The 242,250-nt window shown below is 37.2% G+C and overlaps 3 protein-coding genes across 6 annotated transcripts; 2 read left to right on the forward strand and 1 right to left on the reverse strand.

Annotated features, from left to right (window-relative positions):
* The first annotated feature begins 2,845 nt into the window (after positions 1 to 2,845).
* On the forward strand, positions 2,846 to 150,991 carry LOC105217189 (ABC transporter G family member 20). Of its 4 annotated transcripts, none has more exons than XM_054225936.1 (11): positions 2,846 to 2,863; positions 5,247 to 5,539; positions 17,946 to 17,991; positions 86,652 to 88,544; positions 132,542 to 132,701; positions 138,945 to 139,207; positions 139,317 to 139,410; positions 148,117 to 148,544; positions 149,049 to 149,268; positions 149,323 to 149,500; positions 149,636 to 150,991. In XM_054225936.1, the coding sequence occupies exons 4-11, from the start codon at positions 88,315 to 88,317 to the stop codon at positions 150,388 to 150,390; spliced, it is 2,328 nt and encodes a 775-aa protein (XP_054081911.1). In that variant the 5' UTR covers positions 2,846 to 2,863; positions 5,247 to 5,539; positions 17,946 to 17,991; positions 86,652 to 88,314; the 3' UTR covers positions 150,391 to 150,991. The 4 variants fall into 4 exon arrangements, with proteins under 4 accessions (XP_054081911.1, XP_054081904.1, XP_054081907.1 ...); XM_054225929.1 differs by lacking the exon at positions 2,846 to 2,863 and adding an exon at positions 2,967 to 3,549; XM_054225932.1 differs by lacking the exon at positions 2,846 to 2,863 and adding an exon at positions 2,967 to 3,184.
* On the reverse strand, positions 39,254 to 43,007 carry LOC105219621 (RNA polymerase II elongation factor Ell-like; the record flags this gene model as incomplete). The annotated part of the gene is made up of 1 exon (XM_011195891.3): positions 39,254 to 43,007. A coding segment is annotated over one exon (3,456 nt), but the record flags the coding sequence as incomplete, so codon positions are not given.
* Positions 49,798 to 53,218, forward strand: LOC105217194 (RNA polymerase II elongation factor Ell-like). Its single transcript, XM_011192088.3, has one exon. The coding sequence runs from the start codon at positions 50,919 to 50,921 to the stop codon at positions 52,056 to 52,058; it is 1,140 nt and encodes a 379-aa protein (XP_011190390.2). The 5' UTR covers positions 49,798 to 50,918; the 3' UTR covers positions 52,059 to 53,218.
* Positions 150,992 to 242,250: the final 91,259 nt, after the last annotated feature.

Consider the following 242,250-nt stretch of genomic DNA (forward strand, 5'->3'; position numbering starts at 1 on the left):
GAGAGAGAGAGGTGGCGCACTATCGTCGATTCGGCTATAACCGGCTAAACGGTTGCAACGCCAATCACATACATACAAGTGAATAATTTAGTACAAAGTTGGTACAGAGGTAGTTTAATTTATTTCATTTTAAAATACCCAAAAAGATTTAGATCTGAACTTTCTGGAAATTTTTCCCAGGCGAGGGTATCAAAAAGACGGTCTGGCACAGAGTCTTCATCAGGAACTGAAAATCGTCTTGAAAGTCGAAGAGAATAAGCATCGCAATCGTATGCCAGATACTCGAGTAAGTAAGTAAAATTTAAGGACTTCACAAATACGCGCAAGAGAGTATAATATAGAACAATCACAGCGGCTTGCTGAACAAAATTTGAGAACCTCACAAACAAATGCGTGGGAATAGATTATCGACCGATTACAGCTGCTTGAAGAACAAAATACAGTGGAACTTCACTAACTCGAATCAACATAATCCACAAACAAACTTCGAGTTATAGAAATTTTCAATAAAACATAAAAGCTTCAAAAAGCTGTAAGATAGATTTACTCACAGTTTTATTTATTTACTTCGCATAAAGTTTTATTTAAATACGTAAAATTATTTAAACATGTATTCTGTAATTTTGTGTGTTGCACTTTGCTATTGTTTGACTCTTGACGCCTGTAACCCATGATTTTGTTTCATGATTTATGCAATCCATAAGTGTAATATCAAATTTTTTCTTCGCCTCCATACGACATAAAGGGACTCTTTTAAAATTGTGCCTCGATAGTAAAATATGAAATTCCTGGTCGATAAATTCGATTTATGGAAGGAAATTTGTATGAAATTTGACTTCTATTGCCAATTTAAGAGTTCGAGTTATGGAGAACTTCGAGTTAAGGAAGTTTGAGTTATGGAAGTAAATTTGTATGAAATTTGATTTCTAAACGCTATTGCCAATACAAAAGTTCGAGTTATGGAGATCTTCGAGTTATAGAAGTTTGAGTTCCACTGTATTAGAAATGTACATGCTCGCACTAAGGAGTTGAACTCTGAACATTTCAAACGCCTTCATAATCAGAGAGAAAGACAACGGACATCAAAGATTAGAGGTCGTAATCAAGTTTTAGCTCATTACAATAAAAATATAATTTCATGTTCGAATTTTCTTCATTTTACTTTTTCTAAATGACCCCACAAAAGAAACGAGGCCAAACAAAGAATTATAACTTTTGAAATTTTTGTTTTAAACAGTGCGAAGCCGGAGCGGGCTCAGAGTATTAGTTATAAATAAAATATTCATATCTGAACAAACGGATTTAGGTGCGCTATATGTTCTAGTCAACCGTGTTTGTAAATTCCCATACTATATTACAGATTCCCAGAAACATGATCAAATTTTAATTTAGAGAGTTATCGTAACTGAACAATTGAAAAATTCTGTGTTATATATGTTTTTGTTACAAAAGGCTATGTTGAAAACTAATAAAAGTGCATTAATTTAATAAGGCAAAGCACCAGAAACTTTAAATTTTATGGTTAAGATGGTAGTTACAGAAGAGCTGGACTTAAATTGAGAAAATTTCATTTAAATATTTCGATTTACAGAAGAAATGGCAGATGGAAGATGCACTTAGACTTGTTCAAAAATGGCAAATGGGCGTGGCGTCGCCCATTTATGAGGCAAAAACATTATCTCAGGAACTACCTGACCAATTTCAATGAAATTCGGTTCATAACAAGTTTTGAAGTCCATCTGATTAGTTCACTTTACAGTGTATAAGTTAAGCACCAGTGAAAATATCGGAACAAAACTTTGCACAAATACAGCATGCACAAAGAATGACGTCGCCCGTGTAATAAGCTCCGAAATCGAACTATAACTTTTCAAGAAACATATAAAACCTGTGCAGGGGCTAATTTTTTTATCGAAAATATCGCTAAATCTATCAGATATTTTAGAGGAAATCAAAGAAGATATGTTTCTTATAATAGGCTCTGTGCCAAAAAAGTGCAAATTAGGACAATACTACCTCTAGCCCACAATACTTCATATACGGATAAACATTTACTTTATACCGTATATATCGGTTAACATGTGAGATAACTTAGCAAAATTATGTGAACTTAACATGACATCTTTGTTAAAATGTACAAATTTTCATTATTATGGTGGATTTTATGCCGAATATACGGGACGAATTGTGTGTTATCTTATCAATATTAAATCAAAAAATTGCATGATTATACAAGGATCAGTTACACCCGAACATAGCACTTTCTTAGTTATTTCATAATTGGTTTACTTTACTATAAAGATCAACATAAGCAGAAGTTATATAATAATTTAGATTTCGGCTCTATGTCATTGGGATTTAGACCATTTCATTTTAGAAAGCTCCAGTGAGTATTCTATATCTTTAATCAAAGACATCTTTCTTTGTCAGGTCTTTTTATAAAAAAGAACCTTAAAAGTCTGCACTTTTATTTTTTAATCAAGACATCTTAAAGCATATGATACACTCGTTGAAATGAAGTCATACTTAAGCGAAGACTGCAACCACGTGCTTAAAGGAAATTGTTGCATTGAAGTTTCAGACCCAGATGTAAGCTTTCCGAGCTAAAACGCTAAAGCAACGATCGCAAGCTGTCAACGAGAATAACACGCTGTCTTCATACCTAATAGTTTATTATAGAATCAAACTGGTTTTGAGAGCGGCCAAGAAAAGCTCATTGCGTTGAAGGCGATCTTTTGTTTTCAACACGCTCACTGGCGTTGGTGTAGGCCGAGCACATGTAGTATGGCCAAGCCGACTATTAGCCAAGAAACTACGAAAGATCGCGTCTTACATGGGCGACGCAAATTGCGCTGAAAATGAGGTAAGAAGAAAAAATGAATAAAACAACAATAGCAATGCGATCAGCGTCGCTGCTTTTGCAACTGGCCAAGTTGGTAAATTTTGCTCTGCTCAGTTCAGCATTCAGGCGTAGCGATCAGTTTACGATTGAACAGCGGTTCAGAAACACGCGCATTTTCCCCAACTAAAATCGACCCAAAAGTGACGGTGCAAGTGCAAAGCAAACGGAATTTAATACTAAAATTTTGTGAAATAGAATTAATTTCTTGTTTTTGTTTTCGTTTTTTTTTTCGGGTAAACAGAGTGGCAAGTGTAAGCAATTTATTGCAACAATTCATAACTGGTGAGGTTTGGCGCAACACGCTCGCCATAACGGCGTTTATATTTCGCATTCGCTAACAAGCTGACGCATTTTCATTCATTTCAAGCTTCTGGGTGTTTTCCATGCAAACACACATACATACATACAATATATACTATATATACTATATATAAATATATGTATGTTATATTCGCTTTGTTGATGCCACTATTATTGCAACAGTTTGAAAACAAGTCGGACGTGTTTATTTGCTGATACGATTCTTTGTGTGCCAACAGCGGCCATATGTGCTAGCAAACAAATTTAGAAGCACTTTCATACATATATATGTTTGTAAATTTAAACGCAAGTCAGCGTGATTTCTGAAATAGAGAGTTCATTTAAAGGTAAAAGTCGAAATAAAAAGTAAACATTTGAAACAAAAGCAAAAAAAATAATAAATGAAAAACACAAAAATAATATAAAAACTGTAAAAATTCGCCGAAAAAAACAAATAAAAATGAAAATAAAATTATTTTAAATAATTTTACCTGTTACGTGAATAATTATTTTTTAGAAAATGGAGAAATAATTTGTTCACACATGTGTTAATATACTATGAATTAAAAAATGAAATGAACAATATGAACAATTATAAAATAATTAATATGTATAAAAATTGATTTCTTAAAAACTACGAAAATTATATTAAGAAAATGTATTGTAGTATACTTATTTTATATATCATGGCTTCATGAAAATGCTAACTCCAAAAAATTATATAAAGATAAAAATTTAATGAAGAAAATAATAAATAAAAAAGTATGCAATAAAATAAATAAAAAAAAATGATTTAAATTAATTATAAAAATATAAAAAAGTAAAATAAAAAATTTTATTTGAAAAGATAAAAAAATAAATATAAATAAATTAATAATAATAGTAATAAAATTAATTGTATTTAAATAAAAAAAAAATGTTTAAAATTATTAAAAAAATACATAAGAATGAAATTCAAAAATTTAAATAAAAAATTTAAAAAAATATATTTTAAAAATTGTGTAGCTCTTCAAAAATGCCACACAATAAATTATAGATGAACAACTATACAATTATGTATGAATCCTAAATTTGTGAAATTTAAATTAAACAATATAAAATTAACTTACAAACATAGAAATTGTTTGAAAAAAATTTTAAAGTTTATGAAAAAGTAGTCAGACGAAAATTAAACCATTAAGCTTTTAGACAATATGGCATACATACATATTAAATTAAAATAAATAAATAAGTGATAAAATAATTTAAAAAATGTGATACTTTTTATAAAAAATGAAAGCAAAATTAAATTAATTAATTTACATTTAAAAATTGAAAAAATAAATAAATTAAGTAAAATAAATCTGAAATTATTTTAAGTTTTGTAAAACATTTATTTATTTTTAATTCGGATAAAAATAAAATTTTTAATTACATAATTTAATTTTAATTAATACAATTTTTAGTAAAAACATATATTTTTAATTAAAGAAATTAATTTATTAAAACAAATCGGAAATTAAAATTGATTTAATTACGAAAAATCTAAATTAATTTAATTTTTTTTTTTTTAATTTCATATTCATTTTATTATAGAAAAATAAAGGTGAAATATATTAAAGTTTGCAGATAAACATTACATTAATAAAAATATAAAAATGCATATAAATTGAAAATTTTTGAATTTTTAATTACATAATTTAATTAAGATTAATGAAATTTTTAGTTTAAAAAATATATATTTTAAATTAAAGAAATTAATCAATTAAAACAAATTGGAAGTTAGAATTGATTTAATTAAATAATATTTTTTTAATTTTGTTATAATAAAAAATAATAATTAAGTTAAAATAAATTAAAGTTTTTAGATAAACATTAAATTAGTAAAAATATAAAAATTCATATAAATTGAAAAAGTTGTTAAATTGAATAATAATTTTTTATTAAAAAAAATTATTAAATATTTTTCAATAAATAATGTTTATTTTCATAAATTTTTTTAATATTAGAATTCTTCAAAACTTAAAAATATTAATTAAAAATAATATATTTTTTTCCATGACAGCAACAACATATATTAGCAAAAGAACAATTTTGCGTTGCATTGAAATTTTTTTTTCTTATTTACGTTTTTTATGCAACACACAACGAACACGCAACACTTTTGGCGCTAACTCAAATTCTCCGCAATTTTTAATTCTGCCAAAGCTGCAATTCTGTGACTGTGAACGCATAAAATAAATACAAACAAATACAATAAAAGTGTTGTTATTGTGTCTTGCAAAGTGCCAAATAGGAAGTGTGGCGTAAAAATTGAAAGTTAACTGTTCGAAATCCGACGCTGAAACCTTACCACAGGTAAGTTCAAGCGCTTTTGAAATTATATGAAGATATACTTAAAATTATATATGTACACTTACATGTCGGTATATATAGATACATACATATATGTAAATCTGTACACTTATGTATATATACAGTTTTACAACTCACTCTGCGCGTTTGCCGTTCGTGTTTGCGTGCGCTTGCGTCGCCGCCTTAATAAACGCGTTTAAATCACACAACAAGTGCCGACGCATGAGCAATGCGAACGTTTATCTCATTGTCGCTGCGAATGGAAAGCATTTCAAGGTCAAGACGAAGCATCATGCGACGACTTGACGCGCTGTGAGATATTGAGATATTTTCCGCAACTTTTATGTTTTTACCTTTTTTTATCGTTCGGTATTTGCATTGAATCCAATGTATTGCGCTTGTGTGTAAGCTGATATATTATTTGTTGTTATTGTAGTTACTTTTCGCTTTTTCGAACACTATTTGTGCACTAAGCGTGCAAAATGTTTTGCTTGGGCTTTTGTTGACTGCATGAATGGTATTGACACATAGCAAAAGCAAATATTTAAAAGTTAAAACTACAACAAACACATACGTACCATACACACACCCATACATGCTTACAGCGCACTATATAATTTTTAATGCTTCCATTCAACTGATTCATGAATATTTCCCAATTAGCAGCGATTGCAGGCCGGAGCCCACAATTAGGCATGCGCGTGTATTTGAAATATACATATATATGTAAGTTTATATGTAATAGGGGTGTGTGTGTGTGTGGTCAGCACCAGCGCCATAAAACACAAATATGATTATTTTTTTTATCCAATAATTTGGAATAAAAACTGTCAGGAGCTCTATTAAAAATTAAAAAAAAAATAAATTGAATAAAATAATACAAAATATTTCAGATTTGAAAAATGTAACATATTTAAAAATTTGCCTTAAACCTGCTCAAGTAGCTTTCGCCCAGATGTATGCTTATACATTAACAATGAAGACCCGATTTTTATAGCAAATAACTGGTTTTGTGTCCTAAAAGTTATCAATTGAAACGCCAACTTTGTGACCCCGAGCGAAGCATGATAAACTGCTCCTACCAGACACAAAACCTATAAATTAAATCCTTAGTAGCTACTAGTATTATGATAGAGCTCTAGAAGTTAATAAAAATTGTCTTTTGTATTAAGTGCCACCCTAATACAGTTGAGTTTTCCTAACTAACCCTAAAAAACTTCCCAGTTAGAGAGACCTACGTGTTATGGCAAGTAATTTGTATGAAATTTTACTTCTATTGCCAATTCAAGAGTTCGAGTTATAGCAGTTCGTGTTATGGAAGTTCAACTGTATATATTTCTTTTTTCGAATATATGCAACGAGCTAGTTGTTTTTTTCTTAATTTAAAGCTATATTTTGTCAGAATTTTTATGAAATTATGATTAACGCATGTACCAAATCCAATTGAACCCCTATATGCACCCTATATGTATACTATAGGTGGTCATGACCTCGGTTTTACTAACCACTCACTCGACCTATCCGTTGTATTAAATGCTTGCTACAATTGTCAACAATTAAAAAAAATTCAAGCGTAAAGGAATTTGATGATAAATTTCGATCCATTAGTTTCTTTCGTACACCATATTTAACCCTTACAAGTTCTGAGAACATCTAAAGTTTTGAACTTCTTAAGAGTTTCGGAAGCTGCTCCTCTGATAGGTTAGGTTAGGTTAGACTTGGTTAGGTTAGATTTGGTTAGGTTAGGTTAATTTGGTTAGGTTAGTAGGCAGATCTCTGTATACATTTGCAGGAAGATCTCACTTCGACAGTTTTGAGCGCTGTACTTTGTGATACCAATAAACTTCTAATGGATCAGAAAAACTCATATGATTCGGCTGGAGATAGGACTTTATTTGATTTTCATACTCTCGCAACAAAGTTGCTACGAGAGTATTATAGTTTCGTCCACATAACGGTTGTTTGTAACACCCAAAACTAAACGAGTTAGATATAGGGTTATATATACCAAAGTGATCAGGGTGAAGAGTGGAGTTTAAATCCGAATGTCTGTCTGTCCGTCCGTCCGTCCGTCTGTGCAAGCTGTAACTTGAGTAAAAATTAAGATATCTTAATGAAACTTGGCACACTTATTTCTTGGCACCATAGGAAGGTTGCTTTCGGAAATGAGCAAAATCGGAGCACTGCCACGCCCACAAAATGGCGAAAACCGAAAACACATAAAGTGCCATAACTAAGCCATAAGTAATGTTTGATTGATGATTGTAAGTCCTAAAACTAAACGAGTTAGATATAGGGTTATATATATCAAAATGATCAGGGTGACGAGAAAAGTTCAAATCCGGATGTCTGCCTGTCCGTCCGTCTGTCCGTCCGTCCGTGCAAGCTGTAACTTGAGTAAAAATTGAGATATCTTGATGAAAATTGGAAGACGTATTTCTTGGCACCATAAGAAGGTTAGGTTCGAAAATGGGCGTAATCGGACCACAGCCACGCCCACAAAATGGCGAAAACTGAAAACACTTAAAGTGCCATAACTAAGCTATAAATTAAGCTGCGGAAGTAAAATTTGGTATGAAGGATCGCACTATGAAGGGGCATATGTGGGTGCAATTTTTTTGGGGAAGTTTGCGTGGCCCCGCCCCCTACTAGGTTTTTTGTACATATCTTGCAAACTACTAAAGCTATATCAAGGAAACTTTCTAGAGTCGTTTATTGTAGGTACTACCTTATACAGTTCAAAAATGAAAGAAATCGGATCATAACCACGCCCACCTCCCATACAAATGTTAGGTTGAAAATTACTAAAAGTGGGTTAACTCACTAACGAAAAACGCCAGAAACACTAAATTTCACATAAGAAATGGCAGATGAAAGCTGCACTCAGATTTTTTTACAAAATGGAAAATGGGCGTGGCGTCGCCCACTTATGGGTCAAAAATCATATCTCAGGAACTACTTGACCGATTTCAATGAAACTTGGTTTGTAATAGTTTCCTTACATCCCAATGATATGTTGTGAAAATAGACCAAATCGCTTCACAACCGCGCCTACTTCCTATATACCAGAACTTTGAAGACGATCTGAATCGTTTACTTTACAATATATAAAAGAAGTACTAGTGAAGATATCGGTGCAGAACTTTGCACAAATACTATGTTTATAGTGTGGCAGCCCCATTCTAAAAATCGCCGAAATCGGACCATAGGTTTTCAAGGCCCCATATATCGAACATTAGGACCTCGGTGCTTCTAACCTAATATTATGGTTTCCAACTTTCAATGGACTTTATACAATATATATGACGAATATGTGGGTCAAATTGTGTATTATATAACATAAATTAAGTTAAATAAACAAATTGCGAGAGTATAAAATGTTCGGTTACACCCGAACTTAGCCCTTCCTTACTTGTTTTAATTGTTGTTAACCTAACAGCTGTTAATCTGATAGTGAGGCAGTAGTCACATACACACAGTTGGTCAAGAAAAAAATTATGCTTCAAGCGTGCATCTCCAGCAAAGCTTTTGAACTCGTTGAATGTAGCTACTAGCTAGCTGCTGAGATGTGAATGAAATCTTAAGCATATAAGTATGTAAAATATTTGCTAAAGCATGTTTTATAAAACTACAATATTTTCTACCCTTTTACTTAAATTATAAACCAATACAAACAAACGCGCATATATGCAAATTGCAAAAAAAAAAACAACAAATCACAAACAGAAATTGCACCAGAGCATTATATTTCAAGAGCAGTTACGCTTGCTGCGCATAGCTAAGCAGTTAAAAAGCTACAATTTCGAAGTCTGTTAAATATATAGATACATATATACATACATATTTATATACAGTGGAACTTCCACAACTCGAACTTCTATAAGTCGAAGATCTCTATAACTCGAACTTTTAAATTGGCACTAGCGTTTAGAAATCAAATTTCATAAAAATTTGCTTCCAATACTCAGACTTCTATAACTCGAACTCTTAAATTGGCAACAGAAGTCAAATTTCATACAAATTTCGTTCCATAAATCGAACTTTTTGACCAGGAATTTCAAATTTTACTATCAAGGAACAATTTTAAAGGAGTCTCTATATTCGTATGGAGGCGAACAAAAAAATATGATATTACACTTATAGTTTCATAAATCGTGTAACAAAGGCATGAGATACAGACGTCAAGAGTTTTAATGAAAATTTCTATAACTCGAAGTCTCTCTAACTCGAAGTTTTTTTGTGGATTATGGTGATTCGAGTTAGAGAAGTTCCACTGTACTTAATATTTACTTTCAAAAGTGCGCATTACACATGCACTGGCAATCTGCCGCGCTTGCGAATATGATACGCTTGGGGCAGGCACTCAAGTGGCGCAAACGCGAAAAAATCGCAAGAAATAATCACTTTCATTTACTTTAATAAATATACATACATATGTACACATATAAAAACACATGTTTGCATAGAATATTTTATTTGAAATTCGCAAATTTGTACATAAAACTATTTCCATGTGCGCGTCGCGCTCGCTGACTTGACAAAAAAATCGCACCTCAATAACGCTGTGTTATCGCTGACAAAAAGCACGCAAACAAAAACAATAGCAACAACAATATGGCCTAAAGGCAGCTGGCAGTCAACGGCTCGCCGGCTCGCATTGAAAAATTCTGGCGAAAATACCATGAAGACACATTCGCACGCTTAAATTTCGCATAATGGCGATTTTTCACAAGAGCGACACATACACACACTCACACACGTATGTATGATTTTTTATTTCTTTAAGCGCACAATTATCTAAAGTGTGCGCAAATTTACAAGTACATCTTAGATTTGGTTTGAGACATTTCAGCGTTTATGTTTCGACATAAAAATCTTTTTATACATGCGCATATATATATGTGTGTGTGTGTTTACATTTAGATGTATTTTAAGAGAAATATTTGCTAAACTTTGTACGTGAATTTTTGTCTATTGTCAGTGTGCCGCTTGGAAGCGAGTGAGCAATTTATGTTGAATTTGCTTGCAAATAAAAATATTTAAGTCCATTAAAATCGCTTAAGTAAATAAGGGCGTGCTGGACATGTGTGCAGCCAACCATTTACCATTTACTTTTAATTCTAAAACATTATTTCTACTGCCTATCTGAGTTTTGGCACTCCCGTTAGATTTATGGTTTAAACTGGCTTAACCCCTTTAAATACTCGACACATTAATATACGGTTTTTATGGCATCTTACAAACAGCCAAACTATTTAAAATTAAAGATACTGACATCGCTACTCTAACTAAAATCACAACAATCAAAAGCTTGTTTGGAACAAGAACCGAAAAGACCGAAAGAGTTCATTCCGACTTTCAAACAAAAAATTAATGACGCTTCAAAAATTCGATACATCTTAGAACCCATCAACTTGAAATTTATGACGCACACTATACTTTTTTTTACTTTTTATCCTAAAAAAGTTTATTAGGAAAACTGGTTGGACTCTTCTTTTCTTTTCAAAAAACATTTAGAAACATTTTACAATTGGAACCAATACTTGACTCTTCTAAACACTTTTCTGAGATTAACACTTTCTTAAAAATGGTGATAAGATGATCGCTTAGTCTGAAAATAGACCTTAGTTCTTTGAAGAAACTGGAATAATTTGCTTACGAGATTTTTAACTCCAGCTAGACTTGATCTGGGTTTCCTTCCACTGGAACATTTTCAGTAAAAAAAGCTGATGAGTCGACAAAGGCAGGAACTTTACTAGATGCAATGGTGGCAGAGTTAATACCATGCCCGTTAGGATTGATCCGGAGAGAGATCAATACACAATTTGAACAAATACCTTAGAACAGGTGTACGTTTACAAAAATAAAAAAAAAAACTAAACAGATATGACCAAAATATGACAAGACAAGAACTAAGGATTTATTAATTTAATATTAGGTCCAGGAAAATTATTTTCAGACTTACAATCACTAGATAACGGGACATTGGCCCTTTAGAGAACATGCTGTGAAATGGGTATACCCAACAAGAACATTTGCCGCGACTGTGAACTAAGAGGGAATAAGGAAATAATTTTCCACTTTCTTTGTTAACGCCCAGCCCTTTGAATCTATCAGGCTTCAAACCGTGAATGGATGTCTACTAAAAGCATATCGGACATAATAACTTAATCGAAAGCATAAAATGGTTTGAACAAAAAAATGAAGCGTGATAGCAGGATTATAAAGGTCTATGTTGTAAACTTGATAGGTTATGAAATATGTAAGCAAAGCTTTTATAAAGTTAAATTCCTTCTCTTCATATAGAGTTATATTAAGAATATTTCGTCGATTTTATTCATTTCTCTACATAGTCTAGATATATACTACGTGGTTCTATACCAGGCTGACGAAAGGTTCTGTTATAAGGAAAAATATGTCGTTCTCATCATCAGTGGTTCTAAACCAGTCTGAAAATATGTATATCCTAATCTTAAGAAACAACTCTTCTTCAAGAACAGATCAACCCTCAGCAGGGAAACACAAACATTCTGCATGAATTCCACAATTGTCATAAAACTCCTAATCTGATAAGCCTCTAAAATACACCACGCATAAATGCTTATCATATTAATATTGCGAAATTTCAATGACCTTTTTGCTGTTTTTGCAAAATATGTGCCAAATATTATGCAAAGTGAGTGGAGTGTGATAAATAAGCGAATCAATAAGCTGTGCAATCTTAAAATGTTTGTGTGCAAAGTCGCTTTCGAAACCAGTTCGTATTAGATACAGTTTATGAGTCAGCAGTTGGGAGCTGATGAATAAATAAACGGTTTTCGTCAAGTTTGAGTTTAGTCTTCAGGCAATGAATTTGAAAGCATAAAATTTTGCTTAGCAACAACTTATGAGATGAACACATAGTACTTCACCCCAGAGTTAATTAGAAACAAAAATTTTGTAATCTAATTAATTAAATTATTTTATATTTTGAAAGGAAAGTTTAAAGAATATTGTTTTATACGAGAACCCCATACAAGTCCTCAGAGTGCTTTGTCATTCTACGCTTTTTTTCAGCATTCATTCAAAGAATTATATCTTCGGCGCGGTATATTTCAGTCAGCTATCACAGAAAACTCTTCATTATTTAAATCTTACCGTAGAAATTGAACGTGTGATACCTATCTGCTAGATAATAAGGGCTTTCATTGACCAACCAAAAATATATATATACATACATATCCCCCTTAGGACCTCTTTGAAATAATAGTGACGAGACTTTCATAATCTGTTTTGAAGAAGATACAAAACTACCATGGCTCTCTCGAGTTAATCTTGGCAAATGTCTGATTGTAATAATGGTAAATAATAGTTCGGTCAACATTCCATGGAATGTTCCGATAAGCTTTGTAGTATTGATTTTCGTTTAAACAGAGAAATGTTGTGTTGTCAAGTTTCCAACAATATTTTATTTCATTACGGTGAATTTTTCGATAATTGCAACCATAATGATTACATTTATATGCATTGGTGCGATGCAATTACGTGTCTATTTGCTGATTACCAACTTTATTTATCAAGCATATTAAGGACTAGCTTCCAGCATCCATATTTATTTATCAATTTGAAATGTTTGCGCTTTGTCAGTTGTTTCGTTGATTTTGCTGTGCTGTTATAACGGTTCTGTTATTTCTAATTCTCCCTCATTTTTCATCTGCGATGCATGCGTTGTTGTTCTCTTGTTGTTTTTTTTTATTATTTTTTTATTTTAATGGTTAGTATTCTGTCGCTCAGCATTATGCTGACTCAGCGGAAGTCAGCAAATTTTCAAGTGGTCGGTCGAGTTTAAATGCTTTGAATACGAAAATAGTAGACACATAGCTGGCGAAGCAGGTGAAACAGCTTATCAATTCGCAGCGCATGCTAGCTTGTGTTATTCTATTTTTATTTATTTCTTTTCTGAGGCATTCGCTGGCTGCAGTGAAATCTCCGCCTCCGTGGTCAAAGAGAACTTTGAACATGAAACAAAGCCGATTTTGTATGTTTCTTTAAGCGATTTAAAGCAATTCGCCACAAATAAATATTCTCGGTCATAGTCTTTTCACCAGGAGCTAATTGATCAATAAACCGCACTCTGCTCGATTAAAACGCAGATTAAGAACGATTTACCATACAAAATAAAGATCTACATTACTATTTCATTGAATTTTAATCGCCTTGAAAATGAAATGAACCTCTACGACAAAGACTATTTGTAATTAAATATACGTTCATTGTCTGTGATTGGCTGTATTTTCTGATAAAATAGTATTAATACCACTCGAATGTAGAAGTCGCTGTTAAAAATAGCAATAAGCTGATGAAACTTACCAACTTCTTATGAAAAGCAAAAACAAAAATGTATAACAGTTGATCAGTTATCGAGTAGTTGGCAGTGTGAAGGGCAAAAATGGGTTTCTCAATAAAAATTTTAATTGATCAATTAATTTGGATGTGTGAAAACGCTATTATAGAAAGCAGTTATCTACTCAATCTCCATATCTTCCTCTCTCAATCTCAGTATTTATTTCCCTCATTTTTCTCTCTCACTATCTATATCTTTCTCTCATTCTGTCCATCTATCTCTGTTCCCTCTCTTCAAACATATCCTTCTGTTTGTTGTTTAACCTTGACCCTTAACTTAATCTTACAGCTCTTGGATACTGATGTAGCAGAGCCGGTCTGAATGGATTATTGCACTTTAGTAACTGAATGAACATAAATTAATAAATAAAAAAATAAAATATAAATATGTTATTTATGAGCTTAGAAATATATTAAATTAATTGATATTGACAATCAATATTGGTATGCAGATTTATTAGGGTAGTCCGTAAACCGATTTTTTTTTAATTTTTTGATTGATGTTGCTGTAGTTAGGTTGCTTATATATATTATATTAGACTACAGATACTAACTGTAGTAAATGCTGTTGAGAAGACAGTCGTTTGTAGCATATAGAAGTGTAACCATATAGGTTACTTAGATATAAAAGTATGGTTGTAGAAATTTGGAGTGAGAAAATCTGAAAATTTGTTTCAGACCTTTACGCATCACCCTAATGCACACATTACAGTACTAAACGAAGGTTATTTACTTCATACATTCATACACAAAAATAATTTAAATTATGCATACATATGTATGTGCATCTATGCAGTAAAAAAATAATTACAAAGCTAAAACGCGATGAGTTGATGATTTCAAAACCAGAAGCAGCAGAACCAGGTCAATGTGTTATGACTGTAAATATTTTAAAGCTGGTTTTTTGTAGCGGAATATTTTTAAATTAATTTTTAATTAGTTTTTTTCACATTTTGTATGTGTTGCGCTTGCAATTGCTTTGTTTTCGTTTTCATTTACTTAATGTCTGCAACGGAAATATGCTTACAACACACATTTATAAACAAAGTGAGTTTAGCTTGTACACATATGTATGTGAATAAGTGTATATAAACGTATGTATGTATGTGTATGGCGACTAACTGCTATTGGCCAACGCTGGCAAGCATTTCTGTTAGAGTCATTAATTAGCGGCAAATGTGTTATTTCGCAAATTAATATATAAAATATTATATTCTTTTGTTACGAGGTTATTTAATTATTTTGCTTCTGTACAGCAACAACAACAACAACAATATAATCCGTTAGTATTCGTTGTGAGCCTTGAGAAAGTTCATTATTGCGTTTTTTATTGTTTGAAAAATGTGAAAATAATGCATTGTACTAACTTTTATTGACACACACGGGGTTATTAGTTGGTAATTACAAAAAAAAATACATATATGTAATATTATTAATAATAATAAGCCCCAGTTGCCAATAAAAATACGTCAGCCAAACATCTAAACATGTGTAAAGGGAACGCGGGTGGGGATAGGATAGGATAGGTATTGAAGTACTGTTTTATTCCACTTGTTGTACGCTGTAGTTCCGTAATTCCTAATTTAATTGCATGTTATTAAAGAGTTGCAAGTTTTAAATGCAATTATCCTAATAACCAACGGCATTATTGGACTTTCAATAACAATGCAGCGCTAACAATAACATAAAGTTGAGAATAATTACAAAAAAATATTGAAAAAACATAAATAAACTCGTTTGCCACCAAGCGTCATTGTGGAAATCAATTCAACTTTGCTATTCACCTATCACTTAAATGCACAAATAAGTGCTTAATAATGTGTATATGTCATAAATATGTACATATGTATATGTAGGTGTGTAAGGGCAAATATTATTTAGTGCAAAGTCCAAGCACATTGCGAGTTGTTCATGAAAAGTACTTACGTACATGCACATACTTATATGAATATATATGCATATTAGGGTTGTTCTTAATAAATCCAATAAGCAACCAAACCGCTCTAATGATGCGACAGAGCAAAACATCCACAAAACACTGAGATCGTGAGAAAATACAAATTAAAGTTTTTCTGAGGCTATAAAATATACTAGCCTAGGTATGTAGTATATCTGTTCTGAAGTAGTTTGAAACTGTTTTATTACTGACAATTTTGTACAACTTCTTGTACAACAACATGTATAATACACTTTCATGCATTGAAAGCAAAAAAGAAAAATCGGCTGCAAGTATTATTTTCCTGCAAGTATTATTTTTTATGTACCACCCTAATGTATATATTCATAACTGCATAACTTAATAAACTCCCGCCAAGTAATTGATCTAAGTAGTTTTTAATTAAGCAAGCTTGATTGATTTTATAAAATCACCTTAAGGCTATGAAAAATATGTGTTAGTAATTAACAGTGATTTAAAAAAGAATTGTCAAAGCTTTCTAATCAAAGAATGTGACATTTTGTAAACGAGACTTAATTACTTCAATTAATATCAAACATACTGTTTGCCTAAAAAATTTATTTAATTAAAAAAAAAAAATAATAAATCATCTGGGGTGGAATTTTAGCTCACACTATCATAATTCCTCCCAGCTATATGTTACCTTTCTGCGCACTCTCTTCAATGTCTCAAGATTTTCTACTAAACTCTGTTTGGAGTTGTACTTACTACTCCCATAAGCAGGAAAAGGAAAGAAGTAGAACGAGATAAGGGTTATTAAGATAATAAAGAGCTGTGATTAATAGACTAATACTATGCTAATTAAGGTTTAGTTATTTCACTGATTTGAAGTGACGCGATCGACGAATTGGTCTGTTCGATCTTTCTCAGAAGACTTTGAGATCCTATAAACTTTTGTATGACCCTAACTTAACACCTTAGTTATTGTCCGCTTTTTATATTTGACATGATTGAATAAATTAAATAAACAAAGTGTGGTTTCCACTATGTCAAATTCTATTACACTAAATTGATAATAAGACAGTTTAGTTTAAAATATATACGTTTGCACTGAAATTAAGAAAAATTTCTTTACACCAAATAATTTGACTTTATTAAAACATTTGATACTCCATGACTACATTTTAATCAAAAAATACATTGAAAGTTTTTATAAATTAAATTATTTATGTTGCTACTTGTGCTGGCAAATTAACCGACACGCTTTGACGTGGATTCCAATTACATGAAGAGCCATACACGCGTTTTCAGATGAAAGATAAAAGTTTACAATTTTAATCAAAAGATTATTATTTATGTAAACACAGCAATTACGCGGCAAAAAGCCCCAACAAAATGGCTAAAATTAAAACTTAAATGCCTCTTAATTAACCAATTAATTATGGAGAATCATATTTCGTACAAAAATTTAATATTCTAACGGAAAGCAGTGGTAATAGCTAATTGTGGATGAGTGGACGTTGGCATGGAACAGCATGTAAATTTTAATGAATTTGGTTATTTTTAACGATTTTGTGGTTAAAGAGAGTATTATGGATTTTGGGTGATTAAAAATATAGAAAAAAAGTATTAATACTGTTTAATGAATACAATAGCCATTTGATTTTAATTCTAATAATTTAATATATTTTCTTGTTCAGCTGGCAGGCATTTTTTTGGATGTGTAATGTGTTTACTTAATATTTTAATAATTAAACAGTTATAAAAATATCGCCAAATTATGGTGAATTCACCATGCTTAATACTGTGGATTATTTTATGGATTAATAATCTAGTCCAAATGAAGCTAGAATTTTGTTTTTTTATACATATATTTTTTACTAAATAATTATTTTTTTTTAATATTTATAAGTTGTTTAAATTTATAATACTTATGTACATATGTACATATATCCCATATATGTTTGTCAAACATTTTCCAACTGTCGCTCAAATGCATTACTCATACGCCGTGTACCACCACATTGACAAATAATCTATTGCACAGTGTAATTTACGTTGCATGACTTTTAATTATATTAAAACAATTTACAATTCAAATTAATTTTATTAATATTTCATATTTTTCAGCATATTCCCATGATCTTTGGTTATTGACCTATACAATCATAGCAAGGTATGTCTAATTAAAAAAATTTATTTATTTATGAAATATTATTTTACGATGGATACTATTTATATTTATAGTTATTGATATTTTCAAATTGTTAAGCGATATTCATTATTTTCTCTAAGTGTATGTGTATATATTATAATGAGTACTTCCCAAAGTGGCACGCTCGGATCGAACCTAGAACTAACATTACACGTTAGTAACTATAGATGAAAAAACACTTCACCTGTAATATTAAGCATAACTAAAAGCTGGGGTTTCCAGCTATGACTTAACACATTGCACACAATCTTTAACTTAACTTACAAAAAACATCGCGTGACGACTACGAGTTCTAATAAAAAAAAGTTGAAAATTGTCGTGAATATAAATTGTGAAATTTATTACAAATCTTTACTTAACTTTAATTGGCTGATTAAGATATCAGTTAACGTCATAACGTTTACCTTAGGTGTTCTGGGCTATCACTTGTGACAGTTTTGCGTATTCGAAAAAAAAAAACGAAAGCGACTCAATTTATGTAATTATGGTGTAACTATTGTAAAATATATGGAAAAAAGTGCGCAGACGGTGCACAACTATGCAAATGAAATGAAAACAATAATCTCAAATACATATATATAGATTGCAGGTGTGCATGGGTTATATATCGCTATATGTGTACATTTGTTTGTGTGAAATGTAAAACTGAACTTAAACTTCGTTGCACATATGCTTGACTTCGTTCTACGCTGGATAAATGAAGTTATCACTAGCACACATGCACCGGAAACCGGCTTAGCGCACGCAGTAGGAAATATATGAACTTGTTTGGTTACAGGGTACTCATATGAAGTTAGTCTCATCAATTAGGGATTGGACTCCCGGTCAATAATAATAATAATTATTATTTTAAGGTTATTGGCTGTGAAAAATCATTATGTTATTTTCTAAAGCCTGAACCTGAACTGGCTTAGAGGGAATGGTCTTATATTTACAGCGAAGAGTTTACTATCTTGAAATGTATCTTCTTCGAAGAATTTAAACATACATCTAATAAAGATTTTCTTCGAAATTCAAATCTAAACTGACTGAGGCTTTCCTAAGTATCCGTATAGGCGTTTTCCGAAATGTCAAAAATCGACTTAATTTGGTCTTAACTATTATCTAACGAACACTGGGTTATTACATTTAGTGGATCTTATATCTATTTGAATTCGAGATAAAATCAAAATTCCAAATTCCAAATAAACGATACGAATCGGTTTGATTCCGATTTGGTTTATCGGTTACATCTTATAATTAGACATGCTCCTCAGTAACTAATTATTCAATTAGAGGGAGGACCACTGCGTTTGTATTTTGTTTGGTTCTACAAATACAGTTTAAATGCCCTTGGAGACGATCAAATAAACTCATCAAATTCTTAAGTGTATTGGTGTCTTCGGCTACACGTACGCTACACAGAATTGTTGTCGGTTGTCGGCTCTGCTTGATGAAAATCAAAAATTTTTGATGTTTTAATTTGACGGCCGCAAATTTGATCGTCTCCATTCATGCTTGACGAAAATTCAACACGGACGAGTGGGCGGTCGAAATTTTTCGGTATAGTTGAACTGAGCAATACTAGCATTATGATAATAAAATTTCAGCATATTGTAATCAGGATGAGAGGAATTCGTTTTAGAGATTTTGTTTTAAAAATTATATTTTTTAAATAAAATCCCAGCAGAAGTCAATAAAAGTATATTACCATCCGATGTTTACACGACAACCGAACGCACTCAGAGTAAATAAAAAATGATGCTTGACCTGGTTATTTGAACGTTTGCGGGCAAAATACGAGTGAACATTATTCATACATATGCAATGCTTGACGTGATTATTTGATCGTCTCCAAGGGCCATAAGAGCCATTTCTTGGTTGGCTGAAACTTCTGCTCTGGGAACTGTAATTATCCAGCACCCAATTTCTATATACATATTGCTTGTTGACCTACTGTTTTGAAGCCATCCGATAATGAGAGAGCCACATCAGTAATAAAATCCGGTCTTTTAAAATGGTTGTTGCTTTTTATACTCTCGCAACCTGTTGCACAGAGTATCATAGTTTTGTTCACATAACGGTTGTTTGTGTCACCAAGAAATATAAGAGTTAGATATGGGGTTATATATACATAAATGATCAGGATGACGAGTAGATTTGAAATCCGGATGTCTGTCCGTCCGTCTGTCCGTGCAAGCGATAACTTGAGTAAAAATTAAGATATCTTAATGAAACTTGGAACACATGTTCCTTGGCACCCTGAGGAGGTTGCTTTCGAAAATGGGCAAAATCGGTCCACTGCCACGCCCACAAAATGGAGGAAACCGAAAACCTATACAGTGTCATAACTAAGCCATAAATAAAGTTATGAAAATGAAATTTGGAACATAGGATCCCATTAGGGAGGGTCACATTTGGATGTAATTTTTTTGGAAAAGTGGGCGTGACCCCGCCCCCAAATAGGTTTTTTGTATATAACTCGCAAACCAATAAAGCTATATAAGCCAAACTTTCTGCAGTCGTTTCTTTTAGCCATTTCCTTATACAGTCCAAAAATGAAAGAAATCGGATAATAACCACGCCCACCTCCCATACAAAGGTTAGGTTGAAAATCACTAAAAGTGGGTTAACTCCCGAAAAACGTCAGAAACACCAAATTTTACATAAGAAAAAGCAGAAGAAAGCTGCACTGAGATTTTTTTACAAAATGGAAAATGGGCGTGGCGTCGCCCACTTATGGGTCAAAAACCATATCTCAAGAACTATTCGACCGATTTCAATGAAATTCGGTACATAACACTTTCTTGACACCCTGATGACACGGGTGGAATATGGGCGAAATCGGTTCACAACTACGTCTACTTCCCATATAACCCAATTTTGAATTCCATCTGATTCGTTCACTTTATAATGTATTCATAAGGAACCAATGAAGCTAGCGGAATAAAACTTTACACAAATACTGTATTTGAGCTGTGACATCACTTGTGGAAAAATTGTCAAAATCGAACCATGACTTTTCAAGGCCCCTGATATCAAACATGAAGAACTCAGTGCCTAAGGTTAATTTTTCACCGAAAATATAGGTAAATCCCTCAGATATTTTAATGTAATTCATTCCCTCTGAATTTTTTTCTTATAACAGTTTCTCTCTGTACCTGAAATGGTAAAAATTGGGTCATAACTTCCCCCAGATCCCATATACCTAATTATAAGTAATATTAAATTAAGTGAGCGTATAGTCTTCGATACGTTGTATCTTGGTGGTGAAAACGAGTGAAATCGGTTTAGGAATTACCTCAGTCCCCATATACTATTTATGATGATTTTCGTTATTCTATTGAACTTTATGCCGAATATATGGGTCGAATTGTGTTGTCTTTATAAAATTACATCAATAAATTGCGAGAGTATAAAATGTTCGGTTACACCCAAACATAGCCCTTCCTTACTTGTTTTATGTTGAAAATTTCTAAAACAATCACTGTCCAATTCGGTACTACGGTAAAAAATCTCCTGAAATAAACTTTGATGACCAACTCAATTTATCATGGAGATAACCAAACCAACTGCAAAATTCTACGAAAAATTCCTACTGTAATAGTCTTTACTCGCGAGGGTTTCTCCTTCTTATATATTGTCTCTACTACGTACTATCAGAGAATATGAACTAATATAGAATGCGCATCATGGCAAATGACAAAATTTCAGTTTCGGGTGCGGGCGGTAAGCAACAGGGGGAATTTGGTTAGCAGAACTTGAACAACGGAATTATGTTAAATTTCATATTCTTTACATTGCGCCGACGTCGCGCCTATTCGTAAATTCTTGTTGCCTATTCGTAATATGTCGTGTTTTTATACTCTCGCAACAAATGTTGCTAAAGAGAGTATTATAGTTTTGTTCACATAACGGTTGTTTGTAACATCCAAAACTAAACGAGTTAGATATAAGGTTATATATACCAAAGTGATCAGGGTGAAGAGTGGAGTTTAAATCCGAATGTCCGTCCGTCCGTCCGTCTGTGCAAGCTGTAACTTGAGTAAAAATTAAGATATCTTAATGAAACTTGGCACACTTATTTCTTGGCACCATAGGAAGGTTGCTTTCGGAAATGAGCAAAATCGGACCACTGCCACGCCCACAAAATGGCGAAAACCAAAAACACATAAAGTGCCATAACTAAGCCATAAATAAAGTTATAACAGTAAAATTTAGAATAAAGGATCGCACTAGGAAAAGGCATATTTGGATGTAATGGGGAAGTGGGCGTGACCCCGCCCCCTACCAAGTTTTTTGTACATATCTCGCAAACCAATAGAGCTATATAAACCAAACTTTCTGCAGTCGTTTTTTTAGCCACTTCTTAGTACAGTCCAAAAATGAAAGAAATAGGATTAAACCACGCCCACCTCCCTTACAAAAGTTAGGTTGAAAATTACTAAAAGTAGGTTAACTCACTAACGAAAAACGTCAGAAACACTAAATTTCACATAAGAAATGGCAGATGAAAGCTGCACTCAGATTTTTTTACAAAATGGAAAATGGGCGTGGCGTCGCCCACTTATGGGTCAAAAACCATATCTCAGGAACTACTCGACCGATTTCAATGAAAATTGGTTTGTAATAGTTTCCTTACATCCCAATGATATGTTGTGAAAATAGGCCAAATCGCTTCACAACCACGCCTACTTCCTATATACCAGAACTTTGAAGACAATCTGAATCGTTTACTTTACAATATATAAAGAAAGTACTAGTGAAGATATCGGTGCAGAACTTTGCACAAATACTATGTTAATAGTGTGGCAGCCCCATTCTAAAAATCGCCGAAATCGGACCATAGGTATTTAAGGCCCCATATATCGAACACGAGGACCTCGGTGCTTCTAACCTAATATTATGGTTTCCAACTTTCAATGGATTTTATACGAATATGTGGGTCAAATTGTGTATTATATAATATAAATAAAGTTAAATATATAAATTGCGAGAGTATAAAATGTTCGGTTGCACCCGAACTTCACGTTTCCTTACTTGTTATGATTTTTTTTTTGTTTTACGTGTAAAAATGTGAGAAACGAAGCAAGGAAACGAGGAGTCATTCGGCTACAGTTATGGCTTCCGTGCATTGAATTTTCTGTAAAGTTAACAGCGAAATGAGCAAATTTTCTGTGAACTTAACAGCAAACTAGCGGGTTGTACCAGTATGACCCGCCATACAACGTGTACGTTGTACGAGATGCGCATTCTATATTACTTCATATTCTCTGGTACTATTTTCTATAGGGCCCTGCCCACATATCGGTTGTATTTTTGCATTGACTAGTGGAAGGAAATACGTTTAGTCTATTTGCTTTATCATGCAATCCGCTGCAAAGGTGTTGACTATGACGAGATGGATGATGCCTAGCAGATATCTTATTGTGTCATATTGTTCTAACAATTTGTAAGACTCGACAAAATGCGAGCGTGTGTGTGCGTCTCTGTGTAACTATGCATGACCTGGCGCTTCGGTGTCTGTGTATGAGTATGAGTATAGAGTATTAAATTTACAGCACGTCGCATACAGATACATGTTCCACAAGCCTCATGTATTTGCGACGGGGCCGAGTCAAGGTGATAGAAGCAACTTGGTAAGTAAAATGTCACCAAACAAGCGTGTGAATTCTTTGAATTAAATTTGCTGTGCTCGTGCGAGTATTTGTGTGTTAAGTCGTTTGCGCATGTGTGCATAAGCATGCAAGATATGACAAGTGTGTTTTTGATGTTGTTTTTGTTATTTTTTCCACCTTATTTTCTTTTTAGCTATATCAATTCTTAGTGTTTGCCAAACAATAACAAAGTTTCGCATATTTCCTGATTCACTCTGAGTTGGCGTTTCCCTCAATGCTGCAGGGTGTATACCGAGAACTTGGTGCTGGTAAATAGAAATGTGTATGAAATGGAAGTTCTTGGAAAATAATTGCAAACGTTTTTTTTCTCGGAGAAGCTTTCGATATGTTCTTCTCAGAATAAAATGGTTTTTCGACATTATTTTGTGGAATTTCTACATTGAAGGGATGCTATAAATTTATGAAATGCCAAAATTTTGTGACTGGATCATGTTCAAATGTATTTTTTATGAGTAAGACAGTAAGTTGTTGTGGAAGCAGAATGTTAAAAAAAGGTAAGGAAGGCCAGTAATGCTCTATATGCATACAGGCAGTTGCTTGGCTGGGGGCTTTCTCCCTCTCTCATGCACTGGTGCTACACAGCAATAGTGAGACCAATTCTGCTCTATGGTGCTATTGTGTGGTGGAGAGGCATAAGCAAAATCAACTTACCGAAAGCCAATGGAAAGGGTTCAGCGACTCGTAGCGCTTTGTATAACGGGGGTTCTAAGAACCACCCCTACGGCAGCTTTTGAATGGGTACTTAACCTGCCGCCGATAGATCTCTTTGCCGAAACCTACGCGACAAAATCGGCGGGGTGACTACTGGCGGGAGGAGAATTTACTTATAGAACTTTTGGGCATAGCTCGATGGGTAGAGCAGTTTGGCAAGTACCGACTACTTGACGCCAATTCTGAACTGGGAAAGAAGATTCCGAGTGAACCTCGAAAAAGACGGCTGGCGCAAGGGAATGATAGCCTCTCGTTACACATTAAATATCTATACGGATGGTTCGAAAATGGATGACGGGATAGGTGCGGGAATATATTGTCCGGAGTTAGTTGTAAGGCAGTCTTTTAAACTACCGAACCACTGCAGTATTTTTCAAGCGGAGGTGTTTGCTTTTGAGAAAGCCGCAGAGCTAGCCCTCAATACAGCAGCCGGCTACTACAAAGTCAATATCTATGTAGACAGCCAAGCAGCGATCAAGGCAAAGAAACTCGGTTCGTATTTCGCCCAAAAAGTGTTTTTGATACCAGGGTGGCATAAGAGAGAGTAGCTAGGAACATGTGTCTACACTTCTAGTGGGTGCCAGGAAATAAAGGCATTGAAGGCAACGAGATTGTGGACGAAATTGGCAAAAACGGTGTACAACTGTCATCCGGAAACGCGACCGATATTGGCAAACCCATGCACTGTCTATACGACGATCTGGATAGGAGCATGATCCGCTAAAGCCATGTGTAAAGCGGTAGACCAGAAATACACAAAACTCCTACTGTCACTCGATTGATGGGACTGTAGGAGTTTGGTGGGAATACTTACTGGCCACTGTCTGGTGGCAGCACACTCCTTTAAAATGGGACTTACGTATCGAGTTGACTGCAGGAAATGTCAGGAGCAAGGCGCAATAGAAACAATAAAGCATCTCTTGTACACTTGCCCTGCTTTTCAAGGCAACATCTTCGCTACTTGGGGGCTTCACAATATGAGAAACTGGAAGAGGTATCGAAAGTGAAGCCACAAAACCTTTTAAAACTCGCGTCAAGCGCAGGCATGCTAAAGGATGACTACTCCTCGTGGACAACGTGACGGCACTCCATGTGGTATCGCAAAGGACCAAAACTGGTCTATGTGTAGCTTATTTCCTACCGGTATAACCTAACCTAACCTAAGTTAATTAGTTAGACATATTTGCTAAATAGGTTTCTGGAAAGAAAATAAATCATAGATTTTAAAATATTTTGGAAAAGAGCTGCCATTAAGTAAACATATATAAAAGAAAATAAAATGAAATTGGGAATAGAGTTACCAACAATGAAAACCGTTGTTGAGGGATTCACAAATTTCATATTCATATTATTCAAGATTGTTTTGTTCCTTATGCATTCGAACTTATTCGAACAAAGTAAGTAATAATCATACAGATTATGGATTAGAGTTGCCAACAATCAAAAAATAAAATTAAATATTACTGAGGGATTTGGTAAATAATAGTAAGGAATAAATAAATAAATAAATCTAACAAATTTCGGAATAAAGTTGTCATCAGTTTTGAAGCAAGAATACTGAAATATAAAGAAGTTGCCATCAATCCAAATAACTAAATCTGAATGGAAGAAAACTTTCGAGATTTTTTTAATTTGGTCAAATTTTCAATTATTCAATTATAAAGTGTTTACTGTCGTAATAGGATTATTAGAAACTAGTTGCCACATTTTAAACATTTTCAAATTTAACTTTGAATTGCTGAGCTAATCGATTTATATTTCAATATGGGTATGAATATAGAAAGTTGCTGGTAAAGTTTACAGCTGAAAAGTGTTTCATAAGAGTTGCCAACTGCGTAAAATTATATTGAAATCAACAAAATATTACAATATGTCAATCAGATGAACTCTTTTTTATACACAATCGAATACTTAGTTTCATGTTTATTAAACAAATTGTTATCAAAGCGAGCCTCATTGCTCCCAATAAATAATCATAATATTGAGCACAATCAAATTAGACCGCTATTTCTGTAATTTAAAATTTTTAAACATGCAAATATTTAATAACGACGAAAAAATAACAAATTCCTCTGTAGAAACTGCCATATTGAAGTAGAAAAAATGAAAAAAGTAATAATAACAACAAGTAGAAAATTCCAATAACATTGTTAGCTTCCATTTTTCTTTTATTTTTTCATTTAATTGAATTTACTGCTGCCGTTGACATCAGCAATACAAAGGCACAGTCGGTGCGCACACATTCTCATTCTCTTTTTTTCTCCCTCTCTCTGTGCTTAATATACTCGCCGCTGACAGCCAAAACATGACTTAAAATGGCTATTTTACAGGACACGGGCACGGGTCCATTATAGCATGAACTTCGATTAAGTCGTTGCAGCTCGCTACAGTTCACTTAATTACGCGCGAAAAGATTTATTTTCTATGTTTTTGGCATCGATACAATCAATGTGCACAATACACTAACACACATGTATTTTTTTATAGATCGTACATTTATATATATTTAGTTATTGTCACAACAATTGCTTATATAAAATAATTGTTTATGTAATATGTATTTATACAACAACAAAGCAGTGTACCCGTGGCTAACATGGTCATATACAATCTAGTGGGAAGGAGTTTTTCTGCAGATCGCTGCTAGCCTATTGGAAATATTTCAATTAATTTTCGCTTTGTTGATAACGCATTGTTGTTGCATTCTTTCGAAGTTTTCATTAACTCTATATATTGACAATAAGAACAAAAGTGACATTTGTAATTTAGAAACTTTCATAAATGTTGATTTTACTATAAATTACATTTATTGTTTAAGTCAAGTGTTTTTCGAAGGGTTCAGACTTCGACTGGTCACTGTCTCTTGATGTGTAGATGGCGCACAATTTAAAATATGCTTAAAATCATATTGACAGTTTACTTGCGATGTTGTAAACACTCAAGATACTTGAGGAGAACACTCTCTCGACTAATTTCCTCAAAAGGTGGCGCTAAGGTTGATATTATTAAAAAAAGAGAAAAGACAAATATTTAACAACGACAAACGTATGCCCGAAATATGGTCGTCTGTAGTACTAGATTCCAGCATAAGAAAATCCATCAATCTACTTGGCTGTCCCCGGATCGAATCACTCGCAACCAGATCGATCATGTTGTGATAGATGGACGACATGTCTCCAGTGTTTTTGATGTGCGTACGCTTCGTGGTCCCAACATCGACTCGGACCACTATCTTGTAGCAGCTAAGATACGCACCCGCCTCTGTGTAGAAAAGCACACACGTCAACAAACACAAGGAAGGTTCGACATCGAGAAGCTGCAATCACAACCGACAGCCGAACGATTTTCTACTCGACTTGCACTCCTGCTCTCTGAGAGCACTCATCAGCATCTCGGTATAAGGGAACTGTGGAACGGCATCTCAAACTCACTGCGTACCGCTGCAGCCGAAACAATTGGTCTCCGGCAACGCCAAAAAACCAGTTGGTACGATGAGAATTGTCGTTCTGCAGTGGAGAGAAAACAGACTGCCTACATCGCAATGTTGCGATCGACCGCAACACGAGCGGGATGGGAAAGATACCGATAGCTGAAGAGAGACGCATTTGCAGACAAAAAAAGAAAGAGGCCGAAATGCGTGAGTATGAAGAGCTTGACAAGCTGGCCGACAGGGGTAATGCTCGAAAATTTTACGAAAAGATCCGGCGACTAACTGAAGGTTTCAAGACCGGAGCACACTCCTGTAGGACCCCCAGAGGTGATCTAGTTATTGATGACCAGAGTATACTGAGTTTGTGGAGGGAACACTTCTCCAGCCTGCTGAATGGCAGTGAAAGTACAACACCAGGAGATGGCGAACCCGATTCCCCAATCGACGACGATGGAGCAGATGTTCCATTGCCCGACCGTGAAGAAATTCGAATAGCAATTACCCGCTTGAAGAACAATAAGGCGGCGGCTGCCGATGGATTACCGGCCGAGCTATTCAAATACGGCGGCGAAGAGCTGATAAGGTGCTTGCATCAGCTTCTTTGCAGAATATGGTCGGAAGAAAGCATGCCTGACGATTGGAATCTCAGTGTACTCTGCCCAATACACAAAAAGGGAGACCCCACAATTTGCGCCAATTACCGTGGGATAAGCCTCCTCAACATCGCGTATAAGGTTCTGTCGAGCGTATTGTGTGAAAGACTAAAGCCCACCGTCAACGAACTGATTGGACCTTATCAGTGTGGCTTTAGACCTGGAAAATCAACAACAGACCAGATATTCACCATGCGCCAAATTTTGGAGAAGGCCCGTGAAAATAGGATCGACACACACCATCTCTTTGTCGACTTTAAAGCTGCTTTCGACAGCACGAAAAGGAGCTGCCTTTATGCCGCGATGTCTGAATTTGGTATCCCCGCAAAACTAATACGGCTGTGTAAGCTGACGTTGAGCAACACCAAAAGCTCCGTCAGGATCGGGAAAGACCTCTCCGAGCGGTTCGATACCAGACGAGGTTTCAGACAAGGTGACTCACTCTCGTGTGATTTCTTTAACCTGACGCTGGAGAAAATAATACGAGCTGCAGAGCTAAACAGAGAAGGTACAATCTTCTATAAGAGTGTACAGCTACTGGCGTACGCCGATGATATCGATATCATTGGAAACAACACCCGCGCCGTTATTTCTGCTTTATTCAGACAGGATAAGGAAGCGAAGCGTATGGGTCTGGTGGTGAACGAGGACAAGACGAAATATCTCCTGTCGTCAAACAAACAGTCAGCGCATTCGCGTCTTGGCTCCCACGTCACTGTTGACAGTCATAACTTCGAGGTCGTAGATAATTTCGTATTCCTGGGAACCAGCATCAACAACACGAACAATGTCAGCCTCGAAATCCAACGCAGAATCACTCTTGCCAACAGGTGCTACTATGGACTAGGTAGGCAATTGAAAAGTAAAGTCCTGTCTCGACGAACAAAAACCAAACTCTACAAGTCTCTCATCATTCCCGTCCTACTTTACGGTGCAGAAGCGTGGACGATGTCAACATCCGATGAGACGGCACTAGGAGTTTTCGAGAGAAAGGTTTTGCGGAAGATTTATGGTCCCTTAAGAATTGGCAACGGCGAATACCGCAGACGATGGAACGATGAGCTGTATGTGTTATTCGACGACATAGACATAGTCCAGCGAATAAGAAAACAGCGGCTACGCTGGCTAGGACATGTTGTTCGAATGGATGAAGGTGCTCCAGCTCTGAAAGTATTCGATGCAGTACCCGCTGGTGGAAGCAGAGGAAGAGGGAGACCTCCACTCCGATGGAAGGACCAGGTGGAGAGGGACCTGGCTTCGCTTGGAATAACCAATTGGCGCCAAACTGCCAGAAGGAGGGATGCGTGGCGCGCTGTTTTGGACTCGGCTATAACCGCGTAAGCGGTGTCTACGCCAGTCAAGAAGAAGAAACGTATGGATACCCCATGTATTACAAGGTTAGCTTATAAATAGAGCTTCAATATTTAGTCTTGGCATCTTTCGCGTTAATGGACTTTGAGACATCCTGCCTACCAAGTTCAGAAAAAGTGATTGTGGTATGTGTTCCCAGGAGTCCTTCAATCTATTTAAAATGTCTCATTTACTGATACGACAAGAATATCGGACGGACTTATCATTCAAATATTGTTATACAGTCAGAGGTTTTGGCAGACCACAGTTGGAGCTCTATTGATTTTTGATCGAAACATTCTTTCGTAACCGACTTGTATATTTGGACTCATCATAAAGTTATCTTCCAAGTCCATTTTTTGTGCTGCGGGCTCCAAATTTGGACGCAGCATCACTCCGTAGGACTCTCCCGACATTTGCCTTCGATTAATACCAGATTTGATAGACGACTGCTACAGCAACCCCAAACTAAAATATTTCCACCTCCTTACTTAATTGTGCCTTGGATGTACTTACTTTGGAGCCTCTCATGACTCTTTCGTCAAACTTTTTTACTGCCTTTGGTATTTTTATACTCTCGAAACAAAGTTGCTAAAGAGAGTATTATAGTTTTGTTCACATAACGGTTGTTTGTAACACCCAAAACTAAACGAGATAAATATAGGGTTATATATAGACCAAAGTGATCAGGGTGAAAAGTGGAGTTCAAATTCGGATGTCTGTCTGTCCGTCCGTCCGCCTGTGCAAGCTGTAATTTGCGTAAAAATTAAGATATCTTGATGAAACTTGTAACACTTGTTTCTTGGCACCATGGGAAGGTTGCTCTCGAAGATGAGCAAAATTGAACTACTTCCACGCCCACAAAATGGCAAAAACCGAAAACACATAAAGTGCCATAACTAAGCCATAAATAAAGCTATGGAAATAAAATTTGTTCCAAAGGATTGTTCTAGGAAGCATATGTGGATGTAATTGTTTTTGGAAAAGTGGGCATGGCCCCGCCCCCTAATAAGGTTTTTGTATATATCTCGTAAACTACTAAAGCTATATCAACGAAATTCTCATAGTTTTTTTTTCAGGAATTTCCTTATATATTCCAAAAATGGAGGATATCGGATTATTACAACGCCCACCTCAAATACAAAGGTTCTGTTGAAAACTACTAAAAATGCTTTAATTCAGTAAGGGAAAACACCAGAAACCTTAAATTTCATTATAAAGAAGGTACAGAAGGGCTTCACCCAAATTATTATACAAAATTTTAAGTGGGTGTGGCTCCGCCCACTTATGGGTCAAAAACCACATCTCTGAAACTACTCGACCAATATCAATGAAATTTGGTTTGTAATATTTTCCTTGCATTCCAATGATAATGTGATGTGAAAATAGGCCAAATCGGTTCACAACCACGCCTACTTCCTATATACCAGAACTTTGAAGTTCATCTGACTCTTTTACTATACATAAATTAAGCACTAGTGAAGATATCGGAACAGAATTTTGCATAAATACAACATTTATAGTGTGGCAGCCCAAGACCCCATATATCGAACATGAAGACCTCGGTGCTTCTAAAATAGTATTAGGGTTTCCAACTTTCAATGGACTTTATACTATATATATGACGAATATGTGGGTCAAATCGTGTATTATATAATATTAATAAAATTAAACACATAAATTGCGACAGTATAAAATGTTCGGTCACAACCGAACTTAGCCCTTCCTTACTTGTTTAATTTAAGCTTGCTCCCATTACTCCAATTGTCCAATCCTATTAGTATTTTCCAAAAACCTGGCGGAATTTAAAAACACTTTTTATTACACTTTAACGGCAAATTCAAATCAAGAAATATTTAAATAATAGTAAAAAATGTGGTAGGGTATCCATAATTTTGTCGGATACTGTATATTATATTTAAAGATAGTAAAGATTGTAAAGGTATTACCTTGACTCAGTAATGTCTATAAATCAGGATACGGACATAAAAAGATATATACATAATAATGCTTTATGTAAAGCTATATAAAGGCAAATAAACTCGAGCTTGCGTCAAAATGTGAAAAAGTGCTTGTAATATTTGTTCTCCTGTCAAAGCCTAGTAGTCAGAGAAACTGTAAGACGGACGTCAACTCGTTATAATAGAAGCTCCAGTTTAATATAAAAATATTTAAGAATCTTTAATCGTATTGTAACTAGTATTGCTCGAATTATAAAGATATGCTGTTGCAGTAAACACTGATTTTGTCGGAGGAATTATGCTATACTCGTATATGGGATTTCTACGGAAAGCGTAATACTTCCTATTCATCTCTCTCACTACACCCCTGAAACCGTATCTGTTTTGTTACAATCAAATGGAAAAGTATTTGTCTTCACTCTGTGTTTCATACTTGATTCGAAAATAGTTGTTCAAGGGATTGTAGCGCCAGTAAGAAGAAGAACAAACAAATAATAAAGACTTATTCTAGAAGCAATTGAGAGGTAATTATCTGAAGTCCATGGGTTGAAAAACCTTCACCACTCGACTTTTTATCAATAAACTGAGGCTGTCAATTCACCGCAATGCAATTACATGCCGCACAATTAACCGATTTCGACAATAGCGTACGATATTCTGAATATGTACACAGAAATAAAAGTGTTTGTATGTTAAAGTAAACATTTCAGCGAATGGATTCATCAATCGTGTTGGAAAATTCTTCTTTGAATTGCGTTTTATTGCCTTTATTGTGCATTTAAAGCACACACACACATACATACATAGTCGTGTTCAAATAAAAATGTTACTTTTTATTACCGTATGGGAAAAAATGCCGCTTAATTTGCTAAAAAGTGCTACGTGACAGACATGTTGATGAAGAGTTAAAAGCCAGTAAAGAATTTGGTAAAGCAATCAGCGCTCTGATTAATTGTCGCCGCATACCGGCGGCATGTGTACATACATAGATATGTATGCAAATATCTTTATAGGTTTTTGGTGAACCGTATAAATGCATTTTCATTAAAAAATTAAATAAATTGATTTAAATTCTTCGAAAGCTTTAACGTTAAAAAATTATGCGCTGAAAAACAAAGACCACTTTATTGGAGTCACATAAAATGGACCACCCTAATTGCGTTCCGAAATTGAAAATACGCATTTCACTTAAATTTTATTGAGTTATAAAACAATGACAATTCATGGTGTACTGTAATAAAATTGTTTTTGTAGCAGCATTAAAAATATGTTTTCATTGCAAAGACTCGCGTATTTAATTATACATTTACGCATAAATAATTCTGAAGCCGAAAGCAATTTGTACAAATACGAGCGGAAAAAAACTCGCTAGATGGTGCTTGAATATGGCTTCACGTAGATAATAATTTGCGAATTTACTAAAGATGCGTCTGTATTTACCGAAACTTAAAGTAGAGTGTTCAATTAGCATATCTTACTCTCATCGTTTGACAGCTGTTACGGACCAGCCGAGGCTACATCCGACCGGTTAAAATTTTCTGAATCTTCTATATAGAAGATCACTCCACATTTGTTTCTTTTAAAACATCCAAAAAATCGACCAATCAGATGTAATAATCGTCCACTCATTCACATAAAATTATATATGATGGCGAGCGAGAGGAGAGACTTACTATATAAAGTGTTGCTTTGGGTAATCCAAAGAGAACTTTTATTCTCAAATGAATGGGAATTCATCCAACTTATTTTTCATTGTCTATAACTAAGATTTTTTTTGAGCTGTACGAGTTATACGACGACATTGACATAGTTCAGCGAATAAAAAGACAGCGGCTACGCTGGCTAGGTCATGTTGTCCGAATGGACGAAAACACTCCAGCCCTGAAAGTGTTCGATGCAGTACCCGCCGGAGGAAGCCGAGGAAGGGGAAGGCCTCCACTCCGTTGGAGGGACCAGGTGGAGAGCGACCTGGTTACACTTGGGATCTCCAACTGGCGCCGAACTGCGAAGGAGAGAGACAGGTGGCGCACTATCGTCGATTCGGCTATAACCGGCTAAACGGTTGCAACGCCAATCACACACATAACTAAGATTTTACAAATGAAAAATCAACGAACTGAGTTCGTTGAATCAATAAATTTTTAAGGAACCCAACTGATAGGTTTCTCTTGAACATTTCCGAGGAGTTCCTGGCGGAAGTACTCTTGACCATCGACTTATCTTGACTTATGTCTTTGGATTGATCTAAAGAGATGCTGCGATTTAAAACAACAGCCGATACAGTTTGGATCCAAAAGTATTTCTACGATGGTGAGGATTTCTAGCAATTACTGATATATGAAAATCCAATAGTTCAAAAAATATCTTCAAGGTTCCTGAGTTCACATATAATTGCATTGAGAGTTATGAGAAGGATTTTAACCATATCAAAGTTGTTGCCAAAGGCGCTTGAAGCTTTTTGGAATTAGGTGAAGAAAGCTGGGGACTGAAGGGATGGTGATACGCGAGCTTAGTTTGGGTGGAAAAACTAACGGATCAACTGTATAATCGTTTCACTTTAGAAATTTCGGATTGAGCACAATTTGAAAAAGATTAAGCGACATTTATTCAGAATATTTTTTCTCTATTAAAAGTACTTTTTTTTGCATGACATCTTCTTTGAAGCCTCAGTGTTTAATTAAGCATTTATATGTATTTTACAAATATGTAACTGTCTATATTAACGGACTTCATCGCTTCTACTTCGGTTTATGTAGGTTTTTTATGCTTTTTAAGATCTTATAATATATTTTTTTCCTTATTGCGGTCTCCTTTGGTTGTTGTCAATTTTGCTTTTAAAGTGAGAACTTTTATAGCTTTACAAACAATTCTATTCATAAATTCAGGAATGAAAAATATTACCTCGTGTTTATAAACAGATAACTGTGTAACGAGAATCCGTAAAATGCCAAAATTTTAATGAAAAGCTCATAGTAAGCTTTAACAACACGCACCTGGAGCATTGACCATATTTGCAGTAGCTCGATCGCTAATAAGACATCTTACTATTACTAAGGAAGAAATCAAGCTCTAAACCTACTCATATACATACATGGACAGCCGTGTCCATTAGTTCGTGTATAAAGAAGCCGATTAGCTTAAAAGCTCACTAATCCGTTTTTTGTAAGCACACATACAAATACGAGTTTGTTTGCAGACATTTAACTAATGGGGGACTTAAGCTTATACTTAAATAAATCGCATAAATTTACATATGCAACAAAGAGTCCAGCTTATAATACCGTTAACTTAAGGATACCGTTAACCTGAAATTTAAACCCCAAATTGATTGCATACTTAGCGGTGTATGGTATGGTGTATGCCTATAATATAATATACGTCAGAACTTTTACGGCGACTTTTGGGAATAGCTAAGTGTTTTGGGATACACTAAGTAGTTGTTTGTACATATATATATATAGATGTATGCGTATATATGAATGGGTGTATGTATATTTGCATATAGCTGGCATTAAAAGCAGTGCTACAGGTCCTTTTTAATGTGATTGAAAGGTTTGACAGAAATAAATCTCCGTTCACAACTTCGAAACTGCTCGCTTGAGCAATTCAACTCTTTCAAATTGTTGTTGTTGTTGTTCTTATTGTTGTTGCTGCTATTTGAATTAACAGCAAAACTTCAAAAGTCATGCAATCACAGCTAAAGTTTGAAAAGGCTACACAAAAACAGAAACAAGAAAAGGCAAAAATAGTGCTGCACGCACATAACTGTTGCGGCAGTAAAATGCCTGCTGTGCGCTCTATTGCTTTGTCCGTTTGTACGTATGTGTGCGTGTATGCATTTCGGCAAACACTTACGGGTCACTTGAAACGTTTTCGAAGCGCAGAGTGGCCTTTACCGTTTTTTTACTTAAAGAAAACTTTTCGCACAAATGAAAGCATAACCTGCTTTGTATCGTACTGTTTTGTGTTTGGATGTGTGTGTTAGAGTTTGTGTGCTGTTATGCCATACCCAGCTGTGCGATGTTTTCAACATTTAAATTGGTTGATGTTTTGGTGATGTTGGTTAGTTTTTTTTTCTTAACATGTGCTCTGACAGATGTACACCTGTTCAAATGGCAAAGAAAAATTTTCCAACCCAATCAAAATCACCCGAGTGCGCCATTCTTTATTATCACGGCTGTCATGTTTACGGAAATGCGAACAGAAAAACATGAGAAAACATAAAAAAAAAAACACAAATAAAAAAAAAATAAAGGAAAAAAATAAAATAAAATAAAATAAAATAAAATAAAATAAAATAAAATAAAATAAAATAAAATAAAAAAATAAATAAAATAAAATAAAATAATAGTAAATTTTAAGTAAATAAAAGTAAAATAGTAAGTGTTTAAGTGTTATGCCCTGGTCGGAAAGTTTAATTAATGGAATTTAATTTGTATGAAATTTGACTTGTATTGCCAATTCAAGAGTTTGAATTATGAAACATTTCGAGTTATAGATGTTCGAATTATGGAAGTTCCATTGTATATGTACATGATTAGAAAAAGGAAGAAATATTCAATTAAAAAAAAAAACAAATTCATAATTATTTGTCCACCACTGTATACACGCCTTACGCCCATTCTTCAATAACCCACCCGACAGCTTTAGGCGTTAATGAAAAACTGTTGACGAGCAACGAAACAAAAAACCAACAACAAAAAAACTTGTAAAAAATGCTATCAAAACACTAACAACAACAAAACCTACCACCAATATAACTGCCAACATAATTGAAGTGGAGACAACAAACTGGCAAAGCAAACCATGCAGCTAGTCAATGTACAACAATAACAACAATGTAAACAAGAACTAAGCAATTGAATGTTTTTTAGCGGCATTTTGATGCGCAAAAATTGTTAGCGAACACAAGAATGGCGGCGGCGGGTGGTCGTTGGCGGTTGCTGTCCATCAAGCATTGTGGTGTGCGCAGTTTGGGCAGGTGCAAGTGGCTGAGTGGGTTTATTAAAGCGGAAGCGGTGTGAATTAATAAAGAGAGACAATTTTTTGAGAAAAAAGTGAAGAGCTTTTGTAACAAATGCAAATAAAGGTAATAAAATGCGCTAAAATATGACGGTTATTAAGTGGGGGAAAAGGGCTTTAATATGCATAAATGTTGTTGACCGAGAATAGTTGTTGTTAATAGTAAAAATGTAGTTACATATGTAGAGTATGGAAACTCATTTTTTAATTTAGGTTTGTACCGAGACTTTATATTTTTCATCCCTCAATAGCTCCGAAAGAGTATGTTTTTGACTGTAATCTGTTCCCGAAAGTTTAAAAAACCGAAAAAAATCCAACTTCTTCGGAGTAAATAATGGACTTTATCGCAAAACACCGGAAATCTTCATTGTCCGAAAATTTATCATTCTCAAGTTGCTTTTTTTACCATAAGTATCCGCTGTACCCAATATTTTCTTATGAAAATTAGTAACAGATTTCGGAAAAACATTATATGAGCGCGAGAGAGAGACGAAAGGAATTGATGAAGATAGATAAAGATACAAATATATAGAAGAGAGATTGCGAGAAAGAGAGAGATGAAGAGGTAAAAAATGTAAAATCGATTCTGAAGAAGAGGGATTAACTAACAACCCTTCACACTAAAAACTATAGTTAACTGCTTTTCGCGGAAAAAAACAAAACCGAAGGTCAAGCGATGGTTAATTACCATTAATCTGTTAAGCTCCCTACGCAGACTTTACCTTGAGTAATATTTATCTATTTTAGGTTAAGGGATGATAATAATAGATTCCTGGATTTTATACCAGGAATGGTGTGATCTGGTTGAACTAAGCCGCCTACACAAGCCTAAGGGCTTTTAAAATGCTTACTTTTTATGTTATTATACTTTTCAAGGAAGAATTATGGTTATATAGTTGTCACACATTGTAAAAGCGATCGAAAATATAAATTTCATAATTTTTTAGAATTAAAATTTTCACGTAAGAAAACAAGTTTTAATTGAAGTTCGTAAAACTCATAATAAATAAACCGCCAGAGGTGTGAATTTATGAATCATAATAAATCTGATTTTTTCCCTATCGAAGCGGTTTGAATTCAATTAAAAATGAATGAAAAAACACAGAAAAATTATTGTGCCCGACCTTGCAACAACAATAACAAATAATATAGCCACACATGAGTCGGCGGAAAATTACGAAAAAAATTCCACATGCAATTACTTGTAAAATCAGCAAAAATCAGGCAGTAAATGAGTGTAAATATTATACAGACATACACTTACAAAAGGAATTATAAAAAAAACCCAAACTAGTTGAGAAAAAAATTGCTGCGAAAATAACAAAACCGCTTGACCTTTGTAGGTGCTTTGTGCGAGTTCGTCGAATGCTGACGGCGTAAGAGCAACCGTTGCGTGAAAACAGGTTTACGCAACAGCTGACGTCGCGGCCCACACACACACAACTGCCTACTCGTACATACTGTACTTTGGATGGTCAAGAGCACAGCACCGCCAGCGATTTATGTAGCTGCTGATGACTAACAAATCGATTTTTGAAGCACAGCGGAGAGCAAAAAAAAAATTAAGAAACAATAATTGCAAAAAACAATAACAAAAGTAAAAAAAATTGCAAAGCAAAGCATTTTAACCAATCTGCCACTAAGCGGCTAATGGGACTCTGCGGCAACAGCTGTTGTTGGGCGTCTGTTAAGTTTAAGGCGGCCTTTTCAATGCAATTAGATGACCGCACAAGTGCGCATAGCTTGCAAACTCTGCTTTTGTTGTTGTTTCTGTGCTTTGTTCTGTACTGTTTTGCTCTGTCATTTTGTGATTTTCCTAGAGAAAAGTACAGTTTTTTCCAGAGAATCCATATGGAGTTCTACTCTATGTCTACTCGATTTAATTAATATTCCTGATCCGGCTTTCACTTTTATATGCTCCATATCTCTAAAGATATTCTACTCTACTTTAAGTTTTGCTTTTACTTTTCTAAGCTTTAAGTCCCTGAAGATATTATATTTCGCTTTTAATTTCTTGCGTCATTAAATATAATTATCATTCCAAAAGACCTTTATCACCTATATATATCCACCTTAGATGTAGCACTGATCCTGCTGAGATTGATAGTAGTGGTAAAAAACTTATGTTCCCTAAGTCTTGATTTCACATATGTATGTATTTTATTTCGTTAATGTAATTGAAACATATCAATACAATACATGAAATCCGGGATCTCTCGTAGAGTTGACTTATTGTTGATCGAATCCGAATTTCTCCAAACATTTATGAATTTTTACGAACTCTGAAGTATACGATGACATAATTTCCGTTAGTTGTCCGGCTCAGCTTGTTATACCCAACCAACTGCATATAGAAATCCTCAAACAATTCCTATGCATTTGCTATCACGAACTCTAACACTATCTACTACTTGATTAAAAACAATTAACGTACTATTTTCAAATTATAATTATCTTTTTATTAGATTTATTTATTTATCATTTAGTTAGCCATGAAGTCAGTCTACAAAATATTACTAGTTTATGTTCAATCTCGTGTTTCAAATTTCGTTAAAAAACTGTTTAGTTATGCAATTTATAGTTATATATAATTTATTATGTAACAGTCCAGAAGGTATAGTATTAACCGTTATACCTCAGTGGACCGATATTACCCTTCCAGCGTTCATTTACGCCATCGTGTTTAACGCTGAAAGTGTCGACTGCTCAGATGGCTAACTCTTGTTGCTGTGCCGTACTAATCACTGTCATCACTTGATGATTCACTATCTGATTCACTCGAGCTTTCCGAACTAGAGTCATCCGAACTAGAGTCGGATGAATCGTCCGATTCTGAAGAACTCAAGTCATTCTCCTGTTCATTTGGATGAACGTTTATTTGCACACATCCTTGCTGTGCTTGCTGTGGGGGGAGTTGTGCTTGTTGTGGGGCGAGTTGTGCGCCTGAAGTAGGCGCAAGTGTTCTGAATGAGTTCTTAACAACATTTTTATATTGTGCCTGGCCTGGATGATCATTTATTTGATCACTTTTCTGCGGGGGTAGTTGTGGGGCGAGTTGTGCCCCTGAAGTTGGTTTCTTGCGTATCTCCTGATTTTTAGTATTCTTCATTTTACGTTGCTGTATATCTTGTGCCGTTATTTGTGGAGGCTGACTAACTTCTATTTCGTCTTTCCTGTCGGTCTCCATTGGTAAGACGTGGCTGTTGTTTGGATGGAGAGGTGTGGTCTGCATATGGGTGTTGGCATTCAGAGTGTAAGAGGTTACCTCTTTTACTTCAGGAATTGGCGCTATTGGTACATTTTGTTGTTGCTGTTGGCGCTGTTGATGTTTGAGTACTGCCGCTTCTATTGCAGCCGCTTCAGCCTTGGATGTCAACATCTTATCGTAGTCGTTCACCATCTGTGTGATGTGCGCCAGTTTGGCTTGAAGGTAATCAAATCGTTGCTTGCGTTGTAACTCTTCAGCACTATTTACCCGCTCGTATTCCTCCATAATCAGTTGTTGAATATGTTCGTAGCTAGGACTGTCCGGTGGTATTTCTTGTAATTGACGTGTTAGCATTTGAAAGTTGCGGCGCACAATTTCGACGCGTTCCAACAGCTGGCTGTACTCGTCGAAGTCTCGTTCAAATTCAGCCTTATACAGCCGTCGCTGTTCGACACATGTGACCGGGATATACGAGCTGAAATCGAAGCCTTGTGGCTCAGCGGTATCTGCGTCAGTGTTGTCAGAATGATCAGCTGTTTCTTGAGAAGAGATCTGCAGCTGAGGATAGTGCTGTGGCTGCGCATGTTGAGCACTCTGTTCTATATATTTGTTACTCTCACGGCTATGACTTGTTGCGGCATGCTGCTCAGCTGCTTCTTGAACTGCGACTTGCTGCTGATGCTGCAGATTTGAGTCCACATATTGAGAGCTCTGTTTTTCTAAGTGTTTAGGAGCCTCTAGATTGTGATTTATAGTTGTCGGCACAATCTTCTCTGGTTTTGATGTCCGCTTTCTGGAGATCACTGGTACATCAATCTTGTTTTTGTTACTATTAAGTTCTTCCTTATCTTTCTTGGACTTGCTTTTCCGCGTTGTTTCCTTGCTTGTACTGGGTGTATTTTGACTTTGTTTCTCACATTCTTTTGGTATATCTTTTTTGGTATCAATACTTGGTTTCACAGATTTTTTGTGTTTGTCTTTTTTGGGATCAGTACTTTGCTTCTCACATTCTTTTGGTATATCTTTTTTGGTATCAATACTTGGTTTCACAGATTTTTTGTGTTTGTCTTTTTTGGGATCAGTACTTTGTTTCTCACATTCTCTTGGTGTATCTTTTTTGGTTTCCATACTTTGCTTCTCAGATTTTTTGTGTTTAGCCTTTTTGTGATCGGTACTTTGTTTCTCACATTCTTTCTGTTTATCTTTTTTGGCATCGGTACTCACTGTTTTACTCTCGCTACTGTTCCTTGACTTGCGACCGCTGCTTTTCTTGCTGTTGCTGCTCTTTTGATCATTTGCACGCTCAGCTGGCTGCTGGTCCGAAATAGGAGCTTCAAATTTCCGTTTGCGTTGTGTGGGTTGATTGCTCGTATTACCACCTTTGGTTTGCATTGCAACAGAATGCGCGGAGATCTCTACATTGCCTTTTTCTACAGCAAGCGCATTTCTGTGATGTACCAAATTATTTACACTGGACGGATTCATATGATTTCCCACACGTTCTTTAGCCGTTATATGACTTATGCGCTGCTTTTTAGACGGAACCGGATCGTAAGACCCTTCACTGAGTCGTTTCAAACTATTGCCTCCATTTGAGTCGCTATCCGTGGCCACTTGTGGTGGACTGGGCGAGTTTAGCAATGGTGGACTCTGTCCCGATGTTAAGCTCGCTGCATCTGAGCTTATTGGCGGAGTCAAATTCTGAGGTTTATTTCTTTTCAGCTGTTGGCGCTCCTGTTCACTATAAAAAGGCCAATCTTCCTTGACATCATTCCATATGTGACGTCGTAAACTGTATGCGTTGTCACGTAAGAGCGCTGTATCTCGCAACACGGTGCTAATAACTGAGCGCTCACTATCGCGTAAGCCTTCGTTTTGTAGACGGGAATAAAGCTCGAGCTTTTTATACGGCCTCACAGCCAACATTTGTATGACACGTTCGTGTATTTTACAACGAGTTATATTGGTTTGCTTATTACCCTTAGCACTCGATGCTTTACCGCCTTTAGAGGCACCAGGTGGCCGTCCACGTGTGGGTTTTGCCTTGGCCGCAGTAGAGTGACTGGATACACCGTGCTTCACCTCATTGGCACTTTCATTAACCACTGTAGAAGGCGCTGGTGATTTGTATTGTCCGGCGGACGCCCGATTATTAGAAATAACATTCCCATTCGTCATTGTGGGAGATGGTTGTGAGGCGGGTGTTAATGATGGTAGTGAGTTTGAGACAGCGCTGGAATTACCACGACCATGAGATGATTTACCATTACTATTCGATCGATTATTTGTACCGGATCCACTTGGAGTTGTAGAGTTTGTAACATGTAATTGAGAAGACGAAGCATTGCTATATCTATTGTGATGCATTCCTGCATATGTTGACTTGTTCAGCGATCGTCCAATACCGGTTTTACTACTTTTAACGTCGCCTCCTGGCAATTTAGCACGCATCCTAGCATGAACCTCGTTGTGTTTCATATGCTGACTGGCTAAAGTCGCTACCGGCTTCTTCACTTTGCGACCAATCTCATCTTTATTTGGTTTTATTACTTTTGTGCCTTTACTGCGTTGCGTCTCTCCGACCATTGCCATCTTGGTGCGTGTTTCTGTATAAACATCATCATTGGCATGTATACGCATCCGGTGTGGGATGGGACCGAGTACATCCAGACCCTCGACCGTTTGTTGCACACATTCAAGCTCTCCTTCAACGGCATCCACCGAGAACTTGAAGTTATAGCCTTCTTCATTGGCCAATGTGGGTATGTGGATTACACCAGAATTACCGTTCATTTGCATTTGCGCACGCTCTCCGTTCGTAAAACTATTTGTGTTCGCGTAGTGGTGAAACTCCTCGATAGCGCGATATGCTGAATCGGTTAATTTCACAAGAAAAATCTCCTTCGAATCGTCCCGATAATCATTTTGCGCCATCTCGTATTCGCCGGGCGTTAGCATTGTTGGACAGTTCGCCATGTTCTCGGACAGTCAATTTCACGTCTGACTACGACGAACAGCTCTGTGGCTCTACAATGCTTCTCAGCCTCTGACTTCCTTTTATATACGTTGGACGATGTTATTGTTGTTGATGAATCTACCTGTTTCGATCGCATAAGGACGAAGTTTGCTCAACGAAGTGTTAGGATTTGTTTATAATTAATTACCTGATCTAGTTTTCTTTTATCTTCATAGACATGAGTAAAAGAGAAGAATGTATAAAGTTTTTTATGATGCGTTGTTGTCTTTGTCTGTGTTGTTGTAAAGATGATGTTTTTAAATAGTTTTCATTGGCTGTGCTCAATGATAGCTGAGAAGAATAAAGACAAATGCAAGGGGAATTTCGCACACTACTCTGAGTCTTAAAAAAATCCTTCAATATTATACTCATAAATTTATTAAAGATTTCCGTTCCCGCCAATATTTGTCTCCACTTCTTCTATTTCCTCATCTGTTTCAGTCCTTTCAGTCAGCATCGTACTTAAGATCAAGAACTTCTCTACTAATTTAAAATCGCTTAGCATATAAAAGTGTCGATCAGATAATTTATCAATTTTTGTACACCTATTTCTGCCCAGTTAGAATCATCGCTAAAATTGTAAGTATAGTATCTGTGGGGGTGATGAAAAAGTTTTCGAAAATAAATTAGCAACAATAACCGTTATGGGGGTTTAAACATTTGCAACTCTTAAAAAAAGGAATTCCACAAGAAAGGTTAACTTCGGAGGCCGATGTTAAGCTAACCGAATCGTTTACGTAAACGATCATGCAATGTTATTTTGGAAAATCCACAAATAAAGAAATTACCTGACATTGTTTATGATGTAACCAAGGTTATGCCTTTACAGTGAAAACATAATTGTTTTGCTATACTTGTTTTGTTTTTTCTGAAACATATTCTGGGTGCATTAACGGTAAACTCTTAATTGTTTTGTTTTTTTATACCCCTTTGTATGCAGAGTATGTGCATAACAACATTTTGTAAAAACATATTTTTTAAATAAGATTTGTTGGCTGTTGTTATTTTGTGGATAGGTTTGTCTAGAATGTTTAGAGAAATATGTTGTTATTTAATTAGCCAAAGGATACATAATAGAAACAAGAAACAAATACTTTTTGTGCTTCTTTAAAAGCATAAAATGCAAAACAGAAAACAAAGTCTTTATTTTTGAGCAGGGGTTTTTAACGCAAAAAGTATTGTCATACATTGTTTATCAGTTTGCATCATTTTCAAAAACAAATAACAAATTACTATATACAGTTATGTGCAAAGGTGTTTTCTACAAAGTGTATATGGAAGTATTATTATGGAAGCAGTTTCCTCTATTTTAATTTCTGGTTAACATTCCTTCCTCTAAAAATTAATGACTTTATAGGGCGGGAAAATTCGATGAAGTTTGACTATTATTGCCAATTCAAAAATTCGAGTTATGGAGAACTTTGAGTTAGGAAAGTATGAGTTTTGGAAGGAAATTCGTATGGAATTGGATTTTTAAAACTATTGTCGATTCAAAAGTTCGAGTTGTGGAGATCTACGAGTTATAGAAGTTCAAGTTATGGAAGTTTCACTGTAGGACAATTCCCTATAAACTTATATATTATATAGTCAGAACCTCTAATTTGTTAGTCCAAAAATTAAATGGGAGATCACAAGATCCTATCCTATTTCATAAATTAGTCGAATAATATGTCAGATAGAAATATAAGTTGGTTCTATACACGTCTAATATAATATATTAAGTAAACTTCTTTTTCTATCTAGTAAATAAAAATATAACCGAAATGGAAAAGCTAAGTTCGGTTGCAACCGAAACCGAAATTCCCTCTGAATTACATTAAGATATCTGAGAGATTTACTGATATTTTCGGTGAAAAATTACCTTAAGGCAGTGGGTTCTTAATGTTCGATATATCAAAAATTGTTAACAAGCGATGTCACAGGCTAATTACAGTATTTGTGTACAGTTTTATTTCGCTGTCTTCATTGGTTCCTAATATATTATATAAGTGGATGAATCAGATGGAATTCAAAATTTAGTTATGTGGGAAGTATTTCGTCCATTATCAGGGTGTTAAAAATATTATACATCGAATTTCATTGAAATAGGTTCGAAGAACTTCGAAGAACTAGATCGCAGTTTCGGAGAACTCGGTGGACAGATTTTAAAAGTATCGGTAGAACATCCCGATTACGTGCAGATTAAGCAGCGTATAGTGGAAAAATATGATCGAATTAACAGTGAGGAAGAAATTAGACGCAAGCAGCGGTTTGACTATTTGCACGCTAAATTGGCACATATTAAGCAACTAGTAACGATCTATGATAATAAACGTGCTGAGGAAGCAGCATTGGCTGCTGAAATGGCGAAAGCTAGGCAATATCAGTTGACACAACAGCCGATACCGAAACCGGTTGAAATTCCGAACACAAAAGCTGAATACGCCGATTTTCTAGGCACAGATCTGGCGTTGTCGGAAAGCGATACTGATGAAGAATGATTTTACATTAGATTAAGATTTCTCTAGGTTTAAGCTTGCATGCAAATAAAAAGTAATATTTTATAATAATAAGACATTATCTTTCAATGAAATCGAGTGAAAACCTTCCATATTTATATTATTCTTAATTAGACCTTAGATGGTCTTCAACAATTATTCGTATTCTGCATGCAATATCTACTTAGACTCAAATCTTCACAAAAAATAATTACATATCTGTAATTTGCTCAAAGACTAAAACTCAGGCCATTTCTACTTGCAACATTACGGCAATTTTAAGAGTTTGGAATATATTTATTAACACTAGATTTACGGACCTGGATTTTACAACTTTTTGTTTACCGAAACCCGTCTTTATGACGGTTATATTTAAATGCGAATTTGTTGTAAAGTATTTATAAAAAATATATAGATTTCTATTCAGTATTTTCTTCAATAAATTTTTTTTATTGCCGGTAAACAAATGAGTAAATTACAAAGTTGGTTCCATCTTGGCTCCGATGTCGATATTGATTAGCTTCTTCAAAGGTCACAGTCTTGTTCCATTGCAAAATCGAAGTTGATTTATGTTATACAGTATGATGCTGCTTTTAATTACAAATTCCCCCTCGAGTCTGTGAAGTGAGTCCGTGTTACCATTTCCAATTTTTAGCAACTGCTTCTAGAATCGCAGTTTGATCTTGTTACAAAAACACTCGTATATTAGTCGTTAATTGGCGACTCTTTATGTGCCGCCACAAATAAAATGATTTTAGGCATGCAATTAGTTCGTTAGCAACAGTTGATCGAGAAATAACTGGAAGAGTCTGGCGTAAAGCAACTGCCAACAGAATCATAGCTATTTTAGTTGTCGCGTAAATATTTTAAAGTCCTGCGCAGTGCCTCCAGCGGCTTCTTGTGAGCTATTGTGCGTTCGTCCCAGATCGGTCGTTCTCGACTTTTTGCGAGACTAACGAAAATCAATTCATTTTAATATCTATAGATGACCAATTGTTTGTATGGGAGATTAGAAAAGTGTGGAGTTAGTCTTTTTTTCTACGTAAGAACCATCGCCAAACGGAATGAGGCGAAATATGGTTGTCTGTAGTACCAGATTCCAGCATAAAAAAATTCATCAAGCAACGTGGCTGTCCCCTGATCGAAACACGCGCAATCAAATCGATCACGTTGTGATAGACGGAAGACATGTCTCCAGTCTTGTAGACGTGCGTACGCTCCGAGGACCAAACATTGACTCGGACCATTATCTAGTAGCAGCAAAGATACGCACTCGCCTCTGTGCAGCAAAGAACGCCCGTCAACAAGCACAAGGAAGGTTCGACGTCGAAAAGATGCAATCACAACCGACAGCCGAACGATTTTCTACTCGACTTGCACTCCTGCTCTCTGAGATCACTCATCAGCATTTCGATATAAGGGAGCTGTGGAACGGCATCTCAAACTCATTGCATACCGCTGCAGCCGAAACAATTGGTCTCCGGCAACGCCAAAAAACCAGTTGGTACGATGAGAATTGTCGTTCCGCAGGGGAAAAAAAGACTGCCTACCTCGCAACGTTGCGATCGACCACAACACGTTCGGGGTGGGATAGATATCGAGAACTGAAGAGGGAAGCGAGACGCATTTGCAGACGTAAAAAGAAAGAGGCCGAAACGCGTGAGTATGAAAAGCTTGAAAAGCTGACCGACATGGGTAATGCTCGAAAATTTTATGAAAAGATGAGGCGATTTACAGAAGGTTTCAAGACCGGAGCATTATCATGTAGGGACCGAGGAGGTAATCTGGTAACGGATGTCCAGAGCATACTGGAATTATGGAGGGAACACTTCTCCGACCTACTCAATGGCAGTGAAAGTACAACACCAGGAGATGCCGAACCCGATTCCCCAATCGATGACGATGGAATAGATGTTCCATTACCCGACCATGAAGAAATTCGAATAGTAATTACCCGCTTGAAGAACAACAAAGCGGTGGGGGCCGATGAATTACCGGCCGAGCTATTCAAATACGGCGGCGAAGAACTGATAAGGTGCATGCATCAGCTTCTTTGTAGAATATGGTCGGAAGAAAGCATGCCTGACGATTGGAATCTTAGTGTGCTCTGCCCAATCCATAAGAAGGGAGACTCCACAATCTGCGCCAACTACTGTGGTATAAGTCTCCTCAATATCGCATATAAGGTTTTGTCGAGCGTATTGTGTGAAAGACTAAAGCCCACCGTCAACGAACTGATTGGACCATATCAGTGTGGCTTTAGACCAGGAGAATCTACAATGGACCAGATATTCACCATGCGCCAAATCTTGGAAAAGACCCGAGAGAGAAGAATCGATACCCACCATCTTTTTATCGATTTTAAAGCTGCCTTCGATAGCACGAAAAGGAGCTGCCTTTATGCCGCGATGTCTGAATTTGGTATCCCTGCAAAACTAATACGGCTATGTAAGCTGACGTTGAGCAACACCAAAAGCTCCGTCAGGATCGGGAAGGACCTCTCCGAGCCGTTCGATACCAAACGAGGCTTCAGACAGGGTGACTCACTATCGTGCGACTTCTTCAATCTATTGCTGGAAAAAATAATACGAGCTGCAGAACTAAATAGAGAGGGTACAATCTTCTACAAGAGTGTACAGCTCCTGGCGTATGCCGATGATATTGATATCATCGGAAGCAACAACCGCGCCGTTTGTTCTGCGTTTTCCAGACTAGATAAAGAAGCGAAGCGTATGGGTCTGGTGGTGAATGAGGACAAGACGAAATATCTCCTGTCATCAAACAAACAGTCAGCGCACTCGCGTCTTGGCTCCCACGTCACTGTTGACAGTCATAACTTTGAAGTTGTAGATAATTTCGTTTATCTGGGAACCAGCATTAACAACACCAACAATGTCAGCCTTGAAATCCAACGCAGAATCACTCTTGCCAACAGGTGCTACTTTGGACTGAGTAGGCAATTGAAAAGTAAAGTCCTCTCTCGACGAACCAAAATCAAACTCTATAAGTCGCTCATTATTCCCGTCCTGATGTATGGCGCTGAAGCGTGGACGATGACAACATCCGATGAGACGACTCTTGGGGTTTTCGAGAGAAAGGTTTTGCGCAAGATTTATGGTCCTCTAAACATTGGCAACGGCGAATACCGCAGACGATGGAACGATGAGCTGTACGATTTATACGACGACATTGACATAGTTCAGCGAATAAAAAGACAGCGGCTACGCTGGCTAGGTCATGTTGTACGGATGGAAGAAAACACTCCAGCTCTGAAAGTATTCGATGCAGTACCCGCTGGAGGAAGCCGCGGAAGAGGACGACCTCCACTCCGGTGGAAAGACCAAGTGCAAAGTGACCTGGCTTCACTTGGTGTTTCCAGTTGGCGCCAAAAAGCAAAAAGGAGGAATGAGTGGCGCGCTCTGGTGGATTCGGCTATAATCGCTTAAAGCGGTTCCTACGCCAAATATATATATATAAAGCTGCCTTTGATAGCACGAAAAGGAGCTGCCTTTATGCCGCGATGTCTGAATTTGGTATCCCCGAAAAACTAATACGGCTATGTAAGCTGACGTTGAGCAACACCAAAAGCTCCGTCAGGATCGGGAAGGACCTCTCCGAGCCGTTCGATACCAAACGAGGCTTCAGACAGGGTGACTCACTATCGTGCGACTTCTTCAATCTATTGCTGGAAAAAATAATACGAGCTGCAGAACTAAATAGAGAGGGTACAATCTTCTACAAGAGTGTACAGCTCCTGGCGTATGCCGATGATATTGATATCATCGGTAGCAACAACCGCGCCGTTTGTTCTGCGTTTTCCAGACTAGATAAAGAAGCGAAGCGTATGGGTCTGGTGGTGAATGAGGACAAGACGAAATATCTCCTGTCATCAAACAAACAGTCGGCGCATTCGCGTCTTGGCTCCCACGTCACTGTTGACAGTCATAACTTCGAGGTCGTAGATAATTTCGTTTATCTGGGAACCAGCATTAACAACACCAACAATGTCAGCCTTGAAATCCAACGCAGAATCACTCTTGCCAACAGGTGCTACTTTGGACTGAGTAGGCAATTGAAAAGTAAAGTCCTCTCTCGACGAACCAAAATCAGACTCTATAAGTCGCCCATTATTCCCGTCCTGATGTATGGCGTTGAAGCGTGGACGATGACAACATCCGATGGGGTTTTCGAGAGAAAGGTTTTGCGAAAGATTTATGGTCCTCTAAACATTGGCAACGGCGAATACCGCAGACGATGGAACGATGAGCTGTACGATTTATACGACTACATTGACATAGTTCAGCGAATAAAAAGACAGCGGCTACGCTGGCTAGGTCATGTTGTACGGATGGAAGAAAACACTCCAGCTCTGAAAGTATTCGAGGCAGTACCCGCTGGAGGAAGCCGCGGAAGAGGACGACTTCCACTCCGGTGGAAAGACCAAGTGCAAGGTGACCTGGCTTCACTTGGTGTTTCCAGTTGGCGCCAAAAAGCAAACAGGAGGAATGAGTGGCGCGCTCTGGTGGATTCGGCTATAATCGCTTAAAGCGGTTCCTACGCCAAATATATATATATATTTATATATATATATAGTTTAGTGTTGTGTGGTGCAAATATTATGTGAATAATACTAGTATACCCTCGTAGCAACTTTATTGCGAGAGTATAAAAATGTCAGTTGAAACTACTTTGGGGATTTTCAGATCTGTCCTTTAGAATAGAATAAGAATGGCTTAATTTTTTAACTGTGCTGTGGGCTTTGAGGTTCTGCAGAATCCCTACAAAATTAGCTGTTTTTGTTTTTCATGTGGGTGCGACGTTTCATTATAAAAAAGATTATGAGTTTAAGTGAGGAAACTTTCAAAGAATAAAGAAAAACTCTTGAACAGCCATTGTTTCGCAGGTAGGCGGGATACAAAATATATTAACTTCTTCCAGGAAAATGAACGAAAAGGTTTTATAGCTTTTATTTTGAGATTTGCAAAACTTTTGAACTATATATGTATAAATTGTTTTGGGCGGGATTTCCAGATTAACGTAGACTAAAGTAAAAGGTAACATTATTATATGGAATCCAAAATTATGAGCATTTAGTTGTCTAACGGAATATTTGATCTTTATTCTCGCACTAGTTATATCTTTAACTACGTCGGTGGATTTTTCTTCCCTTGAAATCCCTTGGACAGCAGCTGGACTTACCCGGAAACAGGTACATAACCCGAGCGCTAAATACGGAAAGCGGAATAGAGGAAATAAAGTCAACAGCGAAAAATATATTCATGTAAATTTTGTACCTGCTTTTCATAAAATGACAGCCTCTGTTGCAACAAATGTCAAAAGCGCGTCGCATTTCACTGGAGCAACACGCAAATTTGTAGAACAGCAAGACTACGGGCAAGAATCATGACATCAAGAGCTAGCAATACGGGCAATTACTCTCGTGGTAACGGATTGTTTCTAACCGACAAACCACAAAGCAGCGGCGTTAACACCAACCATGGAGGAGCTTCGAAGAACCAAATTGGAGTTAGAAAACTACCAGCTATATCTTCACGTAAAATACGTGAACGATTAGTTCATTTATTAGCCATAAAGCCGTACACAAAGTCTGAGTTATTTTCAATTCTACAAAGTGAGGGCTTACGCAATTGCGAGCGTTCTGTGATTGTAATAGTGCTTAGAGATGTCGCACAGCTATACCACAACGAATATAGATTACGTCCCCATATATGGCGTGAAGTCGATGTAAATTGGCCCTATTACAGCGATAAGGAGCAGCAACAGTTGAAGTGGCTCAAGGAAAAGAACTTAAGAGCGCCAAATAGCTCGGATGAGGTGACCTCTATATCCAGCTGCAGTCCGGCTTCAACTTCTAATTTTACTCCACCACAACAGTATGATAATAACCACACTATAAAACAGGTGCGAACGTTAAAACGACCAAATGTGAATGCTGGTGAACCCCAACCATCGAAGAGAATACGTACCGATAATACAACCATTCACAATAACACAAACTCACAAAGCGCCACAAACTCTTCCGCCGTAGCCAACAACTTTGACTTCAGCAATTACACGAAGATCACAAATCTGGAACAACGTGATCAATATAAGCATGCATTTGATATATATTATCGTGAATATATACCACTCTGGCAACACTTCGAAGAACTAGATCGCAGTTTCGGAGAACTCGGTGGACAGATTTTAAAAGTATCGGTAGAACATCCCGATTACGTGCAGATTAAGCAGCGTATAGTGGAAAAATATGATCGAATTAACAGTGAGGAAGAAATTAGACGCAAGCAGCGGTTTGACTATTTGCACGCTAAATTGGCACATATTAAGCAACTAGTAACGATCTATGATAATAAACGTGCTGAGGAAGCAGCATTGGCTGCTGAAATGGCGAAAGCTAGGCAATATCAGTTGACACAACAGCCGATACCGAAACCGGTTGAAATTCCGAACACAAAAGCTGAATACGCCGATTTTCTAGGCACAGATCTGGCGTTGTCGGAAAGCGATACTGATGAAGAATGATTTTACATTAGATTAAGATTTCTCTAGGTTTAAGCTTGCATGCAAATAAAAAGTAATATTTTATAATAATAAGACATTATCTTTCAATGAAATCGAGTGAAAACCTTCCATATTTATATTATTCTTAATTAGACCTTAGATGGTCTTCAACAATTATTCGTATTCTGCATGCAATATCTACTTAGACTCAAATCTTCACAAAAAATAATTACATATCTGTAATTTGCTCAAAGACTAAAACTCAGGCCATTTCTACTTGCAACATTACGGCAATTTTAAGAGTTTGGAATATATTTATTAACACTAGATTTACGGACCTGGATTTTACAACTTTTTGTTTACCGAAACCCGTCTTTATGACGGTTATATTTAAATGCGAATTTGTTGTAAAGTATTTATAAAAAATATATAGATTTCTATTCAGTATTTTCTTCAATAAATTTTTTTATTGCCGGTAAACAAATGAGTAAATTACAAAGTTGGTTCCATCTTGGCTCCGATGTCGATATTGATTAGCTTCTTCAAAGGTCACAGTCTTGTTCCATTGCAAAATCGAAGTTGATTTATGTTATACAGTATGATGCTGCTTTTAATTACAAATTCCCCCTCGAGTCTGTGAAGTGAGTCCGTGTTACCATTTCCAATTTTTAGCAACTGCTTCTAGAATCGCAGTTTGATCTTGTTACAAAAACACTCGTATATTAGTCGTTAATTGGCGACTCTTTATGTGCCGCCACAAATAAAATGATTTTAGGCATGCAATTAGTTCGTTAGCAACAGTTGATCGAGAAATAACTGGAAGAGTCTGGCGTAAAGCAACTGCCAACAGAATCATAGCTATTTTAGTTGTCGCGTAAATATTTTAAAGTCCTGTGCAGTGCCTCCAGCGGCTTCTTGTGAGCTATTGTGCGTTCGTCCCAGATCGGTCGTTCTCGACTTTTTGCGAGACTAACGAAAATCAATTCATTTTAATATCTATAGATGACCAATTGTTTGTATGGGAGATTAGAAAAGTGTGGAGTTAGTCTTTTTTTCTACGTAAGAACCATCGCCAAACGGAATGAGGCGAAATATGGTTGTCTGTAGTACCAGATTCCAGCATAAAAAAATTCATCAAGCAACGTGGCTGTCCCCTGATCGAAACACGCGCAATCAAATCGATCACGTTGTGATAGACGGAAGACATGTCTCCAGTCTTGTAGACGTGCGTACGCTCCGAGGACCAAACATTGACTCGGACCATTATCTAGTAGCAGCAAAGTTACGCACTCGCCTCTGTGCAGCAAAGAACGCCCGTCAACAAGCACAAGGAAGGTTCGACGTCGAAAAGATGCAATCACAACCGACAGCCGAACGATTTTCTACTCGACTTGCACTCATGCTCTCTGAGATCACTCATCAGCATTTCGATATAAGGGAGCTGTGGAACGGCATCTCAAACTCATTGCATACCGCTGCAGCCGAAACAATTGGTCTCCGGCAACGCCAAAAAACCAGTTGGTACGATGAGAATTGTCGTTCCGCAGGGGAAAAAAAGACTGCCTACCTCGCAACGTTGCGATCGACCACAACACGTTCGGGGTGGGATAGATATCGAGAACTGAAGAGGGAAGCGAGACGCATTTGCAGACGTAAAAAGAAAGAGGCCGAAACGCGTGAGTATGAAAAGCTTGAAAAGCTGACCGACATGGGTAATGCTCGAAAATTTTATGAAAAGATGAGGCGATTTACAGAAGGTTTCAAGACCGGAGCATTATCATGTAGGGACCGAGGAGGTAATCTGGTAACGGATGTCCAGAGCATACTGGAATTATGGAGGGAACACTTCTCCGACCTACTCAATGGCAGTGAAAGTACAACACCAGGAGATGCCGAACCCGATTCCCCAATCGATGACGATGGAATAGATGTTCCATTACCCGACCATGAAGAAATTCGAATAGTAATTACCCGCTTGAAGAACAACAAAGCGGTGGGGGCCGATGAATTACCGGCCGAGCTATTCAAATACGGCGGCGAAGAACTGATAAGGTGCATGCATCAGCTTCTTTGTAGAATATGGTCGGAAGAAAGCATGCCTGACGATTGGAATCTTAGTGTGCTCTGCCCAATCCATAAGAAGGGAGACTCCACAATCTGCGCCAACTACTGTGGTCTCCTCAATATCGCATATAAGGTTTTGTCGAGCGTATTGTGTGAAAGACTAAAGCCCACCGTCAACGAACTGATTGGACCATATCAGTGTGGCTTTAGACCAGGAGAATCTACAATGGACCAGATATTCACCATGCGCCAAATCTTGGAAAAGACCCGAGAGAGAAGAATCGATACTCACCATCTTTTTATCGATTTTAAAGCTGCCTTTGATAGCACGAAAAGGAGCTGCCTTTATGCCGCGATGTCTGAATTTGGTATCCCCGAAAAACTAATACGGCTATGTAAGCTGACGTTGAGCAACACCAAAAGCTCCGTCAGGATCGGGAAGGACCTCTCCGAGCCGTTCGATACCAAACGAGGCTTCAGACAGGGTGACTCACTATCGTGCGACTTCTTCAATCTATTGCTGGAAAAAATAATACGAGCTGCAGAACTAAATAGAGAGGGTACAATCTTCTACAAGAGTGTACAGCTCCTGGCGTATGCCGATGATATTGATATCATCGGTAGCAACAACCGCGCCGTTTGTTCTGCGTTTTCCAGACTAGATAAAGAAGCGAAGCGTATGGGTCTGGTGGTGAATGAGGACAAGACGAAATATCTCCTGTCATCAAACAAACAGTCGGCGCATTCGCGTCTTGGCTCCCACGTCACTGTTGACAGTCATAACTTCGAGGTCGTAGATAATTTCGTTTATCTGGGAACCAGCATTAACAACACCAACAATGTCAGCCTTGAAATCCAACGCAGAATCACTCTTGCCAACAGGTGCTACTTTGGACTGAGTAGGCAATTGAAAAGTAAAGTCCTCTCTCGACGAACCAAAATCAGACTCTATAAGTCGCCCATTATTCCCGTCCTGATGTATGGCGTTGAAGCGTGGACGATGACAACATCCGATGGGGTTTTCGAGAGAAAGGTTTTGCGAAAGATTTATGGTCCTCATCAAACATTGGCAACGGCGAATACCGCAGACGATGGAACGATGAGCTGTACGATTTATACGACTACATTGACATAGTTCAGCGAATAAAAAGACAGCGGCTACGCTGGCTAGGTCATGTTGTACGGATGGAAGAAAACACTCCAGCTCTGAAAGTATTCGATGCAGTACCCGCTGGAGGAAGCCGCGGAAGAGGACGACTTCCACTCCGGTGGAAAGACCATGTGCAAGGTGACCTGGCTTCACTTGGTGTTTCCAGTTGGCGCCAAAAAGCAAACAGGAGGAATGAGTGGCGCGCTATGGTGGATTCGGCTATAATCGCTTAAAGCGGTTCCTACGCCAAATATATATATATATTTATATATATATATATAGTTTAGTGTTGTGTGGTGCAAATATTATGTGAACAATACTAGTATACCCTCGTAGCAACTTTATTGTGAGAGTATAAAAATGTCAGTTGAAACTACTTTGGGGATTTTCAGATCTGTCCTTTAGAATAGAATAAGAATGGCTTAATTTTTTAACTGTGCTGTGGGCTTTGAGGTTCTGCAGAATCCCTACAAAATTAGCTGTTTTTGTTTTTCATGTGGGTGCGACGTTTCATTATAAAAAAGATTATGAGTTTAAGTGAGGAAACTTTCAAAGAATAAAGAAAAACTCTTGAACAGCCATTGTTTCGCAGGTAGGCGGGATACAAAATATATTAACTTCTTCCAGGAAAATGAACGAAAAGGTTTTATAGCTTTTATTTTGAAATTTGCAAAACTTTTGAACTATATATGTATAAATTGTTTTGGGCGGGATTTCCAGATTAACGTAGACTAAAGTAAAAGGTAACATTATTATATGGAATCCAAAATTATGAGCATTTAGTTGTCTAACGGAATATTTGATCTTTATTCTCGCACTAGTTATATCTTTAACTACGTCGGTGGATTTTTCTTCCCTTGAAATCCCTTGGACAGCAGCTGGACTTACCCGGAAACAGGTACATAACCCGAGCGCTAAATACGGAAAGCGGAATAGAGGAAATAAAGTCAACAGCGAAAAATATATTCATGTAAATTTTGTACCTGCTTTTCATAAAATGACAGCCTCTGTTGCAACAAATGTCAAAAGCGCGTCGCATTTCACTGGAGCAACACGCAAATTTGTAGAACAGCAAGACTACGGGCAAGAATCATGACATCAAGAGCTAGCAATACGGGCAATTACTCTCGTGGTAACGGATTGTTTCTAACCGACAAACCACAAAGCAGCGGCGTTAACACCAACCATGGAGGAGCTTCGAAGAACCAAATTGGAGTTAGAAAACTACCAGCTATATCTTCACGTAAAATACGTGAACGATTAGTTCATTTATTAGCCATAAAGCCGTACACAAAGTCTGAGTTATTTTCAATTCTACAAAGTGAGGGCTTACGCAATTGCGAGCGTTCTGTGATTGTAATAGTGCTTAGAGATGTCGCACAGCTATACCACAACGAATATAGATTACGTCCCCATATATGGCGTGAAGTCGATGTAAATTGGCCCTATTACAGCGATAAGGAGCAGCAACAGTTGAAGTGGCTCAAGGAAAAGAACTTAAGAGCGCCAAATAGCTCGGATGAGGTGACCTCTATATCCAGCTGCAGTCCGGCTTCAACTTCTAGTTTTACTCCACCACAACAGCATGATAATAACCACACTATAAAACAGGTGCGAACGTTAAAACGACCAAATGTGAATGGTGGTGAGCCCCAACCATCGAAGAGAATACGTACCGATAATACAACCATTCACAATAACACAAACTCACAAAGCGCCACAAACTCTTCCGCCGTAGCCAACAACTTTGACTTCAGCAATTACACGAAGATCACAAATCTGGAACAACGTGATCAATATAAGCATGCATTTGATATATATTATCGTGAATATATACCACTCTGGCAACACTTCGAAGAACTAGATCGCAGTTTCGGAGAACTCGGTGGACAGATTTTAAAAGTATCGGTAGAACATCCCGATTACGTGCAGATTAAGCAGCGTATAGTGGAAAAATATGATCGAATTAACAGTGAGGAAGAAATTAGACGCAAGCAGCGATTTGACTATTTGCACGCTAAATTGGCACATATTAAGCAACTAGTAACGATCTATGATAATAAACGTGCTGAGGAAGCAGCATTGGCTGCTGAAATGGCGAAAGCTAGGCAATATCAGTTGACACAACAGCCGATACCGAAACCGGTTGAAATTCCGAACACAAAAGCTGAATACGCCGATTTTCTAGGCACAGATCTGGCGTTGTCGGAAAGCGATACTGATGAAGAATGATTTTACATTAGATTAAGATTTCTCTAGGTTTAAGCTTGCATGCAAATAAAAAGTAATATTTTATAATAATAAGACATTATCTTTCAATGAAATCGAGTGAAAACCTTCCATATTTATATTATTCTTAATTAGACCTTAGATGGTCTTCAACAATTATTCGTATTCTGCATGCAATATCTACTTAGACTCAAATCTTCACAAAAAATAATTACATATCTGTAATTTGCTCAAAGACTAAAACTCAGGCCATTTCTACTTGCAACATTACGGCAATTTTAAGAGTTTGGAATATATTTATTAACACTAGATTTACGGACCTGGATTTTACAACTTTTTGTTTACCGAAACCCGTCTTTATGACGGTTATATTTAAATGCGAATTTGTTGTAAAGTATTTATAAAAAATATATAGATTTCTATTCAGTATTTTCTTCAATAAATTTTTTTATTGCCGGTAAACAAATGAGTAAATTACAAAGTTGGTTCCATCTTGGCTCCGATGTCGATATTGATTAGCTTCTTCAAAGGTCACAGTCTTGTTCCATTGCAAAATCGAAGTTGATTTATGTTATACAGTATGATGCTGCTTTTAATTACAAATTCCCCCTCGAGTCTGTGAAGTGAGTCCGTGTTACCATTTCCAATTTTTAGCAACTGCTTCTAGAATCGCAGTTTGATCTTGTTACAAAAACACTCGTATATTAGTCGTTAATTGGCGACTCTTTATGTGCCGCCACAAATAAAATGATTTTAGGCATGCAATTAGTTCGTTAGCAACAGTTGATCGAGAAATAACTGGAAGAGTCTGGCGTAAAGCAACTGCCAACAGAATCATAGCTATTTTAGTTGTCGCGTAAATATTTTAAAGTCCTGTGCAGTGCCTCCAGCGGCTTCTTGTGAGCTATTGTGCGTTCGTCCCAGATCGGTCGTTCTCGACTTTTTGCGAGACTAACGAAAAGCAATTCATTTTAATATCTATAGATGACCAATTGTTTGTATGGGAGATTAGAAAAGTGTGGAGTTAGTCTTTTTTTCTACGTAAGAACCATCGCCAAACGGAATGAGGCGAAATATGGTTGTCTGTAGTACCAGATTCCAGCATAAAAAAATTCATCAAGCAACGTGGCTGTCCCCTGATCGAAACACGCGCAATCAAATCGATCACGTTGTGATAGACGGAAGACATGTCTCCAGTCTTGTAGACGTGCGTACGCTCCGAGGACCAAACATTGACTCGGACCATTATCTAGTAGCAGCAAAGATACGCACTCGCCTCTGTGCAGCAAAGAACGCCCGTCAACAAGCACAAGGAAGGTTCGACGTCGAAAAGATGCAATCACAACCGGCAGCCGAACGATTTTCTACTCGACTTGCACTCCTGCTCTCTGAGAGCACTCATCAGCATTTCGATATAAGGGAGCTGTGGAACGGCATCTCAAACTCATTGCATACCGCTGCAGCCGAAACAATTCGTCTCCGGCAACGCCAAAAAACCAGTTGGTACGATGAGAATTGTCGTTCCGCAGGGGAAAAAAAGACTGCCTACCTCGCAACGTTGCGATCGACCACAACACGTTCGGGGTGGGATAGATATCGAGAACTGAAGAGGGAAGCGAGACGCATTTGCAGACGTAAAAAGAAAGAGGCCGAAACGCGTGAGTATGAAAAGCTTGAAAAGCTGGCCGACATGGGTAATGCTCGAAAATTTTATGAAAAGATGAGGCGATTTATAGAAGGTTTCAAGACCGGAGCATTATCATGTAGGGACCGAGGAGGTAATCTGGTAACGGATGTTCAGAGCATACTGGAATTATGGAGGGAACACTTCTCCGACCTACTCAATGGCAGTGAAAGTACAACACCAGGAGATGGCGAACCCGATTCCCCAATCGATGACGATGGAATAGATGTTCCATTACCCGACCATGAAGAAATTCGAATAGTAATTACCCGCTTGAAGAACAACAAAGCGGTGGGGGCCGATGGATTACCGGCCGAGCTATTCAAATACGGCGGCGAAGAACTGATAAGGTGCATGCATCAGCTTCTTTGTAGAATATGGTCGGAAGAAAGCATGCCTGACGATTGGAATCTTAGTGTGCTCTGCCCAATCCATAAGAAGGGAGACTCCACAATCTGCGCCAACTACTGTGGTATAAGTCTCCTCAATATCGCATATAAGGTTTTGTCGAGCGTATTGTGTGAAAGACTAAAGCCCACCGTCAACGAACTGATTGGACCTTATCAGTGTGGCTTTAGACCAGGAGAATCTACAATGGACCAGATATTCACCATGCGCCAAATCTTGGAAAAGACCCGAGAGAGAAGAATCGATACTCACCATCTTTTTATCGATTTTAAAGCTGCCTTTGATAGCACGAAAAGGAGCTGCCTTTATGCCGCGATGTCTGAATTTGGTATCCCCGAAAAACTAATACGGCTATGTAAGCTGACGTTGAGTAACACCAAAAGCTCCGTCAGGATCGGGAAGGACCTCTCCGAGCCGTTCGATACCAAACGAGGCTTCAGACAGGGTGACTCACTATCGTGCGACTTCTTCAATCTATTGCTGGAAAAAATAATACGAGCTGCAGAACTAAATAGAGAGGGTACAATCTTCTACAAGAGTGTACAGCTCCTGGCGTATGCCGATGATATTGATATCATCGGTAGCAACAACCGCGCCGTTTGTTCCAGACTAGATAAAGAAGCGAAGCGTATGAGTCTGGTTGTGAATGAGGACAAGACGAAATATCTCCTGTCACCAAACAAACAGTCGGCGTATTCGCGTCTTGGCTCCCACGTCACTGTTGACAGTCATAACTTCGAGGTCGTAGATAATTTCGTTTATCTGGGAACCAGCATTAACAACACCAACAATGTCAGCCTTGAAATCCAACGCAGAATCACTCTTGCCAACAGGTGCTACTTTGGACTGAGTAGGCAATTGAAAAGTAAAGTCCTCTCTCGACGAACCAAAATCAGACTCTATAAGTCGCCCATTATTCCCGTCCTGATGTATGGCGTTGAAGCGTGGACGATGACAACATCCGATGGGGTTTTCGAGAGAAAGGTTTTGCGAAAGATTTATGGTCCTCTAAACATTGGCAACGGCGAATACCGCAGACGATGGAACGATGAGCTGTACGATTTATACGACTACATTGACTTAGTTCAGCGAATAAAAAGACAGCGGCTACGCTGGCTAGGTCATGTTGTACGGATGGAAGAAAACACTCCAGCTCTGAAAGTATTCGATGCAGTACCCGCTGGAGGAAGCCGCGGAAGAGGACGACCTCCACTCCGGTGGAAAGACCAAGTGCAAGGTGACCTGGCTTCACTTGGTGTTTCCAGTTGGCGCCAAAAAGCAAAAAGGAGGAATGAGTGGCTCGCTCTGGTGGATTCGGCTATAATCGCTTAAAGCGGTTCCTACGCCAAACATATATATATATATATATATATAGTTTAGTGTTGTGTGGTGCAAATATTATGTGAACAATACTAGTATACCCTCGTAGCAACTTTATTGCGAGAGTATAAAAATGTCAGTTGAAACTACTTTGGGGATTTTCAGATCTGTCCTTTAGAATAGAATAAGGACGGCTTAATTTTTTAACTGTGCTGTGGGCTTTGAGGTTCTGCAGAATCCCTACAAAATTAGCTGTTTTTGTTTTTCATGTGGGTGCGACGTTTCATTATAAAAAAGATTATGAGTTTAAGTGAGGAAACTTTCAAAGAATAAAGAAAAACTCTTGAACAGCCATTGTTTCGCAGGTAGGCGGGATACAAAATATATTAACTTCTTCCAGGAAAATGAACGAAAAGGTTTTATAGCTTTTATTTTGAAATTTGCAAAACTTTTGAACTATATATGTATAAATTGTTATGGGCGGGATTTCCAGATTAACGTAGACTAAAGTAAAAGGTAACATTATTATACGGAATCCAAAATTATGAGCATTTAGTTGTCTAACGGAATATTTGATCTTTATTCTCGCACTAGTTATATCTTTAACTACGTCGGTGGATTTTTCTTCCCTTGAAATCCCTTGGACAGCAGGTGGACTTACCCGGAAACAGGTACATAACCCGAGCGCTAAATACGGAAAGCGGAATAGAGGAAATAAAGTCAACAGCGAAAAATATACTCATGTAGATTTTATACCTGCTTTTCATAAAATGACAGCCTCTGTTGCAACAAATGTCAAAAGCGCGTCGCATTTCACTGGAGCAACACGCAAAGTTGTAGAACAGCAAGACTACGGGCAAGAATTATGACATCAAGAGCTAGCAATACGGGCAATTACTCTCGTGTCCGTGGTAACGGATTGTTTCTAACCGACAAACCACAAAGCAGCGGCGTTAACACCAACCATGGAGGAGCTTCGAAGAACCAAATTGGAGTTAGAAAACTACCAGCTATATCTTCACGTAAAATACGTGAACGATTAGTTCATTTATTAGCCATAAAGCCGCACACAAAGTCTGAGTTATTTTCAATTCTACAAAGTGAGGGCTTACGCAATTGCGAGCGTTCTGTGATTGTAATAGTGCTTAGAGATGTCGCACAGCTATACCACAACGAATATAGATTACGTCCCCATATATGGCGTGAAGTCGATGTAAATTGGCCCTATTACAGCGATAAGGAGCAGCAACAGTTGAAGTGGCTCAAGGAAAAGAACTTAAGAGCGCCAAATAGCTCGGATGAGGTGACCTCTATATCCAGCTGCAGTCCGGCTTCAACTTCTAGTTTTACTCCACCACAACAGCATGATAATAACCACACTATAAAACAGGTGCGAACGTTAAAACGACCAAATGTGAATGGTGGTGAGCCCCAACCATCGAAGAGAATACGTACCGATAATACAACCATTCACAATAACACAAACTCACAAAGCGCCACAAACTCTTCCGCCGTAGCCAACAACTTTGACTTCAGCAATTACACGAAGATCACAAATCTGGAACAACGTGATCAATATAAGCATGCATTTGATATATATTATCGTGAATATATACCACTCTGGCAACACTTCGAAGAACTAGATCGCAGTTTCGGAGAACTCGGTGGACAGATTTTAAAAGTATCGGTAGAACATCCCGATTACGTGCAGATTAAGCAGCGTATAGTGGAAAAATATGATCGAATTAACAGTGAGGAAGAAATTAGACGCAAGCAGCGGTTTGACTATTTGCACGCTAAATTGGCACATATTAAGCAACTAGTAACGATCTATGATAATAAACGTGCTGAGGAAGCAGCATTGGCTGCTGAAATGGCGAAAGCTAGGCAATATCAGTTGACACAACAGCCGATACCGAAACCGGTTGAAATTCCGAACACAAAAGCTGAATACGCCGATTTTCTAGGCACAGATCTGGCGTTGTCGGAAAGCGATACTGATGAAGAATGATTTTACATTAGATTAAGATTTCTCTAGGTTTAAGTTTGCATGCAAATAAAAAGTAATATTTTATAATAATAAGACATTATCTTTCAATGAAATCGAGTTAAAACCTTCCATATTTATATTATTCTTAATTTATCCTTAGATGGTCTTCAACAATTATTCGTATTCTGCACGCAATATCTACTTAGACTCAAATCTTCACAAAAAATAATTACATATCTGTAATTTGCTCAAAGACTAAAACTCAGGCCATTTCTACTTGCAACATTACGGCAATTTTAAGAGTTTGGTAAATATATTCCAACATTAACACTAGATTTACGGACCTGGATTGTATAACTTTTTGTTTACCGAAACCCGTCTTTATGACGGTTATATTTAAATGCGAATTTGTTGTAAAGTATTTATAAAAAATATATAGATTTCTATTCAGTATTTTCTTCAATAAATTTTTTTATTGCCGGTAAACAAATGAGTAAATTACAAAGTTGGTTCCATCTTGGCTCCGATGTCGATATTGATTAGCTTCTTCAAAGGTCACAGTCTTGTTCCATTGCAAAATCGAAGTTGATTTATGTTATACAGTATGATGCTGCTTTTAATTACAAATTAAGTGGTGATAGTCCAGGCATTATAAAAAATCTTTGGGATAGTTGACTACGTCATCCCGGTTTGTAGTCTTGTCAGCTCTCCTGGAACGAAATTCTAAATTGTTGCATTGACATCGGTCTTTTGTTTTTTTTTTTTTTTTGCCACCAATATTGGTCATTCACTCAGCCAAAGACGACAAATAAGCTCCTCCTCCTCGAGTCTGTGAAGTGAGTCTGTGTTACCATTTCCAATTTTTAGCAACTGCTTCTAGAATCGCAGTTTGATCTTGTTACAAAAACACTCGTATATTAGTCGTTAATTGGCGACTCTTTATGTGCCGCCACAAATAAAATGATTTTAGGCATGCAATTAGTTCGTTAGCAACAGTTGATCGAGAAATAACTGGAAGAGTCTGGCGTAAAGCATCTGCCAACAGAATCATAGCTATTTTAGTTGTCGCGTAAATATTTTAAAGTCCTGTGCAGTGCCTCCAGCGGCTTCTTGTGAGCTATTGTGCGTTCGTCCCAGATCGGTCGTTCTCGACTTTTTGCGAGACTAACGAAAAGCAATTCATTTTAATATCTATAGATGACCAATTGTTTGTATGGGAGATTAGAAAAGTGTGGAGTTAGTCTTTTTTTCTACGTAAGAACCATCCCTGTACTTCAAGGAATATTTTAAAAGAGAATTACCGAAATCGTTTCAGCTGTTCTCGAGTTACATAAGGAATCTTTGTGAAAAATCCAAGCAAAGCACGCGTGTAATAAAACTAACTATTTTGAAAAAACCTCCTCCATTTTGCAGAAATTAAATCAAATTTATCTGATTTTTTCTCTGACTTCGTATTAAGCATTTAATAGTCAACCTGTTGACAGGTAATTTTAATTAAAATCAATTAATTAATTGGTATTAAGAATAGTATTCGAACTTCGAAGGAAAATATTTCGATTTTGGAACTCGAATTTGTCGTATATAGTATCTGTTCAAAAACAGATTTTCAGATTTACTGTAATTGTAGATAACAGCTACAACTTTATTTATCGTAAACAAGGCTTTTTTTTATTCAGTGTTAGGTAATATTTCCTCATGTAGCATGCTTATATAACTGTACCGTAATATTAACGGATTTTCGTTTAAATATGTAGGTATACTTAATCTAGATATAATAAAATAAAGGTTTTCCATACAAAAATACATTACAATTGCATTAAATTAAAAAAAACCCAAGATGTAATAATAAAAATACTTGGTTTCTATGTTAGTCCTAAGCCTTTTTTGAAAGTTTATTTAAAATTTGTTAGAGTACAGAAAATGTTTCTCTAAAAGTAAAAGCTTTTACCTTGAGATAATGGCAAAACTAACGCGAGTAATCTTTGGGTGGGTAAAATAAAAATGACAGACATTCCTTCAACATCCGTTTTTACCGTTATTCCTCTGGTCTAAGTTCAGCCAGCACATCCTCATTTAGCAGTATATTTATTGTGCTAACATTAGTACTCTTGCCAATCATATAGTCTATCCGTACGTCTTCTTTACAGAATAATTTAAAAATTTAAGATTTTCGTCGCACTAAAACTTAAATTTAAAGTTTTTGTTCTTATCTGTAATGATTTAACACCATTTAACGGTCAGTATTTACAGATACATATATAATCTATAGCAGATATATAGTTAAATAAACGGTTCTACCCATGGACAGGTAATACACGCAAATACTATGTTGTGAGTTTTTACTATTACCTTAGCCATGCTCCTGTTAACTGTCACTCTATAAATTAACATAAACATAACTCTGTTATGTCGCCGTTAACAAAGCACTATGTTATCGACATTAGATAAATGAATAATAAACCCCCATTTCGGCGTGCTGTTAATATGGGAAAACACTATTTTGTAAAACCAGTACTTTTTTATTAACTATAAGTCGATAAGTTAACATAAGTAACGCATATATGACTTGACTTTAAATCACTGTTACTAGAGTAATAAGTTATCTACACAAAATAAATTATGTGCCTAAATAGTGTATTTTGTCAATACACTTGTTCCGCAAACAATCATTCAGTACTCATACATTCATAATTTAACATGAGTGCTGTTATCGAATATTTACTCATGTTAAATAACGGTTGCTTCCCTCTCTTCATAACGGTTGCTTCACTATCTTCGTAATGGTTGCTTTCCTCTCTTCGTAACAGATCCGACATTATTTTAGAGTCGGAAAATCACAGCATCATTAGCAATCAACAAGCAATCAATTATTTATAAATGATGCCCATAAATAGTACCTACTGTTAGTATCGGAAAGAGTCAAAGCATGTTTCTCAAAAAGTCATCCAGTATTTACCTGTGCGTTTTTGGTCCACAGGAAATTGAAGTAGACCCTAACATTTCTCAATAATTTAACATGAGTGCTGTTATCAAATATTCGCTCATTTAAATAACGGTTGCTTTTCTCTCTTCGTAAGACATCCGACATTGTTTTAAGTCTCAAAATAACGGTACCATCGGCAAACTGCTACCAATAAATTATCTCTAAATGATGTACATAAATAGTACCTACTGTTAGTAACGGAAAGAGTCAAATCATGTTTCTCAAAAAGTCATTCAGTATTTACCTGTGCGTTTTTTTTCCATAGGAAATTGTAGTAGACCCTAACATTTCTCAATAATTTAACATGAGTGCTGTTATCAAACTGCTCACTCTCTAAAAGGGCACTCATTGGTGGTTAAGGGATGAACACTAGAAGAAAGCAGGTAAAAGGATCGCGCTTAACATTACTCACGCCTTTTTGATAGCATTAATAAGAGCAGGTATAAAAGTCAGCTGTGTGTCAATTGCTATAAAAGACTTTGCAGCTGAAGGCAAAAGTCAAAACGGCAGCATAAACAGTAAGAGCAAGACGTCAAATTTAATTCATAAACCGTACTCAGCAATAAGCATGGCTTCGATAACTAAATTTCATCACGCTATTAAGACAAGTAAAAAGTCACGTATAATTTGTAGTGCTGTCATCAGAAAGCTAAGGAAAACAAAAAGTTCCAATATTTTGCGTCGCCATTACCGGCAAAGACTCGTTAGTTTATTGGCTCTTAAGGATTTCAGAGAGCAGAATCTTCCACAGATTCTTACGCCGCCGCAGAGCTCCGACGAGGAAAGTTCAACAATGACTCAATGTTCGAGTCCCATCTATCATGTGACTACAAAAAGATCTCTCCTAAATCGTTTGAAACCATCAGAACCACGTAGCAGATTCGGCAGCAGAAGGACAGCCAGAAAACGCCTTCACATTGAGCGCTCCGAAGCTATGTCAGGACAACAGCCAGCAAAGCCCCAGCGCCAGAGCACAGTAGAACAGGAGCCACCAATACCGGATTTCGCAACCGCCTATGTGACTGGCACTCAAATGCCGATCTTTGACAAAAACAGTTATGCGGCTATAACCTGTGTACAACAGCGACGACAGTACAAGGCGGAATACGAACAGGATTACGATGAGTATTATCAGCTCATACATCGTATCCAACAAATGCAACGCGACTACCAGTTGCTTACCTATAAAATGCAGGGTGTTCTAGAAGGTTCCATCGACTACGAACGCGCAAAGGAGCGCCTTGACGAATATTACCGCAATAATAGTGAGCAAATGTTTCAACATACGCACCGTTTTCATTATTTGCACAGCAAACTGGCATATATTCTTAAGCTAGTGGCCGATTATGATGAGTCATTTACGTCGAATTCCGCGGCAGCAAGATTGACGGCAGCTGCAAGAGATTATCACCAACGCCAGCAATTGGATTACATGTCAGCTTCGGAGACTGGATTCGGTACTATGTCGCGAGAGTATGAGAATCTTTGCTATAACTTACAGCCACCGACAATGCGTCTTACCGTTGCTAACCTAAAACAACATGACACACAACAGGAGAATATAAAACTAATAAATGAAATGGACGCTGAACTCTCAAGGAAATATAAAACATATGCTGATTGGAATCACACCACAGAAACACTTTTGGATGACACAGACTCTGATGACGACGAATCTATAGATACAGATTCTAGCTACAGCGAGTCTACTGATATAGAATCTCACTTCAGCGAAACTGATGGTATAGAATAAAACGACGGTGCATCTAATGATACATACATACATATATTGACTCAAACACTGACGAGAAGTAAAGATAGACGATACCTATGTGAGATTATTGGTGATAATTATTTATAGACGATTAAGATTCTGCTAATTCTATTTATTCAACATTGTACTAAAAGAAAACATTTCAAATAAAGATTATAGAAACCAAGTAAATGTAAAGATTGTATTTATTCAACAATGTATTAAACGATTTTTTATAGATTAAATGTTATAGAAACTAAGTAAATGATGACACTTTTAAATATGTTCGAGGATCTGATGGCCTGGGATCTGTAATTTGATATAGCGTTACCGACCTCATCCAGAGAACTGGTGAAGTACTAGGACAGTAAATTTAACTTTATTTTCTGGGCTCTAGACCATCGAGCCTTTTTTTTTCAAACAGCAGTGTTCACTCCTCCTCTTATAATTGTTCCTGAAATTTGCTTTTATGGAGTGCGGAGATTTAGAGGAAATCTATAAAGTATTTTGAGCTCAATAATGTTAAATGTTTTCTCTTTGAGACAATTTGACCCATATTCGACATAAAGTCAAATATAATAATGAAAAACATTATATGTAGTGTATGAGTGATTAGTATATCGCATATATCATAAGATTAGGTATATCAGAGCTTTGGGAAGTAATGACCCGATTTGAACCATTTTTGGTTTTCACACTATTAGAAGAAAAATATTATCTTTGAATTACATTAACATATCTGAGAGATTTACCTATATTTTCGGTGAAAAATTACTGAAAACAAGTAAGGAAGGGCTAAGTTCGGGTGTAACCGAACATTTTAAACTCTCGCAATTTATTTATTTAACTTAATTAATATTATATAATACACAATTTGACCCACATATTCGTCATATATATGGTATAAAGTCCATTGAAAGTTGTAAACCCTAATATTAGGTTAGAAGCGTGGTTGTGAAGCGATTTGGCCTATTTTCACAACATATCATTGGGATGTAAGGAAACTATTACAAACCAAATTTCATAGAAATCCGGCAAGTAGTTTCTGACGATTTGGTTTTTGACCCATAAGTGGGCGACGCCACGCTCATTTTCCGTTTTGTAAAATAATCTGAGTGCAGCTTCCATCTGCCATTTCTTATGTGAAATTTAGTGTTTCTGACGTTTTTCGTTAGTGAGTTAACCCACTTTTAGTAATTTTCAACCTAACCTTTGTATGGCAGGGGGGCGTGGTTATTATCCGATTTCTTACATTTTTGGACTGTATTAAGAAGTGGCTAAAGAAGGCGACTGCAGAAAGTTTGGTTTATATAGCTCTATTGGTTTGCGAGATATGTACAAAAAACCTATTTTGGGGCGGGGTCACGCCCACCTCCCAAAAAAATTGCATCCAAATATGCCCCTTCATAGTGCGATCCTTCATACCAAATTTCATTTCTTTATTTTTGGCTTAGTTATGGCACTTTATGTGTTTTCGGTTTTCGCCATTTTATGGGCGTGGCAGTGGTCCGATTTTGCTCTTTTCCGAAAGCAAACCTTCCTATGGTGCCAAGAAATAAGTGTGCCAAGTTTCATTAAGATATCTTAATTTTTACTCAGGTTACAGCTTGTACAGACGGACGGACGGACGGACAGACAGACATTCGGATTTGAACTCCACTCTTCACCCTGATCACCAATGTGTATATTGTACAGTGAAGGCATCAGCTGAAATTAAAAATTGAGTTAAGCGTGAGCTGAAAAAACCTTATCAGAGAACACAAAATGGTTCAATGAGTATTTGTGTTCATGAGAGTATCTGGTTATGCCATTACTCTCCGAAGATTTACACGTATACATATGTATGAAGTATATGGTTTCTAATTGAATGCTAAATTTTTTTCTCTCACATTAGGCTCAAAGTAGGTTTAAGGAAATTGCTGAAATGGCCTAAATTATTTACAATTTTCACTGTAATACATTTTTTTTAAATCCCTTTGGATATTTTCCTTAAAATAAAAATAATAACTTATTTTTAACAATTTAATTTCTCCAATCTGTGAAACTATCAATGTGGATATGTGATACTTTGGATAAAAATTGTCGTTTACACTCTCAAAGTTCAACATAATAGCATACATTTTTCGAGTACAATTTTAAAAATTTTCTAAAATTTCTTTCTTCGAATACTTAAGGGCATCCCAAGCAAATACATTATGTATATATGACATCGTCTGCTCAAATATTTTGGTTTCGATGTACAGTTTTTTCGAACTTTTAAGACACACCCTAGTAAACGCACCACATCCCAGTGGAAGTAAATATTCCACGTTTTTTTGCTGTCGCATAAAATCATATAAGCGTTAAATAAAAGCTGACAAATAACATTGACTTTTGCACTCAATACCGTTAATTTTATAAAATGAAAAAGGAAATACCAAAAATAAGAAGCTACAAATACCAATACACCAAATGGGCAAATACATACATATAAAACAAAATAACGGTAAATTGCAACAATATTTATATAATAGACTGAAATATGTATGAATGTCCACACGCCAACTCTGTCCTGGCGCATAATATAAATCTCTCAATAGATTGTTTATTTATTATATTTTGTCATTGTTTTTGTTTATTTTAATTTCTCCGTTGATGTTCATTTGTACATACCGACATACCGTTCGTAATGAACAATACGTGCGACAACTTCACAAAAATTGCGCTTGGGCCTCAAAAAAAGGTGGACAAAAGCAAGCTGATATATTGTGCCTCACTACTAGCACACACCTATATATATGCACACACATTTATTTGAATATACGAATTTATGTCAATAAAACTTGCACGATGCTCTTGAATTTTACATAAAGTGTCGGCGAAATGTTCTGCTTTTTCGACTTTCAGCGACTTTTTTTGTCAATGCGTGCTATTTATGTGTTGTTATTGCTGTTATTTTTTCTCTTGCTTGAAGCTCTTTGTTCTTTATTGGATTTGCCTACTGATTTTGTGATTACTTTTTTATAGACGTGGGTGCTTCAAAACAAATACATACAACGTATACAATATATACACGTGTTTGTGTATGTGTAGGTGTAGGTGTGAGTATATTGGTCATGTGTATGTGTGCATTTGTGCTCGCTTTATTATTTGGTTATTTTCTTTAAAGCTGCTTTGACTTATAGCTGATTTTTCGCTTTTACTTCAACTCATGCAAGCGCTCGTAATTCATAGCAATGTGTGTACTCATCTACCCAGTAGGAAATTTTGCTGGTATGTAACTTTACTTCTCTGGAGTTATTTTATTTTTGCTGATCAGACATCGTCACTATTTCGGAGATAACAACTGTGATATACACAATGAAATAGTCTGCCAGTGTTTAGAGTTGCCACCCAAATATACAAAATTTTAACATATATTAGTCTTCCTTTGTTGTTGTATGTATTGTTCCAGAGATAAAACTTAAGTAATATCTTTAGGAATGCTGTCGAGTTGACTGTCAATCTTGGCAGGATAAAGATCAAAGTGCATTCACGATAGGCAGAATGGACTGGACATGGGAACGAAACGGTTAACATCTCTACAAGTTCTAAACGCATTCCATCAAAAGCGCTATAAATAGCAACCAAGCATACTAACCAGACTCAGGTTCCCAGAAGGTTCCTATATCTCCAAAACTACATTTGGTTAGTCGGCAACTCTTGATATTTTCATTCGGAATCTTACGCTTACACTGGGAAGCTTACGTAAGTGAGGTAAGTTCCTGACTGTCATTCACTTGGGAGTGGCCAGGAACGATTCTTTTGCATGAGACTCAGAGACGCTGGGTACATGATCGGTCCCAAGCAGGGGCATTCTGAAATTCTCCGTCAGTTTGATTGCATCCCTAACAACTTGGACTACTGCACCACGGAACCGTCCCCTAGAGGTTTCTTTTCTGCACACGTACCTACGAGGGATATGTGGAAAGGAAGAAGTCAATGGAGGAGAAGTGCAGTCAGCTTTTTCACGGATGGATCGAGGCTAAGGGGAAAGGTGGGTGGGGGAGTTTTCTGCAGAAAGCTCTCTATCAATACCAGCTTTAGGCTACCTGACCACTGTAGTGTCTTCCAAGCAGAGGTCGCTGCGATTAAAGTGGCAGTGGTTGCACTGCTCCGTATGACGACCTCTTTTAAAGATGTATGTATTAACTCCGACCGCAGGGCGGCAATAACGACATTGGATTCGATGACAGTACGCTCTGTGCTAGTTAAGGAGTGTCTTAGATCCTTATCAATAGCTATTTTGCGATCCGACTAGTGTGGGTACCCGGTCACCGCGGGATCGTTGGTAACTGTATAGCGGACAAGCTTGCAAGGGAGGGTACCCTAGCTACATTGACGTCGGAATGGGAGCACATTGGTAGTCCATGGCCCACCTGCGCAAGAGCACTGAACATTCAGACTACGCATGAGCTCGTCAAACGCTGGTCAACTACCAGTACTTGTGCAGTGGCGAGGTCTTTTGGCCCTCTGTGGAGCGTAAGCGGTCCTTTCAACTGAATTCTCTGAACAAGGTCCATCTCAGCGCCATCATGGGTGTACTTACTGGACATTGTCCAATGGGTACCCATGCGGTGAGACTTGGGATCGTGGCAGATGCAAGTTGCCAAAGCTGTATGGAGGAAGGCGAGATGGAATCATCTAAGCATTTCCTTCTACATTGTCCAGCTTTTGCCAGACTGAGGTTGAAACACCCCGAAAGGCCCTTTTTTTTTATAGAGATCTTCCTTCAAACCTAACCTAACCTAACCTAGTATTTCTTGTAAGCTGTCATATAGAACGGATGTTATGCGTACAAACCAATAAAAAGTTCGGCGCTTGAACTGAAAGCCCCAACTTTTTAGGATTGCTTGAGTGATCTACCAATTTTAAGCCGGTCCCAACTAGTTTACTAGACCTTTGGAAGAGATTTAAGAAGGCTCAGATACGATCAGGTTTTTCAATTGCGAGCGTTATTGGAAAGACAGTTTTAATGTTGTCGAAAAAGAGGTCGTACTGAATTGGATATGGTCACTGATAAGGTACATATATATCAAATAGGATATAGAAAGTGACTTTCTGTCGCTTTAGCTATATTTCAATCATAGCCATGTTCTTCACTGAAGTGACATAAGCTCAGTTAGCGTACAAACGATATTATTTGGAACCTTAACGATGATTTAATTAAGTCATCATGTGGAATATAACAGTTTGTAGAAATCTCTGCATTTATTTATTTCATTTACATGCCAGAAGGATACTACTTCGACATAATACTATCATTTATCATACGATTCACCCCAAAACGTGGTAGGTGGCTTCAAGTTATATCAGCTATTTTATGGATTCTCCCGTTATGTCTTACCAAGGTCATTAGCAAATTTATTTGTTTCCTTTGAGAGCATTTTATATCACAGCGAAACGTGCGCCACACTTAATTATTAAAAGTATTTCATTGAGAGTACTTCCCGCTGGGACACTGGAGCTTGCTTTCGACAACAACAACAGTAAACAAACAAAAAAGTATTTTAGAGTTGCAGCAAAACAAAAGTGCTCGTATTTATTTTATGGCTTCGTACAGCGGCATAAACACAAATAAGTTTGAACACCTACAAACAAATTGCATATAAATATATATTTTTATATGTATACAGCTATGTGTGTGTGTGTTTAAACATTCGACATGAAAATATATATTTGCGCTGACATTAATGCGAAGCGAAATTAAATTCGCAAAAAGTAATTAAATTTGTGAGTGTACGGTTATTAGCCAAGTGCCATTGTTGGCCCTGGGATTCGGCTTTAACACAGCAGCAGCTCTGCTGCTCGGCTTTTGTTCTTACCCATCAAATAAATGCAAGAGAATAAGAAAAAAATGAAAAATAAAACTGAAAGGAAAGGTTTTGCTAGGTGTTGGCGGTGGCGGACCGGTCAAATGGGGCATTGCTTCTCAGCCATTCAGCACTCAAAAGCCGGCGCTCAACACACTTCAGCCATTCAACAATACAACAACAACACATGAGTCTTTGTGTGTTTCATGTTATTAGTGTGGTTGTTTTTGCTATTTTTATAGCTTTCACTGCCAACGCCGCTGCTGCTGTTGCTGCTGATGACTTTATATATTGGCTGAAATCTTCGAGTTCATTTCGATTTTTAATTGTGCGGCTGCGTTGTTGCTGTGCTGCATCAGCAAAAATTATATTATTTTGCAGCTTCATTCATTTACAACGTATTTTATGAGAAATTATTTCGAATTTTCGTAAAGTTATTGAATTGAAGGAGTTGAGTGTGGCAGACGTCGGAGAGAAGAGTGAAAGAAAATTAACTGAAAATGACGGTTAAAGCATTTGATTGAAGAAACATTGAAAGCTTTTCCAATTATTGCAATGGATGAGAGAGAGAGAGGGAATGAAACGGTAAATGTGGGAATAAGAGTTTCTAGGTTGGTAACAGACACATTTTTGGTAAAAATAATGCTTATTTCATTCAAAGTTCGGATCTAATGAATTAGGTTTAATGTCACAGAGTCAAAGAAAATACTTTTTTTTTTAATTTATCTGCATTTTTTACTTAATTAAAGCGAAGGGAGAGAAATATAGCTTAGGTTGTCACCAGTGTAACCGTTGGTATGGAGAGTGAGATTAAGAACTGCAGATTAATGGATTATATTCCATTTTTTGGAACAAAGTCGATAAGTGAGGGTGAGAAAACCCATGAAAACTGATCATTGAATCAAAATCCCTCAGAACTCTAAGGTATGAGATACAGGGTATTTTTAAGCGTAAAGCAACAGTTCAATTGGATGTCAGCGTTGAAGAACCTGCGGCCTCAGGAAGCGAAACCAGTTCGATAATATTGGAATTAATGGCAAATTAAATATACGTGCCATTGAGCCGTATCTAAAACTGTCTTAGAGACGCATTGCTAGCGGCCATGGAATATTAGTATTTTACAATCAGTCGAGTACGATACATACACAATATACCACGAGTTTCCGAAAAGGTATCTGACGAGCAAACAAAATCTTTATATAGACAACTACTAAATGGTACGATTCGTAATATTGATCTTCCCACATGTTATAATGTGGTCGCAATCTAAGAAAGACTTTAACTTTTCTTTATGATTTCAGTATCGTAATACTGGCGACTTGATTAGCCGGTTTCTCTCCGTCTTCTTTATTTACTGTATGGATAAGCTATAGAAGAGCTAAGGGAGTGGTCAAATGCTGACCTCAGGTCGAACGCGCTACTTTCACGACCGAGATCCAGTGAGCCCCTCTGCCTGAAGAAAGGTTCTTTTAACTAATTGCAGGGTATCTAACAGTTTATAGTCCGATGACCTTTAGCCATCGCGAAGAAATTGATGTATTCTAAATGGATCGTCTTACCAATTTTGTGTTGAGCACAAAGCACATTGTCAAAACATGTGGATAAAAAACAAAAAGGGTTCGACGAAAAATATAAAACTAAAATAATTAAGAATCTCCAATGGTGTATTAACGTTTTGGGGACCAGCCCAAACCAGTAACCTAATCTATGTGTAACCTAATCTATGCGGAACTTAACGAAAATGTAAGAGAAATAAATACCGATAACCTGCAGCGCAACTGCCTACTGGTGATCTACAAACTCGTTTGGCTATAAAAATAGCTCAAATTCCAATATGAAAGGAATGCGCCTGTTATGAGCCATGACCTTTGCTGCTGCAGTTTCCAATAACAAAAGAATCCTATTTAATGAGTTGGTCATAAAAATATGGTATTTCGAGTGCGAGAGGAAATAAAAAAGCAATGAAATGCCACCTTTGAAGTGACGCCTCTTTAAGTATCCAACATTAAGGGGGGGGCGGTGCGGGCAGTTGCTGCCCGAAATGTCTGGCCTATGCTAATTTTATGAACTGAAAAGCAATCAAAAAATAAATAATAAATAAAGTGTAGGCAAAGCTCACAAAAATACAACAACAAATATGCGTCTCAAGTTACAAGCAGTGGATGAAGAGAACAAGAAACGAAAGGTTAACACCCGGCGCGCTGGGATTTACCCGGCATTCCACTTATACGCCGTACGTGCGCTCACCAACACGCATATGTAGGAAGTATATTCGCGCAGCGCGCATTCAATTTTATGTGCAATAAAATATATTTTTTACAACGTTTGCTGAATTCTTATTTAGATTTTGGCTTTCAGGCTGTCCGACATACGAGTAGTTAAACATGCCTATTGGGGGTGGTTCTTAAGTTTTGGAAAAAAAAATTTTTGAAACAAATTTTGAAATTCTCAATCTTCTTAATAATATAGTTAGGTACGAAATGTTGTCTTATTTTTTGAGCAGCATTAGGATGATCCTTAAAGAAACAGCATCATCGTTTTTTCGATTTTAACTCTCTTTAATCGGTCATAAGTCAAAATTATGAGATATTAAATTTCAGTTAAATCAGTTTTAGTCGCGTTTTGAGATTATTAGGGTGAGTCAACCAGAGGTAAAAGTTCAAAAAAACAACGCAACTACTTCAATAATGATTTTTTTCATTTAAATAAAATGAAAAGAGACAAATATAGTTTAATATGCAAAAAATCATTCTCTGTTCAATTTGAGAATGTTAAGCACTGTTTACCTGGGACAAAAATTAGTTATACAATAATATCCGATTAGAGAAAAGATTCTATGATAGTTTCGACTACTTGAGTCTTAATTTCGTTTGTGAAATGTGTATAATGACATAATTTTTAAATTTTAAAATATCTAACGGTGATTTGAACTTTGACCCTTGGACTTAACTTACTCATAACGTTACGAATATTTATATTAGTTATTATGAATCATTCTTTTAATGCTTTTATAAGAAAAACTGCTCATAATCAAGCACTTAAGTTGTTTAAGTACCGTCCTAATGTTGAACTATGTAACATATGAAGCCACTTTCGTCGTTTCGCCCGTTTGTTTGCGCTTTATTGTCATAAATCTTTAACACGCGACTCGCGCGACAGCTGTAATACACCTATAACGCGGCTGGTCCATAAATATTCTAAAGATGTTTTTCGCTACAATCTAAAATAACAACAATAACAAAAGGCTGCAGGCAGCAGTTTGTCACACAAAAGAACAAAAAATAAAAAAAAACTGAAAGTAAAAAATGAAAAAGAGAAATGCGCCTAACAAGAGAATTGCTGTCAACTTAATGCCTTTAGGCGTTATTGTTGTTATTGTAGTGGTTATTATTTTACTGTTTGTTATTGCTGTTATTGTTGTTATTGTTGTTGTTGTTGCGGATGACACATGTTCTCGTTGAAAATTTACACCAGCAATGCCATAGAATTGGTTAAGTGTTGTTATCCTATATTATTACCTTACTAACAATGTGCATTATTAGCATGACAAATTCCAACGCTGTGGAGAGAGAAAAGGATGTAAGAGTGGTACAGACAGACGCATATAAATACATGGTACATAAATGCATGAGTATGCTGATGTCAAAGTAGTTGACATTTTAAAGTATTATAATACGGTATTTTTTGTGGTTGTGGGTGTGCATATATATAAGATTACTAAATCGGAGGATGGGATCATGTGTAGAAGTTCACGCAAGTGAGGAAAGTTTTTGATTGTCATTCACTTGGGAGTGGCCAGAAACGATTCTTCTCCACATGGTTCAAGCAGCTCACGACTTCCGGTTTTAGACCAAGTATCCTCTGGGTAGCCAACAGACATCCGTTTGAAGGCGAGCTAAAGTGAGAAGGCGAAGCCCGCTTATGCGGTTGTGCGTAGGGCTTGGGACCCACCACATAAAAACGAAGTACCAATGAAAAATCTACGAAAGCCTCGGATGAGACACCCCCCTTTTGATGACGACCCCTGCAAACGTTTTAAGGATTATGATATAAGGGCATGCACCTGGAATGTCCGTCCCTTAATTGGGAAGGTGCCCCTGCCCAGCTGGTTGATGTCCTCATACGACTCAAGGCTGACATCACCGCCATCCAAGAAGTGCGATGGACGGGACAAGGACGGAAGAAGGTGGGTCCTTGTGACATCTACTACAGCGGCCATATAAAGGAGCGCAAATTTGGTGTTGGATTTGTGGTGGGAGAGAGACTCCGTCGCAGAGTCCTGGCATTCACCCCGGTGGATGAACGTCTTGCCACAATCCGCATCAAAGCGAGGTTCTTCAACATATCGCTGATTTGCGCCCACGCCCCAACGGAAGAGAAGGACGATGTGACCAAAGATGCTTTCTATGAGCGCCTAGAACGCACCTATGAGCGCTGCCCCCGCCACGATGTAAAAGTCGTGCTTGGCGATTTTAACGCCAGGGTGTGTAAAGAAGGTGTCTTTGGCACAACAGTCGGAAAATCGTCTGTAGTACCAGATTCCAGCATAAGAAAATACATCAAGCTACTTGGCTGTCTCCTGATCGAAACACGCGGAACCAAATCGATCACGTTGTGATAGACGGAAGACATGTCTCCTGTGTTTTAGACGTGCGTACGCTCGGAGGACCAAATATAGACTCGGACCATTATCTGGTCGCAGCGAAGATACGCACCCGCCTCTGTGCAGCAAAGAATGCCCGTCAACAAACACAAGGAAGGTTCGACGTCGAAAAGCTGCAATCGCAACAGACAGCCACGAAATACTCTACTCGACTTGCACTCCTGCTCTCTGAGAGCACTCATCAGCATCTCGGTATAAGGGAACTGTGGAACGGCATCTCAAACTCACTGCGTACCGCTGCAGCCGAAACAATTGGTTTTCGGCAACGACAAAAAACAAGCTGGTACGATGAGGAGTGCCGTCTCGCAGGGGAGAGAAAACAGACTGCCTACCTCGCAACGTTGCAAACGGACACAACACGTGCGGGATGGGATAGATACCGAGAGCTGAAGAGGGAAGCGAGACGCATCTGCAGACAAGAAAAGAAAGAGGCCGAAATGCGTGAGTACGAAGAGCTTGAGAAGCTGGCAGACAGAGGGAATGCTCGAAAATTTTATGAAAAAATGAAGCGACTTAACGAAGGTTTCAAGACCGGAGCATCCTCATGTAGAGACCAAGGTGGTAATCTGGTAACCGATGTCCAGGGCATACTGGGATTATGGAGGGAACACTTCTCCGACCTGCTGAATGGCAGTGAGAGTACAACACCAGGAGATGGCGAACCCGATCCCCCAATCGATGACGATGGAACAGATGTTCCATTACCCGACCATGAAGAAATTCGAATAGCAATTACCCGCTTGAAGAACAACAAAGCAGCAGGGGCCGATAGATTACCGGCAGAACTATTCAAATACGGCGGCGAAGAACTGATAAGGTGCATGCATCAGCTTCTTTGCAGAATATGGTCGGAAGAAAGCATGCCTGACGATTGGAATCTCAGTGTGCTCTGCCCAATCCATAAAAAGGGAGATCCCACAATCTGCGCCAATTACCGAGGGATCAGCCTCCTAAATATCGCATACAAGGTTCTATCGAGCGTACTGTGTGAAAGACTAAAGCCCACCGTCAACGAACTGATTGGACCTTATCAGTGTGGCTTTAGACCTGGAAAATCGACAACTGACCAGATATTCACCATGCGCCAAATCTTGGAGAAGACCCGTGAAAAGAGGATCGACACACACCACCTTTTTGTCGATTTTAAAGCTGCTTTCGACAGCACGAAAAGGAGTTGCCTTTACGCCGCGATGTCTGAATTTGGTATCCCCGCAAAACTAATACGGCTGTGTAAATTGACGTTGAGCAACACCAAAAGCTCCGGCATGATTGGGAAGGACCGCTCCGAGCCGTTCGATACCAAACGAGGTTTCAGACAAGGCGACTTCTTTAACCTGATGCTGGAAAAAATTATAAGAGCTGCAGAGCTAAACCGAGAAGGTACAATCTTCTACAAGAGTGTACAGCTCCTGGCGTACGCCGATGATATTGATATCATCGGAAGCAACAACCGCGCCGTTTGTTCTGCTTTTTCCCGCATGGATAAGGAGGCGAAGCGAATGGGTCTGGAGGTGAATGAGGACAAGACGAAATATCTCCTGTCATCAAACAAACAGTCGGCGCATTCGCGGCTTGGCTCCCACGTCACTGTTGACAGTCATAACTTCGAGGTCGTAGATAATTTCGTATACCTGGGAACCAGCATTAACAACACCAACAATGTCAGCCTCGAAATCCAGCGCAGAATAACTCTTGCCAACAGGTGCTACTTTGGACTGAGTAGGCAATTGAAAAGTAAAGTCCTCTCTCGACGAACCAAAATCAAGCTCTACAAGTCGCTTATCATTCCCGTTCTGCTTTACGGTGCAGAAGCTTGGACGATGTCAACATCAGATGAGACGACACTAGGAGTTTTCGAGAGGAAAATTTTGCGTAAGATTTATGGTCCTCAGAACATTGGCAACGGCGAATACCGCAGACGATGGAACGATGAGCTGTACGAGTTATACGACGACATTGACATAGTTCAGCGAATAAAAAGACAGCGGCTACGCTGGCCAGGTCATGTTGTCCGAATGGACGAAAACACTCCAGCCCTGAAAGTGTTCGATGCAGTACCCGTCGGAGGAAGCCGAGGAAGGGGAAGGCCTCCACTCCTTTGGAGGGACCAGGTGGAGAGCGACCTGGTTACACTTGGGATCTCCAACTGGCGCCGAACTGCGGAGGAGAGAGAGAGGTGGCGCACTATCGTCGATTCGGCTATAACCGGCTAAACGGTTGCAAAGCCAATCACATTCACACTAAATCGTTGTTAGCAAGAAATTTTAAGTATATGAAGTATATGGTTTCACTGCTTAGTAACTCCCAAGAGAAATGTGTTATAAATATACGAAAGTACACATGTAAATATGTAAATTTAATACTATTGTAATTCAGCTGATTGCATAAAATTTGAAAACAACAAAGACGAGTTTTTATGTTTGTGGATTGTATAAATCTGTCTGAGCATTTGTTTAGCGTAAATTATAGGAATGTACTTACCATTTACGGTGTAATTTAACAACAATAGAATTAACAGGCGAAGAAGGCCGATAAAAGAAGATATATTTTATCTGAACAAAAAAAAAAAAAAAAAAACACAACAACAACAAAAATATGTATAAATAATATTGGAATCACGAAGAATATTTCCAAACACGATTTTTCTGTTTTCAAAAATTGGTTTTATTAATTTTATTTAAGGCCTATCTCCGAGCCCTCCCCAGCTTCACACAGTTATTAAACAAACATTTCAAAAGAAGTGGGGTATTAAAAAATGGTAAAATGAAGAATTCGAACAAGAAATAATTTTTTTTTTTGTATTATATAATTTTTGTACTGGTAATTGAAGCCGTTTAAATATAATAAAATTGACAGATCACTTCGGATAATCGGAATTCTCGGTATATGAGCTAGTTGACCAGCAGCTGAACCGGTGATAATGGTTGCCACAATTAAATTGTCCTTCAATTCCTTAACTTTTTGATGCTAACATTTTTGGATGGCAATATTGCCCTAGTCCTTGAAAGTCCTTTTCGTGCAAATTCCGAACAAATGTTTATAGTTACATTTTAATGATAATTGTTGTCATATATATATATATATGTACATATGTACGTGTTGATATTTTTTTTTCATTGAAATTAGTACCCTCAAATAAATCAATGAACATTCTAAGAATTAATTTAAAAAAATAACAGGTGGCAACCCTTTGAAAAATATTTCCAACGAAGAGCATTCTCAAACCTTATTAGTTTGCTACCCGCGATGTAATAATTCGCTTTTTAATCTCATTAAATTACAGAAAAATTTTAAACAGGTGACAATACCTTCCAAAAATATTTCTTTTTTATCTTAAATTAAATCTAGTTTCATTTCTTTGAGTTTTTCATATTGTTGGGAATTGGTTGCTAATAAATTTGGTTAGATTAAATTTTTTAGATAGCTGGCAAACCCGCCAAAAATACATACAGTGGAACTTCCCAAAATTTCTTAAGGCTCTTCGTTTTATACACCCATTATACTAAATCATTTATTATATTTATTGGAATTATAAAATTTCCCTGAGTTTTTTTGTAAAGGGTGGAAACCCCTTTTCCAACACGTACATCAACTCACAGTTAAGATAATACAGATTAGTAAAGACATAGTATTTGCTGTTGCAATCGCTAAAATGTTGCGTATACGCCCCAGTGTACTGCTTTCCCGTATGTTACGTATACGCCATGGCGGCGTTTTGTTCTCTATCTCACACATTATTTTTATTATAGAGATATTTTGAACAAAACCTTTATTAAAGAAAAAAATTTTCTAAGAAAACTGTAGTACGAAGAGGTGAAGAATGTGAAGGTTTTCAATTAGTTATTGTTGGAAACTGCTAAACATTGCATTAAATGTCCATTGCCTGTGAATTGTATAAACCATATATAAGATTATTAAAGCTTAAATTCCATTTGAAATCTCATGTATTGTTAAATTCTATCAATATACATCAATTCATAAGCATTTAATAGTCCAACAAGAATCATATATTCACCACAAAAATATAATGCTTAGCATAAAATCTTAATCCTAAGCACTTACCAAATTTCAGAATATGACATTTATTTATCAAAACTATCGAAAGTCACATAAAAGCGCTTATAATAACCAGTCAAGTTGACACTTACAACTATTTGCGTAAATCCAAGTAATTTTTTGCAAACTTTTTCACACTCACGCATTGGTGATAGAGAAGAAGAACGTTGAAAAATGCAAAATGAGCAAAGCAATAACACGCTGGCACTTTATGCGAAAGTTACAAACAGCAATTCATAATCATTGATGTGAGTGCTCGAATGATCGAATGAATTCCGCCATGGCTGAATGGGTTAAATTTACGAATCATTTCCGCTTAAACGCGCCGTTAACTGCTTACAGCCAGCGCTGGCGGAAGAAGCAGCATGCCATAAGTAAATAAAAAAGGAAAGGAAAATAAATGTAAAAATGTAGAAATATCTAAAGTAATTTTTCCGAACTATTACAATGATAATAAAATAATATTTCCATTGTGAGCGTATGTAATACGCAGGCAGCAGTAAGTGATGAAAATGGAATCTAAAGAAATCACATTCAATATTTTTCTACGCTTTTGAGTAGCACAATTTCATGTTTTCGTTATGACAAAGCAGCAACACAGAAGTAAACGATTTGCTATTGTACAAGTCTGATGGCATGCGATTTCAATGAAGTAAAACAGTTATTGAAATACATACATACATACATACATACATACATATGTGTTTGTGTGTGTAAGGGATGCTGAGGTTGTCCTATATATAGATATATATGAACAAAAAGCAAAAAGACAAACAGTTATAAATACGCATATCTTTACATAGATAAATATATATGAATATGGATACATGTATATACGTGTAAATCTATATATATATGTCTATATCTACTCGCATATTTACCGCAAAACACCATTTCCGTTTTTTGCTCGCAACGCGTTAACAATATAAATGTCACATTGTCAGCAAGAATTTCGTGGACTCTTTGTATGCGTCTGTGTGTATGTGTGTACGTGCGCGCAAAATCTGCGCATCGTGTGTACTCTAATTTATGTGCATGTATACAAATCATACAGCAATACATACCAAGAACAGCTTTGTATACGAACATACTCGTATAACTCGAATTTTTCTTTTTTTTTCGGAATACATCATTGTCTGTTGGCGAATGACAGCGGCTGGCGCTTGCGACATTTTATTGTTGTTTTAGTAAATAAAAGCAAGCAAAAAATTATTGCAATATCTAAATGTACATATATGTATATATGTATACGTGTATGTGTTTGCGTTTTGTGGTAAAAACTATGCGTCATATTATTTGATTGTCGATTGCTTAGCCACACTCATTTGTACCCACGAACACGCATATCTACTCGTACATATAGAAATTACTATCAACTTATATACTATATGATAAAATACTATATACGACTATATATGTATGTACGAATGGTATAGTGCAAGGGGTTTTAGTGCAACATTGAATCACTCATCGAATTTGCTTGAGATAAATAAGCAGCATGTTCACAAATTATAGTAAAATATTGCCACAGCGATCGAGTTTAATCCCAGTAAAACATTGCGACCAAAGTTCATCGAAATAAATTTATCGATTCTGCTGGCGCTCTAGCTAATTCTAAAAAATCGTGAAGATAAATAATTGAGTAGATGGAAATATATTTTTTTTATTTAATAAATTGATAAATTAATGCAATTACCAATAATAAGTTTTATAAAATAAAAACAATTAAAAGCAAAAAATAAAAATTTATAAACATTTTCGTAAGTTTCAAATATTTTTCTTTGAAAGATTTTAATTTTAATGATATATTTTAAAGTTATCTAAAACTAAGGAATAATTTTAAATTTTACAACAAATCTTAGAAATAAATTAACTGAATTTCTTTTGTTTTAATACAATTTTAATAGAGAAAATAAATAAAAATTTAAATAAAAAAATATTATTAAAAAAAAATTATTAGAAATAAAAAAATTCAATAAAAATTGGAAAATAGTTTTTTTTAAGAATTATAAGTTTAATTTAAATTTAACTTGAAACAATCAATTGAAAATAGATAATATAGGTATAGACAAAAATTTTAAGTTGAACAATTTTGGTTAAAAATAATTTCATTTTTATATAAAAAAATTCAGAAAAAACCCACATAGTAAAAAATAACAAACACAAACTGAATAATACTAAAAATATTAAATTTTATTAAAAGAAATTTATTTAAAATTTGACAAATTTAGATAAGAATACTACTCTACCCTAATTGGGTTCCTACTTTAAATCCAATAAGTCTGTAACCTTATAAAGCTCAATCTCAACTCAATCTTGTAAAACTAAGTGAGAATGTAAAATGAGCTCTCCTTTGTTAGACACTCAACGTAAGAAATACAATTTTGGTCGCAAATATATTCATATATATTCCCATTTTAGTTACGGTACCAGGAAATTTAAAATTTCGGTATAATTTTGCCTGGATCTCTTAAGTGCGTCATCTCTGTTTTTTAGAATTTCTTTTTTAAATTTTTTTCTACAACCAGTAAATAGATATATCTTTACGTTTTTTATAATTATAATTTTTATAATTAATAAGGTTTAATCCTTTAATGCCCATAGGCAACATTGTACTTACCGTCTGCTAATTCTCGTTATTTAAATTTTTTTGAACAGCGGTTTTTTCAATTATGTGAACTTTTGTGTTGTGCAAGCTTGCAGTTCCATTTTTTGTTATAAGCTGTGCATGTAATCATCCAGTAGGCGTTCTCCGCAGAGTGAAATTGGAAAAAATCGTTTCGCGAAAAAAGTTATACTAAAGTGTTCAGTGTTCAAGAACATAAAAATTATTGTTTTATTTTAAAACAAATTGAACTATATAAATAAGTAAAGATGAGAGAGTTATTAAAAAAAATTTCATGAAAAACGTGTTTAGTTTATTTATAATAATTTAATTTGTGCCTATATGGACTATGAAGGACTATGTAATTTTTATCACTTCATATTTGAGTTAGGACTAATATATATTTGTCCTAAAAAAAATGTTAGCTCCGCCCATTTTAATTCGGGCATGAGAGGGTTAACATATATTTCGACAGTGTAAAAATAAAATAAATTTTACGCCAAAAAATATTGTGTAGATTGTCTGATTGGCTTATGGGAAACAAACAAATAATTAGCGGTAGTTTAATCTGTAAGCTTAAATGCATGGAATGAATTCAATTGAATCAAATTAATACTTTTTTGGACATTTGGAAAAAATTGCAGATTTTGCCTGTTTTCTATTTTTTTAAATGGAAAATCGAATATTCGTAATTTTTTTTTAGATAATAGAACGTTTCAAATTTCGAGTCATTTGGTCATGCCGTTTTTGAGAAAACATGGAGGAATGTTTCAAAACACACAGTTTTGGGAAAAACGCCGTTAAATTTTCCAGCTTGGGAGCTGCTTCAGCGCTTTGAACTGCTCCTTCTTCTAACTGCTGTATCCTTAAAACGACTTCGAATTTTTAAAAGTCACTACAGTATTCTACACTTGTTAAGAAAGCTATTTATAATTAAACAAAAATTATTTCTTAAACTCATCATTATGAATTAATATTGAATTTTGCAAGGTTTTTATATATATTCCAAGAGCTTTTTTGATTAAATAAACGCTTATTTAGCGAAAAAGTACGCCTGAAGTTGTGTTGTTCTAACATCAACTCCATTTACTCTGCTTTCAATCATTGTCAGTACTTTTTTAAGAAATTATTGCTGATAAGCACTGAGTTGTATTAGGTGTTGTAGAATGAGTAATTTAAGGGCAAATCGATATGCAAAGAAGTTCTTTTTCGATCTTACACTGAACTTTATGGATAATTCAATGGTTCTAGGTAGAGTTTGGGTATGTAACGGAAATACTTTACTTGCTTCCTTCCGAATTTACACCAACTTAGTATGTTTTAAAAAAGTCTTAATATAATTCATTATTGATTTAGACCATCTCAATATGTTTTAGCGTTTTATTTCTACAAAAGCGAAAATCTATTAGCTATTCATTTTGATGGTCAAACTTTTAACCTCAAATTATGTTTCGACAAATTCAGCCTGTAGCAATAAGCTCATACTTTTCTCCGAGAGTGTAAGAAAATCACTCAGCCTGTTAATGCTCACTGGTGCTACCAATCTCACATCTCTAATGCCCACAACAATCAATGAAAATGCTTTGCATAAAGTGGGGATGGGCGGAGTTGGTTGTGGCCATATGAAGTCCATGTAGGCGGCAATGGAGCCGTTATCAACACGCGTCGCCACAACTTTCAATAATAGCTTAATTTTTATGAATACTAAAACATGTACTTATACATCATCAGCAACGCGCTACAAGCGCACAAACATGCACACACACATATACATACATACATATATATGCCATTAACACACACATACGTATCATATAAGCGTCCATAGCAATTTCAATATTTTTGCTAACCATTATTCTCCTTGAATTTTCATTGCAGACAAACATTGCCAAGCATCTAGTTAGAGCGTCTATAAAGATAGTAGCAAAACGCTAGAAGCGACAACAACAAAAATAGCAGGCAACAGCCGGAGTTTGAATAGAATTCAGCTAAAATTGAATGAATGAATAGCCGAGAGGGGTGTATGAAGGCGGCAAGTCAAGGCAAGCGGACATACACATATGCGCATAAATATAAAATAAGTGCTGTTGCATGAAGACATTCATATATGTATATTATACATATATACATATATATAGATATAGTACATATACATATATATAGCTGTTTATAAATGCAGCATATAAGCACAGTTATATAAATCAGTAGCGACAAGAGTCTGTAGTCGTAAGCGCCCCAAGCGGCAAGCGATAAAGCAACAAAATAACGGTTCTCCCCACTTACTACAGTACATTTTTACAGTTATTGCTGCAAACTATGTACTAACCCCGACCGCTACAACAACAAAACGCGCGACAACTATCAGCAAGCGGCAACGTTGCGCTGAATTGGTCTGCTTAACATCAATTGTAACACTCGAAGAGACAATAGACGCACGGCGAGTGGTGCCGAACAACAAAAACAACAAATTTTCTAAAGAAAAAAATCCGAAAGAGTTGTAGAAAGCAGCAGAAACATTACAAAGTGCTGTGGCAGCAAGAAGGCACTACAGCAACAGCAACGCTGCTGAATGTGCAACATTGTGTGGCAAGCATACAACAACCACAACAACAAAGCAAGCAGCCAAGAATTATTGCGATCTATACTCGGTGGGCGCATAGAGTCAAGCAAAAACCGATATTCACACACATTGTTGTTGTAAGTGTGGCATAAACATTGGCGCAACACACTAAAATAGCAACCGAGCACAGGCGACGACAATAACGAAGCGGTAAAAGTGCGATAACTACGAAGCGACCAGCACACGCCGAGACGCCGAAAAGTGGAGACAACTGAGTGCGACAGCAAGGAAGCGAGTAGTTGTAACAGGACATGCAACGCAAGTGAATTAAGCGCACACACGCGACAAACATCTGTGGCAAAGTTGCATAGACAGTGCTGTAAACTGAAAGAGCGTAGAAGAGAAGAGAAAACAGACAACAACAACAACAAAACATTGCTACCAATCCAGACGATAGCGTGCGCCCAACGTGCAGCAACGTCCGAAGGTCGACTAGCAGCAGTTTTGGTCGAGCATTGAACGCAGCGTCGGCTACTGGCTGCTACTGGCTGTTGACAGCAATAAACATAACAACCGTTATACGCACACAGTAGTACGAAAAAGAACTAACAACTGTATGCGATACACACTGCAGTGAGCAAATCATACACAGTAACACAGTTATACAAACATTGATGTGCATATAAAAGCTAGTGTTACGTATACGACACGACGCACCGCACAGCAGCAACAAACAGCGCAGCACTTGAAGCGCCAAAGACATTGTGACGAAGAGGAAAACGAGCACAACGAGCGTTAGCTATAACAAAAACATTAAAAAAAATAAAAATACAACAATAACAAAAAACAACAACAACAATCATACTTACAACAACACCAGAAAATAGTGTTTGTGGGAAAAATCCGAAACACGAATAAACAAACAACTACAAAAGTTCATATCACTACAACTACAACAACAACACACACTTAGTAACAAACATGGATGCTGAATCGGAGGGTCTGCCACCCAATAACACCATTGTTGAGGTGACAAGCACCGAAACGGATTTAGCTACACGACGTCGTCTCTTCAAGACACAACCATCAACATTGGCTGCGCGGCGACAGCAGGCCGTATGTGTGCGGCGTGCGCATAAAATGTATGGAAATAGCAAAAATCCGAATGTCGTGTTGGATGGCCTGAATATGACTGTTCCTAAGGGCTGCATGTAAGTGTATGCTTAAGTCATTCTTTATATATTCAACATACGAAATAAATATGTTTCAGCAACATACACACACACACACAGGGTTATAGTCTGTACTGTGAAGTGGTTGGAGCGAAAAAAAAAAAAAAAAAATCTACAATAACACAGCACAAGTTTGTTGTAAGAATAGTTGGTTGCGCAAAAATGCGAAATAAAGTAAATACTGTTAAGTAAAGTACTATGGCTGGCTGGGTGTGTGGGTGTATGTGTGTTGGTGTGAGTGCGCCGTTCGATTGTAGGATTGACACATAAAAGTGCAATAAAAACGGAAATCACTGCGTAACCGTTACTGCGTAAGTTTGTAAGCATTGCTGTGGCTGAGATTGAAAGTTAGCTTAAATTGGGTTTTAGTCTTGATGGGAGCTGAGTGTTTTGACAGTGAATTTAAAAAAAGTGAAATGCGTGATGTGGAGTATCGATATCAGCGCAATTAAAAAATATATTTGTTAATACATGTTGAAATTAATATTGTTTCCATAATTTCTATTAGCTGCGCTTTATTAAAATTAATTGCTTGAATATTGAAAAATACAAACTTTTTTTTTTGAAAAGTGGCAACATCATACGTTTTTATCGAAAATTTAAATGTTTTGAGAACACCTATAATCATAATGAAATTTTAAATTTTTAAATAATGATCAGATATTTAATATGTCTGGTAACGCTGCATCTATTTAATTTTTTCACATACAACTGAAATCAGTTTCATGTTTCGAGCCATATTTTTTCGAATTTTTTAAGCATATATTTTAGTATTTTCTTTTATAGTATTATGCCACAAATAGATATTGAATTTTTAATTTATTATTTTTATACTCTCACAATAAAGTTGCTACAGAGAGTATAATAGTTTTGTTCACATACCGGTTGTTTGTGTCACCCAGAAATAAAAGAGTTAGATATACATTATGTATATATATCAAAATGATCAGGATGACGCGTGGAGTTGAAATACATGTTCCTCGACCTTGTGGAGATTGGTATTGAAAATGGGCGAAATCGAAACATTGCAACGCCCACAAAATGGCGAAAACCGAAAACACATAAAGTGTTATGACTGAGTCATAAATAAAGTTATAAAAGTAAAAGTTGGTACAAAGGATCGTCCTAGTAAGGGGCATATCTGAATGTAAACATTTTTGGAAATGTGAGCATGGAACCGCCTCTAAATAAGTTTTTTTTTGAATACCACGCAAACCAATAAAGTTATATCAACTAAACTTTCTGCCGTCATTTCTTTTACGTACCCCATTACACACCATAAAGTTGATATAATTGGATAATAACCACACCCGCCTTCCATACAAAGGTTATGTTTAAAATTACTAAAAGTGAGTTAACTCACTAACGAAAAACGTCAGAAACACTAAATTTTATAGAAGAAATGGCAGAGGAGAGCTGCACTCAGATTAAAAAAAAATGGAAAATGGGCGTGGTGTCGCCCAATTAAGGGTCAAAAACCATATCTCAGGAACTACTCGACGGATTTCAATGAAATTCGGTACATATTACTTTCTTGACATCCTGATAACACGGATGGAAAATGGGCGAAATCGGTTCACAACCATGACTACTTTCCATATTACTAAATTTGGAATTTCATCTGATTCCTTCACTCTATAATGTATACATAAGGAACCAATGAAGATAACGGAAAAAAATTTTGCACAAATACTGTATATATGGCTTCGCTTGTGGAAAATTTGTCGAAATCGGCCTATAACTTTTCACGGCCCCGGATATCGGACATGAAGAACTCAGTGCCTAGATTTTTCTCAAATATTTTAATGTAGTTCAGAGGATTTTTTTTTTTCATCTAATAATGTGTCTTAGTTCCAAAAATGAAATCGGGTCATAACTTCCCCTAGCTCCCATATAACTAATTATAGGTTTTTCAAAAATACGGTGGCCTTTATTCCGCATATATCGTTTAATATGTGAAATATCTTAGCAAAATTAAGTGAGCGTATAGTTTTGGATATAGTGAACCTTGGTGGAGAAAATTAGTGAAATCGGTTCAGCCTTATACACTATATCTAATGATTTTCGATATTCTGCTGAACTTTATGCCGAATATATGGGCCAAATTGTGTATTATCTTAACCCTTCTGCTATGTTAGGAAAAAATTACACATATAGTGTTTTGGGTCAATTTGACCCACTTATAAAAACTCCACTAATAACACTATTTTATTGAAAGAGTTCATATTTTTTTATTTGAATCAAGTGAAGTGTATGTTAATTGTAGAAAATAGTTGAGATATGTATGTTTTAACGGCAATTTTCACAAACTAAGCTGCTTTGTTCGTTGCAAACAAATTTTTGGCACGTACTACAAACAGCTGAATATTTGTTCGAATTTTTTGTATGATGACAGAAGAAACGTTTTTTGGTGGATTCATTCCTAGCGGAGCATAGAGTTGCGCTAAAAATACTCAATTTCCGATAACTAGCTTTCTTTGTCGGCGTTTTTGATTGAGTGATGTAATAATAAACGGCAAAATGTTTCAAAATACTAGGTGGGTCAAATTGACCCAACAACGTAATAAGTGTAATGAAATTACATTTGGCAACCTCCAGCAACATAAAAAAAACAGATATTATTTTAATTTTCATATTTATCTATTTCTTTTACTGCAGTTAACAAATAGAAGAAGAATCAATACAATACGACTAGACTAACACGCGAATTTCGACGAGTTTTACTGAAAATTGGGTCAAATTGACCCAAACATAGCAGAAGGGTTAATAAAATGATATCAATAAATTGCGAGAGTATAAAATGTTCGGTTGCACCCGAACTTAGCCTTTCCTTACTTGTTACAGTCTGATATAATTATTTCAAGACATTTTCTGCAGAAAGCCATATTTTATAAGTCTAATGAATATGATAAGACCTATTTGTATATCGCACCAATCTCATTCTCTCTGACATATTTGTTCCTAGAGCTTTCATAGCATACTTGTATATTTGCGGTATCGTTTGAAACCGAGAAAGCACAGCAGAAAGAAAATTCCAGAAAAGAGGTGCAACATATAAGAACTCTATGGCGCTAACTCCACTATCTTTTTCCACTTACTTCTCTCTCCTATTCCACTGTCGTAACTGTCTATATTTTTCCATCTACTGACTGATGGCGCTGTTTAAGATACGCTTTCCGATAGACATTTCTTTGATTTTATTTCTTTTTCGCAGACGTAAGCGCTGCGCTTTTCATTCTCGACAAGATTAAAGTTTTATGTGCACTCAAACTAACAGAGACCCATAGACGTAGATTTATATTTATTTCCTCTGCTATATGGAGCACTTCATCAGCTCATAAATATGTAAAAGCTTTGCTGTTCTAAAACATCTATTGACACTTGAAACCCGTCAAGAGTAACACATGGCAACTGATATGAAGATGTGCGTTACGGTTTATGTAGTTACAGAAACGCAGGCCCAGTAGGAAATGCAGACGATATAGTTAGGTTGGAACTGGGGAATAGTTTGAGAAACAAGTGATGTATTCTTGTTATGAAGTCATATGTCATCCCAAGAGCTGGATCTAATTGGAAATCATTCATATTACCTAGTTGCTAAAGAAGAAGCATATTTATTTTCAGCCTTCTCTGAATTCTTTTACAAAAATAGGGTGCTTTTATATTGTAACACTTGATGAATATTTCAGATTCGTAATACCAGTATTGGTACCACTATAGTGATGAGGGGAATATCGCAATTATGATGGATATATCTATCATTCGAGAAACGAGAAAATATTATAATACTATATGTTCCTCTAATGTGGTGAATTTTACAAATAAGGTGTAAAATTTCATCAGTACTCACTGAATACCTAAATGGCTTCAAGAAAAAAAAATTAATTTTGTTACAAAAATATAAGAAATAAGGAGAAAATGTTCATTAGAACTTAAAATTTCACTTAATCTTGGGAAGAGTATATGATTATAGTCTCCTAATGATGTTATGAATTTAGAAAATATAGGTGTGGTGAATATGACAAATTATACCAACTTTAGTTGAAAACCAAATAAAAATTGCGTTGGTCTTGCAATAAGTAAATAGTTGTGGAGAATAATGAAAAAAAAAAAAATAAAAGTGTGATGAATATAGTCACTTGGCTGAAATATTTCACCACAGTGTGTTGAAAATAGTTAATAGCAAATATTTTCTTATTTATTTGTAGCTTATTTTTAACAGCAATAGAGCGCTCTATACCAATGAAATTCATATGTAAGCCTACAATAGTGAAGTATACCACACCAGTACAAATTTCTTAGTGGGCATGTAGGCATGCCATAACAATAGCTTATCGCTCAAACTGAACTCAAAACTCATAAATATAAAGCAGTGACAGCAGATATGCCTGTTTGTGTGCGATTGTGAGCGACCGACTGCTTAGCCATGAATAATTCGAAAGTTGTTCCCGAAAAGTGCGATGACAAGCAAAAACAATAATAAAAACACGTACAACACAAAACGCAAAGGTTATTGAAATACATAAAACACGAACTTTAATTCGTCCTATGTCCCATAAGAGTTACACTACACTCACTAGACACACCACACACATACACACACACATAGATGAATAAACAGACTACAACTCAACGGCGGCGGACATGTGTGAGCCGAAAATGTGCCACACGAATAAAATGCGAGTAAATAAAAATAAAATATTGCGAAAATGTTGAATGTGCAACTTTCAATTTTTTATAGCATAACAACAGCAATAACAACACCAACACCGACACCGACAACAAATGACACACGCGTATGTGGTCGCATTGGCTTTGGCGACCACAAATCGTGTGGTCAATACACATAATTCACAATGCTACATAATGTAATCGCAATAATAAAAACAAGCACAACAACAACAACTACAACAAACAGCAACATGCGAGCAAACATCATCTGCTTCAGCATCAGCATCAACGCCAACGCTCACTGAGTTGTTGTTGATAATGAGCGAAGGCATGTGAAAGGACGAGTTGACTGCGTATAATGGTCAAGGACAGCGCCACATTCACATAGGATGTGGATAGGCCGAGCTATGGACCAACATGTGTGCGATGTGAAGGACATTGAGCACGAACACATACACACACTCGTACCGGCATTGTTCGACCAGAAAACACGTTTTTCGATGAATTGTTGCTATTTGCTTGGGGGAGAACACGACACACAAAATTGGAATTGTGGTTTCATGGGCACAGGAACTTGAAACTATAAATACATATTAATGAGCTGCTCTGCAGTTTTGGCGCTTTTGAAGTATTGTATATTCCATGGCACAAATGCCATTACGCCGATAAGGATGTTCTTAGCAAATTGATTGAACTCGAAAATAAATTGAAAATTACAAATTATGTAGGTGTTGAAATGAGTCATGCGTGTGTTCGTTGCCAATGTGCTTGTGTGCACGAAAATAAGTTAAACCGTTAAATTGGTGTGTGTAACGGTAAAAATATATATTTTTAAAAATATCACACTTAAAGCGAATTTTTAAATTCATAAATCAATTTTTTATACGGGTTTAAGGCCTAAAATACCGACCCAAACGATACATTAACCCCAAAAGTGAAGTTCCATAAATTATTAATGTGTTCCACCGAATCCAAAGTGTAACTAAATGTTGTAGCGCGTATATTAAATCTTCTATTTAATCATTGTAAGAGAAAAATTAACTTCGAAACTTAAATTCCACAAATATTAAATGCGTTCCAAAGAATCCAAATTGTACATAAATGTCGCAGCGCGTGTAACAAACGTTTTAATAGATAAATTAACCTCAAAACTTAAGTTCCACAACATTTTAATGCGTCCCAAAGCATACTAAATCGTTTGATAATATAAATTAACTTCAAAACTTAAGTTCCACAAAATTATAGCGCGTTCCACTGAATCCAAATTGTAACCAAATGCTGTAGAGCATGTAATGAATCCCATATTAAATCGTTTTAAAATATTTTTCCATATTTTAAGCAGCATACATAATGGAAAGTATAATAAAATATGAGTTACAAGAATTTTTGATACATTCACTTAAAATGTATTCCTTTTTACTTGCTTAGCAATATGTCATGTGACCCAATAAAATTCCTTTCATATTGAAAAGACAATATAAGCTCCTAATGTAAAACAAAACTTAGCTTCCAAAGCATTTCTAAAATGTTTCTCCAAATTTCTTATAATTCTTCTCAAAATTTCTTTTAACGTCAAGTAATTACTTTTTGATGATGTGGACAACTTTAAAAAATTTTCAAATTCTCACACGTACCGCTGTATAATAATTAAACACCTGCTTTTAAAATAAAGCTCAAGTTCCACAAATTTCTGTATCACTTCTAAGCTGTAATTTGAAAAACTTTCTACAACTAGATTTGATGCTTGACTTGGATAAAACTATACATAAGGAATTTTGTGACTAATTGTGGGCAATAATTGTGTGATTAAAAAAATTGCGACATTCTCGAGTTCTCGCGAGCAATATTTCGCACATTTCAACTTAAGGTCCCCTTATTGCCTTATAACCATCAACTCCAACTCATATCTTTTAATCGAATTTAATTTAATGTTTTGCAATTTAAAGCACTCAAAGTGCGCAATAACTCCCATTCAATATAAAGCACTTTTCCCTTAGCGCATTCCCACTTGCATTTGGCCTTTTCACTCCTTAGTTGGCAATTTTCACACACCGAAAAGTTTGATGCTCTCGTTTCGTATTTTATTTCATTATTTCAATCGGCCAAGCCATCAAGAAACTACCGCCGAGGGAAAACTTCTGTGTTTGATGCTGCATAGTTTTAGTTCTCGGCTTCCTTCTTTTTCATTTTACTGTACTTTTTATTTCTTTTTTTCAGTTTTTTCTTCGTAGTTTCATATTTATTTTGTTTGGTACCTTTGCATATAGCACCTTTATTAAGATTGCCAAAGTTTGTTTTCTTAAATAAAGAGTTGAATTTGCGATGACTGGGGAATTTCTCGAAATATATTTAACGCAGTCATAGTTTGTTGTGTTCTTTTACTATTAATTTTATTTCTACTTCTTTTACTTTTCTTTAATTTCCGTTTGCGGTCGAGTCAAATGTATTTTAATTCATCCTACAATTTTCAAGTTGTTCTATCAAAAAAATTGTAAAGTATGGAGCTGGAGGAAAAGTAATTTAATGTAAAGTTTTTAATTAGTTTCAGTTCATTAAAGGAAGTTTTGTTTAATTATTGTTTATGGTTTTAAAGCCAAAAAATACAGATTTACAAATATACAATGCAGTATAAAATATAAATTAAGCTCAAACCTTAAGTTCCACAAAATTTAAATGCGTTCCACTCAATCCAAATTGTTACTAAATGTCGCAGGGCACCTAATTCAACCTAATACTACCACTTCTAAATCGTTTTAAAGGAAACATTAAGCTTAAAACTTAGGTTTCACAAAATTGTAATGCGATCCACAAAATCCAAATTGTAACTAAATCTCATAGCATATGTAATGAAGCTAAAATTTAAAGTGTTTTATAATGTTTTTGCATAATTTAAGACGCATAGTTAATGGAAAGCATAACTAAAATGAATTCCACAGATTTTGAATATATGTATTTCACTTATAATTAATTCTTGTATACTAGCTTGGCGATGCGCTATGTAACGCAATGCCATACTGAAGAGGCAATATAAGCTCATAATATAACACAAAATATAGCTTCCACAACATTTCTAAAATACTATTTTGTAAATCTGGTCAACACTTTACATTACACTCAATAACAGTTAAGTGTTTTTTGTTTTGTTTTAATTTTCCTCTTATATCTCACCTCCAACGCTCCACACTTAATCCGTTTCATTTGTTCACCATAAAGTAAGTTTTTCTCTGTTTGCATTTTTTATTCACCTCGTTGCACCCTGAACTTGAGCTTACTTTACAAATGCTTTGCGACTAGACATTAAATGCGCTCACCTTGCCCGACCTCGCATCTAATCACTTCGTTCTGCTACCTCATAAACCAGACACCAGTAAGTAATATTCATGGTGGTTAACAATAATTACACACTAAAGCTATAAAGCAGGTATCAGCTGCGGCTAAATTACGTCTCTACACACAGACAGTCTAAAGCAGTGAGTCGAAGTGCAGTGTGTAATTAAAAAAACATTTATTTACAATAAAAATTACTTGTTGAATGACTTAACTCAGTCAACGGTCGTTTAAGTCTTCACGTTACTTATTAACGTACTCTAAACTGGTAATGAATAATAGCCCGTTTTAATTACAGCACTCTAATACGCTACACTCTTGGCGACTTTGCGGTATAAAGTGCTCATTAGACAGCTAACGGGAGTAATTAGAAGCGGATTAATTCATTATATTCAAATTGCTGTTTCATTAATAACACCAGAAATGTACTTTAGTAAAAACTAACAAGCGTATTCAAAATGTTACGAGAGTGTAATGAAATATTAATGATTCTTAATTTGAAATTCTAGGAAATAATTTGTAATCAAAATGCATTTGATAATAATTTGAAATGAATATCGAGGCATTAATGGAACTTGAGACCCGCAAATGCGATTTGAGAGACATTATTTATTGCTAATAATTGTCAATCCTGTATGTTCCTTAGACACCGTGAAATAGAAAGCGTCAATGATGAAAACAAAACCTTTTTCAACGGAATGTAGTATTTAAAAGCAATTAAATTAGAATAGTAAAAAATATTGACTTCAACTTGACTGAGTTCAACTTCAACTTCAAATTCAACTTAAACTACAACTTCAACATAAACTACAACTTCAAATTCAACTCCAACTTCAACTAAAACTTCAACTTTAAACGCCAGACACCGATACTTTTATATAATTCATTAAAATAGAAATATTCAAAAGCTCAGCAATACATTCTGTATTTGCTCATAGTACTTTTGCTTTATGCTCGAGGTCTAACCATCCCAATGTCCACATTACGTAAACAAAATTTCGTCTTCAGCAATAGTTTGAATAATTTTCATGATAATCTAGTATTATTTACATAGTACATCACTAATATTTATTTTCGTATCTTGATTTCTACAGAATTTTCCATATACTCGTATATAATAACACTAATTAAATGCAAAATTCTCCGTTTGCATTGTAATTGTTTACACGTCAACGTCAATTTAACAGCAAACAAAAGGCAACAAAGTACATTCTACAACTAAATGAGCAACTGAGTTAAATATAATCGACAACTAATGGCTACTGATTATCGGAATATGATTGATTGAATAGAGAGATTGAAATAATCTAAATGACAATGAAAGCCCAAAGTGTACAGAGTTGCATTGCTGATGATATAAATACATTGAAATGTTACAATTAACCTGTAAATGTGTGAGTGCTGTTGTCAAGCACTCAAAGGGTCAACCGGTCAATTGGTCAATTAAATATGCGTCCAAGCCAAATATATGCTTAAACACTCATTCACACACTAATTTTTCAAGTAGTTATACACCCCCTCACTCACTTGTACTCTCACTCTCGCTCAGTGTCGCAATCAAGTGTTCAACCCCTTACTCTCTTGAGCCTGGCGTTCAGCCCGTATGAGTATGTTACTCTCACTCAATTATTTTGTAATACAGTTAGACTGATTTTGTATGCAAAGGGTGATCCATTTCGAGATTCCCTACTTAAAAAAACACTGAAAATTCAAATTCTCTCAATAAATCCATTGATTTATGCGATGTGAACGAAGTGGCTCCGTCTTGTTGAAACCAAATGTCGCCGAGAACATGAGCTTCAATTTCAGATATCAAATATTCGGTTTTCATGGCACGATAACGGTCGCTAACGTTAACGTCATCACCAACATTATTTTGAAGAAATATGGACCGATGATTCCACCGGTCCACAACGCCACGCCAAACCGCATTTTTTTTTTAGGATATGTTGCTTCTCTTCAGTGCTCTTCGCCTCAATTACTTATATACCCATTGAGCCGGAAATGAGCCTCATCGCTGAACAGAATTTGGTTTGAAATCGTTGGATCTTCTTGGAACTTTTCAAGAACCCATAGAACGAAGCGATGTCGCTTCGGAAGGACGAGCGGCCCCAGTACTTGCACAAGTTGTATTGTATACCCTTTCAATTGAAGATTTCGAAGTAAAATTCCATACGTTAGTTCGAATAGCTACGAACGGCGCCGAGCCGCCTCTCCACGATCTTCGTGTACACTCTCAGCGACTGCTGCTATATTTTCATCTGGGTCTTAAGATGGCTGATGGTGTTGCGAATAGTACGCTCAGTAGCAATAAAGTTGAACAATTTGTAAACGTTTTTCAGGAATAAGTCTTTCTGATCTGTGATCTCTCAAAAAGTACAATTACTTGGATCACCCAATATGAAAAAGATATTTTCGAAATTGCTGAGAGTACATTAAATGATTAAATAACTATTTATGTAAGAAATGTCAAATTTTCCAGAAGGGATGATAGTAACCCCTCATGTAGAGGCTTAAAATTTACATAACAATAACAATGGAGAAATTTCATATCCCAGTATTCGAAAATGGTAAGGATCGATCCATACAGTCTGCTAGTTCCCGTCTACCGAACTTTTGGGTGACCTTAGGTATGTACATCGTCTAGAGTTCGAGATAACCTTTCAATAAATAGAGAGCCTGTACCACACTTAGCGCTTCCACACATACTTAAAGTATGCTTGTGTGTGTGTGCTTCTCTTACTTATTACCGCCAAGCAAGCATGAGATAGCTCCACCTCGAATGTAAAGCCTTTGTAGCTCGCATAAGTTACCGCAATTGCAAATTGTTGCAAACAGGTATTTACAGGTATTTCATGGTCAAGTCTTTTGACTGCTTGGCATGTCTTGCGCCAATGCGCACTAAGCTCTGCAGCACCGCAACTGTTGCTGCTGTTGCTCACAGCTGTTGTTAAGCCTCACTTTGCTGCTTCCTACTCTGTGGCGTTCACGCCACATGCCGCACGTCCTGAGCCACTATTGCAACACTTCACCAGCGCGCTTACACCTCTGCCTCTTTCTCTCTCTCAACCACTCAGCACTTGGTGCTTTAACATATAGACAAGACAAGCTTACATTCGCACAAGTTTGTGGTTGGCAACGCTACTTGTTTCTGTTGTTGTTGTTTTTAGGTGCTTATAAAGTACGAGCAGTTGTTACAGCATAATGTTGCATCCACGCAGCGCCTGAATATAGCGCTTTGTACGACCGGGTGCGTTTACCAAATTTATGGTCCAGTGATTTTTGTTGTGCATTTCGCTTAAGTATAAGTTGAAAAGTTTTTCATTTTCACCTCAAAAGCAATATCGTGTTGCACGTGTCAAAAACAAAAGATTAATTAGGCAACAGAATTCGCAAAAAGGATGCTTCTCGGTGTGTATAGGTGTGCTAAGAATGAATACTCATTTAAGTATAATTAGACACCTGTCGGTACAGAGGCTAGCAAGTTTTGCACAAAATGGCGAATTTCCTTTTCTTTGCAATCCAGAATGTGCAAATATAAACGTAAATTTGTTAAGGTCTAAAATTTTACGTCGAATATAGAATGTCAGGGTGTATATACTAAATGTCTGTGAAAAAATAATTTGACTCAGTGAGCCTGGGTACAAAACCCATAATTTTTCAACAGCCTGACCATTTAGAGATCGAAGGATCATCTTTAATTTTGTATACAAATCGCAAACCAAAAGAGCTACATATATAAACCAAACTTTCTGTTTCCTTACGTACCCCACCATACACCATGAAATAGTTGAAATCGGATAATAACCACGCCCAGCTCCCATACAAAGCTTAGGTGGAAAGTTAATAAAAGTGAGTTAACTCACTAACGAAAAACGTGAGAAACGCTAATTTTTACAGAAGAAATAGCAGAAAGAAGCTGCACTCAGATTTTTTTACAAAATGGAAAATGGGCGTGGGTCGGCCACTTATGGGTCAAAAACCATATCTCAGGATCGACAGATTTCAATGAAATTCGGTATACATATAATATTTTCTTGACACCGTGATGACACGGTGTGGAAAATGGATGAAATCAGTTCACAACCACAACAACTTCCCATATAACTCAATTTTGAATTCCATCTTATTCCTTCACTTTTTTAATATATACATAAGGAACCAATGAAGATAGCGAAATACAACTTTACACAAATACTGTACATGATCTGTGGCATCACTTGTGAAAAAATTGTCGAAATCGGACTATAACTTTTCAATGCCCCGGATATCGCATATGAAGAACTCAGTGCCTTGGGGTAATTTTTCACCGAAAATATTGGTGAATCTCTCAGATAGCTCAATTTAATTCAGAGGAAATCTTTTTCTTCTAATAGTGTGTCTCTGTACCAGAAATGGTTAAAATTAAGTCATAACTTCCTCTAGCTCTCACATAGCTAATTATCGGACTTTCAATAAATCCGTAGGGCTCAATAGCTTATAAATCGAGTAATATGTGAAATATCTTAGCCAAATTAGCATATAATCTTAGATATAATGTATGTTGGTGATAAAAATGAGTGAAATCGGTTCTGGAATGACCTCAGCCTATATACTATGTATGATGATTTTCGTTTTTCTATTGGACACTATGCCGATTGTGTGTTATCTTAAGTAAAATATAGCAATAAATTACGAGAGTATAAAATGTTCGGTTGCACCCGAACTTAGCCTTTTCTTACTTGTTGAGTTATATAATATATGCATATATTCGAGTATAAATTTATAGATTTTTATACAGTATATACAACTCATCCAATAATATTCTCAAATCTCACAAAACGGAGTTTCTACAAGTTATTTGGAACCAAGCTTAGGATCGCCGTGAGGGATCTATTTTTTATTGGGTCTTTAAAGAAATTTATTGACAAGCTTAGTAATTGTATAGCAGACCAGCTCCTTCATTTCAAATATATTAGAACATCTTCATTCTATCTGCACTTTAGATTAGAAATTTTATTAAAATAAGTAAGTTTTCCATTTTAAAAGCCCTCAAATTGAAGAAAGAGCATAATCATTCTTGGTAAAGTCTCAAAAAGTAACTGATTCGCAGGTTACGCTTGAGCATTATGCTCAGTTCGGGTTTCGGCGTCCATGCTGCAAGTACCTTAATATTTGAGTTTTGCACTGTGGGTTATGAATGTAAGATCTTTTAAAAGAGTCCCTCAGCTTTAGCATTTTGACAATAGTTGGACCACAGACTTGATGCATACACTGGTTGAGATTCAGTCAAATCGACGGTATTAACTGTTGAAATAGGTCTCTTGGAGTGACTACTGAGAATTCATTTAGTGAGTTTAATTGAAAAACAAAGTTGGGCTCAGCAAGCATAACACTGTAAGGGCGCATAAGCAAGATTGATTCATGTTCGGCCCAAAATGAAAAAATAATAAAATACTAACTCTTCGAATGCTTCAAATTTAGCATATGGCGCATATGTTTACGTAAGAGTACATAATGAGTATACAAATTGGTCATTTCATATAACACAAACAATTAAGTAACATGAGTTTTCCGAGCGATTAGTCAATCCACATTAACATAACCACAAAAATGTATACAAACGTAGCATACTGCCTTATATTGTTATGTTAAGTGATTATGTACGTAAGAGTAGAAGTAAATTAGCGGCTTAAAAAACGACGCCTCAGACAGTTCCAAAATCCCAAAGCAAATGCGTAGCAGGCAGACATACAGACAGTTTACTGTGTCTACCGAAAGACTGACCAACTGCGCGATTACATTATTTCCGTTGGCAATGCGCTTGTTGGTGAGTTAACTGCATTACGGCAGACTCAAAGCAAAGCAAATAAAAGTAACAACAATACGTAAGGTGTGTTAGATACGGTTGGGATTGTGTATTAAACGCTTGCAGCAAGAAAGTAAGGAATGACCGCATGCAATAATACTATTTTAATGTAGGCTTTACTATCGTACTGTGACATTGTTCGCTCTGCTATGGATTTTCTTCACAAGAGATTTGCGATCTTGTTCAAAAAATACTGGTCTTCATGTCACAGTCTCATATGTGGAGCTGAGCTCCCCTAGATTTCATCATTACAATGTAGTGTTAGAAAGCTCTATTCTCTAACCTCTCTGTAAATTATACATAAGTGTAGCGCTCGTACTATTATCAGAAGTCTATGGAAATTTACAGGAGTACCGGAACCTTGCCTTTGGATTATGTATTTATAAAGCTTTCCGTTTATCATTCGTCGTTCTGCCGGTATTGTGCACTAAGGTTCCACAACTATGGCGCCGAATCATAATCTCAAATTTCTCAGGAATCGTTCCACCGATTATTGTCAACTTCAAAGTTCCATAGTTATGGTGATTTTGCATTGGATTTCAATACTGATTTTAACGGTCTTTTCTTTTTGTGTTTTAACGGTCCATTCTCCTTCCTTGTTTTATGAAATCGTTCAGAACTTCAAAGTTATGATAGCAACTTATGGCTCTCAAGCAATTTGATGTTTGTCAAGTTTGATATTATTTGACCCGATTCCAGCCATTTGTTCCACCCTAACTGAGCCATCTGCCGTTCATCTGCATCACTTATCAGCTGTAGGATCTACGTTATCGTAAGAGACCCGACTGATTGACAGTCAAGATGTATAATCTTAGCTGTATTCTTCCCAGACGCCTAAGCATTTCTTAAGAAACTTTTATGGAATTTCCAATTAATAGACCTAGTCTAACATCTCTTCGCTCCGATGAACTCGTTATCTACATTTAAACACTTAAAACAACCGTTAGTTTAACGAAAGCAAAATACACAAATGCTGCAATTCATCGGCGGGTATAAAGAAAAGTGTGTGTAAAACAAGTTCCACGCCACGGAATGCAATGTAATGCAACACGCTAACGCCAGCTCAGCGAAAGCATATTATTCAAGGCCAACGGCTGATGCTGGCAAGTTCGGCTCACTAGCGCACTGGACAACGTTGATTGACTGCACTTGCGGTCTCAGCGGCCGATCAGCTGTTTGATTGACCTGCATTTGCGGGGCTTAGCTGCCGGTGTGGGCTACGGCTTACAGCGCTGGTTTACCGCATTTGGGAGTAAACAAGTGCATGAGTGAGTACGTACGTGTGTTTCGTGTGGCTGTGGTCAGTTTCAAGCCAGAAAATGTGGTAGCCGCAGTGAATCAACGGCGCGCCGAACAAAAAGCTGAAGCGAAGGCTTGCAGCCAAAAGAGATGCTGTTGGCATGCAGAGCTCGTTTGTGTAACTCGTTTTAATGATGTTAACTGCGTATGTCGATATATACAGACATACAGACATACATATGTACGTACGTGTCGACTGGCAAGTGCTCCAGTGTGAACAGCGTCTTTGCAAACGCAACAACATTTGCGTTGAGCATTAAGCGTTTCCGCACATTTGCCATGCGGACCACAGTTGCGAGCTGGTCTAAATGTGTGAGTATGTGTGTGCATCATATTTTAGTCGCTTTGATTTTACAAACATTGACATTGACCCAGTTTGTTGTCGCTATACCCACGTTGTTGCTGTGTAGCATCCGCTTTGCTGCGCCGCCGCTTCTTCAAGCCATCAACATCAAGCCAGCTCACCAGATTAACAACTGAGCTATCGCTCCGCCGTGCGCTCGTCTACTCTAAGCTTGCGAGCGTAGTTTGCTTTAAGCGCAGCACATTTGGCCGCACATTACATTTCGGTTTGGTCGTTTGGTTGATTCGCCGCTTGTCTGACTGACTGTTTGGCAATTGCTGGCTGCTGGCTGTTGGCTGCTGCTGCTTGTTTGGCGTGTTTTAGATTAATTTTCAGTTCGTTTCGCTGCGGAGCGCTTGTGTTAATTAAATAAATGTGTTTTGCTGTGTGTCGCGGTGGTTATAGCTTTTTTGTCTGCATACTTGCGGTATATTTCGTTTTATGACAGCCGAGTATATGTATTTTTGTAATGTTATGTATGTACATATCTATGTCTATTTATACATAATCACACATGATCGCTTACATATATGTACACATGTATGACTATACTTTTGCACTCCACATTTTCGGCGCGGTTACGCTGTGGCAGTGTGGCATATATGTACACATGTATGACTATACTTTTGCACTCCACATTTTCGGCGCGGTTACGCTGTGGCAGCGCAGTTCTTGCCATATACATTGCTCTTGTTTTTGTTGCTGTTTTCATTTTTGTAATTTTTTGTTTTTATTGTTGCTTTTGCTTCGCCAGTTTTAATGACATTAAACGCGGTCACTAGCACTGGGACATGGGCACTTTTATTTCTATGGCTGGAGTTAGTATAAAAAGCAACAACAACAAAAATGTAACCAGAAAATTCCAAAAAAAAGCAACAAAAATAAATGAATGCAGCAAGTGCAGAGTAAAGTTGATTATTATTTTTGGTACAAAGATTTTATGAAGCGCGAATAGGAGAGATTCCGACAAGCAGAATGTATACACATATGCAATTCTATATTTCTAAATATGTATGTATATAAACCCAAATAGCTAAATGCATTGCCATTTTTGGGTTTATCCCTGAAAATACGAATATTTGCTGAAATCTAGCTAAGTTTATATATAAACATGAGCACAAATGACCTCACATTTGTAGTTAAATATATATGTACGTACACATACTCATGCACTCTATAGTCGGAGAGTCATATGTGGGGATCCTCATGTTCCACTCAACTTAGCGCAACTTGCTAGCTAGCAAGTGCAGCTGTGGCACCATGGTAACAAATTAATTTTCACATGTGGATTAACGTGCTATACACACATACATACCTATATTTATATATACATATGTATAAGAATATGCGTAACTATAAATTTGCATTAAGGCAGGGGTGCCCTAACTTTATTTGTTAAAGCGAAATTTAAAATTTTTAAAGCACTTTGAACTTAATACATACATTTAATAACAGGAATACAATAATAATGTAAAGTTGAAACAATTTTGAATGTTATTTTGGTTATATTGGTCTAAACTAAGCACCATTGAAGATATTGGAACAAAATTTTGCACACATATTGCGTTTCTAGTGTAGCATAACCTGTATATTAATCGAGGCCTAAGTTATCGAACAAGAGGAGCTCGAATTTTACGGCTAATTTTTTATTTAAGATGTCGGTAAATTTCTCAGATATCATATACAAATTCAAAGGAGATATGTTCCATCTAACAGTGTGCGTCAGTGCCAAAAAATGGGTAAAATCAGGCCAATATTTTCTCTAGCCCCCATATAGCTCATATTCGAATTTTCAAACATTCGGTGGACTTTATACCGTATATATCGGTTAGTATGTGAGATAGCTTGGTGACAAAAATAGTTGAAATCGGTCCAGGAATTATCAAAGTCGCCATACACTATATACAGTGATTGTTTTCTAGTGGGCTTTATACCGATTATGTGTGTCAAATTGTGTGGTCAAATTGTGGGTCTTACTTCCTTGTTTTTTTTTGTATATATATTTGTTATTAATAAGAAATAAATGTGATTTTCATTATAAGAGAAAAATGTAGTAGATCGAGATATTTGAGAAAAATTTGGCACCTCAAAAATGTTACATTAGCAGTGGCACTTTAGGAGGGATTACTGTACACACATACATATTTATTATTTTCAGTATCACCAAATTTCTGGGAATTATTTATATCATGACATTTACGCGTTATAAATACATGTGGGACAAGGGGAAAAATATATTACTCAAATGGTCTCTACAGAGAATATTTTATTTTTCAGAGAATAGCTAAAATGTTTTTTGTCTATTTTGATTTACTGAATCAAACTGACTCAATGAAGTACTATAACTTAACAATTGTTATCGATAAATCAATTTATGCGATAATTCATCGGTTTTAATATCGTATATCGTATAATTGTCTTTCATTTAACCTTTTCGATAAAAAAATATCAAATCCTCGATGTTTTCTTGTTTCCCCTTTAATAAGAAAATGCAGACACCATTTATTCCAATAGAGAGTTTAATTTCATTGGTATCCTTATACATATGTATGTTGACTATGATACAAGAGTGGCTGAATATCCGGATATTGTTAAAGAATATTTGGAACACTGTAACCATCGTTTCTGGAAATTATGTCCTCAGGTATAGAGACAAAATATCAAAAAATACGTATGAAGTCCTTTCGGAATTTTATGTATCTAAGGGTTAATAAACAAGAAAAAACGTTAACCGAAGCTAATATACCCTTCACAGATGCATTTCTTTTAGTAACTACGTGTTTAAGCAAATCTAAAGACGTAAGAAAAAGTAAGGAAAAAAAAGAAAACATTTTACTAATTCTTTTTAGCCGGGTTGTTTGCTAGAAACATTAAGGTTATATAGTTAACCGATCTGAACAATTTCTTCTTCCATGCCAAATTTCGTGAAGATACCGCGTCAAATGCGAAAATTTTCCATAAAAGCCATTGATTCCGATCGTTTGGTTTGTATGGCAGCTATTTGCTATAGTGAAATGATCTGAACAATTTTTTCGGATATTAAATGATTTCTATGAACAATAACTCACACCAAGGTTTGTTAAGATATTTAGTAAAATGCGGAAGTTTTCCATACAAGCCCTTGATTTCGATCGTTCAGTTTGTATGGCAGCTATATGATATAGTATTCCGATATCGGCAGTTCCGGCAAATGAGCAGCTTCTTGAAGAGAAAAGAACATCTGCAAAATTTCAAAACGATATCATAAAAACTGAACGACGGACGGTCAGACAGACGGACATGGCTAAATCGACTCAGTTTTATAGGGCATCCGACGCTTCTTTCTGGGTGTTACAAACTTCGTGACAAACTTAATATACCCTGTTCAGGTTATAAAAATAGAACGTATAATCAATTGTCAGTGGAGTTCACGCCACCCTAATGCCGCCGTCTAGATTGCATGGCATTTTAAAATTCTCGACATTTTCTAACGAAAAAATCCATGCCATGTCACTTGCTGTTAACTATTTCGCTTAATTTTATTATTACTTTTTTTTGGGCGCTTTGTTGTTGTCGCTTCCGAACATTTTTTCCGCAGCTACCGCGAGTATATACAACAACATTTATATTGTTGTAGCTGTATAGTTGTTGCACTTGTTTTTGCTACACTGTCATTGTTTAGCATTAATTCACACGCGCTTCAAGCGCGTTTATGCAAATTTTAAGCAGCACCTGTTTTCAGCTTGAACCACGAAAATAACGGTAGAAAAAAACGGTGAACGCGAAAAATTTGCAACTCAAGCACCTAGAAGTATTATACTGTGAAATTGTGTTTTGTTGTCTTCTCTCTACCAATGTCGTTGACAGCATATTTGAGGTTGCTTGTGTAACCATGACACTACTACTTAATGTTTGTGCTTGTTGTTGGTGTTACATGAATAAAGTATGTTGTTGAGTTTTTGGTTAATCTTTCGCTTACTTGTTTATTAAAGTCTGTTGCTTTAAGAGAGTTTAATACTGGTTCAAAAGAGTGTTGGGAGTACTAACATTTAAGGTGTGGTCAGGTGGATCCAATAAATGAACTTCGGAAGGAAGCATGTTGTTTGGAAATCGGCTTCAAGCATGAAAACTAACTGTTTTTCAAATGTATTATATTATTTTATAAACGTGCATTTCCTGTACTTAACCATACAAAGTTCTTATCTTATTGCCTTTTGGAAGACAGTGGCATATTCTCGGTGACACCATGTAAATGAAATGAAAATTATTTTAAGTGGAACGGTCGTCATTCGAAGCCAGTTTACAACTTCAAAGTCTCTGTATTTGCAAAATCACATCGAAGAAAATGCGTGTCAAAGAAGCAGAGTTCAAGCTTAACTTATAGACACTATGAATTTTATATACTCCTCTTCTCTTTAAAGGTAGTTGTATGTTCTTTTCGCTCTCGCATACAATTTTGACGCCTATTACTATAAATAAGAGGCTCTAATATCACGAATTTACAATAACAAATAGTTGTCCATACCTATATTTAGTTTGGAAATATATATGTAAATTCATAAGCTGGAGAAAACCTACAAAAGCCAGTGTAAGGGCTTACTGTAGACTGAAAACTAGTATTGATTTCCTAAGAAACATATTTTAGAATATTGATGAGCATATTTATAGCAACATTTGGGTGATAAAAATCGCAATATAACTACTTATGTATTTGTTTTTATGACTTATGAGTCAGCAATACAAACATTTTGTTGTATAATAATAGTAGAATTTGAATTTTAATTAAATGCAAATATTCATTATGGCTTTTGTCTGGGATTGGAGTGGTGTAAAAAGTAGTTATCATTACAAAGAGATGTTATCTTATCTTGTATGGAATCGTGGCTGGTTTTTTAGACGTATAATAAAAAAAGAAATTTTAAAGAAATATATGAAAAATACTTGGTGATCCTCAATTTAAAAGAAAATAATAATTACTTCATATATCTTAGATCAGAACTTCTAAGAGAATATTGTTGAACTTTGCAAACTCATAACCATCAAAGTCGATGGTATAAGTTTGAAATGTTCAGCAGTTTAAACGATCTTTGCTGTTCGACAAGACCGATAGAGATGAATTCCACAGACTCTTAGAACACTAACAACTTTATTTGGACTCAGTCAGACTACAGTTTGATATTCAAATAGTAATCGGGTGTAGTTTTACCAACATGATTCATTGATGATACCCAAAAATTTTTATTTTGTCATCAGTTTCAACAATACGATAGTAGTGTCGCCAATAATTTTCTTATTGGGATAGGAAAGAGATAGATACTACCTACTCTTTCGTGCTGAAAAATAGATTGATCAACCCGATTTCGACGAGTCAAGTGATTTTAAATTTGTTCTTAAAAAATGGTTCTTGGTCCTTAATAGTTCTTATTCACTTTATTCTATAATCAGATATCAGACTACAATGTTTATACATACTACGTATATGCTCTATTGCATCTCACATATACGATTGTGTAACATACTTGAACATCACTGCTTTGTCAATAAATTTATTGTTATATTGTACTTGTTATTGTAGTTGTAGAATTATATTGCCATTATTTCCTCAACGAAACTAATCTATTGTTAGTTGTGATTATAAAGCATTGAACAATTTACAGCAATTAATATTTAACCGCAGGCACGAACTGTACTTACACCGATGTGTGATATATAGATATATGCTATAAGCATTATCATTTCCAAAGCGATTGCTTGTGTACTTGAAAATGCATACATATGTATGTATATACACTAAAATTATTTACAAACAAGTAAGGAAGGGCTAAGTTCGGGTGTAACCGAACATTTTATACTTACAATTTATTTATTTCACTTTATTTATATTATATAATACACAATTTGACCCACATATTCGTCATATATATTGTATAAAGTCCATTGAAAGTTGGAAACCATAATATTAGGTTAGAAGCAACGAGGTCCTCGGGTTCGATTAAAGGGGCCTTGAAAACCTATGGTTCGATTTCGGCGATTTTTAGATTGAGGCTGCCACACTATAAAAGTAGTATTTGTGCAAAGTTCTGCATCGATATCTTCACTAGTACTTACTTTATATATTGTAAAGTTAACGATTCAGATCGTCTTCAAAGTTCTGGTATATAGGAAGTAGGCGTGGTTGTGAAGCGATTTGGCCTATTTTCACAACATATCATTGGGATGTAAGGAAACTATTACAAACCAAGTTTCATTGAAATCGGTCGAGTAGTTCCTGAGATATGGTTTTTGACCCATATGTGGACGATGCCACGCCCATTTTCCATTTTGTAAAAAAATATGAGTTCAGCTTCTATCTGCCATTTCTTATGTGATATTTAGTGTTTCTGGCGTTTTTTGTTAGTGAGTTAACCCACTTTTCGTAATTTTCAACCTAACCTTTGTATGGGAGGTGGGCGTGGTTATTATCTGATTTCAACTAATTTCATGGTGTGTGGTGGGGTACGTAAGAGAATCGACTGGTTTATATAGCTTTATTGGTTTGCGAGATATATACAAATAACCGATTTGGGGGCGGGGCCACGCCCAATCTCCCAAAAAAATTACATCCAAATATGCCCCTTCATAGTGCGATCCTTCATACCAAATTTTACTTTTATAACTTTATTTATGGCTTAGTTATGACACTTTTTGTGTTTTCGATTTTCGCCATTTTGTGGGCGTGGCAGTGGTCCCAAGGAACCTGTGTTCCAAGTTTCATCAAGATATCTCAATTTTTACTCAAGTTATCCGTTGCACGGACGGACGGACGGACGGACGGACGGACGGACGGACAGACAGACATACATTCGGATTTTGACTCGTCTCGTCACCCTGATCATTTTGATATATATAACCCTATATCTAACTCGTTTAGTTTTGGGTATTACAAACAACCGTTATGTGAACAAAATTATAATACTCTCTTAGCAACTTTTGTTGCGAGAGTATAATAACATTTCATATACATTAGAATACACTGTGGAAAATGTGTGTTTGGCGAAAATAATGTATGAGATTTTATGTGTATAAGCGAGCTCAGTGCGAGAGAATAATTATCAAGTCAAAGACTGATAGATGCGTGCTTTACGATCAGATATAAAACTTATAAGCCTAGTACGTATAAGATTCTAATGTACGATTCAGGATCCCTCATATGACATTATCCGATTAGTTGGTTCTGAGGTGTTCAATTGAAATGTCTTAAATTGTTTCTAGAGTTAGTAGTAGAGTTAGAGTTAGAGTTAGAGTTAGAGTTAGAGTTAGAGTTAGAGTTAGAGTTAGTCTATTCTCATCTCATAAACAGCCTTTTAACGTACAGTGTACTCTTGCCTCATGTACTACGCACTTGACAATAAGACGATGCACCAGTAACAGGCAGCTGTGGCAAGGACTTTAACATATAGCAAGATACTTAATAAATATATATTTTGCAATGTCCTGCAATTAAGCTGACTTCCCAGTGTGTGAGTTAGATGTGTATGTATGTACATATATTGCATATAGTGCGAATGCATGTGCGTATTCAATGTACTCAATGTGTTGACTTGTCCATTAGCAGTATTTTGTTGCACAATCAAAGCATAAAAGGCCAATATTGCTGACTACTAACTTAGTTGCTGATATGCTATTGAAGTTGTTGGCACTGGTATATTTGCTGTTGTTGTAGTTGTTGTTGACGTTGTCGATGCTTGTATTATTTGTGCGTCCTTAGATACCTACATATATATTATAATTTGTTGTAGTTGTTGTACCTATAATAAACGGTACATTAACTTTACTATGCCATAAGCTGATGCTGTCGTGATAAGGAGTGTTATTAAAGTGAAATTGCCAGTATAAAAGATATCGGACAAGAGAAAGTGTAGGAGTGGTGAAGGAGGTAATGCGGCCAAGAGAGCAAGTAAAGTGTATGCAGCACAAAATATAGCAGGGTGCGTGTCTCTTGTCTAGCACATCCAGCTGACTGCCTAACAAATGCATTCTATTAGAACGTGTTTTTGTTGTTATTGCCTTTTTGTTTGCAACTTTTATTTATTCAATGAAAAATTAAGTAAATACGAAATAGCCAAGAATATAACTTAATTACAAGACCACAAGCATTTCATTTGCCGCAGTGAATGTGCTAATAAAGTGTTATTCCAACTAAATCTCTATCAATCAAATAATCTTTTGAGATAAATAAGTGAGTTGAATTAGCAAGGATTTTCCATGAAGCGCAACACTGATGAAACGCTACTTCACTCACTTTTCTGCACTCCTCACTCAGCACCATGCCATGCTTTGCTAAGCTATGTCATGTCATATTGTTGAAGGTGCTGTGGCTGGCAATGTTGTTGTTGCTGAGCGCAGTACAGACACTTGTACACGCTGTCGGTTGACTTGACTTGACTTGCATTGGCAGCTAGTTATGCTAAACTCTCAGCTATTTGAACAGTATTCATTAAACATTAATGGACTAGAACGAGTGAAAAGCAACGACAGAAAATTGCTAGCGAAAGTAATAGAGTAAAGAGAAAAACGTGAGACTTGTATGGGTAGTGTTAAGCGGCGGGGAACGGAGGGCAAATATGTAATCTCCAACTAAGCTATCTCGTTTTTTAATTAGCTTGAAAAGCGTCTGAGCTGTATTGGCCGATTGACACGCTTCTCCCGAAGATACACAATGAAGAGTGGTTATTTTTTTCACTTTGAGTCTTTTCAAATACTAGAATCATCACAGATGTGTGCTCAATTCGATCTCCTTTCTGTTTCACATTTCGTTTGAGCAAGCTAAGAGTATGTGCTTAGACTGTGCGAAATACTATCTAGCTGATAGTGGATGTTATTTAGTTTAGAAAATTCGAATTCGTGTTCCTATTGGTAAATGCTTAACTGAGAAGCCAGGTTGGTCTTAATCACTCTGCTGCCTTCAGTATTATCAATTTTATGTAGTAATTCCATCGTCCATCGGAGAGGACTACTTGAGTCCCTAAAATAATCCTAGTCTCAGAAGAAAGATATTAATGTTGTTAAGTTTTAAGATATACTTATTAAACCGTAGGGTCTTCCGTGTGCCGGTCATATTTTCAACGCAATTTTCTCATGCGGCACACAGTAAATCATGTCTTTGCTGAAGCAGAAACTGTCTGAATAGTCTCACAGCTCATTCATGTCTCAAACGAAAGTGAAGTTAATGCACAAGTGGCAACCTCACACCCATGACAATATAAATTTCAACTCTCACGACGCAACTACTCGAACTACGTGAGAATGCAGTGTAACAAGTGTAAAAGAGATTTTGCGGCTGTCGCAACTTACATTGTCCTCCAACGGCCATTGTGAAGACGCAACGCGCTGTAGCTCTAGATTACTGCTCCTTATTTCATCTTAAACTTCTTCCGTGAAGAAAGTGGCGCAGAGAGTAATCTAGTAAAATTATTATGGCATTAACGTCAATACAGCGAGGCGGCGTAGTGCGGTAGTGCCGGTTTGGCCGAGTACGGTTATGTCGCTTCGCTGTAGATAGTTGCACACACTAGCGAGTTGGTTGTACAAAAGAAGTTGTGGAAATAACGTTGCAACACAATTTCATACACCAACAAATCAAAGCGGCAGGCAGACAGAGCCCATGTACCCAGCAATCGAGCAAATCCGAGCCGTGAGCCATTTAAAAAACAACCCATGCGCCCACAATCACTTTGTTTGCTATCAGTCGGCGGCAGCTACTCGTTGTGGCTGTAGCTGTGCGTCGGTAGCAAACAACTTGCGGTGCATAAATCGAAACTAACTTGCAACATTTTTCTTTATGTTACAAATTTAATTGTTGTTGGTTTTTGCACTCAACTACGTGTGCGCAAGTTTACTGTGTTGCTTTTTTGCGACTGATAAATGTCGCCTTGACAAATTAAATTTTCAAGTGGTTTCTGGCTTTTATCTGCTTACCGCGCAGAGGCGCATGGTCATATACGAATGCGGTGTCGCACACAGACACCCATACAAAATTGTTGGTACAAATTTATATGCAAATGCAACCCAACTCCTCATTGCCTTTCTCAAAATGAATCAAAGGTGGAACTGAGATGTAAAATATTGGAAACCCAAATTTCCAGAACAATTTCAAGATTTCTTCTCGAATTTCAGCCACAGATGGCGTTAGACATCAATGTTAGCAAGTGAAAATCTTTCCGGATTAGATCATTAAATAATTGGTCAACAAATAGTTTAGTTAGATTATACAAGAACTTATTTCGGCATACCAACACATTTTTATGCAATGGAATATAGTCAACTCGATGCTCATACTGTAAATGTGATTTTGAAGTAGTTCCCAGACTTCGTTGCAAAATAAATTGAGATTTTTACAAGCGTTGAAACACATCCTTTGAACAAGAAATCAATTTATGTAACGAAAGCATTCCATAAACTCTTCGACTCAAGCTCGGTTAGAAACAAAATTAAACATACATATTTAATATTTAAATTTTAATTTGGTCTCGATCAGAGTATGGACTCACTGAGTTGTAACCATATATTTAAAGTATTCCGAACCCAATTGATTAGTAGCTTTATCTATAATACCTTCAGCGCCTTATTTTCGGTGATATCTTAATCGACAAACCCGAATCTTAACAAAATAAAGATAATAAAGATATTTCCAGTCATACAAATTTCCTTCCATAAATCGAACGTTTCGACCAAGGCATATTACAAAATTTAAAATTTTACTATCGAGGCAGAATTTGAAAAGACTCCCTCTATATTGTATGGAGGCTAACAAAAAATATGATTACACTTATAGATTTCATAAGTTTCGGATTTCGGTTAACAAAGGCATGAGATACAGACGTCAAGAGCCAAACAATAGCAAAGTGCAACAAATAAAATTACAGAATAAATGTTTTAATGTATTTCAATTAAACCTTTTGCGAAGTAAATAACTAAAACTGTGGATAAATCTATATTTTACAGCCTTTTGAAAAATTTATGTTTTAATGAAAATTTCTATAACTCGAAGTCTCTCTAACTCGAAGTTTTTTTGTGCATTATGGTGATTCGAGTTAGAGAAGTTCCACTGTATCTACAAACACTATTTGTGATCTGAAGGTTTCCACGGGCAACGGTGTTCAGTGACATTACGGAAATGGGAAAGTGACTAATCTCAAAAATATGTATAGAAATTCTCGAAAGCAGCAGAGTAAAAGAAGAGCATGCAAAAGGACGACGAGAGAAGAAAATTTTTAATAATAGAAGGAATGAGTAGATAATGTAGAAAGAAAAGCATTAAGAACATTTGGTAAAAATCAGCTATCACATTTTCACTTAGGTCGTAGGTCCTAATAAAGATATACAGTGCTTTTTATAGCCCAAGTTGTTGACCTCATCGCTACTATTTAAGCGGCTGAGAGTTACCAGACTAATTTGAGTTGTAACCCGAAGAAATATCTTTCGTACCGCTAAAGCCTTTTCCTAGCAGGTATTTAAATGCACTACTGCCCCACAACTCCACACACACAAGCCACCCAACCAAAGGATGCTCTACCTCAAGCAGTGGCACTTGCGAATTTCAGTCAACTTACAGTGCATGGCCTCCCGCTCTACCAAATTTGCCTTGCGCTCACATTTGCATCCTCTCTTGCCGGCTTCTTCTTCCCGCCCCTTCCGTTGCGCTGACTTTTTCGATGCTAAAAAGTTTCGCCTTTGTGTTGCACAAGCAAAAACAAACAACACAAAAACAACAAAAACAACAAAATCAACAAAACACGCGCAAAAATCGTTGCAACTATTTATTCTATGCGGGTTTGGTAATATAATGAGAATTAAAAGGAAAACCGGTGAATGCAAAAAATTACATTGAAAACAGGAAAAATTACAAAGAAACGGAATTTCGGCTATTCTATAGTGTTGTGTAGTTGGTAATGGTGTGTTTTTTTCGTCGGAGCGTGTTTGCATGCGCTGCAAGGTGTTCAAGCGTGTAGTTAGCTTAAGCCAACAATAACTATTTGGTTGTGTGTGTTTGTGGATACACAAGCTCTTGAGAAAACATTAAATGTCACTTTGCGAAATTTAGTGGCAACTACTTACTCAGAGATAACGGTTTTAGTTTTTTGTTCTTCTTTTGTACCTTTTTTTTTAAGTTGGGCAGTTGGCTACAATGTGGATCGGTAATTCTACCAGTTGCTATACGTGAAATAAATTAGTCGTATTTGCTTTACATAACCTACAAATTAGTCGCTTTAGCTCCAATTCCGGCTGTTTTTGTTAGCGCACACTGTTGCAACAAGCGCATGAAATAATGAGAGATCTACAAGCAGATAAAGTAAGCTAAGTAAAGTAAGGAGTCTCATAAAACAAGATAAAAAAATAAGTTATATCAAGGAGAAACTAATTTCATGAGAGAGAAATAGGTTGCTAGAGCTAAATTACCAATTTTCTAAAGTCCACAATGTTAGCTCGAGATCAGTACTCTTTGAACAAATTAGGATATACATATGTAGCTACTAGTGAAGATTTCTATTTGCTAAAACTTTAAAGAACTTTGGACAATCTCAGCGAGAATTGAAATCTTGATAAGCTTTGTAATACTTTCAGAACTCAGTTGGCTCCCCTTCTCGAAGCCAAGAAGAGTTACGACAAGAAAATAATAGTGAATAAGGCAAGATGCGATATTTTTAAAAATGTTTAAGGATTAAGACCTTGCGAGCATATAGACTATTAGATATATTATATTTACTCGTAAATTGTTACTTTACTTACTCGTAAATTCGTAACTTTAATTGCCTCTAAATTGTCAAGTAACAAGATTTTAAAGACATAAATAAGAAAACAATATTCCCAACCACAGCAGCGTCATATATCACATAAGTTCAGTAAAGTCGATATAGTCAGTTGTCATTCCTAACCTAACCTAACTTGGGATCTCGAATAAAATGTTGATTTTGTAATGTCCAGCTTGGTGCCTGAGCCTTAAACTCTGCAGCTAATTTCATTAGAAGTTAACATAAAATTGACTTAATATATCAATATAAGAAATTGTAAATATCTTAAATTATAGCAAATATTATAGCACACATTTTTCGACTCCAAATTTTTTCGTCATCTGCATTAATTATTCGTGTCATCTTTTCGTTATGCCACTTTTTACAGCCCTCTTTATTTTCATTACTTTTGTTTTTTTCATTATTTTTTGTAATTCTGTTGCTCCCATTGCCTCAGTGACATGTTTGCTTTTCAACATTTCTAGAATAAATACGAATATTCAATGAGCGTACAATTTCATTTTCACACCGCAATTCGCTTTGTGCCGACGTCCGTCAGATATAGTATCAAGCAATATTCTTCAAGCGTTGCGTTGCGTCGTCTATTTGCTTTAATTCTTTTGCATAATTGCAATTCACTGTTGTATGTATATATATATATATATGTACATACATATGTAGATGTGATGGATATGAGAGGCAAGTCCTGCAGGGAAATGCATAAATTGTAGTTTTTTTGGAAATGTTGTCTTTTAAGATAATTGCTACAGTAGAGAACGCCCTTGGACACTGAGAGATTTCTCAAATATAATTGAAGATGCTCGAATTTTCAGTTTCTTGTGAAAAATATGAAAGTTTTTTGTTTATAGTTCGGAGCCTCTGGAAAAGAATATTTCAGCTATAAATTGACCGATGGTTATATGGTCATTATTTAAATAAATAATTCGAAATTTCACTTGCAACAAGATTCCATCGGAGCAATATAAAATCTTAAGGATATTTTAAAACTACTCTGGATTGGTGATCTTAAGTAAGTCTCCGAAATGATTTGAATCACTAATAATATCTTTGAGTCCAAGCAGGAGTTTTAAAAACACTGTTTTATAAAAAAGACCGTATTATATTGGAAAGTTATTAGATAGATCAAAATACTAGCAACATATAATACACATTTCAATTTATTTCTTCCTTACTTTTCTTTCATTCGAGATAGTTTATTGGTGAAATGGGTTACGATCCAAATCGACTTCTTGGAGATCATCGAGTGTTCAAGTCATTCCATACTGACAGTATTTAAACACTAACTTATATCTATCTATAGCTTTGACTCCTCTTTGTACTAGGTTAACTTCGATCAGTTTTTCTGAGCATTGATAATAAATTGCATTGGATCCATGATTGCGAAATAAATTCCGATTGTAAACTATGAAATAGTTCTTTAAACAGGAGATCGGATTGTTACAAGGGTTTGTTCGAGATCTTCAAACTTTTATTTTAAGAAGTATCTATATTGGGATCCACGAAAACATCTATTCGTAGAATAAGAGCCGAAAACTACTGGAATGCTTAATAAACAAGTTTTCGACTTCCAGAAAGTGCATTTTTTATCGACGATAAATCATTGGCCGGAGGTAAACATCAAGAAGTATAAACCCCAAATAAGAGGAGAAGATGGGCAAAAAGTGTAATATCCATTATATATATCTCTTTATATGGGGTCTTAGGAAATAATTTCCAGACTTAAAATATTTCTTACAAGACTTGTGCAGCCGAAGCTACATGCCTACATAGCATATCAGTATTTATGAGTTTGTTTTTTATGTGAAAAGCAGAGATAATTTGTTGCTGTGCCAGTGTGCGTCTGCAAATCCGAAATGCACACAAACTTTTCTGAACATTATAACATTAATTAAATAGCATATACTTAAATGTTTAAGTAGAAAATTTCTGGAATCAGCATGTTTGTATATATGTGTGTATGCTTACTTACATAAGCTTAGCAAGTTAAGCGTATGACATGCAATTAAAACAATAAAAACTTAAAAGGACACACACTAATAAAGACTCGTATGTATATGCTCGTATGGCATAAATAAATGAATATATGTATATGTATTTATTTACATATTTTGTGCGTGTGCGTGTGTTAAACCCAGTTATTTGTTGCCATTTTTGTTGTTGCAGCCGGAATTTGCATTCGAAGAAATATTTTGCATTCGGTTTGAGATTTTATTTTTTATACTTATTGTTATTATTATTGTGGTTGTGCGCACTGCTGTTGACTGCAAATGTCCGCAACAAATTAGTTTCCTGCATCAGCAGACACGCTGCTCAACCGCAAAGATACACAACTGGTAAGCATGTGTTGAGCTACAAACATTCAAATACATATATACATATGTATATGTATATAGATATACAATATTTACGTGTTAAAACATATATATATTCATATATATGTACATATGGTACAGCTATTCGTCAGCACGAACAGCAGATAAGTGTTTGACAACTGCAGCAGGACAAAAACATTAAATTTCATTTTAAATCATTTAATGTGAAATAATTCAAGAAAGTCTTGGAAGTAGTTTCTTGGAATAATGATATTGAGAGAATTATATATTATATTTTAAACCAGCAGTGGCACAACAATGCTCTCTAAAACCTTTGAACCGTAAGTGTTGTTACAAAGGGTTTTTCAAAAGGGAGGCTACAAAAGCTGACCGATAGGGACAGCAAACGACGCAATATTTTCCCGCTCTTTTGACATTTCTCTTCTGTAAAGTTTGCCATTTCATCATTAAAAGATATACGATCCAACAACAAGTCGAAATTATTAAAATTTACTACCGAAAGTCGGAGTCAGTAGCCTCAACTTTAAGAGCCCTACGTCCAATTTATGGTCGTCATAATCGTGAGCGGTCATCAATGATAACCGAATATTTTAGGGCCGAATTGGACAATATGTGGTTCCAATAGGACGGCGCCACATACCACACAGCGAATGTCACAATCGATTTATTGAAAACCATGTTTGGTGAACCTGTCCCAAACCGTTTTTGTTTTATTTAGAAAAACTTTTGTAGGGCTCTTATTGAAAAAAACCTTTATAACAGTATTTGTATTTGAATTAATGAAAACTTCAAAATACCAAGAACTGTTATTAGAAGTAGCTGTATATATTTACAGCTATCCATTTTACCTAAAAATATACGTTATCGTGTATGTTAAGGAATTTGGACAAGAAGAAAAAGTTGTTCATTACATATTTCAAGGATCGGATCCAGTTCCATAATAATAATTGCTTCGTCTACAATGGAAACTGACCTAATATCATGTTCTGTGGCATGATATGCTATCATATGGTCAACTTAATCGACTTCAGGCGACAGCATTTCGTTAACCGGATTTTTTTGGAAATAATTCGTTCAACTAGCTGTCTGCTAAGTTCATAATGTTCAGTTATGTATAAGCAGAGTTCCTACTAGACATTAGCTATTAATCGGTTATGTTTGAGTGAACTATTAGGTCTACAACTTTGCTTCCGCCGTTTTTTTGTAAATTTAATTTTTTTTGTATAAAAATGGTAAAAAATGTCGATGAACCTCAGCCGCACTTTTCTTGGAATTAAAAAAGAAAAGCAATATTTCCCGCAAATGTCGAGAATTCGGCTCAAAAAGTGACACTTTCAGTTGAGAATAAGTTTGGGATGCCAAACAGATCTCTACAAATATTTTGTTGGGTTAATGTTGACACAAATGTCCAAGATCGATACAAAAAAATCGATTTAATCGACCAGTGGTTGACCCTAGAGTCATCTAATTTCTGAATAATTTGATATTTACTTAGATAAACTCAATATACTTGCCAATTTTGCACCAAAAATTATAATGTGAATTGAAATTGAACCTTTTTTGCTTGTAAAAAATTGTGTAAAAATTATAGAATACTGACAAATGCAAGTAATATAAAATTTCTTTTTACGACCTACTATTATTCTTCCTCTATTATTATAACAATTTTCCTTAAATTTATTTGATACTCGTAAGTGTTTCCATTTGTATTATTTTAAATATTTTAAAATGAAATGGTTTTTTTTATACTCTCGCAACATGTTGCACAGATTATTATAATTTTGTTCACATAACGGTTATTTTTATCACCCAGAAATAAAAGATAGATATGGAGTTATATATATATATGATCTGGATGAGGAGTGAAGTTGAAATCCGGATATCTGTCCGTCTGTCCATGTAAGCGATAACTTGAGAGGAGGTTGGTATTGAAAAAGGGTGAAATCGGACCGCAAAATGGCGAAAACCGAAAAATTATAAAGTGTCATAACTAAGCCATAAATAAAATTTTGAAAGTATTATATGATACATAGGATCTCATTAGGTGGGGAGGGTCAAATTTGGGTGAAACTTTTTTTTAAAGTGGGCGTGATCCCGCCTCCAAATAGGTTTTTGTTATATATCTCGCAAATAAAACTAAAGCTATATAAACCAAACTTTCTGTAGTTATTTCCCTTACATACCCCATCGCACACCGTAAAAATAGTCGAAATCAGATAATAACCACGTCCACTCCCCATACAAATGTTTTGTTTAAAATTACTAAAAGTGCATCAACTCACTAACGGAAAAAATGATTTAAGATATGAATGGAAAATGGGCGTGGCGTCGCCCACTTATGAGCCAATGACCAATAACTCAAGAACTACTCGACCGATTTCAATGAAATTCGGTACATAATATTTTCTTATCACCTTGATGATATGAACGGAATATAGACGAAATCGGTTCACAACCACGACTACTTCCCATATAACTCAATTTTGAATTCCATCTGATTCATTCACTTTATAATATAATATATACATTAGTAACCAATGAAGACGGCGGAAAAAAGTTGTACTTGTGGAAAACTTGTCGAGATCGGACTTTTCAAAGCCAGTGATATCGAACATAAAGAACTCAGTGTCTTATGGTAATTTTTACTGACAATATCGGAAAATCTCTCAGATACGTTAATGTATTCGAGAAAATCCTTTTCATCTAATAGTATGCCTCGTACAAAAATGGTAAAATCGGGTCATAACTTCTCCTAGCTCCGATATACCTCATATTCGGATTATCAAACTTCCGGTGGACTTTGTACTGCATTCATTGGTTAATATGTGAGATATTTTAGCAGAATTAGTATTGGATATAGTGTACCTTTGTGGTGATATAAGTAAAACTATAACAATAAATTGTGAGATTATAAAATATTCGGTTGCACCCGAACTTAGCCTTTTCTTACTTGTTTTAATATACATTGGTAAATTTCTCACACTTTTGTACACATACTTTTTTGAGTTATTGTACACTCACTGAATTATTTAAATATACACAAGTGTTCTTTGGTAAATTTATGTTCGTCTGCATGATTTTATATCTGCAATATTAAAATAAATAAATAAATACCTGAAATAATAGGAGAAGTTTTAAATGTGGTTTAGCCTAATGAAATGACTGTTTTTGCTGAATTTAATGCTGTGCTTCAAATTAAACCAAATATATAGAAATGTTTATTTATAGAAAATTTTGTTAAATGGAAGTGCAGTAGAAGGGTGGTCCAAATGGTAGTTCAAAAAATTACAAAATGTTTTCCGCGATCTATATAGACGATCAATCTCTATATTTCAAGTAACGTGATTACATACGAGTCAATAGCTTGGCAATTTTTGTAAAATAGTATTCAAAGTAATTTCTCGTTAAGAAATCTATATCCGAACCACCCTAGTTATAGTATGTAATTTTCGGATATGGATGTGCTCTCTGGGAACTCTCCAACTTTCATACGCAAAAGAACCATTCGAACGAGCCCTCAATTTTTAGCTGACGACCCCACGAGCCTTTTCTCAGTCGCTTCAATCGCATCAATTCTTCAAGCTCCTTCGTTGTTTAAGCACTTTAGTACTTTTCCTTCTCATAAACAGGTTTATTCCGGCAATTGCTCTAGCCGCCACTGCAGCATTGAAAACATAATAAATCATTCAGGCATTGCGCCACAGCCTGTAAATGTAGTACATAGCAGCGTCAGGCACATGACTCTCGCATGTGTTTGGCAGCGCCATTGCCTCAGGATGTGCTGCAGCTGTGTTGTGGCTGATAAAATATTCCGTTTGAGTGCGAATGTTTTAATGACGCAAGAATTAAGTTTTCGAGCAATTAAAGCCGCAAGAATTGCATAATATGAAATTAAAACAATTTTTAGGTCAACATACCAAGGCAACACGTACTCACACACACACACACGCATGAAGACACATGCAAGAGTTTTCTTTCCACTGAAGACTCACACACCACTGTACTCTGTGTAGCTTTGCTGAGCATCGTCCAAGGACATACGCTTGTATGCTGGTTGCTCCCGTTTGGTTTAAGGTGAATAAACGGAGTTCAGTGGCGTGCACTAACGTGTGTCTGGAAATCAGTGGTGCTCAGTGATGCGGATATACGAGTACAATTATAACATAAAATTATATCATAAAATTAGATTTAGTCATAAATTAGAGATTATTTTGTTGGAAGCAGCGGCCAATCAACCAAAAAACGATAGAGTAATACTTTCTGAATCAACTGTGTAGTTGAGCAGAAGCGTCTCATTATTTTATTGAGTTATCTTTTCTTTAACGTGAATCTACAAAACTTTAATGTATTTTATAATAGAAGCCCTGATTCTATAATCTATTATTTTCTGCCTATATTCAATTATCTTAAGAGACTCGTAGTTTTAAGAGAAGATCTGATTTTGGCTACATTTTCTTATAGAAGTCGTCTCTTATTCATTTTCATCGTCAAATCCTTCAATAATTCTCATACAAGATCCGTCTCTAAGTAATTTTTCTCAGAATCATACTGGACAGTTCTCATGGAACATCGGTTTCGACACAATTTTCTTACCTAAATTTTTTCCTTTACTGTTACTCATTAAAGACTCCTTTCTATGCTTCTGCATAGTTCCCTTATTAGATTTGTCTCTAAAATGTCTAAATATGAAAATCGGTACGAAGTTGACTCAGGTGAAATATTGTATGCCGGTCATTCTCCTTCTTTTGTAAAATGCTTTGAAATCGGTCTTAAAGTATTTTCTCAAGAAATGGGGTGGTAGGAGTTCTATCACTTTTTCTAGTCAGGTCGCTAAATTCTTTGGATTGAATTTGAATAAGGTTCTCTAGAAATATGGTTATCTAGAAATATGTGGTAAAAGGAGCAAAAGGTTGACGGATTATTCATAACAGTTGTTTCAATGTGAATAATGATTGAGGTTCCGTTATTTCTTTAGGTGGGACGACTCAATGTAGAACAATGTTTTAAGGAGATGTTGGAAAGAGAGATCAACCTGAAAATAAAGGTTAAAATCATTTTAAGGTTAAAATCGAGCACTTATTACTACAACTTTTTGGCCATTAACCTCAAATACTGAAAACCTAAATGTGATTAACTTCTGGATTGCAATTAATGTTTAGATTGTGATTAAATAACTACATATATAAATCAAATTAAAATTATATTAAACGATAAAATAACAAAATTATAAATTTATTAAATTATTAAATAATTATAATAGTTAAGCTCGAAAATGGATAATGTTCCCAGCAGTTCTCTGCACAATTGCCAACTTGACCCAACTAAATAATTTCGTGGTAAGAAATTTCACACCTTTCTTTATCGTGAACACAGTAACAAATCTTAAAGGAATACAACAAAAACAACACAGACAAACTGTCCATCTTCTAAAATGGAAATTTAGCATTCTCCGCATTGTAAAAGCGCAGCAGGAGTACGAAGAATTGATTGAATGTGTGAATGGACGGAAGGAAGATGAACACACAACTGCTTGATGAGTCCACTGCGATTGTAGTCAGCCGTGATGGCCAAGCGATTGAGGTGAGATATGTATGTATGTTGGTGACGCAGCCAAATGCCGAGCGCTGGAGTGGGCCTGCTGCTGATGTGATGAGCATTGTGATTGCCTGACCCAAGGAATTACAACATGCAAAAATACATGAGCAGCACTTTGGAAATAGCTGAATACTTTTGGCTGATGTTGCTGCTTCGTCTCCTTCTGGCATGTCACATGCCAACACATAGCAACCTTGGACGCACAGCTACAGTTGCCAATTGTGTAGCGGCCAGCTGAGCAGTGTAGACATTGTGTAAAGGGAAAAGTTAGACAAGTTTGTGGTTACCCAAACCTAGAAGAGTAGAGCACGCCACACGCCGGATGGAACGAACACTGTGATAGACATACTTACTCGTACAGAGTGACATATTTTAAAATACAGAGTGAATCGAGTGCTGGGATAAGTCCGTAACTGTGCGAGCTCAGGAGCTCGGCACCTCTACGTTATTTTACTATATGTGACCTGGTCTACGGAAAGGGGGCTTAGGTGTCAAAAAATCAATTTTCACATTTTAATTTTTTTTAGTTGTTGTTTATGTTTCCCAGAAAACTAGTTTTCCCACGTTAGCTCCCTTTTCGTAGACCAGGTCACATATAAAGGCTATGTTGTTCCATATATTTTTCTCTTGAATGTATCGGAAACGACCTGAGGATTCTAAAATCATATCATCAAGCGACGCAATTTTCAATTGAGCGCGAAAAATATTCACTACATTGATGGTTATTGGGGTTTCGGTTGTTTTCTGGATACCTAATAAGATCATTGACTTTTCCTAGGTCTCTTTAAGTCAAATAAGTCTTTAACTCGACTGTGTTTCGAAGGACTTCACCGCTTTCCTCATTCCTTTGACTCTGAGTAAATGCTGGACTTAACCGGGAATGATATACAAAAAGGAACCGAGACTGGGACTGAAATTAGAAACGTAAGTACGTGGATGGCATTTCGTCGACAAAAAACTCATAACGGACCAGTGCAGCCCATCTTCTCTAGCGTCCCTCGTTCCTGCATATCCGATTACTAACTTCACTGCCAAACCGTGTCTCACGACTCTGTGTATGAGTGTCCGAACGGCCGCATGTAAGCATTGACCCGAACGGTCTTCCAAGATAGTCACAGCCACGTTTGCGAAATAATTGAGAATGCCACAGAAAAAGCACCGCTGCTTATGCAGCGACATACAGCCTTAGGTGGTATTGGTAGAACTGTGGATGGTGCAAGGCTTTTTATTGTCCTCTTTTGGCCAGTCCGTTAGCCAAACATTGTTGCATGCACGTGTGGCATAAACAATGCATGAATGGTGCGGAAACAAGGAAATGACTATCTGTCCGTTTGGTCAGCTACACGCTTGAGCAACTGCCACAACTACGAGTAATACTCCAACAGAATGGACAGTCGGACAGCATTCTAGCGCGCCAATGAATGAACATGTTAATGGCGTTGGACAGTGCTATGCGGATGATGATCGCATACTCATTCATTAAGTTTGTTAATTCGAATATTAAGCTATTCATCTGCACAGTTAAACATTCAGTTGCTGATTGGCCGCTTGTGCTTAGCACCGATCCGTATGGTATTATGTCCACAGTTCTAGCTAAACTCTGTTAAGCTCTTTAGCTAGCAGCAGCTTGTTGCATGCACCCATCTGATGATTTTCCTATAGTCAGTCTTTCAGCGCACATACTACTTACTCTTACTCTTTCTTTTTAACTGCCTGCAGCTTTGTCTTCCTGCCTCTCGTAGCTTGCTACAATCACTTAAGCGGATTTGTAAAAGTTGGCATTAATTTCCGTTTGGAACGGTATTGAATGCCTTCGCCTCGCCGCATGCCGCACTTCAATCTATATGCCGCTCACAGACAGGCCGGATGCTTCAATACTCGAACCAAGTAAAGACATAACCAATTCAAAGAAAACTGCATAGTTTGATGAGTCCATCTATGGTATTTGTTAGCGTGAGTAATGGTCATAGGGTTGATTATGCTGGCGGGTGGCCTTTTGGAGAACCAGTAAACAATAAGGGCTCACAATCAGTAAGTAAAATAGTCTGCTTGTGAGTAATTAGTATTTGGTAACCGCACGTGTATAGTCGGCCATAGCAATTTTGGTGCAATTTTAATTTTAAAATTGAAAACAGCACTCAGGCTTTGTGATTTCTCATGTGGTGTCCTTTGTGAGTTTTTCTTCAATACTTACTGATATGCAGACCAATATGTGCAGTTTATTGTTCGGAGTTCAGTTGTTTGCAAATATTGCTTTTACATTTTTTACAAATAAATTCCGAAACACAAATTAAAAGTTTGCAGTTCTTTGACTACATCTCGGACAGAATTGCTCTCATAATATTTTTAGGTTGAAAGAAATTTTCTGCTGGAAAACTTTATAAATAATCTTCGTTTACTTTTGCATTGACGACCACAGAAAATTCTAAAGGAGCCTTGTCTTAAACGATCTTATCGATCCGATAGTAGTATTTGGGTGCCAAAAAGGACAGTCGACAGTCTGACTAAATGAGACTGTATGCACTTGCGGAGATCTACTCCTTGAGATTGCCTTTAGCGTGTTGCAGATCAAAAACAAGTTACAAGCAAATATTCACGACACCTTGAGAATATGACATATAGTTTTGTCAGAATTATAAACTTTTTCTTCATGAGTGAGCACAGAAACGAGTGGTCAATCTCTGTTACGAAAGTCTATCTAATCTTTCCTATCATATATGAGTATCATACTGAAGTAATGTGTTTCTTTGAAGGCAAATTGTGTTCACTTAAAGAGATAGCGAACTAAATTCCATGTAGAGATGTTCTATCGGTGATCTTAATCGAATTCGATTATAAGTTCCATTTTCAAACATTTTACCAGTCCCGGTTAAGTAAAGCTTTACTCCATTTCGTTATATTAGCCAAAGCGTGCTTGATACAAGACAAAGTAATGTAGAATACGGTGAAGTTCTTCAGAACACAGTCGAGGCGTGAACTTGTTTGATTTGAAGAAAAGTCTGCGGTGAGTAAATAGGTTAAAAACTGAAATACGATTTTGTTCGAACCGGACAGAGAAATTGGTCGAGAACGAAGGTTTTTTATAAGAAAGCGAATTCGGAGCACAGTGGCATTCGGACTGTTTGATGTTTTGAAATAACCCAGCGATCGATGAAAACCTTCTACAAGAAAATGTTCTCACAAATCTTAGCTGGCAAGAACTTCATATTACTTAACAAAACTTTTCTGAATATCGTTATTGTAGTACCGACTATTTAAAGGATCCGGCCTGAAGTCATAGTCTTGGTTAATCGTAGGCTTGGTTTTTTTTTAATCTTCAAAGCAATTTCATAAATGAAGCAAGCTCTCTCCCTATTTATTAGTTGAGATCAAGTCAGTTGAGTTCGTCTGAGATACCGAGTGAACCCTGCCGAATAACATAATAAGAAATGGTATTGAAAACCGTCATATGAAACTGTGCAAAATATCTGCATTCTAGATGATTTCAATGATTATCTAGATTTTAAAGAGTAGTGTGTATAGGAAAATTATCCCCAGATGGATACTGCGTTTGCTCACATTTGAAGAAGGAATATTATGTTAAAATATTTATATTAAAAACGTTGGTAACAGAAGTTTTAAGTTGAGATTCTTTTCACATGACACCAAATTGGAAGTTCTGCTTCTCTCAGATTATTATTATTAGTTTCTTCAAATCCGCGCTGCCAATAATGGAGTCTGTGGTAACTTGTCAGATCTCGTATATAAAGATATTTCGGAACATCTTTTGTATAATATATCTTTTATTATAACCAAACCAGATAATCGCTTAAAGCGGTTCCTACGCCTAACCATTCCCATAATTCTTCACTCCACAGTAACCTAACTTTGTTTTTACTCATAACCACAGAATGTAATAACAATAATTTTACGCCCACTGGGTATTAAAGCAATGCACACTTCTAGACTCTAATTTGCAATATTTACGTAATTCGACAGCTGTGAAGAGTCTATTGAATTGTGGACTTTACTTACATACATAGACTAACTCAACTCCTCTCCTCGCACTCGGTGCGCAAAGACACTTCCGTTGGAAAATTTTTACAATTCATTGCATTAGACTCACTTGAAGGGCAACTTGCCGAAGGCTGACAGTCCAGTTAGTTTACAAAAGTGTTGGCGAGTGGCAAGTAAGCAAGAAGACAAGCAGCATAAGTGGCAAGTGGCATGTGGCAGGTGCGTTCGTCTAGTAACTGGCCAAATTACACCTGTTCAATGTGTAGCACTGCATTACTAATTGAGATGTCTGGCGAACAAAGGGTCATACAAACATATAGAGGGATTATATATACATATATGTATGTACATATAGATATATAAAGAAAAGCCTGAACAATGGGTTCATAGAAAACCATTGTCGTTGAGCTTTCTTGCGAGACGCAAGTAACGGGTGATTTTTTTGAGGTTAGGATTTTCATGCATTAGTATTTGACAGATCACGTGGGATTTCAGACATGGTGTCAAAGAGAAAGATGCTCAGTATGCTTTGACATTTCATCATGAATAGACTTACTAACGAGCAACGCTTGCAAATCATTGAATTTTATTACCAAAATCAGTGTTCGGTTCGAAATGTGTTTCGCGCTTTTTTATCGACAAATTTTGTTCAGCGATGAGGCTCATTTCTGGTTGAATGGCTACGTAAATAAGCAAAATTGCCGCATTTGGGGTGAAGAGCAACCAGAAGCCGTTCAAGAACTGCCCATGCATCCCGAAAAATGCACTGTTTGGTGTGGTTTGTACGCTGGTGGAATCATTGGACCGTATTTTTTCAAAGATGCTGTTGGACGCAACGTTACGGTGAATGGCGATCGCTATCGTTCGATGCTAACAAACTTTTTGTTGCCAAAAATGGAAGAACTGAACTTGGTTGACATGTGGTTTCAACAAGATGGCGCTACATGCCACACAGCTCGCGATTCTATGGCCATTTTGAGGGAAAACTTCGGAGAACAATTCATCTCAAGAAATGGACCCGTAAGTTGGCCACCAAGATCATGCGATTTAACGCCTTTAGACTATTTTTTGTGGGGCTACGTCAAGTCTAAAGTCTACAGAAATAAGCCAGCAACTATTCCAGCTTTGGAAGACAACATTTCCGAAGAAATTCGGGCTATTCCGGCCGAAATGCTCGAAAAAGTTGCCCAAAATTGGACTTTCCGAATGGACCACCTAAGACGCAGCCGCGGTCAACATTTAAATGAAATTATCTTCAAAAAGTAAATGTCATTCAATTTTATGCGTTTTTTTTTTTAAAAAGTTATCAAGCTCTTAAAAAATCACCCTTTAGTTTGGTTGCGTAGGAGTGGTGGAGAGGGAGAGAAGATGGGTGTGAGTGAAACGAGCTCGGCAAGTGAATTATGAAGCGTTGTATGTGTGTGTTTGTGTGTGCTGTGATTGTAAAATATTTATAGAGATTTTCGAAGTGCACACAAATACTTGTAGTACACAATGTATAATTGCCCTCCAATTCAACTCGGAGATTAATTATTAAGCTGCAGCGAAAGTGTAGGTAAATCGATGAGCATGAAGTTCGGCGAAGATATGAGTATGAAAAGTGGCATTGTCAGTCGCCAGTGTGTGTGTATGTATTTGATTTCATATATAAGTACCCCGTAAGTGCTTAAGTGCATAAAGAAGCGCCGCAGTCGAATATTCTTTTTAATTTAACACAATCGCGCTGGCATGTAATTGGGTTTAAACTTTGAACTGCATATTTACAAAGCTGCTTACACGCTTAAGTGCTGGCGTGCATTGCTGCCGCCAATGAAAGTAGTTCAATGTTACGAGTGCGGTTCGATAAGACGGAAAATGAGTGATTATAAACTTTGATGGAGAAATTTTATTTTTGAAGAGCACTTCATATAAGAAACTCACACCAATGTAGTTGGTATTACTTGGAAACATCAACAGTGGGGCTCGGCTTGCCTATCTGGATATCACAAATTTGTATGATATCTCGAAAATTTAGAAAAAAAAGTTTTTTTGTTGTAATATTACATATTTTATAGAATTATATATTCGATCATTGACTGAGTTTCACAATGTTGAGCTGATGTTTGTATAGTCGACTAACCTGCTATCGCTCTTCATAAGAAGATCTATTCCCACATCATGGGTTTTACAGTTAACCGCGAATCGAATATGGCCTTTCAACTCAAAAGATCTTTAGAAATTACGGACTTATTCCCAGGTTATTTGAAGTAAACGATACTGAAGACTGAATGTCTCATTACCCACAGTTCTTATCGATAATCCTTTCCGACAATTGCTGTATATTTTTAGCTGAGGATTCGTGAGTGGATAGCGTGTTCCTCCATATTGTGATTTGAAGATTATCGAATTTCGACAAGATTTTTAGCGGTGTCTCGACTTACAGTGCAATAAGTGGGTTTCTAGACAAACATACACTCAAATTTATATTTCCTGGTATTTTGGATTTTCTGTTGTCACATGCTATGGGCTAATCTTTGAGTTAGGCTTTAGAGATGACCTCTTTTTGGAACTTCTTAAACTCCATAAACCGCGGCTTTCCTATTTAGTGAGGGTTAGAAGGTAAGAGTACTTGCAGCACAACTTCCAATCAATGAAATCTGTAAAAATTCGTAAAGAGAAATCCAGTCTCCTTATTAGCACTGGTGTCCGCTGACGATGCTGAATTTGTTGGTCAATACTGGCCTCAGTTGGTGCCTAAACCCGATCTCTAATTAGCTCCGGTTCTCCGATCGATCTCTAATAATGCTTCGAAGGTGCCACACCTTCGTACACTTTAAGTACAAGCTCATAAAATACAAAAGACGTCATTCAACTTATGACAGTATTTTCAGCTTAACTAGCTTTACTGGTCACTAGCTGGAGCTTATCCACTACTTTAGACCTTTTTGTACTTTAGTCGTTTCATATGAGTCAGCGTTTACGAAAATCAAAAACGAAGGCCCGTCGAAATTAAGTACTTTATTGAGATTATTGACGATTTCTGCAGGAACGATCTAGTTTAGAACAACTTCTGCGGATTGTCTTTTGTTTTACTGGAATTGTATTCCGTACCCGACTGATCCAATGACGAAGCTTACTGAAGTAAACTTGATAACAGCTACTTCTTGACAGACACAGAGTTGCATTTTAAATTGAAAAAAATTTTATCGCTCTACCCTCGTTTGAACTCCGTGCAATTGAGAGTATTATTTGATATTTAACTACCATGGCTTATCGTATGTACACAATTTTCTCGCTTAAGCAGCCGAACAGCTTAAAAATCTCAAAATACCGTAATTTTAGTGTGAATTATTTACGAGGGGTTTCACTGTATTTACCGACACACTTGAGCATTTAACTTTGGTCGCAACAGTAATGACTCAGTTGTTCATTTAACTGCTGTGCGCTCAATTGCTCATTTCGCTGGCTCATCACACTCTTCACTCCTCCACATGAATGTGTTATAATTAAGCGTATAAGTAATGAAAGTTTAGTTAAGCTGCTAAGTAACAAGTGTGTAATTAAAAGTTTAATTTATTTGCCATTATGTGTTTGTCGATCGGAAGAGCGTTAGAGTTGGTATGCTGGGAAAGGCAATAACTAAAAAGTGTAAAAAAATCATTTTGCGTGAGAGTGTAATAATGCGCTCTCGGTGTCCATTACTTGAAAACGCATAGCTAAATAATAAACTTAATTTCACCTTGTAACTTAACCTCAAAGCGTAACTTTATAAATATTTTATACTAATTATTTCACTGTCTTTCTCTCTCTTCTAGTTATGGTCTCTTGGGCGCCTCAGGTTGCGGTAAGACAACTTTGCTATCTTGCATAGTGGGCAGGCGTCGCTTGAACTCTGGCGAAATATGGGTGCTTGGTGGCCGTCCCGGTTCTAGAGGCTCTGGCGTGCCCGGTCCACGTATTGGCTACATGCCTCAGGTGAGTTTACTTTTATTTTATTCAATTATAATTAGCCACCGATTGTCTGGAAGAGTTATGTCGATCTCCCTTTCTACGTTTTCAGCTTTATTTTGTTATGTTATCGCGATTAGTCAATAGATTTGTCTAGAGAACCAATCTCTCGCCGAACTTAATCATAATCAGCAAACAAAAGAGGTTAGGCAATTTTTCACTTATGCGGATCTTAGAGCCGTAACCATGTTTCAATCCCTCTCACATTTCTTCTTTGTTCCTTTCTTGAGAATATCCATCCTTATTTGTGAATACTCTCCTCTATAGTCTTGCATAAAGGACGTCCCTTTAGATAGAAGAACTTACAGACTTAAGAACTTTTCCGATATGATATACGTGGAACCAGCCTCATCGTGGTAATGTTATGAACACTTTTCGTCTCTTCTTGGAATTTTGGTCACAGTACCACTGCGAACTTTTGAATATAAACCCATCATCGGGACACTCATATCACTCACTCAATAAATGATGTTTTTCGTATATCTCCAGCAGGAATTTTTGATATTTGTGAAGCTAAATTTCAAGTATGTTTCAACCAAAGAATGTTAGGTATAGCAATGGATTTTTAAGTCCAAAACCCAGCATTTGTCATAAAGAAACCATGTAATATACATATATAGCAACCTTTTCTTATACAATATATCTGTTATTAGAGCACAAAAGCTCTCAGTGCTTAACTGGTATAAAAAGAAAAACCGTTAGACAACAAGCGTTTGGATTATGAACAGCTTTTCATCTTCCATTTGTAGCGAGACAGAGTGCCAACAAAAGCAAAATACTTCGCGTACGTTGTACACATATGGAATGAATGACTGAATATTGTGAGCGCCACGGAGAAAACAAGCAACAAGAACAAACTAGTGGCAACACTTTTAGCGCTGCACAAAGCCACCGCATAAGCTACTTTTGTAGCACTTGAATAAAAACAACAACAAAAGCAATTGAGTGCAGCAAACTATTTTATAACTGTATTTTTGAGAGTTTTCACGCAAGGTTGCAATTGATGCACTCACGCGTTTTCATGAATTTCAGCATTCTAACGGTGTACGATTAAATCTATAGGTTAATACTTATGAGTGAGACGGGGCATATACGACAGACTCCACTATTCCTTATAACCTCAAAGGACGAAAATTGCTCAGGATTATTCAGTCCGATTGCGAATTTAATACCAATTTTCGGAATTTTTAAAAACTCGATTTTTAGTGAGAACATAAAGGTTTCTGAAATCTTTCAGGTTGTATGTTGTTTATTCGAACGGTCTCATATGTATTAACTGGAGTGAAAAATCCCACTGTAGCTCGAAGGCAGAATGCCAGAGAAAATATTGCGTATGGACTGAGTTCAAACTCTCCTACAAACGAACGGTATTTCATTGATTTCACTTCATTAAAACCCTACTTGCAAAGTTGTTATAATTAGATTGTCTTATTGATAACGTTTATCCGGTGAATATAGATGTATCAGCAGAGCTATAGCTAATTCGTAGGAATCCGCCTCAACTTTAAGTCCTACTGTTACATCGTTCGAAATAGTTTGGATTGAATCACATAAAGACAGTTGTTATTCGTCAGTATTGAGGAACGAATTACTTCTTCCAAAAGTTTAAACAAATCTAGCTTCCGAATTATAAAGACTTAGTTCTATATGAAGCGGCTGTAAGAATGGTTACTCTCTTATAGTATAGTAGAAAGGTTGAAATTTACTCAGTGTTGAGAAATACTATGATGTACTAAGTCATGCATTTATCAGTATTTTGGAAAACTGTTTTGATGATCTTAATATTGCCGAAAGGGTCGGAGGACATGATGGATACTCTTTTGTCTATTCAAAATCATATTATTAACTATAATATTATATATAAGAATTGTTTATATTGTCTCCAGCTATATGGTGAATCCACAGTAACCTTCATTATAAAACCCTGTTGTAGTCTGAGATTAGATGAATGTCTGATCTAGTTTTGTTACAAATTTATGTTTTACGTCTTCCAGGATTCTTTAAAACGATGACTTTAGATTAGGAAGTAGTAGTTTCCATCAGCTATGAGTACCGAGAAACTATATTTCCTAATGACTTATGGATTCAAGTAGTTCAAGGCTGGTTGATTTTGGTGAGATCGATGCTGAGTTTGAAAAGATGAGATCTGATGGGGGTTCAGGGATTTCTAGCTGAGTTTCGCTTACGGTTAGTCCGGTTTCCCCCTCGTACAATTAAAGACTTCTATGATATCTTCCGAATCTTGGAATAGCTTTCGTATTTTATTGTCTTTGCTGAGGTTTTAAAAATCGGTTTCTGGTTTTACTAAACATTTTATTGCAAAGTGAGCATGACTGAATGAGAGTCTTGTATTTATTTATATTAAATGCAAGAGCTATTTGACACAAAAGACGTATGATTTTTTGGTACTAAAGAAAGAAAGATCTTACAATTCTCTTATCATCCTGAGTACTTTTTATTTCATTTTCATACGCTTTTTTTTTTTGTTTCTTTTATTAATGTCGCTACCTAGCTTTTAAGTGTTGTCTTATCTTTTCGTAGAAACTGCAAACGCAACTTAAAACTCAAGAAATGTCGTTTCAATGTCTTTATATACGACGAAACCGTTGAAGGCGTCATTCTAGGCGGTAATAATGGTTACCCGAAGATATTTACTTACATATATGTATTAATAAAAATGTAACTGTAAAAGGATTTTTATTCTCTTACACTTCACACAGAGTTGTATTGGCCACATAAATAGTTGGTATTAAATACTCATATTACCCGTATGTCACACTCGCTTGCGAGCATTCAAAACTAAGTATGTGCCGCGTGCCACTGATAGGAGAAGTTGGCGGCATAAGCATTGGCAACAAGCATGTCGACGAAAAGAGTTAAAGTAAAACAGAAAAAGAAGGTGAAAACTAAAGAGTTTAATGCCAGCAAATGGTGGAGGGAGAGCGTGAGGCATGGAAAAAAATTAAGTGACGGAAAATTGTGTGCGCTCACACACACACACGCACGCCCTCACAAAGAAATGTGGCAACACAGACAAAGTTGTTGTTGAAAAAAAGCAGAAGAATCCTTCCAACTGGTTAAACAGCCAACAAGGAATACGAGCGCCTCACGTCTCACAGGCTTCCACCCGCCTGCCGCGTGCACACACATTTTACGATTTGCTATGCTCACCATTGCGGCATGTCCATTGTGACGCGTCTACATGAATTCAGTGCGGGATTATGGGCGGATTTGTGAGCGACAACTCAAGGATGAAGCAAGACAAGAAAAAAGACAGAACAACAACAAAAGCAACAACAGCAAGGATGACAAGAACAAAAGCGAGTCCATGAAAGCATTAAGCATTTATGTGTAAATGAATGTGTGTGTAACTGCTTGCCGCAATAACCGCCAATGCCATTCCCGACGCCTTGAGCGCGGTTATACGCACGCACGCACACACCAACGCTCTCTCTGATGCGCTTATAGCGCACCGCACGTCGCGCTTGTAGTTACCATTGTACACTTGTTCTCAGCTTTTTGGTCATAAATCTACCAAATTCAACGCGTTCGTCTAACGCGCACCCCATTCCGCACACTCACCGCCATGTAACTCCTTCTTCAACTTGGGCGGCGAAATATGCGAGCGCGCGACACAAAATGTTGCAGCGCGACGCGTTTTATTCATAGAATCTCGCTGAGTATGCAATTATTGTTTTTGTTTTTGCTACTCTAGTTGTGGTTGTTATTTTCTTGTGCTATGTGAAATTTGTATGCGCCTACGCATGTATGTATGTATTGCGGTGTCGCCACCGATTGCTGCCATAATAACGAAATTCCCAGAGGCCATCGCAGACAACAAGCGCAGCGCTCGAGCTGGGCTCCTCAGCTGTTTAAATGCGCGCAGATACCATTGAATTGCTATATTGATGGCGGCGTTGGTGAAGAAAAGGCGTCTCTGCATGTATGCGTGTGTTGTATGCGCGCCCCGCAAATAGCTTATGAATGACATTTTGAAGATCGGATTAAATGTTTTGCGCTTTGTGTATCGCCAATATTGTTGCACTTGTGTGCGCTACATTGTTGCTGCTGTTGCAGGTTTGGTTGCATGAAAAATGATTTAGCTGTTAGTATATTAAAAAGTTTTGGCGCTCATGTTAACTGGAAACAACTTTAAATCGATGTGGCGAAGGGTGTGACCAATTTAAAGAATTTTTTTAGTTTAACTGCTTGAAGGCATTAAAATTAAATTAGTAAAAGGTGATAGTAGAATGGCGCTACTAGTCTTGAGCTCGATGACTGTGTGCTCCAGGCTGGTAAAGGAATGACAGTTCTCGCTATCAATTACATCGGATCACTTTGCAATCAGACTAGTTTGGGTACCTGGCCACAGCAGAATCGCAGGAAATTGCAAGGCTGCTGAGCTTGCTAGGCTAGGTCCTTCGGTCTCCCCAACAGTATAATGAGAAGGTGTAGGAGCACCATTATCCTCTTGCAACTTGCTTCTGGATGAATGGGTATCATATGAACTGAGCAAGCACTGGATAGTCACTAACACCTGTTTTGTTGCTAGATCTTTCTGGCTCAAAGTAAATCGCATGAGGTAAAGGGAACTATTCGCCCTCAGCAGGGTCAATCTTTCCCTAGTCTTATGAGTCCCATCTCGATCAAACTAAAAATTTTACCTGATGCTAACTACAGAAGATGTGATGTTTTTTTGGGCATCCTCGCAGATTATCGGATATAGAAGTAAAAAATGTCCGGAGATTTGTGTTAGGTTCTAGGCACTTTGTCGATTCTTAGATTTAATCGAGAGGATTAAATTTGTTGGCATCACAAAGGACTGTCTTCAATGGTCCAAGTGTGTTTCATTTTAGAGAACAGCCTTCAAACCTAACCTAACCTAACCTAACCTAACCTAACTTAACTTAACCTGACCCAATAACCCGTCTTAGTTTACTATCTAACTTAGCACCTCACTCAGTCAGCCTCCTTACCCCTTCACCTTTTTTCACTCTTTCTTCCATTACTTCTTTTTATCTCTATGTCTCTCTCTTTCCTTTCTTAAATTTTATTTTCCTATTATATATCTTTGTTTCTAGTTCTTTATCTCTTTCTATTTCTTTTATTTTTTATTTAACGATCATTCCTTCTCTCTTACTTTCTTTCGTTTCCATGTCTCTCTTTCTCTTCTATCTTTGTTTCTTTCCATACATTTCGTCATATCCCTTTTAACTAAGTAAGAGGTTTTATGTTTAAATGTTAACCCAGAACTTAGACTTTTATTAGACCCTGTTCATAGTAGTTTTATTATCACTCTCAAACTTGAAGCTTAATAACAGGCTTTTCCTTTGCAATAAAAACATTCAATTTAGAGGAGTGTAATGATAAGCGAACAAGTAGGACCCCCCAATGTATATCTATCGGTTTATAATGACTTTGCTATGGCAGCGATAGAAAATCAGATGTCCGAGAAAATTAAAATTTAAAGTCTCACTTTCGTACTAGTTTGGAAAGAGAAAAGCCAAGACCATCAAATTATCTAGTTATCCATAAGCTCCGATATTCAGTTATATATTATATACGAGTTTTTGCTTGTTTTAGGGGTCAAATATTATCATTACTTGTTTTGGTTCAGTTCAAACTAAAGAAACTTAGCACATGTGACTTAGGTAGGGAAGATAGTACGAAAGATAGTTTTTTCGTCATTTAGTCTGAATTTAAATGGATTTACTAGGCGGCTTCAACCATCATTAGATATTCGACGTTCTTAAACTACTAGCTTGATTTTGTAAGCGCGTTTGAAAGTTCCTTAAGGAATCCCACATTAATGTGAGACTAATTGATAAGAGGGTAGCCCTCCTTTTTATTTAATAGTTACCAAAGTGTGGTTAGAAATGCAGCATCGGTCCGTTTAAAGCTCTCTCAACCAGCGTAAGGCGAGAATAGGTGTGGTAGAGTTGCCAAAGTTCCTTTGTTCCTCAGTTAAACTTCCTTCCCATTGTAAACACGAACTCGTGCTTCATTTCTTATTTATTTAATCGCATACTTGCTGTAGAGCATTTCCATTTCCATTTCATTTTTCGTTTTCCTTTTCCTTTTGTCATTTCACACTGCACGCTTTTTTGTGCGAATTCATGTGGTGTGTGCTTACATTGTCTTGTTTTCACCGAATTTTTTCACTTGCATTTTTTCAAAGTTGTTTTTCTCTCTTTTTTATGTCCCGCACAGGAAGTTGCACTCTATGGCGAGTTCACGTTGCGCGAAACACTAATCTACTTCGGTACGATTGCGGCTATGACCCGCAGCGATATCGATGACCGCACGGAATTTTTGCTGAAATTTTTGAATCTGCCAAATGGTTCGCGGCAGGTGAAAAATCTCAGCGGTGGCCAACAGCGACGCATGAGTTTGGCCGTTGTGCTGTTGCACGAACCGGAATTGCTGATACTTGACGAGCCGACTGTGGGCGTCGATCCAGTCTTGCGGCAAAGGTAATTGAATAGTCTGCAGCACACGCGCTCAGGCATTTTGCATGCATATACATAGTAAATTTACCGTTTCATTTTTTTTTCGTTTTCGTTCTGCTTGTATCGCCTCTAGTATCTGGGATCATCTGGTTGATATAACGAAAACTGGAAATACAACTGTGATAATTACAACACATTACATTGACGAGTGCGCACAGGCACATGTGGTAAGTTGATTAGAGTTTGAATATTTCAAAAATACCTAACTTTATTGAGGTTAAGGTATATTTAAACTATTTAATAATGGTTATTAAATGCAAAAGACAACAGAGAGAAAATTATATGCAGGACTTCCAATGCCTTTGAATAGTAATCTCGAGTCTTTGGATTTAAATTAAAATAATGCAAAAAACAAACACATTCATTTGAGGGACTTTGGTAATGTTCGTTTTTGGTAGATAATAAGAATTGATTGACCTACGGACATATTCTCGTATGAGCCGTGGTGTGACTAAAGGTATAACAATCATATGCAGAATGACTCAATATCTAGATGAACTTACTAATTATAGAAGACTATCTATTGGGAGTCGAAAAAGAAAGGCAAACTGAGAATGAAATGCGAATGTGTGGTTTAAATCGGTGCCCGTTTGGCTTTTATTACCATCGCCCTTAGCACTTAAATTTAAAATTGAGCTCGAGGCTGAAAGGCTAATGAAAAATAGTTGGCTGAACGAGAACTTCGGAACAGGTTGGCAGTCTATAAAAGGTCTCAAAGTTGGTTCATCGAAGTCAGCCTCTACAAAACTATAACTGTTAAGGTCGATGGGTTCATTAAGCTTAAAAGGATATCAGTTTTGTCCACTTTCTATGGATCTATAAGATTAAGAAGGGAATTCCCTGTGCAAGCTTGTATTTATGTCATCATAACGGTATGAGGCACTCTGATGACATCGTTTTTAAAGATAACTATCAAACCATAACCCAGGTTGCATTGTCTTACGATAGGCGAAAATCGAAAATTATTCCATAATGGGGTTTTTAGAATTGCCAGATTTATTGAATTAAGAATTTATAAACGGCAATAAATTTAATATAATATGTGCACAAGGGATACGGCGAGTTAAAGTTTACTACAAGAAAAACTATTTAGGGAGTTGCCACCTGATTCGAAATAAAATTATTTGCAAATATGAAATTAGTTGAATAGACTGTGATTGCCACTACAAGTGTCATCAAATATGAATATAGATACATATATACGATGGTATGGTGTTGCCACCTTTTCTAAACTTGCAAATATGCAAGGGCGGTTTGAAATATTATAAGTTCAAATAGCGGCAGTGAGTATAAAAAGTGCTTGTGTGTTTTTAATGAAAAATGCTTTTATGTTGTTGCTACCTATTTTGGAACACAAAAAATAATATGTGATTTCTAATCAAATTAAAATCATTTATGAGGAATATGAAATATAAGTTTATAGTATAAAATTTATAAGTTTATAGTGAAAATGATTTATATATACAGCGTTGCCACTTGTCTACGATAAAATTCGATATAGTTTAAAAAATTATCAATTTATGGAAAATTTATTAATTTTGTAACCTTTATACTACTCAACTATTTCTACAAAATTTAGATAATGTTGCCATCTGTCTTGAAAATTTACAATAATTTCAAATTGTTTTTTTGTTTATCGGTTCAAAATTATTAAAATTTAGTAAAAATTCTGAATAATGTTAGCAACTACTTGCAACATAAAAATTTAAAAGTTTCTTTTTTTTGTGAAAAGAGGCTTTAATGACGCTGCCATCTAATTAGAAATGTTGCCAGCTAATTTTCATTCAAAATTTTTGTAGTTATTTGACATATTTGTACTGTATTTTTATTAAAGTAAAACAAATAAGACTTTTTCATAGCTTCGAGTTCAGTTATACGTAAACTGAAATGAGGTTGCCACCTTTATTGAATATTAAAAAAAAATGTTTTTTCTGCTTAAAACATGTTTTATTTATATGGTATATATTTCTTAAAGAGTGTTTAATCAGAAAATATTTCATGACGTTGACACCGGGTTTAAAATAAAAATACTAAATATTGTATTATATTTGAAAACTAAGAATTTTAGAAATTTACAAAAATTTTCAGAGTAAAAAAAATTATTGGTGAAAAATATCGAAAATTGTTTATACTGTTATTGCAAGCATTGTCACTCTAACCAAAAATAGAGCGCGTTCACCAGCTGCGAAAAATTAAAACACACACAAAGAACATGCCATCAATGCGGTGACACATCAAATTAGACGCGAGCAAATTTGCGCCACCCAAAACAAGCTGAAATGTTTTCCTGTTTCACAGTAGTTTACCGGTAAATACGAAACTAAATAGTTGATACCGAAATTGATAGTTAAATAGATTTGCTGCGCCACCACCAACAACACACCAACTACAACGGGGGCCCCTGATAGTATGCAGTGCAACTTTATTTGCGCAAAAATCAACGAAAGTGTAGAAGACACAACTCAGCTGTTACTTGCTACTTTAATAGTTGTATATATGGATATACATATGTACATATGTATGTATATGTGTGTATATTTATATAGCGCAAAACCCACCTACGGTACACAAAGAGTCAGTGGCAATTTGCGCGTAGTCATCACTTTCGGCAAGCTCACAAACAAATGTATGCACGAAGCTAAATGTAAGGGGGCGACTGTCACACACACACACTTACACATCAACATGCATATAGAGTAAAAGCGCGCATAAGATTGTTTTAAGCATTCATAGCCTTATGTTTGTTCGGTTATTTGTATGTATGTGCGCATATAAGTAGTAAAACGGCTGACAACGCTAAGTACGCGTGCCGCGTATGGGTTTGCTGCCAGGCATAAGCATATATCGCTATCACTGTTTGTTTGTTTGTACCTTTGTGTGCGTGTGTTTGTGTTGAAGTCTCGCGACGACACCAATGAGACACTACCCATGCATAGATACAACAATCAGGTTGTCATTGTAACAACTCGCTGGCACACTCTACGCCTAATCCCTGGTTCGTGAAAACGTATATCAAACAACGCACTAGCGTATGATACATTACGAATACGGCGTGTATGCCCATTGGCATTAATGCTGCTTAAGCTAACTGTATGTATGCTGCCAACGACATGCTGCAATGCTTATGTGTTTGTTTGTACGCAAATATATATATGTGTGGTTGTGCGTTTGAATATACTTGTGTGAAGAAGATAGTACTTTTGCTGGCTTTTAGCTTTTGGCGCTTACAATGTGTGCCCGAAAACTTTCTATTGATATTAAATTAAGTTGGACGGAAGCCGGAAATTGTAAATAATGTCAATTTCTATGCAACGTAATCCAGTACAAACTTAAGGATTAACTTTTATTTATTAACAGATTTACGCGCAGGCCGCGTGAGTAACAACTTTTTTGTTGGTCTGCTGGCGGCGTGCGGCGTTAGTTACACCTTAGTGTGGCAGCACTAAAATAAACACATATACCATACATATTTACAAATAAACAAACATATACACATACTTAAATACACATACTTATACACATACTTAAATACATATATACAAAAGTCAATACCAACAAATCTATAGCGATTATGGTAGACGAATACATCAACATACACACATACACTTACTCATATAAATAACATACATCCACCCTACACTACGTCTTTATTGTTGTTGTCTGTGTTACTTTTTCGGTACTTATGTTGCGCATCACAACAACCAGTCAGCCGGCGAAAATTGCTCGCCGTTACAGATGTGTCCTTAATTAAGTATTTCCATGGTTTTTGCAAGCGTTGCGTTAAATTTTGTGCGTATCAAAGTAGTGAATATCGAAATAAGTAAACGGTTTGCCGCTATTCTTATGTGGTAGTCGGCGACATGCGTTTGTTTAACCCTGCTATAACTAGTGCGCAATTTATATAAGAAAAAAATAAAACTTGTAAAGTGGCAAAGAATAATTTAAGTAAAAGTAACAACAAAAAAAACAGTAATAACAAGTAAGGAAAGGCTAAGTTCGGGTGCAACCGAACATTTTATATTCTCGCAATTTATTGCAGAAATTTTAATAAGTTAACACCCAAATTTACCTATAAATTCGGCACAAAGTTTAATAGAATAACGAAAATCGTCCTATATAGTGTATGAGGGCTGAGGTTTCCTGAACCGATTTCATTCATCTTCATCAGCACTTAATTTCGCAAAGATATAGTATCTCACATATTAACCAATACATATATGTAGACTAAAGCGCACCGTATTTTTGAAAAACCTATAATTAGGTACATGGGAGCTAGGAGATGTTATTATCCGATTTTAATAATTTTTGGAACAGAGAAACATTATTAGAAGAAAACAATTACCTCTGAATTAAATTGAGATATCTGAGAGATTTACCCATATTTTCGGTTAAAATTTATCCTTAGGCGATGAGTTCAACATGTCCGATATCTAGGGTCTTGAAAAGTTTTAGTCCGTTTTGAACAATTGAAGCCAGAGATGATATGTACTATTTGTGCAAAGTTTTATTCCGCTATCTTCATTGGTTCCTTATGTATACATTATAAAGTGAAGGAATCAGATGGATTCAAAATTGAGTTAAATGGGAAGTTGTCGTGGTTATGAACCGATTTCATCAATTTTTCACATGTATCATGAGGGTGTCAAGAAAGTATTATATACCGAATTTCATTCAAATCGGTCGAGTAGTTCCTGAGATATGGTTTTTGACCCATAAGTGGGAGATGCCACGCCCATTTTTCATTTTGTAAAAAAATCTGAGTGCAGCTTCCTTCTGCTATTTCTTATGTAAAATTTAGTGTTTCTGACGTTTCTCGTTAATGAGTTAACCCACTTTTAGTCATTTTCAACCTAACCTTTGTATGGGACTGTATAAGGAAATGGCTGAAAAACACGACTGCAGAAAGTTTAGTTTATATAGCTTTATTGGTTTGCGAGTTATATACAAAAAACCTATTTGAGGGCGGGATCACGCCCACTTTTCCAAAAAAATTACATCCAAATGTGCCTCTCCCTAATACGATCCTATGCTCCAAATTTTATTTTCATAACTTTATTTATGGCTTAGTTATGAAACTTTTTGTGTTTTCGGTTTTCGCCATTTTGTGGGCGTGGCAATGGTCCGATCTTGCCCATTTTCGAAAGCAACCTCCTCAGGGTGCCAAGGAATACGTGTTCCAAGTTTCGTTAAGATATCTCAATTTTTACTTCAATTTCAAGTTATCCGTTGCACGGACAGACGGACGGACGGACGAACGGACGGACAGACAGATCGGATTTTGACTCGTCTCGTCACCCTGGTCATTTTGATATATATAACTCTATATCTAACTCGTTTAGTTTTATGACTTACAAACAACCGTTAGGTGAACAAAACTATAATACTATCTTTAGCAACTTTTGTTGCGAGAGTATAAAAATGACAAACGTAAAGCTATAAGATGGTTTAGACTATATGTATAGATATAGTCATATAGATGAGGTCGGTATAACCCAGTTTCAAGGCAACAACTTACAGTGTCACTCATGCTAAAAAAAGACACCATGGCGTATACGTAACCTACAGCGTCACTCAAGCTGCGAGAAATCAATTCGGACACCGTGTGGTATACGTAATTTCAAAACCGATTTTCTGCATATTGAACAAATCAATTTTTTCGGAAATTAGGGTCATTTTTCGAAGTTACCCTTCAAATTCGAAATATTCGCCTTCGAATTTTGAAATTGAGCCAATAATAAAACACTGTTTCGACGTTCTAACTTCGACTTTTTATCGCGTCTGTCATATAAGCTTGACGGAAAAAATGTATACACCATAGAAATAGGAGAAAAATATAGATTAAATCCTTATTTCCGATTTTTTATTAACTGCATCCTGTAACTAATAGCAATGCTTTTCAATAAGCTTATTTTCGAACTTCAAAGCAAATATTTAGGTAAGGAGAATAACTTCGAAAAACTGTTATATTACCTTTTATATTCTTATGACCCAAACTCTCGAAAAAAGTTGGTTTTACTCAATACCCTGCCGAGAGTTGTACAGTTGTTTGTGTGTACAGAGAGTCTATAAAATATTCCCTTGGAAACCTCTATTATTTGGAAACATAAATATTGAACATACCTTTCCAATATATGACTGGCTGGGGAAGATGTGAATATTCGATATATGAGTTTACCCGAAAAGATGATATTCATTAAAAATATATTATATTTAGATCAGTGTCATCAAAGATATATAAATAAACTTTTCGAAAAATCTAAATCAAAGAAGCTATAAAATAGGTTAGTTTTAATTCATACTTTCGAAATATGACAGTGGGTCATTCGTATTCGGAGTTGTCAAAAGAGTCGAAGAGTGCCAACTTCTAGTCAACAAGTCCATGCTCGTACAGAAACTGTATCTTAAATATACTACTCTGGGTATGTATAAGTGTCTACATTAATTTTCTCTAGCCAACAGACCCGCTCCAATATTTGCAAATGAATCACAGCTAATTTAACTAACTAAGACAGCCATCAACAGCAACCACTGAACCAATTACGAGCCTATTACTACAAAGCCATCGAAACACGCTTTAGCAGGGTTAAATATAACTGTTTTCCTCGTAACTTCAAGCAAAGTTCCTTTATATCTTGCTCAATCATTTGCACAATCACACTGCCGCACGTTATTCAGATCTATTCAGTTAAAGACTTCTTTCCTCTGCATTTTCACTTGCTTTATTTACTCATCTTTCTTTACGCTTTTCGTTTGGTTTAATTTATTCTTGGGAGTGTCTGCTCATGTTCAAATGGTAATCAATTATTGTAGTTAATTTCCGCACGTCGCATACAAACGTATCAACGTACAACCACACGCTTAACTGTTATCTACTGATATGTAACGGTATTATGCACAAGTTGAAGCTGTGGACATTCAAGGAATATTTATAGTGAAAATTTTAGTTAAGCGTCGGAACGCACGTACAAAATTTACCTATTTCTAGTTCAATAGTTTCTAATAAGAAAGAGAGAAAGCAATATATGTATGTATAAAATAACGGAAGAGAAGAGCGATTGAAAGGTTTCGGAATACACAGTGTATCGATTTCAGTTAATGTGTAATTGAAGAGGATTTACCCGAGGTAAGTTCGAGCGCGTTAGTAGGTTGATGTACTAGATTGTCTAGACATATCATCAGATCCAGACTGATCCTTGGATCAGAAATGCTGCCGAGTAGACAGAACTTGGCCTGATAAAAATCAGGGTTCAATCCGTGGACACGCCTGAGGTCTGGAAGACCGAACAACTGCGCGAAATCTGATGAGAAGATTTCTTCACTACCATATCTCCCAATTACTCGAGCCCAATGCTTATTTTATCTCCTAAGGTATACATTACTTGGGTTACCTTAATTCTATCCGATCTTTCAGGTACGGACTCATACTAAATTGTCTTCCTAACATGTAGAGGTTATTTGTTGATCATATTTGCGGAATATAATATCAAATCACCAGTATTTTGTAGGTACAAGCCAGTAAATTCATAGTAGAGCTTCAGGAAGCAGCTCATTTCTTCTTTTTAAATTTGCCTATTTCCGCCTGCTAATACAGATTAACTGAAGCCAAGTTCTTTTCCAAACCGACTTCAACGCATCTTCTAACAGTTTTCTAATATCATTTTCTTTTCACTGGCGGCAGGTTCGAGAAACTCATTAGAGTCCAACATTCTCCGATCTTTCCAATAGTATAAGCACCACTGAGCGCATATATCATATTTGGTTCATATTTAGGTTCAGTTCCGGGAAGAATTACCGATTATGTTTTCTCAACTGAAGAAGATTTGGAGACGTAACGATCAACACTATCTCTCTGTAAATACTTTTCTAGCAAAAAGTCGAGATTTTCTTTACGACAAAATCAAGAAGAATGAAGGTCCCACTCATTTTCAGGAAGTTTAGATCGGCTTGGAATGACATTACCTGCGGAACGATTCCATCGCGCGTTATAGATATTGTGGTCTGATCTTCCCTCTGAAAAAGATCGAGCCATTAAACTAGGCATCTCATTCATCTAATCTCTGCCGGAATTTAATAGGATCTGTTGAAGACTTTCTACAGCTTGAATATATTTGGTCTGAAGTTTAAGGGCCCTAAACCAAGATCTTAGTCTTTATGGAAGCACATTACGACTTTTGCAAACCTCATCTATAATCCAAATGGATTTCGACATTCCGATTTCTTCGCGAACTCATTCAGTGATTAAAACAGAACACTGTACAAAAGCTACGCCAAGCTACTAGGCTGCATTTATACGGTTTATCTAAAAGTTAAGTGAGTTCGAGTGCTGCATTTGCGAGTTTGCTTGCCGCCGAGTTTCGCTAACTCAAGAGTTAACTTTTCCCCTTTATTTCTGTTTAGTCAAAAGAGTTAAAAGCGAGCGCACATGCCACACGCTGGCGATACGTATCTATGTACAAACATACAGCTCACTCCCCACATACATTTCATGTTTAACTGACTGACCAAAATTGATAGTCGAGTTGAAGTTGTGTACAATAATTGACTGCGGCAGAGGTCAAACCGAACTGCACAATGTGGTTTATCACAAAGTTTACTCGGCCGCAAGTGGCTAACTGGCCAAAGCACACACAAAGTTGCATACGAAACTTTGACGGCGCATACAAATATTTAGTCACGAGCGTTATGTGCATACAAATTTAATCTCACATACTAATTTAGTTTATTATTAACAAACTAGAGATACTAACAAATAGATATGTACATTTACTCAGGCAGCAAGTAAATAGCTACAAAATTGGTCAACTGAACTTTTTCTCTCGAACTTCTCAAAGTTTTTTCATTTGTTATTGTTGTATTTGTTTTGTCATTATTAGATCGGCCTCTTGCGTGGCGGTCGCATGCTTGCCGAGGAGGCGCCCACCTTTTTGCGTCAACAATACAATGCCAGCTCGTTGGAGGAAGTCTTTCTGAAGTTGTCTGTACTGCAAAATATGGGACGCCGTCGCCGTTCGTCGATTGCACAGGAAATCGTCGAGCAAGTACAAGTGCCTGCGATTACGAATCCGGCCTTGGATATGTCCGACGAGCATAATACTGCCGATATTTCGGGTGAATTCGGTGACAACATCTCGATGAATTCGGCGATACGTGATCCGATAACGGCGGCTGAGGTGCCGGCCTCACCGCTGCCAAGCGACAAGGAGCCGCCAACAACATTAATGCAACACTTGGATGTAATAAGTTCGCATCATATGCGCGCCTTGGTATGGAAGAACTATCTGTGGATGTTACGTAATGTGGGGTGAGTTAAAATAGAAATTAGTTTTTTTTATATTTAAGTTTGGGGTGTAACGATTGACGGAAAACGGAGCAGAGCTCCAAACTTCATCACTAAGTTCTATAAGCTAGAGGGATTCAGATAATTGTAGCACGATCTACCCTCGCGGAAAGCCAATAGCTCTGACCGTTCTAAGGAAAAAGTACTGGAAACCAGCCGAGCTATTGAAGCTTTTTGCGATTGATCTGAAGACTGGTGTGTGGAATTTCAGGAACCGTGGACTCTTTTGAAAAAGACTAAAAAACTTATGAACTGGATCGTTCCAATAAGATTGACTATTGGGTTGTAGTCTACTGCAGCATAAGTAGAACTAAGGTTGAGTTTGCGAAACTAACTATTGGAAAAGTCAAAAATCTATCGGCAAAGTAATAAGAAATCCTTTCAAATATTAAGACAAATAGTTAAGACTAGTCTACGATATCCTGCCATTTTATATTTATTTAAATTTCTTTTTTCTCCCTTTCCCAGCATAATGATGTTCATAGTCGCCTTGCCGGTTGTGCAAATCATACTCTTCTGTTATGCTATTGGCCACGATCCCACCGGTCTCAAGTTGGCTGTGGCTAATGGTGAGCTCTCCGAACAAATGGTAATTGATCAATTCTGTCCAGTTTTCCCGGGTTGTAATCAGACGCATTTGAGTTGCCGTTATCTGGACATGTTGAAGACAAATAAGAGCATGCATGTGGTGAGTTTCGTAGTTTAGCCACCAATGCATCTGCTAAATTTCGCTTATTTTCAGAAATTCTTTCAAACCGAGGAAGCAGCCAATGCAGAGGTACGACGCGGCAATGCATGGGGTTCACTGGTTTTCGATAAGAACTATACGAGCGCATTGAATGAACGCGTTGAAAGCGGACGTTATGCCGAAAATGCAACCATAGAGGCTTCGGATGTTAATGTGCGCTTGGATATGTCAAGTGAGTCAGGGATTTACTTTCTTCTCTTCTGCTCTTCTGATCCGTCTTGAGCAGCGTAGATCAAACTTGCAATTGTAGATCATACAGAAATTTGTCTCTCACTAACTTTTAATTCTTTCTTCATTCTCCGCACAGATCAACAAATCTCCACACTACTTTATCGTGATCTACAGTATACCTTCTTCGATTTCGTCGAACACATACTGCACGATTGTGAACTTAATCCGAAGATTGGCCGCATACCTGTCGACTGGCAGAAACCAATCTATGGCACGCGCAATCCGAATTTCACCGATTTCGCTGCACCTGGCGTCATCTTAACCATCATATTCTTTCTCTCAGTGGCGATCACATCGGGTGCTATGCTGATCGAACGCAATGAGGGCATGTTGGAACGCTGCCTGGTGGCTGGTATCACCGGACCCGAAATACTCTTCTCACAAGTGCTCTCCCAATTCACTGTCGTCGTATTACAGATGACCTTCGTGCTTATCGTCGGCTTTGGGTTCTTCGATCTCACCAACGAGGGCAGCATGTGGCTGGTGATTGCGCTCTGTTTGCTCAACGGCTTATGTGGCATGTGTTTCGGTTTCGTTATCGCATGTGCCGTGGACACAGAGCGCACGGCTACTTATGTAGCGATGGGTTCATTCTTGCCAATTGTCATGCTGTGCGGCATCATTTGGCCCATTGAAGGCATGTATCCAGCATTGCAGTTCATTACGTTCTTCTTGCCATTGACCAAACCAACTGAGTGTATGCGTTCGATATTGCAACGTGGTTGGGGTTTCTCGGAGCCATCGGTACATAACGGTTTCATCTCGATATCCCTCTGGGTGTTGGTCTTTTTGGTGTTGAGCATATTATTCCTCAAATTCAAAAAGGGCTAAAAGAGAGCGGCCGCATTTTTGTATGTGTGTGTGTGAGACAGTGAGCGAGAGAGAGGGGTAGAAGGAAAGGGAGAAAAGGCGTAGTATATGTGTGTTTGAGAGCATGTATGTGGTTAGTATGCGGTAGCATATTGCGTTATTTTTCGGTTATAGGGTGGTTAAAAGGCAATAGAATTAATTAAGTTAAGTCAAGTCGTTTTTAAAGTGTTGTGTATAATTCTTTTTCGATTTTCACCTTTACTTCATTTAACATATTTTTTTATTTTATTTTTAATATGTTTTTAAATGTTTTCTCTACAATTTTAATTTAATTTCCTCTACCGATAGTTCTTTTTGTATGTAGTTGTAAGGCTAAAGGATTTCATTGTATTAAACATATGTAAAAAATATAAAAATTGTATTTAAATGGGTTAAGTAAGATAATAAAACAACAAAAAATAGAGAAAAAATTACAAAAAATTAAATAATAATAATTATTTGTATGCCAATTTACTTGTACATCACTTGTATACATGCAACAATTTTTATATTTGTTTATGTATATCAATGCCAACATGTTACATGTATGTTTTATAACGGTAATTTATGCAAATAAAATTTATACACACAACATTGATAACGGTTTATTTATTAAACGCGATATTGCTGTCACAATGCTGGCTATATTGTGTGGGCGTGGGTAACGGTAAGTTACCCATAATTATACAAATTATGCTGATTTAATGGACGACAACATGTTGATTTATTGTAAGCCGATCCACAAAAATAACAAAATCTCTTCATACATTATTTTCTACGCATTTTTTTTTTTTTTAATTTTTTGTCTTTTTTTTTTTTGTAAATAAAACAAATATTTCACATTTGCAATTTACGATTATTTGATGATAATTCCGAACTAATTGCTGAGATAAATTATTGACATTTAATTGCATCATTTTATAGTTTCATTTAATATTTAAAGCGGAGATTTATGGCAAAAATGACTTTTCGACAAATAAATAAAAAATACAAGCCTGTGTTTTCGAATAGAAAATGCTGAGATATGTTTTTTTATATGATAAAATTTCACTGATATGAAACTGTTATTTCCGCAAAATTTGGTTATACTGCGTTTTTGAGCCAAAGCTTTAAACATATTGGATCTCAGTCATTCATATAACAAAGCTGGGCTCGAAATATGGAATGGATGTGGATTTGAAGCAATTTTACAAAGGCCTCTAGGGGTTTTATCAATTATTACCAATAACAGAAAGAAATTATGTATTTAAAACTGTCAAGAGATGAACTGAAGTGATCTCTCGTCTCAGGTTCAGCTTGAACTTCATTTTAGTTTGAAATAATTGACAGTATACCTAAGCTTCATAGATAAAAGTCTAATGCTCTAATTTTCAAAGTTCTTAGCCAGCTGAAAGCAGAACTGATAGCATCAGTTCACGAATAAAACCAAAATACCTCAATTTCAACTTCCCTCGCTCAGCGGTACAATGATCTCGCCATCCCACACAGCTAAGTACCTAGGGGTAGAGATCGTTAGTAAACTCAACTGGAAAATTAACATGATATGAAAAATGATAAATAATGCCTGAATGTACACTGCCGTCATTAAATCAATCCTTACATACGCAGCACTAGTGTCGAGGCCAGCATTAAAGAACCAATACAACATCAAAGAGCTAAATGATATATAGAGAGCAGCCTGTGCAGGGATTACCTGAGCCTTCAAGTCGTGTCCTACTGACGCGCTTAACGTACTTATACATTAACTGACGTCTTAACTAGGAAAACAACAACGTTTTCTGCTATAAGAATAAATGAGCCAGGTGGTTGGAATCGCAAGTGTTATGGACACAGCGAAATCTTGAGCCAGCTTACCTTAATACCAAATAAAATAGACTATACCCTCCCCAAGTTTTATTTCAATAGTCAATACCAGGTGAGGATACGCTCTAGATGGAAATGGAGAAGAAGTACAGTTGTTGAGGAGAATATCATCTCAATATATACCGATGGATCTAAAATAGATTGCGGCGTAGGGACGGGAGTATACTCCAAGGATCTTGACATCTCTCTCTTTCCTTCTAACTAACTCATCAGAAAACTCCCCCTGTTCCTAATATGTGTTCTCGGCCACAGGAACACTTTCGGAAACGAAAAATCAGACAAATTGGCAAGGACAGGAGCTTCTCAGGATGTATCCGAAGCGGAGAAAATATCATGTCCATACACTATCAAGCGAGATTGCTCATGAAAGATGGAAATATACAATCAAATGCAAAATAGCAAAGGATATTTGGCTTGTATATGACAGAAAAAGAACCAAGGATCTATTAAATAGATCCAGTAAAAGTATATATAAACTAACAGCTACCATAACGGGGCATTGGCCTATTGGAGAACACGCGCCTAAAATGGGTATGCAATAAACTATATCTGTCCTGCAAATTAGAAGGAAATATGGAAACGGTTTTCCACTTTCTCTGCGAATGCCCAGTCCTATCAAAAACCATAAATAAAACTGGGATTCATTAAGCACCAAACCTCGAATGGATGTTCACAAAAGGTATTGCGAGATAAGTAGTTTCATTGAAAGTAACAAATAGTTTGATGATGAAACGAGGTAACAATATAAAAGTCCATCAAAATGGCGCATCTTGAGTCGAAATGCCTGCACTTCTAACGGGTGATTTTTTTGAGGTTAGGATTTTCATGCATTAGTATTTGACAGATCACGTGGGATTTCAGACATGGTGTCAAAGAGAAAGATGCTCAGTATGCTTTGACATTTCATCATGAATAGACTTACTAACGAGCAACGCTTGCAAATCATTGAATTTTATTACCAAAATCAGTGTTCGGTTCGAAATGTGTTTATCGACAAATTTTGTTCAGCGATGAGGCTCATTTCTGGTTGAATGGCTACGTAAATAAGCAAAATTGCCGCATTTGGGGTGAAGAGCAACCAGAAGCCGTTCAAGAACTGCCCATGCATCCCGAAAAATGCACTGTTTGGTGTGGTTTGTACGCTGGTGGAATCATTGGACCGTATTTTTTCAAAGATGCTGTTGGACGCAACGTTACGGTGAATGGCGATCGCTATCGTTCGATGCTAACAAACTTTTTGTTGCCAAAAATGGAAGAACTGAACTTGGTTGACATGTGGTTTCAACAAGATGGCGCTACATGCCACACAGCTCGCGATTCTATGGCCATTTTGAGGGAAAACTTCGGAGAACAATTCATCTCAAGAAATGGACCCGTAAGTTGGCCACCAAGATCATGCGATTTAACGCCTTTAGACTATTTTTTGTGGGGCTACGTCAAGTCTAAAGTCTACAGAAATAAGCCAGCAACTATTCCAGCTTTGGAAGACAACATTTCCGAAGAAATTCGGGCTATTCCGGCCGAAATGCTCGAAAAAGTTGCCCAAAATTGGACTTTCCGAATGGACCACCTAAGACGCAGCCGCGGTCAACATTTAAATGAAATTATCTTCAAAAAGTAAATGTCATGAACCAATCTAACGTTTCAAATAAAGAACCGATGAGATTTTGCAAATTTTATGCGTTTTTTTTTTTTTTTAAAGTTATCAAGCTCTTAAAAAATCACCCTTTACCTATCTAGGCAGCTGAAATTCCTGTTCCTTGTGGTTTGGATTGAGTCGACTCTCATGTGTCTTGTACGTGTTGTGTCTGCGGCAGTGGTATGCAGAAAGTGGGTAATTGTAATAGAGCTTACGACAATTTCGAACCGTTACTTTATGGAGTGCGTTGGACAGGAGAATACAGTGATTTGTGACGTCATAACCGAAAGAAAGAGGACACCTTCTATTTATAATTACCATACAAGTTCGATAGTTCAAATGGTTGCGAGTCAATTATTTTTATTTGCTAAATACCGCTATTGAATACGATAAAGTGGCGTGATAGAGTACATTCCTGTAACTTACATTTTCATATTGCGAAGCAAATATACACTCAATCAATCGTTATATCCACCAAGAGTATGCTACAAAAGCGCATCGTATATCGAACTCTTCATCTCAGTTAGTTAGTTAATCAAAATCTTTTCAAAAACAACCAAAAAGTTATTTTAAGTATCAACTTTTTGAAGTGCGGTCAGCTATTTGCATAAGATAATTGTGATTTCGGTACACTCGTGACCAACATGTGAGGACTTAACTGCACACACTAGAGAACCATAAACATAATTAAGTGTAAATATGTATGGACTAGCACTTGAGTACTTAGAAATGTACATGTCTGCTACAAAAATTGGTTGAAATCAACCAACACAACAGACACAGATAAGCCATCAAGCTGTCAGTGTGGTTCCAACTGATTTGCAGAATTTTTCAGATTTCAAAAATTTCAGACACATTTCCAATTGAAGTTTCTGCCACCTTTTGACTTTGACCAATATTGGTTAACAAAGTTAGCTGCTGTGGCAATGTAAGAAGTGCAAAAAGTTGAAAATAACTTTATTACTGGCAAGTGTAGCATTTCCGATTTACAACAGCAACAATAAAACGAAACATGCAGAAAAAGTTGACAGCCCAAAGCCACTTAGTCCACTTCACTTACATCCAACTCATTGTGGGTGAGTGACAAAAATGCTGTTAAAATTCGTTATGTGCAAATCGATGTCGATAAATATATGCATAACAGTTAACTGACCAGTTGGAATTTCATTAACCTTTGAAAGCAATTTCTAAGAATTGCCGTGGATTGTGAATCGCATTCCTTACTCATAGAGTATCACTGTCACGAAATCAATGAGCTTTCATCGTGAGTTGAGAGAGTCAATGCAGAGAGAGAGAGATAAGTGAGTAGGTAAATACCTCTTTTGCGTTGTATAACCCTTTCCTGGTCTATATCTATTTTATTATGTCAACCCCTTTGATTTGTTTTCTTTTTTTGTTTGATTCGCCACTTTGTCAACTTGCTTTATAGAGAAAGTACTGTGTTGTCACCTAGTTATCTTACCACGTGAGGCCCTTAACACTTAAAACAGCCAAATACTGAACTTGTAAATTCAAGAAAAAATATTCTGAATATTGTTAAAGTGTATTACAACGTTTTTACATAGATCTTCTTTGGAATCATTCGAATAACTATTACCTAAAACACTTTTCAAAGAGAATATAGCTTTGTTATAAATTATATGTTTCGTTCAATAACGCACGATGAAAATCTTGTGATGAATCTGGACTGAATCAGCTCCATCTCTCAAAATCCAAGGGACATACCTATGACCAACGATTCGGCTAAATTGAATTATTTTTGACCACATCTAAAGTCTTTTGGTATATAAACCATTAAGTAGTATTTCAAATCATCAATAAAATAATACCAAAGTTCTCTTCTTCTAGTGGTCACAATTTCTCCAGAATTTTAGCCATATACATACGAGTATATCAAAGACAGGGTCTGAAGGTGTAATAGGCTCAATCTGTAGAACTATTTTTGTTTGATTTTTTAAATCTGTGAAGTTTAAACATGAAAAAACGAAATACATAAAGAGTCCCAACCCAAAATAAATATAGATATATCATGCTACCTTTAAACAAATTACTTCTTGTACTAACAAACATTGAGGTCGCATATGCTTCTCACCGTCTGATGGCTGCTCAAATAGTAGGTCGACATTGTATATTTGTCTACCAGCTCAACCCTCACTGACAATTTGCCTCTTCATTGCCAGGGCATTTCGACAAGTACTGTTCTGTAAGTCAATATTTATCTCAATATTAATAAACACATACCTCCCCCTACCCACTTTAACTACGCTTACGGTGCGTATCGGCCTTTGTATGACAGTTTATTGGAAAATGTGTCCTCACTATCAAATTATTATTGTTTCCTTAATTATTTATTATTAAGAACTTCCAATCGGGTGCAATTTGTCTATATGTATTGTGTTTATACTGCCACAGTCTGAAGTGTGATGCAAAGTGGACATTTGCAAATTACTTAACATACACACACGCACACACATAAGGAGGAGAAGACTAAGAATGAATGTGTGAATATAAATTTTTGGCATGTTCACAACCACAGGCGACTGTCAACGTCAATATGCAAATTTCGTACAAATTTTCATCTACTCGACGACAGCAATGTTTCAACCAATTTAATGCCATGTTATACTATGCATGCACGTATACATGTAGATGTTTGTATTTATGTATTGGCCTATGGGTGTCTGTGGAAAAGCAGGCATTGATTTGTATTCACCTACATACATATGTATATAAGCCAAGTAAGTCACTCAGTGGCGCTTTATCGAGTAGGAGTGCTCAATGCTACCAATTTATACATATTATATTATATTCGGGTGGTTCTTAAAAGCTCTAAGGAAGGAATTTGTTCAATATCAGCCTCAAAATCGAGAAGACTTCACTTTCCTCTCCTTCTCTCTCTCTCTAATAAAAAAAGTTAAGTTGACCACAACGTGGCTTACCTTTGGACTACTCTAATCATCGTCAGCCAAGTCCAAAATCAATGTTTCCTATCTTCTTTTGAGGATGCGACGAAACCAGAGGTTTGCGTCTTGACATTTTTGAGCCCACTAATAACTTTACAAACTACATTTACAATGTTGCCACCTGTTCAAAAGTTTTTCTGCGATTAAGAAATATAAAAAAAAACTATTAGTGCTAAGAGGTTTGAATAAGTTTATTATTATAATAATAAATATTAATTTTAGAGGTTGCCACCTGTTTCAAATATATAATTAAATAATTGATAAGCAAAACTACGTTAAAATATATGGTTATGCAAATTTAAAAAATTCATAATGATTTGTTTTCAAAAATATTTAACTGCAGGGCTGCCACCTGTTTACAAATTTTTGTAAAAATAAATTAAAAATTATACACCACAATATTAGCAGCTACAAAACTTAAAATTTTTATGAAGGCTTACAATTGAAAATATTTCTTTAGGAATGTTACCACCTGTTTAAAAATGTTAATGAAATGAGACCAAAAAAAAGAATTGTTACATTTTCGTGTTTCGATCAAAATAAACTTAATAAAGGTTGCTGTTGAACATAATTTTTCAGTAGGGTTGCAACATGTTAAAAAATTATATACATACTATTTATTAAATAAGCGCTTTTTACTATATACATATTACTATATATTAACATAGGTATCGAACTGATTCCGTACACGAGCGGAATTTGCCGAGTCTAGAAAGACAAGGGATTTTTAAGCGTCCAATTCTCTAACTGCTCAGCTAAAGAAAGAAACATTTCAACAGCCGAGATTTTATAATTTATAAAAACAAAAAGTTAAAAATTTCTGAATATTACTTATTAAGAGAAGACAAAATAGTTTTTTGATGCTAAATATTGAGTCAGATGGATCAAATGTGCTGGAATGAGAATTAAAATCCTGACATACTCGGCGGAATGGTTCATTTAACTCGAAATTTGTTCTAGAAGATTTTAGAAATAATGGTCTAAACTGCCTAGATGAACGCAATGGGACATTAAACTTAATATCAGACAAAAGGAATGAACTACAAACTAAACCATTCAGAAGTTTAACTAGTTATATTATACCAAGCATTTATCTGCGACTAGTGAGTGTGGGAAGATTTATAAGTTTTAAACGACTAGTATACGGGGAAGATTCAATCTTGAATCCCAATGTAAGTGGCCTAAAGCAAAAAGTAAAGATTGTTTTTGAACGGACTCAAGCTTATCAGAATGGGATTGATAGCTAGGATTCCATACCACAGAACCATACTCCAATATAGGCCTTAGCAATGTTGTTAAAAGAATTTTAGTAATATACGGATCACTAAATTCTTTCGACCAACGTTTAACAAAGCTAAGAGCACCTTTAGCTTTTAAGACATTTGAATTTACATGAGAATTAAAATTTAGTTTAGGGTCCATAGTTACTCCTAAATCAACAAAGCTAAAAACTTGCTCTAAACTGAAGTTATTTATTACATAGGGAGAAAGATCAACAGTTCTACGGGAAAAGCACATCGTTTTACATTTTTTAAGATTCAGCGGCACATCATTTTTGTGACACCAAGTAACTAAATTATTTAAATCCGATTGCAACTCAGTCCTTTCGTTATGAGAAGTATATGATTTAAAAAGTTTTACATCATCCGCATATAATAAAATTTCTTAAAACTTAAACGCAAGGTATATCATTAATAAACAGCAAGAACAGAATCGGGCCGAGATGACAACCTTGTGGAACGCTTGAAGTAACACCAATCGAATCGGATAATGTATTATTAAATAAAACTTGTTCTTTTCTATTAGTAAGATATGTGGATACCCATTCAAGAAGTATTGGTTGAATTGAGTGGTTTACTCTATCGAATGCTTTACTAAAGTCTGTATATATAACATCAGTATTCTTATTATCCCTAAAACCCATTGACACATGGTTTACGAAGTCAAGCAAGTTTGTTGCTGTAGATTTCCCTTTACAAAATCCATGAGAATCTGAGAAAATTAAATTAAAGGTGAGATTAAGAAAGTTATTTGATCAGTGACAATAGTTTCAAAAAGTTTGGGTATAGCTGACATTTTAGCTATCCCCCTATAGTTCTCAACAGATGATCTAACTCCACTATAAAAGAGTTTTTCAACATAGACGGAAAAATACGAGATAGGTTGAAAAGCTTAGTTAAGAGCAGATAGATATATTTTGCACAATTTTTAAGGAAGCTTGAGGGAATCATATCAGTGCCATATTTAAACGAATTTTTTAACGTAACTAAATAATTTAGACATCTGTTTCAGAAATAATTGGTGTATTAATTATAGTACTCGGACATAGCACTGGAGGATGGGGAGTTTGAACAATAATTGGATTTGAAAAATTCTGCAAACATATTAGAAATAATATAATTGTCGCATGACATTGTTGATTTATATTTCATCGCGGACGGAAAATTAGACATCATACGTTTAGAGTTAGCGAAACCATTAAACAATTTCGGATTACAAATAATATTATTTTTTACTTTGATTATGTAGTTTTTATAACATTTTTTGTTAAGTTCCGCAAACTGTCAACGCAATTTAGAATATTTTAAATAGTCAACAAGAGCTCCAGTTTTTTTATAAAGTTTAAAAGCTGGAGCTTTTTTATGTTCTCGCAACAAAGTTGCTAAAGAGAGTATTATAGTTTTGTTCACATAACGGTTGTTTGTAACACCCAAAACTAAACGAGTAAGATATATGGTTATATATACCAAAGTGATCAGGGTGAAGAGTGCAGTTCAAATCCGAATGTCTGCCTGTCCGTCCGTCTGTCTGTGCAAGCTGTAACTTGAGTAAATATTAAGATATCTTGATGAAACTTGGAAGACGTATTTCTTGGCACCATAAGAAGGTTAAATTCGAAAATGGGCGTAATCGGACCACTGCCACGCCCACAAAATGGCGAAAACCGAAAACACTTAAAGTGTCATAACTAAGCTATAAATAAAGCTATACTAAGTTTTTTGTACATATCTCGCAAACCAATAGAGCTATATAAACCAAACTTTCTGCAGTCGTTTTTTTTAGCCACTTCCTAATACATTCCAAAAATGAAAGAAATCGGATCATAACCACGCCCACCTCCCATACAAAAGTTGGGTTGAAAATTACAAAAAGTGGGTTAACTCACTAGCGAAAAACGTCAGAAACACTAAATTTCACATAAGAAATGGCAGATAAAAGCTACACTCAGATTTTTTTACAAAATGGAAAATACATCCCAATGATATGTTGTGAAAATAGGCCAAATCGCTTCACACCCACGCCTACTTCCTATATACCAGAACTTTGAAGACAATCTGAATCGTTTACTTTACAATATATAAAGTAAGTACTAGTAAAGATATCGGTGCAGAACTTTGCACAAATACTATGTTAATAGTGTGGCAGCCCCATTCTAAAAGTCGCCGAAATCGATCCATAGGTTTTTAAGGCCCCTCATATCGAACACGAGGACCTCGGTGCTTTTAACATAATATTAAGGTTTCCAACTTTCAATGGACTTTATACAACATATATGACGAATATTTGGGTCAAAATGTGTATTATATAATACAAATAAAGTTAAATAAATAAATTGCGAGAGTATAAAATGTTCGGTTACACCCGAACCAGAACCCTTCTTTACTTGTTATTTTTTAATTTACATAGCTCATTCGAATACTACAAATTTGAGCTTTTTCTTTTGGTAGTAAAACATTTCGGAACAAATCTTTCAAAAATAGTAAAAATTGTTTCATTAAAATGTGATACATTTAATTCAATATTGCCACTGATTGAAAACATTTAATTTAAAAAATTTTATAAAATAAATTTAACGTCTCAACAATTAGCAATTTATAATTTTTTACTCGCTTAAAGGATCAACCTTATATATACAACTACAAATACAATTGTCTACTTGTTCATATCTAGGTATCATAACGGCATCTTTACGCATTTATCCAAACAAGCCAACCCAAAGTCATCAGCAGTACAAGCATGCAATAACGCCTGGGGTTTGATCGAACTTAATTTGCTGCTTTGTTTCTTATTTATTTGAATCTGTATTTGCAGGAGTATCTCAGCTCCGCCGGCGACTCCTACAATGCTCATCTACTATTAATGTCACTTCATTGTTCGACGACCTACCTGCACGTTGTGCGATAAACAAAACAGATAAATATACACACAAACACACCTATACACAGAGAGTAGGTGAGCACTGGTGAATTGGCAAACACAGTTGTACATATGTAGAGGCGAACAAAGGAACAGAACGTAGCAAAATACTTGTTCAATTGTAGCAAGTGACAAGCTAGCAATATATTGTCGTATTTTATGTAACCCATAGGAGCTTGTGTCCGCTTAATGAATTCAGTTGACTAGTTTTTTGAGCACTCTCATCGATTGTTGATTATTGAATATTGGATGATTTGATTTTGGAAAACGTAATGTTTTGAAAGAAAGCGGGAAGAACTCAAGAAATGGAGTAGTGAATAAAGAGAAAATCGTCATTTGCTGTGATGTCTCTTGTCGGGCCATTTTTCTTGCTCGGAAATACGTAGGAGGTTTCAAAGATTTCTATATTATCTATATTCTCTTCATATATTTCTTAAAAAATTTTATATCTTCCGCTATTTCGTTTCACGTATTTTATTTTTCATATTTTATTTTTTCTTGTTAGGTAAAATATATCTCTGAACCGTGTGTCCAAAAGATATGACCGGCCTTTTTGTTCTTCTTCTGGCATTTGCAAAAATCAAACTAAGTTATTGTACAATTTCACTTCTGGAAAGTTGGAACGGTCTTGAAATAAAAAATATGTATCATGGAATCGAAGATTGAATGATATTTGAATGCAGACCATGGAACGTCGGATGTATTTCAGCTTCAGTTTTAGAAAGGTTTCCCTTTATTTTTTAATCCATTAAATTACTAATTTATTGACAATCTCTAATTATTTGTTTCGTGGGTTGGGCCGAGGGTGTATTTGTATAATTGTCTTTATTACATGCTTTATGTCACATACCTTGGAAACAACTCAAAAACGTTTTAGATCTCCCGACGTTGAAATCTGTCAGCAGTTTATTTCATATCTCACACAACGCCTCTTTTACAATCGTCAAAAGAACTCTAAATCACTCGAACGCGGAGGTCTAGTAAGAGCTCCATTGATTTAAGAATTTATTTAATCGAAATAAATTGGATACGTCAAAGTAATGGTTAATTAAAATTGTTAAAAGATCAATCTTAATACCAAAAACAAAAGATCACAAAGAACGGATGGAGATACCGAGAAAAGTGCTCGTCGTATAACTCGTTGTTCCATCGTCTGCAGTATTCGCCGTTGCCAATGTTCTGAGGACCATAAATCTTGCGCAAAATTTTGCTCTCGAAAACTCCTAGTGTCGTCTCATCGGATGTTGACATCGTCCAAGCTTATGTACCATAAAGCAGGACGGGTTGGTTCGTCGAGAGAAGACTTTACTTTTCAATTGCCTACTCAGTCCAAAGTAGCACCAGTTGGCAAAAGTGATTCTGCGCTGGATTTCGAGGCAGACATTGTTGGTGTTGTTGATACTGCTTCCCAGGTATACGAAATTATCTACGACCTCGAAGTTATGACTGTCAACAGTGACGTAGGAGCCAAGACGCGAATGCGCTGACTGTTTGTTTGATGATACTAGATATTTCGTCTTGTCCTTATTCACCACCAGAGCCATTCGCTTCGCTTCCTTATTCAGGCAGGAAAAAGCAGAATTAACGGGGCTGTTGTTGCTTCCGATGATATTTATATCATCGGTGTACGCCAGCATCTGTACGTTATTACAACCTAGTGAGTCACCTATTCTGAAACCTCGTTTGGTACCGAACGGCTCAGAGAGGTTCTTTCAACTTACACAGCCGTATTGATTTTGCGGGGATACCAAATTCAGAAAACGCGGCAAAAAGGCAGCTCCTTTTCGTGCTATCGAAGGCAGCTTTAAAATCGACAAAAAGGTGGTGTGTGTCAATTTTTTTTCACGGGTCTTCTCCAAGATTTGGCGCATGATGAATATCTGGTCAATTGTTGATTTTCCAGGTCTTAAGCCACACTGATTAGGTACAATCCGTTTGTTGTCTTTCACACAATACGCTCCAAGAACCTTTTTTGATCTGCAGATGGGCAATTGCTATTCGAATTCCTTCATGGTCGGGAACATCATCGGGAACATCATCGATTGGGGAATCGGGTTCGCCATCTCCTGGTGTATTATTACAGTGAGGGGATTCAGTCCAAATTCGTTTACCCAGGGTTAAGTCCTCCACGTGTTAATCCAAGTTTAACGTATGAGGATAAAAGTGATAAACGGTTGGGTTAAAGATTTTGGGTTCGTAAAACATCAGGAAGTACAAAGCTACCTATGAAGTTTTGAATACGTGGCAGCTCATGAAGAGATTTGAAGATTACCGAGCTTAAACGATCTCAAGAGAACGAACGCAATTCTTTCAAGAATAAATCAAAAACAATAATAGCTCCTCAGGGCAATATTGAATGTTTATATTGGTTCAACAATTTCATTTTGATGCCATAATTGACCTTACAGCACTAATAAACACTTTCAAAATGACAGAATCACCTGAAGGTCTTCTTTAAAATTTATTAAAATCAAATTATACTAATTTGCAACACCTTCAAGATGCACAAATCCGAAATGAAAAGCGCGTCATTAAGTAAATTGGCAACTATTTAGTTCTTTTTCGCCTACGCACGTCCACTCTACGGCGACTATCGGGTATAAGGGAGTACATGTAGCGCTGTCTATAAACTACACAACTGCCAGGCAGTTCATTTATGCTGCTACAAGGATGTATGTGCGCTTGGGTGTATTGTACCTTTTCGTAACTGCAGACTGCAATAAAAGAGTACACAAGCCGTTTCAGACACACGAATTCTGGTGTGGCCAGCGGGGTGTGGGCGCTGTTGCAAAGTGAGTGAGAGAAAATGGTGGAAATTCGAAATGAAACGAAATGTGTCATGTACTCGCAGTTAACCCTTGGCATACGGCGCCCTGCCGACGCCATTAACTTACCTACAACCATCACCACCCTCACCCCCTCCGACACAGTCAAGAGTCTCAATGCGGAGTCTCGGTCTTCAACGAATTACACTGATTTTGCTTACTCGCGCTCATCAAGTTTGCAGGTGCGGGTGGTTGTGTGTGACTGTATGTATGTATGTTTGATTACGGTTCCTGTACCTCCAACTCCCAAGTGGATGGATGCAATTTGCTATCAGTCGTCGGCGCCGTTGTTGTTGTTGGCGCTGTCATTGCTGCAGGAACTGAATTGAACGCCCAACAGCGGCGGAGGCGGAGGTAATGGCGGAGACAGTTGTAACACATTGCTGTTGGCAGTAGGAGTCGAGGAAGAATGCATGTGTATGTGTGTGTGTGTGTGTGTTTGTAACCAGGTTAGAGGCAACATAAATGGTCGCTGAGTGCATGGAATGTCAAAGAAGTGGCTTGGCGTTGCCAAACAGCACCCTCCACCTCACACGCCTTAGCAGGTAAGGCATCTCCGTACTGCAGTTGCAGGAGCGTTAACAGCATTGCGGCAGCAGCATTCGCTGTTCACGTCGAAACAATTTAAAAGGTGAAACGTGGAAAATTGGCCCTTCAATGGCAGCGCGTTGCGTTTTCGTTTGCGAAAAGGGAAAGAATTATAGCTGCATTATGCGCACAAATTGCCTGCACGTAAATTTATTTCACGTAAATATTTTATTCATTTCACTTGCACTTATTTGCCTTTTTTATTTTATTTTTTCACATATATTTTTTATTATTTTTCAGTTTTTTCATTTTTTATTTCGCTTTTATCATCTTCCGTCAGCCCACTTAAGCTGAGAAGTGTGCTGTTTGGCGGGGCATTAAATGCGAAATGTTTCGGCTTGCAAGGAGTCGTTACACACGCAAACACTTGCTTACTAACTCGTGTATGTATGTGTGTGTGCGGTGTGTGGCAAATGCATTTCTTTCGGTATTGCCTCGACCGTTTTATGTTGAAATTTCGACTGGCGCGCTTTCCGCTAGGCATTTGACGCTAATGAGTTCCCCAGTGAGTATTCGAGTAATGTGGAATTTTCGAAACTTTCACAAAAAAACTTGCCGAACGACTATTTGCAATCTCATTTTTAAGTGGAAGTACATTGCAGCATTCGATTGGTAACTCTGATAAATTTATAATATATTTCGTTCTTTCAAACCATTTCAAATTTAGTCCTGGAAATAAAACCTAACGGATAACCTATCACTTGATCACTAAATACGGGTCCGATGCCGGTTGTTCAAAATTCAAAATGGAGGTTTCAATATGGCGGGCGCTTCTTTGAAAAAATCATTCGAATCTCTTGAATCTCGTAACTCCAAGGTTTTCAGTGTTGCTATTTACGAATCCGGTGTCTGTTTTTCAAAATTCAAACTGGCGCATGCAATATGCCAATTTTTTAAAATATGTCCCAAATAATGGTTCGCCATTTTTAACAAGTAAGGAAGAGCTAAGTTCGGGTGTAACCGACCATTTTATACTCTCGCTATTTATTTATTTAACTTTATTAATATTATATAATACACAATTTGACCCATATATTCGTCATATATATTGTATAAAGTCCATTGAAAGTTGGAAACCATAATATTAGGTTAGAAGCACCGAGGTCCTCGTATTCGATATATGGGTCCTTAAAAACCTATGGTCCGATTTCGGCGATTTTTAGAATGGGGCTGCCACACTATAAACATAGTATTTGTGCAAAGTTCTGCACCGATATCTTCACTAGTGATTACTTTATATATTGTAAAGTAAACGATTCAGATCGTCTTCAAAGTTCTGGTATATAGGAAGTAGGCTTGGTTATGAAGCGATTTGGCCTATTTTCACAACATATCATTGGGATGTAAAGAAACTATTACAAACCAAGTTTCATTGAAATCGGTCGAGTAGTTCCTGAGATATGGTTTTCGACCCATAATTGGGCGATGCCACGCCCATTTTCCATTTTATAAAAAAATCTGAGTGCAGCTTCCATCTGCCATTTCTTATGTGAAATTTAATGTTTCTGGCGTTTTTCTTTAGTGAGTTAACCCACTTTTCGTAATTTTCAACCTAACCTTTGTATGGGAGGTGGGCGTGGTTATGATCCGATTTCTTTCATTTTTGAAACGTATTAGGAAGTGGCTAAAAAAAACGACTGCAGAAAGTTTGGTTTATATAGCTCTATTGGTTTGCGAGATATGTACAAAAAACTTAGTAGGGGGCGGGGCCACGCCCTCTTCCCCAAAAAAAATACATCCAAGTATGCCCCTTCATACCAAATTTTATTTCCATAGCTTTATTTATGGCTTAGTTATGCCACTTTATGTGTTTTCGGTTTTAGCCATTTTGTGGGCAGTGGTCCGATTTTGCTCATTTTCCAAAGCAACCTTCCTATGGTGCCAAGAAATAAGTGTGCCAAGTTTCATCAAAATATCTTAATTTTTACTCAAGTTACAACTCCACTTTTCACCCTGATCACTTTGGTATATATAACCCTATATCTAACTCGATTAGTTTTGGGTGTTACAAACAACCGTTATGTGAACAAAACTATAATACTCTCTTTAGCAACATTTGTTGCGAGAGTATAATTACATCCAAATATATCCTTCATACCAAATTTTACTTCCATAACTTTATTTATAGCTTAGTTATGGCATTTTAAGTGTTTTCGGTTTTCGCCGTTTTGTGGGCGTGGCAGTGGTCCGATTACGCCCATTTTCGAACTTAACCCTCTTATGGTGCCAAGAAATACGTCTTCCAAATTTCATCAAGATATCTACATTTTTACTCAAGTTACAGCTTGCAGGGACGGACGGACAGACAGACATCCGGATTTGAACTTTTCTCGTCACCCTGATCATTTTGATATGCGTAACCCTATATCTAACTCTTTTAGTATTTTGACTTACAAACGACCCTTATGTGAACAAAACTATAATACCCTCTTAGCAACTTTTGTTGCGAGAGTATAAAAAGTAACGTCAATATGGTAATCAGCGACCCCAAGAACCCCCAAGTAACGAGATTCAAACGATTCCGATGGATTAAAAGAAAAGTCGGTCATATTGGATCTGCCATTTTGAATTTTGAAAAACCGACACCGGATTCATAATCCGTTACCCCGAAAACCCCCCGAATAAGGAATTTCAAGTGAATCCGATGTATTTAAAAAGGCGCTGTCCGCCATATTAGTTTTCTGAGGTTATCTCAAAATAAACCCCGGATTCGGATTCAGCGACTCCAAAAACATATAGTACACATTGTAAGATCCCCAGATTATGCCACATTTTTTTTTGTGTAGCTGTATAATTGATGGACTACGAGAGGTCTCTCCGTTACGAAATAAGAGTGAACTTGAGAGTAATCGAAGGTCCTAAACGGACGGATTGTTCGATTGTCATTTACATAATTACCGAGTTGTGACCCAAAAGACATCCATACAATGCCACGACAAACTAATTATGAGATTTCTGAGATCCTTGTTCTTGTTTGACTTTCGATGCGATAATGAATAAGTGATACAAAATCAGGTTATCTTCTGGTAATATTGGTCAAAACTGTTTCAAATATCATATGCATTTGTACGGAATCTGGAAATAAGACTGCATATTTTTTCTCAGAGACAATGATGTCCGAAACTTTTGTAAATCTTAGGTGGCTTTTCGAACTGAGTATCTGTTGTCCGGATTTCCAAATAATATAAGATCTATTTTCAAAGCGTCTAGAAATGCTTACAATAACATAAATACTTTTGAAGCTTTATTGGTAAATAGACCCAGCGTTCCCACAATTGGAACTTCATGAGAACCAAACTTTTTGAACCCCTTCCTTCCAGCCTTCTAGTGGAACGATTCATATAAATAAAAAATGCCCAAAATCGTACTTCACTATATAAGGCCCCCCACTCTTCTAATAAAAGCAAAGTGAGCACATTAAATTGTACTACAATTATAATCAGGTCACAAAATGACACAAAGAAATTATTGAAATATCAAAGGTTTAAGTTGGCAAAGGTCACAGTCAACGAACCAACTGCCGGGCAACACCAGCACCGTTGACTCCTCTATATTAATTAAAATTGCTAATAAAACTCGTTATTCTGCTTTTAAAACATGTCATTAATGGCATTTGTACATTTCATACTTTGACAGAGCGCAACAGAGCCAATGAAATTTACAAACTACTCCATTAATCATAGAATGTTCCACTTTTTCTGGCATTCTAAGCAAACGTGATAAATCATTAATTATGAGAATTAATTGTCTAAACCGTTTCCACTGCACTCATACACACAGAAATACACACGCACAGAGAAAATAACGAGTAGTTTGAGCGCTCAAACAGAAGTTGCGGTTAAGCGCTTAACCGAAGGGGAAGGAGTCGATACCCGCCCACCCACAGCTCAACTTGAAAGTTTTCCATTTGTTAATAATCACGTCCTGTCATGGCGCACTTTGCAATACCAACAACAAATGCAAATACAAATACAAATTCATACTCCCATTAGATTAGAATCCGAGTAGTGTGCCACCAGACCAATAAAACGGAATGACAGAAAAAACTATTAACCGCAAAGCAATCGCAAAGGAAGAGAGAGAGTTTTTTCTTTTGTGTTGTAGCCACAACTGTTGTGTCAATTTATAATTAAAATGATTGACCTTAATCCCGCAAACGATTTCATAGCCCAGCCTCAAATTCATAGAATACGTAATGAACTTGGCGGTCGAGATGGAGAACTAAGGCTGAGTACGTGGTGAAGTGCAGAGTAAGTAAGCTGTGAGATTGAAAGTGTACAGGAGAAGCGATTACATTAGGAAAAAGAGCAACGTTTAGATAGCTCTTTCGAAAAGTAAAGAATACATCTCTTCCGGCAACTTTTTCAGTTCCACATTGCGGAAGCGTTCTTCTTACATGGTAAAGAAATTCTGAATACTCTGGATCGATGGTTTCGCTATCAAACTGAATAGAAAAGGGGTTCAAAGATTATGAATATGATTTATAAGATAAACTGTAGTGTTTATATCTATCTGATATTGGCTGAACTATACAAAACGGAATTCTTGTTAGAAGCTTATGTGTCTGGAGAACCTAAACTTGTCATGATTAATCAGCTAAACCCAGTAACAAGTTTAAAACAGGGATCGATGAGCAATTCTCTTGGGTTAATACTAGATTTGACTAGACTGGAGTTAGTCAATAATGAGAATACCGATGTATATATCACACTAGAACTGTTAGAACCAAGCCCTTTGTGGTGTAAAAAATCACCTGAGAATGAAATTAAATCCTCGAACACGTCGAACTCACATATGTAAGTGAACAACGGAACTCCAATCCTTCTCCACCCTTATCAATATCCGATCAAGTCTTTGTCCAAAATCTAGAGTCCTACAGCCGAATTGAGTTTGGCTTCAGTCCAAAATATCGAAATGGAGATCTTTAAAAATTCGGCCCGACACAAAATCGCTATATAAGAATAATAGTAATACGCCCTGTTGAGCATGTATGGAAATCGCTAATAAATTAAGGCATCCGAATTTCTGTCGCTTGTTCTCTACTGATTAATTAATATCAGCATTTTGTTCATCCGCTGACCTATAGTCTCAGCCTAAAAGGCAGCGGCCAGCGGCCAGTAGCTTAGAGTGAGAAGTAAGTAATCACACTGGAGAACACTATAGTAGTTAACTTCCCCCCACCTTCCCTTTATCTCATGCTACTTGTGTCTGTCGCTGTGATGTGCTCAAACTATTCCCCGTTTCGCTTCAATGAAATCCAGCTGATAATATGTTCGTGGTGTGATTGTATATCGGTACTTTTGACTAACACCAACAAAATTAGTAGTAAATTCCTCTTACGCCTACACAGGGTGCACTTTGTAAGTACTCACAGCTCACTTACTGTAGATTCGTTTACTTGCGGATTTGTACGAGAGAGCAATGATAAAACGGCGACAAGTGGTTAATCAGGAGAAAAAAAATCATATTAGATACGATATCTACATTGAAAAACCGCGCGGTCGGCCGGAGAGAAGACTTAAACGATGCAAGTCTCCGCTGAATAAAGAATACCAGTTTTAAAGACTAGTAGATTCGTATCTCAGAGTAAAGTTGATTACCAGAAATAACAGCTTTAGGATTTCCACGATAACAAAGTGAAGAAAGCAGATGATGAACGTTTTAAAAGATTTTCTGGATATGGGACTTTATACAACCTTATAAGTCAACACGTCAATTCGCAGTTGATGAGTGGTTCGGAAGATCTCTATGGTACTCTTGAAAGAAGTTCAATTTCAAACAGTTTTATGCTGCAATGGTTTGAAGGAAATCGGTTTTTGATCGAAGGTAATAAAGAGAGTATTGATCTTCAGATGGACATAAGAGACAGCTCACTACTTTTCAGAGGCGCAATTTTGACAGGATATGCGAACTAAATAGTTCGTTAGTTCTAGATCACGCAAGTTATTCGTGGTTCCTGTTTCAATCGATATATTATGTACATGATTGAAGAAGTAAGGATCGAGAAAAGATCCAGTATAGTCAGATACTTTCTAGGTCATTAACTTTAGTCGCTGAGAGCTTCTGGTATTCAATGAAAGATCCCAGTTTCATTGTCTGTCTGTTCAGATATCATCAAAAATACCTTAGGGGCCTCCTGGACTTTTATAGGCGTCTTTTAACTATGGAATCGAGCGCAAACTGAATGTATTGAGCTGAAATAGTTGAAAAGCTACCTAAAAATCAAACGACCTTATCAATCAACTCTCGTGCACATAAAACTGAGGTGGCTGCCGTTGCCACTGACGACGCTGAACTAATTTAGACCAACTGATGACCGACTTTCGATGGACTCACTTCACATTGACTTGACGCTAAATAGTAACAGCAGTAGTAGTATTAGTGTTGTCGCTGTTGTTGTTGCTATAGCATGAGTTGTGATGTCTGTCTTTGCACTGGCTTGAGTCCATATGTCCAATTGTAAGTAAGTAGTGCGACTTACAAGCGCAACCACAGCCGCAATGGCAGCAATAACGGTTGGCACAAGCGCCAACCAAAAGCCAGCTGAGGCAGCAGCAGTAGCAGGAGCAACATTAAAGATATGCAAATCAGCGACAACCGTTATGTGCGGCGGCGCGCCCCAATTGAGATTTGAGCTCTGAGCACGAGTGTGAAGCAATTGCGTCGGAGCAATCTAATGTGGACACACACACATACTGAGTGCACACATACATAGAAACCGAAGGCAGCATACCGAAGTGGTGCTCTGTGTGTCCGTGCATGCGTGCGTGTTGGTGTGAGTGCAAGTATTCATGATATTGTTAATAAAAATTCTTACATTGTCTTCGAAAAGTTTATATGCGTAACTTTCATAAGTGGCACGCAATCTACTTGTACAAGTGTGCTAGTAGAAGTTTCTACAGTCGACGCAATGGCATGCAGTGGCGCTCTAAAGACACACAAACACACACACGTACATGTTTGTTTGCATATATTTAGCATTGGCTGGGAAGCACGCATCCTTGTGGTATGTTTGTGCTTGCAATGAATTAGATTGCTGCACTGCATGTTTGTATGTATGTGTGAGTATGAGTATCAGCATGAGTATGAGTATGAGTGTGTGTGTTTGTATGAGTATGCGTGTGGCATGTAAATGATGCCGCTATGCAAGTGCCTACCATTAGGGAGCAGTGTGTTAAGCAGCCACGCATAATAAGCTCAGTTTACGAACCCGAATGGAGGAAAGTGAAGATGTTTTTTTTTTTTTATTTAATATACATTTACATATATACTGTAGTTATTTAAACCTATGCACATGGGTGAGCAACATGAAGTGGTTCATTGGATTTCGTAATAAGAAACATCTCTGAAAGAACCAAAGACTATCAAAGAATAGAGTTGAGTGAGAAATGTTTCGATAATTTGAAGAAACTTATGCGAGGGTGCATAATATCGAATTGGAACTACTTTAAAGGTGACAACATTAAAGTAGACGAATGAATATTTGTTTTTTTTTTTTTTTTTTTTTTTTAAACGAAAATTACAGTTATACTTTTAACTACATTTCTTATGTAAATAAAATTTTTAAGAAAGTTTGTAAGATGTTAGAACTCGAATATTAAGAAACATCTCACGAAGTCCATCAAACTTTATAACTTTTCTTATATTTGGTCCCCAAATTACCAGCGCAGAAACAACAGCTATTTGGCGAGTACGAATCTAGGACGAGGTTTTGCCATCCAGTACTCAAGTCCGTTCCCCCGAAAGTCGAGTCTAGGAAACAGGGACAAAGCCGGATTTTTCTATAATCGGCACAATTTTTTAGATTGTTGACATTCCAAACCAACAACAACTTAAATCACTTATTAATACACAGATTATTTTCTTCATATTTTATGTACCCCGAAGAGGAAGAACCTATCGAGCGTAACGATATTATGATATGTAAACAACACTGCCTGGGCTAAGAAAATGAAACAATTTTAGCGATATTTTTAGTATCAACCACTTAACTCATCGGCTATAAATGTATTTAGCTGTTCCACGAGAATCATACATAATCATAGATAGTATTAAAGTTTTGCTCACATAACGGTTGGTTGAAAGTCCTAAAATTTAACGATTTAGATAAGGGGATATAGATAAATCCGGATGTCTGTCTGTCCGTCCGTCCGTCCGTGTTGTAACTTGAGTAAAAATGGGCGAAATCGGACCACTCACACTAAGAAGGGGCATATTTGGATGTAATTCCTTTAGGGAAGTGGGCATGGCCCCGCCCCTACCAAGTTTTTTGTACCTATGTCGTATACTACTACAGCTATATCAAGGAAACTTTCTAGAGTCATTTCTTTAGGTACTACCTTATACAATACCAAAATGGATAAAATCGGATGATAACCACGCCGACCTCCAATACAAATGTTATGTTGAAATCTACTAAAAAGGCTTTAATTTAGTAAGTAAGAGCACCAGAAACGTTAAATTTCATAATACGAATAAAAATTATAGAAGAGCTGCACTAAAAATGGTATACAAGATTTTAAATGGGCGTGGTTCCGCACACTTATGGGTCAAAAACCATATCTCCGAAAATACTCGACCAATTTGAATGAAATTTGGTTCATAATATCTTCCTAGCTTCCCAATGATATGTGATAAAAATAGTCTAAATCGCTTAATAACCTCGCCAACTTCCCATATACCAGAACTTTGCAGTCGATCTGAATCGTTCACTTGACAATATATAAAGTAAGCACTAGTGAAGATATAGGAATAGAACTTTGCACGAGTTGCATTTTAGTGTGTGCACTTTGCACGAGTTGCATCATAGTTTGGCATCGCCGTTCTAAAAATCGCCGAAATCGAACCATAAGTATTCAAGGCCCCATATATCGAATATGGGGACTCCAGAGCTTCGAGTTAATTTTTTACTCTGTCAGATATTTTGCTCCCATATAATTTTGCTCCCTAATATTGGGGTTTCCAACTTTTAACGGACTTTATACCATATATATGCCGAATATGTGAGTCAAATTGTTTGTTATATTAATAAAATTAAATAAATAAATTGCGAGAGTATAAAATTTTCGGTGACACACGAACTTAGCCCTTCCTTACTTGTTTGGATTATATTTTTCAATACAAAGCGTACAAACTTGGACAGTCCAAATCATTGTCTGACTTACTGTATCTAAGAACAAAGAACATTACGGCAATTGTAAAAGATGAACTGGATCACGATATTAAGATAAGATAGTAGTTGTGTATATGACCCATCTTGTTGAAATGGATTCGTCGTGTATTCGCTGTGCGTGTTGAAACTAGAGTATAAAGACTCCTTTTCGAAAATATTATCAAGGGCGAGACTAAGATCAATTGAAAAAGAAAAAGGACTGCTCGTTGAACTGTTGGCTGAGCAAAATGCTCTGATTCGGAGTATATTTCTACGTATACTCGTTACATATTTATTGATCATACCTTTCAACTAACCAAACATATAAGTTAACCACTCCACCATTAGACCTACTGATTACCTGACTTTCCTCTAATATAAGAACCAAACCATACTTGTATTAAATTTCTTGGCATATGCATTTGTATCCAAGTTGTACAGAAAATTGTTTTAAGGGGGCTTGCTGTTGTCTGCATTAATTGTAGCTGAGACGCAGTTCCTAAGGGTACATGTGGTCTTCTCTTGAAAATATGTAAATACGACGTCTCAAAAATTGAACTCGAAATTTTATAATGTCAAGAGCTATCCGAACATCTTGGTCTATAATTGCAGACCAAACCGACTGTTTAAGTAGAAAAAAGCGCGAGAAGCATTACTCTCATCATTAGTAAGCCTTCTTCAGCATATACTCTCATTGTACTAACTCTGTTGAGAACGATGTGTTGAGCTTAAGAAATCATCTTCTCCTTCACTAGACTAGCTCACTCATGCAAACAATGCATGCCATGGAAGAACTTGTTCTAGCAACAACGAAAAATAACAACAACAATTTGCAAAGGAAGAAGCTATTCTTACAAGATTTCAAATAAAAGTATCTCGCTATTGAGTTCAACTTCATGAGTATTACATATATGAGAGTTTCTACTGACTAGCTGCAATGGCAGCGCTATTAAATGCTTGAATGTGTGCCTGCTTGTAATCTCTCTTTTTTTTTAAATAACTGTGTGTCGCTGACTTAGTTAAATTTAAAATTCCATTTTAATACTCCGCGCATAGTTCGTTTTAAATTATCATACACACGAGCATGCACATATACATACACATAAATAGATATATATGGTACATAGAGACTCATACTATGTGTGTCAAAAAAATATATAACGGTTCACATATATATGTATGTATACAATATACACAGTGTGAGTGAAAAAGTGCCATAGTGTAGAAGGCAAGGTGTGGCATAAAGCATAACACCGGGGCACAGGAGATTATAACGCGTACCGGAAATGAAAATGTGACACACACATGTGTTCATACATGTATGTGAGTGGGTGTGTGACTCACATTGTGCAATGCGTGGTATGTATGCGGTGCAGTGGCACATGAAGTTCAATCGTCGGTGACTAGATTGGAATTTTAAATAACCTGCGCTCAGTCAGCTGCCGACACGTTTTTATATGTGTATGTATGTGTGGCTGTGTTGTTATTGTTTGTTTCCATTTCAGGCAATGTCAGCCAGCCGCATTCGCAAAACGCACAAAACGCAAAACTTTGCTACATTTAATGAGCACATACTTGAATATAAACTATTAAATTGCCGCCAAGAGAAAGCGGCAAGAATTGCATAAATTAATTAAGCTGGATTTGTAGAGCGGCGTTGAGGATATATTAGAGCGCCCAAAGCGAGTATTGTGTACAAATATGTTTACAGCTTTGAAATTTGTTAACAATTTGAGGCATTTTGTTGGTTTAATTCCACAAGTACAAAAATGTATACATTTACACAAACAATTTTCATGCGCACAACAATTGTTTATTTCCAATTGTATATGATTGCTAGACTATATGCAATATTAATGTGTATATCCATGCTGAAACGCATGTAAATTAGATACTGATTGGCAAATATGTGATTAAGAATTGATCTACATATATATATTTGGTCAATATAGGGGTAGTAGTAGCATAGACAGGCACACAAAATGCAAGTAAATAACTCTATATATAAGACAGCCACTCGAAATGCTGTATGCAAGTAAATAACTACTTATATACCTTTGTATCGCCATCAATTAAGATTCCTAACTTGTTGAATTATCTTAATTTCAGGAAAATTTGCATAATTCGTAATTTCAGATGCATCAGTAGGCCAATATAAATTGCATAGAAACATAATTTTAGGCGCTGGAACGTTAAATATTACAATTATTAAACAATTAAGATTTTAACGAATTTGTAGCTAATTTTGCTATTCATGGAATAACATTATTAATTCCTAAATTTAACTTTCACTGCAATATGTGAGCTATTAGCATAGCAGCAAATAATCTGTATAAAATAGAAAAAGAAATTATTAAACTATTGTTATTATTATTGGTGCAATGAAAATGTTTGGTTAGGTTAGTCTGGTAGGCCAAAGCTAAAAATGGACCAGTTTCGTTCCTTTGCGATACCAGATGGAGTGCCGTCACGTAGTCCATGAGAAGTAGTCATCCTTTAGGATCCCTGCGCTTGTCGAGAATTTTAGAAGATACTGTGGTTTTACTAGCGAGTAATATGAAAAGAAAAATGAAAATGATTTTGCTATTGATGCAAGCATACATTTAGGGGCGGTACCGTAAAATTTCGAATTCGATTCAGAGCGGGTGAAAACGACACCATGGATAAGCCAGCCTGTGGAAGACCTGTGACGACGAATACCGATAAAATCATGGAAAGCATCTCGTGACATCACCCTGGAGATGGGAGTTGGTCACCAAACGTTTTTAAACCATCTGCAAAAGTCTGGATACACAAAAAAGCTTGATTTTTGGGTGCCGCATGATTTGGCATGATTTGACCCAAAAAACCTTCTAGAGAACACTTGCGATATGCTGCTAAAACGGAACGAACTCGACCCATTTTCGAAGCGGATGGTGACTGGCGACAAAAAATGGATCGACAATATCAAGCGTAAACGGTCGTCGTCGAAACATTTGCCAAGCCAGGATTGACGGCCAGGAAGGTTTTGCTGTGTGTTCGGTGGGATTGGAAGGGAATCATCCACTATGGCCAGACGCTCCCATATGGCCAGACGCTTAATTCTACCATCTACTGCGAACGAAGCGTCCAGAATTGGCCAACAGGAAGGGTGTAGTGTTCCACTAGGACAACACCAGACCACACACTTCTTGGGGGGCTTCTACGATGGGGTTTTATGAAATTTCCGTCTAGATGGAAACACATTATCTAACGAAACGAAGCATATTTGAACTAAATCCGATCACTGTAACACTTTTTATAAAGCATTGAATAAAGGCAAAAAAACGGAAGGGAGAATATAAATGGTTTAGAAACCCGAAGACATGCTCACTTTTATAACGAAATCCAAACAAAAATATGAAAAATTTACCCTTACGTAACTGTAGCAGGCAAGTGGACTGTAGGTCATGGGATCCACAGTTTCTTCATAATAATGAATGTTCTCTCTATAACGACCCAGTTTTGGCTACCATATAATATAAATATCAAAAATCAATATCAAAAATCTGTATATTTGACTCGACTATTACTAGCTGAAGTATGAAGGCATGAAAGATATGTTTAAGATAACTTGGAACCTTGATATGTTCCAATGAACACGGAAACCTCGTTTTCATGGCAAGATTCCCACTTTCTTTTATATAATTTTTGTCATACTCTACTTAATTTATAAAGCGAATAGGGGGCTTTATTCCCTTAAATATGTTGAAAGAAAGATTACTTTAAAGCAATATGGAACTTGGTACAGAAAATATGGAAAGACTCAGTTGTTATGGAAGCATTAAAAATTTGTAGTAGATGCTAGGGAGTAAAATCGTTTCTAAATTTATATGATCACGACAAACGGGTCTATGCACGAAGAGCATCAGATCAACGATGAGGTATACTTGATTACTATAATATGGACCTGTTCGCAATTCATTACAGAGTCTTTCAAAGTATGATTTTATGATTTGATTGACCCAAATAAACTTAACTGAAAGAGCCAGTGCCTCATTTATTCTTACCAAGTTAAAATTTAAGAATGAAGCCTCTTATGAAATAGTGTCTATACCGTTGAACATGATAACTATGATTATCGTTATAATATTATTAATATACTAGTATTAAGTATAAACTAGATAACTGTAGAAGCGGAAGAGCGACAGTAAATTTGTAATAATAGCGGATGCCTAGGCACATACACATACAGGTAACGAGTAACAGACTTATATATGTATATAGTATATGTGTATATACTTCTGCATGAATTCCATATTCCCCCGCAATATTTCATTACTCCTTAAGAAAATTATGTATGCTGTACAGAGAAATAGAGCGAGAGGGAGAGAATGCAAAGAAAATGCGCCGTCTGAGATTTTTATACACCGGAAAACACGCATTCATTCCGTCTACTCGTAATTCATTTACACATCCGCACACATACATACATATGAAAGTAATCAGGTTGGCAGATATATATATATATATATATATATATAAATATCTGAAGTTGTTTATTAGAATTCAGTTGACCCTGTAGATGCATACATATATACATATATTGTATATATATAATAAATAATGAACTTCAACTCATATATTAACTTGTTCGCCTGTCTGCTTTTGGCCAAACAGCGAGTTCATTGCTTTTGTATGCGTGTGTCTGTGCATATAACTGTATAGGCGCAACGGTTTGTCACTGTTGCTGGCATGTTTGTTTGTGGTGTACGTGTGAGAGTGTGAGTGAGGCTGCTGGTGTCAGATGAGTGTCTGTGTGTTCGAGTCAGGGTTTACTTGTAGTCACAAATTTTATGAGAACTGCCCAAGCATAATATTTAAAGCTTCGATAGCAATAACAAAAACAAAAGCAATAATACAACAACAGAAAAATAACAATTTCACAAACACCGCCAACAAAACGCAGACTTGCTGCAACAACAACACCGCCACAACAACAACAACAAGAACCGCCCTCCATAGCTACAACACTACAATTTAGACAACAGTGTTGCGCTCCAAAATATATGCGCCCAACAACGACGACAGTGCCGACATAATTTAAAATTTATCAGCGCCAAAGCAGAGACTCTCACACGCCGCCCCACCGCCGTTACCACCAGTGCCGCCGTTTGGCTATTGAGTGCGCCTAGATAAACGGGCGTATGTTTGTGCGCTGATATTAAACTTGGTGCAAACAACTATGTATGTATGTATGTATCCAAAGCAAACTGTTTACATATGCGCGTTGCTTGCGTGTGTGTGTGCTGAAGCGTTCTCTGAAGTTTAAGTACACACAATATTACTGTCGTCGTGGCAGCAGGTTGTGTTGCTCTAACTCCCGTCCCCGCCGCTGTTGTCACCAAGCAGCAAAATTAGGACCAAACAGCATGAGATTACGTCGCTGGCAGTATTGGCGGCTTCCATAAAGGCGTTGGCGGCAACGGTGTTTATTTGGCTGCTTTAGTTGTTGTTGTGTCGTTCTTGGTGGTAATGTGCAATTGTTGTTGTTGTTATTTTTGTTGTCATTGATATTGTTGTCACTGCGGATTTGATTGTTGTTGTTGTTGTGGTTCTAATTGTTGTTGTATCGCTCTTTGTATTCTCGTTTCTATTATTATTGCTGTTGTTGTTGTGGTATTGTTTTTGCTGTTGTTATATCATGTTAGCTGTTGGTTGCTTGCCAGTTGCCAGCCGCTGTTGCGCCTAAATTTATGCAACGAATTATACATATGTGTGTTTTATGCGTTAGGGTGAAGCCAGAATTTATGAGAATTTTTTTTATATTTTTTGTACCCAAAAAATCTAATAGTCTAACAAAAATATAAAAATATTTTTTTTTCTTTTAGGAAATATTTTCACTTTGACCCTTGTTCCTACCAAGCGCTATCGTTGGCCATTGTACTTCCAATTGTGTCGATAATTTAATAAAAAAAATGTTGATCTTTTGATTTTTTAATAACCACCCTAATATATTAATACAGCTGTCAATACTGTTTCGGGCTGTTGAATGTCACCAAAATATTATAGATGCACATATACAAAAACATATTCCAGATTTAGTCATATAGAATCTTGTGCACTTTTTTGCCCTTGGACTCATTGGTATGCTTACTGTAAGTATAAACAGAATAATGAGAGCAAACAAAAAAAAATCCGATTTAGAAGCAAAGTTAAGCAAATCTATGCGATTAAAGTGGAACTATCCATGTTTGCGGTTAAATTAAAACTTGATTTCTGTAAAGTTCTATATAAAGCACATACAATTTCTGTTTGAGTAACATACAAAAAATTTCAAAAAACACTGGAGTTCTCAATTCGTCATACCATTTTTGTGGTATGACTTGATTTTTGTTTTAAAAATAATTTCCCGTCTGAGCGATTCTCTCTACATTGTCGCTAGATTGCATTCCAGCTTGAAATTAGAGAAAGAAACAGTTCGCCCAACCATGAAGAAATTCGACTAGCAATTACCCGCATGAAGAACATCAAAAAACATGCCGGTTGATTGGAATCTCATTGTGCTCTGCCAAATTCATAAAAGGGAGACCCAAAGAGTGTACAGCTGCTGGCTTACTCTGATGATATTGATATCATTGGAAGCAACAAACGCGCCGCTTTTTCTGCTTTTTCCAGATTGGATAAAGAAGCGAAGCGAATGGGTCCGGTGGTGAATGAGGACAAGGCAAAATATCTCCCGTCATCAAATAAACAGTCAGCTCACTCACGTCTTGGATCTCACGTCACTGTTGACAGTCATAGCTTTTAAGTCGTAGATACTTTCGTCTACTTCGGAACCAGCGTTAACAACACCAACAATATCAGCTGGATCACTCTTACTAACAGGTACTACTTTGGACTCAGTCGACAATTGAAAAGTAAAGTCTTCTCTCGACGAATCAAAATCAAACTCTACAAATCGCTTATCATTCCCGTCCTGCTTTATGGTACATAAGCTTGGACGATGTCAACATCTGATAAGACGACACTAGGAGTTTTCGAGAGAAAGGTTTTACGAAAGAGGTATGGACCTTTGAACATTGCCAACGGCGAATAGCCCAGGCGATGGAACGATGAGCTGTATGAGTTATGTGACGATTTTGACTCTGGCTGGGTCATGTTGTTGGAATGGACGACAGCACTCGAATTTTGAAATTGTTCGATGCAGTACACTCTGGTGGAAGTAGAGGAAGACCTCCACTCCGTTGCAAAGACCAGGTGGAAAAAACCTGGTTTCTCTTGATATTTTCAATTGGCGCCAAATAACGAAATGGAGAGATGAATGACGAGCTCTTATAGATACGGTTATAATCACATAAGCCAAACATATAGACATATATATAGAAGGTTAGACCTCAATCTAAAATATATTGAATATATGTGCTATTTCACTTCTTACAATCCACCACTGATCCCAGTTTTCGCCCAAGGAGACTATTTCTAATAGTCACTGGCAAAGCAATGATAAACCTCGGCTATAATAAATTTTGATTTCTTTATAGCGCATAGAAATAGCGCATCCTCCTTTCTCGATGTTCGATTCTAACAATCAACGTGTAGAGGTTGCCTCAATATCTGCATTTGTCACTACAGGTACAATTTATCTGAGTGCTTATGATTTTCAGTGAGTCGACTCTGAGTTAAAGATGTTGATCTGCTTTCTGGTACAAACATTTTGTGAATAAATGAGAGATCTCAGATCTGAAGAGAGAGAGAGATTAGCTGCAGTGATATCAACGCTGCGCTTCAGTATGAGCTCTCTTGTATGACAACTTGGATTTATAGGAACAGTTTTTTAAAACATTCTTGGTCATCTCTTTCTCAAACACGCTTGATAACTGCTATGAAGGTTGTAGTGCCATATCACGATGGGTCGCCCCCTTCAACCCAATCAAATTAGAAATAAGGTTACGCCCGTACTTTATGCAGTTAATTTCAAACTATCTATGCTCGTACAAGCCAATTATTGTTCTTATCAAGCCCTCTACTTTCACATGTTTATCAATATATATATGTGGCTGTCTGAAAGTTTATTAAACACTATTTATCAGCACTGCCATTTGTCATTCGGCGCTTATCGCAATGGCGATGCATTCATTTGTACGTTTACCGACAAACCGACATTCCTGCGCTGCTGAGTGTGTGTCCGTGTGCATTATGCAACTAGCGCCTTTGTGAATTGCGCCAAAGCCAAGTAGGCGTGTGTGTGTTGGTTAGTTTGCTTGTACGCCCACAGCAGCAGCAGCAGTGTTTGTGCGTATGCTCATTAGAGTTGCCCACATTTAAGTGGGTGTGTATGTGTGTGTATTTGTTATTGTTTCTATCAGCCCTGTTTGCTTATGCTAATGACTTCACAATCACAATCAATGTGCCTGCAATCACGGCGCAGCACAAACATATAAACTTTACAGCGTCACCGCAACTACACCTTAACTATTGTTTGCTTGCGTTTCTCTCGCTCAGCTTGTGCGTGTGTAATTACGCTGCCACACGCTGCCGCCCAGTGCGCCTAAATTAATATTTATTGCGCGTGTTAGTTTTTTGTTTTTGCTTGAAATATAGGCGCGTGGTTTATCGCGCTCACAAACTCACATATACAAATACAAATATTTATATTTTCACACACATACATACATATATATATGTTTGCATAAATATGCGTGTGATAATTAGACAATTTACAACTCGCTAAAAGTATATGCCTAGCGGCTAATAACGGTCAATGTGCTTACTATGTGTGCGTTGGTGTTTTTTTTTTAGAAAAGAAAAATATGTACCGTTTACTTTAACAGTTCATATACTCCCCTTTATCAACCTTGCCACAACACATTAATTCAAATCAAGTTCATGCAAACATATGCAAGTACGTTGATATGTGTGTGTGTATATGTATTTACAATAGATTTATGTGTTTGTGCTGAAGCTATGCGCGTTGCATGGCATAAATTCGCTAATTAGCAGATAAGCTGGCGCAAATTTCAGCGCCCAGCGTTTATAAACTGGATTCAAATCAGCGCGTGCCCAGCAGTATAAACAAATAAAACTGTTAGACTGTGATACAGAATTTATACCCCACATGGATATTATATAAGAATTATAAATTTTAAATAAAACAAGTAAGGAAGGGCTACATTTTATACTCTCGCAATTTATTGATGTAATTTTATAAAGATAACACAATTTGACTCAAATATGCGGCATAATAGAATAACGAAAATCATCATATATGGTATAGTTATAAGGGCTGAGGTAATTCTTGAACCAATTTCACTCATTTTCACCACCTAGGTACACTATATCCAAGACTATATGCTTACTTAATTTTGCTAAGATATATCATATATTAACCGATATATATGGTATAAAGCACATCGGAGGTTTGATAATCCGTATATAAGGTATATGGGAGCTAGGCGAAGATATGACCCGATTTTAACCATTTTTAGTACAACGACACATTATTAAAATAAAAATATTCCCTCTGCATAACATTAAAATATCTGAGAGATTTACTTATATATTCAGTGCAAAATCACCCTTCAGCACTGAGCTCTTTATGTTCGATATTAGGGACCTTGAAAAGTTATGGTCTGTTCTCGATAAGTTTTCTACAAGTGAAATCACTTTAGCTACAGTCTTTTTGCAAAGTTTTATTCCGCTATCTTATTTGGTCCCCAATGTATATATTATAAAGTGAAGGAATCAGATGGAATTCAAAATTTAGTTACATGGAAAATAAGCGTGGTTGTGAACCGATTTCGACTTTGATCCATTCGTGTCGTCAAGGTGCTAAGAAAATGCTACATACCGAATTTCATTGAATGTTCCTGAGATATGGTTTTTAACCCATAAGTGGGTAACGCTGCGCCCATTTTCAATTTCTTTTTAAAATCTGAATGCAGCTTCCAATTCCTGCTGTAAAATTTAGTGTTTCTGATGTTTTCCGTTAGTGAGTTATAGCACTTTTAGTGATTATCAGCCTAACCTTTGTATGAGAGATATACGTGATTATTATCCGATTTTATAAATATGTTTTTATGTTGTGTAATGGGGTGCGTAAGGGAAACGACTTCCGAAATTTTTGTTTATATTGCTTTATTGGTTTACGAGATATTCACAAAAAAAGTGGGGCCACTCCCACTTGTAAAAAAAAAACTACTTTAAAATAATATAATAAGGTTGACAAGACAAAACAGTTATCAGAACAGAGAAATCCAGCACTGCCTGCATAAACTCAGCTATTCATACCAATCAGTCGAAGTCATAACAACCTAACCAAATCTACAACACAATTTCATACTCATGCAGGGTATCAAATAGTTAGATAGAAATAAGCCAGCGACAAAAGCGCCGAAAATTATCCAAAACCATTATAACAACAGCTGTTAAACGGCAAAGCCATCAGTATCATATCAAAGCGTTATTCCAAAATAAATAGAAGATAAATACTACCCCGAATCTCCCCACTTGCAGTTGAGACACTAAAACAGGGTGCTTTGACCGATTTTCTTGTGTGTAAATAAACTTCGCCACGACCCCTTCACATCGGCTGTTGCTCTCCGATTTCACATTTAAGGGTCGTCTGTATCAAAGTGTGCTTGGAAATTGGCCTAAGTACTTTCCGTTTTTGAACCCCAATTTAACGCAGTTCGTATTTATTCAAGTGTAGTGACAGTGTAAATATGTACTTATGAGTAATTAGGGGGAAAATCATTTTTCACAATATTAGCTCCAGCACAACAACAACTGTAGAGTGACACTCAATGCCATGTTGCAGAGATTAGCGGCTGAATTTGGTGCACGAGTAAATGAAATTAACAAAAGTTAATATTGACAAAGTCGCATTAGCGGCCGCCCCCAATTCTAAAAATATAATTAACCGCAATTGCTTGTGTGGAGCGGGCAAGTTATAATATTTTAGTAAACTTGTGAAAAAATTATTTATATTTATGGCGTTTGAAGTGAAAGCTTAGATTTTGAAAAAAAAAATATTGCTGATTTCTATACAAGCTACCTGAGTTGGTTGGAGAGAAATAATAAGTCCATAATATAATATTTCCATTACCGACACTGTGTCTTTATGCCTCTCTCTTTTCCAAATTATTTCATCCATCTATCCACTCGGATGAGTCCACAATCGCGAACATTTAACACTATACGGATTAGATCACTCGACCGATGAATACAACTGACGAACGGCCATGTGCCGACCATATGTTCTTCGGAATATACTATCTAACTATTGTATTCATATGTTAATTATAAATCCATTTATCGGTTCATCATCATCTAGGACAGTCTTCCGGATGGACCCATATTCATACATTCAACTATCTATATCTCAGAGTAGAAACAATATCTTCTTCTATCTATTCTATCGGTCTCATATGACGTTTTCATCCGATCGATATGAATGGACGATGAAACTTCAGCGAAAAAGTGTCTGACTTGCGAATGTTCTCTTTGATGTTCAGTTCATAGGAATGAAAGCAGTTGCACATTTCTTAGAGTATCGGTACTTTGCGCCACAATAGATTTGAGTGGAATACTTAGAACTTATTATATATGGTAGATGCCAAGTGAAAGTCTATGCCAAATCGGAACTCGTTATTTTAAAAGGTTAAGGCTAATGACAAAGACAAAGCATAAAAAATAAAGGATAAAGACTGCAGGTTAAAGAATAAAAACTAAGGATTAAACACTAACGATCCTAAAAACTAAACAGTGAAGAATAACAATCAAAGACTATCGACTAAAGAATAAAAAGTTAGGACTAAGGACTAAAAAGACTAAAGACTAAAGACTAAAGACTAAAGATTAAAGACTAAAGACTAAAGACTAAAGACTAAAGACTAAAAATTAAAGGCTAAAGACTAAAGACTAAAAATTAAATACTAGAGACTAAAGACTAAAGACTAAAGGCTAAAAATTAAATACTAGAGACTAAAGACTAAAGACTAAAGACTAAAGACTAAAGACTAAAGACTAAAGACTAAAGACTAAAGACTAAAGACTAAAGACTAAAGACTAAAGACTAAAGACTAAAGACTAAAGACTAAATACTAAAAACTAAAGACTAAAGACTAAAGACTAAAGACTAAAAGACTAAAGACTAGAGGCTAAAGACTAAAGATTAAAGACTAAAGACTAAAGACTAAAGACTAAAGATTAAAGACTAAAGACTAAAGACTAACGACTAAAGATTAAAGACTAAAGGCTAAAGACTAAAGATTAAAGACTAAAGATTAAAGACTAAAGATTAAAGACTAAAAATTAAAGACTAAAGACTAAAAATTAAATACTAGAGACTAAAGACTAAAGACTAACGACGCGGTTATAGCCGAGTCCAAAACAGCGCGCCACGTATCCCTGCTTCTGGCAGTTTGGCGCCAAATGAAACTATAATATGAACGAGCAATTAACTGTAAAACCGTTACATTGTCGTAGCGCATAAATCCATAAAACTCCCGTTATATGTTTATTAATTTATTCATATGTCTGGCATTTCGGCAATTTAAAGAATTAATTATGACATTTTTCCACGCTCACGAAGCAAAAAAAAAACACAAAACAAAAGAGAAGAATTTAATTTATTTTCATATCCACCACTCACTTTTACTCTCTACACCGCAGGCAACCGATAAGAGCGCGTTACCTTCGGATACGAATTAATGCGAAGCAAAGCAACAAAAGCGTGGAGAAATTTAAATAATTTCAAATTAGAAAATACGATATGATGTATTAAAAATTAGAATTCGTTAAAACGAGGCGAGGCGCTCGCACCGCCAACAGGCGGCTGTCAAGCGTTACGTAAGTGCCTATTGCCCGGTGCGTAGCCAATTATTATTTGTGCGCTCGTAATGTGCGGTGGTGATGGCGCGCCGAAAAAATGTTCTCGGGCCAAAATGTGAAATTTATTTATTTAAAGAAATGGCCTTAACAGCAGGCAATTACACTACTTGAGTGCCCGCATAAGTGCTGTTCAATGGCGCACCGAGCTCGAGCAGCGGTTGATCTTCCAGTGCTGACATTTAGCGCGGATATTTGTTGTTGCTTGTGTGAGTTTGGGTGTGTGTTGGTGTGTCACTTGCTGCCAACTTTACTTTTTTTGGCAATTTTTTGGGCTTTCTTGCGCTTCCTTTTTGATTTCGACCAATTCTTTCTACACTTTTTCACCATTTGTTTCGTGCCGCGCTCTGACCAGAGATAATAACGAAATTATGCAAACAAGGTTGACCCATCGTCAACAACGTTAAATTGCCTTTCATTTACAATATTTGCCGAGCCAATGATGGCGCAAAGTGAAAGCAAAGATTGTCTGCGAGCCGGAGTCGGTGATGGCCTGGCAAGCTGCACGTAGCAGCAAAAGCCAGGCGACAAAGGCGTGTGGCAAAGCGACACACACACACACACTTCAACTTGCAACAACAACACACTCGCGTAGAAGCGCTTAGAGCTTGGCATTGTCATAGTCAAGTCAAAGTCAAAGTGAAGCCGCGAGGGAGCTCCAATGTAGAAGCTGTCTTACATTGCGTGGGCGCTGTACAGCGCTGTAGGGGTGAGCGACACGAGTAGCAGACGGTAGCTCTGAAAGTGAAAGTTGTTGCCAGCAACTGGAATACATTAACAAGCGTAGTTGCCGGCAATTGTGCGCACTTTGAGTGCGCCAAAGCCCCAAAAAAGGTGCAGGAAGGAAGCAGCCGCTAACAGAGACAGCCAGCGAGCGGATGGCAGGCCAACTTCGGCTGACCGAAAGTAGATGGCTTGTATGGCAAACAGGCGGACAGCAGATAATAAGATAGCGTTTGCTGAGTGCAAGTACGGCTCTCGCTGTGTTTGTGTGTGTGTGTACGTAAAGCATTGGTGGGCACTGTTGGCCGCACAAGCACGAGCGGCCGAGCATACCGACAGCTGCCATTTGTAACCATTAACACTCCGTTGAGCTATTTCCACTTGCGTTTCCACGTCGACAAGGCAACAACGTTGATGCACTTCACTTTGTAATGCCTCGGCTTGCTAACTTCTGTGTGTGCGCGGCAGCACGGCTGCTGTCACCACCAACACTTGCCCGGCCGAGCTTCAGGACTAGCAGTCCGGTGCGTGTTGGTGGCGACTCAAAGCAAGCCAAGTTGCCACACTACCGTCGCTGACTTGTTTGTTGCGTATTTTTGCAGTTGTTGTTATTTTGGAAAATGTTTTTCCTTTTTTTCCTTGCTTTGCGCTTTCGCTTGGCTTGCTCTTGCGGCATTTAGACAAACAATTTTTAAACACTAATTTTTGGTAATCTACACAACGCACACTGGCTAAGCGCATATCCTTTGAACATTGAGGAAGCAAGCACAGACGCCAGCCGGCAATACTATGTTTCAAGCTTCATTGCTTGCGTTTTTCATAGCAATATTGCGGTGTTTAGTGCTGGTGTGCGCCTAAAAGTAGACTACGAGCCATGAGACAGCGTTAGTTAAAGGACTTTCGACTGTGAAGAATGTGGTACGGTAAGCAGAGAAAGATACACACGAAATTGTGGGAAGAAACTAAAAATAACATTACCAACAACAACAGCACAAATTACAACAACCAACAAATTTGCTAGCGATTTTTCAACTGGCACGCAGACAACAAACCATAATAGCAAAACATTAATGGCCAAGCGGAGAGGCAGTCAAGCGTGCAACAACAATAACAACAACAATTACGACTGGAACGTTGACATTAACGAACGTGCCTGGGAAGGACTAAATTCGAGTTTAACCGAAAATTCTATATTCTCGCGTTTTGAAAGGCGCAAAGTCAGTGAAATATATTCAAGATATATTTTAATATATTTATTAAACCAACACAAATATTGGAACCAGATGTGCGGTAGATTAAGATGTAGACTGATTTCATTACTATATGGGATTTATAGAGGCTACGGAAGATCTCTACCCTATTACCAATTACTTAACATTAACATTTATTATCGATAAAATTACACACATATCGTTAGCGTTATATTTTCGATTGTGCAAAATTTATTATCGATAAATTATCTATTACTAAAATTGATTCATTCATTTTACAAATTTTTTTTTTCTAATATTCCAAGCGAGCACTTTGTGTTTTTGCGGTTTTCACAAATATTTGTTTCAATAAGAAATTAAAAATTAAAAAACTGTTTGAATTAGTAATAAGTACTATGCTTTAAAACTAACTGTTTAGTGTTTCAGTAAATGCAGATTGGTCTGCACGGACCATTTGGTGTGGAGAAATATAAACTATAAACTAAAAACTAAAATTATTAAATATGTATAGAATAAACGTCTACATACTAAGTGGTCTAATCCTAAACAAGACATGTGCGTTGGTGCACAGTGCCGAATTGAAGTCTACCCGAAATATCAATCAATCGGTTCTCGGTGAGCATTGTCCTTCGTTTCAAGGAATCACTTGTAAATGTGATTACGATGCAGATGTATATTGTGTGATGAAAGACGAATTGGGCGAATTTTATATCGGCTTAGATTCAAAAGAGCGGCAAATATCAGTAGTTTGTCCAAAAGAAACAAAACTGAATATCACTTCGCTAAATGACTTCAATTATTTGGAAGCGAATAATTGCAAAGACATCTTTATGGAGAATAATAAAGCAGGACTAATGATAGGAATAAATGAACTGAATAAACTAACGCTGCTCTACAATAAGCGACTTCTTAATGGAAAGGTTAAGTTTCTATATACACATCTTCTCCAACTACAAATAAGAAGTTCTACGAATGACCGGACAATGCTGCGCAAGTTGTATCCAGAATATTTTAAAAACTTTGCCAAGATTAAGCAACTTGACTTAGCGGGAAATAATTTGCAAATGTTGGGCGAAAATCTTTTTTCAGAACTTGAGCAATTGAATGGCCTGAATTTGAGCAGCAATAAAATTAGTGCATTGCCTCCGAAACTATTTGAAAAACAACGTCAACTTATAATGGTGGATCTTAGTTATAATTTATTGACAAATCTACCGCTAGAACTCTTTACACCAACACCTTTTTTAAGGGAGTTGAAACTGAATGGCAATCATTTGCACGAACCCGCAAATCTTATGACAACTCTAAAGCCGTTGCATTACCTATTGTGGCTAGACTTAAGCGAGAACAAGCTGCAAACTATTTGGGATACATTATTAACGAATTTAAATGGCGATTTAATTTTGGAGCACTATATAGATAACTACAGTAGGTTACTTCTTGAAAGACACGCTAAAAAATACAAACATAATTTTACAATAATCGATTTGATTCGAAATTAATAATTAACTCACACTTTTTACTGATCTGCAGTGTCAGCAGCCGTCAAACGAAATACTAACGGATATCGGACAGGTACGACGCGAGGAATTATGCGCTTGGCAACCGATAAACTGCACCACAAACCGCGACTGTACCACAGAACCCGACTGGCTAATCATCAAATGCAACGGTAGGCAACTCGATTCTATCGAAGGGCTGTCACGCCACGAGCAAGTCGCTCGTATGAGTTCGAAACTCGATGTTAGCGGTAATCGGCTGACTGCTTTGCCGGCTATGCCAACGTTACGCAACTGAACGCCTCGTACAACAGAATCACAGATCTGAGCAGTTCTCAACTGCCCATCAATTTAACGGTTTTAGATATACGTAGTAATCGCTTAACATTTTTATATTCTCGCAACCTGTTGCACAGAGTATAATAGTTTTGTTCACATAACGGTTGTTTGTGTCACCAAGAAATACAAGAGTTAGATATGGGGTTATATATACATAAATGATCAGGATGACGAGTGGATTTGGATGCAATTTTTTTGGAAATGTGGGCCCGCCCCCAAATAGGTTTTTTGTATATAACTCGCAAATCAATAAAGCTATATAAACCAAACTTTCTGCAGTCGTTTATTTTAGCCATTTCCTTATACAGTCCAAAAATGAAACCACGCCCACCTCCCATACAAAGGTTAGGTTGAAAATTACTAAAAGTGCGTTAATTCACTAACGAAAAACGTCAGAAACACCAAATTTAAAATAAGAAATGGCAGAAGGAAGCTGCACTGAGATCTTTTTACAAAATGGAAAATGGGCGTGGCGTCGCCCACTTATGGATCAAAAACCATATCTCAAGAATTACTCAACAGTATACAGTATATGAAATTTAATTTGCGATTCTTGAAAAATTCGTCGCTCTCTTCTGTGAAACCAAAAGTATAATAAGAATTGTTTGCTTCAGACTTTTTCCAATATTTTCAACTACTACAACAAACTACAAATAACAACATATGCGCCGACAACAAAGAGGAAGAGAAATTGATCAGAGAGTAAGCTCATGCAGTGCTAATCAGACGAATTATACGCAATGCAGTTTTATTCAAGTAATTCATTCTATCAATTCTATTGTATATATTACAAAAAAACAACAAGTAAGGAAAGGCTAAGTTCGGGTGCAACCGAACATTGTATACTCTCGCAATTTATTGATGTAATTTTATAAAGATAACACAAGTCGACACATATATTCTGATTAAAGTTCAATAGAATAACGAAAATCAGCGTAAATAGTATATGGTGACTGAAGTAATTGCTGAACCGTTTTCACCACCAAGATACAATGTATCGAAGACTATACGCTTCCTTAATTTAATATTACTTATAATTAGATATATGGGGGAAGTTATGACCCGATTTTTACCATTTCAGGTACAGAGAGAAACTGTTATAAGAAAAAAAATTCAGAGCGAATGAATTACATAAAAATATCTGAGGGATTTACCTATATTTTCGGTGAAAAATTACCCTTAGGCACTGAGTTCTTCATGTTCGATATCAGGGGCCTTGAAAAGTCATGGTTCGATTTTGACAATTTTTCCACAAGTGATGTCACTGCTCATATACAGTATTTGTGTAAAGTTTTATTTCGCTATCTTCATTGGTTCTTTATGTATATATGTATTATAAAGTGAACGAATCAGAAGAAATAACAAGTAAGGAAAGGCTAAGTTCGGGTGCAACCGAACATTTTATACTCTCGCAATTTATTTAGAGATTTACCTATATTTTCGATGAAAAATTACCCTTAGGCACTGAGTTCTTCATGTTTGATATCAGGGGCCTTGAAAAGTCATAGTCCGATTTTGACAATTTTTCCACAAGTGATGTCACTGCTCATATACAGTATTTGTGTAAAGTTTTATTTCGCTATATATACCTTATATATACATTATAAAGTGAAAGAATCAGAAAGATTCAAAATTGAGTTATATGGGAAGTAGGCGTAGTTGTGAACCGATTTCGCCCATATTCCACCAGTGTCATCAGGGTGTTAAGAACGTGTTATATACCGAATTTCATTGAAATCGGTAGAGTAGTTCTTGAGATATGGTTTTTGACCCATTAGTGGGCGACTCCACGCCCATTTTCCATTTTGTAAAAAAAATCTCTGTGCAGCTTCCTTCTACCCTTGCTTATGTAAAATTTGGTGTTTCTGACGTTTCTCGTTAGTGAGTTAACGCACTTTTAGTCATTTTCAACCTAACCTTTGTATGGGAGGTGGGCGTGGTTATTATCCGATTTCTTTCATTTTTGGACTGTATAAGAAAACGGCTAAAAGATATATACAAAAGACCTATACAAAAGACCTATTTGGGGGTGGGGTCACGCCCACTTTTCCAAAAAAATTACATTCAAATGTGCCCCTCCCTAATGCGATCCTATGTTCCAAATTTTATTTTTATAACTTTATTTATGGCTTAGTTATAGTGTTTTTGGTTATCGCCATTTTGTGGGCGTGGCAGTGGTCCGATTCCGCCCATCTTCGAACTTAACCTTCTTATGGTGCCAAGGAACACGTGTTCCAAGTTTCATTAAGATATCTCAATTTTTACTCAAGTTACAGCTTGCACCGACGGACAGACGGAGAGACGGACAGACGGACGGACGGACAGACATACATCCGGATTTGAACTTTACTCGTCACCCTGATCACTTTGGTATATATAACCTTATATCTAACTCGTTTAGTTTTAGGACTTACAAACAACCGTTATGTGGACAAAACTATAATACTCTCTTAGCAACTTTTGTTGAGTTATGTGGGAAGTAGACGTAGTTGTGAACCGATTTCCGTGTCATCAGGGTGTCAAGAAAGTGTTATATACCGAATTTCATTGAAATCGATCGAGTAGTTCTTGAGATATGGTTTTTGACCCATAAGTGGGCGAAGCCACGCCCATTTTTCATTTTGTAAAAAAATCTGAGTGCAGCTTCCATCTGCCATTTCTTATGTGCCCCTCCCTAATGCAATCCTATGTTCCAAATTTTGTTTTCATGTTTTTATTTATGGCTTAGTTAGGACACTGTATAGATTTTCGGTTTCCGCCATTTTGTGGACGTGGCACTGGACCGATTTTGTCCATTTTTGAAAGCAACCTCCTCAGGGTGCCAAGGAATATGTGTTCCAAGTTTCATTAAGATATCTTAATTTTTACTCAAGTTATCGCTTGCACGGACAGACGGACAGACGGACAGACAGACAGCCGTACGGACAGACATCCGGATTTCGAATCCACTCGTCATACTGATCATTTATATATATATAATCCCATACCTAACTCTTTTATTTCTTGGTGACACAAACAACCGTTGTGAACAAAACTATAATTCTCTAAACTCTTAAACTTAAAACTCTGTGCAACATGTTGCGAGAGTATAAAAATATTATATTTAAATAAATATTGCAGAAAACAAAATAAAACTTGTGTGATTTTACACCGTAATATGAATGGGTTTCACATGATTTCTATACGTACGTCTACCGTGCCCTAGGTAATGCTCTCTTTGGTATCATATAATTTCAACAGTTGTTCTTGATTGAATCTAAACTGATGGCGCTTTCATTAGTGACGGATTTGTTATGTGCCCAACTCCAGCCCCCTTAATAAGTAGTGGATCCGAAACTACATTATTCCTGCAGGAGAAATTATTTCGGTGAAGTGAGTGATTACTCTGGTACTGTTTAGTATAGTTTTTGATGAGGAAGGCTACTATGGATAGTTCCGTCGATAATATTTGAAGAGTGAGGCCGAATCAGATCTCTATTTCGCTCCCAGGGCTCCTCTGCTGCGATTCTCCAATTAAAATATACTGTGAAGCGATATAACTGGTTATCCCTGTGAACAAAACTATTATGCTTTATCCAAATTGTGTGAGAGTATGAAAAAACGTAACTAAACAAGGAGCGCGACAGACAGTGGCAGTAACAACAATAAAATTTACGGCAACTATTTTTGGAAATAAAATCAACAACAAAGCCCCAAGCATACAGTCAAAAGCAAAGTTTAGCGCAGGTGTTGTTGCTGTTGCTGTTGCTTCACGTGTTTTAGTGTTTGTATTGCTCTAGCATTACAACAAATTAAAAACAACAACAAAAGTGAAAAGCAACAAACAACGTGAGCTTTGATAATAACACGTAGATTAAAGCGCCAGCCAACAAAAATGGCGAATTAGTCAAGACAACAGCAGTAACAACAACAACAGCAATAGTAAGTAAAACACCGAAATATGTTAGCAACTGTTCAAAATTCACGTCAACTACGCCATCTATGGCAACAACCTCACTTTGTATGTGTATATGACGACCTGAATTTCTTGTTTGCCCGCTGCCTCTGCGTTATTCCTTTTTTGTGGTAGTCTATTGTTAGGCGCTTAAAAGCGTCTTTATCCATCCACAATAAGTAAGACGCGGGCAGGTAGTAAAGCTGTGGTCTGTTTACATAGCACTTACGAGTTTATTTTCGCTTCACTTCCTTAGACGCTACATTGTACGTCAATGTATTTAGTAATCTGTAGATGGCTCAAAATTGGTGAGTGTGTTCGTCGGAAGCGAATTAGTACACATTTTGGGAAAATTTTATTTTGGTTCTTAAAAGCATATATTTTGAATACAAATTCTAATTTTTTTTCAAATATTAAAAAATCAAAATATTTTTAAAATTAATTTTATAAAAAAATTATATAAAATTATAATTTGTATTAAAATCGTGGTGATACTATGATTATTTTGCATTTTCTGGCAATTTTACTAAAAACTGCAACATTTTTAGCCGCTTATTAAAGTGCCAACCAACCGAAGACTGAATACTCCTTAGTCAGCTAGCAGAACAGCTTAACACACAGCATTTATGCTCAGACTCCGTCGCACACCCTTACATTGTCTAGTTAAAAGCTGTTTATCCATACAAACACTATGACAGCGCTTTACTTAGTCTACTTTTAGGCGTGTAGCGTTGAGCTTATTGATGTCTGTTTATCTACCGGCCATATATAAAGACGAGCGCACACACAGGCAGACACACAGACACCTTCGAGTGTGTATTTTGGTGTCGAAATAGAACACATTTTTGGGTAATCCTGTGGTTAGTCTACTTTTCAGCGCTTGTGATTAAAGCAACTTTTCAGTAAAGCACACAACAAAAAACAGCAACAGCAAAGCAACTAGCAAGGTGTTCAAGCATAAAAGGCGACATAAAATTTGTGGCATCTAATGGCCGCTATGCCCAAAGCTATGCTACGGCTGAGTTAAGTCGGTGATGGGGTATTTAAAGATGAATGTATGTATGTATGTCTATGTTTACGAGTATGTGCAGGGACGTTGTGAAAAGGGTTCAATGGCATATTGAAAACAGCTGATTACACCGAGACCACCACCTTCTGTTTCACGATATTAAGCACAACATAAAGACACCCGCTCGTAGCGCCGCTTTGCCATCGTGCCACACACATTTTGATATGTTGATTAAAACAATTTCAGCTGAAAGGGTTCTTCCTGTGGCGACGCGTCGCGTTGATGATGGCGCCATTATAGGTTAGCCCACGGCCGCGCTGGTGAAAATTGGAAAATTTGTGTTGCTTTTGAAATGGGTTTAAAATTTGTATTTAATTACGTCTACCTTTAGGCGCGGCGGCTTTTTTGCGACTTTCGCCTTTGGTCTTTTGGCCAAATGCGCGACCTGACAATTTGAAGACAATTTTAAAGCCTTTTATTAAGGAAACTTTACATTTCGACCCGTTGGAAGTGATTGTGATTTATTATTATTAGCCGACATTTTCAGAGTGTCCGTTATTTGTGAAATTTATTTCGAGTTTAAGAAACATTTTAAGTTACGTGAGTAATTAGGATAAGCGGCGAACTGTGGGTGGCGCTCCCGCTTTGACTAATAAATGCTTACTTCACTTTTATTGTTGTTGTTAAGTGTGGCATCATTTATTGGGATCAGAGTGGGCCCCGAGGGAGGTGGGAGAGTTTAAAGTGATGCACCATTTTTGGGTTCAAGAATTTAATTTGAAATGTCAGCATTAAATGGCATTGTCTTACAAGTCGGAAGGGTTGAATTGAAGGGTTGGTATACATAAGACGACAAAGCCATTCTGCCAGAAATGAGCTAAATCGCTATGTAGGACGTAGCGCTCTTAAAGATGAGACCACTGCTACTGAAGAAGACTCCCTTCGGTAGTAAATATTAACCATTTCGACTCGTTGTTGGATCGTATATTTTTCCATAATGAAATGGCAAACCTTACTAAAGAGAAATGTCAAAAGAGCGGCAAAAAATATGGCGTCGTTTGCTGTCCTTATCGGTCTAGCGGTTTGTAGCGTCCCTATTGAAAAACCCTTTATATAAGATGCTCTTTCAGATGATATTGATATCATCGGAAGCAACAACCGCGCCGTTAGTTCTGCTTTTTCGTATGGATTTGGTGTTGAATGAGAACAAGACGAAATATCTCCTGTCATCAAACAGTCAGCGCACTCGCGTCTTGGCTCCCACGTCAATGTTGATAGTCATAATTTTGAATGCTTGGGAACCAGCGTTAACAACACCAACAATGGCAGCCTGGAAATCCAACGCAGAATCACTCTTGCCAACAGGCGCTACTTTGGACTGAGTAGGTAATTGAAAGTAAAGTCCTCTCTCGACGAACCAAAATAAAACTCTACAAGTCGCTTATCATTACCGTCCTGCTTTATGGTGCAGAAACGTGAACGAAGTCCACATCCGATAAGACGGCATCGAGAGAAAGGTTTTGAAAATTGGCAACAGCGAATACCGCAGACGATGGAACGATGAGCTGTACGATTTATACGACGACATTGACAATGTAAATAATTTGTGAAAAATCATTTACTTAAAGTCAGTTGGCAACTCTAAGCGTTAAAATGAAGTTAAAATGATTGTAAAATATTGAACAAAAATATGTTTTTGTGCTTACACTTGTGCAATTATTTACTAAATACAGCTTATAATAAAGGCTCATTTGCGCTTGCATAACATACAAAAGCATTATGTGCGCATATTTACCTAAAAACGTATTTATTGTGAAAATGCGCATAAAATCGACGTTTTTTTTGTAGCGCGTACGCCAAATAATTTACACCTAGTTAGCATACTTCAAATTGCATATAACCTTTAAAATGCAAATAAATTATAAATCATTATGCAACAAAAAATACACATACATATATACCTATAAATTAATAATGAAATAAATGCAGAAAAAGAATTATAACAACTCCATTATGGCTCAAGTGCCTCAATCGCGCTTTAAACAACAAATTGTTTGGCACTTCTGATAAAAATTTGTTTAAAAAATAATCTATCGCCATAAATTATTATTAACGATGGCTGTTATGCTGTGAAAAGGGAAAAAATAAAGAAAAAAATATGCAGTTTTTTGTGCATGACTTGCCATGCCAACAATTTGAAACCACCTGTATCAGTGCGCTTTTAGAGAGGTTATTATACCACTACGCTATAGATGAGTGTATGTGCGCGTATATGTATGCATGTATGTAATTTTTAAAATTTATTATTTATGCCCTTTAACTCTTTGCAGGCTGAATATTTGCTGGAAAAAGCGGCGCTCAACAAGGCGTATACGTAACTTGTTTGTACTTTCTATATATTTTTGCGTGAATTTTTGTAGTTATGTATTATTACGTGCAATTATTCTATTTCCTCTCATCTTTTTCAGTTTTTTTTCATATTTTTCATTTTTCATTTTTCTGTTTTTACTTTTTCTTTAATTTCAAATATTTGTAGAATTATTTTTTTGCTGTTTGTTTGCTTTCACTACATTACAAATTTTGTCTGAATATGCGACATATCGATTATGTTTGCATTCACATAAATAACTTATGGCCTGGCATTCAAAATTTCCGTCGGTTAGTGCAGCAAAATAAATTTGAATTTCAATTTCATTTGTGGGCATGGCACTTTGGCTGGGAGGTTTGACAATTGGCATGGCACTTGCGTTTGAACATTTTTGTTATGAATAAAATTGACAAAATATACAGTTACACATATTTTATTTACACACACTAAGTCTGAAGAGTTTTTTACAATTTTTTTTAGCAATTAAATTTTTTGAAATGCAAGCATATTTGTTTATGTGAAAATTTGGCTAAAAATAAAGGGTTAAGTATTAGCATTTAGCATTAGCATAAAAAGAGGTTAGCACAATCATATGTTAGAATCGAAAATCCAATGAGCACCAAATTTTAGTCTCTGAATAATAGAGGAAGCTTCTGAAATTAATTTTTGTCGAATATCACATTGCACACTTTTAGGGTTGGATAGCAATATAAAGTATGAAGCATTAGCACATTTAATTTTTTTTTTTAATAAAAAGAAGTTAGAAGAAAATCAGAATTATATGGTAGAGTTCAAAATCCATTCCAAACCAAATTTTATTCTCTGAATAATAGAGCAAGTTTCTAATTTTTTTTTGTCGAGTTACACATTATATACTTTTAGGGTTGGATAGCATAGCGATGTTTACCTGTTATTCTAGAACTCATAGGCTCCTATTATTTTATCTATCGAGATGAAATGAAGCTAAAAATTTAAAGAAAATTATAAAGTCATCTTCAACAGGCATTAAGCAGCTTGGTTTTACACAGGTAGCGAACATTTTTTCTATTGTCAATATTAATCATACTCTTAGACCAACCTTTCCAAACCACACAATTTTCAAAAAAATACACACTGTACATATACCGAATTGCGACACCCTATATTACTATTACATGGAATTATAGTAATAAACGTTTTCATGCGTATTGATTATGCCTGTCAAAGGAAAATTTACAAACAAAATAGACAACACCATTGAAATAATTGCCACAAGGTTGGTGTTATATTCAACTTTAATTGACTGATATTGTAACGCTCTGTTTAGAATGTAACGTTGTATAAATCTAAAACCGAATACTTATATAACAAACAGTTAATTGCGGTGAAATCTATTGAAAGGCACAATATGTGGCAACACATTTTAATGGGTTATAGATAACTGCAAAGTGAGCAAAATACATTTTCCAAATGAAATTCAATAACGGCATAATTGCGTAATGGCATTCAAAAATTTGTATTTTCATTTATTTTTATTTTAAACGAAAAACTGGTCGTAGTAAGTCAAAGCAATTAGTGAACATATTATACATTTAACTCACACTAGAAGTAAAAATGAAGAGCTTTTAGAAACATTGAAATCTCAAATCTTTAGAAACTGACGATCTCTGTATAAGAGATAACTCTATTTCTATAAGGTATCTTAAGATAACATTGTGTATGCTAAACTCACTCTCAAAGTAAAATAGAGCCTTTGGAAGCTTTGAAATCTTAAATATTTAGGAACTAACCCTATAGTTCTGCTCCCTAAGTATGTAACTCGGTTAAAGAGTTACAAGAAAAACTCGATACAATCGGAGCTGTTGGCAATTCCTTGGACCTAGTGAACTTCATTAATGAGATATAACTCCTAAAACGCTTCAATAAAACATACCACTCTTTGATTTCAAGCATACATTATCACAGCAGTTGATTCATATTCTTAGTAACTGGCGAGTTCTATTTGAAGGTTATTGCGTTTACAATACGAAGAGATTAGAAGGAGTACGAGAATACACCATAATAAATCTACCCAACTCGCTTAGCAAATCTATAAGTCCAATGAAAAGCCTCGAAAGATTGAGAAAGAATGAATCACAATAAATTTCCGCCTCTCGATTAACTTCTATAAAAAACTTCCAGAATTTACGATAACTACTTGCCATCTTAGATTTTCTTGAATTTGGAAAGCGCCGAATCGAACAACCTGGCATAAATCTATGTAACTGGTATAATCAAATGCAGTTAGACTAGCCATGAGGAATTCACATGCTTTATGACTGACTTTAGATACAAAGTCAATGAAAGAACTCAAATAAAGAATTCTGTCGAGCAACGAAGTATTGAATCGAGAACAACGAAATTATATGAAGTGACTAATTTTTCAATGAAGTGAATTAAAGTATAGGGGTCTAACAGCCGGTTTCACAAAATTTTTCATTGAAAATTAAGTTCTATTTAATTTTAATTTTAAGTTTCATTTAACTTTGTACTTAAGTTTTCTGGTTTTCACCATTATTCAGAATTGACATACAAAAAATTAAATGGCATGAAAGAATAAAAGCATATTTATGTAAATAAAAGCATATCGAGCCTTTACCGCCATTTTAGCGTAAGCGACAAAAACCAAACTTTACAGGAGAAGGTTTTTTTTAAATACTTTTAACCATTAATGTGGTAGTAATTTAAATGTCTGAAAAGCATTAATGTATGAGAAATTTTAAATTACTACCACATTAATGGTTAAAAGTATTTAAAACAAACCTTCTCCTGTAATGTTTGGTTTTTGTCGCTTACGCTAAAATGGCGGTAAAGGCTCGATATTTATGTAAACAAAATTTTTTATTTATTTGTCAAAATGGAAAAAAAAATATTGGACTTCAGCTGATAGTAAAACGCAACCGTTAGGTTAGGTTAGGTTGGTCTGGTAGGCCTGCAGGCCACGCATAGACCAGTTATGGTCCTTTGCGATACCAGAATGGAGTGCCTTTACGTATTCCCTGAGTAGTAGCCTGCGCCTGTCGTGAATTTTAATAGTTTATGAGGCTTCACTGACGATATCTCCTCTAACTTATCGTACTGCGGCGCCCCTAAGTACCTAAAACGCTGTCTCGCTAACGCAGGACATACGCACAAGAGATGCTCCACTGTTTCCTTGGTGCCCCGCTTTTGACATTTTCTGCATTCCTCCCGTTCTGACAGCCCCATTTTATAGGCATGTGCCGCTACAAGGCTGTGACCGGTAAGAATGCCAACCATGGTCCTACAGCCCTTTCTATCGAGCTCCAGTAGTAACCTTGTATATTTTTGATCTACCGCTTTCCACATGACCTTTGCAGTTTTACACCCCGGTAGATCCTTCCAGCGAGATATGATTCTTCTTGCCATGCACCTGTCTATGTCATCGTATAGAATGTGCATGGGTTTAGCGATGTTGATCATGTTTCCGGGTGACAGCTGTACACCACTCTTGGCAATCCCGTCTACGATTTCGTTGCCCTCGATGCCTTTATGGCCTGGCACCCAGTAGAAGTGTAGCCTCATATATCTGGCGACCCTCACCACTGCTGCTCTGCTGCTCAGGACACTTTTGGCCGATATTCGACACGAGGTTACTGCCTTGATTGCTGCTTGGCTGTCTACGTAGATATTAATTTTAGAGTATTGGCCTTGTGCGCTGGAGGCTAGCTCTGCTGCCTTCCCAACAGCAAAGACCTCTGCTTGAAATATACTGCAGTGGTTCGGCAGTTTGAACGGTTGTCTTATGCCTAATTCTGGACAGTATATTCCTGCACCTACTCCCTCATCCATTTTAGAGCCATCCGTATAGATGTTTAAGGTGTTGCGTGTAGTTACGGTGCCCTTGCGCCAACCATCCTTTTCCATGTTTACCGTGAAACCTCTTTCCCAGTTGTAGAATGGGACCAGATAGTCAATACCTGTCAGACTGCTCTTAGCAACCGAGCTGTGTCCGAAGGTTCTGTATGTGAATTCACCTATTGCCATCAGTCGACCCGCCGATTTTGCCGCGCAGCTTTCGGCAAAGAGATCTATAGGTGGCAGGTTTAATATTCGTTCTAGAGCAGCCGTTGGGGTGGTTCTTAGGGCCCCCGTTATACATAGCGCTGCAAGCCGCTGAACCTTTTCCATCGGCTTCCGATATGTAGATTTTCTGGTACCCGTCCACCATACCAGAACCCCATAGAGGAGAATTGGTCTCACTATTGCTGTGTAGCACCAATGCATGAGAGTGGGAGAAAGCCCCCAGGTAGTGCCAAGCATCTTCCTGCATGCATACAGAGCATTACTGGCTTTCCTCACTCTCTCCTCCACATTGTACTTCCACAGAAGTTTGGTGTCCAAGACTACCCCTAGGTATTTGGTACGGTCCTTGAGCGGGAGCTCGGTCCCATTTAGCGAAGGGGGCCTCCATGCAGGTATTTTGTACCTTCTAGTAAACACCGGAAGGTCTGTCTTTTCCGCATTAAGCCCCAGTCCCGCTTGCGTTGCCCAGTTATTGACAGTGCTGAGAGTGCTAGTCATTATACTGCTGACAGTGTGCAGACATTTTCCCGTTATTAAGATGGCGATGTCATCCGCATACGCTGTTATCTTGGGAGCTTTGTTTTCAAACTGTTTTAGTAAGTTGTTTACAACTAGTGTCCATAAGAGTGGAGATAGCACTCCGCCTTGCGGAGTACCTCTACAGACTTCCTTGGTCTCACTGGCATCATTCCATTCTGCTTTTATCTTTCTAGACATCAAGAGGTTTTTCACCCACCTTTGTATGACAGGCTCAACACCCATTGACTCAATACTTCGCAGTATGGATTCCGTAGACACATTATTGAATGCTCCCGAATGTCCAGGAATGCTCCCAGAGCATATTCCTTGTATTCTACAGCTTTTTCAATGTTATGTACCAGTGAATGGAGTGCAGTCTCCACGGATCTGCCTTTTTGGCACTGTGTCCCTTATATGTGCATCTAGTATTTTCTCCAGCGCCTTCAGAAGGAAAGAGGTAAGACTTATGGGCCTGAACTCTTTCGAGTAGGTTGGATTGTTTTTACCTGCCTTCGGTATGAAAACCACCCTAGCCTCTCTCCATGAGTGCGGTACATAACCAAACCTTAGACATCCTCTGAATATCACTCGCAACCACGCCACGACCAGCTGCATTGCGTTCTTTAGCATGGCTGGAAAGATGCCATCTGTACCGGGAGATTTGTAAGAGTCGAAGGAGCGGATTGCCCATTCTATTTTATCCTCCGTAATTATACACTCGGACAGGATAACAGCAGTATTTCCTTCGCTGTACGCTGACTAGAACCTCTAAGGAGTCCCTGCAATTCTCCGTCCACTCTCCGTTGTTTCTGCGAATCAGGCCTGGCGAGGGTGGGCTTTTAGATAACAGTTTTCTAAGTCTTGCCACCTCATTTGTTCTTTCAAAGCTGCTACAAAAGTTTTTCCAGGACTGTCGTTTGCTCCTGCGCATTAACTTTTTGTAGTCTCTTAACAGATCCTTGTATTCATTCCAACATTCCTCGCTCTCTGCTAGCTTGGCCAAGTTGAAGATTTTCCTTACACTGCGTCTACACGATTCGAGCTCCTTGTTCCACCAAGGGGGTCTCGTTTTGCGTTTGGGCCGCAGCATAGGACACGCGGAATGATAGGCCTTAGTAAGAGTGCTACAGAAGAGATTCACACCCTCCTCTAACTCTTGTGGAGAGTTGAACACGCACGGTCTAAGTCTTTTACCAAACAGTATTTGTCGGTAACGTGCCTAGTTTGTAATTCTGGGATTTCTTCTAGCCTCAAGTGTAGCTTTAACCCCCTTTTTAATAGAGAAATGTATATATCTATGGTCAGAGAATGACGGTGTACTTAGCACCCTCCAGTTCTCAACCGTTGTACCACCACTGGTGTAAAGTGTAAAGTCTAGGACGTTTTTCGAGGTTGGTCCTATATACGTAGGTTCCTCCCCCCGGTTTGCTATCACTAGACTACTTATTAATATAAAGTTTAATAGGGACTCACCTCTTGCATTAATGTCTCGGCTTCCCCAAATCGTGTGGTGCGCGTTAGCGTCAGCCCCAACCACCAGCGACCGTTTCCTTCTGCTGGATGTAGCCACCAGCCTCTGGAGTTCTGCAGTCGGTGCCTCGCCGTCATGTGGCAGGTAACAGGATGCAAGGAGTATGAGCTCATCCCTGCAATCCTTTACCGCCACCTCCGTCAGGTCATCTGTGGAGAGATTTAGGTTAACATGGGAATACAGCTTTTTGCTTACCAGTACCGCCGTTCTTACCTTGTTAGTGACGCTCGGGGTATATGTTGTGTAGTTAGGTGACTTTAGTCCGGCGACCACGTTACCCGATGCTATCCATGGTTCCTGGGCTAAAGCCACGTCGTAGCCGCCCTTCTCTAGATTGAGAAGGAGTTCGGCCGATGCGATCTTACTTTTGTGGAGGTTCACCTGAAGTACCGTCAGCTCCTGGTTAATTAACCTTAGAGTACTGATCAGGTGACCCATCCACCTCCTGCAAGACTAATGAAGTCGCCATTATCTCTTCAATTCCGAGATCTTTTTCGACTTCACCCGTCTCCAGTTTGTTTACATTGCCATCTGCAGGGTGGCGCTTTTTGAGGCGTAGGAATACGCTTCCAACTCCCCACGCCATCTTCCCGAATCTGGCATATAAGATGTCGTCAGCCGCCTTATTGATTTGGAGTATGTAGCTCTGGCCTCCATCTGCGTTTGCAGTTTTAGCCACGCTCAGTACTCTCCAATCACTGGTCGGCACGTCCGGGTTTTGTCGTTGTAGCAGTCGAAGTGCATGTTTCGGGTCTACCACGCGAGGTATCACCACCTTCGCTTTGGGGACCGACGGAATGCTGCTCCGATCCACAACCTCGAGTTTCGCGTCCTTCCACAGGTTTGGAAGCGTTCTCACTGCTTCCTTCACTGTGCAAGCTGTAACTTGAGTAAAAATTAAGATATCTTGATGAAACTTGGCACACTTATTTCTTGGCACCATAGGAAGGTTGCTTTCGAAAATGAGCAAAATCGGAGCACTGCCACGCCCACAAAATGGCGAAAACCGAAAACACATAAAGTGCCATAACTAAGCCATAAATAAAGCTATGGAAATAAAATTTGGTATGAAGGATCGCACTATGAAGGGGCATATTAAGATATAATTTTTTTGGGGAAGTGGGCGTGACCCCGCCCCCTACTAAGTTTTTTGTACATATCTCGCAAACCAATAGAGCTATATAAACCAAACTTTCTGCAGTCGTTTTTTTAGCCACTTCCTAATACAGTCCAAAAATGAAATCGAATCATAACCACGCCCACCTCCCATACAAAAGTTAGGTTGAAAATTACTAAAAGTGGGTTAACTCGCTAAGGAAAAACGTCAGAAACACTAAATTTCACATAAGCAATGGTAGATAGGAGCTGCACTCAGATTTTTTTACAAAATGGAAAATGGGCGTGGCATCGCCTACTTATGGGTCAAAAACCATATCTCAGGAACTACTCAACTGATTTCAATGAAACTTGGTTTGTAATAGTTTCCTTACATCCCAATGATATGTTGTGAAAATAGGCCAAATCGCTTGACAACCACGTCTACTTCCTATATACCAGAACTTTGAAGACGATCAGAATCGTTTACTTTACAATATATAAAGTAAGCACTAGTGAAGATATCGGTGCAGAACTTTGCACAAATACTATGTTAACAGTGTGGCAGCCCCATTCTAAAAATCGCCGAAAGCGGACCATAGGTTTTTAAGACCCCATATATCGAACACGAGGACCTCGGTGCTTCTAACCTAATATTCGGGTTTCCAACTTTCAATGGACTTTATACAATATATATGACGAATATGTGGGTCAAATTGTGTATTATTAATATAAATAAAGTTAAATAATAAATTGCGAGAGTATAAAATGTTCGGTTACACCCGAACTTAGCCCTTCCCTTACAAAAATATTTTGGCACCTTTCTCTATTGTCTACTGCTATTGCTATCTTTACTCTCAATTAATTTCACTTTGCTTTATGATTTTCGGCTCAAAGGCGGTAATTAAACATATTTCAACTTTTGTAACTCAGAAGGCTTGAATACAATTTCTTTTTTGTTTTGCTCTCTTCAAATTAATTTAATTTACCCATCACTTATTGAATTCCCGTGAAAGGAACAGCGAAACAGCTGACTACGCACAATTTTCCAGCGAAAAAAGCTTCGGTATTTCCTCCCACTTCGCCGTAGTAGGTTGGAATTAAGTAAGAAAAAAGGCACTCCCTAGCAAAAGACAAGAGAGGCGTACACAAAAGGAAAGAAAATGGACATTAATAAATCGGAAATGTGAAGCACCGCAATTTTGCCGCATCAATGCTTGCCACTTAGCGAAACGAACGCACCCACGCGTACATGCAGACAAGTGGAAAGTGGGCACATCGCTAGCAAAAGCGGCTCTAGCCATTTTACTGCAGAACCGTGTTGCGTAAAATAGAGCCTAGGACCTTGACTGCTACTCTGCCTCCTGTCTCACTTTCGGAAGCACAAATTTCTGCGTCTTTATTTTTACTCGTCTTTTTAGATGGTAGAAGCACGCAGACCACGGACAACAACAATTACTACGTGGGCTTCATCAATTTTTTTTTCGCACAGCCGCTGTTTATTCAACTGTGAAAGCGCAGAAATCCGCAATGTAACGCACACGCACCGTTATCTTGATAAACAACGCCGGCGACGAACACTGACTTAAAGCGGAGAAGACGAAGACGAAGAAGAAGAAGCCGCAGAAAAACACAAAGAATAGCCGCTAAAATTATACACAAATCTAACGGTGTAAGTAAGTAGAGATCTCGTGGTTAACTAAAAAATTGTGTACTGTTATTTTTGTACCCGCACAACTTGTTGTAAATGGTATAATAGCTTTGTGAACATAACGTTTTAAATATGGCCGAAATCGGTACCGGCTACTTAGTGCGCGGGTCACTTCATTCGACACTTAGCGAAGGATTGATACTGGAAAATGACTGAATTAAGTCTGAGAATTTCATATATGTGTTCGAAAATATGAAAGTTGGGCGTGGTGCCGCCCATACCATAGCTCATACAACAGTTGATGGTTATAAGTCAAATTCGGTCTAAACGTATAGCATATTATGGTGCTGAGGGCGTTTTGATATAAGTTATGTTGGGTAAGTCTTGTAAGCCAAAGCCACATATGAACCAGATTTGATCCTTGTCGATACCAAATGGAGTGCCGCCGCGTAGTCAATGAGGAGTGGTCACCCTTTAATATGCCTGCTCTTGTCGCGAATTTTATAAGGTTCTGTTATTCTACTAACAGATTGCTGGAACCTGCCCATAAATAAATGCCTTGACATTGCAGGACAAGCACACAAGAGTTACTCCATTGTTTCTCTTATGCCTTGCTCTTGACATTTCCTGCAGTCATCTCGATCCTTCGGATAAGGATGAAAAAAATCGAGATCTAATCCCTTCCATTTTGTGTATATATGAACATAAAACTGAAATCGCATTGAGGATCTCGGAAAAGTATACAAAGTAAGAAAGTTTGATACTCCTCTCGGATCTATGTACCAAATATATAGAACGCATCCAATAGTTGACTTAGAGAACAAAAGTATCAATGAAATATGTGTAGATTTAATAGACATAGCGTGATTTGATATAAAGAATGAGTCTTAAACTTTCTCTGAATTAGTTTTAGTTACTAGTACTAGAGATATATAGAAAAAAGTTCGAGAAGAACTTATTCCTTGGTGAGGTATATTTGACTAGTAAAAATGACAGAAAATGGTACATACTAGTCCGTAATCACCATATTGAGTATTTCATAACGGAAGACCTCTGATTCCTTACTTCATATAATCGGCCTTTTGGGAGGTAACACACAGGAAGTTAGGTGAAAAGGTTTCGCCTAATTAAATTTCATTCTTTTAGACCTCATATGATGAACAAACTAATTCCATAGGTCCAGTTAGCTTTAAGTTAGATATTCTGGATATCCCTGAAATTGAGTATATGTGCTAGACTCTTTGATTACGGATGATAAGGCAATTCAGATCTGATTTTCGCTACTATTTTTATACTCTCGCAACAAAAGTTGCTAAAGAGAGTATTATAGTTTTGTCCACATAACGGTTGATTGTAAGTCCTAAAACTAAACAAGTTAGATATGGGGTTATATATACCAAAGTGATCAGGGTGACGAGTAAAGTTCAAATCCGGATGTCTGTCTGTCCGTCTGTCCGTCTGTCCGATATATTGAGATATCTTAATGAAACTTGGAACACGTGTTCCTTGGCACCATAAGAAAGTTAAGTTCGAAGATAGGCGGAATCGGACCACTGCCACGCCCACAAAATGGCGATAACCAAAAACACATAAAGAGCTATAACTAAGCCATTAATAAAGTTATGAAAATAAAATTTGAAACATAGGACCGCATTAGGGAGGGGCACATTTGAATGTAATTTTTTTGGAAAAGTGGGCGTGACCCCGCCCCCAAATAGGTTTTTTGTGTATATCTTGCAAACCAATAAAGCTATATAGACCAAACTTTCTGCAGTCGTTTCTTTTAGCCGTTTCCTTATACAGTCCAAAAATTAAAGAAATCGGATAATAACCACGCGCACCTCCCATACAAAGGTTTGGTTGAAAAGTGCGTTAACTCACTAACGAGAAACGTGAGAAACACAAAATTTCTCAGAAATGATAGCAGAAGTAAGCTGCACTCAGATCTTTTTACAAAATGGAAAATGGTCGTGGCATCGCCCACTTATGGGTCAAAAACCATATCTCATGAACTACTCGACAGATTTCAATGAAATTCGGTATATAATATTTTATTGACACCCTGGTGACATGTGTGGAAAATTGATGATGATGAAATCGGTTCACAACCACGACTACTTTCTTTATAACTCAATTTTGAATTCCATCTGTGATGATAGCGAAATAAAACTTTACACAAATACAGTATATGATCTGTGGCATCACTTGTGAAAATATTGTCGAAAACGGACTATAACTTTTCAAGGCCCCAGATATCGAACATATTGAACTCAGCGCCTAAGGTTAAATTTTAACCGAAAATATGGGTAAATCTCTCAGCTAATTTAATGTAATTCAGAGGAAATTGTTTTCTTCTAATAGTGTGTCTCTGTTCCAAAAATTATTAAAATCGGGTCACAACATCTCTTAGCTCCCATATACCTAATTATAGGTTTTTCAAAAAATTCGTTGGGCTTTATTACGCATATATGTATTGCTTAATATGTGATATATCTTAGCAAAATTAAGTGAGCGTATAGTACTGGATATAGTGTCCCTTGCTGGTGAAATTGAATGGAATCGGTTCAGGAATTACCTCAGCCCTCATATCTATATATGACGATTTTCGTTATTCTATTAAACTTTATGCCGAATTTATGGGTAAATTTGTGCGTTATCTTAATAAAATATTTTCAATAAATTGCGAGAGTATAAAATGTTCGGTTACACCCGAACTTAGCCTTTCGTTACTTGTTCTAAATAATATTTTTTATAAGGCGTCTCTACAGCCCTTTCTTATTCGATATTTTCAGTTTTTATACTCTCGCAACAAAGTTGCTAAGTAAAATTTGGTATGAAGGATCGCACTATGAAGGAGCATATGTGGATGTAATTTTTTTGGGGAAGTGGGCGTGGCCCCGCCCCCTACTAAGTTTTTTGTACATATCTCGCAAACTAATAAAGCTATATCAAGGAAACTTTCTAGAGTGGTTTCTTTTAGGTACTACCTTATACAGTCCAAAATTGGAGGAAATCGGATTATAACCACGCCTACCTCCCATACAAAGGTTATGTTGAAAACTACTAAAAGTGGGTTAACTCACTAACGAAAAACGCCAGAAACACTAAATTGCACATAAGAAATGGCATATGGAAGCTGCACTCAGATTTTTTTACGAAATGGAAAATGGTCGTGCATCGGTCACTTATAGGCCAAAAACCATATATCAGGAACTACTCGACCGATTTCAATGAAACTTGGTTTGTAATAGTTTCCTTACATCCCAATGATATGTTGTGAAAATAGACCAAATCGCTTCACAACCACGCCTACTTCCTATATACCAGAACTTTGAAAACGATCTGAATCGTTTACTTTATAATACATAAAGTAAGCACAAGTGAAGATATCGATGCAGAACTTTGCACAAATACTACGTTTATAGTGTGGCAGCCCCATTCTAAAAATCACCGAAATCGGACCATAGGTTTTCAAGGCCCCATATATCGAACATGATGACCTCGGTGCTTCTAACCTAATATTCGGGTTTCCAACTTTCAATGGACTTTATACAATATATATGACGAATATGTGGGTCAAATTGTGTATTATATAATATAAATAAAGTTAAATAAATAAATTTCGAGAGTATAAAATGTTCGGTTACACCCGAATTTAGCCCTTCCTTACTTGTTTTATTTTAAATTTTTATTTATTGTTTTAAGTTCTCAACTATGCACTTAATATGACGCTCGTTATGGCACTCAGTGAATGACCCCCAGCCTTCACCTCGACCCAAGCGACATCAGCGCAACAACAGTAACAGCGGCATGTTGTGCGCGTTTATTACACTTGAAGCAATCGTCAACGCGTTTGTCACCTCTTTGCGAAAGCTCAAATGCTCTTCTCAGATGCGGCTAGTACCAAACCAGGGTCGCAAACGCAGCATACTTTGTCCACCAAGATGAATAAACATTAGAAGGGGAATAAATTCATTTATTTTTTTCTTTCTTCAACACAGAGATTTAGATGCTTCAGTGTTTGTACACTATTGTTGTTATTATTGTTGTCACACGAACATGACAAAGGATCTGTGTTTTGGTTTTTTCCTAGGCGCAACTGTGCGTGGCCGCTGCGAAAGTGGAAGAAAACAAGAATCAAAGCAAAAAATAATAAAAAAAGAAATGGAAAAGAATACAACAAAACGAAGCATGATTCTAAAAAATGGCCTGAAAATTAAAAGCATAATAGCCATGAAGTACGCTATGAGAAAGCAAAAGGTGCTTCGTTCAACAAAAGATAAAAATAAGTGTAAACAAAAGTGAAAAATGTGCTCTGGTTTTGTACTTTCGTTGCACGCTGTGTGTTCGTTTTGCAAATATACGAAGGCACACTTACGCCGTTAGTTGTAACAAGTAAATTATCAAGCAACTTGTGCTTCGAGGACAATTACAACATCAATAGAAAAAAATATTCAGTTCGTCCACTTTTGTCATCCATAGATAGTGATATGAAGGTGTTCCAACTCAAGTAGAGTTTTCAATGTTACGCCTAGTAGGCGCTAAGTGGTGTACGACTATATTACAGCGACGTCAGCTATGAAAATATGGTTTAATAATACGAAATCTTAATATTTAAGGAATATTCCGGTTTAAAGAGATTGATTGCCTCATACTGGTTGGAGCCTAACCGCCTTTTATAGCTTTTCTTCAGCCAGAAGTATGACTACATAATTGCTTCTATTCAAGAATATTCGAAATAAAGATAAATAATAATAAACTGTTTTATAAAATCTAACTTCTACCAGCAGTCCTTTTGATTTAAAGAAAAGAATAAGAAGGAAATATATTTTTTGAGGTACGCCTAAATTTTGTAAGCAGACACCAGGCGACAGAGATAAGGAATGAAATCATGCAAGAACACCTAGTGCTTATATAGTACATAGGATAAAATCGAATCTTTCTCGAAGATTTCATTGTTGAGGTTAACACCGTCAAAATAAAAGGTACTCGGCTGTTTTTCGACAGATCTTCAGTAAAAGCCTCCAAGAGGTTGATGGAGTTTAGTGAATAGAATTTGCTCCAAGAGAGAGTGAGAGAAAAAGATAGAGAGTGAAAAAGATAGAAAAAAGAGCGAAAAAGAGAGCAAGAGAGAGTCAGAAAAAGAGAGGTAAAGAAAACCAACTAATTTATGGTAAATACATTTCCTTTTGTCCAAGTATTGAGCGTGTACAGAATGACTGATCCTCAATATGATCAGTTTGGGGATAGATCGATATACAAAATTCAAATTGTCCAAATTTTATTTATTATGTCGATATAATTTCACCTGAAGTACGTTAAAATTTGTGTTTTCATGAGCTTGGCGATCCCACATGATAGATCCGTTTCCACTATATTGAGTTCTACGTATTTTCATTCGATCGAAGACTGCAGACTCTACAAAAATAACATCAGCTTGTCAGTAGACACATCGGTAGATTCTTTCCAAATATAATTTGCCTCAAATCCTGCACGTTATACTGCAGAAAAGAAAAACAACTATTATTTAGAAGCCTGCTAATTTCACTCGCTTCCGCTCGAAGGCGCAAGTCCTTTTTGGCACAATGTCGTATTGTTGTAGGTAATTTTTTGTTGTTATTTGCAATTTTTATTTACACTGCAGTTGCTCTCATTTACACTTTCATTAATGTTACTATTGTATCTCTACTTTTGTTCTTTTTGTTGTTTGTATGCTCTTGCCGTTGCTCAGCAGCGCTTGCAAGTCGTTTGAGTGGCTTCTTCTTTACCAAAGTCACAGGAGCGCACCTGTTCATGGCACATGACCGGCATATGCCCACCGGACTAAAGTGTTGATTTTTCAATTTGACTGCTTAACCCCCTGCAGTCACCTTCCTCTGCCGTCCCGCACTTGGTTGGTTAAACGTGTTTGGCTTCATTAAGGCGCCTATAATCGGACGCTTTTGGTTTGACTGTCGGTGACTTCTGCGAAATGAGTTGCTAGCTTCATAATGTTTGTTGAGCAACTAAAAAGTCAGAGGGAAGGCGAAGGAGAAGCCTCCAAAATGCCACCGTCAACTGCTTATTGTTACTCAACTCTCATTTCACAACGCCAGCGCTATGTGGCTATGCTTATTTTAGACAGCTTGGGGGTTGTTGTTGCTGTTGCTGCTGTCGTCACTGTTTACTCAAAGGCGGACGACGGACGTTGACAGTTTGTTTTTGGTGCGCCAAAAGGCGTTTACTGACTGTTTGCTTGCTTTTCGGTCTCTCTACGTTTTGTTTGTCATGACTTTGCCTTTGTTTGCCTTTTAAGCTCCTTATTATTTTGTAGCATTTATATGCTGAGTGCACTTACATATCACACTACAAAAAACAACAAAAACAACAACAGCAGTAACAACAAACCAACTAGACACTTGAAAACACTACTCGTCCACACACTTGGTCATTTACACAAGAATCTGTGTGAAGAGCGCCAGCCAATGACACTTGCGAGGTGCCAGTGTCAAAATTAAGTAAACTTGTGAGCTCGTCGGCAACACCACACTCGAGTGAGTGGAAGTACAAATAAAATGCAATTAAATAAAATAATTAAGAAAGGTGAAATGAAGTAAATACTGCAAGGCAAGTTGCAAATAAAAGGTGTAAAAGGTGTTTCGTAAAGACTTTTTGAGTTTTAATTGCAAAAATGCAGCAGGGGACTTGAATATTAAAAAATCACAAAATAGTAATCAGGTAACCCAAATAATGCTTGAGTGTCTATCACTTACTCTGCTGAAGACTATATTAATTATTAATTAAGGATTTTAATTTTAAGAAGTTGAGTCATCTTCATACCAGAAAAATATAGACAGCCAAACCCTCTCGATTACATTCAAATGTCCACGAGTTTCCAGAGAGTTACTTTAGGCAAATTTTAAAAGAATAACAGGGACTGATGTCGAGGAGGATGGAGTCATATGTAGAAGTTCATGTAAGTGAGAAAAGTTTCTGACTGTCATTCACTTGGGAGTGGCCAGGAACGATTCTTTTGCATGTGGCTCAAGCAGCTCACGACTTCCGGTTTTAGACCAAGTATCCTCTGGGTAGCCAACAGACATTCGTCTGGGAGCGAGCTAAAGTGAGAAGGCGAATCCCGCTTATGCGGTTGTGCGTAGGGTTTGGGACCCATCACATAAAAACGAATAACCAATGAATAAGAAGCAACAGCCTCGGATCAGATACCCCCTTTTGATGACGACCACAGCAAACGTATAAAGGACTATGATTTAAGGGCATGCACCTGGAATGTCCGGACCCTTAATTGGGAAGGTGCCTCTGCCCAACTGGTTGATGTCACCGTAAGAGTAAAGGCTGACATCACCGCAATCCAAAAAATGCGATGGACGGGACAAGGACGGAAGAAGGTGGGTCCTTGTGACATCTACTACAGCGGCCTTATAGAGGAGCACGCAAATTCGGTGTGGGATTCGTGGTGGGAGAGAGACTCCGTCGTCGAGTCCTGGCATTCACTCCGGTGGATGAATGTCTAGCCACAATCCGCATCAAAGCGAGGTTCTTCAACACATCGCTGATTTGCGCCCACGCCCCAACGGAAGAGAAGGACGAAGTGATCAAAGATACCTTCTAGTAGCGCCTAGAACGTACCTATGAGCGCTGCCCCCGCCGTGATGTCAAAATCGTGCTTGGCGATTTCAACGCTAGGGTGGGTAAAGAAGAAGTCTTTGGCACAACAGTCGGAAAATTCAGCCTCCATGACGAAACATCGCCAAACGGTCTGAGGCTGATCGACTTCGCCGGGCCCCGAAATATGGTCGTCTGTAGTACTAGATTCCAGCATAAGCAAATCCATCAAGCTACTTGGCTGTCCTCGGATCGAATCACTCGCAACCAGATCGATCATGTTGTGATAGATGGACGACATGTCTCCAGTGTTTTTGATGTGCGTACGCTTCGTGGTCCCAACATCGACTCGGACCACTATCTTGTAGCAGCTAGGATACGCACCCGCCTCTGTGTAGAAAAACGCACACGTCAACAAACACAAGGAAGGTTCGACATCGAGAAGCTGTGGGACGGCATATCAAACTCCTTACGTACAGCTGCAACCGAAACCATTGGCTTTCGGAAAATGCAAAAAAAAAAAACAGCAGCACAGTGTGTAGGGCGGTGTCTACTGACCTGCCTTTACAGTAAGCGTGCTGCGCGCTACATAAAAAATCTACTAGAAGGATCCCCTGATATACCGATCAATCAGCCTCTCCAAAGTTTTCAATAAGAAAGAGGAGAGAGTGATATTCCTGAAATCCTTGGCCGCGACATGCGAGCTCTTTCCAGCCTTGGGAATGAACGTAACTCTATCTCCGGAATGTGACCCAATCTAATGCAGTTCACATAGATAGGGGACAACCAGCTGCATGATGTTTTGAATGATACCATCCAGCCCAGGGGACTTGAATGGTTTAAATGAGTTTATCGCCCATACGAGATTCCGTTCACTCAAAAGGTCCGGAAAGGCTCCATGGTCAGTAAGGAGCCCTCCAAGGTGCGCTCCACCAGGGGAAGGATTGCTCAGAAAGTGAGCGTCAAGGAGCAGATTGAGGGTTTCCTCGCTGCTCAGAGTCCACCTTCCATTGCTGTCCTTGAGATACCCCAAAGGAACGGGTTTCTTTGCGAGAATGGTCCTAAACCTAGAAGATTCCCGGCAACCTTCGACCTTTTGACAAAAGGCTCTCCAGGATATCAGCCAAAGTCCATCTTCACCGCTCTCTAGCTTAGCCGTCACAACGTCTCCATTGCTGTAATTAGGCAAGAGGAACAATTTTAGTTCGTTTCGTACTAGCATGCAGGCTCTGATTCTACCTGGTTCATATACCGCTAGCAGCTTATGACTCTTCATCCTCAATCCAGAAATGCCCGCGCCGTTAGTTCTGCTTTTTCCCGGCTGGATAAGGAAGCGAAGCGAATGGATCTGGTGGTGAACGAAGACAAGACGAAATATCTCCTGTTGTCAAACAAACAGTCAGCGCATTCGCGTCTTGGCTCCCACGTCACTGTTGACAGTCATAACTTTGAAGTTGTAGATAATTTCGTTCATCTGGGAACCAGCATTAACAACATCAACAATGTCAGCCTTGAAATCCAACGCAGAATCACTCTTGCCAACAGGTGCTACTTTGGACTGAGTAGGCAATTGAAAAGTAAAGTCCTCTCTCGACGAACAAAAACTAAAGTCTACAAGTCCCTCATCATTCCCGTCCTACTTTATGGTGCAAAAGCGTGGACGGTGTCAACATCCGATGAGACGGCACTAGGAGTTTTCGAGAGAAAGGTTTTGCGGAAGATTTATGGTCCCTTAAACATTGGCAACGGCGAATACCGCAGAAGATGGAATGATGAGCTGTATGTGTTGTTCGACGACATAGACATAGTCCAGCGAATAAAAAGACAGCGGCTACGCTGGCTAGGTCATGTTGTTCGAATGGACGAAAGTGCCCCAGCTCTGAAAGTTTGTGATGTAGTACCCGCTGGTGGAAGCCGAGGAAGAGGGAGACCTCCACTCCGATGGAAGGGCCAGGTGGAGAAGGACCTGTCTTCACTTGGTATTACCAATTGGCGCCAAACTGCCAAAAGGAGAGATGCGTGGTGCGCTGTTGTGGATTCGGCTAAAACCGCGTAAGCGGTTTCTACGCCAGTCAAGAAGAAAAAGATGTCGGTGAGCCTTATAAGGAAATCTCTTAGACAATTTTTGAATTTGACGATCCTTACACTCTATTTCAACATTTGACTTGGATTTTATGGAAAAAAAGTGTCGTGTAATATGTATATTGAAGACTGAAAACAACTTGTTGTAATAACACATTTTTTAATGAATCCGAGGCTTTGGTGGAACGATAACTTAACTCGAGCTTAACAAGTAACAAGATCTTTTGTGGGCTTCAATAAGTATTAAATTAAGTAAAAAGCTGGAACAATAATAACTAATAAACTCTAGCCATTCAGATAAACTCGAGTTTAAGAAACAATTAAAACACACAATTGTGAAGTTAAGTTCGGAATTAACCGAACCTTTCATACTCTTCAAATTTCCTCATTTAATTTTATTTAGACCTTTGTATTCGGCACGATGTCGTCCACAAGTATATCGATCAGTTAATTATATACTTACATATCTGTATGTAGTATATGAGGGATGGGGTAACTCCTGAACCTATGACATTAAGTTCCGTCCAATTTAGGATTTATTCAAGATTATGCAGACATAGGTTTGGGTTAGATTATAGTGGCTCTTACTTGGACAGTTAAAGTCAGTCCCTTGTGATGCCGCAAACTTCTCAAAATGGATTCCCAACACACTCAAGTAACGGCAAAGCGCTTTGAGCTTTTTCCGAAGCATGTTCCCACTCTGAAGAGATTGCAACTTGGTTGCCCTTACGACAAGCTCATCGGCTTTGTTGTTTTCAGAGATACCGCTATGGCCTGGACCCATCGAGTATTATATTAAAATAGCTGGAAGTTACTCATAGATAAGCTAAGCACCTATTGCAGCCACCTCCGCTTGAAAATCGCTGCAGTAATATGGAGCCTGAAGCTGTACATGACGCCAAGCTCCTTGCAGAGGACTCCTCCACCAACTTTGTCGCGCTTCTTCTCCACCGACTACGACCTGCCCACATTTAGTTCGTAGGAATGCGGACAGAGCATTTTTGGGAGTTTTGATATACAAAGCTTCTCTGAGTTGCCAACTTGGCGACAATGCACATATCCGCAATATCATAGAATGGCATGGTGCTATACATAGAATGGCATTGAGTGCCAGTGTCGGTGTAGTCCATAGTGCCCCGCATATGCTTATTAGAGTCGCCTTTTGTACACGTTCCAACTTCTTAACAAGTGTAGGGTTTCCGAGGGCCCTCCACCAGACTAGTACTCCGTAAAACAGTATTGGCTTGACTACGGCTTTTTAGAGGCAGGTCACAACCTTTGACGAGAAACCCCATCTCTTTCCCATGGCTCCTCTGCAACAGTGTAAGGCAACCGATGCCTTCTTAACCCATTCTTCAAAGTTAGCCTCCTATCCAAGATGAGGCCCAAGTATTTTTACCTTTTCTCCAGGTTTAAGCCTAGATCCGCCCAGTGAGGGAGATGGGACGTCCGGGATTTTCTTTTTCTTCGTAAATAACAGCAATTCGGTTTGACTTGGATTAACGGCTGAGGCACTCTTTTACTCTTAAAATTACTTTTTAAGGCAAGCTTCAAGCTTACATCTTTCAACGATTATTTTTAGAGAGCTTTAGTAAAATATAAAAGAATTGCTGTATAAGAAAATCTCACAATCAAAGCCTTAATGGATTAAACATAATTTTTCGAAGAATATTTCGCTTCATATATTATTACAAATCGCTGCTCTCATAACTTACACGAAATACAGACAAAATCATAGCAAAAAATATATAATTAAGCACACATATATCTAGATTTATGCCGTGGCTAGTACTTAACTACTTAGCAAGCGACACACCATCCCACATACAAGGCGTATACGTAACATGCACGCATTATATTCTTCAACCGCTACTAAAATATTCACAACACCAAATAGCGCTAAAGTAGATGTGTTGTTGTTGTTGCTGTTTTTGTTGTACATACATATTTTACAAAGCTGACGCGTAGAAATTAAATAAAAACTACTTACGTTGCGGTTAAGGCACTTTAACAGCTAATGTCGGCATTACCGCAATCAACGGGAGAATCACCACACCCCTTCAACCCAACTCAGCTGCCTGCATATGTATACATATGTGATTTATATGCATGCTTACATACATACATACTTATGTACAAGAAAGCGGAGAGCGCGCCGCTAAGCGCAATACTGTGGGTATACTAAGAATACATAGTGGGCGCTGAGTGGCACTTGGAGTTTGAAGCATGTGCAAGCGGATATTTCTTTGCTTGTGATGCGCGCGTTTATCTAGCCACATTGAAACTCATTTGACTGAAGGCATTGTCCGGCAGAGCGCTTTTTATTTTCTAGTGTGCTTATAGTTTACTTTTAAGCTTTGGCCACATGTTGGTTAGAGTATATGAGGTTTGTTCAACTTGAATTGATTTAGTTGTTATTTTTTGTAGGCCCGGAACGATGGTCTGTTGTCGTTTTGTCTGCTCAACTGTGAATTCGGGCGCAATTTATTAATGTAATTTTATTAAAATAACACACAATTTTACCCATATATTCGGCATAAATTCCTCTAGAATAAAAATAATCATCATATATAGTATATGAGGATTCGGGTAATTCCTGAACCGATTTCACAAATTTTCACCACAAAGGTACACTATATCCAAGACTAGCTGCTCACTTAATTTGGCAAAGATATTTCACACATTAACCGATTTATAAGGTATTAAGTCCATCATATTTTTGAAAAATCTATAATTAGGAATATATATCTAGGGCAAGTTATGACCCGATTTTAACCATTTTTGTAACAAAGACCCATTATTAGAAAAAAATAATTGCCTCTGAATTCCAATAAAATATCTGAGAGATTTACCGATATTTTCAGGCACTGAGTTTTTCATGTTCGATATCCGAGGCTTTGAAAAGTTTTAGTCTGATTTCGACAATTTTTCAACAAGCGAAGTCACAGATGATATACAGTATTTGTTTAAAGTTTTATTCCGCTATCTTCATCGGTTCCTTATGTATATATTTTAAAGTGAAAGAATCATATGGAATTCAAAAATGAGTTATATGGAAAGTTCTCGTGGTTGTGAACCGATTCCATCCGTGCCATCAGAGTGTCCAGAAAGTATTCTTCTTCTTCTTGACTGGCGTAGACACCGCTTACGCGGTTATAGCCGAGTCCAAAACAGCGCGCACGTAACCCTCCTTCTGGCAGTTTGGCGCACATTGGTTATACCAAGCGAAGGCAGGTCCCTCTCCACCTGGTCCTTCCATCGGAGTGGAGGTCTCCCTCTTCCTCGGTTTCCACCAGCGGGTACTGCATTGACTACTTTCAGAGCTGGAGCACTTTCATCCATTCGAACAACATGACCTAGCCAGCGTAGCCGCTGTCTTTTTATTCGCTGGACTATGTCTATGTCGAATACACATACAGCTCATCGTTCCATCGTCTGCGGTATTCGCCGTTGCCAATATTTAAGGGAGTTTGGTTTTTGTTCGTCGAGAGAGGACTTAACTTTTCAATTGCCTACTTAGTCCATAGTAGCACCTGTTGGCTAGAGTGATTCTGCGTTGGATTTCCAGGCTGACATTGTTATTGCTGTTAATGCTGGTTCCCAGGTAGACGAAAATATCTACAACTTCAAAGTTATGCATGTCAACAGTGACGTGGGAGCCAAGACGCGAATGCGCTGACTGTTTATTTGATGACAGGAGATATTTCGTCTTGTCCTCGTTCACCACCAGACCCATACGCTTCGCTTTCGCAGTTTCCAATGATATCGATATCATCGGCGTACTCCAGTAGCTGTACACTCTTATAGAAGATTGTACCTTCTCTATTTAGCTCTGCAGCTCGTATTATTTTCTCCAGCATCAGGATAAAGAAATCACACGAGAGTGAGTCACCTTGTCTGAAACCTCGTCTGGTATTTTTATGTACCGAATTTCATTGAAATCGGTCGAGTAGTTTTTGAGATATGGTTCTTGACCCGCAGGTGGGAGACGCCACGCTTATTTTCTATTTTAAAAAATGGTTATTATCCTATTATAAAAAATTTGTATGTTGTGTAATGGGGTACGTACAGGAAATGACAAAGAAAGTTTAATTTATATAGCTAACTGGTTCCCGAGATATTTACAAAAAACTTATTTGGAGGCGAGGCCATGCCCACATAAAATTACACCCAAATATGTCCAAATTTTACTTTCATAACTTTAGTTATGACACTTTATAGGTTTTCGGTTTTCGCCATTTTGCGGGCGTGGCAGTGGACCGATTTCGCCCATTTTCAATACCAACCTCCTCAATACCAACCGTTATGTGAACAAAACTATAATACTCTGTGCAACATGTTGCGGGTTGCACGCTCTCTTCTCATGTAACGCTACTTTTCAAAACTACTGTTCGACCGATCTCAATAGAATTATGTAAATATAGTTTATTCATGAAATCGTCTTGATATTATCAGGTAATATGCGGAAAGTCGGTTCAACATACCATATAACGGTTAAAAATTTCCAACATCGGTTCAAGTACATGAAAAAAACTCAGTAATTAAAAAAAAAAAATCCTAAAAAAATCAATTTGGTGCCGCCCGCTCTCACACCTGCCTTACATGCTTTCATCATTTACTTGTTTTCTACTTAAAACGCATGTTTATTTATCTTCGCTCGTGTATTTTTTTTCCCTCTCCCACCACATCCTTATTTCGTATCTAGCAACGGTCAGTGTTGTCTATCGCCCATGCCCAGCAGTTCATCAGCAAATAACAAATAACATAATAGTATTTTATATATAGCATACACTAATATATTGTTGTATTACATGCAGCGTAGATATTCCAACGCCACCTACTTACGTTAGCTGGCTGTTCAGCTTAAATCCGTGCCAATACAATTTATATGTGTCCACATTCATAAAAGCATTTGCACAGGCTAAAGAGAGAAATAAACAGAGCAAAAAAAAAAAGCAAAAACAATAGCAAAACAGAAAAATCCACACAAAAATGTGTCTAAAGAGCAGCCTATTTACCCACTTTACTCGCTTATAAGTGGAACAATATATGAGTATTGGCAACACACGCGCGCCATACAACGTGAACACGCACACACACACCACGGCGTATACGCAACATTCCGCATAAGTATTTCTTTTATATTAAATTTGTTGGTAAGTGAGCGCATAACAAAAAAAGGCAAACGAAAAAAATCTGTATGACAATAAGTTATGGTGCGAAAGCATATCGCATGCCGACAATGCTCACCACGCCATGGGCTAATGCGTAATGAAGCAACGCTGTACACATTAAAAGTTAAGCCTGATATACTGCAAAGTGCTTTGTACGACTGCTACCACTACTGCTACTCACTATGTACTGTGCACTGTAGCAGCGCGACGATGGCCGAACATCGCTCCTTTGGCCTGCAGTGTTGTTGAGTAATGTAAAGAAGCTTTTTGTCTCAGCACTTGAGTTAAAATATCCCAGTATATTAAGCCTCACTCAGCGTAAAGCATAAATGGTTGTAGTACAACAACACAGCAGTGGCTACATAATAACTGAATGGAGAGAAAATAGAATAATGTGTAAGAGCAGAAGAAGAAGGGAATAATAGTGAGGGCAAGCATTGTTACAAAAAAAGCAAAAAAGGACGCAAATATTAAGGTTTTGTTTTTAAAGCATTACCTTTAGGAGTTTTTAGGGCATACGACAGTGGTAGTAGTCAGTAATGTGCTTCGGGGTTCCGAATTCCGGGAATATATTTTCGAGATTCTGAGTTATTGTATTTATATATTATATGTACATATAGTTAATTAAATAATAAAATGTTTTCGAGATCCCGAGATATTATACAAACATATATATTATAGTAAATTGAAGAATGTTTACAGTTTCGGGATCTCGATTAGTAACTTTTATATGTTTGACGCTTCGATTCTTACAGAATACGAGTGATAGCATATTTGTCGCATACAAGAAAAATAATCATCCCGGGATCCCGAACCCCCAAATAAATATTGCCCGAAAAAGATTTGAAGTTTAAATTTTTTGGATGGACTGATCTTAATTTTCACACCATTTAAGACCTAATAATTTTTATTTTCCAAAGGGTTATAATTTTTAAGATTTATCGAAAAATTATTGTGCCAACTTTCACAAAAACCTTTCAATTTCAAAAAATAGACTTTGTAAAAACTATCGTGTCGCTGAGTTAGCTTTCAGAAATTGACGAATCCTCACTTAAAGTGACGTAGGTTTCTAAAGAAATATCAGCCTGGAAATCCAACGATTAATCACTCCTGCCAACAGGTGCTACTTTGGACTAAGTAGGCAATTGAAAAATAAAGTCCTCTCTCGACGAACAAAACCCAAACTTATGATTTATGGACCTTTGAACATTATCTACGGCGAATACCGCAGACGATGAGTAGCTGTATGAGTTATAGGACGGCATTGACATAGTTCAGCGAATAAAAAGGACGAAAACGTTCCAGCTTTGACAGTGTTCGATGCAGTTCCCGTTGGTGGTAGCCGAGAAAGAGGAAGACCTCCACTCCGTTAGAAAGACCAGGCGGAGAAGGAGCTGGCAGCAAACTGTCAAAACGAGGAACGAATGGCGCGCTGTTGTAAACTTGGCTATAACCGCGTAGACGGTTCCTACGCCAATTAAGAAGAAGGCTTCTAAAGAGCGGAGGTTACCCATTTGAGACTCTTGTGAAGATACTTTTTTCCTGATGTCTATGGAGACTCCAGGGCGGAGCTTCCCCATTTGAGACCCTTGTGAAAATACTTTTGTCCTGATGACTATGGAGACTTCAGGCAGTACTCACTCTTTGATGAGGTGGATGTTAACAATAAGTCCAGCTTCTGAGAGTTTTCTTCCTTTGCAATACTCAGCCTTCAAACAAGATGTTAATGACTACAAATAGTCTTATACGAGTATTGGCTCAGCCCATAACTTCAGATGGACTTTCTCTCATATAAGAGGAAGACAACTATTGGAATTACTATGAAGTAAGAACATTATGATTATTATCTTTGCTAGGTTAACTCTAGTCTCATGAAAGAGACCGAGTTTTAATGCAATGATCTACCGACAAATAATGAATTGGAAACTCTTTCTAAACCAGAATGATAGTCAGTATTTTTTTCCGAAAAGTATTTCGATTTAAATTTGTATTCAAAATTGTTCGAATCTATTAAATAAGTTATTCACGACCGGAGCTCACATTCACATCAACAAAACCTTATACTCCCCCTCCCTCTCTTAAACTCTCACAGCTTTTCACGCTCTCACTCTCTTGGGGCATGATATGCTGTTTGGCGTTGAAGGCGGCAGTAAATTATATGAGAGCGCTCAGCATATTCTCATATTGAAGTATATTTACGTGTGTGTGTGTGTTTGTGTTAGTATGAGTTCTAGTGGTATGAGCTTTGGTGCAGAATTAAACATTTAATTTTTACTTTAATGATTTTCGGTTTTGTTTTATGGCACAAAGTCGGCTGCCATAAAACAAAAGAGTTAAAAGTGGCGAATGAGAAAGAAAAGAACGGCAAATATCCAGAACACCCAAAAGAGTTGAAAATTACACACAAAGTGCTACATTGTCGAAAGCTTTGGGCAAAGGCAAATAAATAAAAAGAATATTGATAATTAGTGCGAGAAGCACAAACAATTATTTATATGCCGGTATACTGTAAACGAGCAAGGATAATGAAAGAAGTAGAACGTATAAGGAAGAAGGGACTGCTTTTGTATGAGCTACAAGTGCGAATGGGTGGCTCTCTTAATTCTTGATATGTGAATTACTAGAAAGATGAGCGCAGGATGGAGTATATGAAAGCAGTGGGGTCTTATTTATCAGACTTTTATAACAATAAGAAGATTGAGGTTCAGATTCCAGCTATTTCTACTCTGACATAAGACGAAATGTTGTCGATATATGATATAGATATGACTTCACCGATCTCAATCGTCTCAAGATTGCAAAGCTTCCAAATATCAGCAATATATTCATACTACTTACAAACTAAACATTAAATGGATCAATGGCTGTCTGATCTTTGAAGATTATAGTCTCCTAGATGGAAGTTCAACTATGTCTCGAAATTTGTCAAGTCATCTAGATAGCCGCTGTAATTGATTTTTTGACGATATGGAAATCAAAGGTTCTGATTGGCTTCCTGACTAGCTAAGTTTTGCGATACATACTCTTCTTTAAGTCAATTTCGGGACTGACTTTAAGGGACTTTGGGATGACTGACAGATCTGAAGTATGAAACTATTATTTGGAACATATAATTTCAATAATTGGGCTTGAATCCCGTTACCTCAAATAATTTGGTATTTCAGCGGTACACATAAAAAGTTCGACAGGTTCGGCGGTTCAGTAATTATGAATACAACTCCGACGGACCCGTGTTCTTCGATTGGAAATAACTCCTTCATCAGTCGACTGAAGAAAATTAAACTCTAGAAGTATCATTTCATACATGTGAGGCTGGTTTGGTCAAACAGATCATACGACCAGATGGCTCGAAAGAGCTCAGACGGTCAGCACTGTGTACGATAGCCACAGTCGACCGCTATTACCCAAATACAAATCTCCAAATAAAGACATTTAGATTGCAGTTCAGAGCACAGACGGACTTAATTAAGTAATAAAATCATTATAAACAACTCCACAGTCGAAAAACTAACTCGCCACAAGCGCCTTACTACTTCACACACAAAAGTAAATAAGCTGCCTTAACTGTCGTGGGTAAGCACGGAAGCCAGCTTATAACTTTTAAGTGCCATTTTTTCTTTCGCTCCCCTCCATCAAAGCAAATACGCACACTCTTCAAAAATAATTGTTGTACATAAAATAGTACTTTATTATTTCGTGTAGAGTTGTTTATACTTTGGTTTCTGTACCCACAAGCCAACCAACCCATAGAGCATCCGTACACTCGAGGTAAAAGTATAATCGTAAAAAGCGGAAAAGCAATGGCCGTGTCCAAAAAATGACTGAAGTGACTCGACAATTGTCATTGTTCGTTTGTATTACTCGCATTTATTTTTCCGTTTTTTGTTTTTATTTTTTCACTTTTGCTTTTTGTCGCTGAGAGAGTTGTGTTTCAGAGTTATGGTCAGCTGCGTGCATTTGTGAGTGTGTTGACGATATGACGACCCAACAACCGGTGACTGAGTGACCCAATGACAAGCGGCTATACATATGTAGAGTTATACATACCGTTGGTCACACGACTGCCAGTTTGGTCTGGAAACCAGAAAAAAAACTTCCTAATGCTGGTTAACTGATTGGTTTTTTGTGTACTTTTGGGGGATGCGCTTTGTTGCTGTTGTTCCACAGTGACGGCAGTTGTAGTCATAAAGTAAAATCAAAATAAAATCCGATGCGTGTGTACAAAGGCTATTTGAACACGGCTTTAATTTAAACAAAGCAAATGATAGAAAAAACTACACTGAAATTTTTGGGGACCTTCGTTCCGAGGTGACTGGCTTTGACGCTACGAACGATATTTTGATAAGTCACAGCTTGCTTCTTTTTATATGTTATTGTTGAATAATCCCAGCATATAGAGTGTGGAAAGGGTAGAATAATGAAAACTCATTCTAAAGAAAAACTGGATAGAGTTTTTATGTGGAAGTTTTCTGAGTACCTTAATGACTGTAGCTTACTGTCATTGACCAGTAAGATGTAATGACTAGACTATAAGAGACGTTAACAAGCTTATAAGGCAAGTAGAATTGAAGAAATGAGACAAAATAAAAATTTGTTTAGAGAGCTGAGCGGCGGTTTTAAAACATATGATGACATATAACAACTGGTTTCACGCTGGTCGGAGCTTCATTTCATAATATGGTGTATGACACAAGTCCCTGATCATTACCGTCCCGCTTTATGGTACAGAAGCGTGAAAGATGTCCATATCCGATGAGACGACACTGGGAGTTTACGACAGAAAGGTTTTACGGAAGATTTTTGGACCTTTGAACATTGGCAACGACGAATACTGCAGACGATAGCACGATGAGCTGTATGAGTTATAGGACGGCATAGACATAGTTCAGCAAATAAAAAGACAGCGGCTACGTTGGCTATGTCGTGTTGTCCGAATGGACGTAAGCACTCCAGCGTTGAAAGTGTTCGATGCAGTACCCGCTGGTGGAAGCAGGGAAAGAGGAAGACCACCATTCCGTTGGAAAGACCAGGTGGAAAAGGACCGAAAAGATAATATTAATGGCGTGAGGTGGTTAACTCGACTACAATCGCAGAAGCGGTGTCTACGACAGTAAAGAAGAAGATATGGCATGACAGTTCCTAACCGATATAACGACTCTTAACTGAAATCAAAGCCTATACAACATGACTCTTCTATTTACGGAAAAGCTTTTTTATTGAAGAGATATGAAAATATAATATTTAATGTATCAAACTCGATCATCGTTCTGCTAGAGGATCGTCAATGCAAGAATCCACAGACTTAAAGCAATAAAGAATTATAAAGGCACTGTAAAAGTTGTCATCTTCTCATAACCTTATCTTCTCATAGCAAACCGACTCTTCGCAGATTTCATGTTGTTGCATTTGTATACATTTTCAATTACTGTTACCAATAATTTAATATTTTCGATTGAACAAGAATGCCGTTATTGCTTTAAGAATGACGAGACGTCTGGACATTTACTTTGGGTGTGAAAACCTTAACTTTGCTCATACAAATTCCACGTTTTGTAAACTCACATTAACAACGAGCTTAACAGTGGAAATCGTTTTGCTTAAATTGTGAACCGTAAAGTGTAAGGAAACCTTATGTCAAGCGGAGCCGAAACGGGTTCTATTAAAGCTCTCTTAACTATTGAAGCTTGCCGGGTTCATGATATAACTTGATGCAGAAATCAAGCACTAGATCATATACCATCATAATAGACCATAAGAGATGCAGTGAAATTAACTAGAATTAGAACAACCCTAACTGACATGATCGCTGAAGCATGTCTCCTATCTGAAGAATGTATATTTCATTACTTTTTTTATTATTATTATAACAGTTCTCTGAGGTCACTGCTCTATTCCCAGAATAGTCGGCTCGGCGTAACAAGAACACTCCCGGATTTTTATTCCAACAAAAACTGTTGATTGAGATTTCCATTCTAGCGCTACATCAACAACAACAACAGTATTGCCCATAAAATTAGAAATAAAATTCTCAGATATAGAATTTAGAATTCAAGAACCCTGCGACGACAGTAAGAAGAACATCTCAAAGCGCTGGTGAAACTCATCCAAAACTTTTTAAAGTTGTATAAGCTTCTTATACACTACATATCACAAAATCATTATAATATCGGTTCAAATGGTGCGCGCGTATAAAAAAATAAAAAAAAAAACAACAACAACAAAAAATGTCTGCAATAATTCAAAAACCACTGCAACAAATAACCGACGAACCCCGATTCATTACTACAATTTACGACCAACAATCGAGTGCCGACCACCCGCCAAGCCGCGCTGCATTGTTACAGTTCGTTGACTCGATTGTCCTGCCAGTTGTCTGCTCTGGGCGTGCGTGTGTGTGTGTTCATTCACTCACTCTTGGTGTTATTTGTTTGATCGGCTGTTTGATTGCACGCTGCTTTTCGAGTGGCCACATTTTTGTGTTATCCCAAACAAATTCCTTTTATGGCTGAAGTCGTCACGATGATTTTGTGTGTGTGTGTATTCGCTTATGCTTCAGTGTATGCGTGTTTCATGAGCTTAGCTGGGATTGTGCGTTACGCTTTGCTTTGCGCCATTTGTATTTGTATTTACTCAGTTATTCCACAGTAGCTGGGTCATGTTGGTGCGCATCATTGCAGCTGCCCGGCCGATCATATACACACACCCACTCACTTGCTCGTTACCCGTTGTGGCGGCGCTATTGTGCCATTACGGCCAATCGCATATAGAATTCAAGCGCTTTCACTTTTTTCCGGCATTTCATGCGCTTTTCTTCCTACCTTTTTTTGTTAGGTTTATAGTTATGTATGTGCTGCTATTGTTGTTGTTGTTGCTGATGTGTACATTTGCGCGCTGAAGCGCTTATTCATTGTACGTTTGTGTTGTTGCTTTTTGTGTATTGAGCACTTATCTGCCATTGTCATGTCGCCCTTACTATCATAACTTTCACGAGTACTCCTCCCGCTCTCTCTCGTTTATTTATTATTATTAGTTTTTGTTGTTGTTGTTGCTGCTTTTGCTTTGCTTTCGCCTTCACTTTGATGTGGTGCACCCGCATTAAAACGGCCGAGCGCCCAAGTGATGTGCAAAATTTTTTTTCCGACTTTTTTTCACTCCTTTTGCAAACCCAAAGTTGTTGATCCCTCGCTTGTCTCTCAAGCTTTTGGTGAGCTGCGTTTTTGCAAGCGAGGGTTAGCGGTTGCCATATTTTCCGCACGCGATTTGACAATTCGTTGCCTTTCCTAATGCGCTGCTTATGAATTGATATTACTCCGATTGCTGCTGCTGTTGTTAGTATTGTTGTTGCTTACCGTTGCGCTCTGTTGTTCTTGTTGCTGGCTGTTACCACTGCTGACGGTTGGTTGGTTTGATTGTTGAGTTGCGCCCTGTGCACTGCTGCTTTTTCGGTATTTATTGCTATTTATTGCGCCATGCCGTAATTTTTCACTTAGAAACCATAAAAGCATATCACAGCAATTTAACCCGAAATGCGGACCGCCAGCGCGCACCAGCCTAACAAGTACAACAAATAAAAGAAAGAAGGCAAGCAATCCCATGAACAAAACAAGTACATTTATATATGATAAAATGTATGGCAAATCGAAATAAAGGCCCAAAATTTGTAAGCGATTACCGCTGTGCGGCAGTCAGCAGACCCCAGATGAGTTTCGAGTCTTGTAAGTCGAGCAAATCGACACAGTTCACGAACACACATACACAAGCGCAGCTACACGCATATACGAGGACGGTTTGATGGGTGGCTTAAATGCAACACTGTTAGACATTTTTTCTAATTTTTAAATTTTGCTCAGTAGTTAGTCCAAGGGATTGGAAATTCTTCTCACTGAGAGCGTTCCTGCAACAGTCGGGTATACGTCCTCCAAACGGACTCAGATTCGCTGCTGCATTTAGATACTGAAATTCGTGAAGGCAGTTTGACTGTGAGAGCTCGAAAACCGACGACTAGCGGCTGTGGGACGTGGAACTTAATTAAGCCGTGTATATCAGCAGAGACTCAAAACCTCTCGGTCAGTCACAACCGATCTAAACAACGGCAGTAATATTATATAAGGAGGATTACACCCAGGATACGTGAATTTGATGGTGACAGATGATAACACAGAACTCAAAGTTAAGTAGTTCCTCGAAACTAGAATCAACAAGCTGAGTCTGCGGAGTCAGTCGTATCTATGTTTTAGGGTGCCTGCAGAGTGGACGCTCAAAGCCGAGCCGAGCTTAAAGCTGCGATGATAAGTTTTTAGTATCGCAGAATACATGTGAGAATTATCGCTAAATTCCGTGAATAAGGAATGTTGTTTACTACTTTACTACCCCACATTTCTTATTCACGGAATTTACCAAAAACTTATAATCGCAGCTTTAAGCTCGGCTCGGCTTTGAGCGTCCAGTCTGTAGGCACCTTTAGACGAAACAAAAATCGGTGAACTATTTCTGGATCTATGAGAAGACGGTTCCCGCCCACTATGGTTAAGGAAGTAGATACTTTCTTTGCATGATAAAATCCTTCACTGGATTAGTTATAGCCATATTTCGTGTGATTTTATGAAAGCTCATCAAGTATGAATCGATCAAACTAGATTTGAGATCAAGAGATAGGAAACTTTGTGCGAACTTCCAACACGACAGACCTGAATAATATAAGTTCAACTAAACAATAACATCCTGGGAGAGACTTTCTTATAGTACAAGATGTCTTTAATAGCATAATAAAGGTGAAGCTAAGGGTGATGTAAAAAACTATACCTTTCGAAGTAATTCGATAGTGATTTTGAATGAAAAGTCCAAGAATATTGTCAAAATTCAGTGATTTCAACTGTAAAAAAATGCACGTAATTCATGAATTCTTTATCATCCAGCATTCATTGAATTCTATAAAATACAATAGAATTGATAAATGGAAAGAACTAGTACAAAAGCACTAGTAAGTAGAATTACAAGAATTTTCAAAAATACTACGAAGACCATTCCATCTGCTGCTGAGCACAATATTTCTCACTTCTAAAGTCACAACTCCAACGAACTGCACTCGTACACTCAAATACACAACAACGCACCGCAAAAACATCAACGCAACTCAAAAACGCTACACATTGACCGCAACCGAATTTATGGACGAACAAAGGCAAACAATTTTCAACTATTGAAATCATCCTTTATGTACTTACGAGCAATGGCATAATTATCGACCGCTCGGGTTGGACCACCCAAACCCCACTCTACATTTAAGCCGCCATCGTTCTCCCACTCTTCACTGCCCACACAGCGCATTTGTCTGTCATCATCAATATGCCCATTGTGCGATTATTTGCTGAAATCCATACATTTCCGTCCGTCGCATGCGATCTACATACAATTGTACTTCAACCGAAAAAATTTTAAAGCGTCTGATTTGTATGACTTCATAAGTGTGCTTATAGTCGCTTCAACTATTGATTGTTATTTGTTTTATATTTATGTTGTTGTTGTTGCCATTTATATACAATTTCCTATTGTTTTTGTAAAATATGAGTGCACTAAAATGTTCAAGCATCGTATTTACTTCGGAGTTGGCCGAGTTTTTCGACAGCATGCGTTTATCTTTGATTGCGGATACGCCAATTTCGGCTAGTTTAATTGCAAATTCGGCACGGCACATCATGGCATGACGTTGCGTAGCGTTGTGTTGCGTTGCGTAATAGAAACGTTTGCAAAGTTGGCAGTTTTCAAAGTTTAATGGGTTGAATTAAGTTTTCTAAGTGAGATATCATTGTATTGGCTTTCGTTAAGTGGTTGCTGCTTGATGGTCGGAAAGTGTGCGCCACAAAAGTTTGGAAGGTCAATATCGTTTAATACTGACGCGTGGGTGTGGGTTAGTGATTGTTTTGTTCTTTTAAAAGTTTGAAAGTTTACCATTTGACATAGTTGCGTTATAAAGTGGACGAAATATTTAAATTGAATTGTGGAGTGGCATAACTTTGGCGTCAGCGTAGTTTTGAGAGCTCTCATAGAGATTTTAGAGTTAGCAGAGTTTACGCGCAAACACAAAGATTCATGGAGAATTGTGTTGTAGCTAAGGTAGTGGGAGATTTAGTGGAGCTACTCACCATAGTTTGATTTAAGAGAGCACTAAGGTCAAACATCGGAACACTACCGATCCGGAGTTCCAGTAACAGTTGGAACTGATGCAGAGCTTGTGCTGGAATATGTACGACTAAATTATTTATAACTATGTTTTATCTTAACTATTTTTTGCCCGAACCTCTCTCGCTCTGGAACCTCTGACTTACTTTATTCTAGCTGAAGTCCTCGAGTTCTATGTGAGTGCAATGAACTTCTGATTTAAATCACATTTCTGTCCAGCGAATGAATTTTTCAAGTTTAGAACTAAAACGAAGTCACACGGACCAAATCTGGAGAAAACGGTGGGGGTAGTTCGTAGCTTAATTCGATCAATCTGGCCGAGGCAACAGCGAAGGTGAGAGTCGGTGCATAATCATGGGGAAAAAGCACATATTTCTTCGTCACATCGTGTCATTCTGGCTCAAATTGGTCCCATAATTCCACAAAATAAAGCCATGTGACCGTTGTGTTCTTCACCAAGTAGAATCTACTCCAACTTTGTGGATCTCAGAAAACGGTGTTTTATTAAATTCTAAATTCTTTTGAACCTTGAGTTTTAGAATATCTCGAGTTTTATAATATCTCGGGTTTTCACCATAACATTATATTCGGAATACATTACTGTTGAGCTATCTTGAGGGAATTCTTTAGCCGTTTTCAACTGTCTTACTCTTCTCCTGAAAGCTGGGAAATCTTTGGCTAGTTCTAATGCAACTTCATATATAGACCCATAGCAATCCATATCATAAGGTCGCCTCCCATTTGCTTCAGGTTTTGTCTTTCTTGCAAGTTTAGTTAAAAGCTTAATAACTTCGAAGGTGCTCAGTTATTGGTATTCTAGGACATCTCTTTAACAAATATGAAACTAGTTCTCTATAATGGATATATGGAAGCGATTTCGTTGATTTCTTTCGTTTCCAAACACAACTCTGCCAATGAAGGACATGTATGGATCAAAGTAGATATGGGTTTCATTCGTTTCATATTTTTAAATAAACACACATCATCAGCCTCACAAATGTATAACACATATGCGTATGCGCGTATATATCGAATTTCATGCAACTAAATGTGGAGGATGGAGTCATATGTAGAAGTTCACGGAAGTGAGGAAAGTTTCTGACTGTCATTCACTTGGGAGTGGCCAGGAACGATTCTTTTACATGTGGCTCAAGCAGCTCACGACTTCCGGTCTTAGACCAAGTATCCTCTGGGTAGCCAACAGACATCCGTTTGGAGCCGAGCTAAAGTGAGAAGGCCAAACCCCCCTATGCGGTTGTGCGTAGGGTTTGGGACCCACCACATAAAAACACCCCCCAATGAAAAAGAAAAAAACAGCCTCGGATGAGAGACCCCAATTTTGATGACGACCACTGCAAACGTTTAAAGGACTACGAAATAAGGGCATGCACCTGGAATGTCCGGACCCTTAATTGGGAAGGTGCCTCTGCCCAGCTTGTTGATGTCCTCGTAAGAGTAAAGGCTGACATCACCGCAATCCAAGAAATGCGATGGACGGGACAAGGACGGAAGAAGGTGGGTCCTTGTGACATCTACTACAGCGGCCATATAAAGGAGCGCAAATTCGGTGTGGGATTCATGGTGGGAGAGAGACTCCGTCGTGGAGTCCTGGCATTCACTCCGGTGGATGAACGTCTAGCCACAATCCGCATCAAAGCGAGGTTCTTCAACATATCGCTGATTTGCGCCCACGCCCCGACGGAAGAGAAGGACGATGTGACCAAAGATGCTTTCTATGAGCGCCTAGAACGTACCTATGAGCGCTGCCCCCGCCACGATGTCAAAATCGTGCTTGGCGATTTCAACGCTAGGGTGGGTAAAGAAGGTGTCTTTGGCACAACAGTCGGAAAATTCAGCCTCCATGACGAAACATCACCAAACGGTCTGAGGCTGATCGACTTCGCCGGGGCCCGAAATATGGTCGTCTGTAGTACTAGATTCCAGCATAAGAAAATCCATCAAGCTATTTGGCTGTCCCCGGATAGAATCACTCGCAACCAGATCGATCATGTTGTGATAGATGGACGACATGTCTCCTGTGTTTTTGATGTGCGTACTCTTCGTGGTCCCAACATCGACTCGGACCACTATCTTGTAGCAGCTAAGATACGCACCCGCCTCTGTGTAGAAAAGCGCACACGTCAACAAACACAAGGAAGGTTCGACATCGAGAAGCTGCAATCACAACCGACAGCCGAACGATTTTCTACTCGACTTGCACTCCTGCTCTCTGCACTCATCAGCATCTCGGTATAAGGGAGCTGTGGGACGGCATATCAAACTCCTTACGTACAGCTGCAACCGAAACCATTGGTTTTCGGAAAAGTCAAAAAAACACCTGGTATGATGAGGATTGTCGTCCCGCAGTGGAGAGAAAACAGACTGCCTACCTCGCAATGTTGCGATCGACCGCAACACGAGCGGGATGGGAAAAATACCGAGAGCTGAAGAGGGAAGCGAGACGCATTTGCAGACAAAAAAAGAAAGAGGCCGAAATGCGTGAGTATGAAGAGCTTGACAAGCTGGCCGACAGGGGTAATGCTCGAAAATTTTACGAAAAGATCCGGCGACTAACCGAGGGTTTCAAGACCGGAGCACACTCCTGTAGGACCCCCAGAGGTGATCTAGTTATTGATGACCAGAGTATACTGAGTTTGTGGAGGGAACACTTCTCCAGCCTGCTGAATGGCAGTGAAAGTACAACACCAGGAGATGGCGAACCCGATTCCCCAATCGACGACGATGGAGCAGATGTTGAAATGACCTTGAAGAAATTCGAATAGCAATTACCCGCTTGAAGAACAATAAGGCTTCGGGTGCCGATGGATTACCGGCCGAGCTATTCAAATACGGCGGCGAAGAGCTGATAAGGTGCTTGCATCAGCTTCTTTGCAGAATATGGTCGGAAGAAAGCATGCCTGACGATTGGAATCTCAGTGTACTTTGCCCAATACACAAAAAGGGAGACCCCACAATTTGCGCCAATTACCGTGGGATAAGCCTCCTCAACATCGCGTATAAGGTTTTGTCGAGCGTATTGTGTGAAAGACTAAAGCCCACCGTCAACAAACTGATTGGACCTTATGCGCCAAATTTTGGAGCAGACCCGTGAAAATAGGATCGACACACACCATCTCTTTGTCGACTTTAAAGCTGCTTTCGACAGCACGAAAAGGCCTTTATGCCGCGATGTCTGAATTTGGTATCCCCGCAAAACTAATACGGCTGTGTAAGCTGACGTTGAGCAACACCAAAAGCTCCGTCAGGATCGGGAAGGACCTCTCCGAGCCGTTCGATACCAGACGAGGTTTCAGACAACGTGACTCACTCTCGTGTGACTTCTTTAACCTGATGCTGGAAAAAATTATAAGACCTGCAGAGCTAAACCGAGAAGGTACAATCTTCTACAAGAGTGTACAGCTCCTGGCGTACGCCGATGATATTGATATCATCGGAAGCAACAACCGCGCCGTTTGTTCTGCTTTTTCCCGCATGGATAAGGAGGCGAAGCGAATGGGTCTGGAGGTGAATGAGGACAAGACGAAATATCTCCTGTTGTCAAACAAACAGTCAGCGCATTCGCGTCTTGGCTCCCACGTCACTGTTGACAGTCATAACTTTGAAGTTGTAGATAATTTCGTATACCTAGGAACCAGCATTAACACCGATAATAATGTCAGCCTTGAAATCCACAATCTCTCTTGCCAACAGGTGCTACTATGAATTGAGTAGGCAATTCAAAAGTAAAGTCCTCTCTCGACGAACAAAAACTAAAGTCTACAAGTCCCTCATCATTCCCGTCCTACTTTATGGTGCAAAAGCGTGGACGGTGTCAACATCCGATGAGACGGCACTAGGAGTTTTCGAGAGAAAGGTTTTGCGGAAGATTTATGGTTCCTTAAGAATTGGCTACGGCGAATACCGCAGACGATGGAACGATGAGCTGTATGTATTATTCGACGACGTAGACATAGTCCAGCGAATAAAAAAACAGCGGCTACGCTGGCTAGGACATGTTGTTCGAATGGATGAAGGTGCTCCAGCTCTGAAAGTATTCGATGCAGTACCCGCTGGTGGAAGCAGAGGAAGAGGGAGACCTCCACTCCGATGGAAGGACCAGGTGGAGAGGGACCTGGCTTCGCTTGGAATAACCAATTGGGGCCAAACTGCCAGAAGGATGGATACGTGGCGCGCTGTTTTGGACTCGGCTATAACCGCGTAAGCGGTGTCTACGCCAGTCAAGAAGAAATGTGCAATTTTCATTATTCATTGTTTTCGGACCTGACAACTGACAACTGACATTGTGATAAGTAGTGAAATCATTAAGCTTAATTGTCTTCGCCACTTTCTCACTATTCACGCTAGTCGATAGCAGAATCAATTAATAACAACACAATTATTAATGATGTAATCACGTTGAACTGGTGATAATTTTTTATTAATCCATCATTTAGTGACGCATTCTGATTTTAGTATGATTATGGCGTTAAATAAATTTTTAGCTCTCATAAATGCGACAAGCGCACACAATCACACAGCTTAAACACACATGTTTGCATCTGCTTGTGTGCCGCATTGGTGACTAGTTGCCGTGTGAACTTTGATTTGATTAATGATTGATCAAAATACCGTTGATTGATAGTAAATTCGTGCGTTCTAATTTCTATTATGCAAAGCACAGCGTCCATGAAATTTAGCGAAAATTTTGATACCGTTAATTAGCAACACTGCTGATTGACGAAATGATTAGACGAACGTAATTAAACGCTTAGTATTGATGTATGTTAATGTAAACACGTAGTTGCACATACAGTGGTGAACAAAAATATTAGGTACGGCAAAGAAATTGTTATAGAAAGGATAGTAAATACAGAAGGTATAATGAAGAAAAATAATTGATTTTGTTTATAGTAAATGATTTACAGTCCACTAATAGCTAATCTATTATAAATGAATCCAAGCTCAAAACCATCGATGACACTCAAACTGACTTCTTCTATTCAGTAAGGTTAAACTAGATACATGAACAAGAAAACTAATATGGTTATGTAAAATTACGTCAAACAAAACAAAAGCCGCCGTCAGTATCGGGAAGGACCTCCCCGAGCGGTTCGATACCAAACAAGGTTTCAGATTGGGTAGAGTAGCTGACATACGCCGATGATATTGATATGTTCTGCTTTTTCCAGACAAGATAAAGAAGCGAACCGGATGGGCCTGATAGTGAATGAGGGCAAGACGAAATATCTTCTGTAATGAAACAAACAGTGAGTGCACTCGCGTCTTGGCACCCACGTCACTGTTGACAGTCATAACTTTGAAGTTATAAATAATTTCGTCTATCTTGGAACCAACATCAACAACACCTATCGGCCTTGAAATCAGCTGCAGATACTCGTTTGCCAACAAGTACTACTATTCACTTTAAAAGTAAAGTCCTCTCTCGACGAACTAAAACGTGGACGTGTCAACATCCGATGGGACGGCACTAGGAGTTTTTGAGAGAAAGGTTTTGCGGAAGATTTATGGTCCCTTAGACAGTGGCAATGGCGGATATCGGAGACGATGGAACGATGAGCTGTACGAGTTATACGAAGACATAGACATAGTTCAGCGAATAAAAAGACAGCGGTTGCGCTGGCTAGGACATTTTGTCCGAATGGACGAGAGCACTCCACCTTTGAAAGTGTTCGATGCAGTATTCGCTGGTGGTAACCGAGGAAGAGGAAGAGCTTCACTCCGTTGAAAAGACCGGGTGGAGACCGACCTGGTTTCTCTTGTTCTCTTAGCACCAAATTGCGAGAAAAAGAGAAGAATCCTCGCGCTCTTTTGATTCGGCTATAATGACGTAAGCTGTATCTCGCCTATTACATCCATATTAAGTAATCCCACCCACAAATTTGGTTTATTGATTCCAAAGGTGTGCGGTAGACTTATGAGAAGGCTTGGATCACAGTAGTGCCTCCAAATATTGTACCGAATTGTAGGAGAAAGTTTCATATGTTCATTTCCCAACTGCGCAACTCTACCACAGCTCTTGAGTAGACGTTTAATACTCAGCTAATTTGTTAGACTTCTTATATTTTATTTTCTGACTTCCTATTCATATTTAATTGGAATACAGCGCTGACTGAATATGGCGTTTGCACATATCAAAGTTCGTTATTGTATTCAAATGATGGACTGCAACTTTTTTTTTGTAAATTTAAGGCTTTTTTGTATAAAAACGGTTACAAAAATGTTATTCAAAATATTGACCGTCGCTAGCTACTACTTTTGACCATCTTTCTGGCAGCATGCGTATTCTGTGCAAATGTCGAGAATTCGGCTCAAAAAGTGACATTTTTTCGGGTTAAGAATAAGTTTGGGATGCAAACAGATCTCTACAAATATTTTGTTGGGTTAATGTCGACACAAATGTCTAAGATCGATATAAAACGATTTAATCGATTTAATCGACCAGTGCTTGACCCTAGAGACATCTATTGGAAAACGGCGGAAGCAAAGTTGTATACCTAATATTTGCCTTTTAGGTTTAACCGTATTTTCTAAATTGTACACTATCATACTAGGGTTCGAGTTTGATAGTGAGATATTCTGATGAACAGAATTAGGAGCGGTTTTCTTGGTTCAACAAAACTAGTAAAGACTTTCTGTTTCGAGATGAGCCGCTACTGCAGGCTTCATAAAGCGGCTTTCAATATATAACTGATTATGAAGAGTCTAAAATATACCTGCATATCTCAAAGAAGTCACACCCAATATTATATTAGCTAAACTCAAGCAAAGAACTTAACTTCAATAAAAATTAATTTCAAAAAATCTCTCATTAAATAAATTAAATTTGTAAATGTCAAAGTATGCCCACAAATTCCACTTGTTATTTCCTTCAATTTTCTTAACTTTCAAATTGATTTGTTATTTTACATTATTTGAATGCGACAACCTCTTTTACTTAATTAAGTCACCTACATAATGACTTACTCTGAATAGCAGTCGAACAATTTGATGGCATTAAGTAAATTTCCATGAAATTTGCCACCTCTCTGGCGAAAGTTCACAGCCGAAAGTGTGTAAACATATGCGCATGCAGGCAGTCAAAATACGCCAAACGTATAAATTTAATTCAATTTTGTTATTTCAGTAAATACCCAGCCATTACAATTTTGATTACAAGTATTTACGATTGCGATTCGCGTGCGCCGCCTTGTTTGTGTGTATGTGTGTGTGTATGGGTGTGCACACTAATTGATATGCGACATTTTGTCACACGCGCTCAAGAAATTTGTCACAACGAAAGCGTCAATTAGAAGCGCCAACAACGTGACAGGCCCAACAGTTGCCACAGTGTTGCCACTTAACCACACACCAATCACACTTTATTTGCTTTTGATTTTTTTTTTGCTCGACGATTGCGATTGTGATTGCTGATGTTGCTTAAATAGGGGAAATACGTGAAAAACGGTGAAATAAAAAATTCAATTTAACAATTTAATAGGTAAATATTTCAAACATGGGCACCCGCAGCGTTTACCTTTACAGCAATATGTGTATTTGTGAATATGGGCATAAGTATGTATGCACACGCAGGTAATTGTTGAGTAAACAATATAAATATGTATGCATGTATAAATGTATAAAGATGATTGATGTAGACTATACTTAATTTGCATCAATCAGCACTGTGCTGAAAACAACTAGTTACAATGTAATGCTTTTAGGACCATTGCGTGTTTAAACGACACTGGATGGTTGGAAAACTACAGGATATGCGAAGCTATTTAGAGTTTAATAGATATAGAAATTCTTTAGGCAATAACAGAACTTGGAAGGGGTTTCTAGAATTCATTGAGCTCCATAGAAGATAAAGTACAACTGGACTTGGTCTGGGTTCCCAGCCACAGGAACATCCTCGGTAACGAAAAAGCATACGAGTTGTCAGAGTTAATACTATGCCCACTAGAATCGATCAGAAGAGAGCTCAACTCGCAATTTGAACAAATTGCTGAGAACAGATGGAAAAATTCAACCAAATATATGGCTGGACTCCTGCCTACCTTCCTTCTATTTAGGTGACATCCTTTTCTTAACTCCATGAAGGAAAATAGTTCATTAATATGTCTTAGATACTTTAAAATATATTTCTGCTTAGTCCTATGACGCCGAAAATATGTCCCTAAAACTCTTAAATCCCACAAACACAAAATAAACCCTTTTTTGATATCTAGAAGTAAAAATTGGGAGATTTTAATTTCAACCATGGAGTCTAGCTGTAACAATAGATTAAAATAGTTGGCAGATTTTCAGAATTACCAGTCGAAATGTTCGAATCACCCCTTGTTAAAAACGACAAGGAACACTTTCGACATGGATTTCAAAATTATGAATTAAAACCGACTGGATCGAACGACGTATCAAATAAAACGCAAAATATAGATGGGCCAGTAATTCTCCTTGTCTAAATGAAAATATGCTTCGTTAGGAGGAATTATTTCTAGATAGACAGCCCTCGAGCTACAAAATGCTGATTTTGGAATAAGGCCTATAAGATTTCTCACTGATTTTTGAAGAATTTCCCAGGAGATATAGCCATATCAGTCAATGAATATCAGTAACGATATGAAGTTTTCCGTATCACTCAAATGAGGAGGAAATGGCCATCAAGTTTGAAAGCCTCGAAGCACTATCGAAATGAGTTTCGAAATGTTGGCTTCCATTGTAAGGTCAAAGGTCAGATATTTCGGACCATGTAATCCTATTAGCGGATACTCTCTTGAAATCAACCATTTTAACAGCTGGTTAAAGTCGCTTACTCACACGAAACTCCCGTTTACTTTTGTAATTTATTTGTTATAATTAATTTATACATTTGTTTTCACTAATTACACCCTTTTCTACGGGATATTTAATTAATACTAAATTTAATTGCAAATATCCAATACAGCTCAATGTGCGACATGCAACACACATAAATCTACCAAAAAAACACCGATTTTTGTTGCCAGCCTTAAACACAGAGAAACTGATTGTTTGCTGCAGCTAGCACTTCCAACAACGTCTACTCTACCCTCGCCGATTGTGTACTTGACGAGCACTTCAATTTGGCTGAATTTCCGCCGATAAACATCGTGTGGCATGCTTCATACTCATTTATTACTCTACGCTTTCGTTGTAGGCCTGCGGCAGTCATTGTTATTATCAGACACAAATACATCAATGTTATTTCGATGCATGTACGGGTGTGTGTGTGTGTATGTGGAAACCTCGGGGGCGAGAAGTGGTGTATGTATTCAAAACATATCTCATTTTTTTGACAAATTGATATGTGGGTCGATGAAGCACGATTAAGTCAACAGCATGTGTGTATGAGATGTGCACAAAGCGGGGAAGTTGGAGAGCAGAACGCCAGAAGAAGAAAATATAAGGGTAGCCGCGTTATGCGTGTGACAGTCTTTCTGCATACTTACGTTAAGCACTGATGACAAACACATTGTTGTTATCAATATTGTAATTATGATGTGAAGTATGAAAGGGCGCCTGGCGGCTGGTGGCTGACGGCAAAGGCATAAAGAAAGCAGACAACAAAAAGGAGAGGACAGGAGAAGCAGAGAACAGGATGTAGAACGAAGCTAGCAGCGCGCTGAACAAATGAATGACAGTGAAAATGTTTGCGTTTGGCATAGCAATGCCGTTAGCTGTTTGCCTCGTTGCTGATAACTCATACGCCGTGTAGTACCTAAAGTTTATAATTTCGTGTGTGCACTTAGGAACGAGTGCGTATGTGTGCGTGCTACCACATTCGTTAAAGTTAATGGATAATCACGCGTTCACGACAGGTATTTCGCATAAACTCATACATTTTGAAATGTGCGCCACGCACATCAGCGAAATTAAATTAAGCAAGAATTGCGTACACAATGAAAATAAAGCATCTATTCTGGTTTAGATAAGAATTAATTTTAATGCATTTGGCAGTAAAGTTTCAACTTTCTTTATTGTGTTTTTTAGGTGTAAATACCTGTGATGGGTATAAATTAAATGCTGCTATTGAAAAGAGCCGACTTAATTGAGTAAGTAGATAGGAAATGTGGAAAACCTTTTTTCTCCCTCATTGTATAATTCTGAATTCAGCTAGTGCACGACGAGCATTAAATATGCTCACACAATTTATGTATAAAATGCTTCTAAAGTTTTTTTTGCAAAATAATAAGAATTTTGAGACGAATCTTTCGATGAAATCATCATATTAGGACCATGGGAAGCTAAGATCGATATTGGTTTTAAATGACTCTAACTTGGTATACTTATTCACTATTTTGATTAAGATTACGCATACCATTTCCGATATTTGAAGGCATAAAATTAACCAGTTGAGTGAAAATCATTATATCGTGTGTTTGGAAGCTAAAGAAAGATCTGGAACATGATTGGGAGGATCCATATATTCGTTATATGGTAACTTCTAAGACTGATAGACAAGTAGCTGTAGGGGCGTTGATTGATTTCAGCCAGGTTTAGGTCAGTATTACCACATATAAAAAACACTTTTTTTAATAACTTTTGTTTCCGTTATCTATGTTGATAATTGCGATAACTGCTTTGAACTAAAAGATGTTGATGAATTTGACAACATACCACTCAAGAGATAGGAAGTGGGCATGGTAACCTTACACCTTTGTATATTTTCTTACTAATTAACGAGCACAGAATCAGAATCTTACAATACGAATTTGAATCGAATCATGCGAACAGTTTGTAAGTAATGAATCTATGTATACCTAAAAGT

Source organism: Zeugodacus cucurbitae, chromosome 2, assembly GCF_028554725.1.
Source record: "Zeugodacus cucurbitae isolate PBARC_wt_2022May chromosome 2, idZeuCucr1.2, whole genome shotgun sequence".
NCBI classification, from domain to species: domain Eukaryota; kingdom Metazoa; phylum Arthropoda; class Insecta; order Diptera; family Tephritidae; genus Zeugodacus; species Zeugodacus cucurbitae.

Coding starts and splice junctions, on each gene's coding strand:
- LOC105217194 (XM_011192088.3), top strand. CDS start 50,919: ATGACATCAAGAGCTAGCAATACGGGCAATTACTCTCGTGGTAACGGA.
- LOC105217189 (XM_054225936.1), top strand. CDS start 88,315: ATGGATGCTGAATCGGAGGGTCTGCCACCCAATAACACCATTGTTGAG. Junction 139,411..148,116: donor AGTGCGCACAGGCACATGTG/GTAAGTTGATTA, acceptor TGTCATTATTAG/ATCGGCCTCTTGCGTGGCGG. Junction 149,269..149,322: donor CAAATAAGAGCATGCATGTG/GTGAGTTTCGTA, acceptor GCTTATTTTCAG/AAATTCTTTCAAACCGAGGA.